The sequence below is a fragment of the Cimex lectularius genome, unplaced genomic scaffold, assembly GCF_000648675.2.
Source record: "Cimex lectularius strain Harlan isolate CLEC.00 unplaced genomic scaffold, Clec_2.1 scaffold4, whole genome shotgun sequence".
NCBI lineage: Eukaryota > Metazoa > Arthropoda > Insecta > Hemiptera > Cimicidae > Cimex > Cimex lectularius.
The window spans coordinates 1,772,851-2,009,599 of record NW_019392723.1 but is presented as its reverse complement, the minus strand read 5'-3'; the positions used below and the strand labels follow the sequence as shown (position 1 = coordinate 2,009,599).

The following is a 236,749-nucleotide window of genomic DNA, read 5'->3' as shown; positions in this document are numbered from 1 at the left end:
CTCACATCGACAGGAAGATGACACGTAGGTTAAAGCCACCCGAACACCGAGGACAGCCGCCTGTTTCGTAGACAGCACAACATAAGACGTCTGAAGAGGACTAAGCCATTTGATTTAGGCCTGTAGAAACTTCCTGTAGAAGCTAAATTAGATCAACTATGATAATGAAGAGTGGACTAAATTTATTATTTATTTACTTCGAAGTTAGTCATTAAAAAATTAATAGATGGTCTCATTTGACCAGTCTTAATAAATAAATGTATTTTAAAAAAATCAGACTTCAGGTCTTCAGATGTTTATCGGAGACTCCGGATCTTCTATGAAATTGACGGTTTTTCATATTCTAGAAACGTTTTGGTCGAATAGTCGACAGGGAGAATGCTCTACACTCTCACATGCTTGGTTGTATTATAAATGAAAGCATGTTTCCTCTTCCTGGGAAACAAGCCTACGTGAGACCTTAACTAGTTCATCAACACTGATATATCCTAGAAAAACCATAAAACACAATAGAATATTCAAGAAGGACTAGTCTAGAATAATAAACAAACTTTTATTGGTGATATGTGGGTGTTTAACGGGTATGAGCAGTAGACATGTACGATGTCTGCAACAAAAACAAGCATATCTCAGACCGGAAATAGTTAATCACCGATAACTGTTAGTAAGCCCATAAAGGCCAATAAAATATTCAGGAAAGACTTGTGTAGAACAATGAACAAATTTTTCTTCGTGTTTATGAGGACGAGTCGGCATGTGCGATGTCTACTTTAATAACAAACATATCCGATACCTGAACTAGTTAATCTGCACTGGTATCTATTAGAAAAAATATAAAAAAGTAATAAAATATCCAGTATGAGCTTGTCTAGAACACTGAACAAATTTGACTTCCTTTTATACGGGGCTTTAAAGTTTGTAAGTAGGCAAGGACGATCAAAAACAAACAATACTTAGAATTTAAATAGCTCATCAGCACTGATAACTGTTAGTAAAACCATAAGAACGAATCAAATATTCAGTAAAGGCTTGTCTAGAACAATGAAGAAATTAGTCTTCATGTTATACAGGGGTTTTAAGTGGGTGAGTAGGCAGGTCAAATGTCTACATTAAAAATGTACGTGTACATCTAAACTAGATCTTCAATATTGATATCTCTTAGGAAATCATAAAAACCAATCAAATATCCAATAAAGATTTGTTTAGATTAGATTAGATTGCGTGGTCCGATTGATCTTTATGCAAGGTATTGGTTGAGATAAAAAAGTCAGTGTCACGAGCGGGATTCGAACCCAAGACCTTCGGCTAAATACGCCGCTGCTCTACCACTTGAGCTATCGAGACTTCGATCCACTCGGACACCAATTTCCCATCTCAACACCACCCTTTGAATTTTTCCCTCCTTTTTGCCATTTTTCAAATATCGTGTAATCTATTTGATTCTCGGCGACAAATGAAATGGCCACGGAGATCCTTAGTGAAGATATACTCCATTTTGCTTATTAATTCCATTAGATTTCGTGGTCCGATTGACCAAATAACCTCTCTCAATTAATTTATCTTTGTGAAGGTATTGGTTGAGATAAAAAAGTGTTTAGAACAATGAACAAATTTTTCTTATGTTAAATGGTGCTTATAAGTTTTAAGTAGATATGCGCGCTACAGCAAAAATTAACATACCTAAGACCTTAACAAGTTGATCAGTATTGATATCTCGTAGAAAAATCTTAAAAACCAATAAAATATTTAGTAAAGACTTGTCTGAAACAAATTAACAAATTTGTCTTTATTTTATAGTAGGGTTTGTAATATAGGCGGTTTTAACTTTGTACCCCGGTATTGTACGCGGTCGACCGTAAAAACAAGAACGCTTTAGATCCTTAACTACTCCAGCAGGACTGTGATATGTTAGAAAACCATAAAAACAGACAGATTATTCAATAAGGACAAGTCCGGAACAACGAAACAACTTTTATTCGTGATATTTAGGTGTTTTAAGTAGGTAAGTAGGCATTTAAGTTAGTTAATTAATCTTTCTAAGTTTGCAGTAACGTTGAATTTGGATAAAATTCAGAGAAATAATGAATTAGTAAAAAAAAAATAGCTTCTTGGCCTATATTATTGGAAGCCACGTTTCGTTTTTGTAACTTTGAAATAAATGGACAACGAGGGAAGAAAATTATGTTTAAAATATTTCAAAAAAATATTTCTGGGCTTTTAGGACACATCCGCAACACTCTGAAATGTAGACTTTTGGTTCGGTATGGAACAAGGTTTATCTATCTTGAGTTGGATCAAATCGCATAACTTTAATTAGTACATGCCATGAGTACATAGCATAAACTAAGTGGAATACGATGCACCGTCACTCACAGCTCCACATAACTGACTTGTTTTTCCAATTGTTCTGGCTTGCTGAGAGGACAATTCGCCCCGCTTGTCTAAGTTTGTTAACAATAGTATAATTTTAATATTTTTTAGTTCACTATTTCACAATGTCTCTAATATTTTTTCGACCCAGTATCACCAAAAAAAGTTTCCTTCAAATCGGTGATCCCACGTCCTCTCATTGTAAGTAGTGTTGGTTATAGTAAGGAAAAAATAATTTTCTCATGCCCGAATAATATAATTATGAGAAAATTTCGCAATTTTAGTCCTCATGAACTAGTCTGAATGTCTCAGGTAGGCTTGTTTTTTGCTGTAGACGTGGTACGTGCCTACTTCTGAACTTAAAAACCCCGTATAATACGAAAATAAAATTGTTCATTTTTCTAGACAGTCCTTACTGAATGTTTTATTCATTTTTTCCCTAAAATATATGTGTTGGTAAACTATTTCCGGACTCAGATATGTTTATATTTTCCCAACAAAAATATTAGATGCTTACTCACCCACTTGAAACCCCTGTATAACACGAAGACAAATTTGTTATTGTCTACATTGGGGCTCTCCAAACTGGAGACTGGGGCGAATTTCTAAAAAAATTAGTAAATACATAAATAAACGTAGAATGAATAAATAAAATGAAAAAGTAACAACAGTGAGTACTGAAAACGAAAGTTTTATTTTTATTTATTCATTCTACATTTATTTTTGCACACCACAGCAATGGCTCGGAGTGATTACTAAAATAAAAGATACATCGAAAGATTGCAGAGCAGTCAGTTCTCCACAGACATGCTTTAGCTATGAAATAAATGCCAGCCACTTTTAAGAAAGTTTTGGATGAGTCTTTTCAAATTATAAATTATATCAAGTCAAGACTTTTGATAATACTATGTGACGATATGGGAAGCCTTCACCATCCCCTGATTTCCAAACAAAATTAAGGTGGATGTCTTCACGTTTAGGAATTAAATTCTGAAGTCTTATCTCCGTTGATGGACCATAATGTCAAATTAGCCAACGTTTTCAATAATGAGAAATGGCAATGCGTACTGTCGTATTTATCAGATATTTTCATGAAAATGAATGAGATGAGCCTCTCTTTGCAAGGGAAGAGTATGACAACTTCCGATGCTATTGACAAAGTTCACGCCTACAAAAGAAAAATCCAGTTTTGGGTTGAATCTATTGAGAAGGAATAGGTGGAGTTTTCCTGTGTTAAGTGATTTTTTAAAAGAAAACAAACTGGAGCTTGCGAATAGCACGTTGATTGATGAAATAGTGAACACCTTCGAAGACTGGAGATGTCCTTTGGGCACTACTTCCCAACAGCTCGAGATAAAATGCTGCGAGACCTTGAATGGTGGGTCAAACCGTTTTCAGTTTCGGCAAAGCCAACCAGTCTATCTTCAAATGAATACGAATGTTTGATAGACATTACTTCAGATTCCACCTTGAAATCTACTTTCGTGTCCGATACTTACCCCATTCATTCGATAAACCCAACCTATCTTCAAGACAGATGTTACTGACTCCACCTTGAAACCTACTTTCGATACTCCAACTGGAAAACAAAACATTTCAACCGCTCGTTGAAAAAGCGAAACTTGTTCATCTTCCATTTGGTACAACTTACCTATGCGAATCCGTATTTTCTATCTACAACCACCAAAACTAAACAACGAATCATAGGTACTGAAATCGACATCCGTCTCAAGCTGTCAAAAATTAAACCCAACATATCCAAATTGAACAGGCTAAAATAACATAATTAATCATTAATGTTCAAATTATTAATTTTGAATTTGGTTCGAGTTTTAACTACCTATCGATTCCGTTCTGTCCAAGTTGATTTTTGTCCCTATTTTGTCAACAAAGTTAAGTATGTCAATCTAATGTTTGTTTTCATATTGATATCCTCCTCTATCATTAGGAATAGACTGGTTAATTTATAAAACTTTATGTTACTACATACCATAAGTATCTAATTTTAAATACTTGGATGAAAGGGGGAGGGGTCCACCCTGGATTTTGATCAGACAAAGGGGTCCACTGGCTAAAAAGGTTGGTAAGCATTTTTCCCCCACTGTAAGTATCTTACATGCCAACTCACCCACTTAAAACATCCATATAACACGAACAAGATTTAGTTCAGTGTACCATATAAGACCGCGCTGTATCCGCGGTTTTTCCTCGAGACATCAGTCCGGATGGACTTGTGTGAATCTCAGAGGTAGTTTGTTTTGGCAGTAAACATTTCAAGTGCCTCCTCCTCGTCCACTTAAAATACCCAAATAACACGAATAAAAATTTGTTCATTGCTCGAGATGGGTTCCTTTTATTTGTTTTTATGAATAATCTAAGTGATATGAGTACTACGAATAAGTGTCAAGGTCTGAGACGCGTTTAGACCTTTCTTACTCTTCTCTATATTATTTTACCTGAATGTTTGCAGAATCTGAGAAACCTATTCCCCCATTCACTTTATATATATAAAATACTACTGTTATCCGCTTCAACTTGATAAAAGAGGTTGTATTTAAGAGACTCCTATAAACAAAAACTGAATGTTGAAACCTTACCGACAAAATGTATAGAATCAACCGGAACTTCTTGTTTATCGAATGTCCAGTAATTCAAGAAGGCAAGGTATTATGACTAATTAATTGGGTATTGGTTCTCGTACGAGTCCCCTATCACTGGATGAGTCCTTTCTAAAAAGTCAAGAAAATTTACAGAATTTTAGATATCGGGACAGCCGTCAAAGTTGTCGAGTTGGCTTAAACCCAGAAAAGTTGAAACCCCGTCAAATTTATTATCACCGCAAAATCCCAGAATTTGTGCATCGCTTAACGGGGAAGAGCAGACCTGGGTGGGCCAAAGGGGACTCGTTAACTATGACTCACATTGCATGCTAAATTAACATTAGGGTGGGTCACTCGTATTGACAATGCAATGAAAAGAGTATGAAACACACATATGACAAATTGACGCTACTCGAAAGCAAAATGATCTCACCGAACACAAACTAATTAAGTGTCATATCGCCCTAGTCACTCAAAAAAAAAAAAAATCAAAGACGGCAAATTAGACACCGAGGCTCATCACTGCCCAAAAAGATGTAGATATTCCAAAAGGTAAAATGTGGATATTCAAGTAGGTACAACATAAAATGCAGTGCAGCTTTCGAACTTGGTGAACCCGATTGAGCTGGATGTTGTCAACTCCAATCGACCACAACACAAACTCACATGCAAAAGACATCACCTCGTTAATCTCTGTTCTCAATGTTAAAAATTTATACCTCTATGTTATAACTCTCCTACAATAATAATTAAGATCTATATGTAGAGTGTAAAATTTAGGTTACTGTACCGGCGCAAGTTCTTAACATACTGGACACTCACCTGAAACAAAAAAGATATATGAAAGAAAAGTGACGAAATAAGTTAATCATAAATGTAAAATTATAGTAAATATTGTTCATTAACCATGGCATTCGACGTGTAATCAAGGATAGTATGAGTGTAATGTACAAATCAAAAAATAAGTGTTGATAAAATTAAGGCACATCCCAAACAGCAAAGAAAATTCGCGATGTTTACGGCGAAGATTCGATTGCTGGAAACACATTTCAAAAGTGATTTGGCACGGTTCAGGTCTGGGTTCTTTGCCCTGAAAAAACTCCGGGCTGGTCGTAGTTCAACGGTTGATATCGAGGATATTAAACTTTTAATGAAATAAAATAACACTGTTAAATAATAAAGTAACTCTGTTCGTAAGGGTGCTGAAAGGTTATATTTTAAAGTGACAAGGTATCACCACAACTTCAACAATGCTTCCGCCTGACAAGCAGCAAGTTCTTGTTAAATGCAACCTTGCTTAAATGAAAATGCAGCTTTCTTATAGATTGTCGTCGAGATCTCATCAATAATTGAAAAAGCTATCACAAGATTTATAACAGGGTCTTCTTAACAGCTTGAACTCAACGCTACCTCGACGGCCGATTTGGCTCACAGTCTATTGAAGTTCACGTGGCCTCACTACAACGCACAGCCACCAGACGAGTTCTCGCGATGACGAACAAGCAGTCATAAGAATGCACACTGCATTGTAACAAGTACACAAGCAAGGTCCTTCTCTACAGGCCTTGCTTGGTTGATAGCGGCCCGAGTAACGACGCCATTTACCGTCTACCAACATCAACTTCCACAACCATCCGGCACATCAATGCCTATCATGGTTTCACGAGAATCCACAGAACCCCCCAGCCCCACAACACCGGCCCTTCTCAGGACCCCTATATTACCCCGGTCACTAAAGTAAAACATTATCAAATGAATCGTTTAGACCATCTTAAGATGTTTGTGGGTATGTCAGGGTAGCTGGGAGAAAAATAGTGGATCCATTTTTTTAAGCGCAATGTGACTGGAGACTACAAATTCTATACAGGAACAAAAAAGCCACGGGATTTGCCGAGCAACAGTCAATTTGCACCGAGGGAAGATTACGCTCAGCATTTGGTGGAATTGGAAGGAATCAGTACGCAGTTTCGCTCAAGACCAAACCTAAATAAATGCCGATTTCTATGGCGTTCCAATCAAGTGAATGCAGCAATAGAATAAAAACTCCACAGCTGGCTAAAAGGAAGGGTGTGGTATTCCATCAAAACAATACTCAGCTATTATGTTTCAACACTTTTATTGAGCAACAAACTACTGGCAAAAAAATACTGCCATTCTGAAGAAACAAACACTACGGAAAACTGTTAAAGACTGGGGTGGCCGTGTAGATTGTCTGACATGCCATGCTAGCGATGAACACCCAACACCATCAAAGTTGATACATTTGGCGCAGCCACCAACTCCTCCTGTACCAGAACATATATGCTTCCCATACTCATAACCATACCTAACCCTACGTAACTTATCATAATCCGACCCTGACCCTAACCATAACCGTACCTAACATAAAATAATTCATCCCTAACCTCACTTAACGTAACCAAACTTTAAATCGAACCCTAACCCAACCGATGACTCAACGAGGCATGATACGCAAGGCAGCTCACGGCTAGCGTTAGCACATCATACATAACTATATATTTTAATCAAATATTGAAAGGGTCAATTTTACATTTGGTTACAAGTAACTTTCCCCTCTATGATGATCCAAACATGGAAAGGCCTTGTAGTCGTTCCACTCATTCTTTGCCTTGTTCTGGTTGTGACCCATTTTAGTGTATGAGATATAGTTGGACGCGGAATAAGTTTGTGTTTAACAAGTGGCTCACACTGTCAGAAAGCCTCACTATTCGGCAAAAATTGCGACTCCGAGGTTTCAATTAAGTGCTTTTCTTGAGAACACTAGATTAGAATTCTATGTGCGTCATTCTGCAATATCATCATGGGTTCTCTCTCAAGTTTAACATTAAACGAGTCGAAAAAATGTGCTTTATCCGACACGAGGCTGTCGTGCTGATTCTACTTGTACCCTCCATTGCATTTGAGAGATTTCAGTCAAGCCTCGTTATCAAGTCCTTCTTCCTCTTTACAACAGGTCTGGAAGCCTCCTTTAAAGTTCGGCCCTTACTCGTTGTATTATCTAGAGTTTAATTATTTTATATTTATGTTATTGTGTTTAGTCTATTTCCTGTTATACGTTTGTGAAAGATGTGAAGTACTCACCACTGAAGATGGAACCAGAGAGACTATCGAATAAAGTGATAAGGAGTCTGCTACAAACTGACAATTCATTCAAGCTTACAATCAGTTTTAATTGCAATATATCTAATTTTTTTTATTAAACTAACTGTATATCCAACTGTTCGCAGTTTCTCCTTCTGCTGGAGAATGAGGTTTTGGAATCACCACGAATCATTTTGTATAAAATGATATATTTATTTGCTGTTTTAGGTAGTATCGACAAAAAAGGAAAAGTATGGAAATTTATTTTTAATTTTAAATCCAATCAAGTTTATCACTTCGTTTCTCGGAGAACTTGACTCTTAGAAGGAGGTTCACACGATTAAGAATAGTCCTCGTATGTCTCCAGCATGCGAGATAAGGTTGCTCGATGTTTCCTACATAACTGAAACGTGCAATTCCATGGCTCTACATAGAGAGCGCGTAGGAATGCCACCCGATATGAGAATGAGCACAGAAGCGAGTATCTGCTTCACCTGTTCCGACTCTTCGAGGAAACAGAGGTGTTTTATTGTATACAATAATCATAATATTGCGCCCCTAGTGTGTTGAGAGTGAATGTATTTATTAGAGGGAATGTGTAGTGTGAGTCTGTGGCAGTGCCACGACCATTAGGTTAATTATACAGGTTTAAAGGGTGATGCAGGAATATAGATTATTCCACCTCCCTAACTGAGTGAATATTATTTAAATAGGAAAGATAGATTTAAGAGTGAGTGAGGGTGTGAATGGTACTTGATTTAAGAACTTATTGAGTTGGGTGCTGAAATGACTTAGCTGACAGCAACCACAGCCAAACCTCGTAGCCTCCCAACACCCGGGTGAGTGATTCTCGAGGCCTGCCGGTAATTCATCGTAAAGTACAAAAGCTGAAATTGCCGGTGAACTGAGAGCGGTGGTTGGCTCAATTCTATACACTGTGGTATGGGTGTACATGCATGTACAGATCTGAGCTTATATAAATCAGAAATCAGTTCGGTAATGATTTGGGGTGGGGATTCAAAGGTTGCCCCTTTGGCTCTAGTAAAAGTTTTAAAACTAGATCATATGAGCTTTCAACCCCCTTCAATGTTGTTAAAGGTATAAGTCTCCTTTAAACACGAGGAGGGTGGTTTTGCGTGGTAAGAACGATTATTACATCAATTAATTATCTTAATACTTCTCGATTCTTTTGCCCAGTACTTAAATTTTTGTATCTGTTATTGTATTATTATTTTCATTATGGTCCGTAGTTGATGGTCTTCTATCACTCATAATATGGGGTGATTAGTGACCGTTAGTCGATGATTATTCGGCAATCGTGAGATGCGGTCTGGTGTGATGTAGGTTTCAGAAAAACATTTTCTTTATCGTGCCAACGTTTCGACCTTTATTAAGTAAGAAGATGATTTCAATAAAGATCGAAACGTTGGCACGATAAAGAAAATGTTTTTCTGAAACCTACATCACACCAGACCGCATCTCACGAATTCCGAATAATAACTTATAATACTGCTTAACCTCAACGCTAAGAAAAATTGACACAGTCGATGGGAAAAACTTAATACTGAGACACGGCATTAGTTTATTCTTCCTAACTGGATTCAGGAAAAATTGGCAGATAAACCTATCTTAGCCTTTTACACTTTGGATTCCATCCTAACTAATCAGGTTTTTTTTTGCTAAAATGTCAAATGTCCCTTATTGTGATGGAATATTGAACAAGACAAACTAGGGATGATTAGTCACTAGAAGAAAGTATTAACAAAAAAATTGTATCTCCATTAAATGAGGTGTTCCATTTGGTTAACGTATGGCAAAATATAAAAACGTTTAGAATAGCGAAAAAGCAAGCTCTCCCACGTGCGTTTGCCAAGTTTCAATGCTTATGGTGTTTTGACCCCATCCTCAAAAAATGGAAATTGAAACGCAACGCTGAAATGAATGGCTCGATGGTAAAAATCTCATTGGTGAATGGAAAAATATATATCCATTAAAGGCCGTCGACATAAAGGACGTTTTATACGTGCTTGAGTGAATAATGAATGTCACAATAGGACCATTTGAAAAGAAGTTAAATGTTTCGACTAGTGGTCTTATCTGAAGTTAAATCACTAAAGATTGTCTCCAAATGAGTATATTTATTATAAATATTTTATTACCTCCCACGATTCATGTACCGTCGGTTAGACAATTTCTGAATGTATATTAAAACAACCCATTTCCCCTAGATTTATGTGAGAGTTTGTCCGACTTCTTATAAGGGTTTTCTGGATCGAATGTGACCGGGCAGCAGAGTCTGTCATTTTGATGGATCCAACAGATCTGATCTTGCAGAAACCGAAGAGAGAAGTGGTACAGTTGAAAGAATTGCGCCTGCGTGTTGTTTGAGAGTGACCTTGATGAGTTTGGGGTTGGGCAAGTTCGCTGGCCTCCTCTTATATTGATCCTCAGTCCACATCTCTACACACAATTGACTCGGCAACTCCTCACATTTATCCTTCACGCTTCCCTCATTCTATCATCTTATCTCTCTTACTCTCCTTCTTCCATGCCACCTATCACTATCGTTTTCCATATCCAATTTAACTCACACTTCATTCGATAGCCATCTTCCGCTTTATCTTTTAGGCCTTTTACCTCATACCTCTTCCCCTGAGAAAGGGTTTCCTGTCAACCTTATTAATAAATGACTGGCGCATGTCTAACTAAACTGTTTCTACAATAATGCCTATAGCTTTTTTTTCTATTTTCTACAAATATTTAGCACATTTCTACGAAGCTTTATTGATTTTCAGTACACGCTTTCCCACACCACTTTGTGATTTATTTTTGATTAATTATTGCGCGTTCACAACCCCCTCTCACTCAGGACAACAGTTACGAAATAACGAACATGCGTAACAAATAAATCATTATTTTATTAACGGTTTTACGCAGTTACAGTGATCTTACTTCAACAGGAAATCACTCGGCGTAATCTACGAGAAACGATATCATGTTTAATATACCAACACATTCATATTTCTTATAAAAGTTGCCAAGGAGTTGTTTTGTTATTTTCCCACGTGCTTAATTCGATTTTCACAATATTTTTATAAACCCACTTTTTACTGCAAGCACAGACACTTCATAGCATAGAAACGATGAGAGATTTTCTCGTATAAATACCAAAGGGACGTAGTAGTTCGGTACACTTGGCTACGGTTACTGTGGATGCGAATTCTGACGAAATTTTGTTCTGACAAGTTCGGCTGAAAAACCAAATACTTGTTTTCCTTGGCAGAAGAAGTGCATGTCAGAACACGCATGATGTCGTCAGAACCATTCGAGCCTTCAAACCAATTGGATTTTTTCGTGCGTTCTGACGTCCAATTTAGGCTACGGTTTCTGTGGATGCGAATTCTGACGAAAATTTGTTCTGATGAGTTCGGCTGAAAAACAAAGTGTTTACTTTGGCAGCGAAGTGCATGTTACAACACGCACGATGTCGTAAGAACCATTCGGGACTTCAAACCAGTTGCATTTTTTCGTGCGTTCTGACGTCCAATTAGGCTACGGTTATTGTGGATGCGAATTCTGACGGATTATGTTCTGACGAGTTCGGCTGAAGTGCATTCATCAAATACTTGTTTTTCAATGAGTGTGTTTACTTTGGCAGCGAAGTGCATGTCAGAACACGCCCGATGTCCTCAGAACCATTCGCGCTTTCAAACCAGTTTGATTTTTTCATGCGTTCTGACGTTCAATTTAGGCTACCGTTTCTGTGGATGCGAATTCTGACGAAATTTTGTTATAATGAATTTGGGTGAAAAAACAGTGTTTACTTTGGCAGCGAAGTGCATGTCACAACACGCACAATGTCGTAAGAACCATTCGAGCCTTCAAACCAGTTGCATTTTTTCGTGCGTTCTGACGTCCAATTAGGCTACGGTTACTGTGGATACGAATTCTGACGAAATTTTGTTCTGATGAGTTCGGCTGGAAAAACAAAGTGTTTACTTTGGCAGCGAAGTGCATGTTAGAACAAGCACGATATCGTAAGAACCATTCGACCCTTCAAACCAGGTGGATTTTTTTCGTGCGTTCTGACGTCCAATTTAAGCTACGGTTACTGTGGATGCGAATTCTTACAAGTCCGAAATCCTCGTCAGAACAAGATGGTTATATTGTGCGCGTTTTCTGTTAGTCATTACGTTTCTGCCTCCCAGCAAAATGAACGAACTTAATGAGTTTTATTTTCCTGAAAATCCGTTGATTAAGTTATTATTGATAGCTAGTGGGAAAACAGAACATGTTAACCACTTATTTTCCATAAGAGACGATAAGGGAGCATCTCAAATTTGCTGCTAGTCCCTTCAAAAAATGCATATTAATCCAAGTATGTAGTCGCCTTATCAAGAACTATTTCAGTCAGAAGGCCTCATCTGTGTATTACTCCTGGCAATTGTTATTCTGCCAGGCCGTACTGGCAGTAAGAGACGATGAGCATAAATTATATGTTAATCAGAATTCTACGTCAGTTTCAGGGATTTACGGTAAATAACATACAGAGCTGAAGTAATTTCATGATACATGCATCTAGTCTCAAGTTAATCAACGTTATATGAAATTAATGGCTCGGTTGACCAAGTAGCCAAGATGTTCAAAGGTAGCATCCTGCTCGACATGGAAGAAGCATGACTGAATTATTGGAATAAACTTCCCGGCTTACATAAAAAATCCGCGAAAAATTGGCCAGAGATCAAAATCATTACATTTTTTAGGTGTCTCGCAAGGATCAATATTAAGACAACATTTATTTTTGGTGTTCATCAATCTCTCCCCGTGTTTAAAGACTGATTCTTATTTTTCTATTCTGAAAGAATACACAACTATTTTTGGAGACGAAAGGCTCATAGTACGAAGGTTTACTTATTGGGTCGTCTATACTCGCGGGTTTTTCGATTTTACAAGAAATTAAACTTCTACAGCCACAGATACGACACTGTATTCGGTCGGTGTAAAATTAATGCAGGTTTAGAAAATTATTTTTATTTTCGCAGGTGCTTGTCGTGTAAACAAGGCTAAATCTTCAAATCTGCACTCAACCGTTGTTCGCCATATGGAGCAAATCGGTAAATTAAAGAAGTTAGTATCGCACAAACTAACTGAAGCCCAAAGAAATCGACGCTTTGAAATATGCACGTCTCTTCTGTTGCTCCACCAAAATGATCCATTTTTCTATCGAATCACCTACGTGCGATGAGAAATGGATTCCGTACGTAACAGGAGGCGTACAGGTCAGTGGTTGAACAAGGATGAAGCGCCAAAACACTTCCCAAAACCAAATCTGCACCCAAAAAAGGTATGGTGACTGTTTGGTGGAGTACTGGTGGGGTTGTTCACTACATTTTCTTGAATTATGGTGAAACTATCATAGCAGATAAATACTGCCAAGAAATTGACAAAATGCACGGAAACTGCAACGTCTTTGTCCAGTATTGGTAAACCGTCAGGGGCCGATTCTTCTTCGCGATAACACCAGGCCACATGTCGCAATGCCAACCCTGCGGAAACTTAAGGACTTATGATATGAAATCTTACCGCACCCTCCATATTCACCCAACCTCTTGCCTTCGGACTTCCACTTTTTTAAGCATTTTGATCACTTCTTGAGGGATACAATTTTTAGAGAACGCGCTGAAGCCGCAAACGCCTTCCAAGACTTTATTTGAATCGAAATAAAGATTCTTGTAGCCGGATTTTATGAAGATCTACTACACAAATGACCCTGTAGAAGTATGATCTTTTTATGGGGCGTCGGTGGCCGCAACGGTTTGGGCGTTCACACGGCGCTCATCACTGTAAGGTAAAGGACCCGGGTTCGAATCCAGCGGCCCTGCATTCGAACCAGACATTCTTACAAATGGGCTTTTTTTCAAAAACACCGGCACCCCGAGGGTTGATATAACCTGCTGTTGCGAACCCTCGTAAAAAAAATTCTTGTTAGCGGGTTAAAAGCGCTCATGACACATTGGCAAAGATTGTGATAGAAAATATTTCGAACAAATTTTCTTTATTCTGTAAAAATTAAAAATAGTTTTGACTGTCTTTTCGAAACCTGCATTATTTTTTCATCAGCCCAGTGCAAATAGGTAAAGTTCCTTAGCATGAAAAACAAACCCCTCATTTATAAAGTACCTTTAAAGCCAAATTTCCGAAATACCTGTCAAGCTTGGAGTTATACTGCAATTGATGCAAATTGAATATCCCTTTGGGCCACACTGTCAAAGTTGACCTCCTATATAACGAAACGGAGACGGTAAAGCTTAACGTAAAGCTCTAGTCAATTATGGAGCTTGCACAATAGATTTCATCCACACTTTTCTCACTTATAATGACATAAATTTCAAATGTTGTTTACTAGCCAGAAAGAAGGGTAATTCGACTTTCCAACGGTTCTACCATCGTGGATTTTAGATAAAATCCAGAGGTGTTATGGATGTTTAGTGGAAAAAATCGGTACCCTACATACAAGATAATTATATTTATATAAATATTTTATCTGGGTTTTTTTCTAGTTGACCTTTTTCTAAGAGTGCTGATGAACTAGTTAGGGTTTCAAGAATTTTATTGGCATAGTACATGCCTACTTGGTACTCTTAAGACAACTAAAAATCAGAAATAAAAGTTGAATAAGAATAAAAGTTTGTTCGTTGTGCTATTCAAGTCCTTACTGAATATTTTATCTGTTTTTGAGGGTTTTTTTTAAATACATCAGTTTTGATGAAATAGTTAAAATCTAAGTTTTGTTTGTATTTAATGTAGACATCGTACATGGCTACTTAACCACTTAAAGCAAACTAATTTCACGATAGAAAAATATGCTCCTTGTTGTAGTCAAGTCCTTACTTACTACACATTTTATCTGTTTTTAGTGCTAATGAACTTGTGTGAAGTTGTCAAGTATGCATGTTTTCACTGTAGACGTCGTACACGCCTACTTAACCACAACAAATGAAAGTTAGTTCATAGTTCTAGACAAATCCTTACGAATATTTCATTGGTTTTTACGATATTTCTAAGAGTTTTAGTGTGCAAACTAGTACAAAGGTCCAGGTATGTTTCTGCTATAGACAGCGTATATGCATCTCTACCACCGACTAAAGATCAAGATCACACGAATAAAAGTTAATTTGTTCTAGACAAGTTCTTCCGGAATATTTTATCTGTTTTTATGTTTCTAACAGATATCAGTGTTAATTAAGATCTCAGTAATATTTGTTTTTAATGTGTAAATCTTATATGCCTACTTACCCACTTATAACATCTAAATATCACGAATAAAAGTTAGCACATTGTTCCGGACAGGTCCTTACTGTATATTTTATTGATTTTTATAGTTTTTCTAACATTCAGTGCTGATGAACTAGATAGATCTTACGTATGTTTATTTTTGCAGTACATATTTTACATATCTACTAGCCCACTTAAAAATCCAAAATCACGAATAAATGTTTTTTCATTGTCCTAGAAAAGCCTTACTGAATATTTTACCTGTGTTTTCATGGTTTTCGTAAGAGATATCCGTGCTGATGAAATAGTTAAGATCTCAGTTTTGTTTGTATTTAATGTAGACATCGTGCATGGCTACATAACCACTTAAAACAAACCAAATTCACGATAGAAAAATTTCCTCCTTGTTCTAGAGAAGTCCTAACTCAATAGTTTATCTATTTTTGGCGTTGACGAACTTGTTTTAAATTTTCATGTATGGTCGTTTTTACTGTAGACATCGCATATGTCTACTTAACCACTTGAAACAGCCAAATGTCACGAATAAATGTGTTTGTTCATTGCTCTAGACAAGTCCTTACTGAATACAGTTACGGTATCAAGTACGCTTTTTTCTTATTGAAGACGTCGTATATAGATAGCTACTTAACCACTTGAAACACCCAAATATCACGAATAAAAGTTTGTTCATTGTTCCGGACGAGTCCTTACTGAATGTTTTATCTATTATTATAGTTTTTTCAAGAGATATCAATGCTGATGAGATGGTTAATGTATCAAGTATGCTTCCGTTTTACTTGTCCTAGTCAAGTCCTTACTTAATATTTTATACGTTTTTAGTGCTGTTTCAGTGCTTATATGAAGTTGTCAAGAATGTTTGTTTTTACTGTCGACGTCGTACATGGCTACTTAACCACAACGAATAATAGTTAGTTCATTGTCCTAGTCCTTACTGACTTATTTTATCCGTATTTTAGGTTTTTCAAAATACATCAATTCTGGAGAACTAGTTACGGTATCAGATAGGCTTGTTGTTAGAAAAATGTCCTCCTTTTTCTAGACAAGTCCTAACTCAATATTTGATCTGTATCACAGTTACGGTATCAAGTATGCTTTTTTTCTTATTGTAGACGTCGTATATAGATAGCTACTTAACCACTTGAAACACCCAAATATCGTGCTGATTTTGTGCTGATGAACTTATGTTAAATTCTCATGTATGCCCGTTTTTACAGTAGACGTTGTACTGCCTACTTAACTACTTGAAACAGCCAACTGTTACGAATAAAAGTCTGTTTATTGCTCTAGAAAAGTCCTTACTGAACATTTTATCGTTTTTTCTAAAAGACATCAGTGCTAATGAAGTAGTTAAGGTGTCAAGTATGATTTTTTCTTACGTTCTATACGGCTACTTAACCACTTTTAACACCCAAATATCATGAATAAAAGTTAGTTCATTGTTCTAAACACGTCCTTTTTTCATATTTTATCGGTTTTTTCTTGTTTTTCTAAGATATATCAGTGCAGAAGATGGTTAAGGGATCAAGTATGCTTCTTTTTTTACTTTAAACGTCGTACATGCCTTCTTAACCACATGAAACACCCAAATAATACGAATAAAAGTTTGTTCATTGTTCTAGACAAGTCCTCCTTGGATATTTTATCGGTTTTTCTATGAGATATCAGTGCTGATAAGTTTGTTAAGGTATCAATTGTTTCTTTTTTAGACGTCGTACATGCCTTCTTAACCGCTTGAAACACCCAAACATCTCAAGTCCTTACGGAATATTTTATCTGTTTTTCTAAGAGATATCAGTGCTGATGAAATAATTAAGGTATCAACTATGCTCTTTTTACTGTAAACGTCGTATATGGTTACTCACTTACTTAAAACACTCAAATATCACGAATAAAAGTATCTTCCTTGTCCTACACAAGTCGTTACCGAATATTTTATCGGTTTTTGAGGGTTTTTTCCATTATATTTAGTGATCTGATTGACCAAATTACTTCTTTCAATTAATTATTCTTTGTATGTAAGGTGTTGGTTGAAATGTAAAATTTAGTGCCACGAGCGGGATTCGAACCAAAGGTGGGTTCGAATCCCGCTCGTGACACCAGCTTTTTCATTTCAACCTTACATACAAAGAATAGTTTTTTTTTAACAGCAGACATCGTTCGTGTTACCACTTAAAGCCAACCAATTTCATGATAGAAAAATGTTCTCCTTGTTATAGACAAATCCTTTCTTAATATTTTATCTGTTTTTAGTGCTGTTTCAGTGCTGATGAAATGGCGTGAAATTCTCAAGTACACTTTACTGTAAACGTCGTACAATTTAGACAAGTCCTTACTGAATGTTTTATTGGTTTTTATGATATTTTTAAAAGTTTTAGTGCTAATGAACTGGTACAACGACCCAAGTATGTGTTTTTGCTATAGACATCGTATATACCTTCTAACCGACTAAAGAACCATATAGCACGAATAAAAGTTAGTTCAATTTTCAGACAAGTTCTTACTGCATCTTTTCCTCGTATTTATGGTTTTCTAATAGATATCAGTGCTGATGAACTACCGATCACACGACCATAGCCCCCCCCCCGTTGTAAGCATCACGTGTATTTTGAAAAGTACTTGGAACTCGGACATAATTTCAAATTTTGAACCGCTACGTAAGCCAAATTATCAAAGCTACAATTACGACTCAGCGGAATCGAAATTATCTGGATTATCTACACTCTCTTAGATAAAACGCTATGTCGTAACAATCCAAACCGATTTAATCGTGTTATTTTGTGAAAATAAATCCAATTATATTTGTCAATCAACTCTCTCATGCGAAACATGCAACTTTTTATATTAAAAATACGTCTAAATATTAAAGCTCGTTTAGGACGTTGCATACTCCGTCTAATGTTAAGTTTTAATTTATTCCAATGGAAATCGATACTATTTATAAACAAAGTGCAAGCGTTAGAAAAAATCCAAGCTTGTAAGATCTACATGATAAATCCTCGCTTTGTTAGTAATAATCTATGTACATATTTTTAAAAAATCCAGTTTAAACTTCTTCTTTTTTGACAGAATAAACGAAAAAGGCAACGACGAGGGAATATTGTTCCGTGATTTTCAAAAATAAAAAAATTAAAAAAATATATTTCCCATGTAAACAAGGAAGAAACTTGGGTTAAAGAAAGACGAGTTGAAAAAGATAAATAATGAAAACATTTTGCTTTTGTTTTATTTAAATATATTTACAATAAAAATATGTACAGGTATAAAAAGTAATTTATACAAATTATTCTTAAATTATTTAGAGCTAAACCTTAAATGCTACTTGATTAAATTGACTTCCTCAATATTCCCCGCCATTAATATTATTATTTTTATTTATTAAAGAACCTTTGTAATCTTAAAAATTGTAATAATTAATTATTATTAAATTTAATTATAAAAATTTGACGTGCAAGGAAAAATGAACTATAAATTGAGTGTTAAATTTTTCTTTAGGTTAATCACATTCCAGAAACATGGCAAAAAAACATGTGAGCCTAAATAAAAGCCAAACAAAACCATGTCGTCAAATTGAGAACATGAATATTCGAAATTAGCACAAAAATAAAAGTAAAATAAGAATAAAAATATTCGCCTAAATGAACCACATGCAACTTTGTAAAGTTTTATAAATCTTAAACACGCTAAATAATGCTTTTAGTATTCATTTTAACAGAATAATTAATAAATTGAATTGCTCAAAAATGCCATAGATAGAAAAAAAACGCTGTCTTCTTCTAACATTCAAAATCCATAATGATTTTTTATTAAAACTTACATCAACTTTTGCAGACCGTATTTATGTAAAAAACGGAAACTTTTATGTTTTTGAAATGAGAATAAAGAAGGGAAACACTGACAAATCGTTTGGTCGGTAACAACCTAATGGAACTGTTGAAGGGCCCCGTTCAAGAAGACGCACTCCCGGCGGATCACTCGACAAAACGAAAATTTTAACGATTTGAATCGAAAGTTTGTGGTGAGAAGCAGAACCGGTTGAAAATTTGTGAGAAAAGGCCAGCGTTGCGGCGAGCCATACGAGAATCGAGCAAACGACTCGGTCCGGCCAGGACGCAGGGAGACGCACAAATGATCGGAAGCGCATGCGCATCCACGCCCGAGGGACGACTTCTCACAACGAGGGGGGGAGTTGTCACGAAAATCCTCAATGACTTAGTTCTGAAAGGGGGCTGAAACGGCGAACGGACTCTCATGACCCTGACCTTGTTGTTATTGTTGTTGTTCTTGCACGTTCAAAAATCCGCCTCAACCTCAAAATCAAAAATGGCACTTGTCAGATTTCACCATGGCGGTTTAGTAATTTCCCATCATTTTTCGCTTCTCGCCACCTTCAGTGTTGGGTCTGGGTGATTTTTGTTTAGTCGACGGTTTAAAAAAATTCCTGAAGTACACGACGGCATATCCGCTTCATCCCTCACCCCAACCAACTCGATCTTCACACTAGCATATTTTATCCGCTACACAGAAAAACATTGAATCATAGTCCCTAACTCATCTTTAATGCTGACCCTACTTCTACCTAAGCTGACCGTCCCTAATTCCAAACCTACTTAACATAGTCCGTCCCTAAGGATCTAGTCCAATCCGAACTCTAACCGTACCTAATTTAGCCGATCCCTACCTAACTTAACCTGTCTTTAAAACTAACCCTAGCCGTTTCTAACACTAACCTTAACTTCTCCCAGTTAAGAAGATCTCCAATCCTACCTAACTTAGCATAACCCGTCTCTAACTTAACCTAATCCGAACTCTAACCGTACCTAATTTAGCCTAACATAACCTGTCCCTAACACTAACCCTGACTCGTCTCTAACCCTACCTAACTTATGCTAATCCTAGCTGTTTCTAACACTAACATTAACTTGTCCCTAACTCCAATCCTACCTAACTTAGCATAACCCGTCCCTAACTTAGCCTAATCCGACTCTAACCGTACCTAATTTTTTAGCCTAACCCTACCTAACATAACCTGTCCCTGACACGAACCCTAACCATCCAATAGGACGGGCATAACTCGTCCCTAACTTAGCCTAATTTGAACTCTAACCGTACGTAATTTATCCTAACCCTACCTAACATAACCTGTCCCTGACACTAACCCTGATTCGTCTCTAACTCTACCTAACTTAGACTAATCCTAGCCGTTTCTAACACTAACCTTAACTCGTCCCTAATTCTAACCCTATCTAACATAGCCTAATACTAGCCGATTCCTAACACTTACCCTAACAATACATTTTAGGGATATGTTAAACTAGTGTACTTGCACTTACAAAAAAAAATATCCTTCCGACAATGACGGCTTATATGTCTCAGTTAGTATCATAGTCAGATTGCCACAAGGGCCCATTTTGGATCCCTCTCTATGTACATTTTTACATGGAAGGTGGCAGAAATTTAAAAAGAGATCACATTTGTTACAGGTAGTAAGAAATACAGACAAAACCAAGACAGAAACATGCCTCTATCCTCTTAATAAACCAGAGACATCAGCACATATCCTTTGTCAATGTTAGGCTCTAGGTAATATACAGTATAGTCAATTTGAAAAGGCAATCCTCAACCAAGAAAAGTGCATCAAGAGGTACCGAGTCCATTACTTGGCTTTGAGAGAAAAAGTGGAACATCCAAGGTCTTAATCTTAGGGGGTTCCACGATAGAACTATACTGTGTACTTAACTGTGTGCCCACTTTACTCTTTGGATACTACACACTATGTATTACATTCACTATTTTTTGTGGTCCGCTTGACCGATTAATATCATTCAATTAATTAAGGTTTTTAGTTTAGATAAAAAAAGTCAGTGTCACGAGTGGATTTGAACCCACGACCTTTCAGCTTGATACGCCGCTACTCTACCACTTGAGCTATCGTGACTTCGATCCACTTGGGCACTAACTTCCCATCTCAACCCCACCTTTTGAATTTTCCCTCCTTTTTGCCATTTTTCACTATGTATTACTCTAGAACTGGTCTTCGTTTGGTGGAAAAAAATCAGTCTTGTTCTCATTGATATTTTTTATAAAATCTTTTTGTATTCCCCTATTTAAATTTCGCGATTGCCTTCAAGATGTTGATAACAAGGACATGTCATCGGCATAAAGTGGCAGGGAACATTTAGTTATTCGTGGGATAGCATTATGTAAATAGAAAACAAAATGGGCCTGAGAATGGATCCTTGTATAATCTCTGCAGCTGCTTTATATGGAGAGGAGAGAAAGATCTCTCCTACCCTGAAAGCCCGATCGCATAAATACGATTAAACTATTTTAATTACATTAATTTATATATACAATTATAAAATTCTTCTAAATAATTTAATTGGTTAAGCAATTCTCTTACTCTAAAATATATAAAAATGAATAATATAAATACATATAATACAAAATAAATCTATATAAAAATATATAATATGAATAAATGCATGTTCTGAAATTTCCAATTTTGATAAACTCAAATCAAGAGGAATTATTCCAATACCATTTGTTATATCAACTATGTTGATTCCTCTGGTTGTTGTCCAGAAGAGGAGTGAGAAGAACCTGAAATATTATGAGAATCTTTTAATTTTCTTGGTAGTTTAATGTTTGATAGGTGTATTTTTTCTATTGTGTTGTGGTGATTTGGGATTACTTTGGCAGTTTTTAAATTCTTATTTCTAGATTTTATTTTCTCTTTGTTGGTATTTTTGTTTCGCTTTGTTTTTGTCTGTTCTTAATGTACACAATGACAGGTATTGCATCGTTTTTCTTGTTTAGTTCAATTTGCCTATAGCCCTTTCCTTATTTTTTGTTATATTTTCTTTGGTCTTAGTTATTGTATATATATATATATATTATATATATATATATATACACACACACACACACACACACACATACTTTTTACAAATTCCATCCAGGCCAGGGCACTTTTTTAGGTTTTCAGAAGTTAATAACCTCTTTGATTTCTTTTGGGGTGGTCAAGTTATACTCAGATGGTGGGTATGGGGTTTTAGAGATTTTGTGATTGTAAATGCAATATTTAACGAAGTGCGTTGAGCCTTGATTTTCATGGAAAAGGAAGAGTATGATATGGATATTTGGGTTAGAAATTAAGACGCCAGATATCTAAATTAAGAGTTTATTGAAACTTGAATACTTATTAACAAATGCAAATGGCAAAATAACAGTATTTAACAAACAAAGTAAGATTCAATCCTTTAAATGTTTTTTTCTTTAAACTGGCTGTCACAATATCAACTCTTATGTAACATTTGCATTACTAGGTTAAGCTAAATCAATCAGATAAGTGTTAAGTGTACCTGTATCTCGTAAACAACCATACACAACATTAAATTTATATTAGTGTTATATTGTCACATGATATTGAACATGCTGACTTGGTAAAAATATGACTAAACTACATAATTTATAGTAATTTAAATTATATTTTAGTAATTAAAAATCTACTGTGGTGTTAAAGTGTATTAAGTGTGATATTGTGGCAACAAGTCTTTACATCAAGTAAAAGTTTTCTGGCTTCAAGTTAAGAATCGTTGTTTGCTTACAGTACTGTTAAATATTAAAACAAAATAAATAGAAACTTTGATTAAAAATGGCAAGCACAATAATTACAAAGCAAAAAATCCTTATTTTTTATTTATAAAATTTAAAAGTCAGTCAGTCAGTCTTGAAACATATATTGAATTAAAAATTAGTAATACAACATTAATAATACTTAAATTATTTGAACGTTGAATCGTCCATCTTATCATTGTGCATACAAGTAACTAAAATACACAGTTAAAAATATTGCATCAAAAATTTTAACTTCATAATAAATAGAACAAAAGCTAAATGTGTTACTTGCTATTGAATAAAAATTAAAATATTACAAAACTAACACATCAATTAAAAAAACAAAAAAACACTAATTTTTAGGCGATTTGATAAACACAAAATTCCTGAACGAATTAACATCTTATTAAATGACTTAACACTCATTCAATGATTCAATATATCTGAGTGCAGCTATTAAATCTTTAAAAAATATACAATTTTCAACTGTGTTACACTACGAATATATAAATACAAATTTTGGGGTGAAAATATAAAATAAACTATTTTAAAGATGTAATAAAATAACATGTTCTTTTATAAACATTATCATAAAAATAATTTCATCGTATTTATAAGAGCATATCCTAAAATATACTTTACTGGGTCCAACCTTAAATTTTAGGACTTACATTCGTTGAATCTACATTTGGCCAACACTTTCGAATGTCCATGACGTAAAATCTACCTTACATGATAGTAAAGTATAAAATTAAATATTCAAGTTTATCTTCAGCTCTATCTAAAAATTAAATTAAAACAAAGGACATTCAAAACTCAATGGAAACTACAGTTATATTGTCCATACACTGTTCTAAGTATAACATAAAATCCCATTTAACATCAATTATATAAATATTTATGAAAATATCCCTTATATAAATAAGAAATGTGTGGTGTTATATTGGTATGCGACTTATTGTCGGTGCTTCCCACTGTCAATTAATATTATCCTGATTTCCAGAGGCAAGCACATATTGATTTAAATAATTTTATTAATGGGAGATATTGGACATCTTGTATGGACATCATTTAAAAATTTATCTCTGACTTCCGCTCGTATCAAATAGCGCAATCATTTAAGCGGAAATTGTTTTTACCCTCCCCTCCCCTGAAATAAATTAACGACTAAAAACATTTAATATTTGTATTCTTTGGTCTTAACTCTAATTAATTATACATCAAAAGCCACATATAATTAATAAGTGTAAAAATTTTACATACAGTGGCTTAAAGTGAAAACGATACAGTCAAAAAGTTAACTTACTAATTGATTTTTGATTTAAAAATTTGGTACATAATAAAGAAATATCTGTTAGAAACCTATAATTATATGCATAAAAATGAATAAGCTAATTACTTATAAGTAAAAATGATAATTTTATACACTACTGTGACCTTTGGAGTAATTTATTCTCTTCGCTATCCTGACAATATTTATTGAAAATGTGAGAGAGAGAATGAAACTAAATTTGTCCAATGTGGGCTCACACAACTCTAAAAGAAAGGGAATTAATTTTGAGCCACAATCGTAGGGGAAAACCTATTATACAAATAACTCAGATAGTTAAATTAGTCATTCTACCATTCAACATAGTTTGAAAAGGTTAAAAAAGAGAAAAACCTGAGATTAAGCACACCAAAACATGTCAGTGAGACTGAAAGACTGTGCAAAAAAGTTCATCTGGAAAAAGCATTCTTCTAATAAAAATAAAAATTTAACATATTTGGTTCAGATGGTTGTTTTGTATGGAGAAAGTCTTATTGTACTCGTGGTGGTACTCTTCAACCCATGATTTCAGGTTGTATGTCAGCAATTGGACAGGAAATCTACATTTTATTGAAGAGTTAACAGACAAGCACTCACATCAAAAACTTTAGGGAAAACTTGAAATTAAGTGCAGAAAAATGAATATTAATGATTATTTAAAGATCTAGATCATTTAGTTAAAAAAAAGTCTGCACAATGGTCCCAAAGGGCTCAAACACCTCCACCATCATCGGAAATCTATGGTCAAAATTACAATTTGAAATAAGAAAGCTAATTGAAGAACAGGAGAAACTTTCTAATGATGATTATAATAAAAAGTTAGTAGAATAAACACACGAGAGAAGAAATATTTAAAAAACAAAGGTTTGGCATTGATAACGTATATATTTCCTTTTTATTTTTCACTGTATCATTTTTATTTTGACTCCATTTTATTTTAATGAAGTACTTTTAATTTTTCGTTATTATAAATAAAGCATATATTTTTTATTATTTAATAAATAATATATATTAAATAAATTTATTATTTATTATATATTATATAATTTAATATAATTTTAATCCTTTAAACTTAGTTTTTTATTACCTATCAATTTTTTAAACTTAAAAAAAGAAAAATTGGTAAGTGTACTAGTTGTCTATTTCGTTTTCACTTTAGCCATGCATGAATACCAAATTTTAATAGGGTATTTAGCTTTATATCTGATTTTGAAACACCCTTGCTCAAATTTTTAAACTATAAAAGCAATATTGATGTAAAGTAGTTAGGAATGACCACAAAAAGTGAAGCACTAAAATTTTGAGCAAGTACCCCTCCCCAGCAATTTCCTCAGCCTTTTTTTTTAATTTTTATTTTATTAATTTTTTTTGGTGTCTTCTCAGTCAATGATAGTTTACATTACGATACAAAACTCTTACATTTACAACCAAGCATTAAAAAAAATAAAAACGAAAGGTTTTTCAAAAGATATCACATCATCAAAACATTTCATCCCTCCAAAATATTTTAAACATAGCTCATAATAAAATATACTGTAGTTTAAACATTTAGAACCAATTTATCTTTAATAGTTTATTATATTCATATGGTCATGCAGGTCAATTAAGCATGAACTAACATTTATTTTTTAGGAATGTAATTTCAATGTCAAAATACAGCGGCTAATTTCGTTATCTAGATACACTAAGTATTAATTAAACATTATGACTAATACTAAAAAGTTTAATTTTAAGAGTTAAAAGTTTGCAAAATTAATTTAGCGTTTAATATAGAAATTAGCACAAAAAATCAACACTCACTTTTGATATTAATCAAGTGTAAATACAATATATTTAAATTTTGTCAGATCATTATGACAATTTTAGTTTTTAAAAAAATACTTTGAGGGACATTGCAATTGAAAAGGCATGAAATATCAAAATTAAAATTAGCGTTGAAGATCAGATAAAATCAAACACACCCTACATAATCTTGGGTTAAAAATTACTCCTTGTTTTATATTATTGTCCAAAGTACATTGTGTCTATTTTTTTACCATCTATAACGAATGTTAGTTAAGTACGGTTGTATAATTTGGCTTAATACACATATACATAAACACAGTATAAAGGTATATAATATATATGTAATTAAACTATCACATTTTGATATTATGTGTAGTATGCATATTATAAACACACAACACATATATAAAATAATAAATTATATGACATATAATAGTCTGATAGATAGGATTTTGAGAACTTTGGTATTATAGTTTTTCTGTTAAATCAAACTTTACAAGCAATTAGCCCTAATCTAACGAAATATCGGATGAAGAAATTTCACCTAAGGAATTTTAAAGTTCGACGGTCTGAAAATTTCTAAAAACAAATTCTTCATTGCTTTTGATCTTTTTTTATAACCATAGGTGACTGTGGAAGGCAGATGGGCTTTTTCATTATCTCAGGTTTGTTTTTAATTTGTGTTTTTTTCTGCATTACAGGGGAATTGGAGTCAGGGTCTGCCTTTGGTGCCTTTGTGTTTTTTTTAAGAGTGCACTGATTTTGCTTAGCAAACCTTTCAGCGGCCGTTGTCATGTCCGGGCTCTCTAGCCCAGCGGGGTGTTCTTCTGGATTGGTTGGCAAATCCATTACAAGATCGGGGGTATGGATATGTTTGAGCTCTAACTGTTCAGTTGACATGGTCGACAATGCGTTTTGTGAAGCTGCTCTTCTTTGCCACAGTTCTCTGTTATGTTTGAAAGAGCATCGACCGTCGATTGAATCGTTATCCCTAACTTCACCAATGCTCTGACTTTTCCAATGAGTTTTTCTAGTTTTATCACTTAGCTCTGCTTCAATTTTGACAGTTGTGCTTGTACTCGGGTGAACTGTAGATGTAATAATGTGCTCAGATAAATCAGATACCTGAAAATAAATAACCGGATGTAAAATAAAAATTCATAAGTCAATCAACGTTAGATTAGAACAGAACAATCAACATGAGTAAATTAGTTTTTAAAAATGCCTTTGTTGGGAGTAGCATGGAAATATTCTTTATGACTACATCCGAAACCTTGGTACAAAACAAAGCGAACCTATGAAAAACCAAGTATCAATAATTGTGTAATTTTCACATCTAGTTGTGGGATAATGTTAAATGATAATCTGTACTTTTCCAATTTTCAATGAACTATCACATAAATAAGAGTATTGTGTCATAAACAATGTTAAATACAATTTGTAGCAGAGTACACCTGCATTTTTAAACAAGTAAACAAGAAAAAATTAAAATTGACACTTATTTATTAATAATATAATGGAAATAAAAGTGGATATGTAAGCTTGCAAGACCTACATAGTGGAGTGAGGATGATGGGCTCCGGTGCATAATGAAAATGGTGGGTGCTGGCCTGAGCTTGAAGAGAAAAGAATAAGACAAATTTAGGTTGATAAACTCACCCTTTCGCTTTACAAAAAATATTGTGTTGTGTAACCTAACCTAGCCTTGACCCTAAGTTTACCTAACCTAACCAAACCAGGTAATGCAAATATGGTCACAAAAAAGAAAGAAAGAAGAATGAAAAGAAATAGCAATATATAACTTGAAAATGAACAGAAAGTGTATAAACAGTGAACTTTATGAGAAAAGAAGAAAAATATGGTTGATAAAATTCGTACTTCACACTATATTTTTTTGCTTCATGGAAATTTTTTTATCGTGGATATGTAACCTAACCCTACTTAACCAAGCCCAACCCATCCCTGACTTTAATCCCAACCTAATCCAACCCCTCCTGAGCTCTAATCCAACCCATCCCTAACTCTAACCTATCCCAACCCATTTATCACTCTACCTTCACCTAACCTAACATGCGCACACTTGTTCACGCAAAAAGGAAATAGAATGGAAATAACAACAATAGTATATATAAAAATGTATAAGAAAAAAATTGATTGATAACCCTCGTATATATATCCTCCACTTCATAGAAAAACATTGTATCATGGATATGCAACTAACCTAACCTACCTAGTCCCTAACTTTACCCCTACCTATCCTGATCTAACCATACACACACACGCACGCACGCTCTCTCTCATGCACGCATGGACACACACACACAGAATAATATGCAAATTATACATAAAAATGGACACATATAAACAGTGAGGTTGATAAGGAAAGAAGAAACATTTAGGTTGATAAAAGTAAAATATGTAGCCCAACATTTCCCTGACCTTAACCCTACCAACCCAGCCCCACTTAACCTAACAACCAATTCTTAACTTTACCCCTAACCTAACCCAACATGTTCACTCTCCAGCAATGAAAAAATGTACAGTAAGCCTATAAAACAATGAACTTAGTGAGAAAAATGTAGGTTGATAACAATCGCATATTTCTGTGCTTCACAGAAAAACATAGATAGCTACACAGATATGTAACTTACCTAACCAGTACCTAACTCTAACCCTACTTAACCAAACCCTACCTAACCTGATCTAACCAATGCGCATTCCCCTGTAATATGAAAATGGTGACAAAATAAATAGAAATAATAAGCAATATTATACATAAAAAAGAACAGTAAGCCATCATTTTCATGAATTGTTAAGAAACTAAAACTTTGATTGATTAGAAATTGAATTTTACTTGATGTCACATCAGAATTCATTGTTGTTATATTTATACTTACCATTTTAATAGCCATAAGATTGGACTAGGTTGACAAACAACCAGATCAACTTATCGACTTTGCCTAACCAACCCTAAACTTTACAAGTTTGTCCTGGTGAAAATAAATGTTAGAGACCCTTCAAGAAAGAAGCTCCAGCCTCTGCTGAAAAGGCAAAGTATTGCCAATTGGTACAATATAAAGATACAAGTCTTATCATCACAAAGTGAAGTCCTCTGCCGCCTAATTTCCTAGATGTACTGATTAAGAACCTTGGGTCAGAGAATGAAGCACATCGAACACAGAGAATACTGACTTACTGTAAAATCCATTATATTCCAGAATATATCCATTGAGAGACTCAAATAGGCTACAGCAACAGCAAAAATAGTACAGCCAATAAAATACCCCATTAAAAAAAGAGCCTAGAAATTAAAAAAACTATATTTTGTTGCCATGGTGCAGCATGCTTACCAAAAGGGAAAAAGTTTTGGATTTAAAAAGAACACAGTCTGAATAAGCTGATAGAGCGTATAAGCAGAACCTTAAAGGTATTATATATATTTTGCTACATGGATGTAATTTAACACCATCGCATAAAAATCAATAGACAATTATAAGAAGCCATCAAAAAATGGAAATTTGTATAGAATGGAACTCCAAAATAGAACTTTAATACAGTCCACCGATGGATCAAAATGGAACAAGTTCATCATCAAATATCAGGGGGAGGTTCTTAATGGTACTGATTATTTACCTCAAATTCCATGCTGATTGGGGAGTGCATGACAATGCCAATGCCTGGAAAAAATTAACGCGGTCCTGAAGTCGTTATGTCTCATTATTCAGGAAGATTTTCAAATCAACAGACGTAGAAAATTTAAAAAAAGTATTGAATTGGTACTCTTCTCATTACACTCAAAATTAAATAAACTTCGTACTTTCACTCATAAAAGTAAAATGACTGAATATACAATGTGTTATAAAATATTTGAATTAAAAAGGATCTTTCACAGTATTCTGAAGAAATGTTTGTCATTTTATATATGCAAATAAAATACAAATTGATGAGATTTTGATCTTATTGTTAAGTTCAAACAATCATTAAGGCATAATTAATTTGAAGTTCTTTATTGAGTTGTTGATGAAAGTAGTGGCAAGATTTTGAGTTAATACTGGAAAAAAATAAGGTGTCTAATAAAAGACACGCGAGGAGAAGCATTAGCAAAGACAGACACATGCATAAATAAAGATTATATTAACATAATAACAATACAACAAAAAATATAATACAAAAGATATGCTTTTGTAAACTATGGTTGTACAATAAAAAAAAGAAATAAACAAACTATCAACATTCCATCTACAAAAAACATAAACTTATTGCCTAATTACATACAAATTACACAGATTTACAATTAACATGCAGGAGTTTATTTAAAAGCAATTAGCAACATTGTAAAGTGCACAAAGAAAAGTTTTTTAAAGATGTTTAAAAACTTAATTTTTAAAAAATTAATTAATGTTCGAGTGAATCAATAAGTAAAAAGCTGGACAATGGTCACAGAAATCAACAATACAGTAGTATCAATTTTTCACTGAGACTATTGTTTTACTACATAGTTCAAGAAGAAATCTAGCAGACACACATGCATGCGCACACACGCACGCTAGAACATACACACACAACAACCACTTTCTATATTCTTATTTCAAGTAGTTTTCATATTCAATATACTGGTTTGAGCAAGTGTCAATAATGTGATCAGGTGGTTTAATTATTGGCAAATATATTTTATAAATTATATACTATTATAATAATCAATTTACAAAAAGAAGCAGAGAAAATATTCAAGTGTGAAGAGCAAGTTTTATCTATCTAATTTATTCTTCTTTTCTCATCAAGCTCACTGTTTATAGGCTGTTCATTTTTATGTACAATATTGCTTGTTATTTCCATTTTTTTGTGTGACCATTTTTGCATTACCAGATAGTGTGCAAGGGTTAGGTACTTAGGGTTAGGGGTCAGGGACAAGTTAGGTTAAATATCCATAATACAATGTTTTGTTAATAAACATATTAAGTATTTTCTTCTTTTCTCATCAAGCTGTTTATTTTTTATGTGTAATATTACTGATTTCCATTTTTTATGTATAATATTACTGATTTCCATTTTTTTTATGTTAAGGTGGTTAGGGGTAGAGTTAGGGACGGGTTGTTAGGTTAAATAGGGTTAGGATTATGGATGGGTTAGGTTACATAACAATGAGTGTTTTTTCCCATTAAGTGTAGAAAAATGCAATGTGTGTGTTTTATCAACCTGCTTTTATTTCCTTTCTTCTTAAACTCACTGTTTCCTTTTATGTATTATTATAATTTTCATTTTCGCATTACCTAGGAGTGTATAAGTTAAGGTAGGTTAGGTTAAATAGGGTTACAATTAGGGACGGGTTAGGCTAGGCATCATCTATCCATGATAAAATGTTTTTTCAATGAGTGGAAAAATATGATTGAAAATGCGCATAGGTTAAGTAGGGTTGGGACTAGATTAGGTTAGATAGGGTTAGGGACAGTTTAGGTTACATATATAACATGGTTTAATTATTGGCAAATTTATAAAATATATTTGCCAATTTAAAAAAAATAAATAAATAAATAAAAAGTAAATAAAAATAAATTTCCATTGCTTTCACCTGCTTGGTAAGCAAATGTTTTCAATAAACATTGTCCTTTTTGAGAATATTAGTATTACAATGTTATTTCTTAATATAACCATACATACAAAACTTAAAAATGTTGTCATGGACAATAAGACAAAAATGAAAAATATAGTGAATTTCAATCAAATCAAACAATTAATAACAATAAATATTTGTGATAATAAAATAACTTTCGGAGTTACAAAATTAATTATATAACAGATATAAAAGTGTAAGATCATATGTGAATAGTTAAATATCACAGACATTTAAAAAAATATTCCTATAAACTAGGTACACAAATTATGCTAAAAATTTAAAAATGTGTTACAAAAATATGTTGCTCTTTAAACGTTCATATCGCCACATTTGTAATTGATCAATAACAATGTAATTACAATGAGGCATAGAAAATATGAGCATCAAGGAAAATTATAACTTAAAACCATTGTTGACAAAACATTATAGATGAAAACACTAATGAGATCATGAAAAAGGAGAGATTATTGATTGGAATAAAACAATAATATTTAGGTTTGTGTCGTGCTCGGTTTCATTGAAGATGAAGAAATACCAAATAGCTAAGTCATAGATCAGGTGACAAATATAATTTCACAAATTTCATATATTTGTTAATGTTATTTAACATAAGCATTTAATGTATTTAAAAAAATATAGATGCTCATACATTCATAACCCCTTTAAAATAGGTTTTTTAAAATTTCGAAAGCTCTTTTAAAATGTTTGAACACTGTGATGCTCTTAATTGTAGTGTTTTAATTTAAATTGTACAAAATGTGTAAAAAAAATTTATGGCAAGATCTAGATAAATTTTATATATATATATATATATTTTTTTTTTGTATATATATTTTTTTGTATATATATGCAAAAAAAATTGTCTCATAGTACCATTTGCTTTTATGCCAAAACTACCAATTTTATATACTAATGTAAAATTAAACATGCAAAAGAGCCGTTCTATGGGATGCAATAATACTTAAAAATTTCACTTTGAAAATTAAAAAAAAAAAATTAAAAAGAAAAATCTAATAATAAATGTAGCAATTTACGACTAAACAGCTGTTTCTAGTACCTGTTGCTGCGGGAGCCAAGTTGTAGTTACAGTCTGCAGTTGTTCACTCGTCGACTCACCTGCTTCAGACTCACCGGTTTCTGCCCTGTCCTTTTTATCTTCAACTTCGCCGTCAATGTCCCATTTATCTTGCTTTTCATTCCCATCATCTCTACAGGAAATCAGAATGGTTGGTTAAAAAAAATTTATTAAGTAGATTAAATTCAGTAATAAATTAAATCTGTGGAACAAATTAAAAAAAATCTTTGAAATGAGATATGGTAAATTTAGACAGTAGGAAAATAATATAAGAGCTTTTGGACATTTTTTCAGGTTTTATTGGTGATTTTGACAAGCTGCAGTAAAATTGTTCCTAATTGGTGTATTTTTATACTGCCTTAACAATTGTGCATATTGCGGATGTACAACTACATTACAGATACTCAAAAAAAAATTTCTCCCTCCTTACCTGATATGAAGTGACTTGATACTAACCCTATGACAAAAAAAAAATTGTGTTTGTCTCAACTTCTGTATGGCAAATGGATTCAAAGATGATCTATCCAAGGTCTGCTATAAGCTGCTCATGTCTTTACTGTTTGTTTTAATATTGTCGTATTGTTTTAATATTATACCTACATTTGTCCACAAGATCCACTTTTACTTTTTTGATGTTTTTTTTTCTTTACTAGGGGGCCCACCCCTGACTTGTTTTGCTAGTTTTATAATATCATTTTTTAAAATAAGCCAAAAAGAGCAACTCCAAATAAGTAAGCAACAAACATTCCCGCGCCTTTTGACTTTTGGCAGGCTCACTAGAAAAAAAAACCTTTTACACAATGCCAACGCTTTGCCGAAAACAATATTTTCTATGCATTTTTCTTTTAATTTGCATTTTAGCCCATCTTTGTTGTACATCTCAACAGGGCTACATATAATTGTTTATCTGTAAATATTGTTTTTTAAATTTACAATCAATCCTTTTTTCTCAAAACTTTGTCCCTGTGACTTATTTATGGTCATAGCAAATGCTAGATGGACTGGTAATTGTAACTGGTAATTTGTTTAAAAACAAATAGCATTTTAGTATATCCTCATGTGTCTAAATATATTCAAGAGATGTGCATATCTCCCTTTTTATTCCCAGTTAATATTTCGTAGTGTACTATCGTACTGTCAATTTTTCTTACTATCAAACAGGTCCTGCTACACAAACCGTCTCCAAGCATAAATTTCTCAATAGCATAACTATACATCCTGTTTTTAAGTGCAGTTCTAAAGGAGGCAAACCTGAAGGTATCATTGATTGTAAATATTCAATGGGATACTGTAAACTTACATTTTCATTGTCGTTTCTGTCACCAGCTTGTGACTCAGTGTGATCTATGGAGAAACACTTAACAATTTCCCCTGATAGCCATTTCACAACAATATGATGATAGTTTTTTCACTACTCCTTTCTAGCTGCTAATTTAGTTCTATTGCTCATTTCTTCCTCAGATAAATTTAATGGATAAAACTCATCAATTAAATTATCACATAACATTTCCTGGGGTATTTCAGGTGTTTTTATGTTATTATTTTTCATTTATAATAACCAATCTGAGAATTCAATGAAATCTCCAACCTCATGCATATTCTTGGACAATTTGAATTATCAAAGCTATTTTATAGCAAACTATTTTTAAGCATGCTTCATAAATTTGTCACCTGCCTCCTTTTTTACAACAAGAAAAACCAACCGTAAATATTTTATGTATATGGTCGGGAACACTAGAGAATCTAAAAGAATTTCTCTAATAAATTCTTTACACTCTAGTATAACGTATACATTGGAAATAAAGAACGTTGTTTAAACTTTTTAGATGTAAAACTTCCTTAATAAATAATCTAATTAAAATAGACGTATATAGAAAACCCACAACTACAGACGCTGTACCAGCATATTCTTCTCACCCATGTACCCAAAAAAAGCTGCTGGATTCATTTGGCTTATAGTTCCCATGATGAATCTCCCAATAACCTTAACATTACCTAATAATTATAAGAAAGAATTACAAACCATTAAAACCTTGGCTAAAAACAATGGATATCAAGAAATATTTATTAATTGGTTGCTAGTAAAAATAACAACAAAAAAAAAAAACAAAGAAGCAACAATCAGACTCAGCCCCCTCCCACCAAAACGAATCATTAGGTTTTCATTGATTGCCAAATATTGGGGCACAATCAGAAAAAAAGGTAAAATTCTTAAAAGAAAAGGTTTTTAAAAGGTAAAGATTGTGATATTAAATACATAAAGCGGTAGAGAAATTAAAACTAGAGTTGAAAAACATTTGCCTAATCGAACAAATTTTCTGAATTTAAGGTCCAGCTAAATGAAACAAAACACAATTTCAATTTAAATTTGAATAGAACAGTGTTACAGTTTCAACAAAGGGAGGGCTTATAGTCTATCTTATAGATTGATATGAGAAATTTGAAATAAAAAATGAAAAATTAAACATGGAGATAAATGCATAAATAATATAATAGTTTTATTTACCTCCTATTTTAAACAAATACGAAAATAATTTTTAAATAATAGCTCTAACCTTACCTAGCCTAACCCATCCATAACACAAACCTAATTTTGCCTGGCCCTAGCTCTAACCCTATCTAACCTAACCTCAACTTAATCTGTTCCTAGCTATAACCCTACCTAACCTAACCCCCACCCCACCACACTAGGAATATAGTAAGAAAACCTATTAACTATATTCATTACAGTCCAACCTTAAATGCTAAATGCAACAAAATAATAAGGATCATTTGGCAGAAAAAATATCTCGAAAAAGGTAGACAATGTGCTTATTTGTATAGGCTTAAGTATATCTCATAAAGTATATGTTAAATGTTATATAATACAATTATGATAAAAAATGTAAGGTAAAATAACTCAAACCAAATGAAAATAAATATCTACCAGAAAATAAACAAGAGAGTATTTAAAAAAATATATTAATTATTTTATGAGGACTGAGTTAATGATATTTAAACCTTGAAGACTGTCTGAATTTACATACAACTACATGTTCAAAGAAACACAATGAATCAAATGCTGACCTTATTTACAATTGATTGTGCCATATTTTGGTTTAAAGCAAGAAACCACTTTTAAAAATTTTCATTTAAATTTAACGAATACTTACTTTATTTTTATAGTAATGTACTTGTCAGGGACTAATCCTTCTCTTCCACTGACAGCACCACGCCACCAGTCACAACTCACTTGGCTAAACAACATGACATTGTCTCCTTTTGCTAATGTCAACTCTCGGTCATTTCTTGCAGTGAAATCATATTGCGCAGTAGCTTCAACACATTCACATTCTAAAATTTGCCAAATTAAATTGTATACTTATTTAAAAGAAGTATATTATTACTCAAATAACTTTAAATAAAACAATTTAAGAACTAATACCATTAATAACAAAATGGCTTACCGTCTTCTGATGGATAAACTTCTGAGTCTAGGTCTTCATGAACATGCTCAGATGGAGAGTCTCCAACATCGCTAAAACAAAAAACTCATTAAGACCTAGAAAATGCACGGGCTTTTACCCTAGTAATTGTGATTTAGCTTTCAAAAGTGCTTTTTAACTGAAGAAAAAATTGAGAAAACTTATTTATGCTGAACTGTCACTGGATCACTTATTGGGTCCAGCACAGGTTCACCAACACACAGACTGACAAACATCTTCAATTCAAAAACTTACTTGTCCTCATCTTTTGTAATGTACTTTTCATACATGACGCCGCCAATATCAGATGAAAAAATATCATCGTGGAAAAGGATGATATTTTTGATAAGTTCGTTTACTTGATTTTGATATTGGACTTGATCTTTGTCCTCTGGAACAGGAACGAGTGTAGGGCCAAAGCAGATTGCTAAATTGTACGGGTCCATCATGTTTTCATCGCTGTATTCCGAAAGACTAAAAATAATGATTTTTTTTTTTAATAAGCTGGTTTAGAATATTTTGTTGTATATACAATGATTAATACTTACTGATTCAAAAATGCAAAAAGATATCTCATTACAATGATCACTGAGCGTGGCAAACTTTGCACAAGATCTTTCATTTTAATCACAAAGTCATGCTTCGATTCCAATTCTAAATTCAAAACCATAAGCTTAGTACTCTACTGATTTAAATAAAGAAAATTATAAAACATACGAGCAAGTTCCATGAACTGTTCAAAATAAATTATTGGAAATAACGGTTCTCGCAATTCCCTCAAATAAAGTTTGAGAACACCAGCAACTGAATTCATATCCGAAGCATCTGTAATATCTGCCAAAGGATCTTCACCCCTTTCAAAACAGTCTCTAAAATTATTTATTTCCACTTGCGATCCCGAAACTCTGAAAATCCCTTGGTGATGGAGTCCTATAATTTAAAAGTCCACATAAAATAAATGGAACAAATCATACAATTGAAGTTTTAAGTCGAGTCAAATGAAAAGCCTACCATAGAGATTGATAATTCGTATGCAACTTTTAATGATCAAAGGTATATCTTGGTTTGTCGTTTCGATATACTCTTCAAGAGAACCACCAAACAGCTTTGGCTGAGTTGTAGTATTTAGCCTGCCAATGCACTTCCTTCTTGGAGGTTTCACACCACTTGCACCAGTCGGAGCAGGAGGACTGAAACTCAAGTCTGCCAGAGTATTTCTTATGTATTCATACTTGACGTTCAGCCTTGCTATTTGAGAAGTACCAAGAAGAAAATCTCGCAATTTCTAAAAATGAAAGAACAAGAAAAAAAATCAATTAGGTCATATAGGTTTGATCACTGTGAGATAACTTTAAATCAATGGTTAATTAAAATCATCGGGAGACTGCAGTAGCCAAGTGCTACTTTGCATTTGTACACGAATGTGTACAGCAAACACGAATGTGGGTTCGGTGAGCTACAACAGGGTCAGGATGGGAAGAGTTAACAGCAGTATTATATAATGAGTACAGTAAAGTTTAAAATTAGAAGAATGAAAACTTGATTTTATTTTGAATAAGGACCGTCACATACTGTGAGGTAGAATTCTTCTGTCTCGTGACGATCAGCTCTTAATTTTAAAGAAGCTGTTTCTGGAGGCTTTGATGTGGGTTGTGCTCCGTCACCGAAATAATTTGAACAATCGTAATCTTTCAAGGTTAACATTTGTAATAAAGAGCCTTCCGCTGTTTCCAGTGTCTTCCAAACTTCATCACTTTGTGCTCGTACGGTGTTAATTCGGGATTCCATTTGTGCAAGACGAATTCCCATATCTGCACTTAACAGTTTTTGAAGTTCAGGTTCAGCCTGAATCAGAGAGAAAATTATATTAATTTCAACTAAATGCTAGAGAAAATAAACAGAAACAACAAAATATTAACTAGTCTATATATAAATTAAATAAGAAACGAGGAATTAGAAAACCGAAAATAAATCTGATGATGTATACCTTCATTTATAATTAATAAGCAAGGGGATCTTTTTATATATATATTTATTTATTTTAAGATAGTTCCTACTCACAGTTAGTTGTTTTCAACGATCTAGATTTCAACTTGATGATGAGCTATAAGCTTGAAATACAGATCACTGAAAACAACTAACTGTGAGTACGAACTGTCTTTTTAAAAAGATCAAACAACACATTCCCTCCACCATTTATTATTCTGTGGATCACTAATTTTAAGAAAACCTTTTTGGTGATGCTAGTTAAAAAATATAAAAATATGACTGAGCATTCTTACCAATGGACCCTAAGGGCTGACAAAAAATATTTTAAGTTATTTTTAAAAAAATGTATTTTCTGGCTTTGTTGTGCATATACAGGGTGACTTGCTACTCGTGCTACAAACTTCACCAGTAGATTCTTCACCCTAAAATGAACAAAAAAGTTCATATTGACCATGGTCCGATTCTCAACCATTTCAGAGTAATTTCGCTTTTTATCGATTTTGAAAGATATCACGTCCTGGCGTCGGAAAATCGTGATATCTTTTAATCTAAACATTTCTCTTAAAATCTATAAGCACCGTTGAAATCCCCGTTAATTTTTAGAGAGAATCAAAATCATAATTCCATTGAAATTTTTTAATTTAATTTAATGCCCATTTAGTATGTAATGCTTAAGAAGTTTACAAACAGCTAGAAGGTCAAGGAAGAAAGACCCAAACGTTTTGCCACCTTCATCTTCTTATTGAAAAATTAACGGGGATTTCAACGGTGCTTATAGATTTTAAGAGAAATGTTTAGATTAAAAGATATCACGATTTTCCGACGCCAGGACGTGATATCTTTCAAAATCGATAAAAAGCGAAATTACTCTGAAATGGTTGAGAATCGGACCATGGTCAATATGAACTTTTTTGTTCATTTTAGGGTCAAGAATCTACTGGTGAAGTTTGTAGCACGAGTAGCAAGTCACTCTCAAACATTAGCAATCCTTGAACCACCATTTTTTCTCTTTTTGTCATCAACATCTTGGTCTCACAACCACTAAATAAGAAAATGACGAGTGCGTTGGAAGCGTTATTAAATCAGGTAGTTTTCCTCAAATTTGCTGCCTTCTGAGACTAAAATTAGAAACTCTGGATTACTTTATACACTTTCCGATTTACACAATTTTCCACTCTTTTTGTAGTTCTGGCTGAAATAAAACACAAAAAATTAGCCCAAACATTTTGCCACCGTCATCTTCTTATTGAAAAATTAACGGGAATTTCAACGGTGCTATTAGATTTTCAGAGAAATGTTTAGATTAAAAGATATCACGATTTTCCGACGCCAGGACGTGATATCTTTCAAAATCGATAAAAAGCGAAATTACTCTGAAATGGTTGAGAATCGGACCATGGACAATATGAACTTTTTTGTTCATTTTAGGGTGAAGAATCTACTGGAGAAGTTTGTAGCACGAGTAGCAATTCACCCTGTATATATATAGTTTTTTTTTTTTTTGTAAGATAAGAAACTAATATACTAGCTTGTATGCAATTAGGTTATATATATATAAATAGTTGCAAAAACCAAAATATTCTTTCTGTAAAGAAGGCAAAAACAAATTTTTTGAAGAAAAAAAATCAGATTCATTTTAGCACCCTGTAAAGCCATTGAATACAAATTATTTATTGCAAAACAAAAATCAACACTTTTGGGCTGGATTTGGGGCAATTTTTTTTCTCACTGATATCTAGTGTACCACTTAAAAAATAAATTACTCTGGATCTTAACCAAATTCAACTTTATTACAACCATTGGAAAGCAGAATATTGCTTCTTTCACGCAATGTCAACAATGCTCCAATTTTATGCCATTATAAGTGAGAAAACTAAGGATGAAATCCATAAAAAGTCCTCAAATTTTGGTATTTTTATCACTGGTTATAAGTTTCTAAACCCCTGTAAAGTTTCATGTGAATTGCTTGAGTCATTTCAAAGTTATCACCAGTTTTGTAATTTTCTTTAAAAAAAATTCACAGGAATTTTATTTGGAAGATGGAGGATATAATTTTTTTTTTAATTTTATTTTTACAAAAATTTGCATTCAGATATTTTTACAGTGTTAAAAACAAACATTTGATTTGTTTCTTGTTAAAAAAATATTTTAGTCTATTTTGCTATGTTGCTTGGTCATAAATTATATGTTAAACCAACGACTTAGCAAGTAAATAAAAAGTTATCCCCTTTTTTGTGTTTATCTAAAAAAAACAATCTGTGAAAATTTTGTTACAAGGTGAACATTTTGAGGGAAAAAAATATTTAACTTATTTGATTTTGTCAAAAGTTTTTGTTCAGGGGTTTTCGGGGTTGCTAAAAACTAATATCAACTTTGTATTTTGCTAATATATATTTTTCACAGATTTTTTTTTCGATAAACACAAGAAAGGTGATAACTTTAAAACGTCTTCACCAATCTATTATAAACTTTAAGGGGTTTAGTAATTGATAAACTACACGTAACCACAAATGTCGCGCCTATAAATAAATTACAAATGAAGATATAAAATAACACATCTGAGTAATTTTCATTGGTGTCATTTTAATTTTTCTCACTTAGCATAGCATAAAACCTAAATATTGTGGCCATAGGCTGAAAAAAGAGCAATCCAGCTTTCCTACAGTTGTAATGTCAAATTCGGAAGAAGAGTTATTTGTTGTATTTAACTTCGGAGAGAAGTTTTTTGTTTTATATGGAACACCAAACATCAGAGACAACGAAATTGCCCCCCCTCCCTCGGCTCATACAACAAAAAATGTACATTTTCTACCTGTGATGGAAATTCATACATAATGGTTTTACAGGGTGTAAAAAAGAATTTTATCAAAAACTTTTGTTTTACCTACATTACTCAAAGCATCTTTTGGTTATTGTAACTTTTTATATGTTTAATCATATTTAATATGATCCTGCATATTATTTCCTTATCATAAATTAAAAAAATGAAGTTTTGTATTGAATATAATAACCTTAAAATACATGCACAAAGAGTGCATAAAAATGTATTTAAAAAACTACTTAAAACATTTTTTTCTCAGCTTCCCTTATGACTTGTTGGCAAAAATGCTCATATAGATGACTAATATTTTTCCGACTTAATAGCACCAAAAAAGTTTCTCAAACATTGGAGATTCCAGGTCCTTGGCGCCTCCCTTACAAGTTATTTAAAATTATAAAACTTCGTAAAACTTTACCTCATCCTTTTTGCCTAAAAATTCCAGTTTCTTTGGGATCATAAAAGCAGTGTGGTTAAATTCCAAAAAACGTTGCTTGTCAAGTCTCGAGTCCAAACCAGATATAACAGCATTCAATGAATCCATGTTGGCTTGAATCGACTTTTGTCTACCTTCCTCGCATGTTACATGCATCAAGAGAGCCCGGGAAATGCAATGGTGAAAACCTAAATCCATGCAGTCAATAAGATCGGACAAATCGTCCACATAATATTTATGCAGAGTGGCGTTAGATGCTTCGATGCACAGAACGTATTCATTTCGAGCCTTTAATGCTTTCAATTTAGCATCAAAATATTTATTTTTTCTCTAAAAAAATAAAAAATATAAATATATATAATACAATCACAAACCTTTAAACAATGTATGAAAAACTTGTACCTTTTGAACGTCTTTTTCAATCAGACGGAATTTTTTCGACCGATCGAGTTTTTCTTTAGGAACACTTTGTTCGATTTTTGTTCTCTGAGCCTCAGCTAAACGTAATTTAGTCTCAGCTTGTTTACAGTTGGCCTGGTACATCTGATATGTTTTGAGAGATGTATGAAGTTCATGAAGCACTCTGAATATTTCATCATGCATATCACAACCGATTTCTCGACACTAGAACATTAATCATTTTTTTAATTTACATCTCTCCTAACATTAATTAATATGGTATTAATAATAATTACCCTCTTGTAAATCCGTTGTATGTCTTCTATGACTTGGGACAATTTAGAAACCAAATGAACTGAATATATTTCACTCAGTGCTGCATGATCTTTGCTGATTGTTTTTGTTTGCTCAACAAGATGTTGCCAACAAGAATAACTTGAAAAGAGTGACCACTGTTCTCTTCTGCAAATTATAATATTCCATTGATTGAAGTTTATATTAAAAATTCCTTACAGGATTTCTTGTTGGAGACTCACTTCTGTTTGTGTTCCTTATGCCGTAGCTGAAGACCTTTCGCCAACTTGTCAAGACTTTTGCTATAATCGAGTTCAACCTCTGCCCTCCGCCTGAAAAACTCCTGGAGCTCGGTGACAATAGCCACCTGAGTTTCCATTCGTGTATCCAGGCATCGTAACTGCTCTGTCAATTGGAGTCTTATATCTAAAATAATAATAATAAAGAATGATATGTTAATAAAAATAAAATCTATACTCAACAGCCAGCTGGACATTCTTAAAAAAAAGTAGAATACAGGGAATTAGAAAAAATTGGAAAGGAAAGAAAGTCTCACAGCCAAGCTCACAATTCTCCTGTCCAGTAGCTTTTCTACTTGCTCACTATATATCCATGAAACATGTGAGATACGGGCAACCGTTTGTCTTCATGCCTGAAGCATACTCAAGCTTTGGCTCTTAAATAATTGTGTGAAAACTTCTTATTGCCTATTATGAGTCTGGTGTGAATTCCTCATCTCAGAATCTCCTGCGAGCCATTATATTATGAATATTTGTTTGTTAATATTATAATATGAATAGCTGCAAAGGGTAAGAAAACTCTGAGAGTAAGGCTGGGATTCAAACGTTCAATAATTAAGGGCTGAATACAAGATCCTTGATGTCTTAACAACCACTGTTAATGAGATCCCCACTGTACCACCCAATTAGTTTTTTTTACACTAATTAGGTTTTAAAACATCTTGGCCTGAGACTGTCATGTTTAAAAAAAAATTAAGATAGTATTAAGATTGTATAAGTATTAACAAAAAAATGTATTTCTCTGACTTCTGAGTAGCACGGGAGAGGAAAGAGTGAAAGCGAATGATAACTGTTTTATGTGAAGTGTGGTGCCATGAGTAGTGTAGTTTCACATACTAATTAGGGGAAAAAACTACTCGCCCCACTGACCATATTAATGATGGGAATTGATTCTCAATTATTTTCTTTGTTTGTTGGACTGAGAGTAGAACACATTAAACTGATCGACACTAGATCACTACACTGGGTCTGTCTACCCTAGAGAGTTTGAATTTCACTGCCATATCAGTGAGGAAACAGTAAAGTTACAGCCAAAGTATATGTTTTTACGTATGATTTACTCCAAGGGGTTATCGGAGATGGTTGTTTTCAATTGTCTGTAAATAATCGCTGTTTTGGTATACCAAAAGCATTTCGGCTTATTGTCATCTTCAGTATAGGGTCTAAAAATGCAGCATCAAATGCTTTATAGAAAAAAAAATATACCTAGCATATTTGTCATAAAAATCAGTTCAATGAAAGCATTCCAGGATTACTTATTGGCAAAAAAATAACATTACAAGACCATAATTGAATTCAAAAATAAAAACTATGATGCAATTGAAGTGAAATTAAGAGTAGCCTATAATAGCAAAAGTTTTTGGCACACCATTAGCAATCTAAAAGGTAGTATTCATTATAAATCCTGTCCTATCCTTATTCACACTTGGGAAAACTTGAAGAAGGTAAAAGAAACACCGAGAAATCAAGCATTGAAGTCAATCTGGCAACGACCAACAAGTCTGTCTTTTATGGCATAAATCAAACTTATTGTGTCGTACATACTTACAAAAAAATCTCAAATTAAAAGAAGACCTCTTTATTTTTATATTGAACTTTTCATAATTTTTCATTTCAATTGTAATTAATTTTCACATGGCCTTTTTAAGAGCTTTTGATTTATTTGTATTAAAAATTATAAAAAATTCAATATAAAAATAAAGAAGTCTTTTAATTTGAATTTTTGTTAAATATTTTAACCTCAAATTAAACCTTTTTAACTTAAAATTAACCTTTTTTCTATCAAATTAACCTTTTTAACTTCAAATTAACCCATTTTAATATCAAATTAACCTTTTGTAACTTCAAATTAACCCTTTTTAATCTCAAATGAATCTTTTCTTCAAAACATTGAAAAATTTTTTGATGGTATGAAATAAGCAAAGTAAAATTCCTATATACTTGCATATATGCAAATTTTTAAAAATATAAATTTATTATTATCGTTACTACAAAGATGTTACTATTAGTAAGGAATAAAAGAAAAATACATTCTTTAAAAAAAATTACATGCAATGGTAAAGGCATCAGGAGAAATAAAAATATGTACATAATAATAATCTCATTCAACCTACCAGCTCAAAACTAATATAACTTTGTATATTAATAAGTTAATAAACAAAATAATAATTACACACTAAATTGTGTGTAAAAATACAAATTTAAAACCCCTGTACAAATAAATATGTACAGCTTTTATCTGTCAAATTAGCCCCTTTTAATATCAAATAAACCCTTTTTAATTTCAAATAACCTTATTTAAGTTGAAATTAGCCCCTTTTTTAAAAAAAGATCCTTTTTAATGTCAAATTAACTCTTTCTTTAAAGAGTTAAAAAACTTGAGAGATGGTATAATATAAAATATAAGCATATAAAGTAAAATCCATGGATATTTGCAAAATTTTAAAAATGTTAAAAATACCTTTTAAAAATTTAAAAATCTTAAAATACCATATAAAAATTAATTAAAAAAAAGGATTTTTCTTTTAATTTGAGAATTTAAAAAAATTACTTTTTATCTTAAATACCACATGAAAATTAATTACAATTACAATTAAAATTTATATAAAATTAGAAATATAAAAAAAAGTTTCTTCGAGATTCAGAACCGCCCTCTGATGCTAAAAAAGCAATAAAAACATTATTAACAGAAAGCTGCAGTTTCAGTGGTCCAGATCGACAGAGAAGCTCTCGCCTATCAACAGCTCTGTCATTAGGTGGCTCTCAGAGATCTGACTCGTAGAAGCGGGAGCCATCCCCACCCGATTAAGAATAGGCCATACACGGTTGACACACAGAGACTTACTTTTAGGATTAATATCATGTATGTGTCCGGCATGCGTAGAAAGTTTATATATATATATATATATATATATATACATTTTTTAATTAAATTGAATTTTCTTATGGTCTTCTAAGAGCCCGATTATTTTATAGTTTCAAAAAACGCACATTCAAAAATTTTAATTTACATGCTTATATTTCATACCATCTGTTTTTCACGCTTTAAAAAAAATATAGTCAATTAGAAATTCAAAAGGGGTAATTTGAAATTAAAAAGCGTTGATTTGAAATAAAAAAGGGGTTAATTTGAAATTAAAACGTGTCAATTTGAAATAAAAAAGGGTTAATTATGATTTAAAAAGCGTTAATTTGAAATTAAAAAGGGTAATTTGTCGGCAAAAAGCCATAGTCCGACTCACTAGTCGGAAAAGCAACATCATGGGCTCTGAATCCATTTGGAATCAAACGAATGGATAAACTTTAAAAATTACACATCAATAACCATTTGAATAGATAAAATCCCTGCCTAGTAACCTAAAAAATGGAAAACTTAAAATTGGATAAAATCAATCGCCGCGTGGATCAAGTTATTTAAGTTGGGGTAGGTCGGCTTATTTTTCTGGAGTTGGATCCTAGATCCTAGGTATTCTTGTGCTAATTGTGATAAAAGTTTTGCTGGCAAGTTTCCACCGGGTGCCATCTGCAACGCTTAGAATTTCCGATCCGAACCCGAAATTCCAAGAAACCCGTCAATCTAAAAATTTCCGATCGTGTTTATTAATAAAATCCAGAGGGTGACTTGTGGAAATGAGCTGAGGGTTTGCTCAAATCAATTTAATTCTTATAATATTAATGCGACGCATCAAATTTTGCCATGGGTTTAATTTAATTTTTTTTTTTAAGGTTGTTGAGAAACAGCCAGACAGAGAATTTCCGCCGATTTTAAAACAATCAGCAACGTATTGGGTTGTCCGGAAAATAATGCAGGATTTTGGTATTAAACAAAAAAAAAGAAACTAGTTACTTTAAAGCAATGTTCTTTAATCAAAATAATTTCCCATACTCTCAATACATTTCTCCCAACGTGTTGGTAACTTATTAATTCCGTCTGAGTAGAATTCAGAATTTTTAGAATTGATAAAGTCAATAAATGCATTTTCCAGTTCCGTTTGATTTTTGAATATTATGTGTTGTAAGTAGTGGTCCAGGTGTCTAAAAAAATGGTAGTCAGTAGGCGAGAGGTCCGGAGAGTAGGGTGGGTGAGGCAAAGTTTCATAGCCAAGCTCCAATAATTTTTGTGACGTTACACGTGACACATGTGGTCGAGCGTTGTCATGCAACAAAATGGGCCCTTTCCGATTGACCAAAGAGGGCTTCATTACTGCCAATTTCTGATGCATGGTATTAATTTGGTTACAGTATGATTCAGCATTGATGGTTTCGCCAGGATTTAAGAAGCTGTAGTGTATTAAACCAAATGAAGCCCACCATACCGTAACCATTACCTTTTTTTGATGAGTTGGGGGCTTTGGAGCTTCTCCTTTGTCGAGCCACTGTCCAGAACGTCTAGTTTTATCGTAGAGAATCCACTTTTCGTCACATGTAACAATTCTGGCCAGAAATGGGTCATTTTTGTTTCGACAAAGAAGTGATGCACAAACATCAAAGCGCTGATTTTTTGGCGATCGTTTAATGAGTGTGGAACCCAATTTTCGAGTTTTTTCACTTTTCCAATCGCCTTGAGGTGGTCAGCGACGGTCGTTTTACTGACTTTGAGTTGCTCTGCAAGTTCTCGAACAGTTGTTTTGGGGTTTTCTTCCACCACTGATCGCAGAACATCATCATTAAGAGAGGAAGGCCTTCCACGACCTTCTTCATCTTCAAGGCTGAAATCTCCCTCCCGAAATTTTTTAAACCACCTTTGCACAGTGCACTCATTAACACAACCCTCGCCCCAGACTTGGTTAATGTTTCTAGCCGTTTGGGCTCCGCTTCGGCCGAGTTTAAACTCGTAAAAGAAAATCGTACGAAATTCTCGCTTTGACATTATAAGGATGACTGAATTATTTCCAAGTAGCGGAATGCTACAGAGGTAAACAAACAATATCATTTGGAAGAGGATTAATAAGTGTTGACATTCATACAAATGAGTAATCCTGTAAACGTAAACAGAATATTTTATATAGATTTTTTTTAATGAAAACTTAAAATCCTGCATTATTTTCCGGACAACCCAATAGTTGAGGCAGGCTGTAAAAATACTCAGGACCGATAAACAAGGGAATGTGGGCTTACGTACGTGGGCTATTTCAGAAATAGGAAAAATACGCCATACAAACAATTACATTTAGGGAAAAAAGATCAGGGATGATGCAAATTAGAAAGAAAATACTCAGTTCCTTCCATCCTTCATCAAAAATATCCCATTTTATCCAGGACTTCGTAATTTTAATTAATAATTTAAAAAGTTAACAAACATAAACATCTATGTATAACATTGAACCCTGTGTTTTCAAATGCAATAAAATTAAAAATCAATAAAATAAAATATGAAACTGCCATCACGAAAGATCCACGTGCTGTCAACCCCCTAGGTCATACCAGGACTCCAACTCAGGCAGTTTTGAAATATAAAATATTTATCAATTTTCTAATATAGAATTAATACTGTTAATCTAGGTAAGTTGAAAGCAAATTGATAGGATGAGACTTTTTAAAGGCAGTAAAGTGCTGTCTGATTTAGGAGGTATGCGAAAATTCAAGACAGGAAATGGAGCCAGGACCTGAAAAAGAAAATCAAAAGTCCAGTGTAGACTTAAGATTTCAAGTCTTCAGTTCATTGAAATCTATTTTCTTCAAACACACCGTGAACCAAATGAGGCGCAAGAAATGGACAGCTTCGCATCAATAGGTTGTCACACGGTTTCCGAATGAAACATAAAAAAATCGGTCACAAAAGGGCCTCAATAAAGTTAAAGCTGTAAGAATTACTCAAATCTATAGTAAGTACGTTTAATCAAAGTGAATGAGACACCCATCCACCAATATTAGGCAGCTTCTTCGATTGCATGACATGTGCGCACAGTTGGTGGCGAGACAAGAGGCTCCTCCAACTTCCTAGGAGATTGGTAGGGAATAATCAAAAGGTCAGTAATATAAGGAGTGGTAATCATGTCTTAGAGGAACTGTTAGGGCAGGATCGAGGTTTTCAAAGGATTGCTGTACCGCCAGGGTGAGTATTTTAAGAGTGTTAAGGTAAGTAACGGACTTAGGATGAACCCAATGGATGGATTTATGTGCATAGTTGGTCGTAAGACCAGGGGCCCCTCAACCTTCTACGGGATTGATAGGAAGGGTAAAAGTCGAAAGGTACGTTGGAATGAAAAGTTAATTTGAGTGGAACTTGAGGTATCGGGATTTGTCTAGGCCCGTAACATAAGGAATTTGTAGATCTGAGAGGTATTCAATTCTTAGAGAAACTGTGAAGAAAGGTTTCGAGGTTTACAAAGGATTGCTGTACCGTCAGGAAGAGTGTACTGTGTTGAGTGTTCAGAGGAGTAACGGAGCTAGGATACTCCCTTCAGAAACACCAGCGAGGTTAGAATTCACCAAACGATCAGATAGGTAGTATGTAACTATGTACTGAAAAGGAAGGATTTGAGTTTCAACAGTAGACCCTACAGCCTCGAGGATGACATGAATATTATATTATAAGGGGGAGAATATTATTATTATAATAATAATAATAATAATAATAATAATAAAGGGAGAGCAAAAGGTCAAAGGCTGTGAATGAGCTAGTTGAAATGTAATTTTGGAGTCGAACCTGAGGTATCTGGATTTTGCTTGGTCAGTAAAATAAGGAATTCGAAGGTCTGAGTGATATTCATGTCCGAGAGAAACTGCTTTGGTGGAATAATGATTCTATGGTGAGGAGGCGGTCTTGGAAGGATTCGAACAGCAAGGGCAGGAGCGTGCTTTGCAGACAAGATTGCTGTACCATCAAGGCGATTGTGATAAGGTTGTTTAAGTCTGCCGTATATATGCTGAAAAGTATAGGACCCTAGGTTGCCCCTTTGAGGAACACTAGAGTGGATAAAACGGATCAGAGAGGAACGATCCAATAGGTATGATTTTAGGATGAGATTTACTAGACAAAAAAAGGATTGAGTATTAGTATTGAGTATTGAGTAGTTCGATCGAACGCCTTCCCAGAAAGACTTCAGGGAAGAACTGCTTAGGCTCAAGTGATAGTCGAATGACCCCGACAAGTCTACACAAATATATCATCTTTCCCAACTGTTAAAATACCTTTTATTATACTATTTTATTTTTTTACGAGGGTTCGCAACATCAGAGGTCATATGAACCCTCAGGGTGCCGGTGTTATTGAAAAAAAAAAGGCCCATTTGTAAGTATGTCGGGTTCGAATGGAGGGCCGCTGAATTCGAACCCGGGACCTTTACCTTACAGTGATGAGCGCCGCGTCATCGCCTTAACCGTTGCGGCCACCGACGCCCCATAAAATACCTTTAAGTATGAAATAATATTTGACAATTCATGCCAACCACAACACAACACCAACAATACGTCTGTTCTAAATTGTAATGTACGCAGTTCTTAGTCGGTTCTAATGTGAAACCATGCTATCCAGTCATCACTTCAACAACAAACTAATACATTTAACCAAGGAAAACAAACCTATTATCATTTTCAACTAATAAAAACACCTTTAAGTATGAAATAATATTTGAAATTTCATGCCAACCACAACAAAACACCAACTAACAATAAGTCTTGTTTTAAATTGTAATGTGAGAAAATCGTACGACTAAGTAGTCGTTAGTCGGTTCTAGTGTGAAACCATGCTAAACAGTCATAGCGTAATCAACAAACTACTACTTTTAACCAAGGAAAACAAACCTATTGTCATTTTCAACTGTTTAAAACACCGTTATGAATGAAATGATGTTTGACAATTCATGCCAACCACAACACAACACCAACTAACAATAAGTCTGTTCCCAATTGTAATGTGAGAAAATCGTACGACTAAGTAGTCCGTAGTCGGTTCTAATGCGAGATCATGCTAACCAGTCATCGCTTCATCAACTGCTACTTGTATACAAGAAAAACATAATTATTTATGTATGAAATCATGTCTGAAAATTCATACAAACCACAACACAACACCAACTAAGAATAAACGTACGACGACGAATAATTTATCATTACTTAATATTGCAGATTATATTAGTCTTAATTTTGTTTACTAATGTCAGAACGGAATGTCAACTGCTACCTGTATAAAGAAAAAAAATCCTTTGCCGCTATAAAGATAATTCTGAATCGTTTTGTTTACAGGAGCGATAATAAATAAATACAAAAGCTTATGAGTACATTTGAAGTGATATCTTTACGACTCGTCTGTCAACTTTCGAGATGTCATTAGGTTTACACAAACATGACCCAAAACTGTGATTTATTTTTTGACCTGTCGTACAAACATTATGAAAGTTTTAGCGATCTTTTCGAAGAAATCACGGACAGTATGAAACACAGGGCGGATGAGTTTTTCTTCGGGTGGATTACACCGGGCAGATTGATTTATTTCTTCAAGGGATGAAAGAATGACATTCAAATTTTTGACGGCTGACAAAAAGTGGAACACAAACATCAAAACGGATGCATATCTATGTGGATCGGCCATATTTTTTGTTAGGACGGGACTGTTTTGTCCGACCTCGACAGGACGTACCAAGTCGGGAAAAAAAACATTCCAAAAAAAAATCCACGACAGATGGAATAAAGCAGAGAATCTAAATAAAATGGTGGAAGGGAGAATAGTCGGCCGAGTCGAAGGCGCGAGAAGTAAACGAAAACAAAATTAAATAGCCAAACGGGGGTGAGAGACATAAAATCCAAAATGACTCACTGTTAAAAAGAAGAAGTTTCCTCGTTGATCCGAGTCGTTTGATAGGAGATTTAGTTCCAATACCGTTGCGACAGTCATCTTCATCCATCACAGACAAATCAATCAACTTTCTAGTCAGGTCTGAAAGGTTTCCGAAGCACTCGAGTTAACGCATAACACACATAATTTTACATTCGTTGATGGTGGAACGTACGCGTTCGCGACAACCTCGATAGTTGGAGCCGGTACCAAGTGACAAAAAACAACAAACGTTAAATAAAGCACACTGGACCGAAAAGCTGTCTGTGTGGGTCGCGGTAAGGTTTTGTATTCACTCGAGAAGGGGTCTCGGCTCACGGAGAGCGTCTGTCAGCGGCGGCGGCAGAGAGCTCCACCCGTCCCAAGCTCTACAGTGTTGCACGTTCAAGCCAGGCTGTTCCATTGGAAAAAGAGAAAATCATCTTTCCTTATTATACTAAATTGGTACGAGAGGACTATATGGAGGAATATTTGAAACCTTTCAGCAAGTCTATGGAAGAATTACATAAATACATAACGCAAAAATGACTGTACCGAATTAATTATGGGGGACCGCGGCATACCATACCACATAGAAATGCGTGGTGTTTAGTGACCGTTAGTTAATAAGAATTTGGAAATCGTGAAGTCTGGTCCAGACCGCATCTCACGATCTCCAAGTAATACTACATAGAGATGAACAAATTCGTTCCTTAAAGAAATAATTTCCATCGGGAAAAGTTAAGCTCATTGAACAAGTTCTTCGAACCAAACTAGGAAGTTCATACTTTATAGAGAAGCCAAAAAAATCTGATACGTTTTTAGTTTATGCACGTAATTTTTGAAAAAGTTTATTTAATACAGGTTAGAAACAAAAAACACTGAAAAAGAACTACAGTTCACTAAAAAGATAGGTCAATAGTTATTTTTCGAGAATGGTTCATCTGAACTAGTTCGTTCCTGTACTGCACGTCTCTGTTAGAGATGATGTTCCTGTACTGCACGTCTCTGTTAGAGAACAAATCAGTTCCTTCTGAGGAATAAGTTCCTTTCGGAACACTTCGTTTTAGCGAAATAGTTCTTCGAACGAACTAGGTAGTTCATCCTTTATGGAGAAGAAAAAAACAGTTACATTTTTAAAGTGGGCATTAGTATTTTTCATGTATGTTTTCCGAATCTTATGCATATTGTACTGGATAGAAAAAATAATAGGAATACTTAATTTAAACTAGCTTGTTCATGAACTGCTCTCTCTAATAAAGGTGGACGAAGCTTTTCCTTTTAACTTTTAAGGAATAGTTCCTTTTGGGAAACGTTAAGTTTATTTAACAAGTTGTATCCACTTTAAATCTGTCAATAGTTCTTTTTCGGGAATAGTTTTTTGAACTAGTCGGTTGATGAATTATACTTTTTTTAAAACTAGTTCAGTTAACAGTTATTTGAAGGATGTTCATGCTTTTTGGAGGACAAATTTTTTTTTTTTTTGAAGCAACAATAAAAAAAGTTTACTTTTTAAAGTGGAGTTTAAGTTGTTTCGCCTAATTTTTGAGAAAAAACTAAAAAAGGACTAACTATATATGAACTGGTTTGTTCATGAAGTACACATCTCTTAGTCATATGACTTGAATTCTCTTTCACATTGGAACATACTTTAGTCATAGGTAGAGATCAGCAAAACTGTTCCTTTTGAGCAATAGTTCCTTTGGGAACAGTTCGTTTTATTGCACTGGTTCACTAAACTATGGCGGTGGATTGGATTGAAAAAATGATTTTTTTAAATAATTTTAGTAGAATAAATTATTTGATAAGAATAGGTTAAATAATTGAAACAGTTGCAAATGTGGCGCATTTCTTTAATTTCTTTTTTCCAACTATACAATAACAATTTTTTTCAATACAAACTACTGTATATAACAACTAGGATTATACAGTTTAGAAATTACCAATGCACATTAACGACTCTCATTAAAAAAAGGAGTAAATATCTCATAAAGAAAACCTGGATCTAAGGCTAACGGACGAAAATGGAAAAATAGTTACATTCACAGCACTTGCTATAGTGATGACATTTTAATGAAAAGGACATTGTAATTTGTAAATAGTATAATCCCTCTTTACATAATGCTCTATTAAGAAGATGCGCTATAACAAATTTTACATTATATTATTGTGTAACAAGTAAATATTTACAATTAACTGCTAATAGTGTGTGAGTAAATACTGATCAGACATAATAAAGAAAATAAGTGGGAAATCTTGATCATCAGACCGACAAAGAACGCATACCTTTTTTTCTTCAAATTCAGGAACTACTGGTTTAACATTATCGGGTTAATTATTTTATGTTTAAAAATGTACAAATTTTATACAAATGGTGTAAAATTCTATCATATCTACAATTGTATTAATTCATAGTTCTCGTTACTAATTTACAATTTGTTTTACTTAAAAGGCTTCTTACAAGTCGGGTTGGTTTTCTTTCAACACCTACTTAAACTAATGTAAACAGAAAATGAACAAAAATGCAAACAAAACTAAAGAAAATCATAATTTAAATATCAATTGACATTTTATATTTAAACATTACAGTTAAATACATCAAATAAATTGAAACAAAAATGTGTAATGAGAGGACTAAATAACTGATCAAGATTTCATTCCCGTTCAATTTTTTTTATTATTAAAAACTCAAGTAAATATTGGAAAGCCCCCGCACACTTTTATAAAAGGAAAAATCTGAAATGTTAATCTGAATAATCGGAAGGATTGCCTGCTTAATTAGCTGTCTAAATTTTAAGCTTTCACTTCACTTAAGTTATGCAGAGAAGAAAGATAAATTGTGATATCATTCTTAATAGTTGTGTTTAATGAAATAATTCTATTCTACTTATATAAAGGCACCAAACCTAAAATACTGCCTTATACACATTTTCTATTTAACAATTTTTTCTTTTTCTACAAAATTTCTGTATATACATGAATAAACATTAATTGTATGATTTTTACTTTTATCAGGACTGAAATTAGTACCAATGATATTTTTTATCTTTTTTGAAATGGCATATAACAACAATTCATATATTTTACATTTGAATTAACATAATTCAAAAAACACTATTATTAACACAAATTGTATTCATAATTGTTCGATACTGCTTTCGTTTGAGGCTGTTTTTTTATTTATTAAATATATTTTAGTTAGTTAAGGATCTTCGTTTATTACTGAGGAACATCCTCAAAAATAGGCCAAAGAAGTGATTCGAACAAACAAAATGGCGTACTTTCGTATTATTTATATCATACAAATATATTTATATTTACTCAATATGCTTTTTTTGTCATATCAACATGAATGATCACCCTCAATATCTATAACAATCTTGTTTATTAATACGTAAATATAACTAGTAAACGAAATCACATTTTTGTACGCAAAAACAATTCAAATTCAAAAAATGGTAATGAATTTTTATTTTTCACTTATAATCTTTTAATGAGTTTTAGTGAATTTTTCTTGATCATTTTATTTAGTACAAAAGTACTATAACTAACAAGGTTTACGATGATAACTAATGGATTTTCCTTTGATGGCACAGGAATCGTTGTAATCGGTTCTACCATGAAATTTGGTATTCAGGGTATTGAATCGGATCCTGTTATTAATATTACTCTTGTATTGAGCAAATATAATATATTTCATTATGATAAATTCACGATTTCTAGAATACATCATCTAGGCCTTGCTTGGTCTAAAAATATCACAAATTCACTCGAGCAAATAAAAAATCCATTACATCTACATTTTTAAAACAAAAATAACTAGGCACTTCCAATGTACAAAAGAAATTTTTGAGACTCCCCGTAGTCTAGCTATCAAACAAGGTAATTGGTCTTTTTAAATGCTAAAATATAGAAAAGGCTGAATTCTTATTTCATGGATACCTACATATACATATACATATACATATACATATGCATATGCACATAAATATACATTACATATACATATATGAGTTTATAGTTAAATATAGTGGAAATAATATTTGTTAATTTAAGACTATTTGTTATTACAATTTTTTTTCATCACATCCAATTTTGGTAGTGCACCTAATGTGCATTGAAAGATTGAATCAAATTTGCAGTAATTTTTCTTGTCTTTTTTTTTCTTCTTTTGTTGTTGAAACTGCAGACTACTATTATAAATCATTTCCATTTCATTATCCATAATAATTCTTGTAGAATTTATACCTCAGTGGATTTTTTACATTTAGAAGTTCAATAATATTTTGTTCATCTCAAAAATATTTTATTCATATTCTAATTTTAAGTTTAATTTTCAATAAACGTGTTAAAATTTGAATAAATGTTCCAAAATAAATTTACCAATACCATGAATTTGTATTTTTTTTAAACTTTTAAACGTACTTATTTTTCTATATAATAGAGAACAAAATTTGTTTTCTATTGTAAATACCAGTTATCCACATATTATCAATCAATAATAACCTATCTTTGTTTTACATTACTTATATACACTTTTTTAAATTTAATACTTACTTATTTTACTTTTTACTCATTCAACAAGTTTCTCTATTTACGACATATAAAATTGCGTGTTATTATTGCTTATTGAATTTAGGTAGGAATACCAAACTATTCTCGCCAAAATGGAGATATTTTCTACAATGAGGACAGTAAGAACTGGTTTATGAGTACAATTATACTGTAGATACAAATTGTTTTAGAAAAGTATGTTTTTATATTGATACACACAGTAATTGCTATTAAGTGACAATTAAACCTGAGCATCCATTTATAAATTAATTAAATATATCATTTCAAATTATTTGTCTGTTAACAACTATATACAATGAAATTTTTAATAAATTCAAATCAGGGTTTTTAAAGTTCAACATTTGAATAAAGAAAGTACCAAAATCTATTCTTTAAGCAATAAATTAAAAATTCTGGACTATAATAAACAATAGCTACCGTAAACAACAATTAACAACAATATGGAAGAAATTATGACACTATAGTAGTATACACTTACATTATTCTTCACTGGTTATGAAATTATGTTATCCCACCTTGCATACCCATTAAGTAGGAAGAACATTTAAGGCTAATTTTGAATTGAAATATCGCACATGGGTATGAGCCGAGCAGTCGTCATAAACATCATTTCATAAAAATATACAATAAAAACAATTCAATTAAACAAAGTAAAGCAATGCAAGTGTATATCTTCATAGTGATAGGACATTGCATGTGATCACAGCCTGTTGGTGCTAGTAAGCTAACTACAAAAAATGCTTACACGCATTTTACAGTACATTAATGCCTTGACAACTTGTAATTAATAAAAAATTAAATATATTAAAAAATTAACCATATACTATATTCTATAAACAGTGCTACAGTGGCAAACAAAACAAAACAAAAACGATGTTTCTTTATTTTTCCTTTTAAACATTTGAAGCTTAATCAAATCTGGTTTCTTTTAAATTTTATAAAATAAGTATATGTTTATTTTTAACACACAATTATAATGTTGTATTATTTGCCATATACATTTTTTTTAACATTTTAATTTTAGTCTGGGAAATTTGGGAAGAATTTTTATTTGATTAACTTATTGTCGGCTTGTGAAACTTTTTTTTAATACTATTATTTATGAATATATTAAATCTACATTTTCTTCCTAAGACATTGGCTTTTTTAAAATTTTATTTGAAAAATAATTTTTTTTTGCCAGAAGAAGGGTATAAGTGGCTACAGGCTTCGACTACCGATTTATATATTATAATAATTATACATTAATTGGAAAGATAAGGCCTTTTATTTTTAAATGTAGTCTATGTTAAAAATGAGCATACATTTTTTTAAAATGTGTTTGTCCAACATTAAAGGATGAATTTGTAAAACATTAACCATTTTAAAAAAATAACAAAATTATTTATTACAAAAACTAACTAACTATTGTTAGCAATTGCTGAAGGACGGCCACAGAATCAAATAATGCACAAAACTGAAACTGATCATTATTTAAAAAGTACAGGAAATTATTTAAAATTATATAAGGCTAAGTAAATTATTCTAACTAATAGCACCAAATATTTTATTTTATAGACAAAATGCTCGCATAAATTTAAATGTCACTGGGTTATATGTCTTACTTAAATTGACAATTTTGTCGTATATTTTACAATTGAATTCTAAATACTAATCGATGGTTTTATGTAGTTAAGTCATTTAGTTGTTATAGAGAAGTGCTTTTCTGTAAACTTATATTATTATATAATGGAGTAGAATATAAGTTATTAAAGCCTAACCATGAGAATTGTTTTTTTTATTCAAAAAATTACATATTAGTTTGTAATTGTACAGAAAAAACTGTATAGGCAAGAGATAATAGGAGATATAATATGATAATTCTGTTTTATTAATTAAGTAAAGTTAGTGTATATGAAATAGAAGCTTAAAATATAAATATATTCAAGAATAAAGTGTGATTTTGATTTGCAAAAGTGCAAATTTACTGCAATTATGTCGACAAACATTATCAAATTAACAATGGAGAACCCCCTTTTCACCTTTATTTTATTTATTTATTTTTTTAACTTATATTTCTTTTTAGCCCAATTTTTAAGGTGAATTTCAGAGGGAATTATTTCCCACAAAGTCAATAATATTTTTTTATGAATAAATCGATTCATTAAAGTATGATTTAAAAGTCAATAATATTCTTTTATGAATAAATTGATTCATTGATCTATCATTGCTATTGCAAGATTTATTTTAAAGTTTTAATATTCAATGAATACAACTTTTCTAACGTTATGTGCTTGTTAGCATTCTATAAGTCTACATATTATAGAAATATTGAATATTTCACTGGTTCCTCAGGTGTTTTTTTCCTCCCAACTTCAAACTACGCTTCAATATAAGAAAAAACACTCATGTTTCTTTCATTTTTTAAATATATAATATTCTAATATGTAGATTTAATATATTAATGCTCATTTCTAACACGACGAAAAACTTGTCAAAATGCGTTTAAACTTTTGTCAACAATTTTATAACGAAATAGTTTAAAGATAGATTCAATACATTTACGAGGGTGATTAACAAACTTACTTTTAGCTAATGATTTAACTATTTGGTGTTATCTTCTAATTATACTTATTTGTATTTTTAAATAATAAATTTCTAGATGTCAAGCCTTTTTCAAATTCTAAAACAATTTATTGGTTTCACACTCATAAAACCTTTTAATATTATTAGTATAATATCAATATTTTTAAACTGCGTTGTAACTACATGAACTTAGTTTAAATCAAATGGTTGAATATGGCGCAATAAGTGCAAGATATGTATGTAGATATGTGTATGTCTAACCATTGTTTACATACTATATATTTCTAAATCATACTTAATTGTTAAATCCATGCATTTTAATTATCCAGCTGCTTTAGTTAATAAAAGGTAAAATAGATCAGATTATATAGTACATAACCAACACTAAATCTACCTACAGAGATCTATTTTTAAAAGATTTTTTAAATAATTTTTGTAGTGTTTGTTGTTGTTTTTTTTTTGTTTTTTTTTGTGTTTTGTTTTTGTGTAAGGCGTAATATTTATTGTTGTGACATTTTAATTTAGGTTTAAGCAAAGTAGCAATTAATTTGCCCTCTCGTTTTTAAAATTAGTATGAAAACAAAATTATATACTTTCATGTAGAAGATATTGTCCACAGATTTTTACATTTATCTTTATATTGTCTCAGAACATAGTTGATATCCTAGAATTGCTTCGGAAAAAAAAAGAATAAAAATGCAATTTCCGAAGCAGATATACTTTGAACAATAAACTGTAATTCCGTACTTTAGTATACCATTTGTAGAAAATAATATAACAAATGAAAATCTTAACAATATGTCAAATTAATTCGTAGTCTAAAAGTCAATTAGGAACAGTTCGTTTCAAATGCCAACATTTTTGTGCATTCAAGAAAACTTAGCCGTAAACATTACAATGAATTAGCTTTGTTTAAAAATACATACAATACAGTTCATATTTTTAACAACATTAAATCTTTAACAATTATTATTTGATTAACCAACATCATTCAGTCAAAACCTTTATCTTATAAATAACAATTTTTTTGTATTTTTAAAAGCCTATATAAATAACTGAAAAACAATGTAAAAATCATTACTGGATTGTCACCAGAATAACAACTGAACTATTTGAGAAATATATATTTTATATACTTTTTTTTCAAGCGAAAACTAATTGTCCTTTTAACTAAACTAATCTTTGGTGTTCATAGAACAGTGGTATAAAAAAAAGTTTATAAGATATGCAAGTCTCAAAATATGTTATTCGATACGTGACGTTAACATTTTTGCAGACGGCAATAAAAACATTTGATATCATGTGATATGAATTACTACTACATATTCTGACCAAAATGAGCCCGCTCAAAAAAACAAAATTAAAAGCAGATTTGTACCTTATTTTATGCAAACTGAATTTTATTATTTGTACATTCTTTTTTGCATCTTTTTTCTAATAACAAATTTTAAACTGGACAAGATATCACATCGTATTCGAATAGCAGTGACACTGTAACAAATGCAAAATAAAGCAAAAACATGGTGAAACCCAGGCCCTTATTCATTTTCCAATGGAAGCAAGCAATGGACATTATAACAAATATGAGCATGAAAAATAGTATTGCTATTGAACAGACCATTCCCATGCTGTTCACCAACACTGGTTTTCCTTTGATGATTCCATACAGTAGCCACGGAACTGGAAGCCTAAAACAAAACAATTTTAGAGTTTTTGTTTTGAAAAAGTGGTAAAATTTTGATATAAAATGATTCAAGACTTGGTAGAACATTTAAAGCAATAGCTAAAATCAATAAAATTATAACTTTATAATAAAGTTTAAAAAACTTAGCGGGAAAGAAAATTTTTTGATTACACACTAAATAACAACACATACAGTAATTATAAAATTGACAGTTACTTAATACCTCCTACCAAAATATTTGTATCAATACTAATTGAAAAACCATTCAATATAATAAAAAAAAAAATTGTAAGTATGTCGTGTTCGAATGCAGGGCCGCTGGATTGGAACCCGGGACCTTTGCCTTACAGTGATGAGCGCCGTGTCAAAGACTAAACCTTGCAGCCACCGACGCCCCCCATTCAATATTATTATCGAAAGGAGAGCAAAATGGAAAAATAAAACAAAAGACGAAAAACCTGGAGTCCTTTTATGATATTGGGTCTAATTATTAAATTGCTACAGATTCAAGATCACAATGATTAAGATTAAAAACAAAATATGCAATAACATCCTTTATTATTTCAGTGTTAACAAACTATTATACAAAAAAATGAGCATGAAGACAACTTACATTAATTTTGAATGGATGTTGCAACATCGGTACCTTGGGTGTTGACGAGCTTCTTAATACTCAACCAAAAAGGACTAACGATTCTAACGATTGTACTGGAGGTACATAAGCCAGAAGGCTGCAGTGCCTGGGGAACACAAGCCCCGCTTCCCGGCATCCAACGATTGTACTGAAACTTTTTTTAGGGATGGTCTTTTCCATATTTCACACTTCGTGCGAAGAGGGCTTACCATCGGCGTTCCACCGGACCTGTTATGCCCCCCCCCCCAATAATGTCGTCGCGGAACCGAACAAGAAGATTCACTCGGCAACCAGAACAGGTAGTTGGCGTTGGCAAAGGGTCTGCTGAGATGTTATTGTTACGCTGCGTTGCCGTTGGAAGGGATATTGTAGAAGTCTGCTCTTCTTCGGATAGCATGTACGCTGGCTTCAGTCTGATGACGATAGGTGAGCCTTAAGTGCTGCCTTTAAAGTACGATGCCAGCGATCAACTGCTATTGATGTCATGAAATGATTTGGACTTAATATGTTTTGTCGAGGCTCTCTTTTTAGCAAATATATCTGCTGCCTAGTTGCCTGAAATTCCCTAAGCAATTAGATTTATGCTTTTTGGCGATCCCCCTTTTTTAAGGACATTTAAGCACTTCCAGACATGTTTTGAGTTGAACTCTAAGGTGGAGGAGGATCTCAAGGAGAGCCTTTGGAGCAACTTGACTACTTGAAAGCTATTTTTACACCCTTGAAATGATTATTATTTATTTTATGTTCAAATGTTTCTACGGCTAGCAGTTCGGCTTGAAAGCGCTGGTGTTGAGAACCATAGGTGTTCATTATTAGGCCAATTTATACCCTATACCCGCACCATTTCTACCTTTGAGCCCTCTGTATACCATAGAACCAATAACTATATTTTCACTTACAATTTTTACACAATGAGTTCACTGAATATATTCAAATACTGCAGGCACATTTTGCTGTAATAAAGTATGATGAAATATACCTACCCAACTGTAACATCAAAAATATTACTTCCTACTGAGGAGGAAACGGCCATATCGCCGAACCCTTTTCTCGCTACAATCACACTGGTTATCAGATCGGGAATCGATGTGCCAGCGGCAAGAAAAGTGAGTCCCATCACCTGAAAGTAAAAGAAACCATTTTTGAATAAGCTAGCCATAAATGGACAAATTATCTGCTCGTACCTCTGGTGGGATGCCTATAGTATCACCTGCCACATTGGCCCACCATACCATAAGATAGGAGTATGCTGCTATCCACACGATGCTTCCAAAGAAAGTTACGAAGAACCACTTTTTACCTATTAAAACATAAATTTTTTAAATTTTATTTTGCTTAATAATCTAAAAAATGAAGTTAATGGTTACCCTTGGCAAGATCAGAATTGTTTAGGCTCTACGGAGAAAAGAAAGCTAATAACACGAAGTACTTTTTTAAAATTAAATTACAAAAGTACAGTGGACAAAAATTGAAGCATTTTGAAGAAAATAATCCAATATTGTAATGGAATAAAATAAACCATGAGAAAAATTATATAAATTATTATATAGATATATTTAGAAACGTAAGATATTAGTTTAACATTTTATGATTATTTGGATACCGTGAGGTGCGGTCTGGTGTGACGTAGGTTTCAGAAAAACATTTTCTTTATCGTGCTGTCGGTTTCGACCTTTATTGAGATCATCTTCAGGGCCTGAGACTTTATAAACGGTCATTTTGCGGTCATCTTTTTCATACAACCGACGAGGCTGGATATCCTGAGGTGACCAGAGGAAAACCAAGGTCCCACGGGTTTGGGCCATACACCGCCGTTTCGCTGGATAGAAATGAGCATTAGCGTCAGTTAATCGTATGTTCTTCACCGTCGTGGTTTAAAATGCATTAGGTTCCAGGGGAACGTGATGTTTTGGTCTTCGACGGATATTTGGGTCCTTCGAGTGATACGGTCCTTGTCTCTACAGCTGTGGCAAAATTCTACCGGCTAAAGGAAAAAAACAGCACAGGTTGATTAAGAACCTTTTGCAAAAAAAAAAAAAAAAATAATACAGCAACTCAGACGCAACTTAAAACAGAAAAAATTGAATTAAAGTGGAACATTTAAAGTAATTCAGTCCACGAACTTATTAACTTATTATAATAGAATTATAACTTTCTCTCGTATTTCCTCCAAATAGATTAATAGTAAATGCTACATTCGGTATTTTGAAGGGAAAGGCAATTTATTGTGATGTGCATCTGTTTTGCCTTTCACAGTACCAATTACAAATACAAATCATGTCTCACGAATCTGTGAGGTCAAATGCGAAAGGACGGATGACGAAATGGCGTGTTATCTGATAATGGGTTACGGCATGGCATTGTTTGGCCAAAAAAAAAATATATATAACACCTATGAATGGTCATATGGAGAAAATCTGACGATATGGCTCGAACGTTTCGGTTGACAAAATTAAACGGCGGATTAGGATTAATTCTAGAATAATTAGATGATCTTATCTTCTTTATAGGCTAGGCTAGTTCTATTAATTAATTTTATTGTCTACGAAAGTGAAATGGTTTTGTTATAAAGGTCGCTTCATCGTTGATATATTTTTTTTAAATTTTAACAATAAAAATCCAATTCTTGTTGTTTGAACACGTAATTAGATAGTGATATTCTGACTTTATTAAATTTAGATTGTATTACAAAAGAAAGACAGCGGGTTTGCTCAGGACACGCATGGAGTGGCCAACTAGGCCAAGGTTCCGTTTTGGTTTACCTCATCGATTTCATTCCATGGGCCAAGTTGATATAAGACTTTTAATATTTCGATTTCGATAACATCGGTGTTCCGAATCGTGATATAAGGATTGGCTTTCATCAAGTTACGCAATCGCGATTGAAGTATTTCATTGGTAATATATAGTCGAAAACATATTGGACTTGTCTATGCATCTTGCTAATGGGCACGAGGATTCAAGAAAAAAAGTAATTTAAACTTTTATTACGTATTTAAAGGTTATTATGCATCAGTCGATTTGGGTTTTTACTTACGATCAGAAAATGAAATACATGTTCGTACTAAATACAATAAGGTATTTTACAAAGGTAAAATAAATACACTCTCAGTAAAGTAAGACACACACACACACACACACACATATACACAAGATCTTTTGAAAAACAAAAAACAATTCGGATTCGTTTTAAGTACCATTCAAAGCCCTCAAATACGATTTTATATAGCAGACAAAAAATAAAAAATATTTGGGCTGAATTATCCATGTCATGTCTCTTCTTTGATGTCAGTTGTTCTAAACTGCTCAAAAATGAATAGAGATATTGCCAATTGTGTTGTATTTACTTTCCCTAGCATTTTTATTTTATTTTTATTATAAATTACATTAAAACTTATTAGAAATTATTATATTTCTTACTGAAGAAAAATTTGATTAAGGGATTTTGATGAAATAATTCCATAATTTTGTTTATTGGATAAAGTAATTTTTTTAAACAATTAATACCCTGTATTATGTCCGTTAGTTAAAACCTCTGTGCACCTGTTAGGCATACTTTTAACAAGGTTGTCACTATTTTCCTAAGGCAATTCACTCCATAGATGTTGCATCGTTGCACTCAGTTTTTGCAAGTCAACTGGTTGCGGATGGTAATGGAAAAACCTCTGCAACGCATCCGATACGTGCTCATGGGAATTGAGATCTGGAAACAATGTGTGAAGGGGCAGATGGGAAATTCCCAGGTTGTCTAAACACTGTTGAACAACTGTCTCTATGTCTGACATTATCAGCCAGAATTCAAAAATCCCTGCCAATGAGATTCCAGGTTAGAGGGATGTATTCCTTGTGTATGTATTCATCGGACTGCTGTGAGGTTGCCTTCAACAATATGAAGTCCAGTTCGTCCTCCAGTGTAAATCCCAGACCCGACCATTACACCGCCCCCTCCAAACTGCACTGAATGGGGCACGAACTGGGGCATTGAACGCATCCATCCCCTATTCTCGGCAGATTTCGGAGCCTGCTATCACTATACAGGCAGAAAAGCGACTCATCAGTAAGCGTAAAAGCATTCGAATTGGTGTTATCTTCTAGGCACTCACTGCACCATATTCTCCTGAGTTGCTGGTAACCGCAGGTCGTCCCAAAGGAGCATACGATGTTAGGCCAGCGATTCGTAATCGTTTGTGTTGATAAAGACCTTGCCAAAACATCTTGTACTTCATTTAGGATCTGGCGGGCACTGTGCAAAAGGTTCCTTCTTGCAGCAGAGACAATATATCTGTCCTCCCTTAGGTTTGTAATGCGCTGAGACCAGGCCTCCTATTGGCACTTCCAGCCTCTCGGAAGACTACGCTCTGAGAAACGCCAACTGCCTCTAAGATATCCACTTCCCGGTGACCTCGATGACTCATTCTCACTATTGAGAACTTCGGTTCAAGATGATGTCTTTCCATGGGTAAAGAGAATACAATTGGATTAAAATGGAGAAAAGGCGAGAATAGGTGTTAGTTTACAAAATGAGTAATCTTCATGTTTACTATTCTTCTTCTTAAATCGGTTATTAAAAATGAAGATGAACATTGGTTTTGGTTTCTATTTTCTATTTTGTTTTTATCTATTGTTTTCTATTGTTCTATTTAATTAAAATTAATAGAATAATAATAAATTACAAATATCCCGATTAATTTTTGAGCAGTTTACATAAAAATTCACTCGTCAGGATTTTATCAACATATTAACAAATTAATCTAAAAAATTAGGAAAAGCTAGGTAGGCAAAAAATCTTTAAAAAACAGCTGTTCCACTTGAAAATTCATAATTCCTCTAGGTTTATCCAAATTCAACATATTTACAACTGTTAGAAAGCTTGTGCCAACAAAGTTTTTATGTCATTATAAGTATGAAAAATGATGTTGAAATTCCCAATCTCCCCAAATGTTTTATTTTATGGCCCCCGTTCTAATTTATTTTCAGAGACCACATGAAATTTATAGATTTATATTTTTGTGAATTTCGAGAAAAAAAAATCGGCGGCATTTGGAAGAAGAAAATTATAATGGAATTTTGTTTTGATTCTGTCAAAAATTTATATTAAGTGATATCTTTAGAGTGCAGAAAACGAATATCAATTTTATTTCATGTAAAAAATGTATATTTTAGTCTATTTTCCGGGGTTGGATTAGATCGGGGTCAATTATTTTTCTCCGATTCTTATTGCTCCACTTAAAAATTCTATTACTATTCTGGATTTTATTCAAAGTACACGTTATTACAACCTTTGTATACAATGAATTGTTCTTCTTTCAGACTACAGTGTTTTATGGCAATATAAGTAAGAAAAATGATGATGAAATCATCAAAAACTACCCAACGTTTCATTTTATATAGCTGATACTATCATATTTACAGGAACCAAGGTTATGCTCTTACATGTATAACGTGTAGTTTATAGATTTCTAAACATACGTAATCTTTCCTGTGGAACAGTCGAGATTTTGAAAGTTATTATTATTTTTGTGAATTTAGAAAAATAATCTGCAACTTTTGGAACGGAAAACTTTTGTTTTGAATTTTTTTACACTTTCTTAATTATATAATTTTCTTCGATCGTTATTACATATATTCTCATGCTATTATATATCATTTTTCTAAACCAAAAATAAGAAAATAATATAGTGGATAGTATTAAATAATATTAGATTAGACAGAAACCAAAAAGCGCTTCTTTTATTATAGTAGGTAAAAATCTTTTCGAAAAATTTGGATTCGTTTTAAGTACCCTTCAAAGTCATTAAATATGATTTTTTATTGCAAAGAAAAAATTAAAATATTTGAGTTGGCTTTTCTGGGGTCAATTTGTTCCCATGTCCAGTGCTCCACATAAAGAGTCTAAAAGTATGGGTTAGTGAAGTTATTTTAAAGTAATCACCATTTTTGAGATTTAAAAAAAAATCGAAAGCATTTGGGAGACGAAAAATTTGTGAAAACAATTATTTTTTGATTTTCCCCAAAAAGTATATTTGGTATTTAAAAAACAGAACAATTCGTATTCGTTTTAAGCACCCTTTAAAACTCTTAAAGATCAATCTTTATGGAAAACAAAAAATATACCCTTTTGGCCTGGATTAGCCCAGGTATTTTTTTTCTCCGGTGTCTTGTCTTTCGGTTCTAAGTATGTAAAATAACGATTAAATCATAAAAAAAAATCCTGAACGTTTTATTTTACATCTCTTGTTCTAATTTATTCACGGAGACCAAGTTTATCCCATTAAGTGTAGATTATGGGGCTCTAAACCCCTTTAGAGTTTCGTGTAACTCAGTGAAGTTGTTTCAAAGTTATAATAATTTTTATGATTATCGAAAAAAATTGGAGGCAAGAAGGTGAAATTTTTTTTTAATTTACCCAAAAATTTGTATTCAGGGGTATTTTGGGTTCGGAAAACGGATATTATCTTTGTATCTTGTTAAAATATTCGTTTTATCTATGTTGCTAAGTCGCTACGAATTTCAACATGGCTTCAGTGATTTTTTTCCTACTAATTCATCAAAGTTTTAAATTAATATCTTATTTTATTAAATATGTTTTTTTTTGTTCGGGGCTTGTTAATAAAATTTTTCTTATGGTTTATTTTATTCTATTTTAATAGGCTATCAAGCTAGTGAATTATTTTCTACAGTGAATTTTTTTAGTTTAGTTTTTCTTCTCTCGATTATGAGCTTGGTATTAGCTTACTTTTCTCCGTTGAGCCTGAACAATTCTGATCTTGCCAAGGGTTGACTCTTTTGCGTTTTCCTCAAATAAATCAACTCTTACATATTAGCTGTTAAAACCGACAATAACCGGAGCAGGGAAAGTACAAGATTAAAAACACTGAAATTACAATAGTTCATTAATTAATGCAATAATTTACCCGATGGGCTTCTTGCGTCTGGCAACGTCAGCCATAGAGGGAAGACTATAGGCGCAACCAAAAGATAGGTGATTCTTTTCCTGGCAGAATCCGGCCAGCCCATGTCTAAAGGTTCTGGTGCGTCATCTTCTACCTGGAATAAAATATTTCGATAAAAAAACAACAAAATACTCAAATTATTTACGAATAGAATTATATGTACAGTTAAAGTTAGGCGGTCTGGCGTCCGACTATTACATCTCATATTAGGATAAAAAACTCAATATATATTAGCCTATTATTTAGTTTCATAAGACAAATTATCATTTTATGAAAATAAAGTGGTTTTTTTTCTAGTATAACCATCTGAGGGTGTAACTGGCCCCGAGATAGGATAGAGGAGGAAGGGTTGAAGTTTTAAAATTCGTGACCAGTTGTCCCGCCGTTGTGTCCGTTTGTACCTGATTAACTTTTAGCGTGCAGATCGGTGATTTACTCCCGGTTCATTCAAATATAAGATTACGACTAGCCTTTATCCGGCGACCCTTTATTCATCAATCTGGACAACTTGAGACTTGTGGCGAGCAAGAAGAAGAGAATTTTAATCGCGATCGGATCGAAGTTAGAAGTTACAAGAAGTTACGCAAAAAAATTTGAAGTAAAATGTGCCGTACAAGATTATCAAGAATATAGTTTTCTCAGAAAACAACGGCCAATTAAAACAGAATCCACAAGGTCCACCGGCGGTGTGTAAAGTTTTATATTAGTTTCATTTTTTTTCTCTGGACTTGATTTAAAGTATGCAGAGAGTCTTTTTTTATTCTTGTTCCTTTCCCCTCTGAAGGAGACCCGTTTATAACGAGTATACTATAAAGTTATTTCAAGAGGCCAAATTTGTAGTTTATGACTGAAGTTCCCATCTATTTCCTGGCTGAAAGCAATTAGAAGGAGGAAGGGACTTAATAAAATACAAATTTTAATTAAAGGCAAACGGGTGTTTTTCTCTTATGCAAGTGTATTTTTCTTTTCGACAGATAAATAGATAAGACACATATCTAACGAATATTAAAAAAAACAAAAAACAGATAGATCAATGGGAGCGAAAAAGAACGAATTCCTTAGTACTATCACAACTTTCGTGTACCTCGCACAATCTTTGCTACTCTTCTCGTTTTCTCTACAACCTTCGTATATTTTCTTTTCTTATTAATTGATTTTGCTGTGGCAAACCCGGGAAGATTTGCTTTAGCGGCTCTCTGCGTTTTTCCATATTTGATCCTCAAACTGCTGAGGCCGAAAGGCGAAATCTGCAAGTAGTTCCCGTTGCCACTCAAGAACTGGAAGAGTCAAAATGAACAAAGAAAATGGTTTTAGCGTAAACTGGTCTGTTTCCACGATGAAGTTTAGCGTCTCTTGGTCACAACCCTGAATATCCGAAAGCTGGTTGCTTATTAACAAGAAAATGGTTTTATTAGACTGGATAAACAAATTTTGTTTGCATGCCCATATTCGGGTCATCGATTTCACGTTATCAGAGAGTGCACGTACTTAGGTTAAATTAGGGTCAGTGTTATGGCCGGATTAGGTAAACTTAAGCAGGGTTAGGGTTAAGTTTAGGAACAGGTTAGAGTTAGGGAAGGGTTATGTTAGGTCAGAATTGTGGTTATAGTTAAGGAACGTTTATGTTAGGTTACCAGGGATAGGAACGGGTCAGCTAAGGGTTTGGGTTTAGGACGGGTTGGGGTAAGTTTCGTTGGGATTAGAGCTAGGGATGAATCAGGTTAGGTTAGCATTAGGGTTTGAGTTAAGAAGGGTTACCTTCCGTAGAGGTAGGTTAGGGTTATTGTCAAGTTAGGAACGGGTTAGATTAGGCTTTGTAGGTTTAGGCTGATGGTTAAGAAACATTAAGTCAGGTTAGATTTAGAACTGGTTAGGTTAGATTTAATCGAATTAAGTTAGGGTAAGCAGGGTTAGGGTTATGTTTAGGAAGGGGTTAAATTGGAGTTACGGCTAGGGAAGGTTTAGGTTAGGTTAGCGGTAGGCGTAGATTTAGAACGGGTTAGGTTAGGTTTAGTAGGATTAAGTTAGGCTAAGTAGGGTTAGGGTTACGTTTAGGAACTGGTTAAATTGGGATTACGATTAGGGAAGATTTAGATTAGGTTGGCGTTAGAATTGGTGTTAGAGACTGATTAGGTTTGGCTAACGGTAGGTTTAGGGACGGTTTAAACTGTTAGATAAGTTTAGGATTAGGGTTAGAGTTAGAATTAGGTTCGTTAGAGTTTGAGCTGGATTAGATTATGTTGGCTAAGGTTAGGATTAGCGTTAGGGTTAGGGTATGTTACGTTGGGTTGGGGTTATGGACGGATAATGTTACTTACCCTTGAATTGAAATGTTTTTCCTTGAAAAAATGAAAAAGTGATCTTTTTGCTTTTTGTATTTAGCTTGTCGAACCAGTATGTCGCACAGTTCCTGGGAAGATAGTTCCTACTCTCAGTTAGTTGTTTTCAACGATCCGGATTTCAAGCTTACAGCTCATCATCAGGTTGAAATCCGGAACTTTGAAAACAACTAACTTTGAGTAGCAACTACCTTTTTAAAACGATTGAACAACACATTCACTCCACCATTTATCATTTCTATAAATTGGTTTGATTTCAGTTTTCTCGTTTTTTTTCTTTCTATAAAGATTCCTGTTTTGTCTATTGTCTCAGTTAATATTTTGGGCCGATTGATGACCCGTTTATTGTGTGTTTTTGTCCTTTATTTTTGCACTTTTGTGATTCAAATAAGGATCTATTTTTCAATAACGTTTGTCCTGGGAGAATTTCACTAGACTCAATCTCACTATTAGGAGGACATTAATACATTTTTGGCCTATTTGGATTTATGGAAGAAGAATCCAGTACTGAATTTGGCGAATAGCCGAAACGCGTCAGACACATCAAAACACCAAGGATAATTAAAAATCTAATTAGGCTTTTACTGCACTCACTTAAAATAAACACACAGAATTTGATTTGAGTTGTAACGTTAAATTAACTAGAGGTAAAAGTCCGCTGTTTGTTTTATTTTTCTCTTGTCAAATACAAACAACAATTTGTTTGAATGTACAAAGTTTTCACTTGTAGGATTGATTCTTTTTTCTTTTGCATTCAGGGAAAAGGGAGTTACTCAGTCAAAGGTAGCTTTGTGGTGGTTTATGTGTTTTGTAGAGTTTGGTCAGGAGTTTGTATTTTGAAACTTGTGTTCGTCGGATTTCGCACAAGTTTCGGTTCAAAAGTACTTCATAGTGTTACTGAATGTGGTGCAAGTGTGCTTTGTTCAGGGGGGTTTGATGTAATTAAATCTGTCGAAGGTATTTATCAACAATGGCGGAGGAATGTTCGAAAATATTTAATTTTGTACATATTCGGCACCGTTTAATTATTACATTTTCTCTTCACAATAACAGGTAAAAATATAACGCGGTGGTTTAACTCTTGTATTTAACAGGAATGTATTGTAACCGATACATTATTGACCTTTCTATATTATCAGTCAGCCGTTTATCAAGGATTTCAAGGTGATGGATATCTGATTGGAACTTTTACAAATGGTGTGAGAATAACGGCCCATTAAAATGTGTGATTTCATTCTGAGCTCTATTTTAATGCTTTGTGTTACCCTTCCATAGAAACAGGTCCCAACATTTGAAGTAGGGCAGTATCGACGCATTCGGCGACGGCGCGGCTGTGCGCACCTTTTCAACATTTCGACTTGGCTCTTTCTCAGTATTAATTGTTTTTAACCTTAGATCATTTTATTACACGGTGCGTTGCAATGGAATGAATTACATGAATTGCAATTCTCTACAACATTTTATAAAATAATATTGCGTTGAAATTGATTTTAATTTTTTTCTTCTTCAAAACTAGCAGCCGTGCCACGAAGACTTAGCGGCAAATAGTTGAATAGCTACCGCCGGAGTGAGGGTTGCGGAAGGTTGTTCACAGGATGTGTAGTAGGGAATCAAAGTATCGATACTGCTATAAACAACGATATCGATACCACACTAGTATTAGAAAAAGTATCAACTCATTATGAGTATGAAAGAAATAACAATAGTGTACTAATTATTTGTATAAAAAAGTATCGATATCATCATTACCAATATAAAAAAGGTATCGATAACATAGTAATTACTAGTATAAAAAAATTATGAAAACCATACTAATTATTAGTATTAAACAAGTATCGATATTATACTAAGTGCTAGTATAAAAACATGAATACCATACTAATTACTACTATTAAAGTAATATCAATAATATAATCATTACTAGTATTTAAAAAGAATCTATACCATATTCATTTCTACTACGAAAAAAGTGTCGATTACATATTTATAACTAGGACGAAAAGGGTATGGATACCATACTAGTTACCAGTAAAAAACGTATCGACACCACACTAATCATAATACTAGTTTAAAAACGCAATCGATATTTATCACTTGTATAAAAAAGGTATCCATAACATAATAATTACTAGTATTAAAAAATCATGAAAACCATCCTAAGTAATAGCAATAAAAAAGTGTCGATGTAACAAAAAGGACTATTACAAAAACATGAATATCATACTAATTACTACTATTAACGTAGTATCGATATAATCATTACTAGTATTGAAAAAAGATCTATACCATACTCATTTCTAGTACGAAAAAGTGTCGATTACATACTCATAACTAACACAATCACTATCGATACCATACTAGTTACCAGTATAAAAAGTATCGATACCACACTAATTACGTTACTAATTTAAAAACGTCATCGATATTTATCACTTGTTTAAAAAAGGTTGCGATAAAATAATAATTACTAGTATTTAAAAAAAGCTTCGATATAACACTAAGTACTAGTATAAAAATTATCAATATCACACTAATTAGTTCCACTAGTTTTCGTGGTCCGCTTGAATAAAAAATCAAACTCATCAAATCAAAATCAAGAATCAAATAGATTACATAACATTAAAAAAATGGCAAAAAGGAGGGAAAATTCAAAAGGTGGGGTTGAGATGGGAAGTTAGCGTCCGAGTGGACCGAAGTCATAGCTCAAGTGGTAGAGTAGCGGCGTATCTAGCCGACGTGGGTTCGAATCCCGCTCGTGACGCTGACTTTTTTATCTCAACTAAAAATCTTAATTAACTGATAAATATTAGTATAGAAACGGCATCGATACTGTACTTATCACTGGGATAAAATAACCGTTGCGATACTGTACAAACTACTAGTATAAAAAGCATGGAAACCTAATAATTACTAGTATAAAATAATATCAATACTGTAATTATTAGTAGTATAAAAAAACGTGTTCGCACTATAGTAAATACTAGTGTAGGAAGATCGAATATATACGAATTACTATATAAAAAGTATTGATAACAACCTAATTACTAGCATGAAAAAAGGAATTGATACTATCCTATTTACTACCAGTATTTAAAAAAGTATCAATACTATGCTAAATACTAGTGATTAAAAGTATCGATAACATACTGCTTAGTAGTATTTAAAAAAAGTATCGATACTATACTTATCACAAATAAAAAACAATACTGTTAAAAAGGTCCTATACCATACTAAGTATTAGTATAAAAAGTATGGATACCATACTAATTACTATTATTAAAAAGATTGGATACTATATTCATTACTAATATAAAAAAGCATCGGTACCACACTAATTACAATTTAGAAAGGGTATCGATACCATACTCTCACTAGTATAAAAAAGGAATCGATATCGTATTAGCTTCTAGTAATAGAAAATATTGAATTCCATGCTCATAACCTCATAACTAGTGTAAAAAAAAGTATCGATCGTCGACCAACCTAAGCCTTCTGTTATAGGTGAAATGCACGGTGGTCTTGAAACTGCGTTTCACGTTTTAGACGATTGGAAAGAACGCCTTTGTCCCTTCACCCTTTGCCGTTTTGGACCAGTTTTCTTCTTATTTCTTCAAGCAAGCCCCTTATATCGATCTCTCTTGCTAATCCATCAGCCTTTTAATTCCCACCATGTCCCATTTTTATCCACGATAAGCCAACCCTTCAGACTTCGTCCATCATTTCCCTAACTAGTTTTTCAGACAATGCGATTTCTTTGGCCTCTTCACGGGCAGGCTTACATTGCCATCCCTTTTATTCCCTATCGATTTTTTAAAAAATATTTTAAATTTCTTTTAATGTTAAACTGAGTAGTATATATTTTATATGGTGACAATATTTCCACCCCATTTTTTTAAATAATGGAAATAAAAAAGTAAAACGTGTCTAACGCTTGTTTCTCTAATTTATTTTAAGCTATATAGCTATACTTTTAGCAAGGACAAAACAGAGTTCTGAGGCGAATTAAGTTTTTTTATTCTGGAAACAACGAGTAAATTTTTTTTTAATATGTTCTATCAACCATATAATAACAAATTAAAAATGTTCACGGAATTTTTCATTGGTGTGATATGCAAGTGATAATTGATCCACCATTGTTTAATTAATTGATCAACCATTATTTATTTTAAAACCTTATAAAGCATCATATAGGTCAGCAGGTCCTGTAAATATCGGCCTTTAAAAAAGTCGATACCTCCTTCCAATACACCCCAAAAATTCTCGTACTGGTAAAAGTACTATCGAAAGGACAAACACGGATGCCAGTAAAGTATCGATAAGTTTTCCGTGTCCCTTGATAGTCAGGTGATATCGGACAGACACGAGAGAAAACGGGGCGAACATCTCAACTGAATCAGGATTAAAATGCTGCCGAGTTCCAACCTTTATTTGCTTTTCTTGGGTTATTGAAAAAGTTAATAAAATTAAAAAATTCTTAAATAATACTGCGAATATTTTAATATAGTAAAGTCAATAATGCGTAATTTCACCGTGACATTCATCCAAACGAACGTCTCAATCGCCACTGAGTATTATTGAGAAGAGTGATTTAAACGTTGCGATTGTTGGCGAATTTGGAGTGGAAATTTCTTCAGGATCGGGGAAAGATTGACAGATGAGATATTAAGATCGACGAGGATTGTGAAGAGATATTTGCTAGATGTTTTAAACGGGGCACCCGGTACACTAAACCCGCAAGACTTGTGAGTGTTGCAAAAGTTTTGGTCTTACGCCCTCAGGCCAGACTTACAAGCAACGTTAAACTAATATTAATGAATTAACTGTTTATATTCAAAGCAATCTAAATATTTTAAAGCAGAACTTGAAGAAAGCTTCAAGGAAAGGATCAATAATAAATCAAACCATGTGTACATAAACTGGACTTACTATGTGAAAATTATTTTGGATCATTTCCCATCTTACCCTTTTTCAATTTAATCCTCGCATTGACAAAATGTTTCCAGATTACTTATTTTTCTTTGACATTTGTTGTTATTTTATTATAATTCCAGTATTAACAATAAATTAACTGATATTCCTTCTTTTTCAGTGGTGTTTGAAAATTTTTAGCGTTTAAAGGTTATTTTATTTATTTTTTGTTTTAATGCTATGGCTTCTAACTATTTAGCTAATGAAATAGTTGATCCAGTTATAAGTTATAGACAAGCAGTCAAGTTCTGTCAGGAACTCTACTCACGAATAAATTTTGGCTTGTTGCTAAAGCTAGGAAGAAAAATTAGACTAGGAAAATTTCTGCTACTATGGGGTTTGGACGAAGGTTGTGACCCCTTTTTTGCTAAGTGATGTCACTGTTCTCTTCCTTTCACTACCATGGAGCTGACAAGTTATGACTTCCTTTTTTATCATGTGACGTCACCGCTCCCTTCCTTCCTCCACTACTAGGTTTGACGAGGGCTGTGACCCCTTTTTTGCCATATGACGTCACTGTTTTTTTCCTTCTAGCACCATGGGCTATGACGAGTGTTGTGAGTCTTTTTTGTCTTGTGACGGCAACTACTTCCACCACCATGGCTTTTGACGAGAGATGTGACTCCTCCCCATTATTTTCGCCATATGACGTCACGGTTTTTCCGTCCACCACCACGTTTGACGAGAGTTGTGACCCGTCCCTGTAACGGTGAAGGGCATTTTAAATTGAAATTTGGATTGAATTGAATTTTGTTCGTAGGAGAAGTAATGGTGTCGGCAAAAGGGAGGCTCGGTGCTGTGTTAGCAAACCCGGCCTCGGGCCGAGGTGAACGGAAACAAAAGGAGACAGTAGACGTAGGGCAGTCAATGGAGCAGATTACTATACGATTCATGCCATGTGGAAGGTCGTCCTGTTTGCAGGAGTAATTGGTGAGTGCTTGTCTTAGGCAGAGGTTGCGGCAAAATTGCATGTTAAATTTTATAGCGAACGCTATCCAACGTACCCCCTTTTGCCGAGATCTACTAAATATAGGTAGCTGCTTATCAAAGGACTTGATTATAACTAGCATAATTATTGTAGAATAAAGTAGACTTAGGGTATCAACGAGTTTTCAATTAGTCTCGGAATCATTCTACCAGGTTACGTCACTGCTATCGTCCTTCCATCACCTTGGCGTTTGATGAGAGTTGTGATTAGTGATAAGAAATATCGCTTTCCTGTGAAGTTAAAGAAGGATTTTCGAGATGATGGTTTCGTTACCAAGACTTTTTTTGATGTACACTGCGAATGACCTTCTTGATATCCACCGGAATGAATGCTCTAGGGAGATGTGAGAGAGGTAACGGCTCATCGAAATTTATGGTCACGTATCCTGTATGTCCTCACGAGTTTTTACCCATTTACGCCTGCACGTTGCAAGCGAATGTGAAGAGGACGTTTCTCAAGAAAAGCGAGAAGCCTTCGGTTGTAAGAGATGAAGAGAATTAATTCATTTTCAACCTCAAATTAATGCAGTTTACTTTTTTTTTGCAGATCTTAAAATTTCTTAAATTTGGTTGAAATAAGTAAATAGGACAATGCACTTACTGAAGTAGACTGAACTGCTATCCCATTTGGTTCGATTTGAGGCCTAGAAACGAGGGTGGTTTCTTTGAGATGATTTGCCGAACTGGCTGTCGCCGATCCCTTGTGAGGCGCGGTCGCGTCCAACAGCACTTTGAGAGAGGCGATCGCATGTAACTGCGTCGCTTTCTCATCGACCTTCCCTGAAATGATAAGAAGAAAAGTCTGTTGTATTATTTTAACCAAACGTTTGACGAATCGTTTTGCAAATTGAACATAATGCAAATGAAAGGCGAACTATGGATATAAGTCTTAAAGTGTGTGTGTGTGTGTGTGTGTGTGTGTGTGTGTGTGTGTGTGTGTGTGTGTGTGTGTGTGTGCGTGCGTGTGCGTGTGCGTGTGTGTGTGTGTGCGCGCGCGCGCGTGCGTGTTAATTTGTAAAATCTTGTAACCATATTCCATGGAGAAAAAAACAAAAATCAAATTACCAGCTCGTGCTACGAAAATGCGGTATTACGAAGTAAGTTATTCAAGCAACTCTGAGTCATCGAGAAAAAATAATGATAAACTATGGAAATTTAACATTTTGCTCGAATGTTGCCAAGGATGTGTGGCTTAACGAGGAATTATTTCTGCACTAAATAAATAATGTCTAACAGTATCAATGAACTGATATTAGCGTTTGGGCTTCTCGCCCTTAGTTCAATCGGTTCAGCATGATTTCATCTACTGGCAGACTGACCAACTTTAATGTAAATAATGATTTCAAAAAGTGTGGTTTTCTTATTGTTCGTACAATATTGTTTTGTCAATAATGCAGCACTTTAACTTGATCTGATGTAGAAAGCAGTCAAAAATTATAAAGTAGAACAAGAAGAAACCTTCAAGTTAAAGATCAATACTAAATCAGGCGAGGTGGTCATAAACTGGACGTACTGTGTGAAAATTGTTTTGGGTCATTTTCTTTCTTTTTCTTTTTCCACTTTATCGTAGTATCGACTAAAAATGTTTCCAGATTACTTTTTTCACGTTTGTTGTTTTTTTATTTTTTTTATTAATGTTCTGGTATGAACAATAAAGTACCTGCTATTGCTCCACCTTCAGTGGTGTTTGAAATTCTTTATAGTGTGCAAGTTTTTTATTGCTATGGCTTCTGACTATTTATATAATGAAATAGTCGATCCAGCATTGATAATGAATGCAAAGAAAGTTGAAGAGCAGCGGTCAAGTTCTATTTGGAACGCTACTACTCCACCCCCATGGGGTTTTGCGATGTTTGTGACCCAAACTTTTTTGCCAAGTGACATCACTGGTTTCTTCCACCACCATTGTGTTCGGCGATGGTTTTGACCCCTTTTTTTGCCCGATGACGTAACTGTTCTCTTTTTCCCCCACCATAGTGTTTGACGATGGTTGTAATCCCTTTTTTACAAGTGACGTCACTGTTCTCTTTTCCCCCACCATGGGGGTTTGGCGTTGTTCGTGACCCCTTTTATTGGCAAGTGACGTCATTGGTTTTTTACTTCCCCCAGGGTTTGACGATAGTTGTGGCCCCTTTTATTGTCCTGTGATGTCAATGTACTCTTCCTCCACCTCCGTGGGATTTTAAAAGGGTTAAGATCCCTTTTTTTGCAAATTACGTCACTGTTCTCTTTCTTCCCCATTATGCGGATTGGCGAAGGTTATGACCATTCTCCTCCGAAAGGTTGTCGTAGTTAATTACTTTTTTGATTGAATAACTCTGTTAACTAATGTCTATTAGTTGATAGTTGGTAACAACTACATGTTCAATTAATTTAGTTGTTAGAGTACAGTTTCAACTAAGTTTTAAATCCGTCTCAATTAAATCCGTCAAAAAAACCAATGCAGTTCAAAAAATTTAATTGCGCCAACAACAAACAACTAAATTGTTAGTTACTAGATGCAGGCATAATTAACTAATTTAGTCGTAATTGTTACTTGTTAATTAGATAGATTTTTCCCCAACATTGCTCATTGGTATTGCCAGATGGCTGGGATAACATCAAAGAATTACACTCGAAAGAGGATTTCCCAGTTTTGCTAGGGAGATAGGTATAAAAGATCAGCTTTAGGCTTTTAATTAAATTTCATAGCCAGACCTCTGTGTATAAAACTACTTGCAGTTTTCCCCACATAGCAGGAGAAATTTATTGCTTGGTAGACCTTCACGTGAACACAAAATGTAATCTTATGCCATTGCACCTATCCGGTACATATGTCTATCCATGAGGTGTTGAGCCACCAGGATTTCGACTCATTAAGCATTTTTGTAGGACTTTGTTAGGTCGCAAAAAGTTCTATGCTTAGAATGGAATTCATACCGGCACTATCGTTCCAGTTGTCCAGGAACCTGGCCGTATAAATTTCTCAAAAACTCTAACAGTAATATTTGGAGGGGGGAGTATTTCGGGCCGAAGAGCTACACGATCGACATAGCCAAGAGGGTCCGGTGACCTGAAATGACCGAAGAACTTTAGTTTAGCAATCGCTTTTGTTCCCATCGCTTCGACGACTTCAATCTGTTGCTGGGTCAATTAACACCTTTTAACCTTTGGTCAAATATGTGACTATAGTTATATTTAAAGACGATGATCTAGTCCTCCTTTGACCTTAGTGAAAATTCAATTTGATTTGGCTTTTTCCTCATCTCTTCACACCACATGGTTTCTTACATTTAAAGTATTTTATCCTTGTTTAAATACTCGCTATTTTGGCTGTCTTTTATATCTATAATGTAGACAATTAGTTCAAGCAAAAAAATATAATTATTGTTAAAACACTTTATTAACAATTATTATTAACTGAGAACTGGTCTCGAAGATCAGTTACGTTGGGAAGTCGATTGGAAAGAAACGATAACCTTTAAATCTAAATAAACTGCTCAAAAACGAATAGGGATTTTGTAATTTCTTCTTATTCTATTAATTTTAATTAAATTAACCGATATATTCTTGTTAGTTGGATAAAACAAAATAGAAAATACACCAAAAACAAACAAATGCTCATATTTAATAACGGATTTACTTAAGAATAGTAAACATGAAGATTACTCATTTTGTAAACAAACACCTTTTCTCCATTTTAATCCAATTGTGAGCACCAATTGGAATATTGTTATGTTTACTGATGAATCGCTTTTCTGTCTGTGTAGTGATAGAAGGCGCCGAAGATTCTACCGAGAGCAGGCGATGCGTACTATGCCCAGTTCGTGCTCCTTTCAGTGCAGTTTGACGGAGGCGATGAAATGGTCTGAGCTGGGATTTACACTGGAGAACGAACTGAACTCCATATTACTGAAGGCAACCACATCGCAGTCCGTTTTGTTGGAGGAATTATCGAGGAATATATCCCTCAAACGAGGGATCACATTGTGAGGGATTTTTGATTTCTGGCTGACAATGCCAGACCTGTTAGAGGGAAAGTTGTTCATCAATGTTCAGGAAAACTGGGAATTTCCAATCTGCCTGTTCCCCCATTGTCTCCAGACCTCAATCCCATTGAACACATGTCGGATGCTTTTCGATCACCATCCGCAGCCAGTTTACCTGCAACAACTGAGTGCAGCGTTCATAGCAACTCAGGAGAATATGGTGCAGTGAGTGCCTAGAAGATAACACCAATTCGAATGCTTTTATGCTTACTGATGAGTCGCTTTTCTGCCTGTATAGTGATAGCAGGCTCCGAAATCTGCCGAGAACAGGGGATGCGTTCGATGCCCCAGTTCGTGCCCCATTCAGTGCAGTTTGGAGGAGGCGGTGTAATGGTCGGGTCTGGGATTTACACTGGAGGACGAACTGGACTTCATATTGTTGAAGGCAACCTCACAGCAGTCCGATGAATACATACACAAGGAATACATCCCTCTAACCTGGAATCTCATTGGCAGGGATTTTTGATTTCTGGCTGACAATGTCAGACATAGAGACAGAGTTGTTCATCAGTGTTTAGACAATCTGGGAATTTCCCATCTGCCCATTCACCCATTGTTTCCAGATCTCAATTCCCATGTTGCAACCAGTTGACTTGCAAAAACTGAATGCAACGATGTAGCATCTATGGAGTGAAATTCCTTACGAAATTAGTGAAAACCTCATTGAGAATATGCTTAACAGGTGCACAGAGGTTTTGCTAACAGAGGACATTATGAACGGTATTAATTGTTTAAAAAAAAATATTGTGTCAAATAAACTATTATGGAAATAAAACCTTTTATTTTGTTATTTTTCAAAATCCCTTGATTAAATTTTCCTTCAGTAAAAAACTTAATAATTTCTAACAAATTTTAATGCAATTTATAATATAAATAAAATAAAAATGCGAGTGAAAGTAAATACTACAACATTGGCAATATTCCTTTTCATCTTTGAGCAGTTTATTTATCTAAAGTCCGTATTACAAATATTCCTTCCAACCTTCCATTAAAAACTTAATTATATCGATGTGTAAACATATGTCGGATTGTGTAGAGATTAGTGACCGTTAATCGATAGTTATTCAGATATCGTGAGATGCGGTCGACCGCATCTCACGATATCTGAATAAATATGTCGGATTCTTTTGCCCTGATGATGATCTTAAAATAGGCCGAAAGCTTGGCAGTGACAATTGAATTTGTTTCATCATCCATACCAAACCAAGATCCGTCCATTATTTTTTTTATTTTGCAAAATCTCTTAATTAAATTTTCCTTCAGTAACATACCAATTTCTAATAAACTTTAATTCAATTTATAATAAAAATAAAATAAAAATGAAAGGGAAAGTTTATACTACAAAATTGGCAATATCCCTACTAAGTTTGAGCAGTTTAGTCGAAGACAAGCACATAACAGTAAAATGAAGGATGATGGGTCTAACACAAACCGAACTTTCCCAGTACGGCACAATTTATCGACGTTCGGAAGGCAAATTTTCCTCCCGTGGGTGTGAATCAACATATTAACGGTCAGAATTTTGGATATTATCCAAAGCCTTGGAGGAAATCGGCATTGGATTAACGAACCAAAAGAAATTACTGTTTTTGGAGTGCAAATATAAATTGTGACAAAGCCTTTACAGAGATTTAGGAAAAAACGATAGGATAAAATCGGGGTAGAAATAATCAGGAATCCCTAATCCTTAGTTTTGAGCCCTGGTGATGGAATAATTATTCCAAAAGCTTGGCAAAAAAAAAAACCGTTGCGTTCTTTGATGACATTTTTGACAACTGAATTTTTTCGCCTCCTAGTTCAAGTAATTCTTCGACTATTCAGTATAACAGAGGTAATAAAAAGAACAGTATTAATATAAAAATGTTAATATGAAATTAAAAGGGTTAATTTGAAGTTAAAAAGGGGTTAATTTGAAGTTAATTAGTGTTAGTTTGACGGAAAAAAGCGTGTGAAAATGTAAGAAAATATGTATTTAATTTTTAATTTTCAATATGGAACTTATTTTTCTTACGGTCTTCTTATTTATTTTATATTACACAAATGTAACTTGACGGAACAAAGCTATAGACACCACTGTCCCTGAGAGATTTTAGTTGAGGAAACTTAAGGCCAAATGAGCACCATGTTGCAGAAAAATCAAATTTTGCCTGTCTTTCCTTTTTTCAAAAAGGCTCTTTTTCTAAAATCGACGGTATTTCGCACCGTTAATATTTTTCTGGGACAATTGTGCGACTAACATCTTCTTTGGGACTACATGCCCTTCATCAAGACTACAAAATTATAATTCCTAATTTATCAAAAAAAATTCACAATTATGAAATCTAATGTTCTAGTAAGTTTATTTTGTTGAAGCGTTTGAAACTGTTAAAATTTAGTACGCAAAATGATTTTTTTAACTAGAAAATAAGCTACCCTTCGACCAGTGGAACTTTGCCAAAATATCCTGCCGTTATCCCTCCCATTTACCAGAGATTCTTTGCCAAATCAATAATTTAAATATACCCTTTACTCAAAATTAATTGAATTTGTCAATTTTTAACGTTTTGAGGATGCATTTAACAAGCTTTAAAACTGCCTCCAAATTATGAGTATTGGCTGTTCTTTAAAGAGATGAACCAATAAAGCAATACATGTTTATTGTACAATTTTTTTTTCTTGGACGAGAGATGAAACTGTCTTTAAACGGTTTACTATTTACATTAAAAACAATCATGACATTTATAAGTTTGGATCATGCAATTTCATCGTCTAGAATGATGTTGATGATGAGGTCACTAAGGAATCTTTGGCTTACTGTACTTATACTAGTTTCTTTGTTTATTTCAATTGACTCGATACTTCTTTTAAGAAGTAGGAGGATCGCTATTAGTGGAATTTTTTTCCGGGCCATATTACTAGTCTTGGTTATGTCTCCATTGCAAACCCTATAAAAGGGGTCATCTTTGAAATTACCCATGTCGTGTAGGTGTTTTACGAGATGACCGGTACATAGCCTGGAGAGTTTTATCCTGCTTAGCTTAGCGATTTTTTTGCTAATTATGGCGATGATTCTTTAACTTTGAGCACACTATGTCCTTTTTGTTTTGTGCGGACTCATTATAAGATGGACGAGTCTATGTCTGATCTTGTCATCCCAATTATAGGTTCTCTGCCTGTTGTCTTGCTTGTTTGGCCATAGTTTGTGCCCTGGCAACCAAGATCAGGTTGTATGTACTGCCCGGTTTTGGAAATTGCGATATGACCTGTCCGGGGATCGTGCCGGATGCCGTAAGTCACTTGGGCTCTTCGGGTACGTTTTGACCTTAGGGAAATATGCCGTGCATATAAATGTTTTTATCCTCATCCCCTACATCGACTAATAATAGCCGTTTTAAAGTAAAAGAAATTTCGCAGGAAAATAATAATAGCTATTTGGCGAGAGAGTGCATTTACAAGATGAAAACTACAAAAGATTATAATTCTTTTATTTGATTACTGTCCAAAGAAAAAATACGATGTTAAATTACCTCTTTAGAAAAAAAATCTTATAATGTAAATAAAATAGATGGGCTACACTGGACATTCACCTAGAAGGGTTGTCACACCCCGATGTCCTGACCCTAAAGTCTATACCTCAAGGAGTTCAAGTACCCATTTACGTGCTTTTGTCGCTGGTATCTGCAGTAAGCCAGATGCCCAGGAGATCGTCACTTCCCAATCACTGGGGTTAGGCTCCAAGCAGGGGCTGTCGACAGCTAGGTCATTTCAGCCTCCAACGCATGCAAACTATAATCTACGCTAATACTAACTATATTCGATAAGACAGTCGCGCATATAAATACATTCATACGTATAAATATATTCATACATTGCACTCATTCTCATAAGTCGGTGGAGTACTCAATCCAACAACTCGGTCGACCTACATGCAATATCAATAATCAAATCTAAATTAGGGTAAAAGGGGGAGTACAAATATAAATATTATGGGGGTATACATATTCCGTCAGCGATCTTACACACACATACACAAACACAAACACACACACACACACACACACACACACACACACACACACACATTGCTTGAGAGGCGATGGTAACGCTATATTTCAAAAGTCATCCCACACCATTCACACTAATAAATAAACGCACTCAAACAAAATACATAAAACATAACTATATACAATTAAAAAAAACCCGACGTCTTCCAAAAAGCAGAACAGTGGAAATAGGTTATAAAAAAATCTATTATGGTTTTAACACATTTTCATATCAGTAGATTGTATAAATTAAAGATTTTTTCCGCCTTTTTTTTATTTTAAATTAATCTTTTGTTAAGCATTAAAAAAAATTCATGTATATATGAGAAATGTTTTAATATGATTAATAATTGGCAATAATTAAGCTTAGAAGACCGTATGAAAATTAATTACCATATGGAAAATTAATAATTAAATATATAGCTTTTTCCGTCAAACTAAACATTTTATCTTTTATTCAACCCTTGTCACCAAATCAACAGTTTTAAATTTAAATTAATGTTATTTTTTCAATTTCAAAATTACCCTTTTTAACTTCAAATTAACCCTTTTTTACTTTAAATCACTATCTTAATTTAAATTTAACCTTCTTTAGTTTCAAATTAACTGTTTTTAACTACAAGCAAACTCTTTTAGATTTTAATTCAACCTTTTGTTAAGCACTAAAACAACTTCCTGCATCCATGAAAAGTTTTGTTTAATATAAAATAATGGGGCTTTTAAAAGTCCAAAAAATTAATTGCCATATGGAAAATGAAATATTTCCGTCAAACAAAACTTTTTGTCTTCCATTCAACGTTTTTTTTTCAAACCAAATTTACCCGTTTAATTTCAAATTAATGTTATTTTTTAAATTAATTGCCATATGGAAATTCAAATTAACTCTTTTTATCTTCTTAACTCTTTTTCGATTTCAAATTTTCTCTTTTTGACCTCAAATTACTCTGTATTTAATCTTCTTTAGCTTCAAACTAACTGTTTTTAACTACAAATTAATCCTTTTTAATTTCAAATTAACACGTTTTAATTTCAAAATATCTCCTGTGAAGTATTAATAAAATTAGAAGATCGTAAGACCATGTAAAGTGAAATCCTGTGTATTTGAAATATTTTAATGTAAACCAATTGGACTCTTAGAAGACCGTATGAAAAGTAATTACAATTAAAATAAAAAAATATAAAATTATACCTGTATATTTCAAGTTGGTAAAAATTTTTTAACCATTATATAAAAAAAGACTTCTTAATATTAATATTTAATTTTATATCATTTTTTTAACGGACAGGAACCACCAAGGGTCATTTTCAGCCGGCAGTAAGAAGAGCCGAAGAGAGACAGACAGGAGACGATATATCTTTTGAATGTCTCTACTGACAATGTATTATTCGGCATTTGAAGGGGTGTAGGTGAGTGTGAAGCCACCCAAACCCCTCTTGGCCGGAGTTTCTCATAATATAGGGGGGAAAAAAGCTGAATAATTTGGCAATATTTGGTTATCCGCTAATACTTATCTAAAGGCCGTAATGAGGTCCCCGAGTCCTACTCATTGCCCCCCTGGGATCCAGAAGTAAAATACTCTTTTCCCTTGTTGCTCAAGACGTCTTAATGAGTACAATAGATCCCGGATAATAGGGTTATTGCTGAAAGGATGATTGAATGTTAGCAGGGCAGGCATGGTGTCAGGGCAAATAACCATTATTTTCTCGTCTGGATGGATAATGTTGAGGGGTTTAATTATGGATATCATTTCGGCGCTATAGTTGTTTCCTAGGGGATTTTGTGAAGGAGAGCTGACCAGCATCGACATTGACGCTAGAAAAGGATTGGACCGAAAAGCCCGAGTAGCAATTGAATTGGATCAATTATGTCTTTTTTTATGCAGTACATTGCACCCATAGTCAAAGCGTGCCTGTACTAGAGCATTAGAAGCATATAGGCGCATTAGTCAGCACCCCATGAACAAGAGCTGACGGCTCTTAACACATTTAGAGATTGGGATCACCTGGAGTTCAGTTTTTTTTAGAAGTGCAACCCAATTCAAGTTCCTATGAACTTGTATCTCCATACAATTCTTAGGTATGTAATTCGTATGTTAATATGTGTAAATCTGGGTAGCTGATGAGTCGTCTTCTAGAAAATAGAATAGCTACTGTTTTCTATAGAGATACGGCAAACCCATTATTGCTGAGCCAGCCATTGACTTTGTTTAGATTTTATTGCATTACTTTCCCTGGCTATGAATAATTAGGTCGTCTGCGTAAAGCATTGCGTTTTGTACGTGTTTAAGTACTTCATTGAAGGTTACACAGAAAAGAGTTGGACTGAGTACACATCCGTGTGGTACGCCATTTTCTTGTATAAACTCCTATGAGAGAGAGAGGGAAAGAGAGAGAGAGAGAGAGAGAGAGAGAGAGAGAGAGAGAGAGAGAGAGAGAAGAAGAGTGAGAAATTCCACACCCGAACCCTAAATTTTCGTTCTTAAAAATTCCTACTGAAGGTTAATATATTACCGTTTATACCAAAAGGTTGTCCAGAATAAGACGCCTCTAAGTTCTGACCAAAGCATTTTGCAAATCTGCCAGTACCTTTTTCTTCTTCTGAAACGATTTACAGACAATATGAGCAAGTTGTACAAGATTATCTCTCGTACCTCGGTTCTCCTAAAATCCATTTTCCGATTCTGGTATTGGCCTTGTTTTTCTAGGTGCTAGTGCAGTCTATTTGAACTCATCTTCTCCACCAACTTACACATGCAGCATATTAAGGATATTGGTCGATAACTTTTAGCAAATTGGTTGCGTTTGTCATGTTTTGGAATCGGTATCGTGATTTTTTACCAACATTTGCACCACCATTACTCAACTTCCCAATCTGATCAATTAAGGTGTCTGTATTTGTTACTGTGGGTGTAGTAGAATCTAGTGGTTTATTTCTTATGTGACCTTCCTGGGTCAATAGATTATCAGACTCATTAATCTGTGTATGTGGGTATATAGGTAAAAGGTACACTACCTCAGAAAAGGTAAAAGGTAATGGGACTATGTAGGATTGTCTCTTCAGAATTCTCTCCGCCTTCATTTAAGATGTTTTTTCATTCTTTTGGATTTGTTCAATAGACTTTTCTCGTACATACACAGGAGATGTCCTGTCATATGAAGGATGTAAACCACCACAATTGGGACATGCCGATGTATTTGCTCAGTCTTTAGAGTCATGTCCAACTTTGCCTCTGTTTCCAGAGTTTTCATTTGGCGAAACTTACTCACACGTCTGAATCTAAAGCACATAAGTGGTCTTGGGCCAAGCGGTTTTTCTTTGACAATAAGAAAGATAAGTGTTACCTTCTCAGGGACTTTGAAAATCTTGATATTGTCATGGTTTCTTTGCATACTCTGAACTTTGATAACATGTTGCTGAACCAGTTCACTCACAATTTCGCTGTTTTCACAGTTTATTAACTCAAGTGCAGTGATAACTCCCTTCGAGAAATTGAGAGTTTTTTACAAATCCAATTTTATTGGAATATTTTCATAGTTTTTCATATTATTTAAGTTGATAATATCTTTTTCACTTCTTATGTTTAGCAATATTGTTCCATTTTTAAGAAATTTTACACTGGATTGAGGGCAATAGATTTTAATAAATCTTCAGGTTTTAAATGGGCTGAAATCATTGAATGCCTTTTGGATGTTGTCTTCATAACCTTTGTCCTTTTATCCGGAGGTTCAGGTTCGAAGTTCACTCCTCCTATCACCATATAGCTTGCACCGTTGGTTTCGTTTATTCGAAAGGAAATTAAGAAAGAAAATTCACCTCGAATCACCACAAAAAACGAAAAGATGACGGCCTAGATCTTCAATAATCAAGATAACTATATGCACTCTACGGTGTGTAAACATAGACTGTGCGTATCATTTTTAATTTTAACTTTAATCAATTTTTACATGGCCTTTTACATGCAAGTCCAATTATTTTACATTTTTAAAAAATTATAAAATTACAAACTAAAATATATTTAAATACCTCAAATCAAAAGGAGTATTATTTGTTTTTATGTTTAATTTTATTTCATTTTCAACTTTAATTGTAATTGATGTCCATAGGTCATAACTAGGAAGGACTAAATGTCGAATCTTTTATATTTTAATTTTTTTTCAAATTCAAGTGTCTTACTTGTTTGACATTTCATATCATCAGGTTTTGATTATGTAAAAAAAATTTATTTAAAATTAAAAAGGAATAATTTGAAGTTAAAAAAATTAGTTTGAAATTAAAAAGAGTTAATTTTTGAAAGTTAGTTTTTCCAACAAAAGCTATATTTCCCCTTAGAACGATCTTTGGAAAGAAGATTTACGAGATAAAATTTAATTTAATTTCTAATTTTTTCTGTATATTCTATAAATGCCAAGCAGAATTCTATAAAATATACGATGTTAATCTTGATATAAATGTCTTTTAAAAAAATGCTTGCAGTCAGATTAACAAGATGATAGAGAAAATAGGAGTAAAAATTTTCAAAGCATTATGGTCAATAGACTCCAAAAGGGCAAGACATATCGAGGAAATGACTTTTTTTAAACTTTCCCAACCTTTTGACATGTCTTCACCGGACATTGATTCAAACGGTAACGCCGACATATGATCGAGGATGGACCTAGAATAACCTTATATCTGAAACATATCAATAACGCACAAATCGAAACCTTTGACAGAACCCGTCGACTTAGTCTATATGGGCGAAATACAATCGATGAGCTGAATCAAGGGGACCTTGGCCTAGTTGGCAACACCGTGCTCGTGCTGCTCTGACTTTTCCTTCTAGTATAACCAACGTATAATAAATAAAATATGCGTTCTTAAGCTCAAATTTACTTAATTGGACAAGGAAATAATTTAAATAACAGTAAGCTATAATTATTAAAGATTAAATTTATTATCCACAGACTCCAACTTAGCTGTGCAATATGTAGAAAGATATAAACTGTGTATTATGTTGCTGTATTTGGGTCTGACTGGCCTTTTCAATAATAACATAAATCTTTCAATTAATTATTCTTTCTTTGTAAGGTCTTGGTTGAGATAAAAACGTCGGTGTCACGAGCGGACTTCGAACCCACGACCTTCGGCTAAATAAGCCGCTGCTCTACCACTTGGGCTATCGTGACTTCGATCCACTCGGACACCAACAACCGTTCGAATTTTCCCTCTTTTTGCCAATTTCAAATGTCGTGTAATCAGGAATGGATTCGCAGCGATTTATGAAGTGGCCACGGGGAGCTGTTCAGTGAAATGATACTTCTTTTACTTATTAAATATTAATCCATTTACGTTTTTAGTGGTCAATTGACCAAGTTACTTCTTTCAATTATATAGGTCTTTTATTTATTTTATTATTTTATTTTTATTTACATTTTATATAGGTCTTGGTTAAGATAAAAAAGTCAGTGTCACGAGCGGGATTCGAACCCACGACCATCGGCTAAATACGCCGCTGCTCTACCACTTGAGCTATCGTGATTTCGATGCTCTCGGGCATCCCACTCTCCATCTCACCCTACAACCGTTCGAATTTTCCCTCTTTTTGCCATTTTCAAATAAGAATAATTAATTGAAATAAGTAACTTGGTCAATTGACCACTAGAAACGTAAATGGATTAATATTTAATAAGTAAAAGAAGTATGTCGCTGTAAGAAGTATATCGCTCATAAGTCGCTGAGAATCCAATCCTGATTACACGACATATGAAATTATTTTCACAAATATTTGTAATATTTACATAAATTACAAGAAGTGGAAAAAATCTCTTTTCGTGGCAGAACATTCAATTTCAAATAACATAGTTCAAGTATGTACGGAATGCATTTGTAACGGGAAAGCCACTCGAGCCTCATGTCTCTCCCTTGTGAGAGAAGTTAACACTGTGATTTTAGTTCTCTTTATATAGTACATTTTATAACAAGCTTAATTAATCAACCAAATGTAAGAAAAGAGGCATGTGCTTATATGTATGTTAACCGAATGCTGAGCTTCATAAATTTAAGTAATTTACTATAAAAAGTACTATAAAATCGTCGAAAGCTCGGCAAAAACCGAAACAATTGTCGTTCTGCTGTGACCTCACGGAAGATCTTTTCTCAACGTCGTTTAACAGCAGGTCGATTCATCATCTCATTTTTAATAGTTCAAGTATGCTTGCGTTTTGTTTCCTTTCAAAAAATTCCGTTCAGAAATATAATCCCATGTAAACTAACGAATTTAGATCCGGCATGCCAATAAAAATATTTACCGTTTGTTTTACTTGCTCACGTTCCAGCTATAAGGGACAAAAGGTCCGTATTTTATTCATCTGTTTTATTCATTCCGCTCCCATTGGGAGACATTCCAGCGAAATATAACTGCTCCTTTCTTTTTGAACTGTCATTCCACTACAATGTTTTACCGGGTGGAATTGTGCAATTTGAGTTAAATCAAATGGGTAGATTTGATTATTTCGAACAGCTTAACACGACTTTAATGGGTTCATTTCAAGCATTCCGGAAAATTTTGAGTAATTTGTCTCTTTTTAAAACGCTAAATACTCATCTTAGATCCCAATAAAACAATTCCTTCTCACCAATTCACCTTTTCTAATTATTCTAGGATCTATCAAGGGTTCAGAGTCATTGACACTATTTCTTCAGCTCTATAGAACGATTATTCCTTAGGTATCTGGACCAGGCATTTGATATGGTAAAGCAACCAGCCATCCTTTATAAACTTAAACGCTTCCTTACCTTATCTTGAAATCATATTTACCGGCCCTGCTTGCGGGGAGCGGCAACGAATAGTCGAATGTAAGAACTATACAAGACGGAGCATTCTTGGGCCATCCTTTATACCATTTACACTGGTAACTTGACACCAAAATCCGACCTTGAGTTTATCATAGATTGATGCCAAAAGACTGAATGAGGGGAAATATTCCCGTTACAACAATAAGGAGCTACCGTCTTCCACTCAAGTCGTACACTTAGGATTATACCTAGACTGCAGAATGATGTGGTATCCCATAGAAAACTTGGACAACCATGAGGACTTTTAGGACCGACAGCTGTTTGGCTGTCAAAAGTTAACTTTATCACAGGAATTATTTAAATTAATTATACCTTTTATGTAAGGTCTTGGTCGAAATGAAAAAGTTAGTGCCACGCGCGGGATTCGAACTCACGACCTTCGGCTCAATACGCCGCTTATTACAATTAATTATACCTTTTATGTAAGCTCTTGAAAAAATGGCAAATATAGGGAAAATTCGCAACATTGAAGGTTGAGTTAGGGAGTTGGTGCCCGAGTGGATCGAAGTCAAGATAGCACAAGTGGTTAGAAAGGTCATGGGTTCGAATTCCGGTCTTGACACTAAATAAGTAATTTGGTCAATTAGACCAGTAAACATAAATGGATGCAACTTCATAAGTCGCTGAGAATCGAATCTTGATTACAAGACATTTGAAAAATAGCCAAAACGAGGGAAAATTCGAAAGGTGGTAGGTTCAGATGGGGAGTTGGTGTCCAAGTGGATCGAAGTTACGATAGCTCAAGTGGTAGACCAGCGGCGTATTGAACCAAAGGCCGTGGGTTCGAATCCAGCTCGTAACACTAACTTTTTCTTCTCAATCAAGACCTTACTTAAAAGGTATAATTAATTGAAATAAGAAATTTGGTCAATTAGACCACTAAGCATAAATAGATTAATATTTATACAGGACGTTACTGCGACTACTTTATGCGTGGAGGAACTGAATCACCAACCCATATCCAAGCATTCCAATGAAAAGTCTTCAGACATTAAGCTTCTCACAAAGTCAATATCCTCCCAATCCTTAACTTTTACTTCCTCATTGCCATAATTACCACCTAAGTGGACGACTCTACAAACTGTTTTCTTACCCGAATCATACCATGTAACCTTTAACATCCAAGAATACCTTGAGGTTGTTAAGGAATTGTGAAAAATTAGACAAGAGTGAGTAAGAAAAGAATTACCCAGTTTCTTGGCTTCCATTGTACCAACTTCAACTCAAGTCAGATAATAAGTACTATACTTACTAGACTGCAGACTGACGTGGAATCCGTGCATAATACGAACACTTTTAGCATTGAACGACCTTTTGACCGTCAAACCTCAACTTTTTAAAAGGCATTACTGCGACCATTTTGGACTGTGGGTTTCATTCAATATCAAGTCCAATCCTTCCAATCGAAAGGTCTAAAACGAATTGTCAAATTTTCTAACTACCTCACTAATATTACTAGCTACAGCGTTATCCCCACTTCGACTACTGATGGTTGTGTACGGACTAATTGGACGATGAAGCGATGATTAGTTTAAACGTCTAATGAATTTGTACATTTGTCTCCGGCTTGGCTAATGAACTGTATATTGATTTGAAGTGGTTTATTCCTTCAGGCAATATTTCTTTAGTTATTTCCTCTATCAGGTGATTTCTTCATATTAGCTTTATATATATGATCTTATTAGCTCATATATATAGCTTTATATATATGATGATGAGCTTTATATATGATCCCACTTTTAGATCTTTTAGGCACTCCTTTACATCTTGCTTCCACCCTTCTGAATTCTATCCCCTTCTCAGGACTACTATTCAGTCGTTCCTACCTCATCCGCGTCTCCGATTTATGCAACTCACTCACTCAATCCGCCGTGTACCGTCCATCTACACTCTTTGGTTACATCTTGTCCTTAATAATTGTTTTTTTCAAGGGTGTTTTAATAAAGTTTATTTTTTAATTTTCGTTTAATTTCATACCCAAATCCATTATCAAAAGTCTACTACTATCCTTTGTCGACTGAACCGCCGATGACCTCATGATGCCCTACGTTTTGATGACTAATAAAATTGAAGAGAGAAAAAAAATGTTTAAAAAGCTCACCAATGAGTGAGTTATCATGTTTGTCTATTTATGTGATATAAAAGTATGCTAAACGTTTCATAACATTTAAATAACATGAAAAAATGCTTTAAGATTGTCGCAAAATAAAATATAAATTAATAAAAAAGAATTGAATATCATGCAATATTGTCCCTTGATTTCTGTGTTTCTTATTCACTAAAAATAAGCATTAATACAAAACTACCAGCCTCTACATTTTCTAAAGACGTTTAACACTAATAAGCTCCATTACCTAAGTCGCTTATGTTTCAAGTTCGTGTTTCATTTCCCTCATAATATAAAACAATAAAATAAACTGACGCAATGAAATAAAGCCTCAACATTCTGAGAGGAAAAACTATTTAAACGTTAAAAAAAAAAAATACATACAGATTTCACACAACATTGAGTCCACTTCTAACAAATCAACACCACTCGATGATAACACAGTTGAGTTACACAGAATAAAAACAATTTCTTGCTTATGAAATAGTCACCTTTGATTTTGTTTTCGAAAGCTAAGGATGAATCCAGTTATCTCCGGTATTGAAATGTTGGGTCTAAACTAATTGTTGGTGGCCTTTGGCTTTGTTTTGTTTGAAAATATTTACCGTCGTGGAGTGGATCTATCGTGTGGATCATCAGCTGGAGAAGACCGTGACGGAATTTGTTCGTCTGAGGTTGTGCAGCTGCGGAACTGGTAACGGAACTGGACCCAGCTCCTCCTACGCTCGTCTCGCTCGACGTACCACCTCCTCCGCCCACCTGCTGCTGCAACAAACGCCAGTTAATTAGTTATGATTCATTGCATTCCCGCAGTTTAGTTGTGAATAACGTCTAAGGCGATGTGGCAAGGAAAGACGTGAGAGGGCTGCAGCAGTAGGATAGGTTGGAAGATTGGAGTAATAATTGAGGAAACTATGAACAAAAACGGAACGGGTCAATTCGTTGACAAAAGAACTGTTGAGATCATTGTGGACAGTAAGGTTAGTGAGGTACTTAGGAGCTTGTCCAAAGGCTTTTGTTTGGGAGGGTTGGATGGCTTGCAGACACCACGTTTACACTGCAAATTTCATACACTGGTACTTTTGTTCTTATTCAGTCTTGTCCAGTTTTTGCAAAATAACTATAATATATATAAATATAATATATAATATATAGATATAATATATATAATATATGTAATATATAATAATATATAATATATAACTATATATAATAAATAACTCAAGATATTCTTGGATGTTAGAGGTTACTTGGATAGGATTTTGGTAAGAAGAAAGAATTTGCAGTGTCGTTCAGTTAGGTGGTAATTTGGCAATGACGAAGTGAATATTAAAGTCATTATGAATTGTGAGGATAGAGAGTTTGTGAGACTCTTGGAGTATTTTTCTGACTACTTTTCATTGGAATGCTGGGATTAGTTGGATATGGGTTGGTGGTAGGTCACAGTCAAGCGTTTAAATTTATAAAAGATGCCTGGATGCCAGACCCTATCGAAAGCATGAGCCACATCCGAAAAACCCAAAGAATACTCTTTGTTAACTCAGCAGTATAAATGGTATAAATGATGGGCCCGAGAAGGCTTCCTTGGGTGATATCCATAGAGAGTAGAGAACATAAGGCCAATATGGCAGCGAACAAAACTAAAATCACGTCCAGCAGAGGCCGCGTGTTACGAGCAGCTAGCCAACGCTGTTATCGGATTAAGGGTGAGATGGTCTCGGGGCTATCGCCGTTCGAGTTGATAATGAATCGTCGACGAAGAATAACCTTACTGAGTATGAAGTGGCGGCCAGTTTTGATTTGTAAACCAGATACTTTTGCACTGATCATCAGACCTACAAGGGTCCCTACAATATGTGCGCATTCTACATGGCTTCTGAGACTGACAGAAAATATTTATTGCAAAGGAACTAGGAAAATCAGCCGTCGTTCATGTAAAGCGTTAACTTATAAAAGCAAATTTAATTGTTTTGTCAACATGGACTTAGAAGTTGAAAGTCATATACTAGTCCGAGGAGGAAGAAACCTGTTCTTATAGTTTGCCCTTTATACAATTAAAAGTAAAGATCGATTGAAGACCACTTTGAAAATTTCCAAACTTTACATTTAAAAACATTAATTATTAACCTATTGGTCAGATCTAAATTACGCTATTCCAACCCTTAATGGAGAACGCAAATATAAACACAGTATATTACTAAGGAAAAAACGCTGATGAAATTTCGGTAACTGTATCGCCATCATCAAGGCTGTGTAAACATAGATAAATAAGCTAAATAAATCCTTTAGTAAACACAGTTAATAAAAGTGTGGAGAGGGTATCATCCGGAACGCGAGAAAGTCTCTCAATAATAAATATAATAATATATTACTTTACACTATGTAAACAAACGGAATAACAGACAAATAATCCTTTTGCACGGAGAGCAGCACGCACGTTAGGCACAACTGGTGCCAACTGTTGAAGGTACCATTCCTCAACCCTCTTGCGACCTTTTGACTGTTGTGATTGCTTTTCCTAAACTTCTTATCTGAGGTCACTTCCTTTGTTTAGATAAAGTGAAAAATAATAAATATATTTTTTTTATATTTACCAATATTTACACACTTTCTTTTTCAACTCAAGTCTCTCACACAGACACTCGTACAGACGTGGGATCGCCGATTTAGAATGAAACTTTTTTATTGGTGATATTTGGTCGAAAAATATTAGATACGTGTCCAAGCGTTCTTGGCAATGGAGACTAGGAACTGAGAAAAAATATGTTAACTACACTGCCCATCAAAAAATCGACCACCTGATTTTTGCAAGAAAAAATGGCCAACTTTGGAAATGCATATTTTCTCAGCCTTTTAAGTCACAGACCTGAGCTAGATCGCACTTTTTTAAAAGGTTTTATGCTGAACAAGATGGCTTTTTTAAATGTTTTCCTAATTTCAGACATTCATCAGAAAATTCAACAATTCTGGAACGCGCCAATTTTTGCACTTTTTACGAAAACTTCAAAATTGAGATGTGGAGCTTGGAAATGACCTGGAGCAAAGCCCTTTTTAGCAATTGATAGGAAATTTTAATAAGTTTCCAATTGGTCACCCTCTTTGCCCGATTCCGCGACCGTTTTCGAGTTATTCGCAATTTTTGGGCAAAAAAGTAGTTCGCGCAAATAAATACATTCACTTTCAACAGAAACTAGGTATACACAATTATTATTAGTATGTACAATAGAACAACCCCGTTTCCTCCAAGAATCAGAACAGGGGACCCAAATGCGCGCTGTCGTGCTTAACCACAATCTCAAATCGGATGGTATACCGGTGCGCTCTCTGTCTGGAGCCAAGGAATTGCACCCTTCAAGTTGGTGTGACACATCACAATCGGGTGAGGATGGCCCTTTTTCTACGAGTCAGATCCTCCGAGGGCCACCCATCGAGAGCTTCTCTGTCCATCCGGCCCATTGACCATGCCTTCTTTTAAACATGTTTTTATTGCATTCTTAGCATCAGAGGGCCGGATCGCGGTGACTGTCTCGGACCTCAATAACCGCACTGAGCGAGTCGGTGCAGCCTAGGTAGGCCAGCCACCATCGTCTCGAATCACCCCAATTGAATACAATTCTGCCGTGAAAACGCAACAGTGTGACGGGAGGGGCCACAAAGTGGACGCACCATTGCGGTACACGGCACACGTCTCACCTTCGTCAGTTTTAGATCCGCCAGTAAAGACGAGCGCAAAACTAGCGTACCTCGATCTAAGCTCTAGGAAGTTAGGCCGGTAAAGGTATAGCGGCGAGATCTTCCCGGACGAGTACGGCAGGGTGGACCCAGGGCGGAGACAGCCGGTTGCCCAGCTCAAGTGCCGTTCCAAGTGTCATCCCCGCTCTCCCTAAAGTTGGGGACCAAATTACCTGATGCAACGCTATGGGACGCTACCCGATGCTACCCGACATAAATCCAAAGTCTAATTTTCCATAAGATTATATTACCGCCGTGCACATCTGCCCGATGCTATGCAACGCTACAGTCGAAACAAAAGAACCGGGCACTCATATTTTTATTCAAACTACATATATTATTGTCGTTATATTAATTACAACATACTTATTTTAATATAAACCAAATTAACCGAGATCAAAAATTCATCAGTTTTTTTAAATTAATTTGAATGGTTTGGTAGAAAACTGATCAAAACACCGGAATACAATTTTTTGATATAATGAATTTAACTAACAATTTATTGCACGGTTATGCTCATAAAATTTAACTAACAATTTATTTCATGGTTTTGCTCATAAAATTTAACTAAGAATTTATTTCTTGGTTTTGCTCATAAAATTTAACTAACAATTTATTTCATGGTTTTGCTCATAAAATTTAACAAACAATTTTCTTTCATGGTTTTGCTCATAAAATTACACCATTTTCGTCGAGTAGCGTCAGAACAGGAGGCTCATATTTTTTGTAGTTTATTTCTCAAGGTGGTTCAATAATTGTGCTCATGAAATTTAACAAACAATTTATTTCATGGTTTTGCTCAAAATAATGCGTTAAGAACAAAAGATGCGTCGCGATTGCGATACTGATTAGTGATACATGCTGGATGACTGTACGTGGCGTGCGCTTGAAGTCGCATAGATGTGCACACCCTACCAAAAAGAGGACAAGGCGTCGGGTAGCATCGGGTAGCGTCGCATAGCGTTGCATCGGGTAAGTGTGCTCCTCGTTTAAGGCTTCAACGAAGCGTATTCCTAGATGTTGGGTCCGGATCTGAAGTCGCTCTTGTATTCAACTACACAGGCATTTAAAGATCGCATCCAATAGCGTATGTCCCCGTTTTTGCACCGTATAGGTGAGGGTGAGCTGCTCCCTTCAAAATTGGGGCGGCAACACTCTCAGCTCGCAGCAAAGGCTGGCCGAAGGGCTTGTTCTGAACGCGCCAGAGAACGCTCAAAGACCCTGTAGAGCCTATCAGGCCTCGGCAGGCACGTTTTTCGGGGTGAAGAATCGGCCATGCAACCATAAAGCAAGACCGTACACAGCAGCGAGTCAATTATTTTCATGATGGTCTCCCCATCCGCTTCCCGCCTGAGGTGACCGATGAACTTTAATAATGTTATTATTTTCCTTCCTTCCACCTCGACGGCGTCAATGTATCGCTGCCATCTAAGCTTTTGATCAAACGTAGGCCGAGGAACCTCACTGAACGAATATTACACACAGAACAAAACAAACGTAAACGTAACGTTTTAGAAATAGTTTACATCAACAGAGATAATCACAGCATCAATTACAGAACAGATAAATGTAAGCTTTGTCGCAGCTACGCTAATATAAAACAATCACCACATTCCACACATCAAACATTTTTACATAGTCTAATTCTTCAACAATTTGTCTTTCCTTTCCCTAATTATCCCCGTCTATTTAATCCTGAAAGGATAATCAGGCCGAACCATTACCCATTTTTCCCATTGTCGGCTCCTTTCACCTCGAAGATGCCGACTCTTCATAGAAAAATGGATTTCTATCCTTTCTTCCTTCCCCACTCTTTCAAGACCCAACGAATATAAATAAAAACATTAATATCTCACTGGCACTCTCAACACGACCCACAATAATGACACATCTACACAGAAAACAAACACTTTGAGTGCGTACAAATACTTTGATTGAATCTGAAATTTCTATCATTGTATAAATTCATTTTTTCACAACCTACATGTATTTATATAATTTAAACAATGTTTATAAATCCCAGGCCCTGAAGATGAACTCAATGAAGATCGAAACGTTGGCACGATAAAGAATGTGTTTAGCTAAAACCTACGTCACACCAGACCTCATATCACGAGCTCCAAATAATCATTAACTAACGGTTACTAAACACCATATTTAACAGTTAGCCCCGTGGGTATCGTTTAACAGTTTAACACAGCGAGGATAAGGATATCCAGGATGTCGAAATTATTAAGGTGTGTAATTCCCTCATACATAACTGGTGAAAGGGAACGTCAAATCTTCAACCGAATTCGTATAGTCACTGTTTGTATTTATAAATTATTAAACGGCTGAAGTATTTTTTTTTTTTTCTTTAAGCACTGAAGGGCAAGAAAATCAGCTCATCCGTAAAAAAAAACACTGTTTGACGTTATGGCGGTTTAAAAGGGTGACGAAGGGGTGGTCTAGCTAAAAGCAAGTCGTTTTTATTGATCGGTCATTATGGCACCATCATCAGTGATACGGTACTAGATTATATTCATTCAAATCGCTTGATGGAAGATGAAAATGACTCAATAGTGGATGGGAAATTGTTCAATATTATCTCAATTTATACCTGAAAATACAATACTTGCAGGAAGTAACTGAAGGTTTTGAAAAATCTCAGTGATCAAACGGAAATAAGCATAGAATCAGAAAACCAATTCACAATCAGACAATTTGGTCAATTGCGCGAAAACAAACAACATTCGTCTTTTTCTTTTTCCATCGAGAACTACTCCAATAAAAAATATATATTCTTGTAACACCTTTGTAAAAGATTCATGGAAGTGCTCTAGCACCATGATTCAACTATAAATAATTGAGCCACTGACGCACGGAAAAAACGTGGTCACGGATGAACGAATCCCGAAGCCGAGACTTGTATTAGTCATGAACTATTTATAACTGATCATGTGGTGGGTCGTTTCCGAATCATGTTTGGTCTGCCTACTTTCGCTCTATTTGTCTGACAACTGTGTTTTGAATCTAATACTATTTTTCACCTGACGACGTTAAAAAGAACAAACATCCAATTTTAACGCACAGATTCGATTGCTTAAATCGCACAACGAGAAGATTAAAAAGTATATTTTATTGGACTGTAAATTTTGGTGCAATCCATATTGTTTGGTCGTTTACGAGCATCTTTTGGTCTGCTTATTCTCGTTGTTTTGGTCCGTCAGAAGCGTTTTACTTTCTGGGTCTGCTCAGTCTGCCCTATCCCATCCCTAATCCGGTCTACTTTTCACCTGACGACCAGAACAACTTTAAAAAATGAGTAAACGCACGGACCACCTTGTCCGTTTTAGTCTGTCAGAAGCTTTTTTGCCTTCTGCGCCTGATAGGTCTATCCTATCCATACGTCATCCTGCCTACTTTTCTCTTGACTTGACCAACGTGGCCAGATGGAATAAACATCCTACTAAAACGATTATAAGAATATATATTTTGTTGGGCTATAGAGTCCAAGGTATTCCATCTCATTTATGATATAGCAAAGTAGGTTAAAATATTTTTTAGCAAGGAACAAAATTGATATTCGTTTTCTGCACACTGAAACCCCATGTATACAATTTTTTGGGGGAAATCAGAAAATATTTTTTTCCAAAATCTTTCGCCTACAATTTTTTTTAAATCTCAAAAATGGTGATGACTTTAAAATTACTCCACTAATCCACAAAAAACCTTAGAGAGTTGCCATAATGCTATAATCTGCACTTCATGGCCTAAACCAGATTTTCATTAATAAATCAGAACCGGAGATATAAAATAACCGTTTGAGAAATTTTCATCTTCATATTTTCAGTTATAATGACTAATAATAAAATCTAAAACTTGTTCAAATAAGTTGAAAGTAGAAAGATTCTGTTTTCCAACGGTTGTTATAACCCATTATATTCACCAAATTACTTCTTTCAATTAATTAATCTTTTTATGTAAGGTTTTGGTTGAAATGAAAAAGCTAGTGCCACCTGCGGGATTCGAACCCAAGACATTCGGCTAAATACGCCGCTTCTCTAGCCACTTGAGCTTTCGTGGTTCGAATCCCGCTCGTGACACTAACTTTTTCATTTCAACCAAAACCTTACATAAAAAGATTTATTAATTGAAAGGTTGTAATAACGTAGAATTTGGAACGTGGAATCCAGCCGTTAGTGGAACACCGGAGATTGGTGAAGAAAAAAATTTAACCAGCCCAAAAAACATTTATTTTTTGTTGATGTGTTTAGAACACAATGATCTACATGTGATGGTACATAAAATCTAACCCTTCTTAACATATGCTAAAATTAGTAATATTCAGCTTTCCAAGGGTTCCCATCTTTACTCGTGAGCGTTGAGCGTTTACGTCCGGACATATCCCCAAGGGGACTTCTCAGACGCCTGGTGTTCTCGAAAGAACACCAGGAAGATTTTACATGCATGGACTTGTCACATACATCCCTTGGCTAGCGAGGTAGTGCAATACTAGCCAAGTTCAGAAGTGCCCTGAGAAGGGCACATACATACATGTGCCTTAAAAAAAGGCAGTTTTGTGGTTTCCGGCATAACCTTTTGGCTATGCTTTTCACCACCCCGGAGAGATAGAGAAAGCACTCTATCTCCGACTCAGGTTGGCCGGTACCCTCCAGCTAAGGTACAATTTGTTTGCAAACCACGACCACCACGAGTCCAACCTCAATTAGTAGCCGCTTGGATGCTCCACTCCCGAGGTTCAGTTTTATTTTTAAGGTAGGACTGATGGCCCACCCGGGAGGTCTTATGAACTCCCTACTGATGCACCCATTGCCTGAGTGGTGCGGGTTCAGTAACCCTGGAACCCTCTGCTTTGGGGAAGGAAAGGAAAAAAGGAGAAAGTAAGGAAGGATAGGGAAGGTAAGGGGAATTTGCCTCCATCATTGGTTACCCCCAGGCACCGGAGTTGATGGTAGGGCTTGCCTAGCCCATAGGGAAGTTACCCTATGGGGTGGCTTTCCAAGGGTTGTAATAATGTCGAATTTGGATAAAATCCAGATGGGTTATGAAGTTTTATGAAGAACATTTGACATCGCGGAAGAAAAAATTGACCCGCTGATATTCCAGCCCAAATATTTTTATTTTTTGTTTGCTATAAAAAAAATTTTATTTAAGTGCTTTGATGGGTTCTTAAAACGAATGAGAAACAACAAAACAATTTGTTGAACTATAAAGTGTAATACAATCCATAGCATTTGGTCGTTTCTAATTAATTTTGGTCTTTCAGGCGCAATTTTGCTTTCCTGATATTTTAAACCCAATTAAATAATTACACAAAATTGCGTAAAGGATAGCTAAAATAAGACAATCAAACTTTCGACGAAACATCCGAAAAACCCCGATTCAAATCATTGTGAAGTCATCTGATAAAATTTACTAAGCAGTCTCTGAATAATAATTCTCCTCATTAGGAACACGCTAGCCCGAAAAATCGATTGAACCACAGATTAATGCTGCTGGAACACATTCTTTTATAACTATTACTGGATTGTTTTACCTTTCGAATAATCCTTTTATGTATTAAGATAAGCAAATTTAATATAATAAATATTAAAATTACATAAAAATGAATATAAACTGCTCAAAAATGAATATTGGAAATTTATTCTTATTTTTTTACGAGGGTTTGCAACAGCAGAGGTCATATAAACTTCTTGGTGCCGGAATTCTTGAAAAAAAGCTCATTGGTAAGTATGTCGAGTTCGAATGCGGGGCCGCTGGATTCGAACCCGGGACCTTTACCTTACAGTGATGAGCGCCGTGTCAACGCCTTAACCGTTGTGGCCACCGACGCCCCATAAAATACCTTAAAGTATGAAATAATATTTGACAATTCATGCCAACCACAACACAACACCAACTAACAATACGTCTGTTCTAAATTGTAATGTACGCAGTTCTTAGTCGGTTCTAATGTGAAACCATGCTATCCAGTCATCACTTCAACAACAAACTAATACATTTAACCAAGGAAAACAAACCTATTATCATTTTCAACTAATAAAAACACCTTTAAGTATGAAATAATATTTGAAATTTCATGCCAACCACAACAAAACACCAACTAACAATAAGTCTTGTTTTAAATTGTAATGTGAGAAAATCGTACGACTAAGTAGTCGTTAGTCGGTTCTAGTGTGAAACCATGCTAAACAGTCATAGCGTAATCAACAAACTACTACTTTTAACCAAGGAAAACAAACCTATTGTCATTTTCAACTGTTTAAAACACCGTTATGAATGAAATGATGTTTGACAATTCATGCCAACCACAACACAACACCAACTAACAATAAGTCTGTTCCAAATTGTAATGTGAGAAAATCGTACGACTAAGTAGTCCGTAGTCGGTTCTAATGCGAGATCATGCTAACCAGTCATCGCTTCATCAACTGCTACTTGTATACAAGAAAAACATAATTATTTATATATGAAATCATGTCTGAAAATTCATACAAACCACAACACAACACCAACTAAGAATAGTGCAATTAGTGAAAACCTCATTGAGAATATGCTTAACAGGTGCACAGAGGTTTTGCTAACAGAGGACATTATGAACGGTATTAATTGTTTTAAAAAAAATATTGTGTCAAATAAAATATTATGGAAATAAAACCTTTTATTTTGTTATTTCATCAAAATCCCCTTATTAAATTTTCCTTCAGTAAAAAACGTAATAATTTCTAATAAATTTCAAAACAATTTAAAATCAAAATAAAATAAAAATGCGGGTGAAAGTAAATACTACAAAATTGGCAATATTCCTATTCATCTTTGAGTAGTTTATTTATCCAAAGTACGTATTAAAAATCCAAACTCCAAATATTCCTTCCAACCTTCCATTAAAAACTTAATTATATCAATGTGTAGAGATAGAGACATATGTTAGATTGTTTTGCCCTGATGATGACCTAAAAATAGGTCGAAAGCTTGGCAGTAACAATTGGATTTGTTTCATTATCCATACCAAACCAAGATCCAGATTATTCGCCCTGACGATGACCTTAAAGCAGGTCGAAATCTTGGCAGTAACAATTGTATTTGTTTCATCATCCATTTCAAAACCAAGATCAACATTATTCGCCCTGATGATGGCCTTAAAATAGGTCCAAAGCTTCGCAGTAACTATTGAATTTGTTTCATCAGCCATACCAAATCAAGATCGTGCCATATCAGATTATTCGTGAAAAAACACTAACATTAGCAAAAACTGTTATCGGATTTAGGACGGAAGTGGTTCGGGCTATTTTGAGGCGACGTGAAAGGTTTTTGGATATGAGTTACTTTCATGTGTACAGTACTCTTTACAGAAAGGTGACGGCCTACAAATTGTTTCTCAATTTTATTGTCTTTTTCAGGACTTTTTATTTTCACTTTTTACATTTAGTTTCATCGTCTCAATATGATCATATAGAGAAAAATGGTTTTTCACGATCATGATTGAATTTTTCACGTTGCCCCAATTTACGTCGTAGAAACGTTACAAACCCATGCAGTATAGAATAGCCGGACAACGATTTAGTTTAGATGGTAGGTTTTAAAATTGTTAACTCAAAATGCCGGGTTTGCAGGTTTATCAAAGCGACATGCAATAGAACGCTTCATTTGTATTTTTCAAAATATTATTTAAACCACAGCTAAAGCTTGAAAGCTCATAGGACCAGTTTTATTACGTGCACAAAAAAATTATAATTTAAAATTAAAAAAATAAATAAATCCATTTATTGATCTGAAAAACGATCGCTACCAACTTAAAATGTTTTGGTGTGTTCTTGAAAATATTGAATTATTGAGGAATTTTAAATTGAACGTTTTATATTTATTTCGTAAAAAACCAAGAGTATTTTTATGCATAAAGAGCCGTCGTTGTTGCTAATAAGTCGAATAGTTAATTTTTTACCCCAATGAACTTTGACGTCTCTTTCTTTGACCACACTGACAAGATGCCATGTTATATTCCCCTGTAAAAGAGAGGAAAGTACACCAATTTACTTACTATTAAAAAAAAGACATTAGTTTACACTGTTTTCCCTTCTGAGTGGATCAAAACACTCATGTTAAGAGGATACAAAGAGTTTTCTTCATAGGTATGATTTTCATTCAACCATAGATGTGAACAGCCCTCTTTCTGCTTTGGTAGGTTAAGTTTCGCTGCGTATAGAAAGTATGCTCAAAAGATCAATAAATTAATAGATGTTGGTTTAAAAAAGGCCAGCAATTATGGTGTTCTGTGTTTTTAACTCTGACAACCACAAATTAGACTTGTCAGCCAAGGATACTCTCCCTCGTAAATTATCCCTAAAAAATAGTCTTTATCCAGATTATGCCCTTCCCTAGATTTTTTCTTTTATTGTTTCTGTATAAACGTACAAATAATGTTTAAATATAAAGATGATGTATTTGCTAATTGTTTATTTCTGATAACTATCGGTTCATAAGCGGTCAAGTGTGTTTTTAGGGGTGTTTTCTGTTTTGCAAAGCTTGTATTGCACATTTTTATTCAGTTTTTTAGATATTGAGACAAAATATTCACTGTATTTAATGATTGTACTGTTTTATAGAAGGGTCGTGCATCTAATAATCACTCTTTTCGTTTGATAATGAAAAAATATTTTTTGTTATGCGTTATTAGACCGCCAAAACTAATATGTGTGTCGTCTCCGGAAGATAACTTTTTGAAGCAGTGATACAATTTTTGGTGTACACCATGACGTTACTATTTCATTAAAGAACCGTACTTGTAATTATTAATATAATCTTTTAGAGGGATAATGAAAAATGATTAAGTCAGTGCGGTTGTTAGAGTCAGGCACAAAACTATAAGTGTGTCGTACGGAGGCAAATTTTCTTTAGGCTGTGATAGAATTTTTCCTGTGCATTATGACGTTAATATTTCTTAGATAGATTGTGCTTCTAATAATACATTTATTTATTTAGATTGATAACGAAAGTTAGTGGGGGTTTTGGAGGTAGCTCACAAAACTATGTTTCGTCACCGAAGGTGAATTTTCTTGATATTGTAATACAAATTTTCTTGTACATCATAACCTTATAGATAGATAGAATGATTATGCCTTTAATAATATATTTAGCCTTTTAAAAATTATTAAGTCAGTGGGGTTATTGGAGGCTCCGGAAGCTAATTTTCTTGAAATTGTGATCAAATCTACCCTGTACTATGATGACATTCTTGTTTCAAAGATAGTCCGTGCTTCTATTGTTAGGAGGCTATTGGAGCTTAGTAATATTTCTTAGTAGCTTAGCAATATGTAGAATAATATTTACTTATATTGTAATATTATTATTTTGCCCAATAAGTTTCAAGCCACATATATTATAGCAATCACCTTTGGTTAAAAAAGGTAGTGCAAGGTACTCACAACTGTTCCATAAATAATTTCCTTAAATACCTTGCTAATCGATCAACTAACGTTTATAATTTAGATAATAATATGTTATATAGTTTTTATGGCCAAGCTGTGGAAAAGACTGAAAAAGTTCAAGATCATAGGTTTAAGAATGCAATAAGCAACTTCTGAATATCACAAATAAACCTTATATTGGCTGATAAATTCGTTCTAAATACACCTTAGAAGAAACGCTATACAAAAAAGTTTGAGAGAGTGTGGTGCGCAGTGAAAAAAGAATATAAAGGTGCCTCTTCCAGATATAATCTCACTGTTTATAGCAGAACTAGTGGAAATTTAACAGGCTTAGAGAACTCTCCCTAGATCACGGTTCTAACCTTCACAGGACACGGTAGACAAATTTCCTATAATTTTTAGAAAATAAGAAAATACTTTATGTTTATTGATCGTTATGAATTAATTATGATATAATTTGCACTAATGTACTAAAAACTTTAGCCAAAATAAGAACATGAAAGGAAAAGAAAAAATCATGCTCCGGATAAGTGTATCTGTGTAAGTAGAGGGCAACAAGACCATGGGCAACTTGGCCATAGACGAATCAGAACAAAGGACTGTTGAGCTCCGTAGGTATGTGATAGTGAATGTCAAAAAATCAGAAAAGTATCACTAAAACGAAATGAAGGGAAAGCGTATATAATGTCCTTCTCTTCCTCCAGGGGCGGTCTGTGGGCATGAGAGCGCTCTCTGGGCGATGTTGAGCCGCTGATCGTTTGTGGGATGTGGGTGAAGACCAAATATAAAGAGATAAACGATTGTTTATAGTAAAAGTATAAATGTAGTAACATCGAGAGCAGCCTCGTGGCGCCGCGCCTGATACGGTAGGGTTGGGGTCAGGAAGGGTATGGAGGATACAAAAGAGAAGTTGACTAATAACGGAAGCTAAGGTTAAAAAAATAAAGGAAAGTGTAAAGGTGTTTTTTCCTAGTTTAGCCTGGTAAAGACATTGTTCGGCGACTTGCTTTCAGACGCAAAAACCTATAAAAAATGTATCCAAAAATCTGCAAGCTGAGGTCTGGACATGTTTTACCTGTACAGATTACGTATAGGAGGACCATGCCTGGAGGATGCGAAGTGGACAAAAGACCAGAACATATGATATGATGTGTACCAAATATGACAAGGAAGAAAGATGCGTGAAAAAATGATAAGGATGGTTCAAAACCCATTCAATTACATTTGTAAAGAAGACATACTCTAAATTAATATGTAAGATATAATTTATACAATGCTCCGCTATTTTCCCTGTTCATTTCGGAACGTTTTACAACACGAATATTAAAAGTCGTACCTATTTTTAATCATTTTTCCTTAAGAAATTTTTATACGAACATTGGTTATGAATCTAACATCTACAAATAAAATGTATATCTCGTTATCTCTTAAGTACACGTTATAAACGCTTATTGCAAAATAATTTAATACACTTTTAATACACAATTTTATCATCTGCCTTTGGCTGTTTGTCAGTTAGAACAAAACTATTATAAATATATTTAGGTATATAAAGAGAAAGCATTTATAGTCCAAAATCTCAATTTTTCTATTTATTTGTTTAACATGGATATGGTTTTGGGCTGGATACAAAATTTTTTGCATGATTATTTTCGCGACATAGATTTTTCGTTACGGTGAGCGAATATGGGTCTGGTAAGGATAGAGTTAGGTTAGAAATGGTGGTTAGTTGAAACAGGGTTAGAGTTAAGGTTAGAGTTAGGTACAGTTTGGTTAGTGGGGTTAGGTTTAAGTTAGAAATGGAGGTTAGGTAACTCAAAGTGAAAGTTAAGGTTAGGCTTAGGGTTGAATTTGGTTAGGTGGGGTTAGGTTAAGGTTAGAAATGGAGGTTTGAAACTTATTTACGATAGCCGCCAAAAGAATGTCTAAAAACTCAAACAAATGCTAATTTGCATATACCTATATAAAATAAAACGGCAAATATCTCAGCAGGATCCAATTTTCCATTAAAAATATTACAAAAGTGAATATTATTGAGTGTATACTACTAGTTCGGTAGATGCTGAAAAGTTAAATGGCATTAAAAGCAAAATTTGAAAGAGAATTGAAGTATTAGAATTGGCTGGAGTTAAAAGAATATTTCTCTTAACCCGACCGTAACTTAACCTAAACCATTACCTGCCCTAAACGATTCTCTAGCAGTAATCCTTCCTAACTCTCACATTACCTCACCTAACCTCCATTTCTAACCTAATATGAGACAATTAATTAAGGTTTTCAGTTGAGATAAAAAAGTCAATGGCACGAGCCGGATTCGAACCCACGATCTTCGGCTTGATACGCCGCTGCTCTACCACTTGAGCTATCGTGACCTCGATCCACTCGGACACTAACTTCCCATCTCAACCACACCTTTCGAATTTTTCCCTCCTTTTTGCCATTTTTTGGCATTAAGCCGAAGATCGTGGGTTCGAATCCCGCTCGTGCCATTGACTTTTTTATCTCAACTGAAAACCTTAATTAATTGTAAGATAATAATTGGTCAAGCGGACCACGAAACTAGTGAACCTAATATGAGAGTTAATGTTAGGGTATGGGACTGGTTTTGTTAGATGGGATTAGGTTAAGGTTAGAAATGGAAGTTAGGTTAGGTAGGTTAAAAGTTAAGGTTAGGGCTAGCATACATATTCATGACTCAATGTTTTTTCGCGATGCCGATGAAATATACGACTGCGTAAACGAGAGTTTTTTTACTTGAAAATTGCTATAAAGGTAAATTAAATGGATGTATTGAACTATTACATAGCATATAGTGTTAAGTAAGTTAATAAAGGACATGAATAAAGTTTGCTCCAATTTTGGTGATCATTATCGAGTGTTAGTCGTATATGTGCCAAATTACAAGGAATGATAATGTGCCTTTAAAAAACTTATCTTTTTTTAACTCGAACCTCATACGTCTAAAAGTAAAACTGCTTTACCTGAAACAGAAATAATTATAATGTTACTATACATAGCACTAGTTATTGTCTTAATTTACATAATTTATATATTTACATTACGCTTATTTGGTGATTAATATTCATGCAATGATGGAAGTGTATTACGTCAACTGTGTAGACTTTTAGTCAAGAAAAGCTCTAGTTCTGTTCAATAATAATCAAACGTTAGAGATGACAGCTGATGATTATTGCTAGGATTAGGTGAAAAAACATGTAGCTTAATCGTCGCATAATTCTGATTTGCCAATACTCGATGAAAAATCACTAAAAGATAAAAAAAAAGGTCTGGCAGACCAAAAAGCAGGAATAGGAAAACGAAATTTTTTGAAAACTTCTAAACTACCGGTTCATCAACTCACAAATTTCCATGAGAAGATCTCAAATTTCTGTAAACAACTCACACTCATGGGTCTTAAGGTTCTCAAAATTTTTAAAAGTTGGATCATTTATAGCAGATTATGTCTTTTCTTTTCAACTAATTGTAATTTGTGTCTAAACTCTTCGAAAAGTTACTATTAAAACGAATAAAACACATCGTTGAAAAAAAGAAAATCATTCCTGACCACCAATTTGGATTCCGAACAAGACACTCAACAATAGACCAAATTCACCGAGTAACGGACGTAATAGAAAAGTCTCTCGAAGAAAAACGGATTTGTTCTGCTATCTTCCTTGATGTCTCACAAGCTTTTGACAAGGTCTGGTACGAAGGACTCATCAGTAAACTAAAATGTATGCTACCAAAGCAGTATGTCGATATTATCAGTTCCTACCTAACTGACAGACTGTTTAGAGTCAAACAAGAAAATCAATATTCAAAATTAAAAACAATAAATGCAGGAGTGCCACATATTAGGTCCACTGCTTTACTTGTTATACACCAGTGATTTTCCGAAAATAGATGGAGTAAAAATTGCAACGTTTGCAGATGACACAGCGGTGATGTCACTAGGACCGACTATCACCCACTCGACCAAAATCCTCCAAAATGCATGTAATAAGATGAACGAATGGACACAAAAATGGAAAATCAAGCTAAATCAACATAAATCAGTTCATCTAATCTTTACAAACAAAAAGGTGGACCATGTTCCGTCGCTCACAATCGATGGAACTACTATACCATACAGCAATACAGCTAAATATCTGGGAATGACCTTAGATGCCAAGCTGAGATGGAAAGAACACGTGAAGAAAAAAAGGACAGAAATAGGTTTAAGGTATAGACAACTATACTGGTTGATAAGACGTGGCTCCAATCTTGCAATACAAAATAAAATATTATTATATAAACAAGTCATAAAGCCTATGTGGACATATGGTATTCAACTATGGGGTTGTACCAAACACAGCAATATCAAAATTATACAAACACTCCAAAATAAAATCTTACGTAACATGGTCAATGCACCTTGGTACATAAGGAATAAGGACTTACATAGGGATCTTAAGATCCCTGAAGTCACGGCGGAAATACAAAGATTTGCCGCCAAACACCAGGCTCGCCTCAGCCAGCACGAGAATGTGGAAGCGACCAAACTCTTACATAACCGAAACATGGTCAGAAGATTAAAAAGAACAAAGCCATATGAACTTGTGTAGTTAAAAATTAATAGTGAATAGTGAAATGTAAATCTTATTGTACCAATGGGTTTATAAGAATGTAAACATTTATTTATTCTATAATATTATTGTAAAATTAATGGTTGGTCTAATAAGACCAGTTTTAATAAAAAAATTTAATTAATAAAAAAAAACTAATTGTGATTTTAGAAGCATGTGTAATTTCTCGTTTTCGAGTTTATCTTAATTGTTGGTATAGACTTTTGAACCACCGAGCCGTATTGATTTGGTTAATGAGCTCATCGTACGCACAATCTGATTTATGGAAAGTAGTCATGCGATTTAGCCCAATCTGCCTTTTTAATGTGCCACATCCCAATCGGGATATTGTCGGTATTTTGCATAGGAGTAATGTCATGTAAATTTATTTTGTATCGGGATGTGGTTTGAACCCAATGGCTAATTTCACAAAAACCGATATCCCAAGCTATATCCAGAAAGAGAAAAAAATTAATAAAAGCTCTACGATGATAATACACGAATATGTGAGACGGTAGTCTGTAGTCTGTTCGTTTTCGATAGTCTGAGTAATTTCTGTTTAGTCGGGTCCATTTTTCGGGCTCGTGAAAGAAATAAGGGGTGTCTCAGCCTTATCTTTGCCTGGCTGTATGTTTATCGAATTGAATCTTTTTTTTTATTGATCATGCCTTTCATTATTATTCGTATAAATAAATTTTTTCACTCAGTATTTGTTGGGTTTGAATTTATAGACTATGTTCCAACTGACGGGTTAGGTTAAGTAAGGTAGGGTTAGATAGGTTTAGGAACGAGAAAGATTAAGTTAGGTATGGCTAAGACTAAGGGTGGGTGAAGTTAAATTACCATAATTCATTGTTTTTCCATGAAACAGAAGAAAATATGCAACGTTTTAGGATTACAACCTTTCAATTAATTAATCTTTTTATGTAAGGTTTCGGTTGAAATGGAAAAGTTAGTGTCACGAGGGGATTCGAACCATGATAGCTCAAGTGGTTGAGCGACGGCGTATTTTGCAGAAGATCGTGGGTTCGATTCCCGCTCGTGGCACTAACTTTTTCATTTCCACCAAAACCTTACATAAAAAGATTAATTAATTGAAAGAAGTAATTTGGTGAATAGACTACTAAATATAATAGATTTAATAAGTAAAACGAAGTATCATTTCACTATCAGCTCCCCGTGGCCCCTTCAAATGTCGCCGAGAATCGAATCCTGATTACACGACATTTGAAAAATGGCAAAAAGGAGGAAAAATTCGAAAGGTGGGTTGAATTGGGGAGTTGGTGTCCGAGTGGATCGAAGTCCCAATATCTCAAGTGGTTGAGCGACGGCGTATTTAGCTGAAGGTCGTGGGTTCGAATCCCGCTCGTGGCACTGACTTTTTCATTTCAACCACAACCTTACATAAAAAGATTAATTAATTGAAAGAATTGAATTTGATCAACTAAATATAATGGATTTATTCTAAATTTTAGACCGAACCAAGACAAACTGGCCAATTAATAAAACTAAGCCTCATTCATTTAACCATTTTTCTTCTGTAGTGGTTGAAAGTGCCTCGGGGGCTTTTGTTGAGTATATGAAGGACCCCACAGGATTTATTCGACCCGACTTTGCATTTAAGCTATTAGACCAGAAAACGCGCGAGAAATTCGAAATATATCACACGGGACAGATTGAAATTTGCCCTGTACGGAGTTTTCGACCTAAATGGCCGTAAATCAACCGACAGGTCAACTGCAGCCTACGGCCCTCACTGCGAATCAGATTCCTTCGGACCGCGGAAAACATGAGGTTTTTTTCTAAATCTAAACGATTAGAAGCGACCAGTCTAAGCCATTTGGTTGTTTCTTTTTACCTAAAATAAGAAAATAATATGAAGGGTAGTAATTAAATAAGATTAGACATATAAAAAATTACCCCCCCCCCAAAAAAAAAACGCTTTCAGTAAAATAAGCAAACAAAATAGGATTCGTTTCAAATACCCTTTAGAGCCATTAACTGCGATTTTTTATAGCAAACAAAAAATAAGAAATCGTCAAAGAAGTCAATACGTTCCGAACAATTACTTGAAATGGCCTGGAGGTCCCAGATTTCTTAAATACCTATCGTCTCATGAAAAATAGGTCTAGGAGCCAAGGAAAAAAAATTAAGAAATTTAAGCCTTCGTTGTGAATGTATTTCAGGGTTTATATCGGTCGATTTGTTTTTCACCTATGATAATATACAGGATCGTAAAAAATATAAGCAACATATATAAAAAGTTACGACAGCCAAAAAAGGCTCTCAGTAAAGAAGGCCAAAAAAATTGTTTTTGAATAAAAAAATGGTATTTGCTTTAAGGACTCTTTCAATTAAGGATTTTACTTCTTCATTTAGGTCCTCATACGAGTTTATACAAAAACGTAAACATTTTTGGGCTGGATTATCCGGGGGATCAGCTTTTTTTTCTTCCCCGATGTAAGGTATCCCACATAAAAATGTATAACTCCTTTGTATTTTATACAAATTCAACGTTATTACATCAATTGCAAAGGTGAATCTCTCTACTTTCAGCTTATGTTAAGAAGGTTTAGATTTTATATCATTATAATAGAGAAAATCAGGTACAAAACATGAAAAATTGAGCTGGATTACCTAGGGATTTTGCATAATTTGTTTTTTAAATATGTTTTTCTACCTTTGTTTTGCGTATATTTCCAAGTTATGATTGTATGTACATATATATATATATATATATATAATTTAAAAAAGAAAATAATTTAAATGATAATTCGGTCATAAATTACGTAGATATATTTACGGTAGTAAAATAATTTTTAGCAAAAAGCAAAGTTGATATTCGTTTTCTGAACCAAAAACACCTTTAAATACTAATATTTTGTAAAAATCATAAATTCCTTTTTCCCTCAAATTTTCGCCTTCCAAAGGCATCCGACTTTTTCTGTAATCACAAATACATCTGTAACTTTAAAACAACTTGAAAGAAAGATTCCACTTTCCAAAGGTTGTAATAACGTTGAATTTGAATAAAACATAGAGGAGTCATAAATTTTTATGTGAAAGACCAGACATCGGAGGAAAAATTGACCTCGGCTATCCAGCTCAAAACTGAACATTTTTCGTTTGCTATAAAAATTCTTCCTGCTATAAATAAAATAAAACCTTGTTAACTTATGTTAAAACAAGAAATATTCTGCTTTTCAAAGTTTTTAATAACGTCGAATTTGGATAAAATCCAGATTAGTTATGAATTTTTATGTGGAACACTGGACAACGGAGAAAAAAAACTGACTCTCGTATAATCCAGCCCAAAAATTTGTATTTTTTGTCTGCTATAAAAATTTGTAATTAAAGTCATTAGAGGGTGCTTAAAACGAAATCGATTGTTTTCCATAACCAAAAGAATTTTTGTAACCTACTTTACTAAAAGCGTTTTTTGATTTTTATAGCTTTTTATATATTTAATCTCATTTAATACGATCCTGCATGATATTTTCTTTTCCTAATTAAAAAAACGAATTGACTCATATATAATAACCTTAAAATATACGCAAAAAATATAAAACCATATTAAAAATTATGTAAATTATGATTCATGATGAGGATACCAAGAAACCGGGGTTTGTTATCCTCAAGGTTACATCCTCGTTGTTTCCTTGTGACCACCGGTCACTGAAATCTGAGGAAGACCTACACAGCATGGGTATAATCAATGATATCCCCATCATGGTCATGCAAAAGGAAGAAGAAACAACCAATGTTGTTTTCGAACATGAAGCAACTGACAAACCTACTGAACAAAGAAGACGCTAAAAAAATAAGTTCAGTGGTAAGAGTCAATGGTCTCCATCTTGAATATTGAATCAAGTCAGAGCAATAACCCGCAAGGCTGCAGTACTTGGGAGAATGCCAAACCCTTGCTTTCTTACCCTCATCATCATAAACACTGAATATGGCGTAATGAAACGCGTCTGAAGAACCAAACCAGCATAGACAGATAAAAATGATCGTTAATGACCAAAGCGATTAAATAGATTTATTTTCAAATGCTTATTGCCTCGGCAATGGTCTAAGATTCGACCTGCTATACTACAGTCTTTTGGTATTTGCATGTTTACGTCCTGGGCTGTTGTTCCTCCACGTGAGTTTTGTCTTGAAACAGTTGCACCTTTTTGTGTGTATGTATTGGTGAGGAACCTGCTACTTGCTAGTGTATCATCTTCATTTCCTTTCTGTCCTGATTGTCAAAGGACCCAGACAAAAGACACACTTTGAACCTGATCTTATCCCAGGTGAGGCCACTGCTTTGAGCGCAACTTGGCTTTTTACCTCTTTGCTGGTTTTTAATCTCCTTGGCGCAAAAGCTAAAGCTTTTCTCAAACAAATTAAAGAAAAACAACTATTTAAGTTATATCGTTTACAAAATTGGAGACGATCGCGAATGGATCAGCTGTTTGTCACATTTGGTAGGAGAGTTCGAAAAAGCGAGACTAGAACTATTTGAGAAAAATTGCTTTTAAAAAGTTAAGAAAAAGTTCCACCTCCCAAAATTATATGGCAAAAGTCCTCAATGCCAATGCAGTAATTTTACCCTGTGACAAACTGTTCTGTGCTTAAAAGAACTTTTAAATTGAAAACATTATTATATAGTTGTTGTTTTTAATGGGCATTTAATGAAAACCTTTTAATTTTTACCAGCTGATAGAATTTAAAGTCGATTCGTATATTCGTTACTAAGGTAGCATAAAAGCTACGGCAAAATCTAAATTTAACGTTTGCATCAAATCATTACGTTAGCCAAAATAATAAAGCCGTTACATTCTAAATTGTTTTAAGTGAGTTAGCAAAAAGTGATAACATTATTCGCAGTTGTAGAGTTGTTAACAATTGAATTTCGTCGCGCCTTCGATTTACAAAATGTATGGAAAACCGTTTTCGAAGACATTCATCTCGCACCTCTTTTTCCATAGAGGACTTGGGAGCGCAGTGATCTTCGCAGCTGATAAAAAAGACGACCGTCCAAAAGGTAAAGTGAGACGAACCGAGCTTCCGATTTACATAGATAGAAAGCCGTGTAAATCATGCCAAGTAGTAAACAGCCCTGGTATTTTGGAGCACTCGATTACATGCGCACGGCAAGAACTGTTCGCCCTCGTCGAAGAAGCTAAAATACTCCGAAAGCAGGTGAAGAAATTGCAGAACAAAGCCGATGAGAAACTCGAACGGATATTGCAAATATTTTGGAAAGAGGAAAATATAGGATTAAGGTTAGGCGCTATCGCCACCGGAGGAGCTGTGGGATTCGTTTACGGCCGGACAAGAAGAATGAAGAAAAGAGTGATCCGGGCGACCATCGGGGCTTTTATCGTCATACTGATAGCTTATCCGATCGAAATGAAAAAACTGGCCAACGATGCAGCGAATGCAGTCAAGAAGATGATTTTGGAGAACAAACCGATAAAAATAGAAGAAGACGACCTCGATGACTACATGGTATCTTCGAGGCAATGAACAAAATCAACCCCATCCTTTACCACCATCTACCTTCATGATGAAATCAAGAATAAATATCCATGTTTTGTCAACAAAAAAAAAATTATACTAAATGTAATTGATAACATGATTAAAAGTAATCCAATCATTCAATTTTTTCCATTTATTATAAAATAAGTAAATTATATATTCATTATGTATTATTTAGATATGTTTTAAATCAAACAATACAGGTAGGAAAACTACGCAATTTTTATAAGTTCACTAAGTTTTCAACCAACCAATTTTCTAATGGGTCATTATTGGGTCTGTCTTCACTCGCGGGTTTGTTGAACTACTCAAACGCGTTTCGGTATTGCGCCATCTTCAGTTCCAACAGTTACTCACTGAAGCTGGCGTAATGCCGAAATGTGGTTTAGTAGTTCAACAAACCCGAGTGTGAAAGCAGACCCAAATAAGTGACCCAATGCCGGTTCAGCGTGACTTCACCACTCACAGACCAACACTCAGCATCAACTCTTTTTTTACATAGATCATATGGAGGTAAAATAAAAATAAATCGAGCAAAACTATCCAATGATAGCACTTTTCATTTATTTATTTTAATTAATCTCACTCTCTGAAAGCCACTGTCTTTTTAGATGTTGAAGATGTACGCGAGGATTAGTGTGGAATTTTTGTAGCAGTCGTTTTGGTTGTTGAGGGTGGATCTAAAAATTCGTGATTGTAGAGTCTGAATTTTGCGGAAATGAAGGTTTGGTGTAACAGTACCTGTTGGCCAGGTAGGATGTAAGAATGAGGAAGTGTGTAGAAGGTGGATGTCCATGAGTTTTCAGAGCAACTCCAGGTTCGATTCAATCGAAAGTTCGACATCGAGGAAGACCCCTCGAGAAGCATTTTCTTTTCAAGGGAGGATGCGATGATGTCCACAACATGGCACTATTGGTCGCTCCTCCTAAACTTATAGTACAGTAGGAATTCAGAGGTTTGTGTGATTTTTTCGGCTTAGGGATTGGGTGAACTGTGGAAAACTTCCGGTTAGTGAGTGGTACGGAGAGTTGGATTATAAAGCATGGTTTGGAAAGCTATAGTTCTTTTGGGAATTGACGAAGGATTTAAGGGTAATGACGCCAAACCAGGAGTTTTCCGGAAATTTTTTAATTGCATATATGTCAGAAAGGACAAAAGACAGAACAGTAGTAGGGATTCTCGAAGATGACTGAAAGCGAACAGTAAAGCTGTTTTCTTCAACTGATGAGAGTATACGCACACTATCCTTTTAGTCATAGTCCAGAGACGTTTGCCCTCTAATGTCTATGTATCGTCCTTAAGTTTTTAAGTTGAGTCTGTTAAAGTTGAATCAAAAGCAAATCAGCTTTTCAATTATCGTTCGGATGTCAAACATTTAGTAGTGATTTTCTGTGTGGTAATGTTGACTCCCTTTGTTAGACATAAGTTTAACAATAAAAACCTAAACTTTAATTACAACAATTAAAGGGAAAAGATACTTTATTTGTAAAAAGCAGTAAACAAACATGTCATTGATTAAAAAACAAAAGAATTATAGTAGGTTCTGAGAAAACCGAATGGCAATTATAAAATATACAATAGAACATTTCTATTAAAAAATAACGTATATCTACGCTACAAACATAACAAATAGATATAATCAAAACTGTTAAATATTTATACATAAACAACTAGTCTTTGATGCATTTAAATTTTATAAAGGTCAATAACAGTTTTTCCTTCTTTTTTTCATTGTTTCTTCTAAAGCAGGAAATTTTTTTCTTTAAGCTCAACAGTGTACTGTAATGTTAAATACACATTTTGATGTATAAAATGTAATAGTTCAAATCAAAATGTGTTTTATTACACTGTTCAAAATTGAACAAAAATAAGTGATTATTGGAAAAAACTTTATTTTTCTAGGAGATCATATTTAGTAGAGATCTTCTTGTTTACACATGGTCTTTTTAGTTAGAATGAAAAATTTCACAATGTATATTAAAACAGAAACAGCCTAGAATTTATTGTAAGTGTTGCAACCGGTCATTTCGATCAACTTGATTATTTTCCTAAGAATTATTTAATTAACAAAAGTTATGTAATTAATGGCTCTTACGAATCAACAATCAATAGAAAAGGTTGTATGGAAAAACAGCACATCTATATCTGAGAAATCAGTGGCCTACTTTTACTTTTTATTTTATTAAATACAAATGCAGTTAAAACTATTAAGCCGTGGTATATTACAATACTGATGCTTAGCCAAAACAATCGAACCAAAAATCAATCAGTTTTTGTTTTTTTAAAGATATTTGTGTAAATGGTTAGAAATAAAAGCGACTAATCAGCTGTGATTACCTGTGCATACTTTAAATTGTTCCTAATTTTTATCATCACTAATTAAAACAATTGCATGCAAACTTTTTAGAGAACTGTACATACAACTCACAGACATAATTAAAACGACATTGTGGCTGATATGGACGTTAGAAAAAAAAAGGCATAAACAATATTTATTTTTTTATATTTGGGTTTGAATTTTCTGGCAAAAAACTTGGCCGTTTAATTTTGTTATGAGTTGTGCGTTTTTCCCGCCAACCCTTTGTCCGTAAATAAAAAAATAAATTGTAAAAAAACATGCCAAATCTTGTGCTCACCGCATATCCAATCGACATTAAACTTATTCAAAGATTATTTATTTAAAAAAATCACTGTATACGAACTAAAAAGAAATGTAACGAATCGAGCACTTAGAAGCAATGAAAGGTTTTGACAGCCCGAAAATTCATGCATAAAAATGTATTTTTTGTAAAAAGTTGACGAGTTTGCAAGAAATACTCACCACTGGCATTAGGTGGTCTGTACTTCTTACTCTTGTCACTTTGTTCTTGTAAAGATGTTTTTTCACAAATCTTTCTAACGTTTGATTCCATTTCATGAATGAAACGTATGCTATATATATACTAAACAATACTGCTGCTTCATACCAATATATATGATTGTCTTTGAAGAAAAGGATCAAAATAAGTAAAGAAGCTGAATAGAAGGTACAATCTCTAAAAAGGGGCCACCACGTTAACGATAGGACTGTACGTGAAAATATAGCACACATCCCGATAACGAACAAAATGTTGAAAACCGCCGAGCCGACTATAGTGCCTATACCGACGTCGTCGAAAGAAACAAACACACCGATTACACTTGTAAATAGTTCCGGTGCTGAGCCTCCTGCGGCCATGAACGTCGCTCCTGCAACGTCCTCCGTTATTCCGAATTTTTCTATAACAACGTCCAAAGAGGGTACGAAGAATTCGTCGCACACTATAGCTAAAGCTACGAACATGTAGACTACGCCGATAATGTGAAGAACCACGGCTCCCTTACGCCTTTGTTCCATCGAAAATAAGTCTTTGGGAAAAAGAGGTGTTTTTTCCGTACTATTACCATGGCACTCAGTGTTATTTTCTTGCAGACTAGGCTGTAATAGAATCAAAAGGAAAGCGAGCGTATACAGGGATACTGGGGCCATTTCGACAGTCTGCTACTCTCTTTGTACAGAACGTTCTACTCGCAAGCACAAGGTGAGGCTTGGCCTAAAAATCGATATTCCCGCACAAGCGCTCCTAAGGATTAGCCCCAATTCAATCCACAATAATCGATATTTACTGAAAATCCATTCAATTTATTACTTCGATCTGTATATTTCAAACGTCCGGTCATAATACAATCGGCAAAATCTATTTATACTTTAATGCAACCGCCCAGCCACCCTAGTACTGACAACAGGCTCATCTTTGGTCATTTCGCTTTGGGGCACACCCGGGGAAAATTTGACTAACCTAAGATTTCCCGCTAAAATAAATTTTCTTCTATAACGACAAACGTATAGTACACTCATAAAAGAAAAGTAATTCAGGTCATGCAGGAGGACTAAACGTCCAACATCTCTTTGAGTGTCACGAACGACATAGTACACAAGTATCAGTTCCAAACACAAACTTTAAAATCTTTTATTTTACATCAAATATACCAAAACTGCAACAATATTAAAAATTTTATCGATAAACATTATCTTTGTGCTGTTCATAGGGTGATTTTAGAATTAGTTTATAAGTCATCAGAATATGGCTAGTTTTTAAAAACGTGCATGTGTCTTTTAAGTTACGCTGCGGGGTGATGGACGTGTAATAACAGTCCTTACCTTGGTCTGCTGATAACTATTCTTATTTACCTCTTGTCGTCTGTAGTGTGATGGACCTGCATTTTGGCCGTCTCCGATCAATTCTGGTCTGTCAGGCGCTGGGCTTCACAATATCTTCAACGCTGGGTAGTTTAACACCCTGTAAGAAACTATCGGTTCGGTCGTCGAACTAGGACTATTTTTTAGGCAAGCGCATATGCCTTTTGAGTTATGCTGTGGGGTTATGGACATGTAATTTGATCCTTACCTTGGTTTGCCCTATCCTCGCAGGATTACTAATTTACCTCTTGTGGGTCTGTAGGGTGATGGACCTGCAGTTTGGTCGTGTTCGATCATTTCTGGCCTGTCTGCCCTCCATGGTTTGGTCTGTCGCGTTTCAATTTCTCGATATCTTCAGCGCTGGGTCTCATAACACCCTGTAAGAGACTATTTCATTCAGTCATTGGGCTAGGCCTAGTTTTTAGACAAAAGCATGTTCCTTTGGAGTTATGCTGTGAGGTGGTAGACTGTAATTTGATCCTTATCTTGGTCTGCCTATCCTAACTAATGACTACTTTAATTTACATATTGTGGTCTGTTGTGATAGACCTGCAGTTTGTTCGTCCCCAATCATTGAGGCGTTTCGGCTTCTCGACTTCTTCAGTGCTGGAGTTCAGGAAGAAACTATTTGATAGGCATCGGTTAGACAGACGCTTGTGTCTTTCGAGTGCGAGGGAGTTGGACATGTAATTTGATCCTTACCGATTATTTTGGTATAACTAACTAGGCTGGTCTGTCTGACGTGTTTCGGCCTTTCACCATACTCTCACCCATAAGGTGACTTCCCTATAGACCCAGGAGACCACCATCAATCTGGCGTCTGCGGTTGACTAATGATGGAAGCAAACCACTTATTTTCCCATCCTTTTCCTTCCCCTTTCCCTACCTAAGTAAGGGGTTACCTTAGCAAGGGGTCCTGGGTTAATGAACCCACAGCCCTTGGGAAACGGGTGAAAACAGTAGGGGGTTTCAGCTCCCTGGTGGGCGATCAGTCTCACCTTCAAAATAACACCGGTCGTGGTTTGTAATAGAAATGCATCTTAGCTGGAAGGTGCCGGCCAACCGGAAAATGCTCTTTTCTACTCTCGGTGGTGTAACGGAAGGTGAGATAAAACCCACTTGAAGATGCACAATGTACTGAGGGCACCTTGGGCATCCGTAAGTCGCGAAGGTGGGAAAGGTGCGAGGGACATTCCGCTATATTCAATGTTGGGTCTGATGATGATGATAGTGCTATAAAGCGTTGATTAGTCACCCAAGCACTCCAGCCTATTGGGGTTATTGGACCTTTCCTGGTTTCTTAGTTAAATTCAACCTATCATTCATTTCTTAGGAAAGAAGTCATTGACTGTTATTGCTGCTTTTTCCCAGTTCATTTTTATACCCTAACTTGCAATACCATTGAGCACTTCGATAATATAAGTCGCAGTTTTTTCCTCCTCATTGCATAACCAGAAGGGTCATCGTTGTACTAGCATGGTGTAGGTGTTTTCTCAGATTCCTGGTGAGCCCAATCGCTCCCCTGATTTTTACCTGATTATCTGTAGCAATATTTTTGCCAGTTTTGGCAAGCATTCATTAATCGTGAGTATACAATGCCTGGCACTCTTGAGTTCGTCCATTTCTCTTTTTGTTGTTTTATATGTCTATGTGGCTTGATAATAAACGATAAAAATATACTAAATGAAATGTTAAGTCTAAGTGGTTAAAGACACTGACTTTTACCTAGGAGTAAAATTGGCCCCTAAATTAATATTCACTGATCGCAATAGAGATTTAAATACAAAACACGTAAGCAATTAACTGAAATGAGTCAAAACATTTGTCAATAACGGTAAATAACAAGTAAGATAGGCTAAGCCCTCGTAATGGCCATGTTTTGCGGAAGTGTTAGTCTTTAGCGCCGTAAGGTCAGACAATCCTTATAAAACAGTGGTTTCATTAGAACTATAATGAGCTATTAATATCCGGAAACTTTTAAATTTTTTAATCTGAGGTTCTTAAAACTTATAAGAACTCAGTTAGGAAGATGATCACCAATGACTGATCTAAGGTCTTTGGTTATTTCCTCAGTGTAGAGTTGTAATTATTGAACTCGTATGACATTCTCATCGTCAAGGCTTACCAAATGATATTGCCATAGTAATCAGGTGAAAATTCGCCACATTAAAAGAGCTCATCCAAAGAGTAAGATGATAGAGTAATTGTGTTGAAGAAAGAAGTGTTGCAGTTCAAAAATGAGGTTAATTGCCTGGGAATAATCTGTGACAAGAAATTAACCTGAAACCAACACCTACAGCAAATGATCGAAAGTAAACTATCATTAATGGCCACAAGAATCCTAGATAAATGGTATATTGGTTATACATGGTAATAATAAAACTTGTACTCTGTTGCTCATCAATATGGTGGATTAAAATAAGCTACCAGACTTTTAAAAAAAAAATTTAAAAGAGATAGGGCTACATACCAGCACTGCCACATGAGAAAACATACACACCATGGGTAAGCGAAGGATCGAATAATTTGAACTAAGGAATTAGGGAAAGTACATTAGCCTGAAACTTCTTTAGATAAGGAGTGAATCAATTGAAATGAACTAAGGAACTAAGAAACATACAGTACACAAAAAACTGCTTTAGAGAAGGATCAAATCAACTGAACTGAACTAAGTAATTTTGAAAAGTTCAATAAGCCAGAACTTCTTAAGAGATGGATTGAATCAATTGAACTGAACTAAGTAATTCTGAAACTTCAACAAACCGAAACTTCTTAAGAGATGGATTGAATTAATCAAACTAAACTACGGAACTAGGAAACTAGTTAGTTTAGTTACTTACAATATGATCTTTTGAAAAGAATATTCAAATCAATTGAACTGAAATAAAGAGCTCAGAAAAGTTCAATAAGGAAAAAATTTTCAAGAGGATACAATCAAGCTAGTAAACTAAGGAACTAGGAAAACTACAATAATAAGCCTTATACTTATTAATAGAAGCACCAAGTCAAGTGAACTGAATTAAGGAACTAGGAAAAGTACAGAAGAAAAAAAGAAAAGAAGAAAGGATTTTCCATTACCATCTTCAATGAACCAAACTTTTTTGCTCACTTTAGGGAACTAGGATCGGTAATATTTGCCAACCTACGCTGAGTCTTACCAATCTTGCCATTTTTCCATAAATTTTCGGTTATTAATATTTTCAAAATCCCCTCTAGTTATTAGTACATTCAGCTGTGTTCCTACGAGTTTTGGCCATCTCATCTACCTTCCCATTACATGCATTCCCTCTGACCCAGCATATATATATTTCTTTACCTCCCCTCATGAGAGTGTAAATTTTCTGGGCGGTCTCAGTCAGAATATATATCTATTATTCCCTATGGCAAAATTCCGGAGCTGGGAAGCTGCATTCAAACTGTCTGTGAATATGCAAATCTTTGTGTATTCTTAGTCGACTGTACTCCAAGGCCTTGGAAATAGCTAAAAGTTTAGTAGTGTACACACTTCATATACTTGGTAGACAAAACAGTTTACCATATTCGCTTTGGGGGTCACAAAATGCATATCCTGTGCCCCTCTTCGATTTTGAACCGTCCGTAAAAATAGGGTGGCAATTTGGAAAATTTCTGTACATGTCAGCCCTAAACATTGATTCAATTATGTGAGGTGGATAATTAATGTAATGAGTCAATTCATAACACTGAATTTTGTTACTAATTGCTTCATAATCAATTTTAAATAGTGGTTTATTCAGATATCATGAGCTGCGGTCGGGTATATGGGGTACCCGACCACATCTCACGATATCTGAATAACTATCGATTAACGGTCACTAATCTCTACACATTTAAATAGTGGATTAACGAAACTTCTGTACAAAGAATATATCTCAGGAACCGATGATAAAAATGACTACCATAAAAGGGAGTCTTTTCTTCTGCCAAAAACCGTATGTGAGCGTCCTCAGGGCTAAGAAACTGAAGTTTTGAAAACAGTAGGCTATTTCTGTAATATAGTTTTATTAAAAATTTAATCCAGAAACCTTTTAAGAGAATGTTCGAGTCAATTGAACTGAACTAAGGGACTAGGAAAAGGTACAAGCCAGAACTTTGTAAGAGAAAGTTTGTATCAATCGAACTTCACTTCAAAAAGTTCACCAAGCCAGAAACTTTTTAAGAGAAGGTTCAGGGTCAGTTGAACTGAACTAATAAGCTCTGAAAAGTTCAATAAGCCAGAAATTTCTTAAGAGAAGGACCAGTCGATTGAATTGAATTAAGAAATTAGATAAAGTACAGTAAGCCAGAGGGCTGTAGTGCTTGGGGAATGTAAACACTCTGCTTCACCTTTCATCATCATCATTAATAATAATAATTTTGATGGCTGATATCAATTACATCGAAAACAAATTCTATCTTGGCTGTATCTGGATGTTTCTTAATTACTTCATCTATAATGTACCTGTTTGTATTGTACTGTAATTGTCGTTCTTGTTTATAACTTAAACTTGGCAGCAGAGAGCTGTAGATGTGCCTCTTACCCTATGTAAAGAAACAAACAAAAACATGTATATATTTATATTTGGAAAACAAACAACTCATTACTATAATGGATATAATTGCAATATTTTCTAAATGCAGAATTGTATTATAAATGTATGGTAATTGAATTTAATTAATTAATAATTAAATTTAATTAAATTATTTCTTCTTCTTAGCAAAAAACATGGACAATAAACAAAACATAAACAATTTTATTTAATGTATGAGCATATTTCTTTTTAAATGATTCTTAAAAAAACCTATAAATGTTTTATAGTTCTCTTTTAGTTCTTAGATTTGGTATAATTCTTAATTTTTAGTACGATTTATCCATAACAGAATCATCTGACTCATCCTCCGACAGAGAGACATTATTTTTGGGAACTTTTGTCATATTGGCTAAGAAAGTTGGGAGTGGAATCTTTACTGCTCCGGCTTTGATTAATTCTTTGAATATGTTCTCAACAGAATGTCCTCTTTTCTTCACTGTGAAGGTGAGAGTCGTGAGGAACCGATTATTCTCATTATTGCTGATGTCACTGTTACCTTTCCATTTGCTGTCAGCCTGCAACAAAAAGCATTAATTACTGAGATTGATACTCATTACAAATGGCAAAACAGCTCAGTTCCAACCGTGGTTAACTTACATGAATCGTAAATGTATTGAGATTTGTTAATCCATGAAATATTTGTTCAGCATATTTACATCTTTCTTCGCCTAATGTAAAATCAACAACTCCATCTCTTTCAACTACTCGAACTGCAAAAAGAAAAACATAAAGATAAAAAATTAATATTTTATACAAACTATATTATGAAAGAAAATTGTACACCTTATTAAGCAACCAGATTTTGATTAGAAATAAGATTTAAAAAAATTAATCTGGCGGACTAAAGTTCAACTAACATAAGCTACCCAAAACCTAGGCAGTGTGTAAACACTAAAAATTACTGCAACCTCAGCTGCCTTAGAAACACTATTAAACCCACATCAATTAGAAATATATAAAAAGAAAAGCTGTTAGGTTAGAGTTAGGGTTAAATTAGATAGGTTATGGTTAAGTTAGGTAGGGTAAGTGTTAGATCAGGAAAGGTTGGTTAGGTTAGCATTATGATTATTGTTTGGTTTGGTTAGGATAAGGGTTTTGGTTAGTTTAGGTAAAGTAATTGTTTGGTTAGGTTAGCGTTAGGGTTAGGTAGGTGAGTTTAGGTTACATATTGTTCCATGCAGCAGAGAAAATATGTGTGAGTAAAGTAGGAGTTTTGAAAGTAGTCTTTTTTCCACTCTTTTTACCTACTGAAATATGCAAAAATATTTATTTTTAACTAAGCATGGAAGGCCATATTAAATCTGTAAAATTTAGTTTGTTGAGTAGGTATCATACAAGTGTGAGTAGTAAATTTAAATTAACTGCATTAAATGCATAAAACTAATATTTAAAAAAATAACACCCTAAACCTAACCCTAACCTACCCCATGATCCCTCCCTGGTAACGCAAAATTCATAGATGTCAAAATGGTCAAGGTAAAAACTTGGGTATCTAGCTCAAAAACACCCATGTTAAAAAAATTAAAATAGAACAACGCACTAGGCCAATGGTAATGTGAGACAACATATTAAATATAATTAATTATACCTGGATCAAAATCAGGAATATCAGAAACAGTAACCTCCTGACTTAGTTTTACTATCTCGAATAAATTCCTCACATCTTTACCTGACAAAGGAATTGAACTATAACTTTCATATCCTAGGGCAGTACAAAAATGCTGTAAAAATAATGCAAGTTAGTGTTAACGAAAAGAATTAAAAAAATGCATAATTAATATTACATCTATCTGGCTATTATTTTTTGCCGAATTTGTTGAATAGAAGAAATACTGTTCATCGGGTAAGGCTGTATGAATCACAAAGTGGAGAGGTAATGAGTGCTTATATTTCTTATCATAGGCCTTAACAAATATTAACGGTTGCTCTTCATAAACAAGGACACCCTGCAAATGAGTCAGCCAAATTATTTTTTAGAAGACAAAACCTAAATATCCAAAAATACATACAGCGTCCCTCCCTTCTTGTTTGTAAGCGTTGATTATATTTTTTTCTAATTGGTAGATATTTGGAAAATTGGACACCTGATCATTTAACTTCGCACATTGCCATTGTAGTTTTAGGTTATTCACAACATCTGAAAGAACAAACATTTAAAAACAAGGCTAAAATGGATGGAAAGTTTTAATACAAACCAAAAAAAATTAACTTCCTGGATAGTATTTCCAAATCTGCCTTGGTTGGTTTCTTATCCTTTAACAAAACAAATTAGTAACAATAATTTTTAAAGCTACTGTGTTATTTTTTATTGGTGTTTGACCATCTACCAACATAGAACAAATCAACACCTAACACAGATTAAGGCAGAACTAAAAGCCCCCCCCCCCCAAGAAAAATTAATCTAATAATATCCGGATTCATTACAAGATGTAAAGTTATTAGGCAATAGAACCATGATCATAAAAACCACTACTGAGACATATGACAATAACTTTTCGGCCATAAATCTGCTTAAAACACTCTGGAAATCATAACTAATAGTTGGAACTAAAAGTCTTAGTTACCACACCCTCCAGTCACCTGAAATAAACCTAACTGAAAATGTAGGCATAATTAATTGTATTTAATATTATTATAACTCGCCTACTCATCCTACTTCACCTGCATCTCAGGTCTATTTGTGAGCCCCATCAGTTTGCCAAGGTCCGTTAAGTTTAGTAGATCAACAGCTGTTGCCGCTGGATGGGTGGTTTTTTAACTGCACAATGACTGCAATGGTGATGACCTCAAGGCTGTATGGGAAAGGGTGATGAGCAACCTCGGTAAGTTCTCAATGCCGAGGACCCAGACCAATTTTTTTGTACATTCAGGTGTGCATCCTCTTGCTACCACCACTAAGTGACTTTTCTGGTGCAGCTCCATGAGGGGTCCCTCAGTACCCCATAATTTTGTGCCTTGAGATCTGCCACAGCATCCAACGCGCCTACCATCTCATACACCACCGCGAGGTATGGACTGGAGGGTATGGAATAATTACTGCATCCTCATTAGTAGTGACTTCAAGACAGGAGACTCGACCCATCTGGAGCCTGGGGGGGAGCTTCGAGGGCAGCCTGGAGGCACTCCTCACTCTTTGAGTGATTCTCTGGGCACATGAGATAGCGTCTCTGTGCCGGCCCCAAATCTCCTACATCTGGTCGGCACACTCGAATCTGCCCTTATCAACTCCACCCTGGTGCCTGTTGAATTGGTCCTCATACAGAGGGTGTGAATAAACCGAGACTCATGGCAGATCAAAGATCCGTCAGAGGGGCCAACGGTTGCCCACCAAGTGACCAGCAAAGGCCTTAACTAACTTGGCACTCCTCAGCCTCCCTCAGTGCTTTACGGAATAATGCAAGACAGAATAAAAAAATTTGGTCAATCTGTCTTCCACACAAGAGGATAAAGATTAAGTCATCTGTGCGTGCTTGCTGTGACTTTATGGAATCTGTATTATGGACATTAAATATTTTACTGTTCTCTTATTTGTTTATTCTAGATTGATTAGAAATAAGGGAAAAAACATGGAGTTGCTCAGAGAAGTTAGAAAAGGCTTTTCCTAAAGTAAAATGCAGGATGTAAAAACCGCTGTGAAGTTCAATGAAGAAACAATCATGTTGAACCGGCACAGCTCTCCACTCACGGGAGCCTGTTAGTGTTTCTGGAAGGAGTAGGTCATTAATAGACAGGTGTAAGTCTAAGAGTTCTTTGTTGAGTCTGTCTTCTTTTATGTATAGGGAGCGTATTTTTGTTTTTATTAAGGAATTTTGGACTGTTTTGATCACAGTCATTACAGCAAATGTGTTCGTTTTTGTTTTAAATTTAGCATCAGTAGGAGTTAAGCTGTTAGTGAGGCATTTTTTGTTAAATCAAATGTTAGCAATAGTGATGTGTAGTTTGCTAGTTTTATGTGCTATGTACCGCAACCATTTAATATTTAATACAACTCCTAATGCTTTAATCCGGCAGGACACTGGTGCTGTGGGTGGCACAGATCTCCACTCGCGGGAGCCTGTTAGTGTTTCTGGAAGGAGTAGGTCGTTAATAGTCAGGTGTAAGTCTAAGAGTTCTTTGTTGAGTCTGTCTCGTGTAAGTCAGAGTTATGTTGTTAATGAGGCATTGTTTGTTAAACCAAATGTTAGTAATAGTGATGAATAGTTAGTTTTATGTACATCTTTTAAGTAGCGTAGCTTGACTGGCTGTGTTAGAGTTGATGATGGGTATTGGTCTGCGAGTCGATGAACTCATGTTGAATCAGCACAGGGTCCTGTGAATGCAGACAGGCCCAGTAAGTGACCCTGTGCCGGTTCAACATGAGTTCACCGACTCGCAGACCAATACTACCATCAACTCAAAGAAAGAATCCCTAATTAGAAAATAAACATCTTTCTATAATGATTAAATAATATAACAATGCGGAAAAAGGTGAATTTAAATCATTAAATGGAAAAAGACTTATGTACGTCAAAGTGAACAAAACATTGAACAAAGAAGACGGCATCTCACGATTTCCAAATAATCATAGACTAACGGTCAGTAATCACCACACATTAAAAAGAAAGGATAAATCAAAACATGTTTGAAAAACATCGAAAATCAATAAATAAAAACCTCGTATAAACAAACGGCAGCTTGGATGATGTATTTCTTCTGTAAGGAGAGTCTGTTTCTGATCAAAATCTTTTGTATTTGATTCCAATTGACGCCCATCACCATGGGAATAAGTTTGTGTAGGACTTGAGTAGAGAATCTCCTGAGGAGAAAAGCGATGGATTGGCAGGACATTGATGCTTCGTCGGAACTTCAAAAGTCTGGTAAGTAGATAAGTACAATGTAGAAATTTCGAAGACAGATCGGAACGACGGATAAGTGGTAGTTGGTACTTCTAACTGCCGTCTTCCCGCCAAACTCACTGATAACCGCCCCTGGCAATAGACGACTGCAGAGACGCACATCAGAAGAAGCAGCAACTAATGTATCTGTGCAGATTGAAGACTTCATGGAATGATGTCCATGTATCAACATTTAAAATAGATTTGACACTTATTTGAATTGTGCACCATCTCCAGGTTATATTTTATATTTTATTTCTTTATTAAAACTAGTCTTCGTAGGTCAGTAATTTTACAATGATATATCAATAAATATTTTTTTGATTGGTCAGTGTGTTCTTCAAACTGTTTTAATGGCAAGCACTACACCTAATTTTTTAATCAATAAAAAAGAATCATCATAAAAAACTATTTATTAATGAAAGTAGAAAGAGTTATTAATTGACAGTCTAAAGTATTTGTTTTTGTTATCGGAAGTATAGGTTCGAGGCCTATGGTCTTGTAGATCCTCGTATGGCCAGTGTCTGCTTTTTCATTACCCAAAATCCCTTTGTGCCCTGGCACCCAAGATATCTTCAAGTTGTTGTGATTCCCCATGTTTTGGAGATTTTGGGTGCATTCACTGACTAATTTTGATGTGATTTTTTACATACTAATGCTTTAATAGCTGTTTGGCTGTAAGATCTTATGAGGATTTTTTGATACCTCTTTCAAAATTTTCTAGGGCACAAGCATTGATGCCATGTATCTCTGCTTGAATGACCGAAGTGTACTAATGAGTTGGATTGCTCTTATTTCTGGCTTATACAGAAAACGGCTGGCCCAGTTCTTTCATTTGTTTTGCCATCTGTATAACATATCATTGTAAGCTCCCCTGAGTTCTTCCACTCCTTTGCAATTTTGTAGGATGTTATAAAGAATGTTTCTGAGATCAGGTAGTCAATCCCCATTTCTAAGAATGGGTGTCTGATTTTGTCAATTATGGTTGTATGCCCGAATTGTTTAGTTCCCTCCAATTTAAGTTAACTTTTGGAACCTAAATGAGCTTTTCCTACCTTCTCCTTGTACAAATATTTCCAGTGGAGGTAGGTTTAGCAGAGTTACTAGTGCATTTGCATGGGTTGTTATCATTGCCCCTGTGATACATAGTTTGCTTATCTTTGTATGCTACCTAGTGCTTGAGTAGCTGCTTTCTGTTGAGCTTTAATCCACCAGATTAATGATCAATAGGTTATTTTGGGTCTTGTTACTGCAGTGTATAGCACAGTAACTGTTGGCCAAATAGGATACGCAGGTCCTTAACAATGTTGATCAAATACCCAAAATACGGGTAGCCTTCTCAGCCATGGGACCTGAACCACAAGTTGATCATGTAGTATTTAAAATTGTACCTTGAGGAGAGGATATGGAAACATTTTGAAGTATTAAGAAAGATTTAGATTGCTATTTAAACACCAATAGTGCCTAAATTGCCTAATACAACAAGATTATCTTAAAGTGAGTTTCAGGACATGAAGTCATAGAAGGAAATCAACAGGCTGACGTAGCCAAATAAGAGCAGTCCTCTCACCCATGTACCTGAACCACAACTACAACTACAACTTGGTGCACAGGAGAGCATGCTAAAGTTGAAGCAGGATAAATGACTGGAGAAAAAAAACCTCAAACACCTTGGGGCGGATTTTGGGACATGAAGGTTTAAAAGGAAATGAACAGACTGACCACATAGCCAAAACCGGAACCACAACTAGTTGCCCCAGAGAGTGTGTTAAAGTTAATTGGATAATTGGCTGGAGGAAGAAGAACTCAAACACCTTGGGTTCTGAAAAATGAGGGTATAGAAGGAAACAAATAGTCTGACCACATAGCCAAAAAAGGGGCAGCCCTCTCACCCATGGGACCAGAATCAGATGCCCTAGAAAGTGCGCTTAAGTTGGAACTTAAAAAACAGCTTGAGAAAGAAAAACTCAATTACAGGACAAATACACCAGGTATGAAGAAGCTAAGAGATTTATTGCTCTCAGTTATGGTTCTGTTTATTGCCAAGCTTTCAACTATATATTTAGTCTTTCATTTAGTGCTACAATGACAAAAACGATTATCAATATAGTAATTCAAGAAGAAATACACATTTTTTTGAATTAGCTGATTGATAAACTATATCGCTGAGATTCATAAATCTCTCAAGAAGGAAGGCAAAAAACTCCACTCTCTCACCAGCCAAGATTTGAAAAAAATTATAGTTCTCTATCCGGCTACTGCCCTCTTAACTACCACCTAAAGAAGATGGGCAAAGCAGAGACAGAAGCATGCTGTCTCTATCAGGAAGAACCAGAGACATGAGCTTTGTGAATATGAAGCATTAGTCCGGTTGCAGATTTCTATGCTTTTTTCTTTTTTTATTCAATTATTTTCTTACAAACTGTTTACTTAGCCTAATCTAAACAAAAATGTTTTATTAAATACATAAAATATTAGAAACAATGGAAAATAGTCATAGAGAGTAAATCTCCCAGTTATGGCTTCTTACTGTTTGCAGATTTTTAAGCTTATTTCTTTTGATATTCCTTTCTTTTGTTATGAACTTTTTAATTGGCTTAGTCAAAATACAAATATTTTATAAAGTACATAAAATATTAGTAACAATGGAAAATAGCTAAATGGAGTAAATCTCTCAGATCTGCCTTCTTAATATCTTTAGATTTCTATGTTATCTAGAAAATGGTTGATGCTCAGTCCTACTGTGTTTTAGAACTAGCATAATAGTTGGTGAATTTTTTTTTTGTATTTAGCATATAAATTTATTGTAAATTGTACTAAAAAGCAATTAAAAAAAAAAAAAATAATGCATTTAGCTGTTGCTTAACGAAGTATACGATAATTTAATTTTAAGGCTCAGGGTTGAAGATGTTATATTAATGTGAGTACTATAAATGTGGCTCTATACATCAGCTTGATGTATCCTACCTGAACTAAAAACAGGGTTCACAATAGTAGCAGTCATATTAGACATTATCAACACCTGGGGAGCTGGTATTTTTGAACCAAAAAGCCCATTTGTACTATGTTGGGCTATTTACTCGGCCTTACTTTACAGTAAATGACTGTTGTCGCCACATCCTTGCCAATAATTGTTTTTGGCTATTTAAAACCTAGCAAAACGGCAATTGCACAAGAATCTAATTTACATTTTGCTTTATTTGAATGTCTCATTTTTCAATGATAAACACAAGCGAAAAAAAATAAAGTTTTTTATTAATAAACAAAATATATTATAATTTTTAATTTAGATACATCTTACAGGAACAGTAAAATAATGAAAATGTTAACAAAAAAACACAACCTTGTTTTAAACATAAAAATCCATTAGTCTCTTAATTTACAGACAAAACATATTTGCAACACTGCATTATTTAATTATCATTATGTTTGGTCAGTCAGTGAAGTACGAGATCATTTTCTCTTGTCACAAAATAATTTAATCTATGTGTACAAAATAATTTAAATCAAAACACAATATTAGAGTAAATAACCTCACACACATCTAAATAATTAAATTATAATTATGAAAACTAGCTGGGTAGGTTTAAATTGAAAAAAAAACATACTTTGCAGGAATTTTCCTATTACATTTTGATGTCATTACATAATAAATAAATATATTATTTAAATTCATATTAATAATCAAAAAATTATTTTAAATCACATTTTCTGATTTGAGTTTCTCCTTCTGCAAGGTAAATATTCATTGCTTTATGTAAAAGTACAACTCCTAACTGTCGTTTTTTTTTCAACGGCCACTTTGACGCTGGAGCATAATATTGGCCAGCTTGTTGGTTTGTGATATTTGCCCCATGAAGAGCATCGATCATAGCTGCTTCTCTAATGTGAGCTTCTAAACATATAAGGTTGTGGAAAACGTTTAGGCAAACAACACCCAAATTCTGCTCCCATATGTGATGAATACGTTTGTTCTAAAAAAGAAAGTTTGAAATAATTACAGTTAGAAATACAAACTTAATGGATCAATTTGAAAAATCATTGTAGGATTAAAAATCAAAGAAAATAATTTTGTAAAAGCTACACAACATAGACAGCTGCATGCCAGCCAAAAAGGAAATAGAAGGAAAAATGCCCAAATTATAAGAGCAAGCATATAAAATAGATGATTGAGAAAGAAATTGCATTATACTGCCTCATAGATATAGAAATTTAGGAAATACATTAAGAATTCATAGAATACAATAATTTTTTGAAAACTTATGGTGTAGTATGAAGCGTTAATGTTGCAAAGTGGAATGAATAAATTGAGTATATAATCAGTTATTATTAACAATATTTAAAGTGCGTTCATGCCTTATTTTATATTCATCAAACTTATTTTATTTCAACCTCATTTTGTGTAATTAGTTTTTTTTTAATAATAAAAGTTATCAAGTTATAGAAAAGAATATTACAAAAAACTATTTACTATAAGTACAGTATAAGTAGTACCAGTCCTGCTGGTCTGGATACGTTTAGGGATAGCTGTGAAAGAGGAAGCAGACAAAGCGGCTAAAGAGGTTACATCAGTGAACGAACCACCCCATCATGTGATAGATTAATGAAGAATTTCTGAGCATTGACTTCTGCCAGATTATGGCAGATAAAGACTGACAGACAGTCACTGGCCCACAGAAGCCCGGTCAAAAAGGGAAAGGGCAGGTTACATATATGTCACACAAGACTACATGGGCACTTGCTGGCAGGAAAGAGACCACATCGATGTCCATTATGTATGGAAAGATTAAGTGTATCATACTTTACAATGCAGAAAACTAAAAGGTGTAGGATGAATTAGGGCATTCCTGTTGACTTATGCAGCGGGCATGGATTGCTGTTTCAGTACCTCAGTGCTATAAGAGTTTTTAAATGTATATAATATGTGTGTGTGTTGTTTTATGTGTTGAGTGAATGTAAATTATTTGCGGGAATGAGGAGCTTATCCCCCATATACTCCGAGTAATATTGAGTGCTTTGGGGTAAGAGTGTTGTCTGGAGAGTGAAACTAATTTATTAGCATGAATGGAGGATTTAAACCCGCCCTGAGGTATATCAAGTACTCTGGGGAGTGAATGTGACCACACTTGTCTTGTGCGAGGTGAAAGAATATCAGCAACAGAATATCCAGCACCACAATGCTGGACGTGCGCTTCCGGCTATCTTGCTGAGTGGCCTGCAGCATTTTGTTGGTGATGTCTATGAGCTCTTCACCGGGGCATTGCAGGGGGCTCCCCTATGCACTGTCCAGGTGTTTCAGCCGAGGGGCAGGGCTCCCGTTGCTAGCAATATTTCTAGAGGAGGTGGGAAGCATGATAATCTTTATGTATTATTGCTTAAGTTATATGTTTTCATGTTCATTTAATAGTAATTTGACAACTGAAGTAACTACAAGGTTAGCAAGTTAAGAAAACATAAGATAAAATAAAAGATTCAATAAGAAAGATGCGTAAAAGATTTTTTTTCCATTTAAAGCGTAGAGGACCAGCAATACCACTTGATGTTTGTCAGCCCATAAATAACACATATTTCTATTATTATAAAGACACACATCATTTACCTTTGCAGAATTAATGCCACCAACGGTTGATTTAGCAGCATCATAAAGGTGGCTGTGGGGTCGAGCATTTTTACCTTTACCAACGTAAAAAATTGCCTTCACAAATAATTTCCAAACTTCATGTTTCTCGAGATACTTTTGCGATTGGGGCAGATTGCAAGTGAGAGTTGGATCCAGCAAGAGGTAAGTAAAGTAGACTTTCTCACAGCCAGCCCTTCGTAATTTTACTCCATGTACGTCTAAAGAACTGACTAATTCTTGCTCGATACTGCTCCATTTTTCAAGGTATAAAATAAAATCAGAGCGTTTGAATGTCAGCGCCAAAATTTCATTCAAGCCTGAAAGAGAATATTAAAATTAAAGAATATTATCTATATAATTAATCTTTAATTAAGGTTTTGGTTGAGATAAAAAAGTCAGTGTCACGGGCGGGACTCGAACCCACGAACTTCGGCTTGATAAGCCGCTACTTTACCACTTGAGCTATTGTGACTTAGATCCACTGGAACACCAACTTACCATCTCAACCCCCACCTTTTGAATTTTCCCTCCTTTTTTGCCATTTTTCATCTCAGAACTTTCGGACCTTTTCAGACTTTTTTATCTCAACCAAAACCTTAATTATAGATTAATTAATTGAAAAGAATTTATTTGGTCAATAGGACCACGAAACCTAAAAGATATACTTATATATAACTTAATAATGCAAACATTATAAAATAAAAATTTACCTTAAACTCTGATCAAATGATAGAGTAAAAAAGTGTTCGTTATATATTAATTTTTTAAAGTTTGTACATTTGAGTTAGAAAAATAACATTCAAAAGATCATGATTTCAAAAATTGTACCTTTTTCATCATCTTCTTCGATATTTATTTGACCCTTCTTAAATTTTTTGAGCTTTCTCAAATAAACCTTTTTAGTATTTTTGAGCACAGGGCCAACAAAGAGATTATTTTTTTTCAATTCAAATTTTAATACATCAGTTGCACAAGATGAAAGAGAACCTAGTAAATAAAAATTAAAACATTTATTAGTGAAAACATTCCAACATAGATTTTATTAAAAACCAACTGGTGAATTGGAAGCAAGTGGTGGCTATTTACCCTAAAATCAGGGTTTAGTAGAATTAGGAGGTCCACAAGGATCAACCCTAGGACCTATATAAATCTTTAAACAATTTATATGCAATAATACAACTTGTTTATAGCAACTTTTTAAGCTACTTTGATATTGATATTTGGAAGTCAGAAATTAATAATAATATATTATTTCAATGAAAATTTTTTAACTCATAATTTAAAAAAATATTTATTTTGCTCTTTACAAAAATTAAAACAACTATGGTTATTTAAACTGCCTTGGTTTCAAAGAGGACATACAATTTAACTGGGATGAACAAACTGATTTGATAAAAATAAAAATATTTACTTATTTCAGGTCCTGAATGAAAAAAGGTATGATGGGAACAATCATTTAGTCGATGAAGGGAGCACACAATGAAGGTGTGGCCAGTGCGGAAAGTGTACCAAATTTAAATGTAATAAATGCAAGTGGGACTTCACCCAAATCTACAAAAATGCTTTGTTTTGTACCATTACAAACAATAAATTTGTTATCATAATGTTGGTATAATAAAGATTAAAAATTTTTAAACATACATTTTAATTCCCAACATATGATAAAACTCAAAAAATTTAATTTAAAAAATAATATTTTTTCCTTGAAACCGTTTGAAAATAGTAGTCAAAAATAAAAACTTTGGATAAATTTCAAGAAAAAAAAATTGTGGGCACTAATGGGTTAAGTAGGGTTAGTGACTGGTTAGGTCAAGTACAGTTAGGGTTAGATTAGGTTAAGCAGTTAGGGCTAGGGACAAATTAAGTAATGTTAGCTTAAGTAGGGTTAGGGTGAAATTAGGTTAAGCAGTGTAGGAAATAGATTAGGTTAAGTAGGGTTATGGTTAGATTATATTAAATAGGGTTAGGGTTAGAGTTAAGCCACATCCATATTGGGCAAGCAGAGCATTTGTGAACAATATAAGCATAGTGGATGTATTTACAAGAATTCGCAAATGTACAATCATCCTTGCTGTTGTTCCCACTCAGAGTCGGTACATCAAACAGTGTTCGTCGTTGTGCTCAGTCATTGTGGACACAATTGTGAACAATCACACAAACCGAAATGAAACATTGCTTGAGAGCTCTGTTTTCTGACAACTTGGTTGAACTAAAAAAAGACAACCAATATAAAAAATGTATTATTGTTATCAATAAATCAATTTTATTTATTAATATTTTAGTGATTAGGTATTTTGGTGACCCTGAGAAGGGCCGGTGTTGTGGGGAGTTGCTGTTGAAGTCGCCTCTTGCAGTAGGCAGCTGCTACAATATCAAGTGTTGAGACGGCGAGAGATGATGCTGCAAGTACCCTTGTTGCTTTAGCTAGAGTGTTGTTCCATCAGTGAGTGCTGGTTGAGATTTTGTCAATGAGTCTGCATTAAGCAGGTCAAGCCCTATACAACTGCAAGCTCATTTGCTGTAGTGTGGAAGGCGAAACCATCATTGAAGCATTGTTGAAATAGTTAACCGCAGGTGTTACCACAATATTATTAATGGTAATATAATTCCTTCATAGACAACTATATTTACCCATTTGTCGTGTTCGCCCAGTGTGGAAGCAGCTTTACAGTTAAGGAGGGTTAGGTTAGTAGGGTTAGAGTTAGGGACCAATTAGGTTAGGTATGACTACAAATGCTCCTAAATTTTCAATGCCATAAGTACCACTTGTTATATTCACCATAAATAATTTTAAATTTATTTACAATCTATTAACTAGCATAGCTTACTTAATGAAGATTGAGATCCAATTATCCGTTCATTTAACTCATTGTACGAAGGATTGGATACTCCTCCAATTTGCGAACAGTCCTCACTTTGTACAGATGACCTGAAATGTTTATGTAAAATTATATTTTTATGTTAAATTTGTAAATAAGAGAATTTGCTGTTTTACACATGCAATTTTGAAAAATTATGATAACTGTAGCTTGTTCATCTTCGATCATTAGTTATAAAATATGTAATTTATTTCACCTTTCAATTATTGTATCGGTGAGGATTAAAGGTGTAAAAGATATTTCTGTTTGGCCAATTTCCTTGCTATCAGTACTACTTTTAACATCAACACTTTTATCGTTGCAGCATACTGTTACAGGCGGGTTTAGCTTAAGTTTTTCAATTTCTTCCGAAATGTCATATGAAATATCTGTACTGTTTGGTGCGTAAACTTCCACATAACTCAATCCGCTGTCGATGTCTGAATATTCTTCATTTTTATTGTGCATGCCTTTTCTCTTTAAAAAGAAATTAGTGCTATTCGCTGGATAAATATTTTCATTTAAAAATGAAATGTCACTCTTATCACTATCAATAGTAGAATAAATTTCGCTATCCATACGTGTTTCATCCTGTAGTAAACAATAAAATTAAAATTACAAAAAAAATCTGACACATGAACTGTTAATTTACAAAGTTTTTAAGCAAAAAGAGATTTATAATGCAGCACACAATTAACAGTACAGTAAGTATACAAATAAATACAAGACTACTTACATAAATAACTGGTGGCCCTGAAATAAATTTTCTTCCATTAGTACGATGAAAAATTTTTCTTTGCAATAATCTTTGAAAATTTCACAAACAGGAGAGAAAATTATGGATTAGATCTGTGACCAATATCTTGACAAATATTTTATAAATTTACAAATACCTTGGTATGTTCTGCTCTTTCTCTTTGGTCTTTTGGTGACAAACTGTGATGTGTATTTTAGTAATATATTATAGACTTTCTTGTCTCCACATTCTGCTGCATAATCAAATACAGAAGAACCATCATGATCGATGATACTAGGATCACCTCCATGGTTGAGAAGTAATTTTAAAATCTCTGCCCTTTTCCAAATAGCAGCTATCATTAGAGGAGTTGTATCATCACTACTCCTGTTAAATGTTATGAAAAATATAATTTTCTTGCCTTATGAGTTTAAGGTCCAGTTAAAAAAAATCATGTACCTTAAGTTTGGATCGCCTCCATACTGTAAACAAAGTGCCACCGTTTGTAGTGCAAATTGTTCAGTGCCTATACCAACTGCACAATGGAATGGAGCGATCCCATATCCTTCCAACACAAAATTAGGATTTGCAGTTTTCGCATGCAACAAATATTCACATAACCTGTAATGAAATAATACACTAAGTAAATATAACTTGTCTTGTGGATCAAAACAGGAAGAAGAAGGCCAAATGATTGGAAACAACCAAACTAAAGTTTTATTTTAGTCTCATTCCACCTTCAATTAATTGGATCTCTATTGACATCTTCAGTACAGCCAGGTTTTTCAATTTCCCCCCTACATCAGCAATTTGGTGATCAACGGTTGAAGGGCAACCAGAGCGCTTTGTCTGTTCCAAATGAAAATGTTTGTTTCTTAACCTAGCACATACAGACGGTGTTCCCTTCTAAAGCTGGGGGATCATGGATGGAGATGAAGTATCTTTTGCTGATGTATGAGGAACCCATCACTCCGACAAACAATTCCTGCTACTCTTAGATGCAATGAAACTCTTGTGATATTAAGTGTCTGTGATGTCTTGTGTCAGTTATTTATGAATGACAACAAATAAAGCTGCTCTATGGACTACATCAAAGGTTGAAGGACAACCCGAGTGCAGTGTGTCTTCCAAATCAAAATATCTTCTGAACCGACCATTTACAAACAGAACAGTCTTCTAAAGCTGTACGGAATCACAGATGGAGATGTGGCATAATAAATTCTTCTGTCAAAATGTGAGAGTCCCATCGTTCCAACAAACATATCCAGCTGTTCTCAGATGCATTGAAATTCTTGTATGATGTTAAGTGTCTCTGCGATATTTTTTGTCAATGAGTGTTGGCTATTTAATTCAAAAGCAGGAATTTGGTGACCAACAGTTGAAGGACAACCAGAGCACTTTGCCTCTTCTAAATCAAAATGTCTGCTTCTGAACCGACCACTTACAATCGGTGCATTCTAATAGAAACGATAGAGGTGGGATGTGTCATTCAGACCACTCATTGTTATTACCCTATCGGTACATTCTTCTAACCCTATAGGGAATCACGAATGTGGCATAATAAATTCTCCTGCCAACATGTGAGAACCCATCCCTCCGACAAATAAATCCAGCTGCTTTCAGATGGATTGAAACTCTTGCATGATGTTAAGTGACTGCGATATTTTGTGTAACTGAGTGTCGGTTATTTTGACAAAAGGCTATAATTTAGTGAGCAAATCCAGAGCACTTTGTCTCTCTATATCAAGATGTCCACTTCTGAATCAAGTACTTATAGACCGGGGCTTTCTCAGTCTGAGCTGCGGTATTTCCTCCAGGACAATAAATCCTTTTTTCAAAGTGAATAAACACAACAGGTATAAAATCGAATTATTGACAAACCCTTCGGGCTTACTTCACAAGCGAAAATAAACAAACAACAACGCATAGACTTGTACATTAGAGAGATAGTTTTTAATCAGATTGCTTTATGAAAATACGAAATTAGACAACCCTAAAATAATATATTAACTTATTAATAAATAGAAGATATAAACTTACACCAATTGCTGTGTCTTTATACATTTGTATAGACAATAGGCCGTGTAGGCTTCATCTTTTCCAAGCAGGCTAAATCTATCCATTTAACAGGATAAACAATTTCAAATTACCATAACAAATAACAAATTTCAGGTACGGGCTCGATGGAAAACAAACATATTCGCGTTATACAATCACAATTATAAAGATTATAATCAAAAACGTTGATAAGAAAAGTCAAAAAGTTAATGGTTAACAGATCTGGTTATACATCGTTAAAATGAACCCCTCCCCAAGAAACATTCACAAATACTTTATTTTCACGTTTATCATAAAAATGTTGTTTTTTGAGTAAAAGAGGTCTGTATTGTTTCTTTTAATATAAAATATTTAATATTTTACGTCTATGGTTGGAAAATTATAGATTACGTTTTGATGAAATGACATGCTTGTTTGCTTGATACGACTATTTTTTCTTTTCAGTTTTTAAAGAAATGTAATGTCTTTTTTTTAAATATGTAGGTTTTATTTTTAACTTTTTAACATAAAAACGAGATAAAGGGGAAAAAGGGAGTGTCTAACTGTTCAGACTTAATTCGTAGGGAGTGGGCTATTGGGCGTAATGGTAAACGGGCAACACTGATCAACACACATTGTTATGTGATTTAGGTTGTGTTTTGTTCCAGTTTTAAGAGTTTTCGCCTTATTTAATCCAAATGGAACTATTTCCATTCAGATCCGCTCTTGTTATGATATGATGATGTTACAAGAATTAAATTCCCTCAGGTTTTAAGGATGAAATGAAAGACCAAGAGAGAACACCACTGCGCGTTGTCCTCCGAAACTTCCTGAACCACATTGAAAATCTGGAATCGCAAAATTGTCCCGAAAAGAGCTACGATGCCGAATTTCAGGTGACATTACTAAAAAAAATGTCCTAAACGATTTCACACTTCGTATTAATTCATTGGAAAATATTAAAAACATACATTTTGCCTAATCTGCTTCCTCCAACTCATAAGTCTTAGTTAAAAAGTGATCGTTTTGTAAAATATAAAAGACAACACTCGTCCCATTTTCAAAACGTTCTGCGGTCTGGAAAAACCGTCAGTTGCTGATTATCTCTGGATTGGTCTGTGAGACTTGTTTCATCTGTCACAGGCACGCTGAAGATGGCAAGATGCTGAAACGCATCTGACAGACCAGCTCAGTGAGAATAGTCAGATCAAGACGATCGGCAAGAATCAAATTCAAGCTGAACCAACATTGGGTCGGTCTTCACTCGCAGGTTTGTTGAACTACCTCAAACACATTTCGGCATTGCGATCTTCAGTGAGGAGCTGTCTGGCACTTTGAGTAGGGCTTTGGCGCTGTCCGTTGTTGCAATGGGCATTTGTTCTTGTTCAACAAACTCTGACCAAAAGAAGCCCTTAATGACTGATAATAACACAGTTGAACTACTAAAATGAAACATAGACACTGATTCGCTTCATAGATACGGATGATAGCTTCATTTATCAATGCGGAGATACATACATTGGACAGCCTGGAAAATTAAGATAACGGTTCAAAAAACATCTCAGATTTTTCACAGAAAATAAAGGGTAATTAAATTATATCGCAAATTTAATTCATCACAATCACGAACCAAACACAATAAAAACAACTATGACTTTAATACACACCGCACAAAAAGGCTGGGAACTCAATGTATTGGAGAACCTAGAGATATAGAAATAATTAACACATAAAGATGGAAAACTTATAAATGTATAAGCGAAACATTCACACAACAAGCAATTTACTGATAAAGGTGGAAAACATAAATCTATAAACATACATTCACACACTATTTTTACACCTCTAAAAACACTGCATAACAAAAAACATGAACATTCCGAAGAAAACAATATCGTAAAAGAAACACTCAAATAATAACATCAGTAGAGACCAATGAACACCACGACCAAGTCCCTAGTGACACCTGACAAACCCGACAACGTATAAGCCCTAATCGGGCAGAGTTCCTCACTGAAGATGGCACAATGTCAAAATGCATTTGAGTAACTGAACAAACCCATGAGTGAAGACGGACCCAATAAGTGACTCCATGCTGGTTCAGCAGAGTTCACCAACTCGCAGACCAACATCCATTATCAATTCTAAGCATTAAATTACTTATAATTTATATCACATCAAGATTTTTCTTAGTTAATAGTTGAATTACAAATATACAGATGAACAATGACTTTACCGGACAGTAAAAGCTGGATATCTCATGGTTTGGACAACCAAGGAGAACCTATTGGAATTTTCATTGGAAGATGTTGAAAGTTGATCCAATATTGGAAGAAACAAAAGAATCCAAAAGTGTACATCATTTTTTTTCTGACAGTCGGTTTATCAGTTTTGAAAGGTACAAGCTTGAGGATGAGGTATTTGTTAGCCAGTATCGGCGGTTCCTAAGGTTAAGGTTAAAATGATTTGGCCTCTTTACAATGTAATGCACCACAACCAAAACCTGTATATAATCATCTGTATTAGATCTATCTTCGTTAAGGTTATTTGATTGGTTAGAGGCCAAATACTGTATATTTCATCAGCTAGTACTGTTCAGTTAGTTTGGTTAATCATTCAGACATGTCACGCATGGCAGATAAACCGAGCTACTTGTCACCTTCGACTGGAATACAAAGTATTTGTAGTGACGTTTTAGAAATTACAAAAAATGTTGTGACAAGAATTATATTAATATTAACATAAAAACGAGATAAAGGGGAAAAAGGGAATGTCTAACTATTCAGACTTAATTTGTAGGGAGTGGGCCATGCAGCCAATGAATTGTTTCTATTTAATTTTTTGTTCTTGTTTTAGGACTTGAAACTATTCAGTGAAAATGTTAAATCTCTTAAAGAATATTCCTGTTTAGAAGGAGAAAAAGAAATTAATAGGAAGAAGAACAGATACAAAGATATTTTACCATGTAAGTACCAAGCAGTGACTTTTTTTCTTCAATAGAAACTTTGTTGTATATTAACATTGTACAAGTAGGATAATATAGTATTACACTAACAAATTATAACATGACACTTCAGGTAATGAAATTTATTAATACAAAATTGATTTATACAATGAAAATTGATTAATCTTGCGGTTAGATTGGTTTCAAATAGATGATTACGATAGTCTACAAACATACTGACTGGTGGTGATAAAACAACCAATTTAATTTAAAGGGAAATTATAAAAACATAGAAAAAGCAGCAAACAAAATTGGACAGCAGTTCTCTCATTTGTCTATTACAACAATACACCAATATTGATAATTTATTTCATTTGGGAACTTTTCAGTTATAATTTATATTCTAAAGTTGTATGAATGATTTATAAGTGAAACACCCAAATAATTTGTAGTTTGACTTTTTTGATCTAATGTGTCAATCATTGCTAGTGCTGATCATTTAGCTTAAAGCCACACCTGTGGTGTCTTACTTAGCGCCTTCTTAAAGATGCCTGGTGATACGTTCTATAAACAACCACCTTAGATCATTCAAGTGGTGTCTCTTTAGAGGAACAGACATCGGTTTTTTTCAGGCATGTTGCCTAGTAGTTTCTAAAATTCGATGAGGCATGGATAGCGACGCATTACTAGCTGCAGTTTTATACATGAGAATGTTCATAGAATCCAGCCTGTAGCCTTCATTAAAATGCAATGGTTGTAAAGGAAATATGGGGAGATGTAAAGGAAATTAGCTTCTCTCACAATTAATACATTAATTAATATGCACCTAACATGTGAGACCTTTTTGTAATAGTTCACATTTTAAAGAAAAATTTCAGACAAAAGCACTTTTTAAATTCAATTTTGAGAAAAATATTTGTATAATGTGAACAATCAAGACAACTATCGTGAGTGACTTTTTGATGCATTGATTGTGTCTACTAAGCCACACTTGGTACCAGATGAGTCATCAGGTACAAAAAGTTGAAAAAGCTCTACAAAATGATAGGGAATTACTAACTACAGTTTCATCATAAAGAAATCTCAAAGCTTAGGATTTTTAGCAGCTTTTCTGTTCTGCCCCCCCCCCAAAAAAAAAGCAATTATGCTAAATTATTTTTAATTTGAACCTTAGCTTATAAGCGTTGAAAAAAATTTAATTTTTTTTATTTACACTTTCAGTCGATCTAAGTCGAGTAGTTCTCAATGAATATGCAGGAATACCAGGGAGCGATTACATCAATGCCAATTTTATCAAAGGGGCCAGTGGCTCCCCTGCTTACATTGCTAGTCAAGGACCACTTCCAAACACAGTTAATGATTTCTGGAGAATGGTCGTGCAATGTGAAGTCCAAGTCATTGTTATGGCTTGCAATGAAGAAGAGGCCGGCAAGGTATTTATTGACAATGTATATATTATATATTTTTTAAAATTAATTAATTAATTTTTTTGCCATAACTGGGAGTTAAAACAACCCATAGAACCTAACAGAAGGAGGAATATTACATTTATAATTTTACATTATTACATTTATTTATATAAGTTCTAATTTGTAGGCCAAGTGCGAAAAGTACTGGGTGGACGAGGGCGAAGAAAAACAGTTTGGTATGATTAGTGTCAAGTTATTAAAGGCTAGCACAGTTTGTTCAGATTTTTCTGTAAGAACAATGAGGTTGAAATACAACAACAGCCAATCTACTATGGGTATGGTATTTTTTTAATCTCCTTTTAACTTAAAAAAAAATATAATGGACTAGTTTTGTACCATTGCATTATTGCATTACAATTAGGGATGAGGCCAATCAGAAAAACATCTACCAAGTGCATAGGCAGTACAGTTTCTCATATTTAATCCTTTTGGAATAAAATTTATAAGAGTTCATCGAGAAAGCAACCCTAAAACCCCAGCATAATCTCTAAAAATTGAATGCCTTCGTATTTTATTATAAGATTATAGTGTTGAAGTCTTATTGTTAATTAAATTAGAGATAATAAATTAATAGTATTTAAAATAAGGATACATACAGGCCTTGTGATAGATTTCAGGAAATTGTGGTTCAGGAACACAATTTGAAAACATATAGTAAAACTTCCCTTAATGTACACCTCTAAAAAGGAGACACCTCCCTTGAATGGACAAATTCTGATTCTCCAGTATCTAAATTCTTCACATTTCAAATTTTCTATAAAGCAGACACTCCCAATAACAGATGCAGACAGCTTTTATGACTATATTCTGGCTCTAAAACTCACCCAAAAGTGGACATGAGCCTCCCAAAAATGAACATTTTCTGAGATAGGCTGTATTCCCTATTTGTGTTTTGTATTTTCCAGTATTTTCCCAGTATTACTATATTTTGATTATGTAAACATTTTTAAATCTTCAGGGCATTTGACCCTTAAAGAAAAAAGTAAATATAATTAAAGTGAGTGAAAGTGAAAAATTAAGTGTGCGAGATTTGGCTGCAAAGTTTTCCATCGGAAAAACCTAGGTGCAAAAATTTAAAGAACAAAAACGAACTTTAAAATAAATTTTACAAACAAGGAAACGATCAATCCAGCAGATTTTTTCCTAAAACATTTGATTCAACCATAGACCTGTGAATGGGCCATGCTTGGACCAGATAACATACCACTGTCTTGTTTGCTTATCTGAGAAAATGCTGTAGAAGTAGCAAAAAATTTAGGGTAAACCGATTTTAAAGTATCTTCAGGTTGGCTCGAAAAATTTAGAACATATTGTAAGACTTGTTTTAAGACCAATAGTGAAGAAGGAGCATCCATCAGTAGACACTGAGGTTGTACAAACCTGGATGGTAAAACTTAATAATGCACCGATTTTAAACCAAAAACATTTTTAATTATTATGAGACCGCCTTATTTTTTGGAGTGTTTCGAAGGAGTGTTTAACTTTGTTATTTTGCCCAGATATGCTTGATGAAATTGAAAACGTCATAGGAAACATGAAGGAATATATAGTAATCTCCATTATGGCCCATCTTGTAATAGTGAACATTGTTTTCGTTCTTATTCCAAAAGCAAAAACCTCTATATAGCGGTCTCTGTTGTAAAGTTTTTCCATAAAGTACAATCATTATTAATAATTAAGTAAGTGGTTAATAGGACAGTTACCATATAGATGATTTTATTTTTACAATTGTTTTTAATCTGAATGCTTAAATCAATCTTTATTTATTTTTATTTTCTCACATTTTAGAAGAAAGGACTGTTTGTCAATTACATTATGTAGCATGGCCCGATCATGGTGTACCGACAGTCGTGCAACCTTTGCTTGAAATGGTCAGACTCGTGAGAGATACTCAAGCATCTGAAACATTACCAGTTCTAGTCCACTGTTCAGCTGGCTGCGGGCGTACTGGGACTATTTGTGCAATTGATTATGTTTGGGGTCTACTCAGGACCGGGGTAAGAGCAAAACATTTGAAATATATGTCATATTACTCCTGCTATCGTCTTAACGTTTGATTTTGTTTTCAGAAATTAACAAACAATTTTAGTCTTTTAGCGTTGATTAGAGAAATGAGAAAACAAAGAATAGCAATGGTACAGACCAAAGAACAGTACGTACTTGTTCATCAGGCAGTCCGTGAATTGTTCAAAGAACAATTGTGCATGATTGATTCTCATCCATATGAGAACATTGATACCAATGGATTGATGGTAATCAGCGATGAAGACGAGCATGTATATGATTCAATTGAATCTTTATCTAAGGACATTACTGATGGTAATATAAAACTTATGCTGTTTTAGAAGATTGACAGTTGTTGAGTTTAATTAAAATTCTTTCTAGCCAATATTTAAAGAAAAGCCATTAGATTTGCAGTAATAAAATAGTATTTTCTATATTATGGTGTGACTCGGTGTCTCCAATCTGCCTATTTTTGCTGGTTTTGTCCGTCAGACTTTTTCCATGTTTCACCATCTAGTGGTTAGTCTGTGTGTCATTTTGTCAGTTGTGGCCTTTTTTTACATTTGTAAAATGTCAAGGGGTCTTGAAAAATAAGCCTAGGATTTTGATTATTTGTTGTTGGTTTTTGTGTGTGGTAGTTTTTGTTTTAATGTTGCATAGTTATTTTTTAACTGACAACAGGAGGGTTACAGTCATGGAGTCACTGTTTTCAATAAAACTTGGTTTAGTGATACTAGGCTAAAGAATATTAGAACCGTGCGTGTCTGAGGGTTCCATCCAGTAGGCTCCAGGAGTCAAGACAAAAAAAATTTAGGTGTAACAAATAAAAATGACCAAAAAGAAAACAAAGCTGATACTGCTCACAGCTCTCTGTATCAGTTTGAATGAAATTTTAATGGATGTTAGTTAAACGAAAAACATTAGACATGTGTAAAAGGGTTTGGCGAAATTAGTCCTAAAAAGGCCGTAATAAAATATTAAATATTGTGATGAATTCTCTCTCTGAAAGGCTAAAAGGTAATTTCAAAGTTTGTAAAAAATATACAAATTGAGATTTCTTATTTCACTGCTTTTTTAGATTTCTTTCCTACTGGCATTCTTGTATTACCTTTTTTTTTTTTTTTTTTTTTTTTTTTATTGGCCTTATGATCTTGCATATTAGCCATGGTACGAATTCTTGTGTGTTCAAATTGGGAGTTATTGGGAAAAAAGGGACAGAGGCGACAGTGGGAATCGAACCCATGACTGCGGCGTGAGAGTCTCTCATGCTAACCACTCGGCTACCGCGGTCCCCTATTGTATTACCTTCGTACACACAAGAAAAAATTACAATTTCAAATTACAGACATACTTCATAACCAGGGGATAGTCTTATAGTTAGATTTATTTTATTTAAATCACAACATTAAAGTTACAAATCTAAATTGAGAATCTTTTTTATCCATTAAAATATTTTGAAATTAACTTTTATCTGATAAGGAAGATAATCTATTAAGAGTAACTTTTAGCCTTTCGGAGAGCCAGAATGTACTGCAATATTTATCATTTTAATATGGGCTTGCTGGAGTTAATTTCGCCAAACCTTTATACACACGTATAATGTTTTCATTGTACTAACATCCCCTAAAATTTCATTCAAATTTATTAATTTTAATTATTTGAATGAGCTGTGAGCAGTGGCAGCTTGGCAGACGCCATTTTAGGTCCTTTTTACACTTAAAATGTTTTTTCTTGACTACTGTGGCCCATTGGACGGAACCCTTACACATGAGTATAATATTTTTCTACTTATCAGTAAAAAAAAATTTCATTGATATCGGTGGCCTCACAATTGTAGATTTCTATTATGAGTAATATGTGTTAATTTTTACTGATTTATGTGCATGTTTTCTCGTGTCAGTGTAGACACACATCAACAATCAATAAACGTGAGGTGCATGTGCATGCGCACATTATTTTTTTCCCAGCTCATTGGCTGGAGTATTACTATATATTTGTCGTCCTCTGTTGCACATGAGCAATAAAATCCAACGATAGTTGTCAGGTTGCTGTTGAGAACCAAAATGTTAAGAATTTCACAACTTGTTACAGTGTACAAGTCATTCTGCTTCTCCCAGGGAGAAACCAATTAAATATTAAAAATCATATATATTTTTTTTTTAATTTTCACACAGTCAACACTGAGTGAGCACAGGATGTGACCATGTGATTCAAGAATTAAGGGTCCAGGTCTTAAGGTCATCGTTTAAGGTGATATGGAGTTGCATTAGTCACTTATGGCTGTGAAAGGTTGGAATGAAACTAATATGCAGGAACAGATCAGTTGTTAATAGTAATCAATAAAACAAAAGGACTGTTAATGTCATTGTGGATTGTGAGGTTAGTGGTATATTAAACTTTTGGCAATATGCTTGGCGGTACCATAGAGTTCATGGAAGCTCCGTTCAGCCACAGTGATTAAAATGAAATTTTGCCCAAAACTGGTTTTTAATAGTCACATTGAATTTTGGTCCTAGAAGTCTCGTGACCAAAGCTGTTCTACATCCTCACATTCTATGGTCCTTTAAAGCCCACAGTTAAGTTTAGATCGGGTATTCCACTCCATAAATAGATATAACAAATATAGTTTCATTAATCTGCAACTACTGTATACTGACTTCAAGTAGAGGAACAGGTAATGCGCTTAAGAAGTTTTGATGTATTGGGTGTGAGCATAAGTTTTCTTCACTTTTTAGAAAGAAAAAACAAAGTCAAATGAAAAGTCAAATGTATTTTATTTTTAATCCAAAACATAAGTTGCTTCGTTTTCTATAGCATACGGCCCACGTTCTGGTAGCAGAAATATCCCCTTTTTGTAAAAGGCTGATGACTGAATCTGTAAGTCCATTTTTCATAGCATTTTGTTCAAAAATTCTGTACCTTTAAGTGGTAGTTTAGGGAGCGGAACAAGTAAAAATCGGAAGGGGCAAGGTCTGGAGAGTATGGAGGTGGTGGATTGTCATGGTGGTACGGACATGGCATCTTATGACCAGGGCCGGACATTTTTCCTTCAACACTGACCCGAGATGCTCTAGCTGCGCACAGTTCTTTGCCGTAATGGATTGATTGTGTGCTAACAGTTCCTAATAAATTATTCTTGGATCACACCAAACACAGAAAACAATAGAGCCTTAAAAGAGGGCAATCCTCCTCTTGGTGATGGCGGTGTTTCATTCTTCTTGCTAACCACTTCTCTTCCCCTATGGCCAAATAGAAAATAAATCCTTCCAATTTATTCCTATTCAGTTGTGAAAGGCGTGCAGTCTTTCTTTTTCCCGAGGATCCTTGTTGACAACGTAACCCAGAGATCAAATTCTTCTTTCTATTGTAGTGCGATGTACCTAAAATCTCTTGGTGCTACAGTTAATTTGTCCCACCATCCACTTCCACTAAATCGTCGTTTTTGTGGTAGGTATTCCACAACGATGGTGGTCTTTGATTTGTCTCTATTAAGAAAAGGTCGGAGCTCAAGCAATAACTCTAATATATTTTATTTGTTTCCATGTCATGTGCATTGCAGTTTATTCTAAGCTGACTTTTGGGATCAATTATTCTTTTCTTAACCAATCTCTTCCGTTAAGGTTTTTCCCACCTGAGAGCTAACAGGGCTAGCCAGTAATAATGGTTCGCCTTTATAGTGATGAAGTCAAAATTTAAAAAAAAAAACAATATGCACACACCCAATATTTATTTATTAAGGCTGTCAACATCATAGAAACAATTACTGAAAACTCCCTTATTTGATATTCTTCTTAGTGTCCCCTGTTTATACACATTTATCACACAAATCTCATCGAATGTTATTATAATAATTTAGTAGCGAAGCAATGACACAATTTTATTGCCCATGTATTCCAGCATTAAATTTATAGAAAATTTTGCATGTAAAATATAAACAAATTTTCACTAAGCTCATTATTTTATATTAGTGAATAATTTGAATGTTTTCACGTATTTTATGAATTTAAATGGTTTTATGTTTGTACACATTAATTTTCTTTTATTGGTTTGTAGAGAAAAAAGATAATAACAAAGAAAAAGATATTCCTCCACCCTTACCGAAGAAAAAATACTCGACTATTTTTCCGTCCAAAAAGGAAAAAGATGTTGAAAATTTGAGTGCCCAACAACGTGCAATACATCAAATACCAAAAGCAAATAAGGTATTATTAAGACAGAATATAACGCAAAGTCAAAGTGCAAACAAAATACCTTCTCCTTCTCTTCTTGACACTCAGAATGAATCTCCTCTCAAGACTACAGGTAAACCGATACCGGCAAAAGGAATTTTGAGAGTCCCTCAATTAGATACATCAAAAAGTAAAGCATTGGGTACAGTTAAAAGAAGCAAATCTTTAAAAGTTGATGGTAATAATGATAAACGAAAATTAATGGTTTGTTCCGAATTGCCAGTCGAAACAAAACGCCGTGCTAGTTTAGAATCAAATTTAGACGAGAATATTACCTTTTGTGTTGATAATCCACCCCCATCACACAACGAAATGTCGAGCAAACAAATTGTACCTAATATTACAAAACCGCTGAAAAAGTATGAAGACCTCTGTTTAATAGATCATAAAAAACCATTAGTAAGAAGTTACACAACCCTTGACATGAAAACTAAATTGTCACAAGAAAATGCTCTAAATGTTGAAAGAAATGCGATCTCGGCAAAAGTTAAATTATCCAGATCGAACACACAAGTAGATTTCAGTAAAATAAGCAGTAAAACGCATTTTCATAATCCGCCGAATGATACTAGCGTCATTGACATGGGAACTTTAAACACCATAAGCACGCAAAGTAGAGCTGTTGGTACTCAAGAATTAGTGAATAAATACAGACTTGGTAAGGACAAAATGAAAGAACAATTTATTCGAAGTTCAAACGGTGTATTGTTTGATACAAAGTTGACACCTGTTTCTCTTCACAAAGAGATCAATGATCTTCGCAAAATAAAACCTAATAAAGTGTCACCCTATCAGTCAATTTTACAAAAGGAAATTGCAAAAGCTAATCAGAGTCCGAGAAACCAAACTCTACCTGCTAATATACAAGTTAACAGAAACCAAAACTGTTCAGTCCCTTTTTCTAATAGATCTCTTAACATTTCTACTCCTCATAAGTTCAAAGACCAAACTAATAGTGTAAATTTGGAGTTGTCTTCTGATAAAAATATTAAAAAACCATACTTCTGTGATATAAATGGTAGTGCAATTGTAAACTGTAGTATGAACAGTTCGTACACCGAACCTTTATATGTGATGGTCCCCCAAAGGAATATCGGGAATAGTACATCAAATCAGTTATTGGGTGATCAATGTACACCTAAACCAGTCAGGATAGGGAAAATAAATTCTCATGATGGTCAGTTAAGTGAACATTTTGGTGAACTGACCACTTCTGACCAACATTCAAGATCATTAATGGATAAAATAGAACAGTCAAGAAAGCAAAAATCGAATTTCAAATGTTTTTCTAAGGTTTGTGATAAAACAGAATTGAAGGATATGCCAAAAAATCCAGCAAGGACGAATTTTACGGTTGACCCTTTTATTCCAAAAGACAAAATGCCTATGGCACACTCAAAGAGAATGGAAATGGATGGTAATCATTATGACAATGACAGTTTGTACAGTCGGTGTTTGAATTCAAATGTTCCTTTTACATACGGGCCGATTACAAAAAAGCCTTTGCATAAAATAAGTTCAGGAGATGTAAGATATTATCAAGGAAATACGAAGTTGACAATTCCAAACACACCAACCCACAAGTTGAGCACTGACGGGAAACAAAATTACGGACTTTCACCATCCACCAGTCTACAACAATGGCAAACGGTGAACAAGCCACAGATCGGAGAAGAGAACGGTGATTGGAATTTGGGACCATTAGGGAAAAAGTCGCATAAAAAAAGTTCATCTGGATATCTTGTAAATCCGTCAGGAAACAATCAAGAAAGCCCAAACAGACAAGGTTTTTTTCTTTATTATATTATTTGTTCCTACTTAAAACATTTCTTGAAAGTTTACATTAAATTAATAATTTCCTATGCGGATTTTAGGTTTGAAGAACGATACTTACTTCCAGTCGGCTCCTGGTGTGGATATCGATCAGGTTGCTGCTAGTATCTCGCACAAAGGTGGTACTTCAAAAAGACAGATTTCAAAACATTTATCATTTTTGCGTACTTTTAATTTAATTCAACATGTAAAATTTTTAGATAGCAGCAAAAGCAATTTCATGAAAGTTGCTCTTGAGGCTTTTAATCTACGTCACACAAAACAGCAGGGCAAGAAAGACGATACCCCAGCCAAAGGTATGATTGTATTTACAATTTTTTTTATAATTTATATTTCATAATAGTGACAATTTATAATTAATATATAAATATCATTGAAAAATCATTTGTTCACAACTTGTTAGGTATATTCTTGTTTTGTATGGTTAAATTAATTAGGATAAACTTCTGATGTTATTATGTTTTATAGAGATTCAACAAAGGAAATAACAGTTTTGTTTTGCTAGAGTGGCTGGGTTGAAAAAATGACCTATTGTTAATGCTATCAGGTACTCTGATAAGATCATTTATGCAAGTTTTTCTATTTTATAAAGATGTTGTTTTGTTACTGTTGCATATGTATATTTTTGAATTGTCAAATCTAAATCTGATTTGAATCTATATTTGTTTCCTACTAGTAGCTGTCTGCCTCTTACAAGTTATGTTAGAATCAGAACAGTTTTTCTACTTATTGATTTAATTTGATTCAATTTTAAATGTTAAAACTAATTTTAATGGACAGCCCATTTTTTTATTCCACAAGGAAGAATTAACTTTCCAAAAAGACACTGTAATTGCCCTGAAGAAAGTTGAATGAATAAAGATTGAAAGCATGAAGAATTACAACTGTAATAAATTGTAAAAAAAAAAAAAAGACCACACCTGTCATCCATATTTTCAACAATTAACGAAGTTGGTCAGTGATATCAAATCCACACATTCATGTATATAAATACTTTAACATGGATGCTTTTGGGCTGGTACACAATTTTTTTTGCATGACCATTACGCGTCATCAATTTTGCATTTCTCGGAATTGTGGATGAGCTTGGTAAGGTTAGAGTTAAAGGTAGTGTTGCGGTTAGTATTAGGGAAGATTTTTGCTAGATCAGGGTTAGTTTTATGGACGATTGGATTAGGTTAAATTAAGGTAAGTGTTTGGTAATTTAGATTACGGTTAGTGGTAGGGATGGTTTAGGTTAAGTAGTTAGAGGGTTAGATAGATGGGTTTGGTTCGATTATGTTAAGATAAGTTTTATATTTGGTTTAGGTTAAGGGTAGCTATAATTAGAGGTAGGTTAGATAGGGTTAGGGTTAGTGTTATGGATAGATTTGGCTGGATTTTTAGGATTAATTAATATAATAAATAATATTATAGCAGTGTAGGTTAGGTGGTGTTAGAGACAGATGAGTTAAGGATAGGTTAGGAAGGGTTAATGTTATTATTATTTATGCTATTATTATTTATTTTTATGTTAGTGTTATTATTATTTATTTAATGTTATTATTATTAGGTAGCGTTAAGGTTGTTAGGTGAGATAATTAATAGTAGGGACAGGTTAAATTTAATATTATCCTATTTAATATTTTCCATGAAGCAGAGAAATATGCAAGAGGAAGTTTTCATGTGTCTATGTTCATACACGTGATCCTGTTACCAAAATAATTGATAACAGAAAGGGTTAATATAGTTAATGAAATATAAGTTCAATGGTTTATTAAATGTTACCATATAACCTTTTACAAAATGCAAAATCTATGTATTTTTTTCAGCTCCTGTTATGCAAGAAACGTTCTATAAAGGGAAGAAGAAACAGCAGCAATATTTGTGATTATATTATACACCTATTGTGATCATTAGTTTATTAGTTGTGAAATGTATATTTTTTTGTAAATCAGTCTTAGTTCAAAAGATATATTTTTAAGAGTGACTTCTCAACATTCGGTTCTTGTAACTAAACGTCGATAAGTTGTATATTTTAAATAAATGAATACATTTTTCACTACAGAGTTTGTGAATTATCCTGTGATACATCTTTGTTAATTTTTCTTCCTAGTTGGCACTCGGTTGACACATCATTTCTTTGAGTACATTGTTCATAAACAACCAATGAATTCCTGTGAGTTTTCATCTATTTTACTTTTATTTCATTTAAACATACAAACTATTTTGCTGAGCCCCTACAACCTGAAGAAAGAGTACATTGTTATGTATTTACCTCAACTGATGACCTCAACATTAATTTCCCCATTCATTCAAATAATATTAATATTCACTTAATTTTTATATGACTATGTGGAAATGAAGAGTTACATTTCTTAGTCAACTGCTGTGGACAGAGTAGTTAGCTAATTAAGCAAAGGTAGGGTGAGTATGATGAAATTAAGATCGCCTTTATAAAATTCTTTTATTTAATGTACAGGGCACATCTGTTGACAAGAAGTGCGTACCCGGATTTATGAGCATTTTCAGCTATACCCAACTGTATAGATGTTAATAAGACATCTAATCTTTTAAGAGGTTTGTAAATATTTTTCCCCACTGCAGACCCAATCAGAAGAAAATTGTCAATCTTCAGGAAATCAACTATTTTGTTTCTTCCACTCATTCACAGCATCCTATTGTGACTGTAGCCTGGCTGTCCTCATCGGCCGGTACTTTTCCTTTATGTACAGCCTGGGCCTTTCCCCCTTCTGCTGAGCTCCTCTGTTTTGCGCAAACCTGTTTATCAAAAACGACTTTTCTGTTTCTTCTTTATGTTACACTCATACGAGATTCAACATAAAAATTTTAATACAAGATTCAGACTGCTAAGAAGGCAATTGTATGTATACATACACATATACAAACACAATATTCATACATACAATAGTGTGTGTGTAACATTTTTCAGTCGAATTAAACCTTTTTTAACCCTAATTAATCTTTTTCTACCAAATTAACCCTTTTTTTCTACCAAATTAAACTTTATTTCAACCAAGAAGTGTCTTAAAGGTTTTGGAGTAAAAGGTATTTTCAAAAAGCTTGTGGTGTCTCAAAATGGCTTTTTGAATTGTAATGTTTGTGCTTCGACTTTTCTTTTCAATACATCCACTGCCAGCTTAAAATTCAATTTTAATTCTCTCCTGGTTGGCAAATGAAAACAAATTATCTTTTGTGGCCGTATTGAACGTGTTAAAGAAGAGGAACTACCGTTTGCTCACTTGTTTGTGGTTACCGTTCACAGAAAGCATTTGTATAAATTTATTTTTTAATAAAATATATTACCAAAATTATGTTTTGACAAAGTACAACTCGTGCCAGATAAACTGTTATCTGTAGACAACACACACAATCATAATTACAATTGATAATCATTTATATGTACAACATAACAGAATGAAACTTCTCAGCAATGATATAAAATATAATTTTATAAATTCAACTGGGACCTGATAACAAATCTTCCTTAACAATGATAGAACAATACTTCAACCTATTATGCTTACTTAATTATACATGTAATTTAATACAAGGTTTGTTATCTTACAAATCAGACGTATGAATTTAATCTGAATCATCATAATTGAAGGCAGGATTTGAAAGACAGGCAGATAACACCATGCATTTCGTCATGTAACAATTGCATCCAACAGGGTGTTCAATTTCATCTGGCTCAATATTTTCAAGTTTTATCTTGTAATTTCCAGCATTCTCTTTTACGAATGTAAGATCGAAACAAACAGGCTCATCTTTTTCTACTTCTAGCTGGTTTGAAAAAATAATTGATGTTTCACTCGAATCCGCCCAAGAAGGATTAATATCTGTATTTTCCAAGGGTTTATTAGTGACACCAGACAGCCCAAAAGAACACCAAATGCTGATTCCATCAACTATCCCTGAGTCGTTGGCAACAAATAATAATTCATGCTTGACACTGTCCAACTCATCTTTTGTTGAATTGTAAAAATTTATTTCCACTAATTTTTGTACGTTTGAATTAAACCTTTTAGATTTAACGCCTGTGTTAAATAATTTATTGCTACACTTGTCTCTGTAAATTTGTTCCACTGATTTCATTGTAATGCCTTTCGCATTCAAAAAATCGATGCAAGTCGTCAGCTGACATAGCCCTGCATATATTTCACATGATTCTGGGATGATGAATCCACCATTTTTCATGTAAGATCTTGCTGCGATTATGTCTTCATGAAAACTGTCATTAAAAACACTGAATGTCGTCCAGTCAAAAATAATTCCATCCACTGGTTCAGGTATGACAATATCCTTTACATTTCCTTTTAAAACCTATAACATACATATTTTAATATTAAGAAGTTTGTTAATTAAGCAATCATTTAATAACTTGGAAACAATTTGGATTTAATACCTGCACTTTGTCTTTAACACCATTTTCAACTGAACACCCTTTAATTATCTGAACCATTGCTTCAGAGTTCTCCACGGTGTACACTTTAGAAGCACCTCCCACAAGAGCACAGTATAATGCAATCCAACCTATAATTACAACTAATTTAATGTTTCTACATAATACAGTATATTTTATTGGGATAAATAGTGATAAACTAACCTGAACCCCCTTGCAAATTAAGAATAGTCTTATTACGAAGCAAATCTGGTTTGTCAGTTAGGATTTCTTTTAATTTAAAATAAAACGAATATTTATCAAATTTAGCCTTGTATTTCTGTAACAAAAATAAAACTCGACAATTTTAAAAGTGTACAAATGTAAGGTTAATTGTAGAGTAAACAATAAAAATGTTTTAGCATAATTAACTCCAGAAAATATTTTTAAGCTTAGATCACTCTCAGTGTCCTACCAAAATCAATAATTTTAAAAGAAGAATCTATCTTAAGAAATATTTGTGGTTTTTTAATTTGTATACAGCCAAAAATAACAAAAGAGTCATCAAATGGTAGAGTTAGGGATGGGTTAGTATTGGTATAAATGTTAGGGATGGGTTAGGTAGATTTATTCAGTTGCTTCAGAGTTCTAACCTTACACTACCTATCCTAACTCTAAATGAAATATTGGCTGTGCCAATTCCTATCTTCTTGCTGATTATTATATTACTTATAAAAATTAAAATTGGTACTGGGTACCCTCAATTAGAGCATAAGATTATTTATTAAGATTAGGTTAAGTATTGTTTGGGTTAGACTTGATGAAGGCATTAAATATACCAAAAGCTTGACTACAATTTTTTGAGTTTTCTTTGTTGGCCTCCTCCCCATGAATTGTACAACATATGTTAAATCAGAAGACCAATAAAAACACACCTATAAAACAACCTTGTGGGGTTTTCTACCTCCTTGATATTTAGTTAACTTTCATATGATCTGAATCTGATAATCTTGGATTATCAACCTGCAAATGATTATGTGGTAGAGGAAGATCTGGGAAGAGGCTAGCCATAAAAACTTCCAATTCTAGTCAAGGTTTTGTTATATTTGTTACCTTCATCAGGATTCTAAAAAAAAGGAATTGCATAACAAAACTTTTTATATATGACAATTCTGATACTGTACTGTAAATATTGCTCTAAAAGTTTAGATTCGAGTAAGTTATCATTCAGAATTGTCATATAAAAATAATATTGTTACGTAATTTCTTTTCATGTTGAACCAGCACACGGGCACTACTGGGTCTGTCTTCACTCGCGGGGTAATTTCTTTTGTTAGAAAACCTAACCTGCCCCTAACACTTACATAACTCTACCTAACCTTTCCTTAACTCTGACTAACCTCAAAATACCTATCCTAATCCATCCTAATTCTTCCTAACCTCACACTACCTATCCTAACCCTAAATGCCTAAATGGCTGTGCCAATTCCTATCTTCTTGCTGTTTATTATGTTACTTATCAAAATTAAAATTGGTATTGGGTACCGTCAATTAGAGCATAAGATTATTATTAAACAATTTTTTTATCTAAGGTCTTGGTTAAGATGAAAAGCTAGTGTCACGAGCCATTCAAACCCACAGCTAAATACACTGCTGCTCTAACCACTTAAGCTATCGTGACTTTGATCCTCTTGGGCTTTTCATCTCAACCAAGAACTTAAATAAAGAGTATAATTAATTAAAATAATTAATATGGTCAATTTTGACTAAGCCCAAAAGAATTTTGGTATGCCACATAAAGGTTCAGGGCTGATAATTGTCCTGACTGAACTTTCCTTGGCCAATTTATCCCTGGCACTAAAAGAAGGGTCATTACGGTTTCTTCTTCTCTGAGTCTATGCCTCTGGGGTCTGCGGTTTCCTACTATTATTCTAGTCCTGTCATCCTAGGTTTGCTGTTCTGCCATTAATTTCTGTGATTTAAACTTTTTCACATGCCTGAAATAAATTTCTATTGAACTAAGGACTCCTATCCAGTGGCCCTGCATTCAAAACCGACATACTTACAAATGTTTTTTTTTTTTTTTTTTAACAATGCTGCACCTCAAGAGTTCATATAACTTTTTATGTTTTTGTCAATTTGGTAGAAGAACCACTTATGAATGCTAATAGACAAGAAAAAGGTCTGAAGTGAGCTATAATCCATATCTGGAAGAAATAGACCTAAGGCTCTTTAATCACCATCAGCCAGCCACAAATGTACAATTCTACAAAGTATGTCAGTCTAACATCTGCAAATTGATCAACATATCAATTTTCAGCATTTTGGTATGCCACAAACGAGTTCGCAGCCAATACGTTTACTGATGAATTTTCCTTGGCCTATTTATCCCTGGTACCAAGGATCTTCTTAGAATTTCTACAAAAGACTCTAGAGTCCGGTGTATCCTTATATCATTCCTATCCTAGGTTTGGAAGCTCTATCTTTAGGTTGTTTGTCAATATACGCTTTAGCACTACCAGAGGACTTGTTCCATTGCTTCTTCTTCATTCTGGCAACATCTTCACAGGCTCGTTTCTACTTGTGAGTCTGTACGTATACCTTCAGATTCTGCTGTGTTCAGACAGCAGTCTTACAACCATGATAGCCCTAAAACATACTAGATTTAGTAGTTATGCTGTTTGTTTCTGCAATTGTCCTTTGATGAACTTTTCCACCTATGGTTTTGGTCATTTGGTATTCTGCAAAAGATGCCTCCTTGTTGCCCCTCTGATACCCTCAAAAAAGCTTCAACTAAATTGTTTTGGATTAGTATCCAGAGCGTTTTGAACTTGAAGTAAGGTTGTCTACCAGGCTGGTGCATCATACATCACAATTCAAAACTTGTGAGTGAAGAAAAGCTCAATCCAGTAAACATAAAGGAGAAGCCACTATCAAGTCTACCAGGATTGAAAAAAGCCTGAAGCATCCTATAATCTATATTTGGGAGTCCATAGGGCAAAAAGCTTATTATTCACCGTAAGCGACAAATCTGAAATTTTGAATTTTTTCAGTCCTCCCTCATTTGACAAGTAAATCAAGAACTTAAATTAAGTATTTCCTTCCATAGAAGTTTCTTGCAGTTCATCCCAGTATCTTTTCTGCCAATCTATAATTGATCCGACTGTATTTCTTTTAACCTGCTTCTTCTGGGGATTCCATTGAGATTAAATTTTCTCACTTCATTTTATACAAAAAGAAAATATTTTGTTGAAAATGATCATTTGATAAATGTATGGCTATACAGTTCACCACTGAACGTGTCATGTAAAAAGAGGATATCAATATATTTTTTAAACTATGAGATTTTTTGGAAGGGGGTGAACTACAAATTGGGTTGATACAAATCATTTTGGTCAGACAATCCTCATTGGGTTGTTCTGTCAGACCAATTTTGCCATTTTCAGCTTTGTGTATGTGTCTTAAGGTTACAAGACACTAGGAAGACCAAAATGATGTGTAAAGACCATTTATTTTACAATCCTGTTTTTTTTTAAAACCAAAAATGAACTTTTAAAAGAATCTATGGTCATGTAAGCTTTTCTGTTAAAAAATAAATAAATATGCAAGCGTAAATTAAAATGTAACTGATCCGAATCGAGGAAGTTAAAGAATCAAAGCCATGTTTTTCGAAAAAAGTGATTCCATCGGTTAAAAATTAAAGAAATATTTAGATATTTGTTGCCAGTATACCGTAAGCTGTTCGTATCTATCGTCCCAGTCCATTTGTCTCGCTTTGACGTCTTATCTGTTCAATTTTATATTTTCAAAGGGTAAAATCAAAAGAAAACAGACCGCAGATAATATTTAACATAAATTATAAAAGCATAACTCTTCACATAGCTCGCCTCGACAAGTCAGAACCTCCCCCCTTGTTAAGTGAAGGTTTGTTAAAAACTCGATTTCCCTTAATCGACAGACTACAAAAAAACCCGCATTTTCGTCGGATTTGATTTAAAAGGACAATTAATTGTTCTATTTTACCGAAAACTGTTCTTATGAATCTCTTTTCTACGTAACTTGTAATCATTTGCACTGCATGCAGCAAATTGTACTAGACTGAGGTCGAAAAACAGCACATACCAAGAATATACATTTTTGGATAATTTTATAAATCAAAAATACGTTTAAGGGTTAAAGGTTAAAAGGATGTGCACGTGACGACCTTTGAGCGACCAATATTGGTCTGCAGTCTCCATCATTGTCTAGACTCTAGAGCTTTTCGTTTAGCTTAAGATATTTTACAAGATCACAAGTCTGTTAAGGGCTATCGTGTGTGTCCTTCAGTCCTGGGGTTTTCCACTCCCAGGAGTAGGAATATCACCCTTAAGCAGCAACAGAGGACAGTTTCTTCTTCTAAGGTTTTCTCTTTCTGGCAATATCTGCACAGGTTGTTTCTGCTGTTTCAAATCTACACAATCATATGACTCCCGAGTCTGTAGTGTACTAGTATTCTAATATTTCAAACATCCTAGGTTTAGTAGCTCTCCCATGGTTCTTTAATGTACTATTTAAATGAAACTGAACCCTAAGCCTCTTAGGAATCCATTGAGCCAAGCACTTATTCCTAAGGATTCCTAGATACATTGCTTGAAGTATCTAGGTTTTTAGTAATGTGATATGCCATAAAGGGTTCAGGGCAGATAGGTATTCTGATAGAACTTTCCTTGGCCGATTTATCCCTGGTACCGAAACAAGGGTGATTTTGGTTTTTCCCCCTCCTAGTCTCGAATGAGTGTAGTTTCCTACCATCATTCTAGTCTTAAAACGTCATAGGTTTAGTAGTTCTGCCATAGTTTCTATGACGGTTCTTTGATGAAATTTTTGCATAACTGTAAATGGAATTCTCTTTGAACTGAGGTCATTTTCCTATTCATCCTTCAGCCCTTACTCTCCCAGGAGAATGAATATCTGTACAGGCTTTAGGGGCGATAGTTTTCCTCTCTGAACTTCTTTTGGTCAATTAATTCCTTGCCAATGACCAAGGGTGATTTTATTTATAGGAATTCCAACAGAGGTATCTGCAGACTCTTTTCTGGGGTGTGTAGTTTTCTATTTATTATTCTAGTCCTAAAACATCCTAAGTTTAGTAGTTCTGTCATTAGTTTCTACAGTGGTTCTTTGATGAAATTTGCATGCCTCTGTCCCTGGAATTCCCTATGAACCGTGGGATCTTATCACATTGTCTCATGAATCTATGTTTTTAGCAATTTGGTATGCCACAAAAAAGGTTAGGGTCGAAAGATGTCTTCTTCTTTGGTAAATTTATATTTGATACCGAGGGTGATTTTGTTTCTGTTGCTCCAAATCTATGACTATAGTCTGCTGTGTCCCACTATTATTCTAGTCTGAGGTTTAGTAGCTCTACCTGTAGTTTTTGTGATTGTCTTTCAGGCTTTAACTCTTTCAGAAGAACAAATATCTTTCTATATAGGCCATAGCACTTCCTGAGGGCTTCCGTTGTTTCTTCTTCTTCCTGGCAATATCTGTGAGTCTACATATGCCTCCTGAGTCTGCTGTGTTCAATCAGCAGTCTTACTAGCATTCTAGTCCTAACAGGCCCTAGGTTAAATAGTTCTGTTGTTAGTTTCTGCGATGCGTTAAAGCATGCCTCTAATCTGGAATTCCCATTCCGAGGACTTATTCTTAACCCGTTGCCTCATGGATGCTGTTTGGCAATTCGGTATGTCGCAAAAGGGTTCAGGGCCGATAGTGTACTCATCGAAACTTTAATATCCCATCTTTCTTTAATATCTAGGGTGATTTAGTTTCTGCTAATCCTAGTCTATGATATGCCTCAAGTTTGTGTAGTGTCCTACTATCATTCTAGTTCTAACACGTCATAGGTTTCCTAGTTCTGATGGATCTGCATTTTTGTCAGTTTGGTATGCTGTAAAAGTGTTCAGGGCTGATAGGTGTCTTGACTGAACTCGTCCAATTTATGGGGGTCCTCGTTGCCCTTCTGCCCTGTATATCCTGATACCCCTGCATCCATCCGAACTTCCAGGAAACACTCCTTTTTGTACATATGTGTTTAATTACCCAAAAATCTAATCTTGAGATTCAACCTGAAACAGAAAAAAAAGAAATATAGTAAAGTAAAATATACAATCTATATACAATATCATTATAGTTATTGTATTAATTATTGTATATCTATATACAATGTCATTATAGTGACTTGTGCATATTCTCAATTTCACAATTTAAATGTATTCCAGAAGAAAAGAAAAATCGCCTAAATGTATTAAAACTTTAACTTAAATCCCGCAAAACGAAAAGTTACGTTTTAATCGATTATAAATGAAATAAACGATTCGATCATCGAAGCCTTTAGCGGTAAGGAAGAAGTGTTAATGCACTGTGGTGAGAGGTTGGTTGAGGTTTCGTGTTTTGTTCAGTTGAAAAAAAAAGATTTGTTTGGAAGGATGCAAGGAACTCAATACCAAAATGAAAACCCCTCCAAAAGAAGGCTGAGCGAATCCAGTTTTGTAGATGGTAATATCATTTAAATTGAGTCTTTAATAATAAGTACGAGTTAATATTCTGTAATCATCCGCGGAGTTACGAACTTGAAAAAGATTGCATTTGTAGCAAATCATATTGGGAAAATTGTTTACCTTGTATGGATTTTAGATGGATAATTTTTTAAAAGTGGTTCCTTTTTTATGTTAGGCGTTGTCATATGGTCCAGACCTGCTGTGGCAAAGCAGGACAAAACTTAGAACAATTATATGTTGACTGGTCATTGTTGACACAACCAGTCAACATTTGAGCCTTGGTACTGGCGGAAGGTAGTCTACATTTCATCAAAAACTAATCTTTGTACACCCTTGCTGTACCTAATTTAATTAAATGATCAATATATTCAATAATACATTTGTGTCCCAAGTGCGATTCAAACCCACAATCTTCGGATAAATACTTTAACGCTGTACCACTTGAGCTAACGCGACTTTGATCGCCTGTGCCAGAATGGACAACGTACTGTCACAAACTTCTCACCTTTATTTCCCATTTATTCCAATTGTAAGCAAATAGCGGCTCCTTTGTGCGTTGTGGCGAGGGCGATACAAGTCATAGTAGCTCTAGTGGTAAAGCATCGAAATATTTATATGGAGATTGTTGGTTCGAATCCCACCTGTGACACAAATTTTTCATTTAAAAAAATCGTGTATAATTGATTGAATATGCATACATTGAAAATAAAAATGATAGTAAAAAGGAAAAAATGGTACAATGATAAATATTTTTTCTTTTCTTAATTCAAGTTGCTAATTTTTACAATTAGGTGGTATGTTAATTAAAATGAAAATACCTCTAAAATGTCTAAAAAATTATATGAATGGAGGTATGATAGGAAAAATTATGAAATGTGTAAAAAAAAAAAATTGGATGGGGGATATGTCAGGGCACAACTGTACACAAATCAAAATTATAAAATTGTGGCCTGGGCATTTAGAGTCACCTTAACTCAAGTGGTAGAAGAATGGAGTATTGATCCAAAGATCGTCGGTTCGGATCCTGCCTGCAACACAAATTTTTCATTTTGAAAAATTGTATATAATTAATTGAATATATACATATATACAGTGACTCACAGATTCATTCACAGCTGAATGCAAATTCGGTTATATCATTATTTACTTTACAAAACAATTGTAGGGCATCAAATAAATGTAATTTTTTTTAATAATTTTATTTATCTTAACACAAAAAAACCCCAAAAAATTAAATTGTTCCTTTATCATAATTATTAAAATAATATAAAATAAATTACCATGTGCGAACGATATGATTGTGGCATAGAAAGTCCTTTAATATTTTGTATGTCCTCCTTTGGCTTTCTAAACTGCATCAGTCCTTCTGGGCATACTTCTCAAGAGATTTCTATACTGTTCTGGATCAATTAGGTCCCATTCAACTTATGTTTTTTCCCAACATTGATCGAAGTTTGAAGCGTCTCCGGCAGCATCGGCTAAAGATATTTTTAGTTTTCCCCACAAATGCTCAATTGGATTAAGGTTAGGTGACTGTGGGGGCCATTCCATTAGCAAGATGATTAGCAAGCCACTGTTTGGTCAGCTATGGTTTCTTCACTTTTCCTGTCGCTCTTAATCCGGCCTCACGTAAACATCTCCGTTTGTTTCAGCACTGACATCCATATTATCATTATCACACGGCCTACGCTGAATTTAGAGCCTTGTCAACCTGTCCTGACCGAACGGAGTATAGATACAACGCCTTTTGGCTTCAGAAAATTTTGTTTTATGACCACTCCTCTTCTTTTTAAAACAACTATCGTAAATTCTGGAAGATCTTTTAGGTTTTGTTATTACCACAATAATAACAATTTATATTTTTTTGAAATTTCACAATAAGGAAGTCCTTCTTGTAGAGATTTTATTATTTGATCTTTCAAAAATGTTGAAAATGGCTTCATACTGTAATTAAACGGAATAGATCATAACCATTAAGGAAAGGAAATATTTTCAATATGTAAGAAAAATAACTAAATTGACGATACCTGATAACAAATTTGAGACAAATTATTGAATGGTTTTTGGGAAATTTGCAATGAAGTAACCCGAGTCACAAAACTGTTCACACGAAGACTCGTAATAAACTGGCTCAATTCAAAGGTATAAACATAAATAAAGATTAGTAGGGTGAATGTTTGTTTACCAACAGTTCAACGAACTCAATATTATTGCTGTTGTCTGGATTAAAAAATACGGGATTTGCAAACTAGAGATAATAGAAAATTGTTTACTGATGTGAACAAATATGTGAGTCACTGTATATATATATATATATATTGCACAGACCAACCTGTTGGATCTATAGGACTGAAATTTTAACCGTGCATTCCTGTAATGACATGGATAGCCACTAAGAAAAGATTTTTTGAAATTCCATCCCTATTTATATTTATAAAACATTTCCTTGTCTGTCTGACAGACAGCACAAAGACCAAACTGCTGGATTTAAAAAAAACTGAAATTTCAACAATGCATTCCTATGACTTGGATAGCCGCTAAGAAAGAATTTTTTGAAATTCAATCCCTTCCTATGTATGTAACAGTTCCGTGACTGTCTGACAGACAACACACAGACCAAACTGCTGGATTTAATAAAAGGCTGAAATTTTGACGGTGCATTCCTATAATGACATGGATAGCCTCTATAAAAGTTTTTTTTGAAATTGCATCCATATAGGAATGGAAAAAATTTGGACAATTTTTTACCATGTATAGACTGAAGTGAACTGAAGAAGAGAAGAATTTGAGAAACGAGACATTATATTAGAAAGGTACATTAAAAAAGAGTCCCAATGGACGAAGTTGTGGGTAAAAGCTAGTATATAATAAAAATAAAATTAATAAAAAGTAAAAAATTCGTACAATTATAATTTTTTTTTCTTAGTTCAAATTTTACAATTAGGTGGTCCAATAAGTAAATGAAAATTAACACTAAAATATCTAAAAAATTATATGCATGGAGGCATGATATTGAAAATTATGAAATGTGTGCAGTCGAGTGGGACTATTGGGGCATATTACATATACAACAGCTGTTGTATTAAAGTGAAATGTTTACATCACTTGAAATGAAAATGTGGCATTGAGTGCGTACCAAATTTTATTTTAATGTAAAACACACCCTGAATAGTACATGACGTGCACAATGTTTGTACAATCTGTACTAGTTTTGCTAACTGCCATGTAGTTGGAATGTTCGAGTATGCTGTTGTTTAATAAAATATTTTAAATTTTGCTATTTAATTTAAAAACAAAATAAATAATGACAAAATCATAGTCAGCTCGAATGATCTGTTTCCATACTCGTGCTACCCTTGCTAACTGCAATAGAATTTGCCCTTTTACCTACAGCTTGATTGCCTCTGATCATCTTGGTCTGCTTGTACACTGGTTGAATCTGTCAGAGGAAATCAGATCAGGATGATCAAAGAATCAAGCTACAGGTCCATACTGAAACACAATACCACACCGTTTACCATTGTGCCATCCTACAGCCAAAATGGTAAACAAGGATAACCAGGGATGATAAAAACTGAGTACAAAAAACTGCTCATTTGATTAATAAAATGGTAAAAATAAAAATTCTTTGTATTATTTTAGTACATTCAGGAGGGCCTAATATCTTACTATCCATTACACATCACAGATGAAGTTTCATAAATACTTAACAATTAAAAAAAAAAAAAAAAATTCTCAAATAAAAGTGCTATGGCAGGATTCAAACCAGAACCACTAGGTCTCCAATTTTTTTTAATCTGCCATATTTTAATTTACATAATCTTTTCCAGTTTAATACTGTCTTTACATTAAATATCTGATCTAGCCAAGGTTTTTGCTAGTAAAGAAATCTTATCCATCTTTTTAATAGGTTTGCATGGGCTTCTCTTTTGTGTTAATTTTTTAATCTTTCAGGTAATCTTCATGCCCCTTTAATCGTACATTACGTTTGTGAACAGTTGTAATTGATTTTATGCACTATTACATCAGCAGTTAGCCAAGCTCAAGATTAAACTTCGTCATCGAGTTTTTTAAAATTCCTTCTTTCTTTGATTTTCTGTTTTTATCGAGTGCTGTTATCAAAGAAGTTTCTTTGTTTGAATCTATGACTAACTAGAATATTATTTAGTTGATAAATAATTTCAAGATCAGTGCTTAAAATAGCTCAAATTATCAAGGCTTTCTACAGCCAATCAGAGCAATTCTTCTGCTATTTGTTAATTTGACTTTTAGACTTGATTTTGTTAATTATGAGACCTCCAAACCTAAAAGAAAAAAGTAGAGGTTTGACATAAATAGTTTGCTTATTACAATAATTTCTATAAAAAAAAAATTAAAAAAATTCTGAAGAGAAATCAGTGGACAACCCTGTTCCTTCTAAATAAAAACTTCAAGAGATGTTTGGAAGAATAAAAATCCTGAAACTAGAGGGGACTTATTACCGCATACAGATGGGACTAAAATGAAACATGGGGTGGGGGCAGGAGTTGAAAATCTAAAATTTTGACCTAGCGAAACCTCTAGGTTCCACACCATCAATTTTCAAACTGTGTACAAGAAATACTTACAAATTGATTAAAAGGTGCATAAATATTTATTTTATTTTATTTTTTACGAGGGTTCGCAACAGCAGAGGTCATATAAACCCTCAGGGTGCCGGTTGGAAAAAAACCATTTGTAAGTATGTTGGGTTCGAATGCAGGGCCGCTGGATTCGAACCCGCGACCTTTACCTTACAGTGATGAGCGCCATGTCAATGCCTAAACCGTTGCGGCCACTGACCCCCCCCCCCTATAGATATTTATTATCAGAGAGCCAAGCACTGACGGCTGTTCAAGTCTAAGCTGGTCTGAGCCTGACAAATCTCCAACTCCTGGTAAAACAAAATAAGATAATTTTGGTGTAGGTGATGAGGGGATTGAAGGCAACAAACTAGGCAAACAAACTTTACACCCTTTGGACTAGGACCAGGAAAAAACTTTACCTGTCTCTCAGAAGACAAGAATTAAAGAAAACAATATGTCTTTAAACTGACCATTGCAGGGGACTACGATGGCTGAGTGGTTGGGAGTCCAACTCTTGTTTGACACATTAGCGGTTCTGTGTTCGAATCCCGTTATAGCCCATGGTTTTTTAATTTAAAATAGTATGAAAAAATGTATTGTAAAGTGGTTTGATCTCTTGTCCATGACGGTGGTTGGATGATAAGCCTCCCGCACTGGCCATTGCTCATTTAATTGCCACCTCAAAAAATTGGAAAAAATGTGATAGACACCTGCTTACTCTCAAGAAAAATTGGAACATATCCTATGTGAATGCAAAACATTACCTTAATTACAAATAAAGATAAGCGAAGAGGGACCCTCAATTATTTTTGGGTGCACTTTTCAAGTTCTGGTAATTTATTTTGTTTAATTTTTCATTTTAGATAATATTTTGGCTTCAGATCCTAGTTCAAGGGCAAAAAAACGAATAATAGATGCTAAAAAACGAGCTAGGCCAGGTATTATTTTATGGAGTCACATGTAATAACAATTTAAAACTTTTTCCTCTTCCAAAATTAGAATTAAGTGATCGTGACCAATGGGCATGGAGTTCGATGCAGTACGCCAATGAATTTCACAATTTTTGTTTAGTCAACGATCAAATGACTCGCATAAATATAAATGAAGTCAGCAAAGAAGAATTCATTGAAAAATACGAAAAACCATATAAACCTGTCGTTATTGTTGGTGCTCAACGTCATTGGAATGCAAATAACAAATGGACATTACATGTAAGTATACAAGGAGTTTAATATTTTTTCCTATGTGATTAATTATCAAATCGTCTTGTAGAGGCTCAAGAAGAAATACAGAAACCAAAAATTCAAGTGTGGAGAAGATAACCAAGGGTATAGTGTTAAATTAAAGATGAAATACTTCATCGATTACTTGACAACAACAATGGATGACAGTCCTTTATACATATTTGACAGCGGTTTTGGAGAAGTAAGTGTGTATGATCCCCCCTTTTCCTTCTGCATTTTCCTTTTGTTTTGTTACTTTTTATTAACAATGAAATGATAGATTAACATTTTTCGGGTGAAATTTTCCTAGTCTTCCAGTGTTCGCTTGTCACTAGGCTCGCTTGGTTTGACCTTTTTTGTGCAACATTCTCTGGCAAGGCACTGCTTTAAATATGACAATCTATATTTTTTTTGTACACTTTTTGTTCTTATATCCTTTAATTCAACTTTTTATTATTTAATTAAACAGTTGCTTTTGAAACAGGCTGAAAAAATTGTCCCTTGCACATTGATATTCTCATTGATATACATTGACAAAGAAGATGTTAGAAGAAAATATAGTATTTCTTAAGGGGGTCAACCAATTTTGACATTAAAAAAAAGTCATTTTTTAAAAGTAAACAAGAATTTCTTCTGCATCTGGTTGATTTGCAATGTTGAGCACCAGAAGTGATTTAAAAATTGAAAGGTTTGTACAGATCAGAATGATGTATGTGGATGGATAAATGCCAATTAAACAGGAACCCTGCTCTCCTGCAGAGATATCTCAATGTCGGAAGTATGGTGTGGTAACAACGAAATGATATGTCAGAAAAAGCACACTCAAAAATTCTACATTCAAACATAAATGAAAAAAAAACCTGTGATGAAAAATAACATTTTTTGGACGGATACGGGGTCCCGTGGCTGGCAAGAGGCCGAAGATGCACAGGCGGCCCGGGGGCCATAGGAGGCCCAACCAGCTGAGCAATCAGAACTCGGTGGGTCACGCTGGCGAAGCTCAAACTTGAACGTGACAGCACGGACAAATATAAAAAGAACTTGTCTTTTTTTTTGGGGGGGGGGAGGACTTTGCTTTTTGTCCTTAGACTTCCCAGCCCTGGAGGCTCGAGTTTACATGTGCGAGGAGAGGAACGTGCTGCAATGAGATGGGAAAGAACCAGGATGATGGGAATTTGTTTTCAGACCATGTGGTTTTTTTTATTCCAGAAGAGACCTTGTTTTGTTTCCTTTTTTAGCATTACAGAGGACATAATTATTTTATTTTTATAGCTATCTTTGTTTTTTATTTATTATCCCAAGGGTTCGCCGTTTTACCTGATTTTTAGAAGAGAGAAGCCGCCACGAAAATGAGCCCACTGAGCGTTGATGGACTGAAGAGGAACCTGTGACAAAAATGTGGAAAACAAAATTTCCAAAAAAAAGTCTTGAGTAGTCCTTTGTATTGGAGTCTTGAAAAAATCAATTTTTTGAAATGCATTTTCAGACAGTTCATCAACGCTAGCTTTTAACATAACAACTATAGGCATTAAATCTTATAACCAAAATTTTCACAAGAAGGCTTGAATAAAATGAAACCGATCATGTTGTTGGATGGACCATTAGTTCACGAGATATTAAAGGAAGAATGGAGTGAATAAAAAGAATCCGAGAATTGGTTGACCCCCTTAACACGTTCAGTTTTTTATTTTCCCCCTCCCAGATGGCAAAAATTTTCTATTCCCAGAAACATTATGGCATCATGACCTTATGCAGGTCATCTACGGTGGCTTGGCCTTCATGCAGGTCACCAGCACTGAATTAAGTAAATCTCGCCAGCTACACCTCAGTTAATTCTTGTGCTTTAATATGTTGCCCTGCCTTGTACAACTGTATGCTTTAATTTAATATGCTTTTACTTACCATGCCGATATGCGCTTCTTGATCTAAAAACTCCACTACACTGGTTTTAGTAAACAAGTAAAACAAATGGATTTGTCCTCTTAATCAGGGGCAAGACCACACTTTTGTGGTGAATTCTGCTCCCGCACTCATCATTCATTGAGTTGGGGTAATGTTTTACAAACTGTATTACCAAACAGAATATGAAATTCCAAAACTATTGAAATAATTAAAAAAATTGCTTTATGTTATTTTAGGATAGGAGGAGGAGAAAACTATTAGAAGATTATGACATTCCTTACTATTTCAGAGATGACCTGTTTCATTTATGTGGTGAAAGTAGAAGACCTCCGTATCGGTGGTTTGTTATGGGTCCAGCAAGGTCTGGCACAGGAATACACATTGATCCGCTTGGTACTTCTGCTTGGAATGCATTAGTTTTCGGGCATAAAAGGTGGGCATAAAAACTAAGTCTTATACATTTCTTTAGAAACCTTTACTTTTACTGATACTAGGATGTAACAAAAATTAAAAATATATGGTCTAACATGAAATGTGTGCCTTTGTTCTGTCATTAGGAGAACATTTTTACGATTTACCAAACTCAGAAAACGATGTGACTTCTGAAGCTGATGAATAGCTTCTCCATCTGATTAGGCTCTAATGTAACTTCTGCCTTTTGCTAGTGTTTATCTATGCAAGTTGAACATAGTTTTTGATGCTGATAACAGAAAGTGCTTAATTTCTTGTTGCATCCCAACTTCCAAGTTTTCTGTTATAGACCCCAAGATATTTCACTGCACTGCATTAGTTCCCTCAGTGTGCAGTTATTCAATTTTAAGGTAAAGATTTTATCTACATTGGTTGGGTTAATGACAGTTGTCTGGTTTGACCTGATCTATTCAAGAACTGAACATTGATCTTCATCTATATCCTGAGCTAACGGACATTGAAAGAATTGATGAATTTATAATTTCATCCTTACTAGTAATGTTGGTCTGTAATCCTTCCTGGTTTGGTGTATTAGTTGTTTGGCATTTTACCATCTTCTGTGTTGTGTCTGCGATTTCTATGAAGCCAAGTCTCTTTAATAAGTTGCATGTGTTGTTAACTAAAGTATGATTGTGTCTTTGGTGGCTTAAATTCCTCCCTCCCACAGTATAGTCATCAAAAAAAAGTTTTTTGATTCATGGGATCTCATGAGAGATGGAATCGGTCCTTGCAGAATTACAGAACAGGTACTTTTTTGGATAGACGCAACACTGAAGATGGCAAAATGCTGAAACACATCTGATAGATTAAAGCAGCTGATAGGCAGAGTTGATGATGAGTATTGGTCTGCGAGTTGGTGAACCCATGTTGAACTGGCAAAGGGTTACTTACTCCGTCCTATACCGGTTCAGTATGAATGATAGGCAGACTGAAATGATAAAAAATGACCAACTACTGGCTTTTTGTTTGTAACGATTCGTGAAAGGTATAATTGGAAGAGGTGCTTACTGGTAAACCATTTTTGTTCTTGCTGGGCCTTGGACCTGCCGTTTGCCTCCAGTTCGTGACAGAGACCTTAAGTTTACAGCTGTGGCAGTGGAAAAAAGACAAAAAATGCAAACAGTTAATTTTTTAACCAAAGTACCATTTCACCTTCCTTTTTATAATAATAGTAAGTTGATTATTTGCAGGTGGTGTTTGTTTCCTACACATACACCAAAAAATTTGCTAAAAGTTACTTATGCTGAAGGAGGACATCAAAGGGATGAAGCTATAACCTGGTTTTCTGTCATTTATCCTAGAACGCAACTTCCAAGTTGGCCACAAGATTGTAAGCCGGTATGTAAAGTATGAAAATTAAATTGACCATAACGTCTTTTAATATTAAGCATATTTTTTATTCATAATGTGGGGCTGTGGCCAAGTGGCTTTGGTTTTAGGGAATCCATTCAAGGATTAACAAGAACATCCTCATGTGGTTCAATTGCTCTTTAAATATAATAACTCATTCTCTCATTTTTTTTGTTTTATCTTCACATAATTCAAAATCAGTACTATCGAGCTAATTCACCTCTGATACATTTGATTTTGGCTGATATTTTCTTGTATAATGTCAGATTTATTTAAAAACTTATTTTATTGTGTGTTTAGGTGGAAATATTGCAAAACCCAGGTGAAACAGTATTTGTACCAGGAGGATGGTGGCATGTCGTTCTAAACCTAGACACAACTGTAGCAGTCACCCAGAACTTTTGTAGTAGAACAAATTTTCCTATTGTATGGCATAAAACAGTCAGAGGCAGGCCAAAGTTAGCTCGGAAATGGTACAGGGTGTTAAAGGTAACAACTGACTTATTGATTTGGTAATAGAGGTTGGTCTCGTTTGTGTTTACTGAAGCCTGGCAGCTATTTAGGCTTATTGTACCTTGTCCCTCTCTACCTAGTGTTCCTTGAGAGCTGATGGTCATATGGCAGAGAACTAGCACTCCCCTCTATGACTACCACCTAAATAAAATTAATTTATTATTCAATTTTATTTGATCAAGCTAAAACAATTTATTCATTATATATAATAAACATTGTGCCTATTCAAGGGTATGACTTGAAATAGATTTTGTTAGAATTTAATTTAACCAATTATTTTAAAATTTATGCTTTGTTCCAGACTGTAGAACCAGAATTAGCTCTTACAGCTGACAGTATTGACGTCCAGTTGGCCACTGGAGTAGCTTCAGATTCTTCTACATCTTGTAGTAGTTCTTCTACAACTAGTTATGACAGTGAAAGTGATGACAGCGGGCAAGAATCTTTAACTCCGCACAAAAAGAGGTAACAAATTAAATTGAAAGGAAGTAACAGCATTAGATTAGTGAATGATTCATGAATTACAGTGCTCTCTCAATAATCCGAACTAATCATTGGTATTTGGATTATTGAAAAAGTAGGATTACAGAAATTGTTAAAATAATATACACATATACACTGATGGACAAATTTAACGCACCACTTAATTTATTTAGTTAACATTAAATCCATTACCTTGGCAATTAGGAGCTATCGTAGTCAAAATGAACAGTAAATAATGTTTTGTTTGGTTACTTTTGTGCTGATCGCTCACATTTTCACAAAAAAATGGCATTATGCCTTTCCATTCTGCTATGCATAAAGTTTGCTTTCAGTTAATCATTTTCCTTCCTTTACTTCATTTAATATTACTCCTATTCTTAACCTTTTTGAATGGCTCCAGTCAAGCATTTGAGTGATTATGACAGTATCAGGATCATAACATTATTAGAGGAAGGAAACAGCCAGCACAAATTGTCAGGAGACGGAGTGTAAATCACTCCACAATAGGAAGGGTTCTTTGGTGCTTCGGAGAAAAAGGGCTTCACAATAGAAGGCTCTATTCGGTCTGAAGTTGTCTACAGACGAAATAGATGATAGATTCATCCATCATCAGGCTCTACGAAATCGCAGCATTATGGAAAATAAGATAAGAAATCTCATAAGACTCAATTTCCGTTTCAATTTCCTCCATGACTGTAAGAAGAAGGCTCAATGAAAATAACCTCAGGGCCCGGCACCTCGCGGATCTCTTCTTACCTAGCTAAGAAAATGGCCAGGCTTCAGTTCACATGGGAACATGTGAATTGGACATGGATGGACATGTGGATTGGGGATGAGTTCTCATTACAGGTGAGGTGAGAGTTGGCCTCAAATCTTCAGATGGGTGTAATTTCATATGGAGGCGCTCAGGAGAAAGGTTACCACATGCTGTATGGTTCCTCATGTGGTATTCCACGGTGGGTCATTGATGTTCTGGGGTGGCATTTCCTTGGATGCCCACACCGAATTGGTTGTTGTGCGAGGAAGATTTCTAACTTTGCATTAGTACTTACAAGACATAAAGGACATGTAGTGCCACGTCATTTGCCCCCCACATCGGTGAGAGATTCTTGCTAATGCAGGATAATCCCAGGTCCCATAGCATGTATTTTGGATGACTACCTGAATGAAGTTGGAATTGAGTGCTTGGTGTGGCCATCTCGAAGCTCTTCTCACACACGGTCTCACTCTTTCTCTCTCACTTACTTTCACTCACTCACTCATCAATCACTCGCTCTCTCTCTTTTGTTCATTCACTATCTCACCTACATTCTCTCGCAATGACACACTCTCCCTCCCTGCCTTCCTCTCTCTCACTCTCCCCAATTCACTCTCTCTCTCTCTCTCTCTCACTCACTCACTCACTCACTACTCACTCACTCACTCACTCACTCACTCACTCACACCCCTTCCCTTCTACTACCCCAATTCTTTTTCTTTCACACACTTTCATTCTTCCTTCCCTCCCTCCCACTCCCCCTCTCTCACCCTTCCTATCCTCTCTCCCTCCACCTATCTTTTTCTCCCCTTCCGCAAATAATGTTTCACTTGTTTCTTTTAAAATTCTTCTTGAAGTTTTGTCCAGTTCGGAATACTGGAATGTTTAGCGTTCCAAAGTTCAGATTAGCGAGAGAGCGCTGGATTAATTTATGTTTCATAAATTACCCAAGGGAAACAATATTTACTATAAAGTTTAGCATTATTATACAATACATTTTAATTATGTTTATTTTAGGAAGAACAACAAAGAGAAATTTATCAACACAGAATGTGATGAAAATTCTAGTATTATTAATGAAGACAACACTGCTACGTTGCAAGATCAATGACGATTACTTACCCTAGAAAGAAACTGGATTCCGACATTTTTGGGATGGTTTATATTTGTAAAGTTCCAATGTGCCTTTTAGACAAAAAACGTGATTTAAATATTTGTAATTTCCATTTTTTTATCACCTGAAAATTGTGAAGAGTATAAATACGGGAACCTGTTGATTATATTGCAAACAAGTTAATTATTTTTGCATACAAAATATTAGATACTATGACATTAAAACATACAGTTGATATTCCTTATTATATAGAGTTCTTGATAAATAATATGAAAAAAATTGTTCTTACATTATTAGTCCCGTTTCTACCCCCTTTCATTTCTAAACAATTTTGTCTAATAGCACTAGAGAAAAACATGAATTTTTGTTGCTGCCCTGAATTGTTTCATAGTTTTTTTGTTGCATTCTTCCATACAAAACTTTGTACAATCTGAGTATTAAATGACTGAATTTATATTCAAAAAATTTATTATTATTTATTATTTTTACTATTATATTATTAAAAATATTTTATTTAAAAAAATGGCAAAGGCCATCTGCACACAAAATAAATATTAACTTGGTAAAGGAAAAATAATTTATGTTTTGAGTATGACTCAATAAAAATAAAAGATTTATACTGTGAAATATTCCGTAAACGCAAATTTCCATGCATATCTAAAAAATCTAACTCCCAAGCTTCAAAATGTACGAGAAGAAAAAAAATATTTATTTATACCATAGAAATAGACCTTATGGAGTCGATTAGCTCAATCATTAAGTTCGCAAAGGACAACGTTTTTACAATAACTAGTTTTTACCAGCTTTTTATAAAATAGAATCTCTCGAATTGATTCTTGCAAAAATTAAGGTGGCAAAGCATAAATTTAGAGAGATAAACGCAAAAAGACGAGTTTTTACTATTTTTTTTTTTATAAAATCGCCCCTCTAAAATCAATTGGCGCAAAAATTAAGCTCGCAAAGGACAACATTAGTGGGACAAAAGCTACAAAAGAGTTTATACACGTTTTTTGATAAAATAGAACCTACTGAGTTGATGGGTCAATAATTAAACTAGAAAAAGACAACGTAAGCGAGAAAAAAGAAAAAACCCGACTTTTTTCTTGCATTTTATAAAATCGTCCCTCTTCATTCGATTGGCGCAAAAAGTAAGCTCGTAAAAGAGAAAATAGATAAACGCAACAAAAGACGAATTTTTACTAGGTTTTCATAAAATTGACTCAATAGGTTTAATAATTAAACTCGCAAAGGACAAGGTTAAAAAATAATATTCTCGTTTTTTTATAAAATAGGCCATTCTGAGTGGATTGGGTCAATAATTAAACTCGAAAAGGACAACGTAAGCGAGAAAAAAGAAAAAATGACGAGTTTTTACTTGCATTTTGTAAAATCGACCCCTTTGTATCAATTGGCACAAACATTAAGCTCGCAAAGGAGAAAGATATAAATACAAGAGCTAAAAAATTCAATATTTAACTCGGTTTCTATAATCTAGATCCTTCTGAATATATTGATGCAATAAGAAAGCTCGCATAGGACAACGTGAGCATTACAAACACCAAAAACGTTTTTACCAGTTTTTTTATAAAATACAACCTTTTGAATAGATTCTTGCAAAAATTAAGCTGGCAAAGGAGAAATGTAGAGATAAACGTAAAAAAGACGATTTTTTAATTAGTTTTTCATAAAATCGACTCTCTAAAAAGTACTAGTTTTTATAAAATAGAGACTCTTCTAAGTAGATTGGGGTCAATAATTAAGCTCGCAAAAAGCAACGTTAGCAAGGCAAACGCTCAAAAAAGAGTTTTTACGTTTTTTATAAAATCGATCGATCTTTCTGAGTCGATTGGGGCAATAATTAAGCTCGCAGAGGACAACGTTAGTGAGAGAAATGCTACAAAAGAGGAGTTTTTACATTTTTTTTAAAATTATAAAATCGACCCTTCTGAGTCGATTGGCGAAACAATTATAGTTGTAAAAGACAAATTTAAACACAAAAACGAAAAAAAACCGAGGTTATATCGGCTTTTTCTAAAATCGACCCTTCCGAGTCGATTGGGGCCATAATTACGGTCGCAAAGGACAACTTAGCGACAGAAATGCTACAAAAAGAGGACTTTTTGCGCGGTTTTTTAAAAATAAAATCGACCTTTTTGAGTCGATTGGCGAAACAATTATAGTCGCAAAAGACAAATTTAGATGCAAAAAATGAAAAAAAAGACAAGGTTATACTCGCTTTTTATGAAACCGACCCTTCTCAGTCGATTGGGCAATAATTAAGTTCGCAAAAGACAACGTTAGCAAGACAAAGCAAAAAAAGAAGAGTTTTTACCAGTTTTTTTTATAAAATCGATCTTTCTGAGTCGATTGGGGCAATAATTAAGCTCGCAGAGGACAACGTTAGTGAGAGAAATGCTACAAAAGAGGAGTTTTTACATTTTTTTTAAAATTATAAAATCGACCCTTCTGAGTCGATTGGCGAAACAATTATAGTTGTAAAAGACAAATTTAAACACAAAAACGAAAAAAAACCGAGGTTATATCGTTTAAAAATAAAATCGACCTTTTTGAGTCGATTGGCGAAACAATTATAGTCGCAAAAGACAAATTTAGATGCAAAAAATGAAAAAAAAGTCGAGGTTATACACGCTTTTTATGAAATCGATCCTTCTGAGTGTATTGGGGCTATAATTAAGCTCGCAAAAGACAACGTTAGCAGGACAAAAAAAAAGTTTTTACCAGTTTTTAAAAAAATAAAATCGATATTTCTGAGTCGATTGGGTCCATAATTAAGCTCGCAAAGGACAACCTTAGCGACAGCTAAAAAGAGGACTTTTTGCGTGTTTTTAAAATAGGCTCTCATGAATCGATGGGCGAAAGAATTAAGCTGGCAAAAGACAACGTTAGCAAGACTAAGCAAAAAAAAGAGTTTTTACCAGTTAATTTGATTTTTACCAAAATCATCCCTCTTGAATTATGGGGGCAAGAATTAAGCTCGTAAAAGACAAAGTTTGCGAAACAATCGCAAAAAAAGCGAATTTTTTTTATAAAATCGACCTTTCTGAGTCTATTGGGGCAATAATTAAGGTAACAAAGGCCAACTTTAGCGAGACTATTGAGTCGATGCTAATAAATACATTCAGTCTCAATATTCGCAAAATAATGTACAAAACCAACTATGTATCTATTAGTATTATATATATATATATATATATATATATACCATCTAGAACTTTCTTTGTTTCTGCTGCTCGGCCCTTAGTAGAGCTTTGCAGAGGAATTAGTAGTAGTACTATATACCGTAGTAGTAATATACCGTCTGTACCTTTGTTTTGCCGCTCCTAAGTCGTCTGGCTCTTTGCAGCTTCTTGGGTTGCGCTGCTATATAGCTTTTAGGATTACAAACGGAAGCAGTGTTCTTTCTTGTGTCTATTAGACGGTCGCATCTCCTCTACTCAACCTGGAGAGCTCTTTGTCACAGTTTTTTACTGCGTCCGGGATGAGTCTCGGGGATAGTATTGTATAGCATAAAACCATCTTATTTTCTTCTAAAATCGGAGCAGGCCACTCAAACACTTCATGCTAATGCTAGCAGCATTCCTATACGCTCCCTGTATGGAACTAAGAATGGCTCCCATCAAGCAACTAGACATATCGATCTTTCTCTTCATGTCGGACATACATGCGGCTTTGGCCTAAAGTAAGTGTTTGTGTATCAACCGCGCCTGGCCTAATCTTCATCTGGTTTGAATGATCCATCATCTTCGATTTAGTAACTCCGACGGACACCTATCGACCGTGCTCTTGTACAACTTCTCTGCCGTCCCGGCCCATTGACACTGCCCTTCTAATATTGTTTTTATGCATATTTAGAATCAAGATATCCATGTAAATTTTGGATAACGATGGTAAAAAAATTATAAATATTTAGAAAAGGTGTCCTACAAAAATCGGAATATAGGAGCCAAAGATTTGCTGCTGTATTCCAACAAAATTGACAGATCGGGTGGCATTACTACTCGCTCTTTATATAGAACTAAGGAATGACACCCTTCAACTAAACTCATTACTCATTAGACACAAATTTTATCTGACCAAAATTAAGTGTCTATGAGACAACAATGAATCGATGTTCTTCTTTCTAATAAAATGCAATAAGAATCAATCAAATGCAAAGTGTCTTTATTATTTCGGGTTCAAGGAAAAATGTATAAAAGTCATTATCTGTTTAGAAAAATTTTATTAAATATTTTATATTATTTTTTAAATATATATTTTTTTAAATTAAAAACATAACTTTGTAATAAGTTTTTGATTAATTACAAAACATTTCCAAATTATACGGATAAAAGTCCGTTTTAAAACGGGATCGGGTTTCAAATCAGTGTATCATTTGTGTTCAACCCCTTTCGGATTGGTCGATATAAGACTGCATTTTATAGAAATCTAGAAACTTTCAGTCTTCTGGTCAAGGAAAGCTGTTCATTCTTGCAAATCGTCCCATCTCGGAAATTCTTCGCTGCTGTAAAGGTTTGTAGTCGGATATATCCTGTGTTTGTGAAATTGGCGTGTTCGGCAAGGCTGCATTTTAAGTCCTATGTTGAGTTTCCTATAAATAATTATGATTTTGTTGATATCCTAGATAGACGCACATTGGTAACATTACTCTGTGCTAATTTAATTTTTTTAGCAGAAACAGACGAGGAACTTAAGAAAACACAGCACCCTGGAAACCACTGCTGTGTTCAATTTGAAGGTTAATCTGTTGAAATAAAAGTTTATCGTTTTTCGAAACGACGGCAGGTTGAAATGTAATAAGTGTGAGTAATGTTTCATCATCTGTATACCGTGGGTCATCCTCTCTTCAAAATTGTATTAACTATGATTGTTTGGCCGTCGAAGAAATTGCAGCTAATGGAGGATTCTCGGTACTGCTCAGAGATGAGAACGAATGCTGTTATTATGGAAGTCTTCCTGAATCAATCACCACTAAATATCTTCATCCAGAGAGACTTTTAGAATCACAGTTCACAGGTAATGCAGCGACAGGATCCAGTAGCCTACTCGCATAAAAAGAACCAGTAAAAGCTTCGGTAGTAATTCCAAGCAGACAAGATTATTTTAAAATACCCGACAGAGCAAAATGGGAGAAAAGGAAGCCAGCTAATAGCTTATCTCACCCACCACAACCATCTTTCAAGCCGAACTGCTAGCCACAGAAACGTGTGCATATAAAATAAATAATAAACACCTCGGTGCAACAATAATTTTCAGATAGCCAGGCAGATATGCATCCGGGACTCTCCGCGAAAATAAGCCTTGAATCTGGTGTGTTGCGTTTTAATATTTTTTGAATCCCATCATAAATGGGATTCTTTAATCAACGTCGCGCAGCATTGACTAAAGCATAGTACGCACTGGGATTCTTTGTTCAGACTCTGTCGCAGAGTCTCGGATACATGTCACAGACTCTTTGCCCTGCAACATCGAGTAAAGAATCCCATTTAAGATGGGATTCAAAAAATACTAAAACGCAACACACCAGATTCTAGATTCATTGGCGCGGAGTGTCTCGGAGTCCGAGCAAATAATCCCAGTGCGTACTAGGCTTTACTCAATGATGCGCAACATTGAGTCAGTGCGGACACGATTTCCGGAGAGACAGTGTTGCGGGGCAAAGAGACTGCTACATGTATTCGAGAATCTGCGACAAAGAGTCCGAACAAAGAATCCCAGTGCGTACTAGGAATTAGAGGCTCTCCAAGATCAACTCAAAACATGTCTGGAATTGCCCAAATGCCCCAAAAACAATAGCCTAACGTAATGCGGGTCTCAAGCCATGTAGGTATTTCAGGCAACGGAGTAGCAGAATATATGCTATACAGAGAGTCCAAATAAATTAAACATTAAAAAAGAACTGAAATCTTGAGTAACTAAACAAACGCAACAAATACTAGGAGCAAAGACCAGCATAAAAACGTAATTACTTCGATAAAAACTCTGGACTGATGTGTTTACAGGACATGCTCCACCTCAAACAATTGGGGCTATCAACAGATGAGAATTATCTGTTATGTATAGCAGAGACAGAGATGACAGATTGCATCTCATGCAACTGCTCCGTAAAGCTTAGAAAAGGCTTACAGCTTCTTTTTATCAGATATCTGATGCCTTAAGAGCTGTTATATAGGTACACATTCTGAGTTGTGTTGACCTGTAAAGCTAATAAGCCACCTGCGCATCCTCTTCGGTGAATGACGAGTTCCGCGATCGTGCAACCCACAACCCTCAGGGTGAGTCCAAGAATGGCTCGATCTCGCTATCTCTATGAGGCCTGCCCCTTCTGCATAAACTGTCCGTCCGCCCCAAGCCCAGAGCTTAACTTCACAATCTTCTACCATAACCTTGTTCTTCCTAGATGACTTCCATTTGATATAATAGCTTCTTTTTCTAAGATACCGGGTGCCATAGTAACTGTTATTATGGGGATCCATACCGACGTTGACCAGTGCCATTCAGAGGATTGTGCAACCTACAACCATGTAAGAATGGTTCGGTCTCGTTATTTCCATGAGGCCTTATCCTCAGCTCCTGACCCCAAGTCCAAATGGAACTTTCTGCAAAAAATCGTTTGACAAGTTTTTCATACACCTCGACCTCTGGGGAAGGAATAAATTAAAAAAAACTGTGCGAAAAAGTCTTTCTTCTTCTTGACACTGCAGTTTATTAGAGGTTTTTAAAGGTATGTACTCATAGTAAATTGATGAAAGAATCGGAGACAGAGCTGGCCTGAGTCAGACGGAGAAAGAGACGAAGCCAGAAAGCGTTTGAGTCAGATGAAGAAAGACTTGAAGTAAGGGTAGGAGTCGGAGAGACTCCTAGTAAGATGATAAAAGAATCGGAGACAGAGCTGGCCTGCGTCAGTCGGAGAAAGAGACGAAGCCAGAAAGCGTTTGAGTCAGATGAAGAAAGACTTGAAGTCAGATTGAGTAAGGATAGGAGTCGGAGAGACTCCTATCTAGTAAGATGATGAAATAATCGGAGACAGAGCTGGCCTGCGTCAGTCGGAGAAAGAGACGAAGCCAGGAAGCGTTTGAGCCAGATGAAGAAAGAGTTGAAGTCAGATTGAGTAAGGATAGGAGTCGGAGAGACTCCTAGTAAGATGATGAAAGAATCGGAGACAGAGCTGGCCTGCGTCAGACGGAGAAAGAGACGAAGCCAGAAAGCGTTTGAGTCAGATGAAGAAAGACTTGAAGTAAGGGTAGGAGTCGGAGAGACTCCTAGTAAGATGATGAAAGAATCGGAGACAGAGCTGGCCTGCGTCAGTCGGAGAAAGAGACGAAGCCAGAAAGCGTTTGAGTCAGATGAAGGAAGAGTTGAAGTCAGATTGAGTTAGGATAGGAGTCGGAGAGACTCCTAGTAAGATGATGAAAGAATCGGAGTCCGAGTCACTAAGTCTATTTTCCTCTCTCATTTTCACGTCATTTCAAGTCTGACTGATGTGTTGTTTACTGGGCAGCTTGTCTAATGAATTGTTTTGTACGTTTTATCTTCAGTTACACATCGAGGTCCCACTTGATTGAAATGGTCATCCCATTCCTACCAAAAACACTACTTCCTTGGCTTCTTGCTCTATCAGATATCTACTGTGAGATCAGATGTATACTTCCGTCAAAGAAGCTCCAACCCTCCACACTTATACTTTTTCGTTCATTTTTACATTTTTTTACCTGGACGTTACAACTTGGGACCGAAAATTTTTAATAGCCTCTTTTCAATTTTCACATTATAATGTATATTTTGTTATAAATGTGCATCTTTTTATTGTCACTTTGACTACGTCGTTTGAACATTTTATGTTGCCACAACACATTTAAATATAAGGAAATACATTATCCACCCGTATAAACTAAACTAAATTATGTATTAACATGTACATAGATCACACGTAACAAAAAAACAACACTTTTTTGGTACAACCATGTAAAATGCTGTTGAACAATAGAACATAATGGTTATTGTATTACATCAATAGAATTATATCAATATTAACAGAATTGGAAACACTGTGGAAGTCATTGATGAATCCAGGCATCCTTCGTCAGGAGACTAGAGACTTATTGTTTTCTCTAAGCATTTAACAACAAAATCACTAGTCTTCCAAACAATAGGAACCTTGAAGGAAGTAGAGCATGCGTATGAAGACAGGAACGACGCTTTCGATGATCCAGAAATAAGAAAAATAAACTGTTTTTGGTTTTTTAATTAACACACGTAATAATTGACGAAACAAAAAACGAAAAGCATTGAATAAATTAAAAATATGATGAACCGCGTGCAAATTTTCTGATGAAATTAAGGCTCCAAGCTTTATGAAGAAAAATTTGTTTTTGTTGACTCCAGTGGCTGAATACATTGTGCTTTCAACGAGCAAAATATACAAATAGTGCAAATTAATGAATACTTCTTAACAATAAAAGCGTTGACTATTTAAAAAACAGAGTTTTTGAATAATAGTGTTTTAAACAATTAAACTAATTATTGTACTAGCACTATAGGTAATTTCAGAAATGTGACAATTTGTCGGATTCTGAATTAAAATGAATAGTTCATTAGATTTATAAACAATCGTTCTTGAATATATTGAGTAGAAATGTTGACTCGACTACTTGAAAAAACGTGACTTTTTAAAAAATATAGTGCTATAAACAATTAAATTAATTATTATAATAGAAGTATTGTTGATTTCAAAAATGTTAAAGTTCAACAGATTCTGAAACTAAAATTCATAATTCATAATGTTTATAAAAACGTTTTCCTCAACAAGTAGAGTTGCAAACTCGACTCCTTGGAAATTTTTTTTTACAAACAATTAAATTAATTATAATGGTAAAATTATTGATGATTTCAGAAATGTATGAATGTACGTTCGACAGATTCTGAAATTAAATCAATAGTTCGTTAGATTTATAAACAATCATTCTTCAACACATTGAGTAGAAACGTTGACTCGACTACTTGAAAAACCAGACTTTTTTTTAAATATAGTGTTATAAACAATTAAATTAATTATTATAGTAGAACTATTGACGATTTCAGAAATGTGTCAGTTCAACTGATTCTTAAATTAAAATCAATAGTTCATTAGATTTAGGAACAATCGTTCTTCAACACATTAAATGGAAACCTTGGATCGACTACTTGAAAAAAAAGTACATACTTCTTTTAAACAATCAAATTAATTATTATAGTATAACTATTGATCATTTCAGAAATGTGTTAGTCTACTAGAGTCTTAACTTAAAATCAATCGTTCATTCGATTTATAAACAAACGTTCTTCAACATGTTAAGCAGAAATCTTGACTGGACTTCTTAAAAAAACAGACTTTTTTGTACAAATAATTAAATTAATTATTACACTAGCATTATAGATAATTTCAGAAATGTGACAATTCGACAGATTCTGAATTAAAATGAATAGTTCATCAGATTTATAAACAATCGTTCTTGAATATATTGAGTAGAAACGTTGACTCGACTATTTGAAAAAAGTTTTTTTTAGCTATAGCGTTATAATCAATTAAATGAATTATTATAGTAGAACTAGTGATGATTTAAGAAATGTGTTAGTCTACTAGATTCGTAACTTAAAATCAATAGTTCATTCGATTTAAACTTTTTCAACACGACCTTCAAACATTGACTCGACTACTTGAAAAAAAACTTTTTTTAAACGAACAATTAAATTAATTATAATGGTAGAACTACTGATGATTTCAGAAATGAATCAGATGAACAGTTGCTGAAATGAAACTCCATAATTCGTTAGATTTATAAAAAATGGTTTTTAAAGATACTGAGTAGAAACCTTGTCTCGACTACTTAAAAAAAACCTTTTTTTAAAGAAACAACTAAATTAATTATAATGGTAGAACTACTGATGATTTCAGAAATGAATTAGATGAACAGATGCTGAAATGAAACTCAATAATTCGTTAGATTTATAAAAAATGGTTTTTAAAGATATTGAGTAGAAACCTTGAATCGACTAGTTGAACAAAGACTTGCTTTTTTAAACAATTAAATTAATTATTATAGAAGAACAATTGATGATTTCAGAAATTTGTCTGTTCGAATTTTTCTGAAATTAAAATCAATAGATCGTTAGATTTATAAACAATCGTTCTTCAACATTGAGTAGAAACCTAAACTAGACTACTTAAAAATAAAGCTTTTTTTAAAAATATAGTGTTACAAACAATCAAATTGATTATTATGCTAGAATTATTGATGATTTCAGAAATGTGTCAGTCCAACAGATTCTTAAATAAAACTCAACAGTAAATTAGATTTATAAACAATCGTTCTTCAAAACGTTGGACGAAACTGGTGAAATTAGCACGAAATCAATTTTCAAATTCTAATGTCGGTTTTTTTAAAATGTGATATACTTGATTGACGAGGGCAGGAATTTTCCTTTTGGCCGAATCTATATGTGCGATATTTCTTAATCAAAATTTTCAAAATTCCGATCATAAAACTACTGAAAAAAACTTTAAAACAATTTTATCGTGTTGTTTATGATATAATTTACAACACTGAAATCACGAAAAATGCTGCCTCCCTTTCATGTCCAAGTGTGCAGCTTTTATACTGTTTTGTCAAATAAATAAAGTAAAATAAAATAAATTAATAAAAGCTCATCACGATGGTCTAATATTGTTAAAACAATTCCAATTCCAACGGTAACACATAAATTATCATGTCAAAAACATAAAATATCATGTCATAGCATGGTCTATAAATTCCCATTCCAGCTATGTGAATGTATATTTTCTGTGTGTACAGGGTGGATTTTTGGGAGGTTTTTGCTAGAAGAGGTTTCAAAGTTTCTATTTTGGGTTAAGTGATAAAATAGTCGTTGAATGGTAAAAATATTGATTTACAAAAGTGTTAAAAATTGGTGAAGACTAAGAAAACGCCTTTTTGCGTCGAAGGTAGAAAATGTCGCCTACAATTTAAAAAAAGAAAATATACTTGATTAAAATAAATTTTTGGAATTGTACTGTTTTTAAAACTTAATAGTCAAAAACCATTAAAACAAAAGTGTCATATACCACAAAATTGTTCGGTAAATTTCCTTAGTCGAAAAAGGTGCAGGAGAAGAATTTTCAAAAGGTAAATAAATTTTTTTGGACTGGAAAGGTTGAAATTGTTGAAAATGATGGAAATGTATTACCTCCTAGGTGAGTCGGAATGAAGGTGCGCGGGTAGGTCGGGCGAGTGGAATCCACCGTCTGAGCGCAATTCATCCGAACGTCCGTCCTTTCCACGTGTCAAATTGAAAAGTCCACCCCCGGGGTTGCGGTCTATTTTCCCCTGTGCAATAATTTGTGTTGATGTAAGTAGAACGGTAAGGTTAGAAGGGAGAGATGGCGCCTAGCGACCCCCTCTACGGCAATTGCAGTATTGATCTATCCATCCCCTCCAGCGACTAACTACCACCTTCACAAATAACTGGATAAACTTATTAAACATATATGCTTTCGAGAAGGGGGTGGATTTGAAACCGTGTAAAAAAAACGAAAGAGGGGCTTATGGGGTGGATATTCAACGGGCAGCCCGACTAGGACCGCCCGTCCCAGGATGTCAAATTCAAAAAGTGATCAAATTCTAGACGGATTACAGAAGAAGGCGGTGAACTCGATAGCACACCTGCAGAACCTTGTAACCTCATGCCAAAGCGGTAGTTTTAAAGCGAAACTTTTAATCGATTATGTAATACTTACGAAAAAAAATGTACACTAATTCCGAGGGGGAAATCACTAACACAACACAAAAGAGTAGTAAGTGTGAGGCAAAGGTGTGCTGAGGAGGCGGGGGCATATGCAGAGCCAGCTGACTAGGCCGAGCACCTGTCTCCTCCAGGACTATCAAACGATATTTTATTAGACAATAGGATCGGATCGGGGGTCTCCCCTCGGGGGTACCGTCCTATCGGGCTTTTGCCTCGGGTGAAGCTTTCGTTATTTACAGAGGACATTCCGCACGTCCAAAAAGATCGACCTTCCTCCGCACCGCGCACGAACAGCTCGAAATAACATTTTCCCTCGACAAAGAATCGATAAGCCCAAATGCAATAGAACGTCTATCGAAGACGTCGAAAAAAAAATAGGTGAAGTTTGGAAGACAAGTTCTAAAGCGAAAGACATGCACTTTTTCCCCATAATTCAACAATAAAAAAAAATTGTCCACTTTCAACGGTTACCCTTCCACTGTTCGAATTGTGTTCTTACCCGAACCAAAAGAACAAAAGTTCTGAAAGCACAAAGCTCACCAGTAAAAATATAAAACGGATGTTACAAAAAAAAAATCATCCGGTTGGAAAAGTGAAGTTGTGTTTTAAATGTGACAATTCGCCAAGTCGGTTTGTGAGTGTCGGTGAGGGATGAAAGCTTTCCTTGAGAGGGGTTGTTCTGGGGTTGAACGGAAGATGAAGACTGGTTGTGCATTGGGCTGGACGGAACTAGGAAGGCTCTTTCAACCCCCACTTCACCCTAACCTGACCTCACTCACGATTGGGCGACACTTCGTAGTCAAGGAGACTGTGAGCAAAACAAATGACACTACCCCCCAGCAAACGTACACCTATTGTTTAATTAACAATTTTCTGATGTAATACCATTTTCTAATTTAAGGGAAGAAAAAGAAATTTGGACTTTTATAATTATAAGGGAAGGCAAAACCATGGAACGTCCACCCCCCCTTAAGGACAGCCCAAAGACGTATAATATTTTTTTCAAAATAAACATTCACTCGAGTAATCGTTTGATTTCACCTCTTAATTTGAAAAATTAGCTTTTTTTGAGATGAGGGTAGAATTCTGACTGAAAAAATCACGTTCATTCATTTACGTAAATCGAAAAAAAAAATCTTCTCTGGGCTGATATCAATTGTGAAATTTGGATTGAAATCTATCCTGAAGAACCAAATCCACCTTTTTCTTTAGTCTGATGTAATGATCTCTGTAGAAAATGTATTATTTGATTCCGTTCCTGTTATCTAAAAATTCATTTTACCTCCTATTTAAATTTCACAGAAAATCTACCGGGTTCTCTTTTGAAAGATTATTATCATCTAAAAAGAACGATTTTATCTAATAATATCCAAGCTTTTGGCAGATAAAAAGCTCTTTTACGACCCTTTCCAGCACTGGCATTTTAACAGGGCTGAACAATATGCATATTTACCCCCAAAAATATCAAGATAAAAAGCCTATTTTCTTCAACATTTAGGCTTTAAACTAAGCCTAGACGTTAGGAAAAGTAACGTAACATCTAACAAGAACTATGACACACTATGAAAGATAAAAATAGATAAAATCCTTTTTCTGAAAATTTTCACCTAGGAGATCTCACAAGAATAAAAAATATGCGAGTTTACCAAAAAATATCAAAATAAGAAGCTACTTTTCTTAAATATGACAGCCCAGGCCATCTGACAAGGACAAAAAAAATAGGCAAGTTGACCCAAAAATATCAATAAAAACTCTTTTTCTAAACGTGACCAGCCTAGGCGATTTAGCAACAACAAAAATAGGCAAGTTTACCAAAAAATATCAATAGAGCAAGTCTCTTTTCCTAAATATGACAGCCTAGGCGACCTGGCAAGAACATTAAATAGGCAAGTTGACCCAAAAATATCAATAGAAAAACTGTCTTTTCTTAAAATAGAAACAACTATTTTTCTAAATATGACGGCCTAGGCGATCTAACAAGAACAAAAAATAACCATATTTAGCCTAAAACCTTAATAGAAACAACCTATTTTTTTAAAAAGGGTGGCTAGGAGATCTAACAAGAACAAAAAATAGCCATATTTATTCGAAAAAATCAATACAAATAACCTCTTTTTCTAAATATGACCGCCTAGCGATCTAGCAACAAGAAAAAATAGGCACGTTGATAATCAAAGTCAATAATAAAAGCCTCTTTTTCTAAATATCCAAGAAATAGCCTAGATAATATCCTAAAAAGCCTAGAAGATCTATAAAAAAGTTTCACAAAATATATCAATAGAAAAAGGCTCTTTTTCTCAATAGACATCCTATACGATCTGACAACAACAAAAATAGACAAATTTACCTCAAAATAAATAGAAAATTACTTTCCCTAACTTGTAAGCCTTTAAAACAGAATATTACCCAAAAAGAGGCATTTAATTTTTTTCTGTGTTTCTTCTCACAACTCCACCAAACCCAGTCATAAGCCTAATGGCGAAAAGAGGAGGGGTAAAAGTCTAAAAAGAGCAAAAAAGAACGAACAATCGAAAGAAATCGGGAAATTCTTCATAGAATTTAAGGAAATAAAATTCATTTTACAAAGAACGTTGTACATTAAAAAAGTATATATTTTTTATCCATGTCAGATTACTTAGGCTGGCATATTTAGGAAAAGAGGCTATTTTTTGGTATACCTACCTTTTTTATTAGAGTTCCTAGTCTGACATATTTAGGAAAAGAGTGTTGTATTTTTTACATTGATATTCTGGGGTAAAGCTGCCTATGTTTTGTCCTTGCTAATCGTCTAGGCTTAGCATCCTTCTTATTTAGGAAAAGAGACCTTTTATACTGATATTCTGGGGTACAGCTGCCTATTTGCCTATGCCCGGAAATCCTCCAGCTGAAAAAAAATTAATTTTTTATATTAAAAAAAAACTATTTTAAGAATATGCAGCAAAAAACAGTGAGTTGTATATGTTAATCATGTAATTTTTCTTACATCTTTTTTGTTTGTTTTTGATTTTCCAACTCCAAACCCAGTCAAAAGCCACGATGAGAAAGGAGGAGCGTAAAAGCCCAAAAATACAGAACCATTCTCTGAATTATTCATTTAAAAAAATGTATCTCGGGATCGATATTTTTCGGTAGAACAAAATTCATTTTTCATTAAAAACTATATATTTTAAGAATTTGCAGCCAAAAATATAGAGGTTTATTAAAAAAAAAAGTTGATTCTGATATCCTGTGATATCCGACCGTCTATAAGACTCAAAAGCTTTAGAGTCAAAGCTAAAGCTTGACTTTATGAAGTTATTAGGCGAAAATGTAGACCTGGTTAAATTGGAGTCCTAATCGTTGATTAAATGCGACCGAATGCAATAATAGAAGGGGTTAGTGACAGGTTAAACATACGTGATCCTTGCACATTGTCCTAATTAAAGTGAGGTAGTGAAAACATTTGGGCCCTTCAGTGATCTGTTAGACCGTTAACCACTCGCAAACATAGATCAAACTAAAAAAAGTAATTTTTTTAAATAACAACGAATTTTTGTGTCGTTATGTTTCTCTAAGCCATCTTCTTGATGTGGTAGTTAAGAGGGCATCTCTTAGGGTTGCTGAGAGAGCAGAGCACCTTTGCTTTCCTCTTTGTGATTTTACAAATCGTTAGCTTACCTCATATCTGTTGCTTTTGATCCTGTGGTTTTCTTCCTCTTTTTCCAGCTCCAACTCTAGCACACTCTATGTTTATGGTACGCCTAATTGTTGTTCCAGTCCCATAAGCTCCTTCCTTGGCTAGTTTCCTTGTAAACCTTCACGTTCTATATGTCCATTAGGCAATTTAAGCACTACAAGACTAGTTTGAGCTAAAATCATATACATTTAGTGCCTTTATAGCTGCTTGACTGTCCGAAATTAATTCCGTGCACACCTACCTACTTCCTTACATGTTTGATCCATCAGTGTATCATATTAGTTTCACCCTGAAAATTTCGGTTGCCTTTCTTCAAGATTTCTGTTATCTAAGACCACTTGTAAGCGTCAAATTTGAGTTTTCCTACATTTTTTTTCAGGTAGCCATTTCAATTAATTCTATCTAGGATTTTACAATGGTTTCATCTTTAGATCTGGTTTTAGATCTGGTCTTAGAAGTTGGGCACTTGCGACCCTTTTGTACATGAATGTGAAACAAGCATCGCCCCTCATATGTTAAGACACAATAATCTTTTGTATTGGATCTTTTCATGCAGTGTTTTTGGCCACCATCCCAGTTTTAGCTGCTTATATGTAATTTTCTTTTGAGAAGTCTGGTTTATCTTTTTTATTGGGTGCTTTTAGGTTTAGCTTATATTTTCTTACGTGCCATCTTTCTACAATGTTTAGGCTTGTTGTATCTGATTTGACGGAGCGGCATTAAATTTTACCTTTATGATTTTTTGGTCATCCGCGTAATGGTATCCGTAAAGCTGGTCATTTACTACTAGCAACCAACGAAGTGTCGATACACATTCCATTACGTACGAAATTTATGGTTTTTCTGTCAGGGTCATCATCTTTAGTGTGATATTTTAGAAAAATAATACGCCAACTACGAGATGGTGAAAAGACGAAACGCGGCTATACTTGCAAGTATAAGCAGACTAAAACGAGCGTAAACATACAAATACAAGGTCCATCACACTTTAAGAAATACATGCTTCAAACGACTTTGATGTTACCATGGTTAGATGGTGCCACGTCAGGGGAATAAACAGGCCGAGGAACCTAGTCGACGAACGATATGTACTTATTATCATGGATTATAATTTTTTCAAACGATCGTACGCAATTGGACGAAATCCAATAAACTCTTGGAAACATCAGTATTTCCTTTGCTCCATTGTCAGAAAGAGACCAGGTAGGGTAGATGGCGCGACGTCAGGGAATAAGCACGGCGAGGCAAGCTAGTCGGCGAACGAACTAACGAACTACTTATAGATTATAACTTTTTCAAAACTTCGCATACAATTGTGTATGATATTCAATAAGCTCTTGGAAAAATATAAGTATCACTTTGGTTTGTCAGATGTATAGAAAGATTTATTTAAAAAAAGGCAAGATCTCAAAGTCCATAATCAGCGCATACTATTTTTTTTTTACCTATATTAAATTAATTTTAGAATTTATCCGGAAATATATTTTGCCGTTAGTTGTAAAAGTTTGTCAATTCGATTATTGCCGTTCAATGACCAACAAAGGTCATAGGGTTTTAAAGAATAGTTTATCACCTTATGGAAGACGTCTGTTCAAACATTTTCTTACACACTTGTATTAACGAAAGATTTATTAACATAATCCGATAAAACTTTAAAAAAATATTCTAAACCTAATATGATTCGGAAGGTTGACCAAATTAAAAAACAAGCCGTATCCATAATAAATGACAATAAACATATTATAAAAATTGTCTTTTAAATCAAGCTAAGCTATATAAGTTTAAATAACGCGGCATAAAGTGAAATTATTTTATCTAAAATTTATTATATTGTACAAAATTTAGCCATAGAAATCTATTTTGTTAAGTTTATTATTGTTAAAACCACGATTATAAGCGATTGTACTATTTCAGAGATAAGGGTTGTTTTTCCTTCCTATGTCGAAGTACTGAACGGGGCCGTCTGATAGGTCTGAGTAATAAAAAAATCGATGAGCCGTTTGTTTGACGTAGCAGACGAAGACCTCACTTGTTTTGGATATTGTCCGTCCCTTTTGAATCGAGAAATACAACTGTTAATTTCAATATCCTCTTGTATTTTAAGTCTACGGATTGTGGACACGGTTAACAGTTGAATTTAACGTAAACAGGGTCAAAATTAAATCGAAATTTTTAGTCAAATATGGCTGAAATCCAATAACTTTGATAATTGATAATTAACTAGTAGTTATTATTTCTTGCAATTCGTTCACTAGGGAAGTCCTTGACACCCCTAAGGGTGTCCAATTCGGACTTTAATAAAACTTTTATTTGATCCTGCTAGTTTGAAAAATATTAGACATGTCCGAGGTTCCTGCCGATGAACAAAATATGTTTTTTCCCTTTCGTTGTGCATTTATTCAAAGTTATTATAAATATATATCAGACTATTTTTTAAATCTAGGATAATAAAAAATATGCCGCTTTAAGTGAGATTAGACATATAAAACTCTACAAAAACCAAACGACGCCTCGAGTAAAGTAGGTAAAGAAAAATTGTTTAAAAAAAAATCGGATTTGTTTTAAGTAGTCTGTAAAACCAGAAACGACTAATTTTCATCGCAAACCAAAAATATATATTTTTGAACTGGATGGGGGCAACTTTTGTCTCAGATGCCCTATGTTCCAATTAGAAAATTAATAATTTCTCTAGATTTTATCGAAATTCAACATTATGACAACGTTTATGCAAGGTATTGGTTGAAATGAAAAAGCTAGTGCCGCGAGCGGGATTCGAACCCACGCTAAATACGACGCTGCTCTGACATTTGACATTTGAAAAATGGCAAAAAGGAGGGAAAATTCGAAAGGTGGGTTGAGATGGGAAGTTGGTGTCCGAGAGGATCGAAGTCACGATAGCTCAAGTGGAGAGCAGCGGCGTTATTTAGCCGAAGGTCGTGGGTTCGAATCCCGCTCGTGACACAAGCTTTTTTATTTCAACCAATACCTTACATAAAGATTAATTAATTGAAAGAAGTTATTTGGTCAATCGGATCACGAAATATAATGAATTATGACAACCGTTTGAAAGAGAGAAGAATTTGTCTTTCAGCCTATATCAAGCCTATATGTTTTGTCATTACAAGTGAGAAAAATACGGACGAAATCAACAAAACACCTCAAATGGTTTTAATTTATTTACTCGGACCAACATTATGTCATTGCGTGTAGTTTATAGGTTCTAAACCCATATAAAGTCTTCTGTGTATCTACAGATTCGTTTCTAACTTATGGCCATTTTGGTGATTTTCGAAAAACATCTTAAGTATGTAAATAAGGAAGACAAAAATGTGTAGGAAATTCATATTTCTATTCGCGGTTTTTACATGATAAGAAAAACGCATATCAACTTTGTTTCTTGGAAAAAAATTAGCCTGCTTTGCTAAGTAACCACGTCGGTAAGTTAAAATTGTATTTAGCAGCCATTGCATAGGTTTTGATGATATTTGAATACACAATTTCTGACCGAGAGATGTATCAAAGAAGGCTAAAATATTTTTTATCAAAAACAAAATTGATATTCGTTTTTCCCACCTCGAAAAACCTCAGAATACAAATTTTCCCCCAAATAAAATAGACCAAATAAAATTGTTTTGGAAAAAAATTGAATTCGTTTTAAGCACCCTATAAAATCACGAAATACGAATTTTTGTTGGAATAAAAAATAGATATTTTTGAACTGGATTCGTTGAGGGCATTTTTTATCGCCGATGTCCATTGTGCTACTTAAAAATTCATAGTTTCTCTGGATTTGATCCAAATCCAACGTTATCACAACCGTTGTAAAGGTGGATTGTTCGTATTTCAAGTTATGGCAATATTTTATTGATTTTTTATCATTATAAGCGAGTAAAATAAGCGTAAAATCAACAAAAACATCTCGAACGTTTAATTTTATCAATGGTCATAATAAATTATGGTTTCCATTTATTTGCCGATACCAAAGTTATGCCATTAGGTGTAGTTTATAGGGTTCTAACCACCTGTAAAATCTCCTGTTGTTCGACGGAGTCGTTTCAAAGTTACCGACATTTTTGCGATTTTAGAAAAAATATTTCTAGCAAAATGGAAGACGTAAAGTTTGAGAAAGAAAATATTTTTTTTTATTTGCCCAAAAATTAGTGTTCGGGGGTTTTTTGAGTTGAGAAAAACGAATATCGAATTTGTTTCTATCTAAAGAAATATTTTAGCCAACTTTCTTGCATAGCTCGGTCACAATTATGTATACGTCGTTCAGCACTAAGAAAAAATCGTTGCGGGCGTACCCCATGGGATGATACTAGTCCATGTATGTTTAGCAGTCATAATTGACCGTATTAATTAATGGGAGGATGCTAGGTTCAATACTTTACTAGCCATACATGCTGTCCCGTGAACAGACGTCAATAAAAGTTTATCCAACGTGTTAAATCAGACTAACAGTCCCTATTGTCCCATGTCTGATTCTCAATATTGTATTCGAGATATTCTATTTTTCAGGTTCAACCTTTTTACAACTTGATTCCATCCCCCTTGTACCTCATAATGAAACTTAAGTACCTTTGAGAGTTGCCCTTCCATATCGACAATATTAGAAAAAGGACCTCTGGCCATGATAGAAAATCGGTAAAATATGGATGCGGAATCGATTGTTTTTCCCCTTATTAACTCTGACGTTCCCACAAAATAACATCAAAAGAATAAATACCAGCACGATTTAATTATTTAAATTTCTTTTTCTCAGTATTTGTGTCATAATGAGACTTCTTATGACGTGTCGATTCGTTGGGCAGAAAAAGATATTGTCAAAACGAACATAATAAAATAAATATTTCACGTTAACACCACCCCGTTCAAGATAGTTAAAATTCTTCCTTTATCCTTGAGAAATAGAAAATATTTTCACCTATGTTGCTGTATTTCCCAAGGATATAAAATAAATACTTTAAACGAGAAATATTTATTTTTGTAAGCGTAATGTTTCAATCTTGAAAAGAGAGGAAAAAATCATCCCGATTTCCCGAAGCAAAGTTCCTTGCTGCAATCCAATAACTCTTTGTTTACAGACCCGGAGGTTTAATTAACAAAGTACAAGTGACGTCCCGCCCTGTGTAAAATTGCCTAATAAATTTACCCCAGACCGTTGCACCTCAGATATCAGTCTTTAAAGTGTTCTACCTGTACGCCGGTTTATAGCCACCCACAGAGGTTTCGTCTTCACGCCATATTCAGAGAGTTCCTCACTAGATTGATCAGTGTCGATCACAGGTCCATGTGTTCATCGATTCTCGAACTAACACGATCAAATATAATAGAATATTAATGTTTCAATGTGGGACGCCTGAGTCGATCTTTTCACTGATTTTAGGATTACATGATAAGGAGTGTGAAGGAACTGCTTTGGGTCTTCATTTTCCACTTGTCTTTGACAAAATCGAGGTGATCTTGGTTGTTGGGTAGGATTCGGGGTAATCTAACTTCTGCGTGGTTAAGCCGTCATGCTCTCGGCCAGTAGATCCCGCGGTCGTGGGTTCGATTCCCACCGTCGCCTCTGAACTTTTTGTCTGATGCCTAAGGGGACCGGTAGCCGCAATTAAAAAACAATTGACACGGCACTCACCACTGATAGGTCTGCGGCGGGATCGGATCTCAGTGACCCTGAATTTGGTCCCAACCCTTCCAAAATGAGTTTCTTCGATGAACACTGCCACACCGGGAGCTCAAATTCATACGCGTGTTGCGAGCTCCCAAAAATGCAGTGCACAGGGGGAACTTCTCCAGTTCCTGGTATCCATTATTAAAACATATTAAAAAAATTTGCCATCTGTGTAAGCTGTAATGTTGTTTTTGGGGTGTACCAGCAGGTCAGCAGTGGATCATCAGGGTGGGACCAAAAATGTGGGGCGCCTAGATCGGTCTTATCTCTGAGAACTGAAAATTCGGTACTGCGCCCGATTTTAGTGGTTGTATTTCTTCTAGAACCACGGTCTGTTAGGTGGTTCGAGTCTCTTCTGCCTGGTTGTTACCAATCTTCTTCAAGGGCCCATTCCGTCCGCAGTGCTCCGTTAAGAGTCCTGTAAGGATTTAGAGTCTCTTCTTGCTCCCCCAAGATGCATTCTGTAGTTTCTTTCTTTCCACATCTCACCAGGTTTTTTGGATCGTATGTGTTCGAACGATTCCCATTGTTTCCTTAGTTTCTCCATGTCTTCTTTTCGTTGATAGATTAATGCACCAAAGCTAAAAGAGGGTTCAGGACCTTCATCATTCATTTTCCTGTGTGTCTTGGAACCCAGTAGAGAGTTGATTTTGCTATTTCGCTCGAGTTTAATGCTCTGATGGGTGCCGGGCTATCTGGCATGTTAACTGTCTTTGTTCTTATATCCTCAGTCCAAAGTGAATTGAGTATATCTCTCAATTTCGTGGATCTCAGCTTGAAAGATATTGTTGTACTTGCCATGGTTATAATATTTGGTTTTTGGCCCCCTTACCTTCTTGCGTGTACCAATGGATAGTATCTTCCATGACTGAGAGTTGTTTTCCCTTTTACCCCCTTGTTATCGGTAAAAGGCGTTAGGGACTTTTATTTTCTCCATAAGTCTATCTCATTTGGGGCCATGTTATCATCGTTCCAGTGTTTCCAATAAATGCGAACCTTTGTATTATTGAGAGTTTTGTTTGTTTTGTTTTTTGTTTGACCAGGAAATAACGGTGATGATCTGGTCTACAACTCCCGTTAACTGTTATCCTTCTGCACATCATCAATGCACGTCGTTTTAGAGTGACTCCTAGACATTTGTCTTCATTTTTCAATTCATTCACTGTGCTATTATGACCTACTTGTTTCATGCGAACCAATTTACTTCTTTTTATAAAAACTATGGTTGATCCCAAGACCTAAGATTTACCCCACTTTGAATAATACCACAGGCTTCAAAATTTCTTCGGGAAATTAGGACAGTCATCCGCATAACCTCGGCATTTTATCGCTTTGAGATTCGACCTCTCTAAGAGTTCACCTTTTGGAAACTAAGAACAACACAACACACACAGTTTGTGCTTCTGGTTTTGAGGCTTCACGTTAAATATAATATTAAATACTCGGAGGATTTTTACTGTAAAAACCTTTTAATGAAAACAAATGGTAATTGGAGGTGGGGGAGGAAGCACGTCCTAGCCCAAAGTACATTTTTGCCACGACATCATTTAATGAGAATGGCTTAATATCTTTCGTCAAAACCTCTCTCGGTCCTCTCTACATTTATTTTGACCAGTTGGACACAGTATTGGTCGGAATTGATCGTTTCTTACCTACAAAGTACCCTATGCTTGACCCTTCTTTTCTCATCAAATGCATGTATTATGTTATATTTCTTCGTGTGTTTGACCGAGGTTTAATTGTCTTTACATGTACTGTTTGTATATCTTGTAGAATCCCAATGGCAAATCATCCAAATATACAGTTAAATCCATAGACGTTTCCAAGTATCAACATTGCCCATCATACAAGTATCTGTAAAATATATATTTGTATTATCCAAAATAATTAAAACTCGATCTTCCGGGTTCGTAAAAATTGAACCTAATTTAAAATTATCGAATCCATTTTTTCCTGACCCGATGGAAAGAGGGGTCTCACTAAATTCGGAATCCACGAATCTCCAATTTATGTCATCTAATTATCTCCGGGCTTGAAGCTGACGGGAAATGAGGTGTTCGATCGAAAATCGAATTTCCTTCTCACCGATAACGACAGGGAGATTCGCTGACTTTAATATACATGCGTCAAGGGTGATCACAAGACGTAGGAATGTCTACGTTTACATTCCTATACAGTCCCAAACCGTTTCGATGATGGAACTGCCAAAAAATCCGCCTTAACGACAGTTCCTTCTATGTCCGACTGGACTTAAATGATAAAAAGTTACATAAAATTAGTAGAACTCCAATAAAGTTTTCAATTATTTTAATCTGCCTATTCTTACAATGTTAGATCATCCGACTCGTATTTGTCACTCTATCCTGTGTTCAAATCCCGGCATAGCCCATAGAATGTAATTGCTTTAGTAGTTTTGGTGGTACTTGGGGTAGACTCTGGTCGTCGGGTCTGACAGTGCGAGGGCCCCCACTCTTCTGTCTAGGTCGTCAGGTCTGAAGGACTACACGACGTCATTGTTCTCTGCCACCGTGAGGTTTGACGATGGTTGTGATCATCCTGATTTTTCGTGTGACGTCACTGTTTACTTTCTTCCAGCACCTTGGGGTTTGAAGAGGGTAGTAACCCCTCCTTTTTTTGTCATGTGCCATAATTGTTATCTTTCTATCAAAATCGTGGGGTTTGAAGAGGGTAGTGATCAAGTCAATTAGTCATCAAAAAAGACGGTGACATATTTCCCGAAGCTTTTTATATGAATTATAATCCTTGCTTTACTTCCATACACACCCCATACTTCGTCACAGTATCCCTTTCACCCGAAATACCTAAAAGTAGGTTGTTGACGGTTGTCTCTACATTAACCTGTGAATTGTGGATTTCGCCTCTCCTCGGATGGGAGCTGTGGGGGTCGTTCCCATTATCAGCCCTCAGTTGTATAGTTTTCGTACTCGAAACCACCGATCAGGTCTTATAACCAAGGTTATAATCAATATAGTTCTACCAGACTGTCTTCTACTAACAGTTCAAGCTGAAATTGGTTTGGTCCTTTTTGTGGTGCATCCTCTGAGTACATTAGTTGTTCAGAGGACCCGAGATATGCTTGAGATAATAAAGCTCATCTCTTCAGGTTGTGCCCCATAACCCAGGTGTTTACCCTCAGGTGCACAGCTCTCCACATATCTTTAGTTCAGTTATACCAGATATAGTCGACATTAACGGGGATCTCTTTCTCCCAGTCTATTTTATCGGGAATTTTCATTTTAAAACTGAATTTATGCGAGTAGGTTATTGGAACATTAGCCTGTGAATTGTTGCCCTAGCCTCTAACTGGATGATGACTACATCGACTTAGATTGGCTAGTGGTCGATTTAGAAGTACTTTCAGGGCAGCAGTGTCGTTCTCATTGTCACAGTATATTCAGTACTTAGGATCCTGACCGCCCTCAGCTGTACTTTCCTCGTCCACCAAACCACCGATCCATAGGTTATAATTAGTCTACCAACCATTAGAGCATAACCATCTTTACTTTCCAACTTTTCCCACACAATTGTCTTTCTTTATGTAATTTTATTTCTTTGCTGATTCCAAGAAAGTCTTTATTCAAAGATCTGGTGGGAGAATAGAATTGCAGTTACATTTAGCCCAAGTGGCCCAAGTCCTTCTAGACAAAGGGAACCACAATAGTTTTATTTACTTATTATAGACAACCTCTTTTTTTGCGCTATATTTGTTAAGTTGACCCTCGCAGAGATGATCTCTGTGAAGCGTTCATTTACGACCACCAGGTGATCTGCATATCCCAGACAATGAAATATTCAGATAGTGTAGATCAATATAATAGTATAGATTTTGTGACATTTACTCGATAAGATATGATTTTTTAATTCGTTTAGTTTTGCTTCTCTGTGTATGACTGTTTTTTTTTATGTTATGGCCATCTAAAAACACCTCTTTATCTAAGTTTTTAAACTTTTAACCATTCTTTGAACCAGTGTATGCTTCTTTTGGATAATTTCTTTAGAAAGAAGTTAAACGATTTGGTTTTTATTAAGTGGCAATAACAATACCTTTGAAATATTGTTCATGGATTGACCGATTTATTCCAAGAAATTTATTCCAAATCACTTTTTCATTCTATAACTACAGTGTGTAGAGGACCGTTGGCTTTTTGGGCAGTACTAGTCCAAGATACCCGTAATAACATTAACTCCAGTAATAGAATCTCGGTAGGCACACCCCGAAGCCAATCAATTTCCAACAAATTGAGTTCAAACTCTGGATTGCCTTCCCCTGGAGTCCCCCACTGATTAACTACTCGTTCTAAACTTAAATTCTCGGTATGGAAAACACGTTATTGACGACGTTCCAACAAATCAAAACGATCGTTTTGGTCTGAAAAGAAAACCTCCAAGCTAAGTAGTCCTTTGGCGAACTTTCGCCTTTCGTGTTCAGAGTTGAATTCTGGTACTGTTTTTATTTTTTATTCATATCATGTTTTGTCGAGTTAAAGATGTCATGGTAATAAATAGAGAGGGCTGAAGTTTAAGGAAGAAAACGAAAATGGGTGTTAGATTGTATTGATGAAGAGATTGAGTGTTTGTCGTTACTTTTTCGACATTGAAGCTATTCTAAACAATAATTCATAAAAGGGATCGATAAACAAGCTTCAGTTTGTATTATCCGAAAAAATTGCTGCAAAATACGATAATAAATAATGACGTTGACACAAGGTGAAATACTTTTGTGACAACGCCAAAATTTGGCTCTAATAGGGAGCGAGTAGGGACGCCAGTCAATATGAGGGCAGTAGCGTGCCTCTACGATTTTTGAACTCTATGTAGTGGTCATAAAGATATAACACTGACACTGTAGAACACACTGACACTGAACCCGGAGGAAACAAGAGAAACCAGCTAACGTTGGTGGCACTCAATTTGAGAGACTAAGGGGCGAGAAGGCCATCGGCGTTCAAGGGTTGGGAAAATGGAGAAAGGGCTTTGGCATTAGGGTTAAGATTGGTCGAAAGCTGGATGTGGAACTTTTGAAAGCGGGATCGGTTCGTTTATAAAATGAATATCGAGGTTGTTGTTAGGTTAGCGATGTATTAAGGAGCTTTGACAATTTGTCTGAGGCTTGGTGGAATCCAATAGTTCCATTCAGCATGTACAGAGCGGTCGTAGAGTTATTAGTGTCTTGTAGAGTTATTCGAGTTTTAACTAATGTCAGATTCTCTACAGCTTCACCGTGGATGATATCGAAGAGTAAGCCAAGGTGACCCGACAGCAGGGGGTTGATTCTGGATTCATCGTTTCTGTCTCAATGATGCTGCATCCAGATAGTCGATAAGCACAAAATAGTAAAATATACTGCCCAGCGTTCGTGTGGTTCTCTTCATATGAGGGATACGGTTCCTTTGGGTGCAAGAGGCAGGAAGACTCTGATCAGGGAGGAAGATCAGCTGTTCAGAGGAGCCAGAGATTCTTGGGAATATAAGACTCACCTTTTCAGGCTGCGTCCCATACCCCAGGTCCGTTCTATTTACGCTCAGGTATACCCATTTGTGAGTACAGTTAAGACAAGAGGCTATCCACTCTTGCTAGCTTCAAGATTATCCTCCTATTGGTAGTAGTGGTTCGGATGGTGTGCTTGCGGACAACTCTCCTACCAAAGGTTAACATGCTGTAAGAATTTGCTACGTTCTTCACAGATGAGTCGAGAAAAACAATGGTTTTCACGGGAATGTAGATTAGTCGCATAAAAAAGAGAGGTTGTGAAAGTGGTGCGTTCACTTTACTTCATCGTTCCTCACCGACCGTAATGCACCATGTGAACGTAGTGGGCAGCTGATGTGATTATAGCTATAATCACATTCCTTGCAACTGGGACATTTATTACTTGGTCCACTGCGCTTGCAAAGAGCGAGTGAACTCGGTCCCGGTGGGTGATCTACCTCTCCAAACCGACAGAAAAACTCCTATAACTGGCAAACCGACTTTACTAACAAACAGCTCGTTAGGCGGATCAACCCGGCATTTATGACGATAGTGATTAAGGAATAATTTACACTGCCTGCGATGCAATGCGTCATTGACTTTGCATCTATCTGTTTACACTGCGAGAAATGCTGTGTATTTTCGCGAGATTAAGTGCCTACATCGCAGAGAAAGGAGTTGTCATGGACTTTGAAAGGATAAGTGTGTAACCTGTTTACACTACGTGTGGAACCGAGCGATGCCGTGCGATACCGCGCGAGTAGAAACTGAAATCGCAAAGATAGCGCAATTGGCATTGACTTTGAATGGATTAGCGAACAACTGTTTACACTGCAAGCGATGCCGTCTGATGTCGCGGTAGTAGAAGCTGAAATAGCATTGAACGAGCCGTGCTTGACTTTACAAGGAAAAGCGTGCGACTTGTTTACAATGCAAGCGGAGTCAAAGGATGCCGTGCGATATCGCTAAGCTAAACTCGCAAATAAAGGACGTGTCATTGACTTTACATGGATCAGCGTGTAACCTTTTTCCACTGTGATCTGCTATTATGATGAAGGTTTAAATTTCACAAAATAAGTATATCTGCTTATTTACAATCAAACTACCACCCTAATCGACAAAAATATTTATAGTACTGTGTACTTACGTTACGCTGCTATTCGTATAATATAATACGTTGCTGATTAGTACTGGTAAAGGGTTTTCACAGTGTCCAATTCTTGAAAAGAAAAACACCAGGCGTGGTTTATTAAAAAAATTAACATTGACTCACTCATTACTTTTGAAATTCATTCACATTGGCAATTGCCCATCTCCGACATGATGTTCTTTTTGCGTGACCGGCAACATGCAAACGCGTTTGTTTAATATGATATTTTTGCCGCTAACACACTCTATACAGTTTTATTTTAAACTAGCGGCGAGAAAGTTTTGAGATGTCGTTGGAATGGACAATGGAATTTTGTCAATTTTGAAAATAATTAAAAATTCATTAGACACTAAGATAATTCGGCATCGCCCACCCATTAATTCATCATGTAATACAGCTAACAAAGAAATAAGGAAAGTAAAATTTACAAATGAAATGTTGAGCTTTTTGATGAGTGAGGTTAATGACATAGTAAGGACCTAAAACTATTTTGGTTTTAAGGATTTGATGCGCTGGATATTGGATAGCGGCGAGGAACCCCACAGGTCCACTCCATCCAAACTAGTCGCAGTAATATCTTTTACAGTGTTAGGTGAGATTTGAAGGATAAAAGAAATTTCTCATGTTTCTCAAACAATGTTCTCTACTGCTTCCTGGTGAATGATATTCACAGTAAGCTTACGAGAAAGTACCCTCATGCCTCGGACACTGACATTCGCTGAAATACCTTTGACGAACACTCTGGATCAAGTATGGTCTTGAAGCAAAAAGCAAATTCAGTTGTTACTGCCAAGGTTTCGACCTATTCGACCAAAGTCAGCATCAGGGCCTATATTAATTTCATGTTATGAAAAACATATTTATACAATTGATTTAACAATCAACAAACTATGCAGAACATACGAAACCATCTTAAATATATCTACAGATGGATATATTTAAGATTTTTACAGGTGTTCACAAATTTTCTTGATTCTATGTAACCTTGCTGACCAGTATTTCCACGCGATTTATCAATTACAGCGATACGCAAAGCAGCTTCGGAACTCCAAAAGGGACTATGGTGGTCTAGTGGACAGGCCGACTCATAGAGTAGCGGTGTTGTGGATTCCTCGCACAGCCCATGAAATCCGATTTTGTAATTTGTAAAAGGTATTGTAAAGTGGTTTGACTCCTTCTCGAAGACACCCAAAGGTTAATTGGATGTTAGGCCCTTTTGTACGACAGGAATTAGAGATTGTATGCCTGATAACCGTAGATGCGTTTTAACTGTATTAGGTTCGACACTCAATATTCACAATTATTTCTATTATGTGCTATGAAAAATTACCTTTGCAGTTCTCATTCTACAAACATTCTTGGTTTCACTTGCTGGTATAGTGCATCTCAACAGCAATCTTACAACCTAATAAGAAGATAATCCTATCCCCAATCATATCCAACCAACTCTAACATTCAAGAACTCAACTGATTGAATTAATCAAAGAGTGATGTAAAAAGTAGACCTAGGTCAGTTCCTACCCACTCCTTATTACGTAATCCTAATATCAGAGAAAAGCTTGTTTCTGGCGTCCCACATGGGACCATTCTCAGCTCCATCCTACATACCATTTACACCGCTTATGACGCAATTTTATTTCCTCTAATTTTACCCAACCCACCTCTAAAATCCAGGGGTACTTTGAGTATCGAAGAATGGTGCAAAATGCGGAAAATTAAAGTGAACGAGATTAAACAGGGAGAAAACAAGGGACTACCGTTACATACATTATTAAGTTAAATATTTAGAAAGTAAACTTACGTGACCCACACAAGACTTGACGGCTTGATCAAGTACAAAAACATATTATAGGATTGAAATCACACAGTAAATGCCGTAAAAATAAACGCTTTATATTTATTTGAACATAGAGAGCTGTGGGATACCACAAAGATATCTAATATCAAACTAACATAAGCATTCCAATTAAAAGTCATCAAAACAATTCTAAAAGCTTCGTATTATGTCTCCAACGTCCACTGAATTGATCTCCGCTACTTCTCAAGCCCTCTCCACTACCATCCATCCCAAGAAACCTTAACGTTGCCTCAAACGACGATGTCATGAGACCTCGCTTTTAATCCGATAAAAAAATTGAGTAAAGGCTTCTTGTAACACGCGTTCTCTAGTGCCGCTCGTAGTGTTGGGTCAAAAACAATCTTAGCTTTTTAAGAGCAAGTTTTAAATAGTTTCACCATCAAAAGCTTCAAAAGATGTTTTATTTCAAATCTCATATCTTCTCCTGGTGCTGTTTAGAAAACAAAAATAAATAAATAAAAAGACCAATATTTCATGGATCATTCGACGGAAAACTTACTGCTGGCGAATTCAAGATTTAAACATTTTCCAAATAGCCAAATACGTTTCAGGCAAATAGTGTAATGGGTCGACCAAAGTGGTTAGCCAATTATTTAAGGGGAACTACAAAAACCACTCGCCGTTGGTGGGATTAGGGCTTACCGGTTGGCCGGCCAGGACGAGAGTGAGAGAGCTATTTACCTAAGCTTCAGAAGAAAAGGCTATAAGTCAATACGTCTTTTATACTCTTTAAACGTTCTTCACTTAATATTATTTAATTTACTATAATTAATTTTTTTTTATATCTACTATCCTGCTCACATCCCACTTCGGATATGCTTCTCTAAATAATCTGCAATAGACAAAAAACTATCTACAAATTAAAGCCCATGTTAGAAAGCAAGATTACAAAAATTATGTCCGATTTTTCACTTACTCTGCCAAAGGCAAATTATGTAAATAAGTATCACCATGTCTGATGTTATCAGGCAAATTGAAACCTTGCAAACACGTTGTTCTTTGGTAAGAAAAAGGACCAAGAAGTTGATGGTAGGTGAAACGACAGGCTGTAGTAATTGTAAGACCGTCTTCTCCAAAGAGTTAAGGAGTAAGATTAAAATCTTACGACCTTACACACTGCGACCAATATTAGTCTATTGCGCAATCTCCCTTATTATCTAGAGCTCGTTAAGGTTAAGGGTTTTTATCAGATACCAAAGGTTTGTTAAAGGCTCCCATGGGTATCCTTCAGGCCTTCGCGTCCCCCAGGAGTAGGAATCTCATCCTGCTTCCTTCACACCAGCAGAGGTGTCCGCTATCACTTCTTTTTTCTGGCAATATCAGCATGTGCTTATTTCTGCTGCCTTGAGTCTATGCATATGCCTCCGGAGTGTGTAGTCTCATCACCCTATCATTCTAGTACTAATACGTCCTAGCTGCTGTAGTTCTGTCGTTAGTTTCTACGATGGTCCTTTGGTAAACTTTTAAGCATAACTCTGTTCTGAAATTCCCTTTTAACCGAAGACTTATTCGTTACCATTCCATAGATTTTAGAAATATGGAGAGTGCGAAAGGGTTCATAGCCGATAGACATCTACCTTGGCCATTCTATCCTTGGTGCCGAAACAATGGTGATTTTATTTATGCTGCTCCGAGTTTACACACGTGCCTCCGGAGTCTATAGTGTCCTGCTATTCATCTTAGATCTTAGCTTTAAAATAATTTTAAAAGATCTTAGCTATTGGTTTCAACGCCGTTCTGCTGTTAGTTTCTGCGATAACTTTTAAGTATGCCTCTATCCCCCATCCACCCTTTGACCTGACGACCCATTGATTGATCTGCGTTTTTGGCAATCATTTGGTATGCTGCAAAAGGATTCAGGTCCGATAGATGTCCACCCAGTCTGCTTTATCGAGTATTTTGATTTCAAATCTGAATTTTCGGCATCATGGTCTGCAGACATACCCAGAACCTTGTTTACCTGATGTAGGTTATTGGAACTTGTCCCTGTATTATTCTGTGAATTGTGGCTCTACCCTCTCTTTAGATGGAAGCTGTGGGGGTCTTCTCACTATCAGCCCGCAGGTGTAAGCTTTCCATCAAACCACCAATGAGGTTATCTAGGGTTAGACCTATGTACAACCATAGGGACAGTCTTTTGTTCCGTCAACAGTTCAAGCTAATATTTGAACGTTCCTAGCAGTTGAAGTGGCTTGAGCTAGTGTTATAGCAGTCACGGAGGGCATATTAAATTAAAGATTATGTCTTAGACATGGATGGAATGTTCTTTGTGTGTTGCGTAGGCTTCATTATCGAGTTATTTGTATGCAATAGTTGCATTCACCATTTATTTTTTCTTCTAAAGTAGAAAATTTCTTCTAATTTTGTCAATAATAGCGTGAACGGTGGAAAAAGACTCATAGGGCTAGGTGATGAAAATCACGTTGTCCGTCATTGGAATTACCCCCGAACACCTACCCACGAGTCCAGCCGGCGCCCAACTTTCCATTGCAACCGAGACCAAAACGAGTTGGTAAACGATAAAAATGCAAATAATAAATTGAAGATTCAAACTGAAGAAGGTAACCGCGACAAACAAGTCCCGATCTGAAGTCCAATCCTGTCGTTTTGTTTTCGGCAAAGGAACTCCAAAGGAAGTCCAAAACCCACACTACTAATCTAGTCAGACAAAACTCGTAATCGGATCTCAAACATTGATCGAACATTAATTCAATCAAAAGTATTTGTAAAATTTCCTCTTGAGCTCTGCGGGGCGATGAACCTGTATTTTGGTCGTTCCCTCTCATTTTGGTCTCTAGCAAATAATCATGAAGTTTGGTCTGTCAGAGTCATTTCGGCTAACCATCTTTTGTGGTGGCCATGTAAATTTTATTGTCTCTAGGATAAGCAGACCAATCGGTAACGACCAATTTTAAGAATCGTCAACTCCCATGAGAAAAGCAAACAATTTATTTTAACGATATTTAAAAAATACCCGGTTTTGTTTTTATACAAATTTGACGATAGAAGGGTTTCTATTGAATTGAAAGCCGAAATTCCAACTCCACATTTTTTTTAAATAGACAGGTTAAATACATAAATTACAAACAAATAGTCTTTTTAAGAAGTGGCTGTGAATTTTAAACCTATCTTTACTCCTCTGAAATAACTAATTTCTACTACTTTTCTAAAATAATACGCAAGGATAAACTAAATTGTTCATTTCACAAATTCTCTTTCATGACGTCAACGGATTCATTAAACCTCCCCTTCATTGATTTTCCAATGACATGCGAGGATTTTTTTTATAGTAGAGAAGAAAATACTGGATAAATGCAAAACACAAATGATGAGTTTATCTATCCTGACATATTGGGAAATCAACTGGAAATCTAATTTAAACATTATCAGGTCAACTATCAAGTCAGAAAAATTTATTTATAAACTAGATCGATGATAAGATAAAAAAAGTCTGACGAGGCTCTTTTATTATTAATTGCTTGATATAAGTACCTTAACTTTAAACCATCAAATCAGAATTTTACTGCTCGTTGGATTATCAATTGATAAGTGAGTAGTGGTATTTGGTATTTGGTATTTGGTCAATCGGACGGATTTAAAAACAATAAGGATGAGCCATGAACCATCTCAGGCAACGGCTTATGTAGACTTAAATTCTTATGACTTGTGAATTGAAGGACCACCAAATCTCGCAAGTTGCAAGATGTTGACTTTGCTTGGCTAAAACAAAGACCGACATACTTTACTTAAATCAACATATCAAGTTTTAGTTATTATCAAGTGTATCAAGAAACAACGGAACATGTGCTAAGGCCTATCAAACAGAAATAAAGACTGAAGTACAATCACAGAAACTAAAGGTAGATCAACAAAACGTAGGAAGTGTTAAGACTAGAATGATACAAGGACACTGTAAACTCCGGAGGCATATGTATAGACTCGGAGCAGCAGAAACAAAATCACCCTCGATATTTGGCATTGGCCAAGTTCACTCAGGAAACCTCTCGGCCCAGAACCATTTTGCGGCATACCAAACTGCCAAAAACGTATACCATGAGACAAAGGATTAAATGAAGTCCTCGGTTCAAAGAGAAATCCAGGACCGCGCCTCTGAAAACGTTCATCAAAGGACCATCACAGAAACTAACGGCAGAACTTCTAAACCTAAGACGTGTAAGGTCTAAATGATAGTAGGACATTACAGACTCCGGAGCCATACGTACAGACTCGGAGCAGCATAAATATAATCATCCTCGATACCAAGGATAAATAGGCCAAGGGAAGTTCAGTCAGGAAACCTTTCGGCCCTGAACCCTTTTGAATCACAGTGAATTGCAAAAAATTCAGACCATCAGAACAACTAAACCTAGGACGTGTTAGGACAAGAATGAAAGTAGGACACTATAGACTCCTGAAGCATATCTATAGACTCGGAGCAGCAGAAAACAAATCACCCACAGTATCAAAGATAAGATAAGATTGGTCAAGGAAATTTTGACGAGGACACTATCGGCTCTGAACCCTTTTGCTACATACATTGCCAAACAGCATCCATGAGACATCGGGTTAAGAATAAGTCCTCGCTTCAATGGGAAGTTCAGAATAGAGGCACGCTTTAACACATCGCAGAAATTAACTCAAGAACTACTAAACCTAGAATGTGTTAGGACTGCGGAGACATATGTATTGTATAGACTCAGAACACGCCTGCCCAGGCAGGAAATTCCGACCCTTTAACAAAACTTTTAGATCTGCTGAAATTTTTTTAGCTTAATGAAAATCCTAGATTACGAAGACCAAAAACCTTTGACTGGCCTTCTAGTCTTACATATTTGTTTAAACCTTATAGCAAATTTTGCTTTGGCCAGGCTTGAGGAATTTTCAACAGAACATCCCAAGCAAGGGAATCTGTCATAAAAAGTCTTTCTTGGTGCTTTTACTACTAGTTTCAAATCCTTGTAACGCCTTTTTCCTTTATGACGCAATAACATTTGATAAGATTTACTCCCCGGTTGTTTCCTCCTTCGCCTAAACTATTCTGTTATCCTTTTCCAATAAAGAAAATGATGAGGATAAAACCCTTTCGGTTTGATAAGGGCAAAAAGGGATTCCAGGACCTTAATTTTTCCGGCGATTCACGTCTAATATCAAAGGTTGAAGGCTGAGAATAGGGCGTCCCTTGGGGGTATCGACAGAAATAAGATTTCAGGGGTCGCGAAGAAGAAGCCCCCGCCTTCTGGTACGACCTTCTTACCTCAGAAAGTAATTATCGAATGGTAAGTTAGACATGGAATTACTCGTTCGAAACAGAGTGTCGGTCCCTAGGGTCGAAATCTCAATTCTCACAAGAGGATGTAACGATAACACATTTATTTAGGATGAAAAGGAAAAAAACAATATCATAGGTAAATATAGTTTCGTACATTGCGATTGATAAGCCTTAAGAACTTACAAGAGTTTAGCATGATACATCGAGCCAGAAATAACAGAAAGCTGAATAATTGTATAAAGTGAGAAGCAAAAAAATTTGCTTTATTATTTAGTAAATGCAGTAGTTATAATTGTTATTTTTTGTTGTTTACTGGATAATTTTCAAGAAAAATGTAAGATATAGCTAAATAAAAAAAAATTAAATAAAAACTTAAACTGGGTTAAACAATTTGACCAAAAACAATGAAGAAAATATACATTCAGTGCTATTCCTCTTGCGTTGATCACCGCTTACATTCGATTTGACATCGATTTTGTTAGATTTTGAATGTAGGGCTGTGGTATATGTTCATACTCCTCCAACAGTGCCATTCTTATTTCCTGCAAATTTTCTAGCATCACTGGGCGACTTATTACCCTCTTATCAGCTCGCCCCAAGGTGTTCTATACGGTTTAAGTCGGGACTACATGCTGGCGAAAACCGTCTCAAATTAAGGAACAACTTATTCTGATAACACATCATGAATGTATCGCGCAGCTGTTAGGGGACCCTCAATGAAGATCAAAGTTGTACGACCTTCCATAGAAATACCTGCTTAAACCATAACACACCCACTTCCATAGCTTTTTCGGGGATATATCGCACTCCTGTTCTTCTCCAAACCCTCTCTCGGCTGTCAGAAGACCTCAAACAAAACGTTGGCTCATCCGAAAACAAGAGTCCAAGCTTGCTGAGACCAATTGACGTGATTTCTTGTGAAACTTAACCGAGCTGTTCCGTGATTTGTCAGACGTTCTGGACAAGTGGCAAAACTTCTCCAGCTTCTGTAAGTCTTCGCCTTACAGTGCGTAAACAGAAATTAACATTTCTAACTTTTTGAAATCGTTGCTTGATCTCGACAGAGAATGTCGATTACGGAGTATTCGAAACAATAAAACGATCATCTCTCAGAGATGAGACACGATGTCGACCTGGTCCATGCCTTCTTGAGTAATCTCCAATATCTTTGTAGCGATGGAAGACCCTACGGACTTTGTACTGGGAATGTTAAACACCACGTACGCTTCACATCTTCCATCTTCCAACCTTGTAGCCGAAACTTAAAAATGGTACAACGTAAAAAAATCAAAATGGAACTCTCTAAGAAATAATTAAAAACATTAAGGGTGACCACATTTTTTGCCTCTCAGTGCAGAATATAAATAATATAAACTATTTTTATAGCAAAAATACATAACACGACTCGTTCAGAGTAATGTAAGGAAATTGGCAATCAAGAGAAAAATGAAAATAGTAATACTTTGGAGGTTATTTTTAAAACAAGAGCATAGTTAATTTGTGGAAGGGGGATGTTTCTGCCTACTCAATTAGTTTCCATCGAATGACTTCTAATCTATGACCGTATTGATTAACATGATTCCATTTGTAGTTCTAAATGTATATTTTTGTTACCAAATGTCAAAAAAATTACGTCTGGGAAATTAAGTCTGAAAATTGGTCTCAGCCACTGGGTACGCTTTTTTCCACCACCGGCCCAAGTCGATTTTTCGAAAGTGTACATTACTTTAAATATAAAGATTTAAAGTGAAAAATCATCTATGGTATAAATGGTTCTGGTTAGGTTGATAGCATGTTTGCGTGCCGTTTCAAGTTAGTTTGGGCCGGTATCCAAGACGACCATACCCTCCGTCTGTTGCCCAGACCAACATTTTCACCTGTACATATTTTATGAAGCTTGTGCTTTATAAAAGATGCAGAAGTAAATTGATATCGAATGTTTCAGTGGAACCGGTTGTTATTGACAGACCCCCGCCCGCCGCCTTGTTCCCACAGAAAAATTCCGTTTCTAAGACAGAACGATTTACAGGTTATGTATTTATGAGGTCCGGTCAAATGGCTACTTTTCCGACACGTAGCACAAGTTAAAAAACAGAAACTCGTAAATTATAGTTTTCTATTTGACAAGCAAACCATAGTATTGGCATTATGTTTCTCAACCTGGTATAATTATGGATAATTGTAAAAACCAATACAAAAAGCACAAAACAATATACAATGAAGCTAGTCAATTATGTTATTTTTCTTAGAATGGAATGATTAATAACATTTCAGAACTATTATGTACCATTTTCCTTGTTCAAAAAAGTTAAATATCGAATTTCTTTTCTATCTCCACCAATAAAGAAAGAGAGAGAAAAGTAAAAATAAAATAAACCTCGACCACTACATCAATACATAAAAAGAAATGACACAACCGAAACTTTTCCTGTTTTATTTTGGTCTACCCATCATGAATGTGAGAATGGGGGTGAGTGAGAAAAAATCAAAAGAGAGAGAGAGAGATAGAGATTAGAGAGGCAGAAAGAGACATAGAAAAAATGAAAAGCAAAGATAGAGTGAGAGAAGTAGAAGAAACATAGAAAAAATAAAAAGAAAGATAGAGTGAGAGGGAGAGAGAAAGAAGGGGATGAGAGAGGCAGAAAGAAACATAGAAAAAAGAAGAGGTAAGATAGAGTCAGAGAGAGAAAGAGAGAGATATGAGAGAGATAGAAAGAACAAAAGAAAAAAAGAAAGAAAGAGTGAGAGGGAGAGAGATCAGAGGGAAAAAAGACGAAGATAATGTGAGAGCGAAAGCTAGAATGTGAGAGAGAAATATAAATAAAAATAGAGTGAGTGAAAGAAAAAAGAAAGATCAAGAGAGATGAGAGAGGCACAAAGAGACAAAGAAAAGGAAAGATAGAGTGAGAGAAAGAGAGAGATGAGAGAAGCGGAAAGAGACATAGAAAAAAGAAGATAGAGAGAGATATGAGAAAGGCAGCAAGAAATATAGAAAAAAAGAATGAGACAGAAGGAGAAAGAAATGGATGAGAGAGAAAGAAATATAGAAAAACAAAAAGAAAGGTAGAGGGAGAGTGAGAGAGAAAGAGAGAGAGAGAGATGAAAGGGACAAAAAGAAACACAGAAAATGAGAGAGTATGTGTGTGGGTGTGTTTCTCTCTCTTTTTTCAGTGTTTCTTTTTGCCTCTCTCTCTCTCTCTCTCTCTCTCTCTCTCTCTCTCTCTCTCTTTCTCTCTCTCTTTCTCTCTCTCTTTCTCTCTCTCTCTCTCTTTCTTTTTTTCTCTCACTCACTCTATTTTTCTTTTTCTTTCTATCTCTGTCTTAGTCACTATTTCTCTCCTTCACTTACCTACGTCTAGTGGTAGACCTAAGTTTAGGTGATAAAATAAAGCATATCATCAACCTAATTTATTCCAGTTAAATCTGTCAGGGGGAAGAAGAAGTCTTATCCCGTCGCAGGGGCCCGGACCCCCTCTTCACCACGGAAGAGATTTAAAGAGTGGAAAGGGAGAGATCTCCGCCAACTGTTGAGGCGTAAAGACGGTGTCACACACCACCCTTACTGCTACATCCCCTAAATTCTATAGGTGAACCGAGGGGATTTACCCTGTTAAAAAAAATTTCCTTTATATTTTTTGACATTTATCAACAACGTTTGTTGAAAATTTTTGAAAATATCGCAGTTACTTGAACACAACGATGATTTCTGTAGACAAAAGAACCATTTTTTTCAGTTTTATTTATTTATAAAGTGGTTTGTCATGTCCAATTGCTAATTTTACCCATCAATTTTAGACGTCCGAAAATTTTGATCAACAATTAACTCATGACATCCGCCCCTATTTCACCCAATTCCCTGATACCCTTGAAATTCCAGCAAGGTTATACCTCCTTTCATCGACCGCGTTTATTGTATAATTTACAATAGACCTGAAGTGACACTGGAATAGTAATTAGACGAAAATTACTTGAGTGCAACTGTTTCGTTTTCATGAGGCGCAGTAAAGGATTCCTATGGAATGCATATCACAGTGTAATTTTGTTTCATGTAAGCCCTTTGAAGTGGTTGCTGTAGGTTCGGCTTTTCCCTTGATCGCTGCTGAAATGCATTCAATAAAGAATTCCATAATTTTCTTGTCTCTTTGCTTATTATTTACCATCGTGAGATGTCACACTGAAATTGAAAAGCAGTGAAAACAGAGCGATTGGACAAGTGGATCGGATCAATTAAAAGCCATGGCTGAGCCGGAGACATCAGACGAACTGGAAGAAAATTCAAAGTCCTAAATAGTAGACGGCACAGGGGCAACGGCAGTCGCGTCGGTCCAATTACGCGATTCAGTTAACACATAAACACGAAACATAATCGATACTGACAGGCATGAAAATATTCCACAACAATGGGAAGAAAATAAAACTTTGCTGGTTATTCAACAATTGCTTTCAACTATAATAAAACAAGTGGAAGGATTTGGGTCTAATTTTTTTTTTAATTTATTGCCAGTGGTGTTTTTTTGTAATGTAGATTTAATTATTTAAAAAAAAATATTTTTAATGTACGAGTGGCGTCCAACTTTGATCCAGGTAAGCGTAAATAAGTGACTATTTACCCGAGCAGAAGGTACACAGGTGCTACTTCACGGTAACGGCTAATTATGCCCTATTCACGTTTGTCAATAACAGCAGTATGGAAAATTACAGACTCGATTTAAAATAAAAATATAAAAATTAACAATTTTTATTCATTTATTTATGTCAGCCTAACATAATAAAAATGTTATACACGGTATTAGTAGTATACACAGTGGCACATGTACGACAAAGTTCTTGTGACAAAGTTGAGGTGCTTCTACACCTGAAATACAACAAAAAAGTTCATTTCAACCATGGCCAGTTTCTCATCCCTTTCACAAATACTCAGCAGTTTATGTTTTTTCAATTATCTATGGTTTTCGTCATAAATCTACTACGTAGCTCTTCAAGAGTGTTCATTTTTGGGGAAATCCGAAAAGTAGAGTTGAAAAATATAAACGTAAAAGTCAAACAAAACACATAAAAAAGAGACAATAAGCATAGTGATCAACCAAAACAGAAAAATTGCGTTGGTTTTTCTTTCTTATTGCTTTTTATTAAGTTCTACAACGTCTGTATTGTTGTTCTTTTTTTGTTTGTGTTTAGTGTCGATATTTTGTCCAATATTTCAGGTTTGGCTGTTTACTATGTTTATTGTCTCTTTTTTATGTATTTGGTTTCATTTTTTGTTTTTTATTAAAGTTTGGAAATAAATTTTGCCCAGGGGAAAAAGTTGAATTACTAGATTAACCCCACACCCTCTTCGTCACACCGCCATTACTTTTTTCCCATTTAGCATAAAATTAATTAAGTAATTAAAGAAAATTGTGTACCGCTAGAAAGCTTATTAAACGAATTGTTATATAATTTGCCAATATCTCCCGTGAATTTTTCCAACAAGGTTGCAAATTTAGTTTTTGCTTTATAAATTTTACATTTAGCAGTTTTTGAAAGATTTAGTGTTTGCTTTTTTTACCAAAAAATTAAATTGAAAATACTACAAGGATGCCTTCTTAAAGGAAATTTAATATTATTTTCATTTTTTTTTTATTTCCCCCCAAAACGAATAGTTCATGAGCTATGTATAGTTTTTATGACGAAAACCGTGAATAGTTGAAAAAAACAACATAATGTTGAGAATCGAAAAAGTTCATACGAACTTTTTAATGGCATTTGAGGAGTAGAAGAACATGACGAACTTTCTCGTACGAGTAGTGCATCACCCTGTATATAAATAACAATTACATAAATTCAGAAAGATATATAATCAACATTTTTTAGTGATACTAGATCGAAAAATGTTAGACACCTGTTAAAGCGTTCTTGCCACTGAACCCTAGGAGCCGAGACAAAAAATTAAAGTAAATTTTTAAATACTTTTTTGGTGATACTAGTCGAAAAAAATAAAACACCTGTCCAAGCGTTCTTGCCACTGAACCCTAGGAGCCGAGACAAAATTTGGTGATATTAGATCGAAAACTATTAGGCATCTGTCCAACCGTTCTTGCAAGTGAACCCCAGGAGCCGAGACAAAAAATTAAAGTAATTTTTTAAATACTTTTTTTGGTATAGCATCGTTTATATTGAAATAGATAATTTATTTGCCCAAGATATGCAAGAAAGTAGGCTAAAATATTTTTTCTGATAGAAAAGTCGATATTCGTATTTCTCAACCCGAAAAACCCCCTAAAACTAAATTTTGGGCAAATAAAAAAACAAATATTTTCTTTCTCAAACTTTTCACCTTTCATTTTGCTAGAGATGTTTTTTGAAAGTCACAAAAATGGTCATAAATTTAAAACAACTCCACTGATCTGCAGGAAACTTTACAAAGGCTTACAACCTTATAAACTTCATGCAATGACAGAAACGGTTTCCGTGAATAAATTAGAACTGGAGCTAAGAAATAATATGTTTGAGGAGTTTTTGTTCATTTCATCCTTATTTTTCTCGCTTATAATGATACAAAATCTAAACAATATTGACATAGCCTGAAAGAAGAAATATTCTGCTTTCCAACGACTCTCATAATGTTGAATAAAATCCAGAGAAGTTGAATTGTGAAAGGGAAAAAAAGCTGAAAATTCATATTTTATAGTTTTATAGGTGCTTATAACGAATCCGAATTTTTTTGTTTTTTCAAAAAGAATTTTATTTGACTTACTTCACTCGTATGATCTTTTGGTTTCTGCAACTTTTTATATATCTAATCTCACGAAATACAATATTTCATATTAGTTTCTTATTTTACGTAAATATGTAAATCTTACGACATATAATAACCACAAACAAATACAATAACCACAATGGCAGAAAAAAAATATTATAAATAATTACTGCTCCTAGGGCCTATCGGCAAGAACGCATAGACGCATAATATTTTTCGGCCTAATATCACCCAAAAAGTTTTAGCATCATATGTATATTGTGCGACAAAGGATCTTTCAAAACAATATTATGTTAACATTTACTTATTTTAGTTACCCACGATGGAACCAAAATTGTTGTACTGTTTGACTGATTTTTTGTTTAAATTATGATAATTCCAGATTAATTTTGAGGGCAAACAGCAGATCTCCACTGGATCTCAATGTTACTTATCTTAAATCCGTGTGAAATTTAAGGTTCCCTTAATATGAAAATTATGCAAACGCTAAGGAATAAATTATTCCTTGCCCGATCCGATTGTTCCATGTTTTCAGATTGACTGTAAATACAGGGATATCGTTTACGAATTGGAGTGGTGGAATACTAAGTGAATTTTTGTTTAAATAAAAGTTGAAGGAAATGAATGGACGAACCTTGATCCTTGAAGAGTATCACTACCAGCTGTTTTAGGGTTAGAAATGTCAATTTTTAGACGTTCTTCAACATAATTATAGGAAAACTTAATTTTAGAGATTTAAATTTGAAGCAATAGTGTTTTCCTCATATTTTTAATAGTAATTAATTATCGCCAGTGTATTTTCGGTAAAAATCGGGAAATTGAGGTAACCATTTTCCAACGGCGACGATCATTTGCCTTTCATTATATTATTCATTAATCAAAGAACGTTCCGTTCTCCATTCGTGTATTCGGCCAATTTGAGCAGTCGATAAAATATAAATAAAAAATTCCTGGGCAACTTCTTGGAACATAAAAACCAATCAATAATGTCCTCGAGTTGACCCGGGCTTTCAATAAATCCTCACGCTCTCTCTCCATCACTCTCTCTCACTCTCACACTCTCACTCTCTCTCTCTCTCTCTCTCTCTCTCTGTTTCTCCCTCTCCCCCTCTCACTCTTTCTCCCTCCACCCNCACACACACACACACACACACACACACACACACACACTCCAGACTGGACATTAGCAAATCAAGTGGGCCAGAAATTGGCAAAGAATCTTCCCAATCGTTCAAGACAAGAATAAATTTGAATCAAATTCACTCACTATTTGAAAAGATTCAATCTCGTCAACACTGCGTGACTGTGAAGAGGTGTTGCCGATAGTGTAGATCAGATGTATTAAGTCCAAAAAGTTTTCTTGGCCCCCGTCCGACTGATGAACGCAGCAAGAAAAGGCAAAATGATCGATAACGACGAAATTAATTTATGTACACGGCTTTCAACAAAATAATGAGAAAAAACTGATTGCTATTACAAGCTATACTCTTTCAAATGATAATTATTTCGAAGATAATTGAACAGAATTTTTAAATTGTTTTTTTAATCTATTTGTCGAAAATTCTTCCTCACTGTGGGCGTAGATTGTAGCTGTTTACACTAAACAGGCGTTCTCCCAGCGACATTCATTTCAAGGGGGCTTAGAAGGAAGCTTGTTCTAACATGAAGTAGTTGTAAAGCACTTTGAGATAATTTTGCTTTCCTCGTGAGAAAAAGTACTTTCTCTACACTTTTTTTACATTTCTCTTTCGTTTAATTATAGCAGTATTAAACAGCCTCGACCTATTAAGCACAGTCAATTAGAACCTATAGTTCAAAAACGGTAAAGACACGGCTTTGGAAATTTGATTTGGTTTGGTTCAATTTTTGTAGACTGTGATCTTATTTTGGGTAAATTCTCGTATCAGACGGGTCCAACCTTCCCATTGAATATGAAACCTAACAACTCAAGAACATAAGCACATTCACTCTAATAAATATATTCATTCTCAAAATACACAAAAAGAGATTTCTACCTAGTCCTATGTATTAAAACAGTCATGTCTCCCAAATTGGAAAAGGCCGATGATTCATTCTCATATCGGGTGGAAGAATTCCTACTAGCTCCCCTTACAGAGCCAAGGAAAGACATCTTTCAATTAAGCGGGACACATTGAGGAAACTGTTATCTAGGGATGGCAACGATTTTTACATATCGAGTATATTTTTATCGACATTTATACTTGAAATATATCGATATATTCGTTTTTTATTTACGAAAAAATTAATTTATAAAAACTTGTCTATACATTTTTCTTATTTATTATTCAATAAATAATTCAAAAACCTCCCTGTCAGTGCGTCAAATTGCCGTCTGGTATGAGACATCGATAATTATATGTATATAATTTTAATTGTATCTAAACCGTGGTCCATGGGTAAACCTTAGTTATACCATTCTGCCTTATGCGTCGGCATCAGCATCTATATCTAAGTTTCTGCGCATAATTTTCAAATACGTGCACCTTCCCCGGGAAAAAGTCAAAAACGTCTTGTTTGGACAATTTTAATGCACCGGAAAAAAGGAAAACAAGTGTTCAGTTGAAACATGCAAACATGAAACATGAAAACACAGTTGTGTAAAACATGCTCGAATGGCTTTCAAAAACCTTAATTTTTATAACCTTAATCTATTTTATCTTATATCTTTTTTATTACTACTTAATAAGAATTATATAATTATTCATGACCATCTATATTTACCGTTACTAATATCGTTCTTTTGATCCAGTTGGGCTAGCACATATGGATTTTATTAAATAGTCGTAATGTACCTAAAATTAAATATATCGATATATTGGGTTGTCCGGAAAATAATGCAGGATTTTGGTATTAAACAAAAAAAAAGAAACTAGTTACTTTAAAGCAATGTTCTTTAATCAAAATAATTTCCCATACTCTCAATACATTTCTCCCAACGTGTTGGTAACTTATTAATTCCGTCTGAGTAGAATTCAGAATTTTTAGAATTGATAAAGTCAATAAATGCATTTTCCAGTTCCGTTTGATTTTTGAATATTATGTGTTGTAAGTAGTGGTCCAGGTGTCTAAAAAAATGGTAGTCAGTAGGCGAGAGGTCCGGAGAGTAGGGTGGGTGAGGCAAAGTTTCATAGCCAAGCTCCAATAATTTTTGTGACGTTACACGTGACACATGTGGTCGAGCGTTGTCATGCAACAAAATGGGCCCTTTCCGATTGACCAAAGAGGGCTTCATTACTGCCAATTTCTGATGCATGGTATTAATTTGGTTACAGTATGATTCAGCATTGATGGTTTCGCCAGGATTTAAGAAGCTGTAGTGTATTAAACCAAATGAAGCCCACCATACCGTAACCATTACCTTTTTTTGATGAGTTGGGGGCTTTGGAAAATGTATTGGAGCTTCTCCTTTGTCGAGCCACTGTCCAGAACGTCTAGTGTTATCGTAGAGAATCCACTTTTCGTCACATGTAACAATTCTGGCCAGAAATGGGTCATTTTTGTTTCGACAAAGAAGTGATGCACAAACATCAAAGCGCTGATTTTTTTGGCGATCGTTTAATGAGTGTGGAACCCAATTTTCGAGTTTTTTCACTTTTCCAATCGCCTTGAGGTGGTCAGCGACGGTCGTTTTACTGACTTTGAGTTGCTCTGCAAGTTCTCGAACAGTTGTTTTGGGGTTTTCTTCCACCACTGATCGCAGAACATCATCATTAAGAGAGGAAGGCCTTCCACGACCTTCTTCATCTTCAAGGCTGAAATCTCCCTCCCGAAATTTTTTAAACCACCTTTGCACAGTGCACTCATTAACACAACCCTCGCCCCAGACTTGGTTAATGTTTCTAGCCGTTTGGGCTCCGCTTCGGCCGAGTTTAAACTCTTAAAAGAAAATCGTACGAAATTCTCGCTTTGACATTATAAGGATGACTGAATTATTTCCAAGTAGCGGAATGCTACAGAGGTAAACAAACAATATCATTTGGTAATCCTGTAAACGTAAACAGAATATTTTATATAGATTTTTTTTAATGAAAACTTAAAATCCTGCATTATTTTCCGGACAACCCAATATTTTCACAGTATATCGGTGAAGCCGATATATACATTTCGATATATCGGTTTTCCGATATATCGATATATAGACTAAAGATTGACATCATGAGCGTGTGGTTTGACATAGTTCCAGTCGTATTCACTTGTAATAATTTTATTGCCGTCTGGTTCAATGAAATTGACTTATCCGGTGTGTTTTGGGCCAGCCAAAGTGAAATTAGATATGTCCATCCAGAAGAAAAAACAGCAAAACTATACCATAGCCTAAAAATAAAATACAATTAATTAAGGGTTTTAGTTGAGATAAAAAAGTCAATGGCACGAGCGGGATTCGAACCCACGATCTTCGGCTTGATACGCCGCTGTTCTACCATTTGAGCTATCCACTCGGACACCAACTTCCCATCTCAACCGCACCTTTTGAATTTTCCCTCCTTTTTGCCATTTTTCAAAAAAAATAAAAAATAAATAAATAAACTATATGTTTCCAAAGCGTTTTTAATCGAGTTTGTGCAAATTATACTAAGATTTGGGTAATAATTATTAATATTCATTTAGTCAAATGGCTCTCGTAAGATTTATAAGCTAAAGACAAGTTGTTTGGTAAGATTATTTTGAAGTTTGTCAAAAGAGATTAACATTGCTTTAGAATAGTAGAAAAAAAATCAGATTTATGTAGGAAACCAAATCATCCAAGCCCACGCTAACTTTTACGTAAGTGCTTAAAGGCCATTTGGCCTCTTCGTTCTATAAACCCAACTTAAAAATCTCAACAGAAAGGAAAAAAAATATTGTCCGACTTTTTTTTACAAAATGCAAACAATTAATTGTATTGAAAATAGAAAATGGATGGCGAAAATTGTTTTGAAAATTAAAAGCCCAAAGTGCAATTTATAAAAGTACTTTTTTTCATATAATAACACTTTCATAGGGCGCCGGTGGCCACAGCGGGTTTAGGCGCTCATCACTGTAAGGTAAAGGGCTGCTGTAACTTTTGAAAAACACCGAACACCGGCACCCTGAGGGTTTACATGACCTCTGCTGTTGCAAACCCCCGAAAAAAAATCATATAACATATAACATTTTCACACAAAAATTTCACATTAAGAACAAGACTCGTTCCAACAACTGTTTTTGTTTTTAGACATTTCCGATGATCCTTTCCTCACGATTTTGTGAAATTGCACGGCGTCGATCGCGTTGTAAACAGGTCGCAAGCTGATCCGTTTAAAGTCAATGATAGTCTCCTTTCTTTGCGATTTCAGTTTCTACTCGAGCGACATCGCACGGCATCGCTCGCAGTAAAAAGATCGCACACTGATTTTTGCTGAATCAATGACAGCTCCTTCCTTGCTAGAAGTACATGCATTGGCGTTCAGTCTTCTGAAAGTATATTCTTAAAAAACTTTTCTTTTTTTTAAAACGCAAAACGCAGTATCGGCTTAGGATCGAAGGGTCGGACCCTTACGTTCAAAAAGATCAGGCAATTCGGGTTTTTCAAATGTGAGTATTTAGGTGGGAATTGGAGTTTTGAGACCGTTTAAAATTTTGAAAATACGTTTCACTCTAGATATTGCCTGCAATTTAAGTTCATCTTTAATTTCACTTTCTTTACACCGTAAAAGTTCTTCGACAGTTATTGTCCCCTTTGTGTAATTTGGTGACTTATGCAGCTTATATTTAATAGAGGTGTTTTGACAAGTGGAAGGATACTTCAAATTTTGAAAATCTTTTTCATTTTTACGTCCAATAGGACTGAACCATTTTTGAGAAATTTGCGGACAGTAACCTTTTATAAATTTGCAAACCCGAAAAGGACCATAATCTTTGCAGGTTTTTCCTGGAGTAGGGATCAGCGACTTCAATACACATTTCCTACACCATTTATTATGTCTGATCGGAAATCAGTCGCCCTTATCAGGGCTCCGGTACAGGGGTCGAATCTGTAACTTCATTCAGATTCTGCGAGGAAAGAAGAATAGCAATGAAAAGAAATGAACCTTATACTAAATATTATGTGTGGTGATTAGTGACCTTTATCAATGGTCATTCGGAGATCGTGAGATGCGGTCTGGTGTGATGTAGGTTTTAGAAAAACATTTTCTTTATCGTGCCAACGTTTCGATCTTTATTGAGATCATCTTCAGGGCTTGGGATTTATAAACATTGTTTAAATTTTATAATTACATGTAGGATGTGAAAAAAAGGATATATATTATTTTTTTAATCTAAAAATTTCTAGCATTGTATAAATCCTTTTTTTTCACATCCTACATGTAATTGTAAAATTTAAAAATTGTTTATAAATCCCAGGCCCTGAAGATGATCTCAATAAAGGTCGAAACGTTGGCACGATAAAGAAAATGTTTTTCCAAAACCTACCGCATCTCATGATCTCCGAATAATTATAAATATTATTTAAATTTTTTAAAAAATCGGTACTCCCTAAAAAGGAACTGGAAAAATTTACGCTGGAGATAACAGAAGGTGTTAACACTTCCACGGATAAACTCAGACTGATCTGATAAGTTTATACTTATTAAGTTGTGAGAGATTTATTTATATAAACTATCACCAATTCGCTAAATCTTTCGATTTACTTACTACACTGCTAGAAGGTACATATAATTAGGACAAAACGAACTTCCCCGAATCTCATAAAATGTTAATCCTACCGTAACTTTGATTACTCCCAATAAAAAAAGGACGTTAAAAATCCTATGTGATTCATTTCTTCATTTATTGCAACCTTAAGCATACAAAATCACTTAGAAGATAAACTTTTACGATTTTCCAAAGTTTTTGCCTAAGTTTAAATAAGTTTTTCTTGGTTCTGTGAATACTGAAAGATCTGGTGCTTACGGAAAAGTTGCCCCTACTAATGAAATGTAATAAATGTACATAATTTTTCAAAGGCCAAAAAATGTTTAATTGCAAAACATTTGATATTTCGGATACACACGTTTAAAAAAAACTGTAGTTAATATTTTGAAACTTCTATTAAAAAATAATGTAAGTATTACAAAGTAAGCAAGAAAAAACACTCTTTCGTACAACATACAACAAAACTAAAATACAAAAATCTTTTAAAAATTAAATTATGTTCAAATTGTTTACCTTCTTGAAGAATGCATGTCATCGTTTCCTGACAATTTTTATTGCAGTATTTTGTGTTTTGTTTGCTTAAGGTTACAATACAAAAATTAATCTCACAATTTCCATTGTTGTAATCAAATTTAAAGTAGGATTTTCATTTTATGAGATACGTTGGACCTTACGAAAAACAATTATGAAAAATTGAAGTATAAAGTTATAATAACTTAAAAAGTAAAATATCTGGAATACAATTGAGGATCAGTTTGACATATAGGACCCTGTATAGATAAATCAAAAGTAAAATAATACAAAATGTCAGTTTAAGTAAATTTAATCACTTTTTAACATTTTAAGTTATTTTATTATTAATATTAATTACATACTTTAATGCAAATTTCAAATTGTTTCATTCTTTGTTAGTTTTTTTATTGGAAATATTTCTAAATATATTTATTTCCTTAGCGATTTATTTATTTTTTACTTTTTTAGACAAAGACACAATTATTAATCGTTAAAAAACTTGAAACCTTGAAACTTTGATTATTATATAAAAATATATATAAATCAAGTTATATTACAAGTGGGTGGAATTGTTTGCCTGTCAGTGTATTAAATTTTAGCATTATTTTTTTTAACTTTATTGTGTATGAACAGTAAAATAACATATTTTTTATTTATATAATAATGAAAATATACGACTAATAAAATTATTAATAGCGGTTTTTCTATTTTAAAAGATATTATTCGAAGTAATTGCTTGAAGTGTAGCTAGAACGTTCGGTTTGCCGAACGCCTCTTTAGCTCAGTGGCAGAGCACTGGTCTTGTAAACCAGGGGTCGTGAGTTCGATCCTCACAGGAGGCAGTCTTGAATTTAATTCAGACTACGTTTTTTTTTGTTCAAGGCATGATTTTTTTAGTTATATTTATTATATACATATTTTAAGTTACATATCTATTTTTATTTGCGTATGTTAATCACACCGTTCTCGAATGCAATGATATACGAATTTTATTTTAAAATTGTCGGGTGGAGAAAAATAAAATAAAAAATTTGGCCCATTTTCCAACATAGTTTATTATAAAATAATCTCAATCGATAAATCGATCCTCTCCACCCGGTTCAATTGCCAATTTAATTATTAAATCAACGTAATACACGGCGATGATACTTTTTTTAGTGGACGTATGTCCCATGTCTGCCATGTTTACGCAAGATTTCTACCCTTGGCAGGGTTATATACAGTTTCTTTTATATGTAAATTTTGGCCGACTTGAATTTGCATCCACACACTCAAAAAAATGTAGTGGACCACGAAGAAACATTTTGGTACAATTACAACCTGATTCCTTTTGAGCTGTTATTCACAATTTTTATACTGTTCAAAACAATTTACTTACACCAAAAAAATTGGCGAAAATCGTATGTTCCCAAAAAGTTTTCAATATTTCAACATTCAGTACCTAGAAATAGTTCTATAAAGATATTATTAAAGCTAATAATTTATTATTATTGCGTCCTTTAAAAAAACGTAATCTACTGAATGTACTGATGGGAATTTTGTTAAAACATCTAAAAGAAATAGGCAATAAATGGACAACATATTCTGTTATGGTAGTATTGCTTCAGATATGAATAAATAAAAAACAAAAGTGAACATAAATTGTAGTTTCTTTTTTAGACTCCTTGAGGCGATGAACCTGTAGTTTGATTGTTTCCGATCATTTAGGTCTGTCAGCTACATCTCTATCACTAGTGTGTGTGTGCCATTTTAGTAGGAAGATCGATTTTTAAGAAACTTTTTCAGTGATACTAGGTCGAAAAATATTCGACACGTGTCCCCGAGCGTTCTAACCAATAGGATCTATAAGCCGAGAAAAAAATTAATTAATTTTTTAAAACATGTTTTCTGCTTTTGTTGTGCATGTGTTACAAAGTTATCATATATCGAATCGTATTTCTATTAGGATAAGAAAATAATATGTAAGATTGTAATAAATGAAATTTGATAGGTACAAAAATGGTGGAAGAACTAAAAGACGCTTCCCGTAAAGTATGCAAAAAAATTGTTTTTGAAACCACAATTAGGTTTCATTTTAAGGAAAAATGACCCTATAAAATTTAAAACCTTTAAGTACGAATTTTGTTTCACCGATGTCCCTTGTTCCACTTAAAAATTCTTAACTACTCTGGATTTGATTCAATTTTTTATCCAAAATTCAACGTTATTATAACCGTCGGAAAGAAGAATATTGCTACTTTCAGGTTCTATCAGCAATCTTTAGATTTGGTCATTATAATGGAAGTAAATAAGGATGGAAACAACAAAAAAGTGTGTTTTATTCTATACCAGCCATTCTAAATTATTTAAGAAGGCCAGGTTTATGAAATTACGTTCAGTTTACATGGTTCTAAATCTCTGTAATATTTCCGATAGATCGGTGGAGTGATACCCAACTTATTGTCATTTTTTCATTCATCAGAAAAAAGAAAATCAACTTTGTTTCTTGATAAAAAAAATATATATATATATTTTAGGTTGCTTTGCTACATCACTCGGTCCTAATTAAGTACAATATTACAATACCACCTCTACCCAGGCATATTGAATCCTTTAGAATCTTTCCAAAGTAGCCTAAATTTTTTTTAGCAAAAACAAAGTTGATATTTGTTTTTCTCAACCAAAAAACCCCTAAGTACGGATGTTGGCTAAAATAAAAAATATTTGTTTTCCTCCGAAATTTTGCCTTCTTTATCGGGCTTTTTTGAAAAACACAAAAATGGTGATAAATTAGAAACGACTCCACCAATCCACAAGAGACTTCAGGGCCTTAGAATCCTATAATCTACATGAAATGGCACAAACAAGGCATCCTTAAATAAATCAGAACCGTAGATATTGAACGTATAAAGTGATTTTGTAAATTTCATCCTTATTTTTTCACTTATAATGGTATAAAACCAAAAAGTTGTTTATATAGCCTCGAAGAAGACGCATTTAGCTTTCCAATTGTAATATTGTTGAATTTGAATATTCCAGTGGAGTTATTAATGTTTAAGTGGAACACAGGGCATCGGAGAAATAAAATTGCCCTGGCGATCCCAACCAAAAAAATGTCATTTCCTATTACAATAGAAAATCCATATTTAGTGATTTAACAGGGTGTTTAAAACGATTTTTTTGCCTGCTCTACTCGAAAAATCTTTTGGTTTTTGTATCTTTTTATATACCTAATTTCGTTTAGGTACAAACCGGCTGGGTGATGCTAGGTCGAAAAATATTAGACACGTGTCCGAGCGTTCTAACCGATAAGCCCTGGAAGCATTAATAAGAATTAATTAATTTTTTTAAAACATGTTTTCTGCTTTCGTTGTGCATGCATTTTGAAGTTATATATCAGGCGATTCGTATTTCCATTATGATAAGAAAATAATATGTAAGATTGTAATAAATGAGATTGGATATTAAAAAAAGGTACAAAAACCAAAAGACACAGTAAAAAAATGTTTTTGAAGCACACAATTCGGATTCATTTTAAGGGATAAATAAAAATATTTAAATTCTAATTTTTATAGCAAACAAACGATATATATTCTGTATCATACTTTTTTTTTTTTTTTTTTTTGGTCGATGTTTGTTATTTAACTTAAAAACTCATAACTACTTTTTATCTTATCTCACAGTTATCGCTATTTTTGTAACTTCTGTAATTTTTAAAAAAAGTACACCTTAACAAAATAAAAAATTGTGGAAGCTATAAGGTATTTTACGAAGAATTTAAGTACAGAATAATACTTAAGCTACACTATAACATTATTTTATATATTACACATACAAAGGATTTTATTGTATTTTTATACAGCAAAAACAGGGTTTTTATCCTCTTTAAAGATAGCTTTTAGATTCATTAAAGAGAGACGCGAATCTATATTTATGAACAAACAGAAAAAAAGAGTATCTAGACGTAGTATTTTCTCATCGTCATCGATTTTCAGTTGGCTGTTCCTTAAAAAATGCAAAAGATATCGATGTTATCAAGTTTCAATGTACCATACGTTGTTATGTCAACTCATGGCATACAATAGGGCTGATTGTCTCTGAGGCCAGATATAAAATATGAATAGACGCTTTATTAGAGTTTAGAGTAATAAATGCTTTTTACCAACTGAATTACGAAGGTAAATAACGACTCGAATAAACTATGTAACAAACAATTGAAACCAACGATTAAAGGGCCGGCCAGAGCAACAAAAGAAAAAAAGAACCTTCCAAAACTGACAACGAGAACGTCCACACTTTCAAATTTGACGAAATTATAAAACGGGACTCGGCTAAATAGAAATCACACAGACCTACTACTGAACGCGCCTGTCAGACAAAGAAGCACACCAAACTATCAATACATTTTGATCGTCCCAGGTCAATTTCACCACCTTCATAATTTTTTATCAAGCGAAAATTTATTATATTAACATTTTCAAGGCTCATTAGGTGATCATTCATCAATTCGAGTCATTAGAAATCCATAAAAACCGCTTTATTGGATTAAAACACGAACTTCTTCTTCTTACTTCATACATGTGATCCATGTTTAAAAAGTAGAAAAATAATATCGACTAGAGGATGAACGGATGGAGCTAAATAAATCAACAATTCTTTTTTCTTAAATTCTGTATCAGTTTTCCTCCTTTTCGTCAACCTGCAAGCCCTAGGAGCCCAGAAAAAATATTTTGAGTAATTCGCAAAATTTCTTTTTTAAATGTGGTTTTCAGCCTTTCATGTGCAAGTATTTCAAAGTAAATTGTATATCAGTCAATTTTTATAACCTAGGGTACGAATAATAAGCAGCTTTGTATTAAATGAAATTAGATATGCGAGAAAAAAAACTAAAAAAGGTTTCGAGTAAAGCAGGCCAAATAAAATTGAAAAAAAAAATCGGATTCATTTTAAGCACCCTGTTAAACCACTATTGTAATAGGAAATGACATTTTGGTTTTTGTTCCTTTTCTATATCTAATCTCATTTATTACAATCTTACATATTATTTTCTTATCATAATAGAAATACGAATCGACTGATATATAACTTCAAAACACATGCACAACAAAAGCAGAAAACATGTTTTAAAAAAATTAATTAATTTTTCTCGGCTTCCAGGCCTTATTGGTTAGAACGCTCGGCCACGTGTCTAATATTTTTCGACCAAGCATCACCCAGCCGGTTTGCATTAAACGAAATTAGGTATAAGGAAAGATTCAAAAACCAAAAAACGTTTCGAGTAGAGTAGGCAAAAAAAATCGTATTCATTTTAAGCACCCTGTTAAACCACTAAATATGATTTTTCTATTGCAATACGAAATGACATTTATTGGTTGGGTTCGCCTGGGCATTTTTATTTCTCAGATGCCCTGTGTTCCACTTAAAAATGTATAACTCCATTGGAATTATACTGTCTGAATGTCTCTTCTTTGAGGCTAAATATATAAACAACTTTTTGATTTTATACCATTATAAGTGAAAAAATAAGGATGAAATTTCCAAAATCACTTTATGCCTGTAACATCTACGGTTCTTAATAATTTTCGGATGCCTGGTTTGTGCTGTACATGTAGGTTATAGGATTCTAAATCCTTGTAAAACAAATATTCAAATATTTCGTAGTTTAGCTAAGATTTGTACTCAAGGGGTTTTTGGGTTGAGCAAAACGAATACCAACTTTGTTGTTGCTAAAGAAAAAAAAATATTAGGCTACTTTGCAAAGATTATAAAGGAATCAATATGCCTGGGTAGCGTTGGTATTGAAATATTATACTTAATTATGACCGAGCGATATAGCAAAGCAACCTAAAATATATATTTTTTTTAAATCAAAAAACCAAGTTGATTTTCGTTTTTTCGAAAATCACAAAAATGAATATAAGTTGGATATCACTCCACCGATCTATCAGAAATATTACAGGCATTTAGAACCATGTAAACTAAACATAATTTCATAAACCTGGCCTTCTTAAATAATTTAGAACGGCAAGTATAAAATAAACCATTTCATTCTTATTTGCTTTCATTACATTTATTTAGAAATCGTGAGATGCGGTCTGGTGTGATGTAGGTTTCAGAAAAACCTTTTTTTATGTTATATGTTTTTCTGAAACCTACATCACACCAGACCGCATCTCACGATTTCTAAATAAATATCGATTAACGGTCACTAATCACCACACATTTCATTATATTGTTGATAGAACTGAAAGAAGCAATATTCTTCTTTCCGACAGTTTTAATAACGTCGAATTTTGGTTAAAAATTTGAATCAAATCTAGAGTAGTTAAGAATTTTTAAGTGGAACATGGGACATCGGTGAAAGAAAATTCGTATTTAAAGGTTTTAAATTTTATAGGATCCTTAAAATGAAACCTTATTGTGGTTTCAAAAACAATTTTTTACATACTTTACAGAGAGCGTCTTTTAGTTCTTGTGCCTTGTTATATACCTATTAAATCTCATTTATTACATTCTTACATATTATTTTCTTATCGTAATAGAAATATGACTCGATTGGATAACTTTGCAACAAACATGCACAACAAAAGCAGGAAAAAAAAATTTTCTCGGCTTCTAGGGCCTACCGGTAGATTAGATGTTTTAACAAAATTCCCATCTGTAAGTATCTACATTCAATGGATAAGATAACTTTTTTTAAAAAGGGCACAATAAATTGTTAGTTCTAATGCCTTTAGAGAACCCTTTCCTGGATACTGAATGTTGAAAAGTAGGTTGTGAAAAACATTTTGGAAACACGATTTCGCCAACGAACTTATTTATTTTTTGTTTATTGTGGATTTCTTCAACAAAATATACCTTTCTGCCAATGAAGAAGTTTCATATTCCAAAGGCAATTTCTTGGAGTGGATGAGAATGCCGTGACAATGTTTTTCCACCCAGGTAATGGGTCGAGACAATGTGCTCATCCAATAATAAACATAAATTTTTCCCCTGGGCCACCCCAACCGTCTTCTTCGCCCTCGACGTAAATTTACATTGTAACTCATCAGTCGAAGTGCTTCATCCATGCTAGAAATAAACCGTCAAGATTGGGATAATAATAATTAATATCAATTTGCAGAAGGAAAACTTCATACAATATGGACAATGTTTCCGTTATTGAAGGGAAATTCTCAATATACGTTACAGGCCAATGTCCTCAACTGTCTTGAATTAAATGAACTCCGAATAAAAATTACTTTTTAAAAAGAATGTTATTGTTAGAGCTACAACTGTTCAGACGGGGCTTACAGCAGAGAATGATTAAAATTACAATAATAAGCGCATAGGAAGGGAAGGGGTTTTAGATTAGTTAGCAGAAGACATAGTGTCAGCAGTGTCGGATTACTGTTTCCTTTCCTGTAACTTTGGACATAAAAAGCGATATGCATAGTATGTCGCATATGTGTGTATTGCCGCCGTAACCCTATCGTTACAGTCCGGGAACGGCAGGAGTGGAGGCGAGTCCACTTGTTTCGAATTTGCTCAGTTATTAGCTTCCATCTGTCGGCATATCGTGACAGCTGTTTCCGGCGGGACTTGGTTTACCCACAACGGTTTATAACGCAAACAATTTACATTAAAAATGTATAGCTCCTGGAACAAATTGGCTGTTTTGGTTACAGTAACCACCCGATCTAGTTCATAGAACAGACAAAAGATTAAGTAGCGACTTGGCAGCTTATGCTGTTTATTTTCTGTTCATGAACACGCTGGCAGAAGTTTCAAGTTATTACATAACTGATCACACAAGAAGAAAAAGAAACTCCGAAAAGAAACGGGCAAAAACGGAAATTTTATCAACGGTTTCCAAACTATTCTGATCGTGCAGCAGTGTGCCTTGGTCCATTTAGTGTTTTGGTTCCTTAAGAAGTTTTTCGCCATTTCCAGTCCGGTCTGCTATCATTACAGTGATGACGAAGTGCTTATATAGCATTGAATATTGCTGAATATCCATCGACCATTGCATTCCCGCTAATTCATTAGCATTCACAGGTACAGAATGCCGAGACAGACTATTTGGTGAAGAAGCCTCTGTCTTAAAGACAATTATGACAGTACCTACTAATTCTGTTTATGGGTCCATCTCTCAGGAAAAGCTGTAAATTGCTATATCATCATAGCTAGGGGTCTTTTAATGATGGGAGAATATTGATAAACAGAAATAATAAGTTCAAATTGATCCTTGAGGGACACCTGAAACAATACTATTTTGATGTCTCACACAAAGAAAAACGGAAAACACCTATAAAAATAGAAGATTCACTGAATATTTGCATGACGTTAAACTGCATCCTGGGGACCCCAGTGCCGGGAAGGCGGATAGTCCAAAATCAAACATCTTTAACCTTTATCGGTTACCATCTAAAGAAAGTCCTAGCAGAAAATCCTCCTGGTTGGGGTTAGTCAAAGGGATGACTCCCTAGAAAAAAACTTATTATTACGGAACAGCCAAATATAGTAGAAAACCGCATAGTTTCAAAAGGTAATGAGCACAGGAGAGTCAAAGATCTTAACTCCTACCTGTGCTGAAACTCAGAAATAAAACCAGCAAAATCAAGAATTTATATGGCGGTGTTAAGACCAGTTGTCACTTAAAGCTCAGATAGATTTTAACAGTGGAAAGAGATTGCGAAGATGGGAAAGGAAAGGATTTTAAAGGTTACACTACAAAAAAATCCTCATAAGATCGTTTAGCCAAACAGCATTAAAGCATTACCGTGTAAAAAATTGACATCAAAACTAGTCAGTGAATACACCTAAAATCTCCAAAACCTGAGGAAACAACAACCTGATGATATTTTGGGTGCCAGAAAAGGAATTTTGGGTAAGGAAAAAGCAGACACAAAGGCCAGAGGAGGATTTGCAAGACCATATATAGACCCTGAACCTGCATGGGATAACAAAAACAAAGACAGAATCCTCCATCTCAGAACGAAAAAAAAAGAGAAATGGATAAACTCTAGGGGCACTAGACACAGTAAATTTATGCTAAAACACCCCTCACCAAGACTGGCAAACTCATTGTTGCAATTGAAGAATGGCCAGACAAAAAGGAGTGATAGGACTATTAACCAGGAACTAGCATCTGAGAAAACATCTACATAACATGGGCATATTCAACGATGAAACCATTTGCAGATTATGCGATGAGAAGGAAGAAACAGTCACCCATATAACCTTCAAATGCGAAGCAACCGCTCTATGAAGACAATCTAGGGTACAAAAATCCCAGGAATGAAACTTAGCAGCGACAGTCAGCAGCGCCCTAATTCTTCTGAGAATATACCAAGAGAAGAAAGATTGAGTCGACTGCACTGAACTAGGAAGGTACAATAAGCCAGAAAGCTGCGGTGCCTTATGCTTTAGGATCAACGAATCGGATATTATGGACTTTATTAAGATAGGTAGGCTGCAATGTCTGGGACTTGTGCACAGGATGGATGAGACAAAAGGTCCCAAAGTCACATTGTACGGGAGCAAACCGAGAGGTAGACAACTTAGATGGTTGACCGACTTGGAAAATGGTTTGGAGTCTTTAGGGCAGCAAATCTGGAGAATGGCGGCCTCCAAGGTGCACTGAAAGCACTCCTTTCGGAGCAATGGACACCCCTGATGAAACCTCCTGTAGAGAGATAAGATGCTAAAAAAAGTACAGTTCCATCAAAAAGTCGAAGCAGAGGGAGCCGTGAGGGAGGAGTACACTTTCGCCTCTGCTGTGGATGGACTTACATGCAAATTAAATGAAAGCGGAATCTACACTATAAAGATGATACTGTCATACATGGAAGTACTAGAGGTAAATCTTAGAAACTAAAATCAACACTGGTATATGGACTATACACGGGCAATAATAAGATCCTCTTGTAGACTAAAGCTCAACAAAAAATAAGCTTTCCAAAAGCTAGGCAGTATACAAAGATTGGCAAATCACAGGGGCAATACAACCCCAATAAGCTTTAGAAACATTATTAAACCTCTATTGGAAATAGTACAATCAGAAACTAGGAAAAGCTCGTATAGACCCTAAAATCTTCGAATGAGAAGTAATCACTGAATGTAGACATAACTTAGCATAGCAAGAATACCGGGGAAAAATTGCAGCAATGATCAATGACGAGCAAGTCCAGATCGGAATGCTTACTTTGATTTACCATATTGGTACTAATCATCTTTGTGGTCAACCACACGTCTAAACTGGTGGATTAGATAATCCTAAATTACTATCCCTAAGCAAAATTAAGACTTTATAAGACTGTAGTTTCGTATTTGTTGAAAAATAAATGACCATAAGCAGGTCCAGCCTATGCTTCCTTTGGTTAAACATCTTGGTTATATGATCAAACACTGGTATCAGATTACACGTACGTAGTTGTTGAAAAATAAAAAGCTTGACCATGTATGAGGAGGACCAGCATTGAAAAACTTGGTTACATGGTCAACCACATGTCTAAACTGGCGGTTTGATAATTCCAAATAAACATCCAATAACTATAAATAACCACGAACTTATCAAGAGCACGGTTGCTAAGTGTCCGTTGGAGAATCTGAATTGTACAAGAGGTATGATACTCACCGATTGAGAATAGGTCATGCGAGGTTGACATATGGACTTTTGTGTAGGGAAAGGTTCCTCCGTGTGTCTCACTTAATTGAAGGACGTTGTTTCTCTTCTCCCTGTACTATTTGGATCCCCTGTTCCGATTATTGGAGGGTTGTTTAATTGCATAATACAGTACTGATAGATATCTCGTTTTGTGTTGAGATTGAATGTATTTATCAGCGTGAATAGTGTAAGAGGCCCCATGGTGGAATATCGACTTCACCCTACTTGATTGAATGGTATGTAAATAGGAAAGAATTAAAGAATGAATGTGTCTACGTTTAAAACTTTTATTAGGGACTGAAACGACTTACATTAGCT

General features: G+C 34.5%; 7 protein-coding genes and 1 non-coding gene across 11 annotated transcripts; 3 read left to right on the top strand and 5 right to left on the bottom strand.

Annotated features, from left to right (window-relative positions):
- Nucleotides 1-25,545: 25,545 nt before the first annotated feature.
- LOC106672375 (SLIT-ROBO Rho GTPase-activating protein 1-like) lies at nucleotides 25,546-51,574 on the bottom strand. Its single transcript, XM_014403761.2, has 14 exons — nucleotides 51,226-51,574; nucleotides 42,411-42,594; nucleotides 42,171-42,336; nucleotides 41,878-42,099; nucleotides 41,458-41,805; nucleotides 37,805-38,077; nucleotides 37,244-37,517; nucleotides 36,950-37,162; nucleotides 36,781-36,886; nucleotides 36,488-36,706; nucleotides 36,215-36,285; nucleotides 35,921-36,101; nucleotides 32,751-32,901; nucleotides 25,546-27,204 (listed from the first exon to the last, which is right to left on the bottom strand). The coding sequence occupies exons 1-14, from the start codon at nucleotides 51,311-51,313 to the stop codon at nucleotides 26,674-26,676; spliced, it is 3,027 nt and encodes a 1,008-aa protein (XP_014259247.1). The 5' UTR covers nucleotides 51,314-51,574; the 3' UTR covers nucleotides 25,546-26,673.
- Nucleotides 51,575-55,630: 4,056 nt separating this feature from the next.
- LOC106671976 (sodium/potassium/calcium exchanger Nckx30C) lies at nucleotides 55,631-119,753 on the bottom strand. Of its 3 annotated transcripts, XM_024226699.1 has the most exons (8): nucleotides 119,031-119,753; nucleotides 93,525-93,684; nucleotides 76,529-76,707; nucleotides 67,595-67,727; nucleotides 61,865-61,980; nucleotides 61,664-61,800; nucleotides 59,981-60,050; nucleotides 55,631-59,853 (listed from the first exon to the last, which is right to left on the bottom strand). In XM_024226699.1, exons 1-8 carry the CDS (start codon nucleotides 119,715-119,717, stop codon nucleotides 59,827-59,829), a joined length of 1,509 nt encoding a protein of 502 aa, XP_024082467.1. In that variant the 5' UTR covers nucleotides 119,718-119,753; the 3' UTR covers nucleotides 55,631-59,826. The 3 variants fall into 3 exon arrangements, with proteins under 3 accessions (XP_024082467.1, XP_014258494.1, XP_014258502.1); XM_014403008.2 differs by having other exon boundaries at nucleotides 55,631-60,050; XM_014403016.2 differs by having other exon boundaries at nucleotides 55,631-60,050; nucleotides 93,525-93,681.
- Nucleotides 119,754-125,062: 5,309 nt separating this feature from the next.
- LOC106671986 lies at nucleotides 125,063-129,959 on the bottom strand. The gene is made up of 7 exons (XM_014403029.1): nucleotides 129,671-129,959; nucleotides 127,213-127,270; nucleotides 127,027-127,154; nucleotides 126,802-126,963; nucleotides 126,606-126,738; nucleotides 125,615-125,727; nucleotides 125,063-125,532 (listed from the first exon to the last, which is right to left on the bottom strand). Exons 1-7 carry the CDS (start codon nucleotides 129,842-129,844, stop codon nucleotides 125,284-125,286), a joined length of 1,017 nt encoding a protein of 338 aa, XP_014258515.1. The 5' UTR covers nucleotides 129,845-129,959; the 3' UTR covers nucleotides 125,063-125,283.
- A 3,281-nt stretch (nucleotides 129,960-133,240) lies between these two features.
- On the bottom strand, nucleotides 133,241-141,390 carry LOC106671966 (ankyrin repeat and LEM domain-containing protein 1-like). Its single transcript, XM_014402996.2, has 9 exons — nucleotides 141,146-141,390; nucleotides 139,565-139,726; nucleotides 139,263-139,492; nucleotides 139,106-139,122; nucleotides 138,587-138,960; nucleotides 138,340-138,440; nucleotides 136,340-136,498; nucleotides 135,491-135,828; nucleotides 133,241-133,865 (listed from the first exon to the last, which is right to left on the bottom strand). The coding sequence occupies exons 1-9, from the start codon at nucleotides 141,226-141,228 to the stop codon at nucleotides 133,584-133,586; spliced, it is 1,746 nt and encodes a 581-aa protein (XP_014258482.1). The 5' UTR covers nucleotides 141,229-141,390; the 3' UTR covers nucleotides 133,241-133,583.
- A 359-nt stretch (nucleotides 141,391-141,749) lies between these two features.
- On the top strand, nucleotides 141,750-155,662 carry LOC106672013 (tyrosine-protein phosphatase non-receptor type 22-like). 2 transcript variants are annotated; one of them, XM_014403081.2, is made up of 11 exons: nucleotides 141,750-142,038; nucleotides 143,999-144,107; nucleotides 145,308-145,519; nucleotides 145,683-145,830; nucleotides 147,344-147,552; nucleotides 147,625-147,874; nucleotides 151,613-151,761; nucleotides 151,837-153,574; nucleotides 153,663-153,740; nucleotides 153,822-153,917; nucleotides 155,433-155,662. In XM_014403081.2, exons 1-11 carry the CDS (start codon nucleotides 141,925-141,927, stop codon nucleotides 155,489-155,491), a joined length of 3,162 nt encoding a protein of 1,053 aa, XP_014258567.1. In that variant the 5' UTR covers nucleotides 141,750-141,924; the 3' UTR covers nucleotides 155,492-155,662. The 2 variants fall into 2 exon arrangements, with proteins under 2 accessions (XP_014258567.1, XP_014258557.1); XM_014403071.2 differs by having other exon boundaries at nucleotides 141,751-142,038; nucleotides 151,613-153,574.
- Nucleotides 155,663-156,889: 1,227 nt separating this feature from the next.
- LOC106672963 (protein arginine N-methyltransferase 2-like) lies at nucleotides 156,890-161,941 on the bottom strand. The gene is made up of 4 exons (XM_014404834.2): nucleotides 161,738-161,941; nucleotides 158,231-158,345; nucleotides 158,030-158,157; nucleotides 156,890-157,947 (listed from the first exon to the last, which is right to left on the bottom strand). Exons 1-4 carry the CDS (start codon nucleotides 161,768-161,770, stop codon nucleotides 157,207-157,209), a joined length of 1,017 nt encoding a protein of 338 aa, XP_014260320.1. The 5' UTR covers nucleotides 161,771-161,941; the 3' UTR covers nucleotides 156,890-157,206.
- Nucleotides 161,942-164,400: 2,459 nt separating this feature from the next.
- Nucleotides 164,401-177,426, top strand: LOC106672800 (bifunctional arginine demethylase and lysyl-hydroxylase JMJD6). Its single transcript, XM_014404513.2, has 9 exons — nucleotides 164,401-164,542; nucleotides 170,012-170,086; nucleotides 170,148-170,359; nucleotides 170,421-170,573; nucleotides 172,510-172,706; nucleotides 173,935-174,082; nucleotides 174,395-174,583; nucleotides 174,909-175,072; nucleotides 176,865-177,426. Exons 1-9 carry the CDS (start codon nucleotides 164,401-164,403, stop codon nucleotides 176,956-176,958), a joined length of 1,374 nt encoding a protein of 457 aa, XP_014259999.2. The 3' UTR covers nucleotides 176,959-177,426.
- A 49,148-nt stretch (nucleotides 177,427-226,574) lies between these two features.
- Nucleotides 226,575-226,646, top strand: Trnat-ugu. The gene has a single exon. It is a non-coding gene; the product is annotated as a tRNA-Thr (tRNA).
- The last annotated feature ends 10,103 nt before the right edge of the window (nucleotides 226,647-236,749 follow it).

What these genes read in the sequence shown, in the direction of transcription:
- LOC106672375 (XM_014403761.2), bottom strand. Translation starts at nt 51,313, where the DNA reads ATGGATGAAGATGACTGTCGCAACGGTATTGGAACTAAATCTCCTATC. An exon ending in ACGAATTATCAATCTCTATG is followed by an intron (nt 37,163 to 37,243) that starts GTAGGCTTTTCA and finishes TTTAAATTATAG; the next exon opens with GACTCCATCACCAAGGGATT. An exon ending in ACAGTTCATGGAACTTGCTC is followed by an intron (nt 36,887 to 36,949) that starts GTATGTTTTATA and finishes TTTTGAATTTAG; the next exon opens with AATTGGAATCGAAGCATGAC.
- LOC106671976 (XM_014403008.2), bottom strand. Translation starts at nt 119,717, where the DNA reads ATGGCCCCAGTATCCCTGTATACGCTCGCTTTCCTTTTGATTCTATTA. An exon ending in CAGACCACCTAATGCCAGTG is followed by an intron (nt 93,685 to 119,030) that starts GTGAGTATTTCT and finishes CGTTTGTTGCAG; the next exon opens with CAGCAGGTGGGCGGAGGAGG. An exon ending in ATTTTTGATGTTACAGTTGG is followed by an intron (nt 60,051 to 61,663) that starts GTAGGTATATTT and finishes GTTTTGTTTTAG; the next exon opens with GCTTCCAGTTCCGTGGCTAC.
- LOC106671986 (XM_014403029.1), bottom strand. Translation starts at nt 129,844, where the DNA reads ATGTCCTGCCAATCCATCGCTTTTCTCCTCAGGAGATTCTCTACTCAA. An exon ending in CTGCCGTTTGTTTATACGAG is followed by an intron (nt 127,271 to 129,670) that starts GTTTTTATTTAT and finishes GTTTTGTTAAAG; the next exon opens with GATAAGAAACCAACCAAGGC. An exon ending in CAGGAAGTTAATTTTTTTTG is followed by an intron (nt 127,155 to 127,212) that starts GTTTGTATTAAA and finishes TTGTTCTTTCAG; the next exon opens with ATGTTGTGAATAACCTAAAA.
- LOC106671966 (XM_014402996.2), bottom strand. Translation starts at nt 141,228, where the DNA reads ATGGATAGATTTAGCCTGCTTGGAAAAGATGAAGCCTACACGGCCTAT. An exon ending in ATAAAGACACAGCAATTGGT is followed by an intron (nt 139,727 to 141,145) that starts GTAAGTTTATAT and finishes ATTTCATTACAG; the next exon opens with GTTATGTGAATATTTGTTGC. An exon ending in GTGGCATTAATTCTGCAAAG is followed by an intron (nt 133,866 to 135,490) that starts GTAAATGATGTG and finishes TTTCTTTTTTAG; the next exon opens with AACAAACGTATTCATCACAT.
- LOC106672013 (XM_014403071.2), top strand. Translation starts at nt 141,925, where the DNA reads ATGAAAGACCAAGAGAGAACACCACTGCGCGTTGTCCTCCGAAACTTC. An exon ending in ATCTAAGGACATTACTGATG is followed by an intron (nt 147,875 to 151,612) that starts GTAATATAAAAC and finishes ATTGGTTTGTAG; the next exon opens with AGAAAAAAGATAATAACAAA. An exon ending in AGACGATACCCCAGCCAAAG is followed by an intron (nt 153,918 to 155,432) that starts GTATGATTGTAT and finishes TATTTTTTTCAG; the next exon opens with CTCCTGTTATGCAAGAAACG.
- LOC106672963 (XM_014404834.2), bottom strand. Translation starts at nt 161,770, where the DNA reads ATGGACTGGGACGATAGATACGAACAGCTTACG. An exon ending in ATAGATACGAACAGCTTACG is followed by an intron (nt 158,346 to 161,737) that starts GTATACTGGCAA and finishes TTTTTGTTACAG; the next exon opens with AAATACAAGGCTAAATTTGA. An exon ending in TAATTTGCAAGGGGGTTCAG is followed by an intron (nt 158,158 to 158,230) that starts GTTAGTTTATCA and finishes TTGTAATTATAG; the next exon opens with GTTGGATTGCATTATACTGT.
- LOC106672800 (XM_014404513.2), top strand. Translation starts at nt 164,401, where the DNA reads ATGCACTGTGGTGAGAGGTTGGTTGAGGTTTCGTGTTTTGTTCAGTTG. An exon ending in TTGACAGCGGTTTTGGAGAA is followed by an intron (nt 170,574 to 172,509) that starts GTAAGTGTGTAT and finishes ATGTTATTTTAG; the next exon opens with GATAGGAGGAGGAGAAAACT. An exon ending in TTAACTCCGCACAAAAAGAG is followed by an intron (nt 175,073 to 176,864) that starts GTAACAAATTAA and finishes TGTTTATTTTAG; the next exon opens with GAAGAACAACAAAGAGAAAT.